Raw genomic sequence first — 244,054 nt, forward strand, 5'->3', positions numbered from 1 at the left:
CAAGATGTTTGCAGTAGGAGCACACTAAAAAGACAGGATGGGAGCAGATGCTAATTTGAAAGACCAGTGCTTGAAGCAGTGATAGGTTTGGGTGAGATTACCTCGTTTAGCCATCACAGTAATCCCAGCAGTGTCCACAGCAGAGTCTTGCTTGTCTTACGATGAAGCTGCACTGGATCTTGATGGCAGCCAGCAAGCTGAGGGGAGCAGAGATGTGGCTCAAGGCACTGGAAACTGAGATGAAGAGTTTTCTGCTACTGCACAGCTGTGATTTGACAGAGGTGATGTTTGTGTGTGTGCCTGAGTGTGTGTGCAAAGGGTTGTCTGTCCAGGGGCTGGGAGGACACACAAGAACAGCCTGTGGCTCACAGTCAGGACCAGTTTAAGCTTGTCTCCCACAAGCATTAAAAACACAGCATTAAAAAGTTTCGCATCACATCTTAAGACCCTAATCCTAATGCTCAGGCATGGCTTTTATGTGTAAATTTTAATTATTGGTCTCAAGTATTGATTATATTTTTATGACAGCTGTGCCCAGATATCTGCTTATGTGGCTATGAGCAACTTAGTGCTTGCTGTGACTGTATTTTAGTAGTGTGTTTTTAATTATACCCTACCTGGGTTTGGTCTAATTTGGCAAAAAGGGATCTTCTCTTGCTGGTTATTGCTGGTCTTGTACTTTTTGGCCACAAAACACACACTTCTATACAGTATCCACATAACTGGCCAGAAGGGGGATGTTGTTTTTATAGACTGTCTCTCTGTTTCTACCTGTACTGTTTTTGTCCATAGGCTTAGAATTTCTTTAGTCACAAATGGCAACCAAAAATGTTACTTTGTTGAGGCAAATCTTTCTTGTTCATTTCCATGTGTTTTCTCCTTTATTCAGCTCATGGCCAAGTCTCTTAGTTGTGTCATAGCTACCTAAAGCCCCACTTGTTGTCTTACCAACATTGTCTTCCCTATTTTTTAAAATTCTTTATATTGATGAATTCAAAAACAAGACTGTGCTTTCACCCTTAACTGCCATGTGAAAGGAAGAGTTCACTTTTTTGCTAGATTTGAATTTCTGTCTGGATGGGAAGACCTCACAGCTGATACAAATTCTGAGGCTTGAGAAAAGAAAATTTTTCCCTGTAGCAAATCAAATCTGTGCTATTTGTACATGATGGGAGATGCGGGTTTTAAAGTGACAGATCAGTGTGACTTTGTTTGCTGGAAAAAAGTTTCAAGTTTAAATTTTGAGGGGGAGTGTAGTGGGATAGCCTGAGAGGGCACAAGCTTAAAGTTCCCTTGACAATGGTAGGTTTAGTATTATTTTTCTGCACATTTTGCAATTATTAATGTACTTGGCATCAACTCAGTGAAGATTTTATTGATAAGATGGAAGTGGAAACAACTTCAGCATTTGCAAACCATCTTTGCAGAGTGTTTTTTGTCCCATCCTGGCTCCATATGCATTTGCATGTATGAATAAAGGTGAGAAAATGGTGCAGATGGATGCTGCTTCTGTTCCATGAGTGGAGGCAATACCTGGAATGGATCTTGAGTAGTGTCCACAAAGAGCAGCAGTTACAGCCACCCTTCAGCTCCCCCCAAGAAAGCAATCCTGCTCCTCACAGTAACCCAGGCACAGCTGAAGGCACTAGGAATGGAGAGGTACCTGTGTGTGCATGTGTGGGCACACGTGTGTTCCCTTGCCATCTCAAGTGATAAGCCTCAAGATGCTTTCCAGGTTAGCCAGTGTTTCACTCCCCAAGCCTCTCCACGTGCATCATTTTTTGTTCCAGCTTCATGTCCCTCAGCTCACAATCTGTCTGTCGTGACTCACACACTCGCTGGCTTTGATTTAGACTCCCATCTGCTTTCTCAGAAAGTCACATCCCAGTTCTGCTGTAACACACTGTAGGAGAAGTGTGGGACTGGAGCAGAGCATATATCTGTATTCAGGAGAGAGGAGGGGGAGGTGTGCTGACTCCAGCCTCAAAGTTTCTCCTTGTCTCATCTGTCTCAGTGGATGCCTGTGGTTAAGCTGTAAAATATAAGTCTGCACAGTAAGGCTGGGGATGACTTTGAGAAACTCATCCTTCTTGAGTGTGCTTGGACCCTCAGACCAGATTTGGTCTCAGTGTTGTCCCTCATTGAATATTTATGATTTTGTAAAAGGAATGTCCTTTCTCCTCTGCTTATATAAGGGACTATCACGATTCACAGAGAGAAAAAAAAAAAAGGCAGTTGTTCTGCCTCTTCCCTGCAGTCAGCAGAAGGTGACACAAAGGTAGTGTGGAGGCCGTGCTGATGCCTGGCAGACACAGACGTGCCCCTCTGGTGGAGCCAAGCAGCTGCTGTGTGCCAGGGACTTGCCCTCAGATCACCACTGTCTCCTCACAAGGACAGGGTGGCTCCTGGTCATTGAGGCAGGGAAAGGATGTCCCCAGTTAGCTTATCAAGGGTGATCTTGTGCCTTAAACAGAACAGACCTGGTGGGCTCTGAATTCCAGACAGCAATAATAAATTTTTCTCTCTGCAAGAGATTAGTGGGGAAGATTTCCTTCTCCTGTAAGCTTGTCACAGACTCTCCCACCCATAAGCATCATCAAAGAGCAATTGGTGCAAGGTCAATCCTTGGAATTAAAGCCAGGAGGGAATTTTCCTTTGGTGACTGGGTAAGAAGTAATGATATTTCTGACTTGCTCCTGAGAGAGCTTATGGAAAATCATGTGTCAAAGTAGAACTGGTCACTCTAAGTTAGAGAATGCTTTACAAATACCAGGTAGGGGAATGAGATTACTTCCAACAATGTATTTTCAGAGCTTGGATTTCTTCTCTGTTGCTGATAAGTGGAAACACATCTAATAGGCTGCTTGGGACTGTATCTAAGTGCTATGAGACACCAAAAATATGTAGAAAAAGATGTAGACTGTTAGAAGAAGTTGCAGAATACACAGAATTTGGTTTTGCCTGTTTACTGAGAAAACCTCACAAGAGCAGTGAATTAAACAAAGCAGCATCTTACCTTTGGATGCCAAGGTTTTGCATGCATGACACGAACTGACAAGATGTCTTTTTGCAAGATGCAGATCTGCTCCAGATTTAGAACTGGAATAGAGAGGGATGCTGCAGACAAGGGTTGAGGTCTCTGCTGTTAGTCACAACAGAGAGAAGCTGGCAAAAGTGAGAGCTGGAATTCTCAGATCTGAGGTATGCAGAAATATGTGGAAAATAGGCAGGGTAGAATTACCAGGAAAAGAGAGCAGGAGTTTTCAGAAAGAAACCTGTTTTCAAGGTGTAGAAAATGTGTCTTCCCTCTGCTGTATTTCTTGGCAGCCTGCTAACACTCCATAATAATTTTTTTTTTTTCTTGAGTTCTTATATTTTAAGACTATAGCTGTGGAAAATTGTGAACAGTGATTCAGAGAGACAAACAGTTATTTGAAATATAGGTACATACATGCTGTTTTACTCCTCTTCCCCCAGTATTGAGGATGCCCTCACTTAAGATTTTCCCATTCTGTTTTAAAATTTCAGAGATGATAGGAAAACAAATAAGGTTTTCTCCCTTCTAGTGTTTTCTAAAGCCTTGGCTGAATTCAATATGAGACACATACCAAATACTTTCCTCCCATCTGTTTTTAGGGCATGGCTCAGCTGTAGGACAGAGGAGAAGCTCCTAACTGCATCCCCATCCAGGAAAATCCCAGACTAAAAATTGAGAAAGAATAAAAATGTTCTATGTGGGAATGTTTGGGGGGGGTGCAAGATAAGAGCCAGTGAAAAGGAGCTGCAGCAACACGGACAGGGTGGCAGTCAGAAGCAGCGGGATGCTTCCAGCCTGGAGGTCTGGCTGTGTTACGCTGCTGCGTGCAGACCTGGTGTGACTGGAAGGATGGCACCAGTGGCAAGTGAGAGCTGATCCTCCTCCACTTTCCACATGGCAGATTGACCCAGAGCATCGTGACTGTGCAGCAGTATCCATGTCCTGTTGCAGTGTGCTCTGCCTGCACTCCAGCCCCTCGCAGTCCACATCTGACACCTGCACACGCCTGGATAGTCCAGCAGCCTAATAGTCTGCACAGAGAATCATTCCTCTGTGAGGATTGCGAAGAACATCCAAAAGCTTCTCTTTGAGGAGGAAACACAAGAAGACTGGCTCACTGAAGAGTGTGGTGGACTGCTGCACTCACACCAGCTATAAGGGAACATCCTCATCCTCATCGTCATCTTCATCCAGGTCAGTGGTACGCAGGTTTATGTCCTTGAGGATGTCTGAGATGTTTTCAGCAACTCGCCCTGTCAGCTCCATCTCTTCCAACTCAGTATCCGTGGCATAAGCGGAGCTGGGGACTTCCCCCTCTTCCTGAGAGTGGGAGGGCTGGGGGGAGTGTGAGCAGGGGGGCAGGGGGCTCTCAGTGCCCAGGTTTGCTGCTGGCTCTGCTGCCACCGTGCTGTTGTCCTCTCGGCTCCACGCCTGAGCACCCTGCCCCACCTTGGTGGCGGTGGAAGTCCGGTTGATGTCACGGAAACTGGCAAGGGGTGGTCGGAGGCGAACCCCAGAGCGGGTGGAACCCTCTATTGCCTTCTGGAGCTGGAAGAAGAGAAACACTTCAGAAGAAAAACATGATAGGGAGGTTGGCCCAGCCCTGCCCAGCAGAAGTTCATCTACTCCCCAGGCTGAAAGGATCACAAATAGAGTCACAGCTCTACCTCTGGGGCCTATAGAGATAATCTTTTACAGTGCTGATGTAATGAAAAATTCCATGGTAAACAACAAATTCTACACCTCTTTCAGAAACAGTAATAGCCACCCAGTTAAGAGTGCTTATTAAGCCTGCACTCATGCAAAATATGAACCCGTTAACATCCCTGCAAACAACACCTGCTGCCTCCTCTGAAATGCAGTCATCCATTCCTTTACGTGGCTTCCAAAGGGCAGACTCAGAATTCAACATTGGATTGAAAATGTAGCGCTTGCAGTTATATATATTCCAGGTGGAACTTGCAGCACCTGTGAGTCACTGCAGTGATCCACAGGACACTTGCAGTCATTTAAGAGGCTGGCAGTGGATGTGTACTCACCTCTTCCAAAGCCAGCACTCCCCTCAGCTTCCCCATGCTGGTTACGTAGGCATGGCTGAGGCCCAGCAGTGAGAACAACGTGTGTGTCTAGGAGCAAAACCACAAAAGACCATCTCAGGGACTTTGAAAATGAGCAACACAGAACTTTGTGCTAGAGCTGGGACTCAGGATTTAGAAATGGAAATCACAAAGACACAAAACTGTGCAGTTATCCCAGTGAGAAATCTTCCCCTTTTGTATTTGCCAAATACTGCTCTTTGCTCCTTCTGCTGTGCAGCTGTAGTTGGGGCTGTGCTGATGTTGGGGAGCACATTCTCAAGGTCATTCTCATCCTGCAGCTGGTGGAGATTCACATACAACACCCTGTGTTGTTCATTTGAAGATCTACAGATCCTGTTTCATTTTGGTGCTGGAAACTGAGCTACGGTATAGTAATATGTAAAGTCAAAAACTGCTTAGGTTATTTATTGCAGTGCTTTCCTTATCAATAGAGGATTTCTTTTTTCCTGTCCCAGAATATTTTTCTGTGGAAGCTTAAGTTTGTTGCTGCTTATCCAGTGCAGTGAGAGCACTGAGAACAAGTTATTCTCTTTCTCTTACAAAGTCTCCTTGAAAGGACAGATATCACACTGCTATCAGTCTTTTCTTCAGCCTAAATATACCCCATTATTTTACTATTATATCACAGATCTGGGTTTCTAAAACTTTCCACAATCTCAGTGCTCATCTCTGGTATATTTCCAGCCTCCAGGTTCTTGAAGCTGAGCTCTAGCTGGACTTCACCTGTGGCATTACATGAAATCATTGTTTGACCTTTTTTTTTTTTAGCATCATGAGATACTGAATGGCATGTTCAAGTGTAAACTAGGAAAAATCTGATTTCTCAAGAACAAGACATTTTACTCTAATGTAAAAGAAAACCAGACTAGCTAAATATAGTTTGGTCATGATAAACTGTGATATTATTTTCATTGTCAGTAGTCTAACATTTAGCTCTATCTGTGCATACTTCATACAATTTGATTATTTATTCCTGGGTTGTTGTTTTTTTGTTTTTTTTTTTTGTTTTGTTTTGTTTTGGTTTGGGTTGGTTTTTTTTTTTGTGTGTGTGCATCCACGTTAAGTTGATTTGTCTGTTATTTCAGAGTTTCTCACTGCTCTTTTGTATGACAGGTATGAAACTTTCCCCATGATCAGCCTTCAGGTATAATTTTTGTAAGCCTATATTCTCGAAGATAAATGCTAGTGGTTTTCAGATTACTTCACCCACTCCTTCAGAAAACTAATTTGAACTATATATTAGCCTATTCTTGTTTTGCTCAAGGCTGAGATCTTATCAGTAATTAATTTGGTATAAGGCCTATGCTAACCATTCACATTAAATATTGATAAAAGCATGCACTGTGCACTTCTGCTTCAGTAGACTGCTTTCCCTTTCCACTGAGTAAAAGTTCAGTCCTATCTTCCTCCTGACACATGATGATTGCTTTACTCTCCTGTCATCCTTTGCTGACTCTAGATGTTGCATGATCCAGCTTCCTCTTTCCTTGTGCTTCAGTTCCATGAAGAGCCTGTGACACAGGCAGACTCTACACCCTGACAGAAACACCCTGAGAAATCCAGGAGTGCTCATTCCAGTGCTGCACACTGACAGGGCAGAGTGTAAATCTCAGTGTAATGCCTCAGCAGCAAGGCACACAATGCTGCTGTTAACGTAGCAGATTTTTTTTTTTTATCCAAAAGCTTTTTAAATAAATGGACATGGACTTCTTATCACAAAGCCTTTCATTTTGCAGGAGATTGGAGATATACACAGAAGATTACAGGAACAAGCTCACTTCTGTAGCTCCATGTGAAAGTGGCTGGTGATAGTAGTTGTAGGTGAAGACAAGGAGAAGAAATAAGTCATAGATTGGACTTGGAATGAGTGGAGAAGAGTGATGAATGCCTCAGGGAGACATCTGCACTCACCTTGTGCAGGGAGGTTCTCTCCACCAGTTGGAAAGGGGAGGGATCGACGCGGCAGCTGTCAAAGCACACGTTCTTGTTCAGCTCCTCCTGTTCCCAAGCATCTATCTGACACAGGAAAGAAGGGGAGTCACTCTTGCAGCTACCTGCACCATTGCTCTCTTGTGTAACCAAACTAGTCCCCTTCTCTGTTAATGCTTCTTCCTTCCTATGTACAGCATTCATCTTGTCTGTTATATCTCACCCCTCATGTTTCCCATCCCTTTTTTACCAGATTTCAAGTCCCTGTGGAAACAGGGCAATTCAGAGATTTTCTGAGAAGATGAAGTTTTGTTTTTAACTTCTTAAAGAGGGAGTGAACATCTTTAGCTTTCCTTTCTGAGTGCATCTTCCCCTTGTCATTGCAAGATAATTGATCCATTGTGTAAGAAATGAAGGAACAACGTGGGCCTACAGAAGGATTTAGATGAGGTAGCATCTGTGGAGGCCTCTAGTCCAAAACCCTGCTCCAGCAGGGCTGACTTCAAAGCTAGATCAGATTAGTCAGTCTTACCAGCACATCTAGCCAGTCTCTTCTTTTATGGGCGAGACTTGCCCACTGTGCCACTCCAAGAAGAAAATTGCTTTGGCTGTGACTTTATCTGGCAATCACTGGGGTTCCTGGAGTATTGCAAGTGATAGGAAATGGGTACAAGAAGCACTCATATGACCTCACTCAGTTTTTGCACCTGGGCTTACCTCTTCTGGTGTCATTGTCTCAATGACTTCCACTGGCTCCTGTAGGAGAAAACACTGTTCAGGACAGCCAAGGAACCCACAGTTTCACAGAGTACAGAAAAGGAAAGTCTGCACAGCCTCCCCACCCCATGTGGTCCCCTTTTTGTTCCAAATGGTGCATTAGATTTTCCAAGTGCTGAGATTTTCTTTATACTCATCCATTATACGGTGTACTCTGCCCTTGCTGTGCTTCCCTTGCCAATGACAATTCACCATGGAGTTCTGCTGGAGCAATTCAGGTGCCTAAATATGGCCATCTAATACTGATTTAGATGCTCTTGGGATATCCCACATGGGGTCCAACCACTGCCCTGGAGTGGATGGGTCTCCCATAAACTCTGTTATCCCCAAACCCTGTGCAGATGTGTCAGATAACCAAGGGCATTTAACATGACAAGAGCCAAAAGCATTTTTTTTTTCATTTTTCTCCATCTGTCCAAAACTGTTTGCCAAATGGAATAGAACTGTGTTTTATTGCATGTTAGCCAAAATATCATTAATTTTTTTCACTGAGAAAAGATGCCCAAACTCAATCATGATGGTTGCCTGACACCTGAGCACAGGTGACTCTTTAGGAAGATGCACACTCCTTTACAGTAATTACACCCTTTCTCCTTGGAGGGAGTTTCCCACTGATGCTGTCAGAGATCAGGACCATAATTGTGTCCATGCTTTAGCCAAATGCTGAATGCCTCAAATAGTAGTTTCTAGTTCCATTGCATTCCCTTCCTTCTTCAGGGTACTCCCAGGCTCTCTGTAGCCCTAACCTGGATGGTGCTCTCTGTTTCATGTGGACGGCTGCAATGGCACAAGAGCTGCTGGATGAGTTTCCTCAGACTCCTGAAACTGCCTGAAGGATGAGAACAGAACATGTGGATAAGAGAGAAGAACAAGTGAGAGACAAAAATACAAAGCCCCACACCTATCACATCCTCTTAGCCAAGGCAGGCTGGGAAATACTATGAGGGACACGATAGAGCTGGGCTGGTCACAATCTGGCATTTAGTTTGTAAGATGGTGTCTGGGACATTCCAGAATAAATATTCCCTTTCAACAAAGCATATCAACAAACTGGATGTGACAGGTGCCAAGGGGTGAGGAGTCCATGTGTTCTGCCAGCAGTGGAATGATAGGAATAGAAAAGACCAGAATTATACTCCTGGACAGGGAGTTAGCAAAGTGGAGGAGACAGGGCCTGATGCTGTTGTGGACAAGGCTGTGGAGGAAGTTTGGTCAGAAACAATGATAGCTGTGAGCCAAACAGAAAAAAGGAAAGCAAGGTCTCATGAAATCATTCCTGTTCCACTTCCTTTTGTTGTTCCTAGGTCACCCAGTTCTAGCTTCATGTAAAATGTTTTACGCATTGTCCTTCTTTTCAGATGTGGTTCTTTTTCTGCTTTGGTAGGATAGGTGGATGGCTGCCCCACCACTCCACTGCTCTGGAAGCATAAAGTGGATTTTTCTATGCCTTAGAGGTTTAGTCACACACGAGGAGTGTTAACGAATCAGAATGTGCTATATACTCTATTACATGTAACACTTGGGTGCCTAAAAGCATGAGCTAAAGCCCTACCCTCTGTACTCATTCTCAAGACTGGGCTACATCTCTGTGCTTACTCACTCTGCATATTTCAGGATGCATAAAGGATAAAAACAACCCACTATCCTGCATCACATATAAATGATAAATGAATCAGAAATTAGCTATGAGTACAGTCTTGAAAGCAAAGCTAATGCAGGCTGGGGTGTGACACAAAGGAGCACAATACATCAATGTTTGTCCATTACATTAATGCAGCTGAATCAAAGAGATGTGTGTCCAAGGGAGAAGCCTTCAGTTTTGGAGATGGCTGAGCTACTCAAAAACTTAGTGCAGATATTTAGCTCTCAGGCTGCTTTCCCCAAGGAGATTAATTCATGTGGTGAAGGAGCCAAGAGAAGGGACTGTTCTTTGCAGACTCTACAGAAAATGTCCAAGGAGTTGTTATTGCAAAGAATGGAGTGGGGAGACAGAGAGTCCATCCTTAGAGGGCCTACTTATTCCGTGCTCGCTGAGGGATCATAACAGAAGGTATTTCCAGGTATGTTACACTGATGTTGAGGTGCACTAACAAAATGTCTTTCATTGAGGAACAGCAGAGAAAGCTCTTCCTCTCAGTCTCTGGGAAATCAGCACCTCACACAGGCAGGTACACACAGTTAGCATGAAAGCTTCCCCAAGCTAGCTAGGATGTGGTTGAGCCATGACAGAAGGTACCATACCTGAGTGCTGCTGGGGCTCCAAGGTTTCAGGCATTTGTTTAAGAGGACTTGTTGGGCCATTTGGCTCCTCTGGGTAACTGGGAGTGGGACTTGGAGGACGAGGCAGCTGTTACAGAAAGGAGAGAAAATAAAGTTCACCTTCTGCCATTTATTTCTCAGCCTCCCCAAAAGCCTGCTTCTAAGAAGTCTCTGTGTTGTAGCCTGTCCACTTCTCTACCTCACCTCTCCCTTCTCCTCTGTATCCTCATCCTCATCGACATAAGCAAAAGAGTCGTGCTTCAGCTTTGGCAGGTTTGCCCAGGGTCCATCGTAGGGTGCCTCATTCAGCTTCTGCTGCATTTCTCTGTTGAGGAGCCGTCGCCGCTCGGGGCTGATGTGTGTCTGGAGGAGAGCCTGCAGTTCCGACCGCTCCACAGAGCCCAGCAGGATCATGGACTCTGCACAACACAGAGCAGGGGAGCCATTAAACCTCCTCAAGGTTTTGAAGGACCCCTTCCACATATCACCCCTTCCTCCTTCCAGCCTTTTCCAGGTGCTCAGGCTCGTGCTATCTAGAGCTGTACAAGAGTCACTGACCAGCCCTGTGGTGGCTCCTAGGCTGTGGGAAGGGACCTGGCTGTCCTGAGCTGTGCCACCCCCATGGATGCTCTTGGCTCATGCAGGATCCCAGGAGAGTCCTGTTATCACAGTTCAGTCTACAGACTTCCCACACACCTCCCTTATGTGCTGGATCTGCTTCACTGCCCACACTCCAGCTTCCCTGTCTGGCCAGCTGAAACAGCCGTCTGCCAAACATCATCCGTGGTGGGAGTTTTTTAGAATTTTTTGTTTTTATGTGGTAGGTCAACCTGCCTGCTTCACACCATGTAATTCAAAAGTTAGTTTCTCCAAGCTGAGACAGTCTTCAGGAAGGAACAGTTTCTCCACATTGCCTACCTGGCGAGTCCACCAAAGGCAGAGATTTCACTGTGGTGCTTTGGAGTACCTCTTGCAAGTCTCGGTATTTACAGTTGGAGGACACAAATTTCACATCTTGGACCATAATATCCTCAACAAAGATATTGTATTTGCTGTGAATTTAGGGATGATAAGAGGAAGAGTGAGCATATTAAAAATGTCAAGCACATAATTCCCTAAAGAAACACCTAAATTACTTCTTTTTTTAAAAGTGGTCAAAATACAGCTGCCAAATGATCTTCTGTGAGTGTAACCAGAGGGCTTTCCAAGAGTATAAATACAGATAACTGGATTTACATTACAGTTGTATTCCACTCTGCTACCCCCACCATAAAATACACACATGTATACATATATGTATAGGTGGTTTTATATACATACCTATGTGTATGATATATACAAGAGAGAGGAAGACATTTATAGGAATGAGTTTTGCTTCAAGCAAAATATCCAAATAAAGTATTTCAAACATTTGCTGGGGAAAAAAATATCCAAACCCCACTGAATTAAGATAAGTGAGACTCCTGATTTTTAAATTTTTAAGCTGAGGCAATTTGGAAATATTAACAAAAATTCAGTAGCATTGCATTCAAACTTGTGCTTTCAGTGAAAAAAAGAAGAGTACTTTTCTCCATTTTTGTGTATGAAACCTAATTCTACTCCAACACTTGTTTTTTCTTACTGCAGGCCTATTCTGCCTTCTTAATTCCTTTGTAGTACTGGACCCTTTTCATAACCTTTTATTCCCCTGTGGTCTTAACTCTCTCCTGGTTTATTTCCTTTCCACCTGTTTTGCTACTCTACCTTATGTGATTCCAGCCCAGGTCTGGCAGGTAGGGCAACTTCTTCACCTGGATGATACTGTCATAGAGGCTGGGCTGCAAACTCTGGGCTACCATGTTGGCAAGAATGACAGCCACCATCATGGGCAGGATGTGAGAGATCTGACCCGTCAGCTCGAAGCAGATGACAGCAGTGGAGACAGTGTGGCTCACCGCTCCTGTCAAAGCTGCTGCACCTTTCCCAGGTAGGAGGAGGAACAGGGAGAGAAGACAACTGTCATATAGAAACAGCATATCATGTCAACTGGAAAATTGCAGCAGTGGGACCAGGTGAGGAAAAAGGAAGACATGGAGGCTCACCAATGACAGCATATCCTCCAGGTAAGATTTGGTAGAGAATGTCGTCAAAGAGGATCCCATTGGGAAAAAGCGATGCCATGATTTCCCCAATGAGACGTCCAAATGCAGCACCTGAAAAATATCACTGACAGTTACGGAGTTAACATTTAAGGAACATCCAGTCTGCTGTGCAGCTGTGCTGGGCAATCACCTGGGTATTTTCTAACAGAAAAAAAGATAAAGCTTATATTAAAATAATACTTGTAACTAAAGAGTAGATCTCAGTTACAAAATACAGAAGTTTGACTCCAAGAGGAAAAAAGGGTACTAAGATTGGTAAATAGAGTTCACACCTCGTTCATTCACTTGGGCACACCAGGCACAGCAGTAGCTGTGATTCCCAGGCTGGAGGACATATTTTCAGACTGTGTCCAGTGTCAGTCCAGATCACAGTTGAGGCCTTTTAGACTCACATTCTGTGAATGTCTAAACATTAGAATCACAACTTAGAGAAAAATTTTTGTAAGAAGGGACTTCTGGAGCTCTTGTTCTACTCCTGCTCAGAAAAGGGCTGATTTAAAAGTGAGATGGAGTCACGTATATCTTGTTTGAATGCATAGAAACAAACTATTTGCCTTGCTGTCTAAATCTTTTCCTAATACAGCCTTGATGTTGGTTAGCCTTCATCACTGCAAGGGTGTGGTACTGCCTCATGTTCAGTTGCTGCCTGCCAGAGCTCAGGGGTCCTTAGAGCACCTTGTTTCATTTGAGAGTTGTGGGTACTGAATGCTGAGCATCTTGAGCTTGTATAGTTCAGTCTAACACAGCCTCTCTTTCTTAACATTAGCATCATATTAATTTTTTTGTTGTGATTGGAATTAAAACCTGTTAAAAGTAGATAAACTTTTTATGTTATCGCATTTCAGCCAGAAGAAAGGAGTAAGTGGTAGATTACATTGTGGGTACTAGCTTTGAGGTTATCTCTTCTGGCTGGCTCTCAAGGTTGAAAGGAGCAGCTATTATTAATTGTAGGGTGGAAGTTTCTCTGTAAGTGAAGAAGCATAAAGATTAGAAGGGCATGGCTCAGCATGTCTCCCCAAGTGTGGCCTTCCTTATGTAAAAGGGTAGAGATTACCTACTTGGTATTTGGTTTCAGGGGGTTGAGGAAATGTCAAAAGCAGAGACCCAGAGGCTGGTTTATGGACTGCTAATCAGGTTGTCATAGACATCAAGTGATGACTCCTCATATGCCAGATGAACCCTGCTGGATGTGTAGGCAATGTCTCTCCTATTCTCTCCCCCTGTCAGATGAATATGCTGCAAAACAAAATTGAAACTCACCTAATACAAAAACAGGCATGAAGCCTCCACAGGGGATTGGCATCGTGGTGGCAATGACAGCCATGCAGAACTAGAACAGAGGCAAAGGGTGCAGTTGTTACTGAGCATCAGTAGCATTTCCTGCTGCCCCACTCTGTGCCCAGCCTGGCTAAAGAGACCAGAAAGCTGCTGAGGTGTAGTATTGCTAACTGAACTCTGTTTTTGCAGTACCAAACCTGGCCAAACAAAGCTGAAAACTGACTATACTGCAGTGCAGAGTCAAGCCAGGCCTTTGCCCAGAGTCATTATAGCAGTGCCTTGGTTATGTGGTCTATCCCAATGCTGAATATATCCAAAAGAAAATCAAGAGCAGTTATCTAGCGAGTAGAGAAAGCCTTTGGTTACTTCTAGTGACTGAGGGTACAGCTCCTCCAAAGGCAAACAGATGGACTGAGGACAGACACACCCTGTAGTCCACTTCTCTTTTCCACTCCTCTTCAAGTAAGCAAGACCTTTTCTGCTTGGTACACTGTAATAAGAATTATCACAGAAGGAGAACCCTTAATTAGTGGTCAAAATTTTGATAGAGTGTTTTACTTTAGGTGGAAACAGTTGTGTTATCAGTCATTGATATCTGTTCTTGGTCTACTGAAATTTTCAACTGACATTGCAAGGTAGCCTCAGCTCTTCTGCCCCTTCACAATAAGTAAATAATAAAAGAATTAGCACCTATTCTGTGATATTTGTATCCATCTATCTTTCATCTTAGGAAAACCTCCTTTTTGCTACTTTTATTTTGAACTGTGATGTCTTCTTTCAAATGTCTCTTTCTTTTTTTTTTTTTTTCTCTGTCCTTTGTCAATTACACAGCTGATCAGAGGCTGAACAGTTGCAACTTCCACAGACCATGTCAGCTCAGAATTTTTAATCTGCTGTTGCTTTCTGGGAAGTGACCAAAACTGTTTCCAGCTTCATTTCTCCATCAAGTTTGGATGGACTGCTAAGAAATCCTTGAGCCTCACACAACTATAGATTGTGCTTGCATATTCCTATTTGTCCCCTATCTGAAGTCAGAAATATCAAATAGGCTGTATCAGACTTCATTTAGATAAAATACAAATTACCTGAGAGCTTTTTAGTCAAGTATTTATTTTGTTAGTATTTGAGAAATCTTTCCTGATTTAGTTTTCCCTACCAGCTACTATATAGTGGATACCAAAGGTCATTCAGCAGGATGCATGAGGAGGGTGACCTAGGGAGCAGAAAAGGCTACTATATTAAGGAAACTATTCCCTAATAATTTTGCTCATTTGAAATGGACAAACATCACATCAGAAGATGTAGGAATCCATTGCAGCTCTAGTGCTTCTTTCATTACCCAGCAACTCCTCATTGGCTCTTCACAAACTGCTTTACAAAAGGGAAGAACATTCAGTCTGAGTGGAGAAGGGTTATGGTGAGCCAGGCTTCCTACCTTTACGAGGAAGAAGAGCAGGATGGTGACAAAGACACTGACTTTAGGATGGATCCAGGCAGCAGATTTCCCTAGGATCTGGGTGTCCCCAGAGTGTTTGATCCAGGTATAGTTATCAAAGAGAGTGCTGATGGCTTCCCGTGGCATCAACTAAACAGCAAAAAAACAGGTATGAGTCACGAGATCAGAGGGAGTAAATATTCTATCGCTATTACAAGGAAACAGAGGAGATTTTTACTGTGGGAATTCATGACTGTGAGACTTAATTAACATTTCTAATCTTCAGGAAGAGAGACAGAACTTTATTCAAGCAGGTGAACTTTACTCAAGCAGGTGAAGAGATAACTGCTTTTACACATAGGGTAACATATTCCTTATTATTTGCTTTGAAGAATGGACCTTTTTCAAGTTTTCTATGAAGGAGGTAGCAGAGATCATGCAGTGCCTCCTGAGTCCAAACTCCTCCCATATCGTTCTTCCCTTTTCCCTGACACAAGGTTATTGGGGCAGAGAATAAGGAGATAACGTTCCAAAGTGCACAGAATTGGTAATATAGTTTCCAGTCTCACCTCTCCTGCCATGAACTGCCCAAATCCATGAGGAAAGGTCACTGATGCTATACAGAAGGTTATAACTGCAGGGTATATCAGTCGGCTGTGAAGAAAGTTAGTTATTACAATATGGCCTCGCATTCTGTTCTTGTAGCACCTTCACTTCAGGACTAGGAATGCTATTTATGGGGAGCTCTCTGTATTTGTATCCATTGTTTTGGATTACTGGTAGTTTAACGCCCTGCTCCACTAATCATCATAATTCACAGAGTTCACCTGTCAGCAAAACCCTATTTTTTCCATCAGAGTTAGTATAATAGGAGGGATGGAGGAAGAGAGGGATGTACAACATGCACAAACTTGAATACATAGGAGGAATGTGTGTTTGCAGTGATGTGTTGACCTAGTATCAAAAGCCACTACTTCTCTCATTTGTCCTGATTTTGACAATCTTGCTTCTTCATCCCCCATGCAATGTATCCTGTCCTAGTAGATTTAAATGTAGGGTTTTTCATACATTTCTGCAGGCAGCCCCTGGTGCATTGATTCTTATGGGGAAAACTGCTTCTCTTACCACTGAATTGCGGACTCAATCACAATTTTGGGGAAGGTGTCCTTGGTAGCCAGTGGGTCTAGCAGTGCCAGGCCAGTGGCAGGACAGAGGCTGAAGCCATCTGTGTTTTCTTACTGCTGTGTCCAGTCCAGGGTGGGTGTCTGGGTAAATTGTGACACTTCACAAGACAACATAAGCCTAAACTGCTTCCACATGCTGGATTTATCCTGTCATGTGTCCCTTGGCAAGTTACTGTTTCCTACAAGAAGCGTTGGCTGATATTTAGGAAGACAAAATATAACCTTTAATTTGATTCAGTCTAAGGACCTAAAAAATTCTGAGAAATCAGTGAAAAGTAGGTTCCTATTTTTCAGGCTTGGCTCTACTTCTGTATTAACTTGATGTGATAGTCCTGCTGCTGCTTGTGGGTAAGGTTACATGATGAAGAAAGATGTTTTTCCTTCCACATAAGAAAGTAAGTTAATTTGAATTTCTGGTTTTCTTCTGGTCAGGCCTGCGGCTGGATAAGAAATAGAGTCCTCCATGCCTCTCAACCTCAAAAATTCTCATAGTATCATATCTTTCTCTGTAAAGAGACTGAAGACATTTGCAGCTAGCCACCATTTCTTGTCCAAGTTATGAACTTTGGAGGTTAGGACTTTATTAGAGAGGGGAAAACAGTATCTTCAAGTGTCCTGTAAAAACTTTAGTGTCAAGACACTTATTTATTTTGCATTTCTCTTCCATGTTGCATTTCACACCATTTGGTTGCTATCAGTTTCAGCTTTTGGTTCATAAGAATGGAGCACATTCCTTACATTTTTGCCAACACTTTGATTAAAAAACAAATACATGTTTTAAAAACTTAGTTCGATTTCAGCTGTATTTAATTTTCTTTAAATATAAACAGTCTTGAATTTTTCACAGATCCTAAAAAACCCAACAAACCAGAAACAGCTTGATTTTAAAAGGCATGATCATTGACTTTCTAATTAAAAATGTTTTCTGTCCAATGAATAGTTTGCCATATCCTCTTAACAAATATTGCAGTCTCCCTTCCAAATCAAGAAGCTATTTGAAACTATGTAGGCTGATCAAAAGGAAAATTCAGTGAAGGAAAAATTCTCTTGATATTTGCAGAGATCTTACTCTCATACAGGAACAGTTTCTCATATTTTTACTATCTTACACATGCAATAGGTCTACTGTCTTCCAGAAAGCATTTGCTACTATCCAATACCAGTAGGTGTAAGAATCTGGTCCCTAAAGAGAGTATCTTCACAAGCACTCACTATTTGGTGAGAAACTGGCTCAGGGCTTTATGACGTCGGATGCCCAGGACCACTTGGCGATTGAGATAAACAAAAAAGGCTCCAAGGAATCCAGAACATATGCTAAAATGGAGAAAAAGAAATAAAATCATACCAAATAACAGAATGCGCAAACCATCAACCAAGAATGTTAGTTTAAGTGGTTTAATCTTCAGCTGCTCATGAAGTCTTCTGAATGTCACCTAAAGGGTTACTCCTACATCAGCTCATTTGAAGATATTGGCTCCCTGATGAAAGAGGAGAATTATCTTGGACCTCTGTCATGCACACTACCATTTTACCAATTTTCTCTTGCTGAGAGGGGAAAATATATAAAATAATTTATAAAAAGAGATTGACAGTTCTCAGTGGGGGCTCTTGAAGAGCAACCAGTCAAAGACCAGTATTGTCAGAACTTAAACATCAGATTGGAACAGAAAATAGTAAAAATGAAGGCAGTTTTAAGTATGATTCAGTAAAATTATACGCCTATAATAATTACTAATACTGATAGGAACTCTGGTGCCTAAAGCAAAGTGTATCAGCTCTATGATCCTAATCACTTAGGCTTGTGCTCCTGATTTTAATAAAGTAAGGAAAAAAGTGTAGTTGTCTAAGGATTGGTGTGATCCTTAGGCTCTGTAGCTTAATGAGACTGGGATAAATAGAGCCTAATACTTGAATATGAAAAGGAAGAGTGAAAAAAGACTGCATTTAGAATTGGTAAGGGGAAGCTTTATTTCAGGTGGCAAGCAATAACCCAACATAATTCTGAGGATAAACACTGAATATATTTTTTAATTAATTTCTAGAATTAATGGACTTTTGCTTTGTTAAGTTATGCATGTTTTTGCCAAATCTCATTAAATTAATTATTTTGTCTACTTAAAACATTGTACATCAAAATAATCTGGCTTTATAATTTAAAATTGCACAGAAACACATTTTAACTAAATATAAAGCTTTTCACAGACAAACATGTTCAATGAATTATTCTTCAATATATTAAGCTATCACTGATTAAAACAGTGTTTAAAATAGACCTGTCCCTTAGGCAATATATAATCCTAAAGACTTCAGAGTCAACTGAATTGCTCTATAATATTTTATATTAAAATATATGTCTTTCCATTCATGTCTGTCATTTAATCTATAATCTGGAAGTGCTCCTTCTGTATAGATTATGCAAATTAACACTTGGTGACACAGAAAAACAAGATCTACCCATTGATATTGCTTGTCCCACCTGAAGGTGAAGAAATATGTTGGGTAGAAAGAGAGTTAAACTTTGAGACTTAATGTTAAGAGAATTTGGGGCATTCCAAGTTGGCATCAGGACAAGACTATCCAAGCCTTTGGGGTTGTTTTTTATTTTAAAGACCATATTGGACACCCAGGCATTTGAAAGCATTTTGCAGTGCCATATATTCCTTTCCTAGCCTATGTGCAATGCTGAAAAAAGCCATCTCTGTCAACTCTGTCTGAAACATAGTGACAAGAAGTTTTGCATTCTAACAACCAGCTGTAAAATCACAAGGATCTAAACCAGTAGATTCCTCCAAGTTCATTAGGCAAGGCTGTTTAAGGGGAAGAACAAAGTGAATACATGTTGCTAGCAAAAGCTCCTGTGTATTCACAGATTTTTCAATATATCTGATGTCTTCAAAAAAACCCACTTGGTTTCATATTCAAGTAAATTAGTAGGAGAACAGCCTACTAAAATAAGCTGGAAAACCTCAAATATATTTCTGGTCTTGCAAGAGAATATGTTCACAGCACCAGCACAGGTGTTTGTTCCTGCAGTGTATTCCTTTTGTTACTGCTCTGAAGTGATTTCCCTGGAGTCTCCCTCAAGCTCTAACCAGAGATTTTTTTCCCACAGTAATTCAAAATTCATATTTTCTTTAGTATTTCCCAATTTTCATTTTTCTTAAATTTATTCTTTCATTTCCTCCAAATGAACCATTATTCTCACTGAATCCTATTACTTTTGGTTACCCTTGTCACCATGTCGGGTATACTAACCTCTCTCAAAGAGGATAATCAGTCTGAGTTTGTGAAAAGGAAACTTCAGGTTAAACCTTTTGTTCCATCTTTGTCATGTGAAAAGGCCATGCTCGTTGGATCAATTCATTTGGGGGTAATGTCAAAACAATTAAAGAGCCATTCTGCAAATCTATTCCCAGAACTTTGACCAAGTTAGACTTTTTTTTTTTTTTTAACCTCCAAGTTTAATTTCTGAAAAAGATATATGGAAAGGAAATAAAAACACTTTAACAGTACTCATATTTCTTTCCCTAGCCATTGTGATACACGGGCACCATTTCTGAAGGAAGAATTCCAACAAATAGAGGACATATTTGTGACAACCAAAATGACTAGAAGTGATGTTTGGCAGATCATATTATAACCTCTGTAGAGCAAGGTGTCAGTTTCCTGGGAACTTACCCTATTATAGCAAAGGCTGGCAGCTCTTGCAGATCAAAGGGGAAATCCATACGGAAGTTTGTTCTGAACAGGGCTGTGATGGTAACTGTGAGAGACGAAAGGTAGACAAGGAAAGAAAATAATGAGGTGAGAAGTTAAATGCAATCAAAGCTAGGGGTAGGGACAAGGAAACTGGTTTATACAAACTCCTGTGTGGTTTCCTGACATTATATACATTATTACAGATTGGCAGACTGCTCTGATTTAGTAGGTTCTATTTCTGAGCACTTGCAACCCTAGCACTCTAGATGGTCTAGGTTTGCTTTCAGAGAATTTATGCATTATTTTTAGCATCAATCCCTGATTTTTACAGTGTTTTCTTTTCTTTCTTGTCTTTTACCATCCATTCACTATAAAAAGAAAGCTCTTCTGGTATCCTTACTGGCCAAGAGGTCTCTTTGCTCAGGCAGGCAGTGCCCGCATATCTGAGGAAATATCACTTCTCACAGTTGTGATTGCCTTCCAGAAACAAAATTCAGATCTTCACTGAAGTTACAGCTTCAAAATTCTTGACTGGTACCAAAACAATGAAAGGATTAGAAATGAGAGATGGAAAAGATCAGCTCAGCCTCATCTTTTCCAGCTCACCCCTCCTGGTAGTGCTGCTCTGCTACAATGAAATGTTGAAACCTGAGCTGCTTTTGTCTGGAGGTGTGTTATTGTGTGGAAACAATAAACATCTGTGTGCCAACAGGTGAAGGATGAATCAGCAATTCAATACAGAGTAGAAGGGTAGCTGAATGAGGATGGATATAAATCCCAACTTGCCCTGGATGAAGGAATTATTTGTTCAATCAGGAAATAAAAGAAGCAGTAAAAATCTAGCATATGATAACAGGAAGCATTAAGTACTTATTATTTGGTCAGACAGAACTAGGTTTAGAGTAATAATTTAATGAGGTCTCAGTGGGTTACATTACCTAAGATAGCTAAACCTAAAACTGCATTCTACTATCCAAATTGGGAAGATCTTACTCCCTGTCTCTTACCCCTGCTCGTTCCCTCCCAGCTGTACTATTGTTCTCCTCTCCCCTCGGGCCCACTCTGACACATCACAGCTTTCTTTGAGTTCCTTTGCCTCATTAAAACCTGCCAGAAAACCTGTCTATTCTTTCCTTGGATTACTCCTTTGTCAGGGCAGTGAGTTGAATTGAGGGAAACAGCAAACACGGAGATGGCACCAGGGAGGGTTAAAAGAACAGTCAGGCATGGAAGATGGTGAAAAGCAGGGTGTCCTCTTTTTTGTTAGATCAGCCCAAGAAAGGGATCATCTCAAGTCAGTTTTAGGAAGCAGATTGTCCAAGCCACTAAATGGCAGAGCATTAGAAAGTATAGTAAAGTAATTTTCAAAGAGCTCTGCTGCAGGGTGGCAAAAATGACCATAGGAAAGGAAAACAGGCGCAGCATTTAGTCTGGGTCATTCTTGGTTCCATCTCTACTCCCACATGAGAGAAAGAGATTTCCACAGAGAGATTCATGCCACCTGTTTACACCCTCTTTCCTGAACCATCCTGAAATGGAATGTTTAAGCCCTTTTCTCTCCATTGGCTACCAAATGTACTACTATAGAGTATCTGTCCAATTCTTATAAGGCTAGAAGTAAAAAGGAATGTGAAAGTAGTTAATGTGAAAGTCTACTTAAAAATAGGTTTGAACTTTAAGATAACACTGAGCCACATGTAGAAGAAGCAGGAAGAAGGCAAGGCATGAAATCCTATAGCAAATAAGATGAAAGCTGGGGACATGGTAAAACAGAAATCCTGCAAATTGCAGAACTCCAGCCTTCCATGACTGGCAAAGAGGGGCTCAAGCTGCAGCCAGAGTGGTTGGCAAAAAAACAGATGTTATTTGGAAGGTACAGATAATGGTGTAAAGCCAACCAACAAAGCCATGAGTATCAAGACACCAGCAAAGATTCTATGGGTCTAAGAAATAAAAGAAGTTTGGTGAGATGCTACACAACTTATTTGCATCTGTCATTCTGGTGTGATCACTTCTCTACTCACTTCTTCCTGATAGCAGACATAATAGAAAAACCTTGCATGAACAGAGACTGAAAAGACTGGGTGTGTAACTTTTGAAAGGTAATAAATGAGCAAGAAAAGACATGAAAGACAAGTTAGAGCAGATATGATAAAAGATCATAAAATAATGAATGACTTAGCTAGAGAGACGTTCCTAGTTCCTTAATACAAGGACAAGGAGACTGACAACACAATGAAAATACAGAACTGTGAAAATGAATGATTTTTCAGAGCCACTTGAATCATGGAACTTTTTAACCTAGACAGTCAATGAAGAAGAACTTAAGGAGCCATTAATATGGGTATTAAAGCTGTCTGGATGATTTTGAAGAAGGGGTAGGAGTCAAGATGTTTTAGGAGTAAGCTAATTTCTAGTGATTTGAAATTAAACTAATTTCTAGTGATTTCCAATTTATTTGAGAGACCAAGTAGGGAGTCAGAAGACACAAAGTGAAGGACAGGAAATTATGTCCTGTTATCTGTCTTTGAATTTCTTATATTCTTCTCTGGAAAGAACAGAAAGATATGAGTTTTGGGTTTTTTGTGACAGACCCAATGGTTAAATGCCCCTTACTTTTAGGCAGTGGTACACAAAGAAACATGGAGTGACTTCCTACATTCAAGTAGAAAGTGTATTAATTTTCTATATTCCAGAGAATATTCAAATCCCCAAAAAATACAGCCCTCTGAAATCAAGAGAGACATGTTATAGCAGTTATAAGTAAGTAAACTGCCCACGTGGAGCTCAGTAAAATAGATGTAATTGTAAAAATTAAAGATAAAGGTATTATATAAGGAAAAAGTTTACATAGAAATGGCAGCCTTCTGCACCAAAACTCTATTCCCACAGTGGCTGAGATGCTGTCCTGAGCAAGCTTCACTTGGGCAATTTCTGTCTGCAGCAAATGGCACTCTCATGCTTATCAGTTTCTTGAGACACTTTGTTTTTTCAGGACCTTCACTCATATCCTACCAATCTTGTACTCTCCTAATCATACAATAATCTCAATTTTCTTGACTATCCATTTTTAGTCAAGAGGTGACCAAAGCAGTCCATGAACTTTCCATCAAGGATTACATCCTCTGTGATGGGATATTTCTGTATTGCAGCCTGAGTAGAGGCAAAAAAAAATCACACCCCAAGGGGTCTTTTGCTTGCTGAGGACTCAGATTCTGTAATTTATCAGTTAGATACATCCCAGCTCTCTTAGGAATAGATTGGGCTAGACAGCTGACAAGATGGCAAGACACTTCCCTTTCTCCTTCCTTCTGTGCTGCTGGAAGTCATGTGTTTCAAACATCATAAAAACATTGTGGTTTGGAGAAAGATGGAAAACAATGCATGAACAGAGCAACTTCTGTGCAAAGAGAGCAGGAATGGCTCTTGGCTTACCTGCATCCTTGTTCCAGACAGCCAGGACTCGGAACACAAAGGCACTAAAGGTGGCTGCAAAGAAGCCTCTCCAATAATTGCGCACAGCAAAGTAAGTGGAGGTGACCTCGATGCTGAAAAGAACCCCTAGAAAGAGTTGGAAAGGGAGCAAAGCTAAAATAACAAGTGTCATATGAGAAGCATGAAAGAGGATTCTAAATAGCTTCCTAGAGCAGTGGTCTCCACACTTCTTTGATCATGCACCCCTACCAGAAAAAGGTTTATGAGCATGTACTCTCCCCCATATCTGTATTTATTAAAAAATAATTTGCATGTACTACTGTACTAAAATATTGTGTACAATATCAAACATGCACAAAAATAGAAAATAGACAAGGATGAGATAAAGATGAAATGAACATAATTTTAAAAAGAATTTGTTTTATTTATTAATGGAACTAAAAAAATTGTTCTCACTAAAATACTAATATTCTTTCTTTTTTTAAAAAAAATCTGTGTTTTAACACTTTGTGACCCAGAGATTCAAAGGTCTGGTTCCATAGTCAATTATTTTGATACTTGGTCTAAAAAGAATATCTCACCAAGACACATAGATCCAAATGCAAGAAATGTATCATTGGCTGTGCTGGCTAAATCATGATACTATTTTTTCAATCCCACCCACCACGTACGCAAAGATTTTTATTAAAATTTGGATAGTAAATTTTCATCCTCCTTGATGTCAATCAGTTGTTGCAAGACAATCAGAAGATGTCGAATTTTTATATTTTTAAAAAGTTGGTTCAAAACTCACTGAAAATCATAATCTTGAAAAATTTTTAAAAGGTAGAAATTTCTGGGTTTTCTAGTTTTCTAGTTCTGTTTTCAAGTTTTTTGAGTGTATATATAATGATAGTTTTTATAGCTAAGACACATTGTATTTGGCAACAGATTCACAAAACCTCCACAAGTTTCTTTTGCAAAACAGTTTCTCACCCACTGTTATAACATCACTTTCACCTTGAAGTACATTAAGTATGTTTACATTTTCAAAAATAACTGCTGGGTTGCAATCTACTGACAGATACTTGTCATCACAGAAAGGATCAGCAAATTCAGAACACTTGTCGTTTTGTAAAAGAAAAAGGTGCAACTGGACTTTAAATTCTATTCTTCTTTAAAGTTGCTATCAGATAACCAGAAAATACCTGTTATTTTCAGGATTTTCATGGTTATTTCCCATCTTGTTATGAAGTATTGTAAAGATTCTACTCTTTCAGGGTCTTGTTTTTATTAAATGAACCACATCAACAACATCCTGTAGCACTTTGTGCATGTCTGGCTACCATTTCTTTGCTGCAATAGCTCATCTGTGAACACTGTAGTGCATGAATTCCAGATGTAGTGGTGTCTAGGTAACCTTACCCCCCAATTCTTCTCTTACTCTGCTAGACCAGTTGTTACACATGCAGAGGTCTTCCAGAAAAAAATTTTATTAAAGAAGTAATTTACTGTTGAGACTATAGTTTCTGTGGTAGATATTCCTTTCAGTGTCTCACAGAAAGAAGTTCTGCTTTTCACTATTGAAACAGACTCTGGAAAATACCATCATCTGAGGCATTTCAGAAACATCTGTACTCTAATCCAGCTGCACAGGAAACATCTCCTACTGTGTAATTTGTACAGACCCTTTTTTCTTCAAACCTTAAGCAATGTCTGCTGTGCATCTTTCAGCAGTGTTTACTGATGAAAGAACACATTTTAGTTTGCTGCTCTATTGCTTTCTGTGCACTATCCCAGCCATTTTTACATTTTATGGCAGGAAGAACGAGTGTTTCCCCTGCGGCATTTTCTCTTTTGCTGTGAAGCAAGAGAACTCAAAGGAGGCTCCTACATATTTGTCATTAGATTCAGTGAAATTTTGTGAAGTATTGGATTGAATGTCACTGAAGTATTGGATTGAATGTCACACAGCTTGAAACATCACTGAAAAAATTGTAGAGGTTTGTCTTCATGTTCTGGATGCCTAGATTTTAAGTGTCTTACTAACTCTGATGGCTTCATACCCTCATTAGTTAACTTCTCAAAGCACAATACACACACAGGGTAAAGTTCATCCTTAATGATAGCAGATGTAAATTCATATTTCAAATAACCTTTGATAATTTTAATCTTCTTTTATCTGCCTTCCTCTCAGATCTGATTAGCTGGCCATTGTTTCTACCTCATAATGGGACTGAAAAGGGCTTGTGCTAGAAGTGTCAGCTCTGCCATTTCTTGTCATTTCTCTGTGCTCACATTATTAGTATTATCTTCAATCCATAGCCTCTTTGTGAGGATTAATTTCATTAGCACTCGATAATATAATCCATAAATCCACTTAATCCAGTGGGGGCACACATTGATTGCTATTCATTGCAGTATGCTGAAAAAGAATAAATTATGAAGGCACCATGGTCAACCCCCTATGTTGGGAGCAACCCTACACCTCATGCATTGTATGTGACAAGTGGCCATGTGACATAGTAGAGCACCACTGCCAATACAAATACTTAATATTAGCAAAGTTTAATCTATTTACTTTTCTATATTAAAAAATAGGAATTCTGGTATTTCCTTCCCACACCCAGCAGATCACCTTGTGCAGCCCCTGGGGTATGCACATCCCAATTTGGAGACCACTGCTCTAGAGAGGCTTCTCGTCTTGCCTCCAGAAACTGTGGGAAAGATACTGTCAGAGATGCTGGGGAGGTTGAAACCACTAAAGGTAAGTGTCTCTGTCCAAAGTAAATGTCAATCAAAAATGTGGTGCAGGAGAGGAGGAGAGGAGAAGAGGACTAGGTGGGAGAGGATTTAGGTACCCGAGGAAAAGGAAACAGAACAGCCACTTGCCTCCAAGTGGTGTCCCAAAGCAGCAGCCAACACCCACAGCACACCCCACAGTCAGGACATCCGTGTAATAATAGGGCTGCTACTGGTGAAAGAGACAAAGAGAGACAGACAAACAGAAGAAAGTAGGAAAGAAAACAGAGAGTGAGTAACAAAATTGGCAGGTATCACTGTATGATGTCACCCAGCTCTGTTGCCAGTCTCAGAGTTACTGCTATGTTTATCTTACTGCTCCCTTCTGGATGGCTTCAAAATGTTGAAAAGGCAAGACCTGGCACAGGACAGGCATATACCTGGAATCACACATTCAAGAAACATGAAGAAGGCAGCACCTCATTTTCCTTTGAAACATACACATTTCTGTCACTGTGGAAGAAATACCTCATGGAAAATCCTCCAGAGGGTGGAAGGAGCATAAGTAGGTTTCGCTCCAACTCTTTTACTTTGGCAGGGAATCTCAGGATGTGCATGTGCCACAGAATGCCTCAAAAAACTACCCTGTGACTCAGTGTGCACAAGGCACACACATGTCCAGAGCAGAGCGTGGACTGATGCTGAAGGTTCTTCCATGCTGGGTGAGTGGGTGACAGATCACCCAGAAAAGCATTGTGCTGTCCTGGTGAAAATGGTCATAATAATAAAAAAAGTAATTGGAAGGTATAAAAGGGAGATTCTTTCTAAGAGACTGGGTACCATTTGCTTGTCAAGGGCTAAACTGGCTTTTCAAATCCATCCTCCTTAATACACAGGGTGGTATTTACCTGCAACAACACCAAGAAGTTACACACCAGGGCAATATGAAATCAAACTGCAAGCTATATCCTGGACCAAGGTCAGCTGAAGATTACATGACTCCCACGTAGTAGAAATCACATTTCATAATTTGGTGTAAATCCAAAAGAGGAACTAGGGCTACAGAAACTGATAACTTTCTGTTTGTTCCCATACTACAGTGGTATCACAGACTCACAGCAAGTTTTACTCCTGTGTTTCTGAATGCTACTCTATCTCTCTGTTCAGAACTGGGCTAACTGGGATAGATCTGTTAGATCTAGGGTAATAGGATCAGGGTGCTCAGAATCAGGCTGCTAAGGCAGCCCTGAACACCTTCAAGGGCAGTGATTCCCCAGCATCTAGTGACACCTGTGCCACCCTGAACCACTTTTGGGACAAGGGGAGAAATTCTTTTCATGTGTAGATAGAATTTCCTTTGTTGCAAGTTCTGCGTCCTCTGAGAAGACTTTGGCTGTTTTGTCTGACATCTCCTTTATCTACCAAAGGCAGCATTGAGATCATTCCCTGTTGAGCCTTCTGTTTTCTTTTCTAGCATCTCCCAGTCATCTATGTATGATGCATCCTGGAGTCTCTGAGATTATCTTTATTCCAGGTACAAAGAAACAAGAAGTATAGACTTCCACAGATATTTTTTTAAATTTTGAGTTTTTTTCTTTATTTTTTTTACCATTAAGACAGATACTATTCTCCTGTATACTTCAAATGGCTCCACCTGACTGTGATCTGATCCTTGGTTCTGAAACTGCTTTCTCTCAAGGCTTTTGGCAGACTGACAAATTTTGCCTTGAAGCCTCAGGCTTCAGCTCAGACTGTCTCCATCTTGCTAGACTGCCCACATATGCACAGTTCTCAGCCTCTCTCTTGCTTAGCCTGATTTTCTTTCTGGAACTTTTCTCAAGTTATCAACTGAAGAACCTCTAATCTGTAGCTGACAAACTATGTTCCTTCCTTGACTTTTTTTTTTTTTAATGACCAACCAGAGTAAAGATAAGTATTACTGCTGATGCAAGACCGTGTTGCAGTTGTCATCTAACTCATCCATTTGAAGACTAACAGGAAAGTAGTGCATGGAAGAACTAAAGCCATCTTAGAAAAAACCATAGCATTTAAAAACTCCTTACACTTCTGGGTACACTAACTGTGCAAAGAGGTTCAGGGCAGCACATGGGGAGAGGGGGAAGTGAAATGAAAGACCAATTATTTATTAATATGTTTCCACTGCTTTAGAAAGAAGTTATCATGTGCCTCTGTTTAAAGAAATTCAGCAAATCAGAAGAGTAGTACAAATGCATGGGGGAGACATAAATTTCCAAATTTCTCGTCCAAGTGGGATAATGGAAAGTTGGGAAGGGACCCCTGGAGTTGTCTCCCTGCTCAAAGAGCCGTTAGTTCTGTTAATTCCAAGGCTAGGTCAGGTTCTTGTCCAGGTGAGTCTTGCACATTTCCAAGGGTGGAATTTCCCTGGACATTCTGAATACCTATGCCATTGCTGGACCACCTTTGGGAGAGAAGAACATAATTTCCTTTAACAGAGTAAAAATTTCCCTCATTGAAAGTTGTGCCTGTTGCCTCTTGCAAAGTTGGTTTGTTGGTTTGTCTTTTTTTTTTACTTCTGTTCTCTACTTGATCGTTACTGACTTTCTGGATAGCCCTTGGTACTCTTCAGGTGGAACAACGTTCATGGCTGGCAGAGACTGAGCAAGCTGCATCATTAGAAATCAACACTTAAATAGGTGTCACTTTTCCTGTAACCTTCCCTTCCTTTTGCTGCCACCAGTTACATGTGAAAAGAAAGAGCTCGTGTTGCTGAAGTGGAAAGGTATCTGTGGTGAGCCTTTCCTGGGAGCAGGAGGTCTCACAGCAAGAGGTCAAAGGAACTGTACATTAAATGTCACATATAGGAAGACACTTGCCTCCAAGAGGAGCCTTGAAGCAGCATCCGACTCCAACTGCGCAAGCCGGCACCAGGAGGTCGAGCTGCCTATGCACATTCTGGAACAGGGAGTGCAGCCAGAGATGGGCATGCTGGGGTTAGAGGGAGCAAAGCCACGGCGTTAGGACCCAGAACAATGGAAAGAAGCAACAGCCAGCAGCACAGTCAGCCATGGCTATTACAAATAGCAGGCTGTACACACTTTAGTGCAGTCTTTAGTACTGTCAGCTGGTGACATCTGACAGTGACATCTGCTCCTTGTGCACAGACAGGATCTACTGAAGGAGAACAGCACCTCCAGTTGTATTACACAGTCATTTTCTGCTAAGAGCCTGCACATAAAGGAGTTCCTACATTTATCTATATGTGCAGTTAATAGATTTTTTTATACAACCAGTCAATATGGTGATCAGCCTGCAGAGGCTGTTCGGTATAGCAAAAGCATACAGACAGTGTCAGTGTCTATAATTAGCAATGCTGTATAAATTTGGCTTAAAGACAAATTGATCTTTGTCTGCAGCTACTTTTTTATACAGTCAATGATCACAGGGCAAAGGCATCAATCACAAGATTGAAAACTTGTGAAACACATACTCCTAACCAGCCTCTGTGTAATTTCTGGGCAACATTGGTGGTGGTCCTGCACAGTTATTTGGACTGCATGCCTGGCCTTGCACTACTTTTGTTCAGCCTGTGTTTTGCTGCTCTATAGCAGTACAGTAAACATCAATCTGTGTTCCATGTGTTCCATGGCCTGCCCATACTATCCTGGGTGTCTCAGGAGCTCAGCCTGTGGAAGAACTGTGTGCAGAGATATGTGCCTTACCTCATACACCCCACAAAAGATCGACATGAACTTGCTGAGTACCACAGCACAGATACTGGCAATATGCACAAAAGGACCCTGTAAGAGAAGAGAAGAAAATCAGAGATGGTTGCCCTCTGGTTACTGACAACCATTTAGCCACTGCAGGCCTCATAACTTCTCTGCCATCTCAGCCAGTAATAGAACCATCAAGGCTGGAAATCACCTCTGAGATCATTGAATCAAGCCTTTATTGCAGCATCACTGTGTTCACTACTAAAACATGTCCCCAAGTGCCACAGCCACACACCTTTTGAACTGTTCCAGGGATACTGATTGCACCACTTGCCTTTTCAATGCCTGACCACCATCTCATTGAAGAATTTTTTCCTAATATCCAATCTAAACCTTGCCTGGTGCAACTTGAAGCTATTTCCTCTTGTCTTGTCACTGGTCACCTGGGAGAATCGACTGGTTCCCACCTGGCTACAACCTCCTGTCATGGAGTTACAGAGTGAGAAGGTCTCCCCTGAGCCTTTTTTCCTCCAGATTAAGCAACCTCGTTTCCCTCAGCCACTCCTCATAAGATTTGTGCCTTAGACCCTCCAATCTTCCTCAATTCTCCTATCTCCATTTAATTTTTTTCCCTCTCAAAGACTACCTGACTAGAATTTGGTGTTTCCTATATCATGTCTTTGAAGGTGGAAGGAAAATGGCCAGTGAAAGATAGGTGCTGCTGGAAAGAGCAGAGCTTTGAGAAGGGGAAAGGTGGTGAAAGAAAGAAAAGTTGTCTTTTACAGACAGCTGCACCTTCCAGACCCTGGTCACCACTGCACACAGAATCAGCAACATTTACCTCTTTCCCCACAGGCATGCCACTTCCAAGCCCAGCTGTGAGGGCTACAACTTTGGCCACAAAAGCTTTGAGAGTGAGATACTCCTTGAGGACCACTCCCCTCATGATGGTCTTGAGCTCTGGGATCCCAGACCCTGAAAGCAACAGCAGAGCCGGGGATGAACAAAACCCGCGGGCGAGCGGAACAAGAAAAACGAGACAGACAGAAACAGATCCTGCCCTGCCTTCTGTCCTCACCGACAGCCTGTGGAGAGACGAAGTGGCAGAAACTGGCCGCAAACAGAATGAGGCTGAGCGGGACCACCACCCACACGGCGTACTGCAGGGGGACATTGGGGTGCAGCGCTGCGTAGATCCACTTGTAGGCTGAAACACACAAACACAGAACCCGTCAGTAACCACAGCTGCTCCAAACAGGCTGGTAGACATCAGACAGTCACACGCTTGCTAAACGTGCCCATGCTAAATCTCCTTCTGAAATGGTGCCCGCATGTCCTTTTCTAAGACAAGCCTTGTTTTGAGTGCGAGCTCCCCAACAATGCAGGTGTTCTTCAGGGATGGATAGAAGACACTAAGTGATACCTGTGCATAAGTGTGGCATAAAAAGAGGTCCTCATATGCAGCTGTGAGGACAAATCACTGTGTCCTCATTTGGCAGTCTGAGGGTCTTGTGTGGGTTCTGAACGACAATAAAGTGGTCCACCAATGGCTCCTTCATAAAAACCTAGTTTAAAAGCTCTGATTGTGATTTCCCTTCCAGAGGAGCAGAATGGAAGCTGTGCCAGCAGCTATTAGAACAGCAGTGGCACCATTGCTCAGCCAGGTACAACAACATGAGCTGCTGAGAATCCAAAATGAACTGCAGCTCCTCTGCAACTGCATCTTCTCTGCCTGAGCTGGCTCCCCACACAGCCCCAGCAGAGGCTGAGACTTGGCAGGGGAAAAGGAAGAAGAACCCCAAAGGACTCAGCTGCAGGGAGTATAAAGGACAGGAACCCTCAGAGTAAATTATACCAGTCACCTGGGGAAGCTCTGGAGGGAGGAACACTGGGCTGAAAGAATGTTGAGAGCTTTGAGGAATTGGAGCAGACAAGAGGAAAATGTTGGTGTATGTGTGTGCCAGTCAGGACTGGGACGTGAGGGTAAGGACAAAGGAACAGTTAGCAGGATATGGCAGTGGGTGGGATGTGTGTATGTGCACACTGAGATGGGGTCTGAAAGATCTGGTAATTTTTGTAGCTGGCAAAGGGAGACAGAGCACAGGAAAAATGCAGAGAAAGGATATAAGATGGTATAGGAGATCTCTGTGAAAAGGGCAAAAAGAGAGAGCACTATATGCCCAGATAGCAAAAGAATTCAGGGCACTGTATAAATAAAAACTGGAAAGAACAAAAATGAGGTAAAAAAGCAGAATCAGTATCAGGAGGGCATTTAAGAGCCCCTTCCCTCCATTGCCCATGTTCTTAATATTCTTGGGGAGAAAGGGAAGCTATATAACAGGAAAGGCCACAATAATATTTCCCTGTGTTCCTGCATATTCAAGGGAGCAGAAAGAAAAGGGATTAAAAATAATTGTTTGTCTCTGACTCATCATACACATATCCCTTGTTTCTGCCCACTTACTTCCAAAATTTCCCCTGTCATCCCTTTAAAGAACCTCTCCCTAGCCAGCCTTTACTACACTGCCAGAACTTCAAACTTCCTAGGCAGCAAGGGTTGAGGATGGGACAATGATGTTAAAGGAGGAGCAACACTTTGTAAAACATTTGCATCATTTACTGGCTGCTTTTGCAACACCTGAATGGGACCCACCCTGTACGGTCTTTGCACTGGCATAATCCACTCCCCAGCTCACCAACGCCATGACCAGACCCAACAGAACCAAGAAAATCCAGTCCTCTCCAAGCTTCTTGGTAACATATTTCTGGATGCGTTTAGCACAATCTGTGGAGGGAAGAGTGAACCAGAAAAACTGAGTGAACATAAATAAAACTGTGTCTGTCTCTCCTGTGCTGAGAGCTGACTAAAACAAGGATTTATTTGGAGGCATCATGAGCTTCATGTTGAAGGACTGATACCCATCCCTCTCTCACACAGCTCTGTAACATCTTATACAGTTTAAAAAGCATTAAAAAAGGGATAGGGGTGTACAGGACACACAGGGTGGAATTTAACATCTTGTACAGTAACAGCAAAAGTCTGATACAAGGAGGTCCTTTTCCTCCCATTACAGAGCTCTGTTGTGGAAAAAAAATATTTTGAGGATGAAAGCTCATATAGAAAAAGTTTTTCAACCCAATGAGATTAGATTCCTTTTCCTTCCTTCTCTGCTTCTCTCCAGTCACAATTGCTTAAATCCCATCTCTCTTGCTGGCCTACCCAATATCTGGTAATAGGGAATGAACCATGAATTGTCCCTACCTTGACATTTGGAATAGTGCTCTTCTTTGATCTGTACTTGACTGTCACGTTTCAGGGGTTGTCCATTGTTCCTTTGGGCCTGTTTCTTCAGTAGTTTTGCTGCTTCCTTGTCTGAAATGTTATCTGTTATCCGGTCTGTGTATCGGCCATAAAGCTAGAGGAGCAGAAAACAAGAGGGATCACAAGGAAAAGGTAAGGCAAATGTTCCTTCACAGATAGCATTAAGGATGACAAGGCAGATCTACCAACAGTCTGAGGTACAGACCCAAATGTACCAAGCAGGGAGACTGAGACACAGAAACTCTCAGACAGATTCAGCTCGTTTATTTTTTCTTCTTTTTCTTTCTAATTTCTTCTTTCCAATCTCTCCAAAACCTTTTCACCTCCTTTTTGGGAGTACAAGATACGATCACAGAATATTTGTTATTTTCTAATGTCCTGGGGGAAAAAATGGCCGAGAGATTGAACATTAAGAAACAGCATTTGAGCATTAAGAGACAGCTTTCTGGAGGTACAAAAGAAGGTCAAAGTAGTTCACACGAGGCCACCATCCTCAGGGCTGTCTCATAGATTTCAGGAGCACTGTAAAACATCTCTGAAGGTTTTGAGAGGCATTACACTCTCAAACAGGCTGCAGGAATGTCCTGCATCTGTTCCTCCTGCTGCCAAGGAATGCTTAACAGGGCACACAGCCACTGATGGTGCTGGTGGAGGAAAAGAAGCAGCATCATCTCAAAAATATCACAGGCTGCTGCACACTTCCAACCATTATTTACCCAAATCAGCATTTTAAGTCCTCCTGTATCTCAAATTCCTTTAAAATTCCTAATTGCTTAATCTAGTCTTTTTCTTTTGATACTAGACTTGAAAAGCAGCTGGTTATATGCAATTCACAATCAGCTGCATGTGCTCACCAAGGACATTTCCTACAGTGAACTGGGCAGTTGTGCTGTCTTGTCAACGTCTTAAGGGAGTTTGAAGAACCCTGACTGTGCTCCGTGTTTGTTTACCAGATTCCCTGAAGTGCAGCTATCCCACCTCACTCTTTCAGAGTATAGGTGGGGAAGGTGTGCATTTGAGAAGCAGAGAATAAACCTCTTCTCACATATCCTTCAGTGAACCAGGTTTGGCTCTACTTCAGACCAGATTACCACCTGATGCACTGTGACAAGGTGGCCCTTTGCTCCCTCCCAGCACATCTGCTTCTCTGAGATTTTCTGAGTGGCAGGAGGAGAATGAGCCATGTTTTGATCAGCAAAACCAGACACTTAAGCTGGAGAATGAGAGGACATATGACAGAGATAAAGCACTACCACACACTTAGGAGACATTTCTATTTGACAGTTCCTGCCTCCCCATTTCAAGTAACAGCAGAGATGTTCCTGTTCCTTTGAGATAAAATAGATATAGGGACTCACAGAAAGATTTACAGTGGAAGGCACCTCTGGAGGTTTCTAGTCCAAACCTCTGCCCACAGCCTGCAAACTCCAAAGCCAGGTAAGCCAGATTAGGCTGCTCAATACCTTATCCAGGCAACTCCTAAATATCTACAGGAGTAGAAATTACCCAGCTTCTCTGAGCACCTGTTTTAGTGCTCCACCAACTAGTATTTCAACATAACAAATATGACTAAAGGTCCTAAGTATTTTATTTATTTGCACAAATTCCTCAAGAGACACTTGAACCATGTGCCATAGCTCCCTTTGAAAATCCTAGTGGATTTTTTTTTTCACAGAACCCCTATCTATGCTTTTTAAATCATCCTGGTCTGAAGATGGCTCACCTGCTGCCTCTTAAACAGATTGATCCTGTCTGAACATCTGAAAGTATTCTTCCTGTCTTCACTGTATTGGAAGCCACACAAATTTAATGCCATTATTAACCACATGATTACCAACACATTCTAAGTAAATTAAGAAGACTTTGCAGGGAATAATGGCCATGCTCTGACCCCCTTAAAATAGACAGCACAGTGAAGCATCAGGCTGAAGAATTTTATCTACAGGGTAATTGCCACATACATAATGCAGTCCTACCTGGTAAACTGCTATTTTTTTCTGTGTCTTTTAGACAGAAATGCCAAATACTAGCAGATTTTAGACAAATTCATCTTCCCATCACCTCAGCCAGTGTTTCATTGCTGTTAAGTGGTCATGAGAGATGGGTTTATGTCAAATACAACTTAAACCCATGTCAAGTATGAGATTAAAATTAGAATCTTCCATCTGCCAGACAGAACAGCATGACAGTATAATAGTATGAATGCTGAAAATCCTCATATGGTATCCAAGTTCCCTGCTTCTGCCTGGCTGTAAAGTGGTGCAGTCAGGATATTGGGGGAAAAAAAGGAGTTAGTCCACAGAGATAAAAAATAAGTTGCTGTCCTGGCAAACCAGGTAGTCTCAACACATATAAAGAATGCTTCACACATGTACTTTGCTCCTCCAGAATTCTGGAAGTATATAAAATGGTAGGAGATTGCAGGACAGAGAAAGAATCCAGAAATCAGAGGATGACCTTACAGCAAAATTGGGTTAGGCAAGAAATATCCACTCCACTAGAAGATGTAAAACTAAAAATATAACACAGTACAACTCTGACTGTTCCTTCTTCTGTTGCTCCCTCTCTAACACAAGGAACACAGAGTTTCTGAGCACCAGAAGAAATGAAGACAATTTTAAAGGTCCTCAAATACCACCTAAGGGTTGAACCAGAAAAGATACTATGATGCCTACTTGGCTAAATGCTGAGGGAGCCACCAGAACGATGCAAAAACAGCTGAAGGTATAAATACCACTCAGGATACATGGGAGGAGCATACATTTCCCCCCCAAAAAAACCCCAAACAAACAAAAAAAACCAAACAAACAAAAACCAACCACAACCAAACCATCCAGGAAGAAAGCACAACCAGGCAAAGTTTGTTTTCAGAGATGAAGAATTTATCTATGCAAATGATCTTTTATCTTTCCAAAAATTGGGGCAATTTCTTTTGTTTGAGTTACAGAGGAAGAGCTACACAGAATCTCAGGGGAAAAAATACATCACAATCTCAAGACTTTTCTGGGAGCTATTTTCTGAGGGGTCAGCATCTCTGTAAAACTGCCCTCCTCCCACAGTCCAAGCTATTTCCCAAGCTATTTCCCATGCCATTCAGACTGGACAATACATTCCCCACAGAATACTCCAGTCCTGAAATCCCTTTCCCCAACTCTGCCAGTGCATCCTGTCTATGATCTGCTGCTCCCAGCCACTGAGGCAGCCCCAGCCTCTACTCCCCTTCCCTCTCACTCCTGCCTTGTAGCCATCCTGCTATTCCTAAAATTATCTTCCTTAGCTGATTTTTTTGCATCACCAAGGAGAAACCATATCTGACCTCAAAGGTGAAAACTCCCAAAATACTCAACATACATGAATTTAAATGTCAGTAAAACATCTCAGTAACTGCTTAGACATAGAGCCAATGAGGCACATGTATGGGACAGGGGACAGCAACAAAATAATAGTTGTTCCTGAAGAAAAGGCAGCAAAGGGGAACTCTAACAGCAGTGCCACTACCTAAAGGGAGAGAAGGGCTGGAGGGAAACATCAGAGCAAGATATCTCAGAGGGGCACAGAGATGGACAAAAGGGGAAAAGTATAACTTTTAAGAAAAGAAAGCCCCTGCAAAGGAACACATGTCCCCATCCAGCCCCACTTGATAGTAGGTCAGCACAGGAGCAGGTGCCCAGAGGGGCTGGGGAATCTTCAGTGTTGCAGATGTTCAGAATGTGTCTGGAAAAGGCTCTGGACAATGTGACCAAACTTTGGAGTCAGCCCTGCTGTGAGCAGGGGCTTGGGCTGGTGAGCTCCAGAGGCCCTCCCACCTCTGTGATCCTGTTTTTCTGTATTACTGCATTGCCTGATTTCTTATTGCACATCCCTCCCACTACACCCATCTGTGTATTCCTGAGTGAGCTCCCTGCCAGGAACACCCTTTCTATGGTCACAAATAGCACAGCTTTAAAATACTTCACCAGCTGTAACTGCTTTCTCATGCAGAAATAAAACAATACAAAATCCTACAGTGCAGGATAATGCATATTTTTAACAAGGTATATGACATCGCCTGTTATATTAATTGTCAAAAATATATGTGTATTGTTGTTATTTTTATTATTATTATTTTCCTACTACTATTATGTTATTATCTATTATCAACTGTATGTTTTTGACTAAAAATTATCTGAAGGTCCAAGGTTAAAGATCAAGATTTCACTATTTTAGGGTCTGTGTAAACCAAGCCAAATCACACGTACAACAGGAGGCAACAGCTAGCAGAAAAAGCGAGCAACAGAATAAAAATCTCTGTCAAATGTTTTTTCACATGACAGTGGGGAAAGAAATCTTAATTATTACTCTGTGTGGAAATGGATGAAAACATTTTTCATGCTATGTGAAAACATACTATGAAAACATATTTTTTAATGCTAATTACATGATAATAAGTGTGCATGATTGTACAAAGTACCTGTGCATATTTATAATTTATTTGTATGTGCATGAATGACCAGCAAAATATACACATCCACAGCAAACCTGGCTTAGCCAGATTATGCTTGCATGCAAAGTTCCATGATAAATGTACATGCACACGTGCATATGCATAACTGCTGGACACTGCTTATATAAAATATTTCTAGGACATAATTTTGGGAATGGGAATAGGTTTGATGACCTTCTTGTTTGTATGTGAGATCATCTATCTACCTGCACTGACCACCACGCCTCTGGAATTGAGCACAGAGAGACTCTGGTGTCAGGGAGCAAGAGCACAGAGCTGGTGGTGTTGCCTCACTGTGTCCTCTGTGCCTACTGGACAGTGTTTTTAGATGAGTGGGACTGGCATATCTGCTGGATATGTGTGAACTGGGATGTTCCTGTGCATGGATGTGCTTTACTGGAGAAAGGATTTGCATCTCACCACACCCCAGCTCACTCCTGGTTCATGGCACACACACATAGGTGCATTTCCTTCACCCAGCTCAGCTCTCCCACTGAATTTGCACTCCACAGGGCAGGTGTGACCCCAGTGGAGCTCAGCCTCGGGTGGGCACACACACCTCTCCACCCCATCCCCTTAGCATGATGCTCAGCTAAGGCAGTGCTCACCCTCCTAGCATGGCTGCTGCAGCCAAAGCACTGTTTTGTGTTGATGTAAATAAAGCCTGAACTGCTCCAGTCAGAGCTCTGACCACTTGGTTTGCTGCCTCAAATAAGCCAGTGGGATGGTTTTGGAAGACTTTAGTGGAGGAGACATGCAAACTCTCAGATGTTGTTGGCAGTTTCAGAAGAGAAATTCCTGAATATGGCCATGGAACTGATTCTCTGATCTGTGGCAATGTGACACATAACTATCCTCACTGGGATGCTTATCTACTGGAAGAGATTTTCTTGGTGGCAAATCTGCCTCTTTTCCCATCACTAAAACACTCAAGTCTTTAGGAGACAATGCAATCTCCTTCATTCCCCAATCATTCACCATCCATGTAAGAGGATTTGTATTCATTTAAGAAGAAACATCCACTTTATGAATTTCACATTCACACACTCTCTTCCTCATAATTTGACTGGATCCTTCATTGCACCGAAGCTCTCTTAGATCAGCTTAATCAGAACAGAGTGGTAGGAAATAAGATACCAGGACTCTGCTGTAAACCCTCCCCTTTGCAGGAGGCTGTCCCAGAAGAAGAGGTACGGGAGATACAGAGCATAATGAACAAACAGCCACAACCAGAGTACATCTATGCTCCAGACATTTTTCTGAACCAGTGCTTTTATGAACCACAGCAAGAGTCAGGTCACACTTAAGGGTTAGAAAATCCCTCACTTACAGTTCCACTAAGAGTTATCAAAAATACCAATATACATGTATGGCTCTGTGACCATGAAGGGCTTTATGGTCAGACAAAAGTCACAAGAGAGCTTTACTTCATCTACACAGCTGTACGTGTACCCATACAAATACATCACTGCTCTCTCTGATTTTACTCACTCCTGTGCTTTACTCAAAATCACTGTGCAGCTGTGGGCAGCTGCAGCTTCTCTTGCTGTTACAAACACATTATTGCTCTGGTTAATTTTCCCCATCCCAGCTTGCCCATTCCAAGTCTCCTTGCATCCATGGCGGGCGACAATAAGCTCTGACTTGAATCTCTGGTAGGATCCTCGGTGGGAGTACAGCCACGAATGCCAAAGGCTGACCTGGAGTCGCCAGGAGAAGGGGAGAGCTGGTGGGGCTGGGGGTGGACAGGGGTGTGTGGGTGTGTGCTCTGCCAGTGCGGTTCCGAGAGCCCGGAGCCAGCGTGGTGCCAGGGAGGCCTGCGCTGCCACAAGCGTGTCCAGCCCTACCTGCGGGTGGCTGAGGGAGTTCTCCGGGGAGCGCAGGTCGTCCCCGGTCGCCCCGGCCTCGTGTCCTGCCTCCACGGGGATCCCGTACGGGGTGCATTTCTCAAAGCAGACATAGTCGTATTGCGGTGTGCCCCCCCACAAAGCTGGCTTCCAGCCGGGCTCCTGCGTCTTGCTCTCTGAGCTCTCCATTCCTCCACTCCTCCTCACGCTCATCTGTAACTGAGTTGCTGCTCTGGGCCTTACCTAGAACCACCTCGTGTTCTGGCAGAGAGCATGGCCTCCGCATTCTCTGCTGATCCTTCCTTTCTCTCTCTCCTCCAACTTGTCCTGTTCCTGCACTCTCTTTCTCTCTGCCCCTCCTCCTCCTTGAGCCTCTCTCACTTTCTTCCTTTCCTGCCCAAATGGTTCAACTATATTTATAGCAACCTTCCTCTGCCACATGATTCCCCGGTGCCGTGTCTGATCTCAGCAGAAGGCAATAACTCTGCTGGGATTGAATATCAGGTGTGAGCAAGAGGGGAACTCCTGAAGGAGAGGGAGGGGGCAGGGGGAAGGAGGTGGTGTGACAGACAGAGCTACAAGCACAGAGACAGAAAGCAGACAGGAGGAAGAAGAAATTATTATCCAGGATATCACTTCTTTCACAGCTCCCCATCCCACGCACTCTGGGTTTGCCATGAAAACAAAGGTCAGTGGGCTTCCTCATTTTCTCCCCAGACACCAGCTGCCCTAAAGACTGAGCAACAATCATAAAGAAGCCAGCAGCTATGGTGAGATGGAATGAGATGGGTGTTCACTCAGTGTCCCAAGACAATTTTTCTGAGTGCACAGTTCACAGCAGCAAACCCTAATGGAGAAGTCAGGCATCCCTGTAAACTGCTGAACATTACAGTCTAATCTCAGCCTTCCCAGGTGTTCTTATGGGGAATACTTTGCACTTCAAAGCACATCACCAAACTGCTCTGTGGGTACTCAATTATAGGTGTATGCAGAAATTTAATTCTTCTTGATGCTCACTTTTTCACAGACTAGAGCATTCAACAGCTTCTCCTCTCCACTTTGGAATTTGCACATTCCAAAGAAGAAGTGGGGAATGAAATGTAAATTTTAAGGAATTTAGACTCTGCCACTTGTTTCTCAGCCAGGAAGAGAACCAACAAGTTCAGCCAACACCAGTGAGCTACCAGCCAGCAGCAGGAATGAGAAGCATGTTACAGCAATTTGGCCTAGAGACATCTCCCAGTACTGTCAGTGTGCTGCCTGGAACCATATTTCTTCTGAGGGCTATTAATTAGGGAGGAGCAGAGAGTTCAAGGTCCCAGAAACTGTATACAAGAAAAAAAGACCTCACATGCCAAGAGTAAGAGATTTGCAGGCAGGATGGGGTAGAGAGAAGGGCAAAACACCCTTTTCTGGGCCCAGAAGAGTGATCTTATTATTTCATTTTGCAGACTCCTGTAAAACATTTCTTCTTTTGCTTTTTTTTAAAGTCTGCATGGTCCTTGACAGTAAGGTAGAAAGAAAGTCTCCATGAGGAAGACACACAATTTCTTCCACAAATCACCTTCTCCATGTTCTTGCTAAGATATGGATATCCATTAGGAGTAATATCCACATGGATAAGGTTAGTGTATACAACTTACAACTGGTATGAGGTCAGGCAAGCACTGAATATTTACAAAAGCAATATTAGTGCTGCCCCAAAATTCACAAGCTCTCCTGTTTCATTCTCACCAGCACACACTTACTGTCAACAAGCACTATCTTCTGCAGGAAGACTGTGTCCCATAGGCAGGACAAAACTTGAAATTAATCACCTTAAAGAAGAGTTTCTAAGTGACTGTGTCTAGGAAATCAGAGAAAAACTTTTGGTTGCCCTTACAGGTTACCATTAAAAAGGTATGAATTGCTCCCAACCTATTGAGATGCTTTCGGAAGGCCATTGTCATCATGGCTTATATAAAAAATGATGCATACCACATTGTGTATAAAATATAAAAAGCTGTCTAAAATATAAGGTACATCATGTATAGGAAGCCTAAAAACTGAACACAGTAGAGCCCAGCAAACATCAAAGCTGTAATACAGCACCAGATCTTCGGTCACTATTATATGTACTGGAGGAGAACACTCATCAGACCCACTGCAGAAAACTAATGAGAACCTTTACCCAAAAGTGCACTCCTGTAGCTCTTGTTTTTCAAGAGGCACAAGAATGGCACATTAGAAATTGCTGCAGTATAAAAATGAATTCTCTACTGCCAGCTAATCAAACTCTAATGCCTGACTTGCATGATACTGTTGTGGAATTTCCACGGGAAATAATGATAGCATAATAGCCCAAAAGAGGATGATTCTACCCTGAAAGGCTTTTTCCAAGAACTGTCCCTCTCAGCTTCCAAACTGGCCACGGCCTCACTCACCTCATCAATTAAAGCATGAAGGACCCAAGGCCAACCAAGTGACTCCAGAAGAAGAAGAAACCTTTACTAATCTCACTAGGAAGACATCCTACAAAGCCCCTGAGCCCTCACTCGCTCTTCCCACAGTGTAACACACCTCAGGCAGTGCATGGCAGCGCTGCAACGATGCAGCTGATCCTGAGCAATCACTGTGTCCAGCATGGCACCTATGCACTTAGCTCACCTGTAGCTAAGAACCTCATACTCAACGTTTAATTCCCACTTCTCATTAAACAGCATCTCTCCCTCTAGCCTCTGTACCCAGCTATTGTATACAAGGAAACAACTGAGAACTGAAATTCATCATTTCAGTGCATGACAAAATATATGCAATCTGTAGAGATATTGGATTTATAGCACAATATTTCCTGTGTCCTGAACACTAATCTTACCATGCTACTGAGCTTATAAATCAACCTGTTTCTCCTTGGAAGTGAAAGTGTTTTGTCACCTCTCTGGAAATTATTAACAATCCTTGCTATTTCACAAGGTACCAATAATCTCTGTCACAGCCTCCGGCCTCACTGACACTACCTTAGTTAATTCAAAACACTACTCTCAACCTGTATTTGCTCTGAGATTTCAATTTTCTTCTCTTTCACTCTCAGAAGAACTTCTCCACTTTTTCCAGCTGGCACAGCTGACTGAATGAAAAGTAAAATTACGGCTTTACTCATCGTCTTTTCTATCTTTTCAGATCCGCAGGTATAAACATAAACACAGAATACAGAGAACACCTTGAAAAAAATCTTCTTTTCTGCACTGCTGCTGCCCAGCAACTGCTGGCAAACCTCCCCTATCACTCTTCCTGCAATCTCCTGCCACAGCTCTTCTTTATATATGTTCTTTATTGCCTCACTGTCTTGCTTTCTATTTCCCAGGCCTTGCTCTGCACTTCCACCAGGATTCACAGTGGACTACTGCTGTTGCTTCAGAGGTTACCAGCAGGCTCAGGAGATTAGCACAGAGCTGGAGGAAGACATAAAAATAAGAGGAAGGTGTCATAGCCATCTTGCACTAGCCACAAACACAGATGTCCCGTACACATGGCTTGACTCCTCAGGTGCACCTAAGCCTCTTGAAAAGGCTCACAAATGTTTCTAGACTTCCCCATGGCATGAGAGAAGAAAGTTACATGACCTGCTCATACACCTTTTTTTTTTCCCTTTTTCCCTTTGCATATTACAGGCTCTAGTGGGAATCCAAAGTGTGTTTCAAGAAGGACATGTTTGTGATAGATGAAAATACAGCTACAGTCCAAATTAAGGTATTAAATAACAATAGATAAAAGAACAGAATCTGGAAGAACTGTCAACCAATCAGGCTTCTATTTTTCTCCCTCCTGTTCTCAGTTTTCTCTCAGGTCTCACTTTCTCTGCATTTATTTCTTTCCCCGAATGCTTTTCAGGATGCAGAAATACAATTCCTAGCCTTCCCATCCTAATGCCTTGAAAGTGAAAGCTCTGAGAGGCTGGTGGGGAGAGGGGTAAGGATGACTGAAGACTCACACTTCTCCCATGGTCTGGTCCTAGGAGATTTATAACCTGAAATAATTCAAGTGCTATTTACCAGCAGTGACAATCTGAATGTTCCCTATGCCCTGCCCACACAATTATCAGACATCATACCAACTTCTGAAGCTTCTGCTTATGCTTATGCTTTTTTTTTTTTTTTGGTTTGTTCTGTAGCAGGTTCATCCTGAAAGATCTAGACCACTTCATGACCTCACTGTACACAAGCCTTAGTCTGCCCACCAGCAGACTGCAGCCTCCTCTGGAGTGAAACACCACATCTATTTTTTCAACCCTGCATACACAGACATTATAGCAGATGGTGATGCAGAGTCCTCTGCCACCCCAGACTGACAGGAGCAAAATTTGCTGAGGCACAGTTATTGTTACATAGAACTCTGCATGCAGATTAGTGAAACAGTAATTTAAGAACAAAGAAAAAATAATGTTCTGTGCTTTAAAAAGTCCAATCCAACAGGTCCAGAAGTCTGTAAAGAAGATAATGTAAAAGATAGTCTACAGGACAAAAGAAACTATAAAGATGAAGAAGGGAGTTTTAAAGGGGGAAGAGGAGAAAGGTGACAAAAGAATGACTACTTAACACTAACACAATCTTTGAGAGAGAAACACAGAGGCAATAAGAGACAAAGCACTGAAGGGCATCAGGGAATGAGAATCTGGACAGAAAGATACAGCAAGCATATTTTGCTTCAAGCAATACCTTTAGATGGAGCAAAAAAGAGTGAAAAAGCAGGGAAAAGACTTCAGTAGATGTCAGATAAGGCAATGGCTTCTAGATGAGAACAAAGCTCTTGACTAGGACATTTTACTAGACAAGATAACCATGGAGGCTTCAAAGAGCTACAGGAGGCAATTAGAGCTTTGGGAGAGAAAGAATGCTGTGAAAAGGGCTAGGATAAGGGAGGGAGACTGGAAGAAAAGACAGCTTTTATAGTAAAAGAAAGAAATAGATCATGGACTGAGGCTTGAACACTAGCAAAAGGTAGAAATTTAAGCTTGCAGAGGCACGTAGTAAGCCAGGCTGGATATGGAGAGACAATGACAGAGAACTCTCAGAGGACAATTGAAAGAAGGGTTGAGTTCACAGCAAAAACCAAAAAGAAAAAGACCAGAAAGTTTAAGGGCTTTCATCATGGAGAAATAACAAGATAATATGATGATATTCAAGTGGACATGTACTGACTAATACTAGGCTGATTAGAGCAGAATTGACAGAAACAGGGCAGATTTTGAGAATCATCAGCTTTTGATAACTCATGAAGAAAGAGGCAGAATGGGGAAAAAAAATCCTCACAGCTGGCATCAGATAAATACTTACAGGAACAAAAGGACATGAAAGAGCCATTGAAGTAGATATTGGAAGAGAGGAATTTGGAAGGAAACTTGAACAGATCAGGATAGGGCAGGATGGGAGTGCAGTATGACGTGATATAACAATATGATATACTATGACTTGGCAAAAATCAAAATGAGCTTTAAAGGGTCAGGGTTATGTCCCAGTTCCAGAAACAACCCGACTGTGACAGTCTGCACAGAGCACTATGTCCATGTTGATGATGCCATCTAAGGTAAATTACTTGTTACCTCGAGGTTGTCTCATCCTACATCACAATGTGGTCACAGGTTGGAACTGAGAGTGAAAATAACCAGCAGAGAGACTTAAACCCAGCAATAAGAGCCAGACAGAAGATCAGATGAAAGAGAAGACAGCAAATTTTGGTTTTATAAATCGATCCAAACTCATTCAGAGCTTTAAAGTGAATCTGACTGTCCTGGTGAGCACTCAGGTAAATACCATCAGGCTTCGTAACTCAAAACAGAACAGTCTTTAGTAGAATAAAAATAAGATTATTTGATTATTTTAAATAGAGAAAACTTCAAGCATGGAAGTCAGAAAGCACAGAAATAAATATATAGTCTACACACAACTCTCCCTCACCCACTATGACCTTGGTTGCAATTAAGTTGATGACCTTCTGAGCTGCTAAAATTTTGTGCTTACACTCTATTGCCTAGGAGATTGTTTCCATATCTCCACAGCTTGGATGCCTCCTCCCTTACAGCTGCCCCCTTCTAAAATTGCAGCCCTCAATTCCCTTGGTGATTCTCAACCCTACAGCACCCCATAGCTTCTATTAAATAATTTCTTCTTTTCCTCTGCCAAAAGGCTTTCCAAATGAAGAGGTGTATTACTGGTGGGGTAGAACAGTGACTGTCTTGTCTTAGGATAAACCAAGAACAAATCAAATACGCACAGTGTGCATACAAGTACTGAAAGAAGGAAAATGTAACTATGAAAAATTAATATTAGACTGCTGAGAAAGAGAAAACTTTTTCGAGGTTCATTGTACATACAAAATCAGCTAAAGTTGTGAGAACTAGCAAGCACTCAACTGATTGAAATAGATTCAGTGGATTTCTTATTTTCTACGAGAATAATTTTACATTGCAAGCATTCTCTGATGTAGTCAGCTTGAAGACATTTTTAGCAGAAAGGACCAAGGAACATCTAGGAAATACAGGCTTATCTCTAATGATCAAAACTTATTAAGGATACCTCTAAGCTAGTGAATTTGTTATTATTCCTGCACAGAGATTTTGTAGCTTGTGCCTTTCTTCCCCTTCTCCCTGTGGATTGCTTGTTGCACAGGTAAAATGAATAATTGCCCATTAGATCTGTCAGTCATGCCATGGCACACAGCCAGAGCAGCACCACGAGGGTTTAAAGAAAGTGCAGTGATGTGCAGAGCCGTGCAGAGCTGGCCAGCCACAGGCTCCTTTGAATGGGATTTGGCTAATTTCAAGTGGAGAATGATAATTCTTATGCAAAATGTGGCCAACAATGAAGATGTGTGGCTGAAGTTGAAAGGTTTAGGAAGACGAACTGGCTTGTGAAGGGAAAATTTTTGGGAGAGTTTCAAGGACATGTTTGTGGTGTGAATGCACTGGGGTTGGTCAAGAAGAAGGGACCATGAGTATGAACAGAGTACCTGCAGGAGACCATAGCTAGGATTAGAGGTACACGAGAAAAATAATTTCATTTTCCTGATATATGTTCCACTTCCAAACGCCTGAAAAGTAATTTTGCTGAAGCTCTATGATCTATAGATCTGTATGTGACTGATCACATTTCGTAGTTTAGGGCACTTGAGGAACAGACTTGTTGAAAAGGACAGTTCTATTTTTTTTATGTACTGGAACTCATGATCAAGAAGCTTGATGCAAGGAAAAAATTAATTTTCAGCCAGCTCAGCTCTCCATTCCTGCTGATGCATGGCCATGTGAATGTCAGTAAAGAAGGGATCAGGAACACACCTAGAAATGAGAAGAGGGACTGTCTTTTCTGATTGCAATAGAGCCCTAATCCGCCATAAAAATTTTCTCAGTAACACTTGGCTTTTGCTTACATTTCAGACTCTTGACATGGTCAGAGCAAATGGTATGAACTGCTTGCATGAACCATGGTTGCTAAGTACAAGTTGTTGGCAAGGCTGGCTTTTCCTGTCCCATCTCAGACAACTGAGATACAGGATGCCAATAGAAGGGTTGTAGCACAGACGTGTTATCACTACCATTGAAGATTTTTTTAATATACCTATTTACTAGAACAGTTGTAAATCCTGCAAAGTTTTGACTAAGCTTCCTGTTTTCCTTCTCCTTCCCCCATCTAAATGCAGATACCCATAAAAAACCACCTAACCCTCCAGCACAGCAGGGGTCTTGCCTGTTTTCCATGAAACAATCCCTGGTGGTAATATGAGATAAAGACTAAAGTAAACAGAGGAAAGATAGTATTTCTCTTGGCAGCCTGAATACTAAATCCAACCCAAATGAGGGCAAAGAAATTCCCCTGCAGCAATAACCTTTGCTGTTATCACTGCCACTGATACAGGGATGATAGTGAGAGTCAGCATGACATTCACTGGACTCCCTCCCTCTTCTATCTTCTAGCCCCTTGCTTTGACTTGTAGGAAGGTGCTGGGAGCAGGGAAGAAGAACTGCATGAAGCACGTGCATCCAGGTTGAATTAATGGGTCACTCTTTGGCATAAAGGCTACAAAAAGTCTTTTCTCTGTCAAGTTTTTTAAACCGGAACTGCTGCACACCTATTAGCAAGAGCCAATTTAGATTGTCACAAGGGGAAAAAAGGGGGAACAAGTACACCAGGACCATGAGGGGATACAATCTCCAGATGGCAAAGAGACAGGTAGCTTAGTATATTAAGCCCAGGACAAGATAAATCAGCAGAAGAAATTGCAGGACATTCCCCATAAATGGCATTGTGTCCCAGGGCTGGCATCTAATGTCCATGACATCTAAAAATATTAAACCTGGAACAGGAGTCCAGGAAGGGGCTATAGGTTGACAGTGGAAACTATTAGCCAAGGTCAGGAATGGTGGAGAGATAATGGGCCAATGAAGGAGAAGGTGCCGGGGATAAATGATGGAAACTATTCTTACTTTCAATTATGTTGGGAGCTGAAATTAGTTCTACAAGCTGCTAAACTCAGACTGTTCAGGAGAAATTAGAGATTGTTGGATGTTGTGTTTGTTCAAGACCATTGCTCACAGTCCTGCTCTTGCATTCTTAGGTGTTCTGAATCAGCAACAATGCCTAAGAGTACTTGTGGTATCTTGTTCAAGCACTGCCCTTGGTCTGGGGTGTATATCAACTTTTTCCTGTCTATATCAGAGCCAGATTCTATTCCACATTATGTCTGTAGTATATTTTGAAAGGAATGAGATAGTAAAAACAAACAAAAAAAATAGTAGATATAGGCTTTGTGAAATGTTTCAAATCCCACTTGTTCTGCTGAGTTTTTTTGCATGAGGAAGAGAGCTGTTGCTCCCTGGCAGGTGCACTGGCTGGGCTGGGGACATTTACTTAGGAGAAGGACAGAAATGCCCCAGACCATTGTTTTTTTGGGCACCATGAGGTCCATGAGCTCACACAAGTTTGCAGCCTCCTCAGACCCATCATGCTGACAGACAAGCTATGCCACTTGCTGAAGACTCAGTGCTCTGGGAAGAAGATGCAGCTGACCCTTACCATGGCAGCTTTCAACCTGATCTTCATCAAAGAGGAAAGGGATGCAGAGGGTATTGCTGTGGTGCTTCCCTGTATCACGGGAACACAGTTCTGGCTACAGAATTTGCTAGCAGAAAGAACAGCTGGTCCCAGTGGCTTCACCAGCTGCCAGCCAACAGGTTCCTCACCCTCCTTCCCTCTCACTCCAAATAAAACTGCTCCAAATGCCATCATTAAATCCCATGGGATGGAGGTGAGATCTCTGTAGGGGCAAGGTAATCTCCTTGCTCTGGGCAGGAGGGTTCTTTCCATTGTCTTCCTGCAGGAGATCTTCACCGATCTAACTGTGCTTTGTGGTAGGACCACTTGAACAGACATGTCTGTCTATACAATTTCATATTGAGTTTTGCCACACTGATCATTACAGTCCTGTCCTGTCTTGACCTATAGTCTTGTGTGCTGGGGAACATGATCATTGCCCTGAATCAGCTGCTGAGCATTCAGATCTGCTTAGGAGTGCATTAACGTCTTTAATATCTGTGTTCTGATACCAGGTCGGAAAAGTCATTTTTATCAAGATGCCTTCCTCTGCAGTCCACAGTCCATCCACAGAGGGGGTCTGGACTCAGCTTTGAATTTTTCTTACAGAGCTGCATTGAAAATAAGAGGCAGATATCACTGAGAAGGTAGGAGGTCAGCACTCTCTAAAGGATTCCTAGTACACCCTCCAACCCAATAATAAGGATATCTCCTGCATCCTGGCACTCATGTTAAGGATCTGAAGCAAAGTAAAGCACTGAGGCCTTTTTGTGTGGACCTGTTCTCTTTAAATACCAATCTGGTGTCCTTTAGTAACTTTCATGTCTTCCAGAAATGTTTCACTTGTTTAAACACTTCTCTTAACAGATTAAAAAGCTTTTGTTTTTATGTGGCTTTCCATTTGATCCATTCTAGTTAATGTTTTGACCCTTGTTGTTTCCATGGAGGTATTGACTCTAAGCACATTGTGGTCACCATGAAGTAAGCAGTGGTTTCAGCTAAGAAACTGAATCGTGCTATACCAGGTTCAGCTGAAATACTGGTATGGAATCAGTTGTGTCAATCCTCCATATTCAGTAGCAAAAAATAATCAGCTGATGATTGTTCATTCTCTTTAGAGGAGATCCATTTACTACAGAACCAAACACACTTATCTGGAAAAGTGGAAAGAAGAAAAGAGAAGCCTACACATATAAATAAGAGTCCAGTTGGAAGCTAAAACCACTAGAAGTTCTGAGAGTGAAAAAACTTTGTGGATGGATTTGGAAACTGTATCTTAGCATATTCTGTTAATCTGCTACATTATTATTACACTACTTATTTGCTACATGGCATTCAAGTGGTTTCCCCCAGTGATGGAACAGTAAAAGAGAATAAAGATAAAATGGCAGCCCAGGGCTAGAACTAATGGGGAGTAAGGAGTCCCATGGGGAAGGACCACTCCTTGTAGGTATTCTGACTCTTCCTGAGGCTTGCATTGAGGGGCTACTAGTGGAGCAAGATACTGTACCTGAGTTCTGCACAGAAAAGGCTGCCTGTCACACTGTGCACCCGCCTAATCAAAAGCCAGTGATGCATCAGGCCCTGACCTTCTTAGTCTCCCTTGTTCCACATTTCCAGACAAAGTGTCAAGTCTAGTCTTTTATCTTTTGGTATGAGGCAGTTATAAGGAAAAAACAAAAAGATATTTTTTAAGGTCATGGCATAAGAGTAGCTGGTACTGCTTTTGAAATAACTGGGTTAAAGAAGAGAGAGCACACAGAGATTCAAGATTTTTCAGCATTGGCCTGAACCATTGCAGCTGTCTCAAAACTGAGTGGCATAAAGAAAGAATGGCCATATTCCCTTCCGTGCACCAGCTCTGATATGTCTCTCTGAGCATTGTGAAAGGTAAACTGATGGAAAACACTCATGTCTCCATGCAGTTAACTGCTCAGAGTCATGCTCTAAGCGAGTTCACCGCAGGTCAGGGAAGCAGCATTTAAGAGCAAAGCTGTTCATGTGGCCATCAGTAATAGATCATGTCAGCCAAAATGTACATGCTCACATGCAGCACTAAAACACATGTGTATGCAAGAGAACCTGGCTTCATCTTCCCGAGAGTAAGATTTCCATGTACTTCTGGAATAAAGTTCCTACAGCATGCTGACTGTTTCTTCTGCCACTACCCTGTTGCACAGCTGTCATGAGTTTAATCCTGCTTTTGCCTTTCCCATTCCTGGAAAGCTTAGGTGAACCTGCAGCTCTTTTGCCCTTTGATCCTGGAGCATTATGGACTTCAAACTAATGGAAATGAGGTTTCCAATGTGCCCTATTTCTATATGGAATTGGAACTAAAAGCAGCCTGCCCTCAGTACCATGTGCCCTTCGGTTGATAACAAACTCTATGCCAAGAAGAATTAATATCAAATACCTCTCTGGTCTGGATAAGGGCTCACAGGGTGCTAGTAAGCTATTCAGAGGAATAAAAACAGAATGACTGAAGAATTGTACAGGGCTTTAACAGGATGATTGAGCAATAAAATTACAGATGAAAAGTCACAATAAATTTGAAGTGATTAAGGAGGAGCAGACATTCTAGCTTTGCACACACAAGAACTGTTCAACTATGTAAACTCTCGATTTGTAAGAATAAGATCTTGGGGTTACACTGAATGATCATAATGACCTCTTTAGCATTTGTTTAGAACTATGGTTAAGAAGTAGAATAATAATACCTAATTAAATACAATGTGCAAGTACATTTGAGCAATGTTTGCTTTCTGTTTCCCCTAGTTTCAAAAAGAATACAGTAGAACTGGGAGAGTTTCAGAGGATGGTCAAATTATACAACAGCTGCTGTGTGAGGAACAGTTAAATAAACTAGAACCTCCCAGGCTGTAAAGGACAATGAGGTCTAGAAAATATTGAGCAGTATGAAGAAAATTAACTGAGAAGGTTAATTTGGCTGTATCTCAGGAAGTCTTGTTCTGTTGAAGTCAAACTCCTTGGAATTTAGAGGCAGGCAAACAGTTTCAATTTGCTTTTCTGTAATAGAAGTAAATAACAGGTTTTTGTGAGTCATTTAACAACAAAGGTAGATAAGAGTTCATTACAGACAAAGAATTAAAAATATATTCTGTGTCATATTTAGAAGACAATAATCTTGTAGAGCAGTACGTAATTTGCACTGCTGTTCCTCTGAGTACTTAAGTTAATTACAGAATTACAGAATATTTGAACTTTGGATGGAACACCTGCTGTCTTGTCCAATACAATGCTCAAGCTGTGTCAGCAGGAGAAAGTTGTTTTGGGCTATGTCCAGACAGTTTTTGTATGTTTCCAAGGATGCAACAATCACTCCAGGCAAACCTGTGGCAGTATTCAGTCATGCAAAAGCCTCTTTATTTATGTTCAGACAGAAATTCCTGTGTTTCAATTTGTGCCCATTCCATCTTGTCCTGTGACTGGGTTCTGCTGAGAGGATAATGATCCACCATCTTCAGTCTTCCATCAGATAATAAGACTTCCCCTGAGCCTTTACTGAACAATTCCAGCTCTTTCAGCCTTTCCTCAGATGTGAGATGCTCCTGTCCTTTCACCTGTCCTTTCATCATCATTGTGTCCTTTTGCAGAACCCCCTCCAGTAACTCCATAGGTTTTACGAACTGTGGTGCTCAGACCTGGACACAGGACTCCAGGTTTAGCCTCACCACAGCTAAGTGCATGGATGTGCTGCTGATCACAACCTTTGTAGCCCTGCAGTTCAGCCAGTTTTCGATCCACTCCAAGGTCCACTTGTCCAGCCTGTACTTAATCAACTTACTATGAGGATATGGTGGGAGACAAAAGCATTGCTAAGATAAAGATAAACATAATCCACAGTTCTTCCTTCATCCACCAGGCTGTCTCATCTGATCACTGAACTGTATGTTGGTTAAATGTGATTTTCCCTTCACAATTCCATGCTGGACATTCCCAATCATCCTTCTGTATTTCATGTGTTTAGAAATGGTTCCCAAGATGAGTTGCTCTATCACCTTTACAGGGATTGAGCTGAAGTGGGTCATTCTGCAGTTTGCTGGACTTCTGTCTACTTCTGAAGATAGGAGTGACATTTGTTTTATTTCTGTCCTCAGTTACCACATTGAATCCCTATGACCTTTGAAAGATTAAATAGAGAATGGCCTTGCAATGAGATTGATCAATTCCTCATGCTGGTGTGTGCATCTCATCAGGTTCCATGGATTTTTGCATGTCCAGTTTGTTTAAATGTGCTCTGACCTCATCCTCCTCCAGTGAGGGTCCTTGCTTTTCATCATCTTTAGAATCAATTTTCCTTGATTCTTTAGAAGAGGCTCAATTCTTTAGAACCATTTTTTCCATTGCCTTAATTTTGCTGCTGTACACCTGTAGAAGCCTTGTTGCCCTTCATGTCCCTCACCATATTAAACTCCAGAGGAGCTTTGGTTTTCTTAACCTCATCCTTTAACACATGGCTAGTGTCCCTAGATTCCTGCCAGGTCACCTGTCTGAGTTTTGTCAGGACCTCCTTCCTAATTCATGCACATTTGCTTGATTTCCTGCTCATCAGGATGGATCATTCCTGAGCTTGGAGGAGATGATTCTTGTACAACAACCAGCTCTCTCATACCCCTCTTCCCTTCAGGGTCATTTCCCTTAGGATTCTTCCAGGAAGATCCCTGAAGAGTCAAAGAATTCTCTCCTGAACTCAAGGATTGAGACCTTATTTTGAGCCCTCCTCAGATCCAGAATCTGTCCTGGATGTTCACATCCCTAACCCATCCTTCCTCCTTTGTAAGTATCAGGTCCAGCAGGGCACCTCCTCTTGCTGTCTGATTATCTTGTTATGAACTTGTTGGCAATGCACTCCAGAAGCCTCCAGGACTGCTTGTGCCCTGCTCTTACTGCTGCAGCAGGCTTGCTTCCAGGGACTGTGACCATGACTTCTTCCAATGGTCTGAAGAAAGCATCATCTAATTCTGAAATCTGTTTGCAGGATTGTGGTCAGTCCTGGGCTGACCACATACTCAAAAATTATATTACTTTTCTGTAGCTGTTAAAAGCAGTGTATTCCTCCTCACAGTTAAATACTCTTTCAGCCTCTGTGACTGGTCTTCAGGCAAATTCTCTTCAGTGTCCCAGTAGAGATGTGGGTAACTCCAAGTCTCAGGGTATAGATATTTATAATCATTATAGTAGTTTACACATAATCAAAGGATGTGTATGCTAGACTGTGCACAGGTAAGACTAGTTGGACAAACTTCCATCTGAAACAAACCTGAGGGTGCACAAAGTAATGTTTCCTCACAACACCAAATCAGAGAACAACATACTGCATGTAATTTGTCAGAGTTTTTGGAGCTACAGGTATTTGACTTCCTTTGAAAAAGTGTGTCACTCACACTCGCAATAGCACTGTGCAGTAGAAAGTGTTTTGTATTTTTATGTGCTTCTAGAATCCACCCTCAGTGCTGATAGATGATGGGCAAACATTCTTGATCCATGATCTTTTACAAATATATCATGGAAGGGGATGACTGTCAATCCCAACAGCCACTTGGCTCCCTGAATAATGAGTAAGAATCAATTTCTTCACCAAGAGGCAGGAATTTATTGAAGAGATAAATGTCTGAGTTTTAAAAACATGAGCAAATCCTTTAACCCCAAATATGTCCTTATCAAGGTCCAAAGACCAAAGTGCTTGTTGCAGTCACAATGTGTGAAGGATTTCTTTGCTGCCTCTATGTTCAATGATGAGAATTGTATGATTGACAAATACAAAAACATTATATGCCTTCGACACAAAGAAACAGCAATGAAGTTCTCTGTCACTTAATAGTAAATATGAACACCTAAAATAAGCAGGTTCCAAGAAGGTAGTGTCCAGCATTATTAAACTTCTGTCTGTCCTGCCTCTGCATTAGCAATTTAACAGTGATCATTTTATCATACAGGTACGTGGACACTGTTCCATCAATACTGACAGCAGCAGCTGCCTGCAACTTTGCTAAAGTAAACACTGACAAAATAACTTATTTTTATGTTGTGTTTACTGACAGCTTCTCTTCTGCATGCCCAGGTTCTCTGCTGGGATTTTATGGAGGTTCACAACAGTAGTTGACTTCACCCTGAGGTTTTTTATTTGCTGTGCATTTCTGTATTGATGAATTATTTCTCATCTACCATACTTTGTATGCCACCTGCTGTACAGCTGGGGCAGTAATCTCTGTATTCCAGTTGCACCTCTACTGCCATTGTTGAGAATTATACTAGCAACAGGTCTATCTTTTTCTAATGTCAGGAATTCCTGTAATACATGGTCTTCCCATACATATACCCCCTACCCCAAACTTGCCTGAAATAATTTAATCTGCTATATTGCCAAAGCAGCACACACCAGATGTCAAAGTAATCATGTATTTTCTTTGTCCATATAATAAAAGTTTATAGCATGCAGCTACCCTATTAGGTTTCACACAAATGTGGGATACCCCCATATGCCATTTACACATGAACAAGTTTTTTTACCTTTTACAGCACAAGATCAATGGCAATGTTTAGACTGATTAGCATGCTGCCAGCCCTTGGAATTTATTTCTTTGGACAGGAGGCCTCTACAAATCATGGAAATGTAATTCTGACACCTTCACAACAGAGCCCAGTACCTGAAGGATGTTGGAAATGGATGTTAAAAAAAAAAAAAAATTTCTGCAAGTAGCAGAAAATGCCCTTTGCACCCCCTGCCAGAATGGGGCTATCCAGGGTATGGCGTCTGCAGGCAGCCTGCTCCTGTGGGCTGTAACTTCTCCCATAGCCCAGTACAAAGACAATGTGGGAAACAGGCAAGGTGAAGCCTTTGGTACCATTTCTGTTGCACATGCTACTGTTAAACTGAACTTTCTCTATGGGAAAGGTGTTTAAGTCAGGAATATACAGCACGGGTGTGCAGCTGTGGGTGTCACCTCAGGAAGTCATACTTGGTTGGCTGAACTGGAGAAGCTGAAGGAGTAGGGTTTATTCACACCCAAAAGAGGCTGATTTGCAAACAGCAAATGCAAACAGGGATGGTATAGACAAAGAAGCACCAGACTCTCCTCTGAGAGGCATGAGGAAGATGCAAGAGGCAACAGCCATGACTTGAAACAATGGAAATTCATAACCAAGCAGGGTCTGGACTGGATACTGCCAATGTTCCCTTCCATTCTAGATCCTTCTGTGATTCTTGAGTTTTTGCTTTGATGGCAACAAAACCAAAATACTAGCAGGCAAACTTAAATTATTAATAGAACCGTGGAGACCAGGCTCACTAGCAATACAAACTGGAAATAAGAATATTTCCTCAAGAAGCTGCTAGTTCTCACAACAGAGCTTAAGGCCACAGAAAAATATAAGAAAAATTCCTTTCCCCATCTTTCAAACAGGTAGAGTAGCCCTGAACATTTCTCCCTTGCAGAGACAGACTGAAGAAAGAATTCCTTTTTTTCTTTTCCACTGTCATTGTCAGAAGCCTACATCTTGCCACATACAACTTGGCCCCATGTTCATCTGCATCTTTTGTCCTCTCCAGCTTTGGAATTGGCAGTACAAATCTGCACAAGTGATCTTTCTCATGACCTCAGCTCTCCAGGTCTCTTCTGCCTTCTAACATTACTTTCTGTATGATTGACAACACTTTCAAAAATAAAGTGAGGAGAGGGGAGCTGGGGAGAATCCCCCCTCTGCCTTGGGACAGCACAGGGAAAGGGTCACATGGGATATTTTTAGAACAGAATCCAATGGCAGTGATGTGAGGAAGGCACAGAGAAAAACACAGCTGTGAAACCTAACACTTGGCCTCATGTATACTGAGAGCAAGAACAGCAGAGAAACAAATTGAGGAGACACAGCAGAGCAGAAGCGTGAGGAAAAGGTATGTGAGAGCAACAAGGGAATGATAAAAGAGTAAGTGACTAAGAGGCAATGAACATCTGGGAAACAAATAGTTAAAATAAATTATTGGAAATGGGAAAAAAAAAAAAGAAAAAAGCCAACAGCAGAAAAAATTAGTAAGGTGGCCAAAGTATATTAACGAACACAGATACTTCAATCATAGAAGGGAGTTAAGGCCAAGAAATGGTCAGTTGACTCATCAGCACTCTCATGTAGATGGTTTGTGACCTTGAAGGCTGACCAGCAGCTACCTCACCTCCCATCTCTCCTCATCCCAAGATATACAGGCTTCATAAGTGACTTTGCCTGTGGATTGTGACACTGCAATAGGTTTTCTAAATCACAGGAAAATAGAAGTCATTCCTAGAGTCTCTGGAGCCAGGCAATGACCCACTGTCTGTCTTTTACGACCAGCCAGCATGCCCAGAGAGCAGTGGTTGCTTTATGTCTGAAAACTGATGTGTGCAGCATTAGTTCAGAAGTGCTCTCTGCTTCTGTTCACTCACTAGACAAGAACGAACTAACATGACTGAGTACATGGAGTGAACAGATGTAATGCTGATACTTGAGAGGAGCCTGCTCCTAAAGATAGCATTTTAAGGTGTAAATTGCTAAGATACTCAAGTCCTGAGAGTGTCTGGCAACAACAGTTGAGGCAACAACATCCAGAATTACAGTCCTTTTTTCATTTGCTAAATATGTTCTTAATTTTGCTTGTTTTGAGAAATAATTTATCTTCAATTGAGATTAGTGATTCAGTGCCTTCTTAGCACTAATGCCTGGATTAGATCCAGCAAATAGCTGCTCCAGTAACTAGCTGTTACTCTGCCTATGATCTCTAAGGACTCAAGTATATATGGTCATTCTCAAAGAATTCCTAACTTTAGAGTCATCTCTAATGAAATGGGTCATAGTATGGCTGCCTCCTTATCACAAAGCTTATCAGGGATGGGGGTGACTTGAGTTCAACAAAAAGCTAGTCAACTGGGGTTTACCTATGCAGGTACTTAAGGAATCAGATATAATTTATTACACAATCCTGTCCTATACAGAAGCCTAGAAGACCTCTCAGGGGCAAATATTTGGGATAAATTTATGAATAAATTAATATAATGTAATACATTGTATTTCTTTCTCTCACAAATAGCCATTTAGTAATGGACAAATATCTTGTCAAAGATTTGCCTTAGCTCAAGTTATACAAATCATGTTCTTAGAACTCAAGAAATCTGGTGTTAGTTGTGTCTTCCCACAAGCATTCAAGAAAACTCTCATTAGTCTATTTACTCTGACTAGTCTAGCTCTACACTAAGAACCTAAAACTGAAAATTGTAGAGATCCATGGGTTTATTATAGCTGCAGAAGAAATACAGCCATTTTATCCAAGTAGCATAGTCACTACTTCTTGTGCTTCTGTACTTCTGTACTTCTCACTGCGTCTTGTGCAGAAGTTCATGCTCTTTACCACCAATTTTGTTTGGGTTTGTAGTATTTCCTTACAGTTCTGTACCTCAAGCAATTATTACTTTTTGTTTATAGTGCAAACAGGTCATGGCAATCCCTTTACGCCCTATATTAGGCTCAGCCTCGATGCTTTACTGTTGATCCTACTCACTTCTGGCACTGAGGATAATTCTTTTTTATATTTGAATGCAGAAAGTCAGGCCAAGAGATGAAATACATCCTAATCCTTCCACTGTATTGACTGGCTCCTTTGGCAATATTAATACTTGATATGTGATAAATAGCATTCTTAACAAACCACTGTTGAGTTGAGGGTGTGTGCTTGTGATGTGCCCATGTGGATCACTAAGAAATTTACATTAATTGTGTAAGTCTGGATTTTAAATTAAGATTTCAGTCATTAAGGGGTATATGGTAACACTGAAGATCATACAGTCTTCATTCATCTGTAAGGTAATTCTGTCATACACACAAGCAGCATTCAGCAGCAGAATATTTTTGACTGAAAGCCACTCTCCAGTTCTTCACCTCAGCCTACGGTCCCAAAGACCACACTTTCCTTCCCCATGCCTTCTCCTTGATAAACTAGGTGCTCTAGAAACAGAAACCAGAATGTGTGGCAACAGCCTGCATCCAAATACTTATCAAACAAAGCAGGGCAAGACCCTACTCAGATGTGCTCAAGAGATGCCAGAGAACAACATGAAAAAGGTCTCCATCTTTCTTTGCAGTAGCTCAAAGAGGATGAGATTTATTTTTTCCTTATCTCTAACAGTATTACCTCTCCCTAAACACTGCTACCAAAACTTTGCATGCTTAGGTACAAAGAGGCTGCTATTTTTAAAGGCTGGGATTTCATTAATGCAATTCCTTAGGCATTCTGGACTGTATGATGCTAATTCTCACTTCAGGAACCAAAGCAAGAGGCTTTTTAGGCACAGGACAGACTGCTACCTCCAGTTGTCCAGTAAAGTGTGTGAGTCCCCACACTCACAGACATGCAATGAATCTAATTTCTGCTAGTTAAATCTTTAAAGTAGCTAAAGCAGAAAGAGGCTAAACAGTCTGCATCCAAATACCTATAAAACAAAGTAGTGCAAGACCCACTGGGATGTTCCCAAAGGAACATGTTCCATGTTCTCACAGCACCTGTAGATACCACTGTGACAGAATCCTAACTGCTTCTTGTGGGAGCTGTAACAAAGGGCAGGAATGGTCTCAGTGCCTTATCTGTGGTTGTCTTGAAAAGAGAAACCCATTCACAACCAGCAATTGCATTTCTGTGTAGCTCTGCAGATTCAGTTCTGACTCGTGCCAGCATTTTTTAACCTGCCTGGTGATGTAAATTTTTCACCCATGGGGATCAGGAATTAAAGGAGAACATGGCCACATTCTCTCTTGAAGGAAACCACTACTGGAGCATGTGCTCGGGCGCATCTCTCAGGGAGTTTGTCTAATGCAAACAGGGAAGGATACCTGTAGGCAAGGAAAGTTTCCAGCCCCTTGAGCAGAGGAGGGAAGGCAGCTCTCATGTAGGAAACATTCTGTGTGCTGCAGGTATGGTACTCACCAGACTCTCTTGGTATCGGAACGCTTTCGTTGGAGAGGCATCCCCAGTCATATCCCCAGAGACAGCGTCCTGTGGAGCAGGGCTTGGTCAGGGCAGTGTCTTCCCTTCTGCCCTCCCCAGCAAAATCATGGAGTGAAACAGGCACAAGGCTTCAGCTGAAGTCCCTCAGAGCACCCTGAGAGAGAAGGTTACTGGTGAGGGAAAGACACAGAGGGAGAGTGTAACCAGAGACTCCCTGCCCCCTCCTGTTCTGTCTGCTTCCCTGCTTTAATCTCTCTCTGCTGTCCTGGCAATGGGACAGCTCAGTAAATTAACAGGAGGTAACGTTTCCTCCTCCTCTCTCAGGCAGTGTCATTCTTCACTTCATTTGGAAAGGGTGGGGAATCACAGAAAGAACAGGTACCCATGGCAGAGAGAGAGTAAGGAAGAAAAGGATGGAAATGAAAAATTACCAGAATTAGAGACATGAGAACCATCCTGCAACTTTGAAGAGGATTATTTCCACAACCTGTTTCAGGGACAATTTTGTGAAGTGTCAGCATCTGAGAGAAGAAATTCTCTAGCAGGCCTTGGAAGATGATTCCTCATATGAATTATCACTATGCTGTCCTCACATTTAACATATTTTCTTCAAGCATAGCCATTACTGCTGGTTACCTCACCACAAATAAACAGCCCTCCTTGCAGTCTTCATACCTTCATCAACCTTCATCCACTGGCATAGCTAACACTCAGTATCTTTTATATCCAGAATCACAGAATGGCAGAGGTTGGAAGGGAGCTCTGGAAGTCATCTGGCCCAATTTCCCTGCTCAATCAGGGCCTTCTAGAGCCAGTTGCTCAGGACAATATTCAGATGCCTTTTGAGTATCTCCAAACATGGGGACTCTGCAGCCTCTGGGCAACTTCCTCCAGTTCTCAGGCACCGTCATGGCAAAAAAGTGTTTCCTGATGTTCAGATGAAGCTTCATAGGTTTCAGTTTATGCCTTAACCAAATTTCTTACACATAAAACCAATTAAAGCTGCTCAACAGCATAGTCAGGAAGGGTTTGTGGGCTGTTGAGGAACCTGGAACATCTTGTAGGGGTGCAAAGTAGAGAGGTCCTGCTCCCTGCCCTCCTGTGCGTCCTGGGCCTTTGTCACAAGAAAAGCAAGGAGGGACTAATAGTGCAGAAAAGACAAAATCAGGGTGCTGCTGTGAGTTACTGCCTTGAGAAACAGAGCACTGAGCAGCTGTGGCAACAGCTATGTCCTCAGCTGAGTCACAGCTACTGTCTGCTGTACCCTGAGGCAGCAGCAAGCACAGAAGTTTGTGGGGAATGAAGCAGATAATATAGGCCACAGTTCTTCTCACAGAAAACTGCTGGGTTTTTTTTTTTTCCCTATCAGCTGATCTCTGTAAAGCTTTTCATTGAGGGAAAAAATTCTGTATCTATGAAAGCAGTTACTTAGCGCAGCATCATCACTTCCTAAGCTGGTTTTCCCACTAAATAAAAATGAGTTCTGTAAGAGCATGTGAAAGGTGAAAGTGTTGCCTTTATTAAGGTTATCCAGCCAGGAAGCTTTTCAATGCAGAAGATGGGAAGCTAGAAATAAAACCACCCAGAACTCAGGGACAATGGGGAGCAGAGATCATGCAAAAGACCAAATGTCTACAGTCACTATTTGACAGGCCATTAAGAAGGTACATTCACACCTTTGGAGAGGGCTAGCTTGGAGTTTGAAACTGTTGCAAAGGAGGAAACAAGGCACATAAGGATTTGAACTAGGTCTGTGGAACTATGCAAAACTTGTTAAGGAAGATGGCTGGGAAGGAATAATGAGGGGAATAGATGGAAAAGGACAGCCTTAATGAAAACCAAGTCTGGTCAGTGTCTGTCCTATATTCATATTAAATGCTTTCTTAAGTATCTGTCCATGAAATCTCATTATCCCACATACATGAGTGCTGCAAGTTTGAGGTGCCCACAGCTGGTGAGACGGGCATGAGTGAATCTGGCCCAGCAACTGCAGTCAGATTGGGATGCAGACTGGGGACAGGAGATGCAGCGAGTGTAGACTCAGCAACAGGAGCTGGAGCAGCCACAGCTCTCTGGACCAACTAAATAAGCATCTGGCATGCTGCAGTTCAGACCTGTGTGAGGGGACTTGGCGCTAAGAACTGGTCACACCAGGGGTGTTGGCATCCAGGTCTTAAAAACAGGAGTGGAGCAGTGTCCACTCCAGCCTCTAGGATGGGACCAGCAAATGTCCTGGGTCAGCTGTTAACACATGGAGCCCAGGGTTGCTGGACTGGGCAGGACGAATAACCAAGCCAGACTTACAAGAGGCAGTGGCAGTTTATAAAATTCCTTGAGTGTTTATTTCTGTGTAAATCCATTTAGAAAGCTTAAGCCTATGCTCAGTGTGATGTAACCTTTCTTTCTCATCCCTTTACAAGTGATCGAATACCAACAGCTAGTAAGTTTGTGTTTTTCTTTACCACCTGCACCTAACAAATCTAAATCCAAATCCAAGTATTTTATCAATGCAGTGTGAACTTTACCTTTGTCAGAACATGGTTTCTATGGCAGGTGTTGCTGTTGCTCCTTTTTTTTTGCAGCTGCAAATAAACATTTTTAGGAGTGCCAAAGGAAAATTAAAATTTAAAAAAAAAAAAACCTGCCTAAACCACAGCAGTTCCAGCTACTTTTCTAAGTCAGAGAAATCTGAGTGCAACACTGAGCTCTTTGAAATATGCAGTAAATTACACAGATGTCATCTTAAGAATTTGTGCATGCAGGCAAAACGGTCTGTGCAAAAATACAGTCTGAAGACTAAGTTATACATAGCAGTTCCCATAAACAAATAACAAATGCAGATGAATGGAAACAAAAGAATATCAAACTTCGACAGAAAAGAATTCTATGAGAAGCAGCAAAATCAGCAACAGCAGGCCAAATGGCACTGAGTAGGACATAGCTCTCATTCCTAGTGAAACAGACTCACCAAAGCTGCTGATCCTGTGACAGCAGTTGATTGTAACTTCTCTGGAGATTTCCATTTCATTCCCTTCCTTTTAAAGAAACTGTTCTCTCTATGCATACGCTGCTGACATAATCGATTACATAACAGTATCTTCTTGCATTTCCTTCTCCTAACTTAATAATTTACTGTTGTGATATAGTGAAGAATTCTCATACCCTGAGGGGCGAGAAGAAATTATACAAGACAGGTACAGTCCATGTCAGGAGCCTCAGCCTGGCATAAATTTTGTAAGATGTATTATAGATTGCTTAGCCAAACCTTTCGATGTTTTGGAATCATATGCTTTCTTTCAATACCATTCTGTACATTCTTATTTTTAAGGGGATCAATGACTATTTGTACAAAATTAAATCATTTGACTATCTATTACTAATCACAGATAGGGGAATAAAACCAGTTCAGAATTAAAATTGTATTTATTAACTGAATTTTTCTGTTAATAAATGTGATTCCCATGCAAATCAAGATTTTTAGGATACATTGTCTACATTGGGTTCACTGTTTTCATTCCCCATCTCAAAGAAAACCCTCAACCTTATTCTTCTGGTTTCCAGACAAAATGTGAACCTGTTAACATTGCCCTGCTACCCCAGCTATAAAAAGTAATTCTTTAAACTATGCTAGTAGCTCTAAACTTACCTATGAAAATGCAAACATCTTGTTTACTTCATCTTCTGGCTTACTAGAATCACTTTCTGCACAGGTAGATGTTGGCAATTCCAGCTCTAATGTCAGTACTAGATGTCCTGTAACAGAATCCCGTATTTTTAATAAACCAATGTACTCTTTCACTATAGAGATCACGAAGACAGGAAACAACTCTTCAAGGTGTCATGGATAAAACAGGGTAAATAGGAACCTATAGTGAATCTGGAGGCTGGGGATTATTTTTAGAGCTTACAAGAACAGAGTTTCTACCTTCCTATTTCACACTACTTGATTTTCTCCCAGGTGCATTACTTTGACCTTAGCTTCTCTGCCCAGCAGTAAGATCATGATTCTTCTGTGAAGGTAGAACAGAAAGTTCTGTGTTGGACAGCTGCTCCCAGTTACAAGTCTTGCAGTTTATGCATCGAACCTCTCAGCATTCCCTGGCATCCCTTCACATGCAGCTCTCTGATCCCCTGGACCTTCCTCCACTTCCAGAATCTCTCTGACTGATGGTATCTTCACTTTCTTTTCAGTCTCTTCCTCTGGGACTCCTTTTTTCCAGGAACCTTTCATTCTGACACCAACTTTTCCTTCAAAAACACCAAGCCAAAATTTTTCCCAACATCAGTATTTTATCTGCTGAAGCACAGCATCAGCCTCCTACTTGATGGTTCAGCCTCATCTCTCTTTATTAATGTAACAATCTTTGTTTGGCCCAAGCACTACCAAAATTTACAAGCAGCTCATAGTGGTTGCAGCTGTAAGTAGCAGGCTTCTGCCTGAGAGTTCAAAACCCCCTCTGGGATGTGGTATCTCAAGAAATGACACAAAATTCTCTTAATGTATAACCTCAATTTCTGCAGAGGTCTAATTCTCCAAATGGAAGACACTGCACAGATTAATCAAACAAAAATCCTTTATTTTGACACCTCAAGGCAGTAAAATACAAGTGTATAAAAAGATATATAAAAGTGGCAGTGATAATGCAACTTGATGCAATCCTACAGAAATTTAGTCCATCAGAATGGACTGCTTCATCAATAAACCTATCTGTAAAATATTGCACCATTTTGTAGAGGGAGCACTCAGGAAGACAGTGTTCATACTCCAGTAGGTACATGAGCCCCCAAACTGGTATATTAGACCTCAGAGTAAGGCACCAATTGGCAACTATGATTCTTGTTCTGTACATCACATTGCGTGTAGGACAAATGCAAAATACACATTAATGCTGCACCTTTGTCAGCTGGAGGAAACACAGCTTTCATTTACTAGGCAGAATAATAAAAAGAGCACATGCCTAGTTTTCTAGCCTCCCTCCATATACCTTTGTGCTTCCCATTCATAATCCTATCCTGAAAAATATATTTTAAAAGCCATACTTACATTAAAAAAAAAGCCAGGAACTATGCCAACTTAGTGCTACAAAATGGAGAGACTGAAGTGAGCCACCTGTAGTCCATACGTAATCCAGTATCTCAGGATTTAGGCTCTACCACAAAAAGAGAACAATGCCCATCTCCCACATCACATCAAGTGGGAGTAACTGCAGTTGGACACAGCAAAACACAAATAACAGTATAAAGAGGCTATGGAAGAAATTTATAAAACAAGTGATAGATTATACTTTTAAATGATCATGGATTAAGAAAGAAAAATCACAGAACAGGATAATAATGTAAAATTCTTCCCTCTCATTTAAAAGGGAAAAATAATGCAGTGATAAATAATCCAAGCAACATGCTTAGACTGTAAAAAGCTGCCTTGAATATTTTCGTTAATTAAAAAGACAAAAGAACCTCTTGTACAAGGCTGTGGAGTTTCAGGGCTTCAGTTGTACAGTGCAATTTATAGACTCCTGAGAAGTTGGTGGACTGAATGTCGAATGTGACAACTAAGTACTATGGCAAACAAATTCCTCAAAAGGAATACTTCATGCAGTTGCTCACTCTTGGGACTAAGGGGAGTTAATCTAGAATTTCTAGATTCAAAACTATTTCTGGGACATTTTATGCAGGCATATTTGTCCAAGTCTCTACATGTTTTGCTGATAGGGATACCTTGTATTTCTCTTGATAACTTGGCTATAGAAGGAATGTAGAAAAATAGACTTTTACGTGATCAAAATGGAAAGTGTTGAGTACTGAGAACAATAACCTTCCATTTTAGAGAGGGGAAAAGATTCTCCTTCATAAGGAGCCCTTTTCTAATGTGCACAGGAATCAACTGTCCTGTAAGAATAACCATGCAGAAAGTACTTAAAATTGTTGAAGTACAAGCATAAGTAGCATCTTTTGACTGATTTTCATTTCAGAAAGGCTTAGTAGTCCATTTCCATTTTCACATTCACTTTGTTCACAAATGTCCTTACGTCTCCTTCCAATGGATGTTCCCACTTCTTTCCAGTTCCAATGCTGATCCTCTTTCCATCACTTTCTATACATGCAGAGCCAATCGGGATATTAGAATTTTAAACCCTGAACTGAGTCAAATTACAAGGAGAGTTGCCAGTTTATTTTAGAAAAGCCCATAAAGAATTAGACTGGCACTCCTTGCTTGCACATCTGATGGCACAGCTCATAAGAGTGAAAACAGATATCCACAGTCAAAGTTCAGCTTTGGCAGTATCTCTCTTCAAACAGAGCTGGCAAGGTTATTTTCCTGGTAGATAGCCAGGAAACAGGTAAAGATCCCGACAGAGCGTGCTACAATATTCCGACATTTCCTTGCAGCGGTGATATTCGGTGCCTGGGGCATAACCTTCTCGTTGCTTGATTTGCCTATTCACCTAGATGTGAGAGTAAAAAAATTAAAGTGACTAGAAGGATTAAAAAGATAGAAGGAAGAAAAATGTAATTTCTTTCTGTACTTGCAGATATTTCTGTTTAATGCATTAAGTAGTCTCCTAATTATAAGAAGGATAAAGAACTATGGTACAGTTCCACAGCAGCTCAAATTGCTGCGGTTACACTTCTTTTTTCACTACCTCTTCCTCCACTTTCTCAAACTTTACCTTCTTTTGCAGCTGTGTTGTGTGCATGTTAAGGGAATGAATTCATCTGAGAAAAAGCTATTTCTATAGAAGAAAAGTAATTCTTGGCAAGCAATATGAACTCTACTTGCAAGTTCACCATGCGACCACACCAATGAAACAGAAGGAGTCAAAGAAAGAGCATCTTTACTTGGCTAAACTGCTGTGTAACTGTATATAAATAAGTAAGAACGAAAACAGAATTATAATTTTGCTACAAACAAGGTAAGAATAAGTGCTTTAATAGTACTAGATGAGTCCTAGCATTCTGAAGCAATGGAAGGCCCTTCAAAAACCAGGTAGGAGTGGGAGAGTAAATGCCCTTTACCTTCACCAGCATGTCAGCCACGTGGGTGTGTTGGGAGTCCTCTGCAAACACCGAGGTGAGAGCCTCGACGTACCAGGATCCACGCTTGGTGTTCCTCATGGCCGCAGTGCCTGGCGACAGAATGTCCACCATGAAGACTTTTGGGGAACACAGACACATGAAACTTCCTTATGCCCAAACAATTAGGGGCTGGTACCTTTCAGACAAGCGTATCCACAGATCATATCTGAGCACGTGGGCAGCCGCAGCTTCAGACTTTCTTCCTTGTTCGCATCACTTTCCTCGCAGCCTGGAGAATCTGACCGTCCTTTGCCATCTCTTTGATCCACTCCCCGGTCCAACTCATCTGTGGTGGCAAGAAACGAGGGAGAAAGGGAGAAGAAATTATCCTGAACTACTGGATGTAGCTTCCCTGTACTTACTTAGTTTTGTGGTCAGTAGTGCCACAATTACTGTCAAGCAGAAAGTTTTTGCATTAATTTTAGGCTTTCTCAGCTATTCTAAATTCAGCTGAAAGTTCTTCTGCACAAACTAATGCAGGCACCAAACTGCTGCACCTGCTTAACCTAACCTGATGTGGTCTGCCTGCTGATTTCTGCTCCCACCACTTCCTGCACAGATCATGGGATAACCATGAAAGCAGGAAGTTTCTGTTAGCTCTCCACCATTCATGGAAGTATTTGATGCCTACCTATTAAATTTTTATTTTCCACTCATACCTACCTTGAAAATATCCAAAAATGTCTAGTGCCCTTTACAATGCTAACTGTCTATTTACTGGAGAACTCAAACAAGAGCTGTAATTTTGGTTGCTAAGATCTACACTCAGGACAGGTAGAAAACCTGGACCAAGTATCTCACCTAGTTCTAAAACCTGATTACAATACTGCTTTTTTCAATTAAAAGCATAAATTGTGCAGCAGAAAAACACAAAATAATTGGAACCCGAACAGGAGAGAGACTTCCAGTCCATGGAGATTAGTTTAAAACCTGGAGAGCATTGAATGCCCTTTCCAGGATTCATTAGTATGTATTATGCAAGTGTAGATATTCTCAATTGGTTTTCTGCATGATGCAGAGTTTCCATTATAATCTCAACTAATGGCTTAGTGGTGGTAACTTTGATAGTCCAGCTGTGTTGCAAGAAAATGAAAATAACATTTGAAAGATTTTTCCATATATTTTTGCCTTTTTGTTTTCTTTTGTTCTAAGATGAGAATCTATTATTCTTTCTTCCTAACAGCAGAATCAGAGTCTAGAGTTACGAGGCCTAAGTGTCCACTGCAGAGGCCTTCCTACTAAAATGTTTCTCAATTTTTATTGAATAGCTCATGCCTAAATAATACATTTGGGTTTCTAACCCTTCAACAGGCAGTGGCACAGGTGGCATCTCATAATTATGCTCAGAAAGTGGTCAGCTCGTAAGTCAGAAACATTGTTCTTTTCCTCTAAAAAGAAAACAGTAGTGGGAGGGGTGTGATTGTCTGAAACAAGCTAGAATGAAAGTCTCCATAACTCAGAATTTCATAATGGCTTCCATTAAGTTCCTTTCTCATCTCTTTAGGGTAGCAATGCAATTTTTTTTTTTTTTCATTTTTAACCACACTTTTTAAATGTGTTTTATCACACTTCTCCAAATCCTTCCGGTTCTCTGTCTTTTTAAAAATTTAGTGTACTGTTCACAGTGCATTTTATTTCAGAAGACTCAGGTAATTTTACTGTCAAACTCTATTATTCACACTGTCATCACCCCATTATGTATAAAATCAAAATTTTTTTGATTAAAGCTTCAGAATTACAAATCTTTCTTGTGCATATCTTCAAACACCACTCCAATCAACTTAACTAAAATGTGTAAAGCACTAACCCTTTGCATACTTAGCCTCTAATTTATAGAACCACTGCCAGAGATTCATCTAGTCTGTTTAAATTGTATTGAAGCTTCCAGACAGCTGTTCTGCCAATTAATTTAAATAACTGCTAACTACCCAGTTGTTAGCATAATTTTTCACTCTTTTGAATTGACTACATTAAACACAGATTCGAAGCAACTTCAAAGTTTCATTTTATGCCACACTTAAACTCTTCCCATTGTTTTCTGTTGCCACTGGTTTTTGATCCATGACTGTAGGTGGAGGACTTTAACTTCTTTAGTGGACTCCCGCCAAAAACTCATTGGGAATTAGGACTGTACCAACATTTCCTTATCTAATTTAAAAAATGTGTCATTAATAGAAGATAGAGCAGGCCTACAATGTAAGGTTAGAGAAGAAGAGTAACTTAGTATTTCTCATCTTGTTACAACTAGTTCCAGCTAACTTGCATGGCACACATAGATTGACTACTATTTCAAAGTTGACAATGTTATTTATACAGTCCTTTTAATGCTGTCTAAAGGATGCACATTTCTGTGGACAGTTCCAATTACTCTGTAACTGGCTTTTCCCTCCAACTATTAATCAAGGTTTAAAACAAGTTAGACAAAGCAGGGGTTTGCCTTCTTTACTGTTTTTTTATTAAATTGAATTTTTCCTTCCATTTTTTTAGGTATCTTAATCCTTTGTCTATCACAATATCCTAGATCTAAAGCATTGTGCATAGCAAGCTTTACCACTCTTCCTTAATGGCAACTTTTTTGGCAATACAAAGGCCAAACTTGATTTGTTAGTCTTAACAGACTCCTTATGGTAACATTACAGCCAAATAAACATAATTACCTAATGAGATCAGCTGAAAATTCTGGCTTATTACACTTATTTCCACTCTGAGTCTGCACATTCACATTTGTTCAAGAGTATCTAAATGGTCATTCACATAAGGAAAATAATCAGATTCAATTAATATTGTAAACATGCATGTTAAAATACTCCCAAATGCTTAAAAGGATTAAGTATTTCTGATCACTGAAATAGTTTTGGCTTTTCCCTCCATTGGTATTAAACAAGAGTAGAGACTAGAGGACAAAATTTAAAGCTTGCTAAAAATGAGAAAGAAGGGAGACAACTGTGAGGAACAAGGGAAAAGCAGGGGGGAAAGCATACACACTAGGAAAACTTCTCTATCACAATGGAAAAGAAGAAACTGTAAGACAGAGTTTCACTTTGGAATATCTGCAATTTTACAGAGTCCAAACACTAGAGGGAAAAATTTGGTCATTAGCAGATCTGAAAGGTAGTTACAGATGTGTTTGTTTAGTTAAAAAAGGAAGGAAAAGGAATAGCAGCATTAAAAAAAGGTACACAAAGCATAGAAGAAGAACAAGCCTATAAGAATCATGAAAAGAGTTCTGAACAACAGCATGAAAGAATTCAACAGCAGTATGTCAAAAAGGATGCAAGGAAAGGTCATTTGAGGCTGAAAGCAGGCTAAGTTAAAGGAAGAAGACAAAACCCTAAAAATAATTGGAAGCAGCTCTGACAGCTCAAGAAACCACCACAAGAGACACAACACATTGAGGATCCAGAGAAAGACAGGACCTCAGCAAGACTCCAGCGCTAGTGTACTGCTCCATGCTGTGCTGCTATTTGTGCATCATGTGCCCCACTCCCCCTACTGCAGGCACAGCACGAGGAAGCCTCGGGGTATGAGTGGGACATGACAGAGCTTTATGTCACTAAGGTGCTCTGGGGTCTGCAAGTCAATGCACACACCTCATGCAGAGCTAAAGACACTTACAGAGCAACAGATGCAGTGGCAGCAGCAGGGCAGAGGGAGGTGAATATGGGTCCCACTTACACCTGAGAGAAGCAAAGAGGAAAGTTGACAGCAAGTTGAATGTGAGGGTGTGCATGTGTGCAAAATGAGCCTTAATGGCATGCCAAGTACATGGCTTTCAGTGTTTGGGCACTCACCTCCCCGACAGGCCTGAATAAAGAACATTTTTGGCTTATTCTGGAGATTTGGGCAGTTTGCATTATCAAAGAGCCGGAAAGTCTCCTGCAACTGAGAGAAGAAAGAGAGGAAATTTCTTCACTGTAGTCTTCTGTAAGCCAAACCCAGTCTCACCTTGTTTCCCTGTCTTTTGCTTATGACCTCACCAGTCTTGGTAATCCTCTCCTTTATCTGCAGACTCAGTGTGTGACAAACACATCCCTTCTCCACCCTCTCCCCAGGTTCATACTTGCTTGAGTTCATGAACTCTACCTGGTATTTATACAGAGAGATAATTTCTCCTACTTGCCATTTTTCATTTTCCAGACCTCTCACAGACAGCCCCCTGCCCTTTTCTTCCCTCCAGCCCTTACTTTTCTTCTATTTTAAAATATGTGAATCCTCAGTCTTTTTTTTTTTTTTCCCCTTTTTGAACATGGTTACTTTCCTAGAGATAACCTACAACAAGAGACTAGGACTCAGGGACATACCTCTAGTAGTTTGCCATCACTGCCATAAACCCCACCCTCCACACCATGGGAAAGCAGAGCTATAATGCAGGAATCCACATCTCGATGATCTTGCAGCTTGGAGAATCTCTCCAATGCATTCTGCATCTCCTAGAATAGGGGGAAAAAAAAAAGTTCAAAGCTTTCCAGACTTTCATAGGGAAAGTGAATCAATTTTCTGGGAAGAACACAAATGGCCCTCTGGTTACAAAGCAAACCCCCACACACATCAAATTTACATGAAGAAGATGTGTTCTATTAAAAAAAAAAAGGCAAAATATTATTGATCTTTTATGCAATGTTCAGTCCTAAATATAACACTGTGAAGCAGGAATCACTTGGGCCAACAGAGGAAACCAAGTGATATTTTGCAGAGTGATATTTTACAAGTGATATTTTACACTGACACTGGAATCTGGCTGGGATGTTGGAGCAACTTAACAGACACATACTCTGGGACTTCAGGGATTCAGACACTAGTGTTCAAGTCAAAATTTAAACTGGAAAACTTCAGGAACTCTGACAACAAGGCAGATGCAAATACCTTCCATCAATGTTGCAAAAGCTGTTCTTGAATAAAAAAACACTCTTTAACAGGTCCTGTATCACTAGAATTCATAGGGATTTAAAAGGACTAAGATCAAATTATGCTGGAGACTAAGGAGAATGCCTTAAGATAGTCATGGAATACAACCAATTTTCCTAAGTGAAGCACATACACATTTTTAGTGAAGACTGAAAGAGTGGAACTGAACTGCACGGATAGACTGATAAATGGGATGCAAACTGACTTCATCAGTGAAAGGACATGAAAACATCATACCATGAAAGACTACATCAAATATTTGCAAAGTTTAACTTTTAGGAGAGTAGAACACTTGGAAAGTCTATCTAGAGTAAACAGCAGACTTCATTCATTTGTGCTTTTAACACACATGCCAGGTGTGGTCTCAAAAGTCTTCCCCCTTGCACTATGGTCAGACCAGAGTAGTAGTCTTCTTGTAGTCCTTTGCCATACTACTATTCACTAGAAGAGCTCAGCCTTCCAAGCTTTCTCATGTTGATCACTATGAGAACAGACATCATTGTGTTTAGCCTCATTTTCTATTCTTAAGTGATAATTTGTATCTTCAAAGCTCAGCTACGTACCAAAGGGAACCTCTTGAGACAATTAAGAAACAAACTCATCCACACCAGCTGTGAAGGACTGGGATCACCCCCTTACCTGTGCAGTTTGATCACAAAAAACAGTGACTTGATACCCAAGATGCCTGAAAAGCATCTCCAGGGAAGCACAGTCCACGTCTCCCCCTGCGCGATATTCCAGGTCCTTCTCGCTGCTGAAACGGACGTTGCTGAGGATCAGTGCTAAGCCTCGGGGCTCTGATGTCAGCTTGTATGCCTGAAAGGAAGATTAAAAATGGGTAAATTTAGACTACACAAGGAAATAATGATGTGTTAGAATAGAACAGCCATCATTCCACACCAACTTGATACGCCTGTGCTTGCCAGCCTCCACAACTGACAATGCTACATTACTATTATTAATAAGTTAGACTGCCTTGCCTTATTCCTAATTTTAAAAGAAACACAACTTATCCATTTCAAACTGTGAATTAGATATTGTTAACTTTTTCCCCTTTCCTTACCCCAGCAGGGCCCCATATATTTGTGTCACTCCCATCAAAGGACAACACCACGCAAAATTTAGCTAACGTTTCTTAATTGCTGTTGGGAGCGAAGATGTAAAATAGCAATGAGTGTCATTGTAACAGCAAGGGACTGTCAGCCATTGATCTTCAAAATTATGCAACTGGCAAAAGATCTAATTTAAGAGGGGTGCCTTCAGATTAAGTTCCCTCTCTGTCTTTGCCACTTTAACAACAACAAATCAATAGTAATTCACTTACTATTACTCCTGTAAATTAGAAGTAAAATTTAATACTAAAGGAGAATATCAAATAAGGAGTATCCAGGCACAGATGTAAAAGGAGCTTAGTCAAGCTCACACTGGCACTGCTTATTAATCAAGTCACCCCCACAGACAGTTCCAAAAACCCCCAAAACAATAACCCCTCAAAACCAACACACAAACAAAACCTCCGTTTCATTATATTATAGAGCTTCTGACATTGTATAACCCTAATGAAGTGTTTATCTCACAACACAAAGTAATTTTTACTTAAGCCCACTCCACCACAATCTGTTTACAGACAGAATCAACAAAAAGTAATTAGTCTTCATATATAACTCCAAACACTGCAGCAGAAGATTAGAAATTCAAATTGTTCTACCCACAGGTAGAATTCTAACACATAATCCTGATCTGGTTCTTAAGCCTCAGGATTCTACTGGGTACAGCTGACAATTAAAACAGGCAATTTACTAGTTGAAAACACTGTTCTACTATCTTAAAGTAATTTACAGGGTTTGTCATCTTAAAGAAAATGAGGACACAGAAAAATAAACTTGAGGCAATAACACATGACAGCTCACAGAGAGCAATAGTACAGAAGTCATTCCACCATGCTCTTCATGATCAAAAAACAGAGGCAGATTTGTTTAGAGTTACAGAACTTCTCGGGATTTCTTGACACTTGTAAATGAGAACCACATCAAATGGAGCACGACTGGTAACACCTTTCAGTTACACCAAGAGCACAACCTTGATCTGCATCCCAGTGAAACACTTCAACTCAATCCTAAGTGGCATATATTCAGCTGATAGATCCAAACATCTCACATCTTCAGACTTTCTCTGCCAACTTACCAAGTGCTGATGATTGTGATAAAATTCAGGAGTGCAATACTTCACTGGAGGAATTGAGGGACCATCTCTGTTATCCAAGGAATGTTCTATTGGTTCTGTGCAAAAATAAATATATCAATAAAAATAAAAAATTTCAGAAACAAAGCCTCTGCATTAAAGTAGTAACTTGCCAATTCTGAACTACATTCATTTATGCATATTTCATACCTCCAAAAATTTTGTTTGATCAGGGCTACTGACACAAAATGAAACACAGAAGAAAAAAAAAGTACTGTAATGATATACTTGTTTTATTTATTTTAACTGACAGCTTTTATTTTTGCTTGTATGTGGGTTAGACTTATCTAAGGCCTAGTCTACAGAGTATGAAAACAGAATTCTCATCTAATTTAAGATCCTTGTTGTGCTTTCTGCTATTTTGCACAGTATGTTCTTACTTTTAGACTTTGGCTGACAAAATGTTGCTAGAAAATTTCAAACAGAATAGTTCTTTCCTTTCATAAAAGGCCTCCCATGCTGAACACATGCATAAGTGATCAAACAAGACAATTTTAACTTTCATAAAGTGCAAAGACCTTTTCTTTTTTCATCTGCCTTTGAACACTTTCCTCTGGATAACAGCAGATGAGGGGAATGATAATCAACTATTTGCCATTTGCAGACACACTCACTCCTCTGTACCGAAGAAACTGAGCTAATGACATTCACGATCTCTTCTGAAATCCTCTTTCAGCCTTTTGAGGCATGGCTCTCCTGGTTGGAGGAACATATGCTCTAAAAAAATCAAAACAACCCAACCTAAAACCCTTGCACATAAATAAAAAGTTTCCAAAAATTAGACACTTGTTCTTTAATACCAGAGAGAGCTCCTAGTAACCAGCATAAAGGTAAACCTGTGGTTAGGGAAAAAGTACTCCAGGCGTTACAAGAAACAACATAAAAACCAACAAGGAGATTCATTCCAACCAATGTTTATTAGACCAGTCCTCTGGTCTAAGTTGCAAATGCATATTAATGAAAAGCTGATTTGCTGCACTTGACAGAAGCTACAGAAAACCATGCTGGACACAGGTAACACATATAAAGCCTTAATCTTTTAAGAAGGAAATCTTGATTAAGGGATACTGCCTGAAGTCAGTATCTTATAAGAACACTAGCTCAATGAAATTCTATTACAGATCTTAAAGAAAATCTTTGCAAAGTCTAGAATTCTACTGACATATACTGTTTTAAGCAACAAAGTGTCCCATAAGAATAAATGAAACTAACAAGAAAAATGTATTGGTTATCTCTTCCCATGTGGTACAAAGCACCCTCTCTGATCATAATAGTCAGTTTACTGTCAAGTTTGCATTCCTGGATAAGCAAAGTGGTGGCAAGCTTATTTCTACAATCACATTAAGACAGTACTAAGAAATTAGCAGCAGGAGCCAACCAGGTAGCAAATCATGTGCAACTCACCAAGCCAACGGGGTCTCTTTGAATTACAGGACTCACTGGCAGGGTATGGAAGATCTGACTCATGACAGTGTTCAAGCTACAAGACATCAATAAATTCGTGAAAAAGAGTAGCACAAAATAGCTGGTTTTTTTTTTTTTTCTCTATAGTACAAAGCTAAAGCTATCATGGAAGAAAAGATACATGCATTTATATACACACCTTAAAATTACTGAAATATAATATTATGGTCCCTCCCAAAAGAAACATTGTAACAAGACAGCAGCAGTACTTTCAGTGCAAGACTCCTCCCCTTCTTTAATCATCTGCACTTCTACCCAAATCCTCAGTTTAGAATCTTTACACTGGGGTCATCTTAGCTTTCTCAGTTTTAACAAAAACCTGATTTGTCTTGTGATTCCTATATTTATGTCTGCTGTCAAGATTTCATTGTTTGTATAGTAAAGCAAAATTGAAAACAAAAAATTAAAAGGCTAGTCTGATAAATTTTACATTTTAATAAGGGAACAATTGTTCAAAAGTATTTGCTCTCTCTTCCTCTTTATAAAGTATATTTACTAAGAGTTTCTGTCCTTGCCAATGCACTAAGAATATGGAATCTTTCCAAAACTCTTCCTTTTGTAAAACACTACCTACACATAGTGAAAAGATGAAAAAAATAACAAAATAAAGAAATATTTGTTTCCTTAAGAGTCTACTCAGACAATCACTGAAAATTAAACCAAGAAAGTTCAGAGAAAAAAAATACTTTCCCTTCAATTTTTGGATTACTGATCACACATCCGTTAAGAACTTGTTGGATGCAAGAACCTCGTACAGTTCAACAAAAAGAAGTGCAAAGTCCTGTGCCTGGGGCCCCAATATATCCTGGGGGCCGCCCAGCTGGGAATCAGCTTGGCAGAAAAGGACTTGGGTATTGCCAAGCCAAAGAGGAGTCAACAATGTACTCTTGGCACAAAGGCAGCTGGTACCCTGGGCTGCACTGGGAGGAGTGATGCCAGCAGAAGAGATGAAAGGAGGCGATGCCCCACCCCCCTCAAGGGGAACTTATCAATGTGAATGGATACCCAAAAGGAGGGTGCAAAGAGGACAGAGCCAGTGGTGCCCAGTGACAGACCTAGAGGCCATGGGCACAAACTGAAACACAGGAGCCTCCCTCTGAAATATCAGGAAACACTTTTTTATTGTGAAGTGCCTGAGCACTGGAGTAGGTCGCCCCGAGAGGCTGCAGTCTCCATCCTTGCTGATACTCAGAAACTGCCTGGATGTGACCCTGGAAGCCTACTAAAGGTAACACTTGAGCAGGGAAGTTGGAAGAGTTGACTTCCAGAGGCCCTTTCCAACCTCTACCTTGTGATTCTTTATGAAAATTCTCTTCTTCCCAAATTTCTTCCTCTCTGCTTGTGCTAAGGCTACTACAAGTTTCAACTTGCAACAAAACCATCCTATCCTTTGTAAACCATTGAGTTTTCCCTATTTTATAAGTTCCGTTTGTGACCAAACCCAAGCTGAAATGCAAGCCATCCATCCTATTTTTTTAAAACTGCTGTACCCTTGCAATCCCATGGCTCAGGCTGGACATTGTCTTTAGGATCAGTGCCTCCAGATGCTGCTGTTGGGTTTCTCGCAGAGCTTCGCAGAAGGCTGAGAAGGCATTGGGGCCTCTCTTGGGCAGCAAATTGAGGAATTCCACATTTCGGTCGAAGCTCCCAGACTTGGCCTGAACCCAGAGGAAAAAAAACCAAAATCCATACTCAAGTAACACCTGACATAAGTAACTTTCAATGAATCAGAACAATTTTGGTTGGTATTTTTTTTTTGCTGTTGTTTTTTTTTTTTTTTTCAGAAAAACATTTCACCGCTATGCTTAGTTGTGCTAGAATCACTCTTATACTCTTCCTAGTTGATTTCATTCACACTCCTCTGTTCCTATTTGCTCAAGAGTATATGACAACAATACAAGCCAACAATTCATACATGACCATACACAGTAATACAGAATTTACAGAATCACTAGGTTGGAAGAGAACATCAAGTCCAACTCATGCCCTAACACCTCAATTAAACCATAACACTGGGTGTTACATCCAATCTGTTTTTAAATACATCCAGGGATGGTGACTCCATCACCTCCCTGGGCACACCATTCCAGAATTTTTAGCACTCTTTCTGTAAAAAACCTCTTCCTAATAACCAACCTATATTTCCCTTGAGACAGCTTGAGACTTTGTCCTCTTGTTCTGTCAGTTGCTGCCTGGAGAAAGAGACCAACCTCTACCTGAATACAACCACCTTTCAAGCAGTTGTAGAGTGAGAAGATCACACGTGAGTCTCCTTTTCTTCAGGCTAAACAGTCCCAGCTCCCTCAGTTGTTCCTGAATGCACCATATTTTCTCTCAAATTTTACTTCCAGTTACTGCTGGAATAGTATCTACTTCTCCTCACTGAATACACAAATTCAAAGACATGCTTCCACTATTATCCAATAGTTTATGGTCTCAAACAGAGAGTCAAATCCTCCAGCCAACATTAAATAAAATACTTACTATATGCAGTCAATTCCAGAATGGCATTTCCTATGTACAGACAAATACTTAGACCAACGAAGCAATATGTACTAGTATATGTGGAAAAGTAACCATCAAAAAATGGAACAGTGCCAAGAAGTTCTAATTGTTAGAACATTAACAAGTAACTGCCAACAAAATTTAAAATTTATACAATAATACCCTTCCCTGTGAAATCTAAACCACGTACCAAAAATCATGTACCAAAACACTGGGTATCAGAAATTAATTCTATTTATCTTGAATTAATCCTGTATTTTTTAAATTATCACTTAGATCAGAGATCTCTCCTTTTAGTGGACAATTGGGAATAGCTGATGAGTTACATATAATTAAGGCTTAACAATACAACAGTCACAGAAAAATCAGAAAAAAAAAGAAGCCTTGAGGTAAATGTGTAAATCTTCTGCTACAGAAGATATCACATCATCTAGTATAATTCATAATTATCAAGCTCAGTGTCAAAAATAGTTTGGTTTTGCCCCAACACATTGTCTGGGAGGATATTGCAAAATCTTGTTGATCAATGTTTATAAACCTATTTAGAACTTCAGACCAATATTCATTCATGACTGAATAAGAGCATTTATTTTTATCAACAGTGTTCCTTGGCTTCAGTGTTCTGTCCTTTCCCTTATATATTAAACTTCTTTCTATAAATTGGTCTTGATTTGCTACAGGAAACAAGTCACTTTCTTCCATAAATGGCCTCTTTCCCTTTACAGTGTATATACCTTTTCAGAGTACTATTGACTAGAATTGCTGATAACGATGTCTTACTTGTGTCTTCCCAGAAGTATGAAGGCACCTTTCTCCTGGCAACACTGCTCCATTAGTTGCCAAAAATAACCACCTCCATATATATGTATCTTGCTGTAAGCTCACTGAGTTTTATTGTAACTAACAAATTAAATTGAGACTTAATTTCTTAAGTAGCTAATGAATTTTTCTTCCTTCTTGCAGCTGTTTTGAGACAAGCTAAAGTCATTCATCTTTTTCACAGTCTGTGACTAAGCTATAAATGATAGTTAAAAATAGAAACTGACTTCAAGAACCAGATTGTTAGTTTTATTGAAAAGTTAAATTTCCAGAATGTTCATATTCTGCACTTTGTATGCACAGCAGTCAGCTTTTGGCAGACTTCTTCCTTAATGCTTCCTTAAACACTCAAAGGGCTGTGCTTCATGATATGACTTCATCTTCAACATCACATTTTGGTTATGCTAAATAATGTTCAGCAAACATTCAGAAATTAGTAAGATAACTTCTTTCATTTCATTTCCCAGTACATCCCTAATTTATTTCTTTCCCCTCTAGATGGGTTTGATAATTGGCATAACAGAAACTAATTGTAAATTAATTCTGAAGTCCTGTCAAAATTCCATATTAGTCTTATTATACACCTGCAGAATCCATAGAAAAAGCATATAAAATTGACAAACATTCTAATCAAATTTTTCTCACTTGTCAAAAACAGTGATCCTTTCATTACTATCTAGTATCAAGAGAGTATTTAAATTTCTGTATATATATAATCTCAGTCTTTGATTACAGTACAGAGTACTCAATTTGTTTAAAAAGCAAGAAAGCTCTTGCTACCATATGTGCAATTTTAAAAGTGCAGCCCAGAGCTCTGGAAGAATATCTGATGCTCTGACAAGAAGGCATTTATGCAAATAGATGTTGGAGCTTGCCTTAAGAACAGCTGTTTCCACTGTCCCATTTTATTTCCAAAATAATTGCCCCCGTGTTTGAAACCCCCCTCTTCTTGTTTTCACCTAGATAATTATAACATCATTTTCACTACAAAGTAAACACACTTTTTTTCTTTACACTTTATTGAAAGTATATATTGTGGAAAAAAACTCCCATGATTTAATATCTTTCTGAATGACCTAATTTAAATTCAATGCTGTCAGATCCTACTATCTCCCCACATTTCAGACATCAAAGGAAGCAGCTTCTACTTACTGATTCTTCTCCAATGTTGTACACCTATAAACTCTCTACTTACTCTTCATATTCCTTATGAGCTCCTCATCCAGTTCAACCACCTTTGCCTTCAGTGGCTCTTCCTGGAACACACTCCCCCTCCCATCTTTTTCTTACTTGGGGTAAAGTTTCAGTACTGGTTTGACAACTCATACTTGGAAAAAATGTCATGGCTCATCTCCCTGAGCTCCTTGACTTATTTCACTTTCCTTAGATTACAGAAATTTACTTAAACACTCTATTTCCAGAATTTTCTATTTCCAGAAAATTTTCCATTTTCTTCTTTTGTTTACCTTAAATTAAGCCAACAGGACCAGTGTAACCGTTGTGTTTTTAAGAAAAGATGATTAAAACATAACTATGTATCCAGATCTTTATTTTCTGACTTATTGGGGGTGCAGGAGGATATATATAGAACCAGTCAGTTATAATATCCATATATATACAGGAGAATATATTCTCTTTCATCAGACAATGGCATTTGGCTCCTCCTGTTTCCATTAAAGTACCTGGCAATCATCATCACAATACATTTTCAATAACAGGCTACTTAACAGCACTCCTAAGACCTGTCCTCACATTAGCCAGAGACAGGAAGAATATTAAAAATTTACAGACCTACCACAGGAAGATCAAAAGGTAAGACAGTGTTTTCCATTCAAGTGATTTTTTTTTAAAACACATTTTACTTTTTCTCCATACCACTGTCTAGGACTATTCAGTAAAAAGTCCCTTCATTTTTATCCTTCCAGTACAATGCATAATCTGCAGATCCAGCTTTCCTTCCAACTCTGCCATATTTCTATTTTTGTTGCAATTTCCAGATCAATGCCCTGAAACAGTAGTTCAAGTCATTCTGTTCTCTTGCTCAGCCTGCTACTGCTATTTATACACATTTAAGCACTTATTAGGTGTGTTTATTGTATTAGGCATAATTTTTCCACTGAGCTATTACTCTTTACCTGACATATCCATCATAACACCTCTCTCCTTACTGATAACCCACTACTAAGTATTGTTGCATTCCCTTTTACTCAATTACATCTAGAGGGGAAGATTCCTTTAGACTTCTTCCCTTCTGTCTCAGTTTAATAATTTTCCCCTACAACAGCACCTTGCCAAAAAGAGTACTTTCTCTATCACTACCATAAGTTTGAGAGGATCTTTTTTTTGCCTTTTCTTCCCTTCTCCCGGCTTCCTATTAGGTGACAAAGTGCAGGCCATCAAAAGCCCACCCCTACTCACCATTCACACTTCAGCAATGCTGCTGCTTAACCCCTGTGGGCTGCTAAGCACCAGACACTCAATTACCTCCTCCCCAGTGGAATGGTGGGGAGCATCCAAAGAATAAAAGTGAGAAAAGCTGAGATAAAGATGGCTTAATAGGCAAAGCAAAAGCCACAGAACAAAGAAAAACAAATAATTAATCCACTACTTCCTGTTGGCGGCCAGGAGTACAGCCATTCCAAGGACAGCAGGGCTCCAGCACTCACAGTGGTGACTCAGACTCACAGAATATTCTGAGTGGGAAGGGACCCACAAGGACTACTGAGTCCAGCTCTTAAGTGAATGGCCCCTACACAGATTAAACCCAAGACCCTGGCATGATTAGTACCATGCTCTGTCACTCAGTTTCCCCTACCTTTACATGCTGACCATGACACCAAATGGAGTGGGATATCCCTTGGGTCAGTTGGGGTCAGCTGTCTCGGATGTGGCCCCTCCCAATTTCTTGTGCACCTCCAGCATTGCTGGTGGGGTGAGAAGAAAAAGCCTTGGCTCTGGATCAGCACTGCTCAACAATAACTAAAACATTAACAACACTGTTTCCAGCACAAATCCAAAACACACCCCCATACCCCTACTATGAAGAAATTAACTGCTCCAGCCCGAACCCAGAAAAATCCTTGATTCATTCTCTGGCTTGCAGTGTTTCATGGTATCTTTGTTCTCTTCCACTAGGGATGGGAGCTATTTCAGGTGAGATTGCCTGGAGCTCCCACAATCCAGCACTGATATCCTTAACAGGCCCTATGAGGCATCTAACATTATCTTTGACATTGCGTCAAAGTATGCAAAGTGATTCACATCATCTTTGACCATGACTCAAAAATTAATCAGGAAGTTATCTTTTCACTGCTATCAAAACCTTATCAGTCTCAGGTTTGCATTTTCTACACTCATGCCCAAAAAACCAGTTCATAATCCTATTTTTCAGCCTACGTTCTTTATTATGGGACCATGAACTTTGCTAGGGGACTAAAAACTCCTTCAGTTCCTTACTTGAGCCCTGGCATGCACTTGTGCACTTTCAACCACTTTCTTTCCAGCCTGCTTTCTCTGAAGACCTTTATGTTCATCCTGCACAGTGTTCTATGCATTAGCATCCCTCTGGGAGAAATCCCAAGCTATTTCCAATGACTTCTCTCCACAGTACCCACTGCACAGGGAAACTAACAACCCTACAAACAAACAGCATTTGTTATTTGACAGTGAGCCTTGAAATGCACTTCACGCAATTTACAAAAACATATAGGAAACACCTGTTCTTTATGTGGAAGGTGCCACAACAAACCGGCACGTAACATATACATTTACTTATTTTCAGAGTATTATTTTGGAAATACATATTATTCCTGCTTCTACACGTGGAAGAAATAAGATAAGCATGCAACTGCAATAAAGGACTGGAAGCTACCACCCGATCCACTAAGTGCAGCCTGCTGCAACTGCACAAGAGAACACAGGGAATCTTAGAAAAAACGCACTTTTCCTTCCTACAAAAGCACCTGACAGTTCTGCACTCTGCAACCAAACCCCTGCAGCTCCTCTGAGTGCGATCACACCGAAACGTGCAGGTAACAAGTGAGTTTTTTCCATGCCGCCACCGCAAGGAACGACACCGAGCTCAGCCAGAAACCAAGCTCACGGCGCAGGCGGCAACCCGCGTACCTGTATCATTTCCACCATCTCCGTGGTGATGATATCTTTCTCTACCATGTGCTCCACCAGCACATTCAACACCAGCTGCTTGGCCAGCATCACCCGGTTCTTCTTGAGCGCTTCCTGGTGGCACCGCTGCATGCCGCACGCCGCCAGCATCCTGGGAGGAGCGGGGGCACCGCGGGCGGGCGCCGCGGCAAGGAGCCGGCCGTGCCCCCGGCCGACCGCGCCGGCGGGACCCCGCGGGCCGCGGCCGCCGCCTGACGACGCGCGGGCGGAAAGAGCGCGCGTCCCGCCTTCTCCCGGCGGCCCCCGCGATTCAAACGGCGGGACGCGCTTCCCGCCCGCACGTCACCGCCGCCGCGGCGGGAGCGCTTTCCCGCCTCTTCCTGCGCGGGCTGCGCGCGCCCCCTCAGGGCTGCGGGGCCGGGGCTGCGGCTTTCCTGGGAAGCCCAGCGCCTCCGGGTTGTTTTTTTGATCTTATATTTTTAACCTATTTTAGTTTCTCTGCCTCTGCTGAGAAGGGTTTCTGCGGCGATCAGCTGCAATCAGAAATGACAACGTGCTGTAACTAACAGGGAGGGAGGAATGGTGCGGAGAAACACGAAGGGAAATACAAAGGGAAGGTCAAGCGAGCACCCTAGCGAAAGCAAATTCTCAGCTGTCGTTACAGAATAAATTGGAAAAATCAGTTGGAAAAGACCTCTGAGACCACCAAGTCCAACTTTTGACCGAACAGCACCATGGCAACTAGACCATGGCACTGAGTGCCATGTCCAGCCTTTCCTTAAACACCTCCAGGGACGGTGGCTCCGTCACCTCCCTGGGCAGCCCATTCCAATGCTTGACAACCCTTCTGAGAAGAAATTCCTCCTGGTGTCCAGCCTGAACCTCCCCTGGCAGAGCTTGAGGCCAATTTCCCTGGCCCTTTTGCTGGTTGTCTGGGAGAAGAGACCAAACCCCACCTGGCTGCAGCCTCCTTCAGGGCTCCCCTGAGCCTCCTTTTCTCCAAGCTAAACAACCCCAGCTCCCACAGCTGCTCCTCATACAACTTACAAAAAAAACCAAAAAACAAACAAACAAACAAAAAACCAACCAACCAAACAAACAAAAAAAAACAAACAAAAAAAAACCCAACAACAAAAAAAGTAATATAAAGCTTCAGATGGCTTCTGCACATAACTCTTTAGCACACTGATTTCATGTGTCCGGGTGCACAGGAATTCTATCTGCTAAAGCTTAACATAAGTCCAACCTTTAGAAATATTGAAGACAAAATTGTACTGATCATAACGGGTAACATTTTTGGTCTTTGTTTTGGCTAGTTTTTAGTCTGTGCTGGCCACCTGAATTTCTTCCTGACTCCTGGCAATTTGATGTACTCAGACAAGTCCTGAGTTGCACAATTTAAGACTCAAAGTTTCTGTGCCTGTGTCACATACCGGTGACACCTTTTGGTGAGGTGTTTTTCTTTTCTATGAGCAGATACAGGAGGGAAATGCAAGTAGTGATTGACATTAAAGAAATCACATTTCCTTGATCAGCAAGTTTGTCTCTCCTAATGCTTCCATGATTGAGGTATCATAATTGCTTCATCAATAATGATAATAAAGTGATTCAGCTGCTGATTCAGAAATGAAAATCCTCTCTTTTCTAAGTCAAGATTATTAAATAAGCAGAATGCAAGCAAAAGCATGGCTTTGTGGAGTGTTTCCTTTGAGAGGAAAAATTAATGATGCCACCCGGAATTTTTAATGCAGTCCTATTTATTTATAAACAACATAAAAGGTTTATTTTTTTTCTCCCTTGAACTATAGAGAATCAAACAATAAGAAATAATTTATTTGCTTCTAGCCTATGGTTTGATGGTTCCTCATATGAATTAAAGATGCAGTCATGAGCAAGTCTGGGATGATTGCTGCTCTCTTCACAGGAGATTCATTCCAGCATTTTTATTTTTTAATTTGGACATTCACTAGATGCAAATGCATCTTTTTGCATACTGCAGACCACTTTGACACTGCAGAGCTGATCAGTTTAGCTCACCCATTTAAAAAGGCACTGCATCAGTGAGATCAGTGATAGCTAGAACACGCCTACAGCCCAGAACCATCATGATGAAGGCCAAATATGTCTTGGGAGTGTTGTCCTCTGGCACTCCACTGCCTTGGCAGACAGACTGGACCTCTTCAGAGCCCACAGAGAACTGGAGGAGCTTTGGCCTTTCTGTGCATGATGACAGTAAAGTGTCTCATGCCATCTGTTAGAGTACATCTGTAATACAGCAGACATAAACCCTGCTGTAGAGCCATGAAGTCCAAGCAGAGAATGCTTACATGTGTATATATCCCATTGCTGGCCTTTCTTGCAGGGGAAAAACTTATCTCCCTCTTGTCCACCACTGGCTGTGTGGGATGACAACATTGTGAACAACAGAAGTCATTTGATGCATACTATCAGCTTTTCAACCCTAAGTGACAGGAATCAGGTGGTACCAGCTTCCAGATGCAGTCAGATACTCTCCCCTCAGTCACACTTTTATGTAGCCCAGTTGAGGATGTGGAGCAGGTGTGGCAGACGGACAGAAACAGCTCAGACCATAAATTTGTGTTGCTGCAAAACAGCAAGGTAAGAAGCACAGGCTTGTTCTCTCTGTAGGGATTTCAGGGTGGCTGAAGTCACACTGCACTCAGCAATATTGCTGTTTGCAATGCACAGGCAGAATGTGCTTAATGTTATTTCTATTCCTCCACTTTTCCAGGCAGATTCTTCTGGCTGCATCCTACAGTCCTTCTTCAGAGGTTTACTTTCCTCACAGTGGTTTTGTGTATCTGCCAAGTCAAAGCAGTGTGGCATTGCATTGATTTCTGTTTTGTGCAAAAAGATTCTGTAGCAGAAGCTGTGTCTGTAGTTCAATTCTGGTTGAAAGAGTTGTGAGACAAACATTTAAGCAAAACATTATCTGCTGTTTTACCATCCCTCTAGGAACATCCTGTATTGAGGTGGGGGTTTGGTTCTGTGTTCATCGAAGGTGAAATCAGTCCTAATGCAGAGGGCTGGTGAGCATCTGCAAAGACCTCATCACTGATGGCAGTCTCGTAAGCAGGTGGTGGAGTGAGTGGCTCCAGTGGTTCAAACCTTTCTTCAACATTTTTGTTCTCATGGATGTCCGAAACAAACCGCTGCAGTCTTGGAGGCAGCACCAGCTGCAGCTGTGTCCTGAAGCCCGTGTCTGTCTCAGAGGTGTGCACTGTGTCTGGTGGCACTGGTCCCCGGAGAGCCTCCACCATCATGTCTTGCTGGGCAGAGGATTCAATAACGACGTTGTACGGGGGAGGCTCGCTCAGCGGCGAGGGCACAGAGCCTGGGTTGGATGTAATTGTCCATATGGCTGGAGCTGACATGGTCATCACCTCCTCATAGGTGGGTGCTTCGTAGGCAGCATTCACCCTGTGCCAGAGAGCAATGCCAGACACGTTCATTATTTTACTGCATAATTTATGTTTACAGTACGGATCATGGACAATAGGGACCATGCTACAATCAACAAATGGGACTGAGACAATGGAATTGCTGTGCAGGATATTCTGCCCTGGATCAGCTCATCTCTCCAGCCAACTGAACGTCTTTCTTACTGGTGTAGAAGGTAGCTCATCTGACCATTTTCCCTCACTCCTCAGAGTTAGTGAAGCTACCCACACTGTTCAGTTCAGTGTCCTAGGCTTAACCTGGTGTCCGCCTAGAGTTGAAATTTATCACTAAGGATTGCTAACTACTAGTTGTCTCATAGAATAAAGAACCTAAATCAGGACATATTCTTTAAATATATTAGCTAAATGTCCATCCATTTTTAAGAAGTGGAGAAAATTAAGTAGTTTCATTTAGTTTAAACAAGGGCTACTCATTCTTTGTTTAAAAGAACTATTTGCAAAGAAAAAAATGTTACTTTGGAGACATTTTCCTTTTCAGGTTGTATTTTTAAATAAAAGGATATTAGTTTTCTTTAAGTATGCCCCCAAACTAGCAGGGCCCAGTATAGACTTCTTTTTTATATAGTCTTTCTAAAAAGAAATATTTTATTTGGGAATGTCAAGTCATTTATGCACGTGGATAATGATTATCTGGATTATGCAAGGAAGCAAGGCTACATATAGAGTTAAGATCTTCAATGACAGTAGGAAAACTGGGGTTAAATTAGGTTGATGCTAAGAATCTGCAAATGAACATGAAGCCAAGAAGAGGTGGTAGTAATCAAGAGTCTCTAAAACTCAGGGGTTTTGTTAGTGTCAAACAGGAATTTTAAGAGTAGAAACACACCCAGTTACAGGTTTCTCTTAAAGTTTGCCAAGAAACTGTTGCTCTAAAGATAAGGTTTATAGAGTTAAACCCAAATAAGATTTGGTATTGCTTCAACATTTTTTCTTTTTCCTTGTCTGACTCATTGTTTGGCAAGCCTCGATTACTCAAAGAAAAATAAAATGGGCCTGGATAGGTTTAACATTGTAAAGTTTTAGCGGATCAGTTCCTAGGGAGAAGAAAATTCATATTATAAAAGGCACAGGACATGCATGGCGTTGACATTTGCAACCTCCATATCAGTAATGAGGGAAAAAAATCTGAAAAGAACTTTTGTCTTTGGAAATAGAGTTTGTGTTTGGTGCCTCAGGGGAAGAACAGCAAAAGAGTGCTTAAAATGGCCATGAGTGAGGTGAGAGAGTTAAAGGGGAGTAACCAGGTTGCTGCTTACCCTGCTTGGCTTTGCCTGTTTGGAGGTATTTCATTTGCATCATGCCGATGTTGATTCCTCAGGTAACACTCCACAAACACACTCAGCAAATAGCCTACCAGGCACACTCCCCCTACCCCGAGGAAGAAGTAGCCTACTGGGTTGATGTTAGAGGAGATGGCCAGCATGGTGACCCCGATGAGAAGAGCAGAGGTGAACAGAAGCAGCAAGGTTTGGCGGATGTTCTTCCATCGTGTCTCTAACCACATGGTAGAAGGGATGGTGGTAACAGGCACTTGAGAACAGATGGGCACTTAAAGGGACAGACATCTGTGGAAGATGGAACAGTTTTTTCAATGTGAAATGTGAGCATATAAACACATTTCTAAGTATTATGATCAAAGTAAAAATATAGACACACGAGTAAGTGTATGTACATCATAAGCCTGGGAAATCTGTGCACACCAATGTAAACATATTTGAATTTCCTGTGTGTGTGCATATTAAATAGTTGGAATACTTGGACACAGTTGCAAAACATAAAATGCATAAATGGACCATCAGCACTTATTACCAGACATATCTAAAAAGGCTTAGCTTAACAAGAATACAGATTGAGCTTACTGCAAAAGCAAGACACGGAATAACTACAAGGGTTAATTCTAGGACATTTGTACCTTGTCTAATCAACATTCAAATATTCGTTGAAATCCCAGAATAAAAGCAGTATTATTTAATAGGCCTGTCTGCCCTGGTAAATTCAGCATCTTACTTCAGTGTAGCACTAGAGCAGTAAGGTAACTTTCAGTTCTGGATGTAGCTAGGGTATGTGTGCTTTTGTAAAATGTAGGCATTTATCTCAGCAGTTGTCTGTATTCACAGTTCCTTCTCTGTTGATGTGCTTTCTTTTTTTACTCTGTTCTCAGACATGAGAGTCTTTCCTGTCTCCCATTCCAAACCCCATTTGTGTGAAAGAGACAGCACTTGTCACTGTGTGCAGTCAATACAGACTGAATACCTGGGATCTGTGGTATTCAAGAATATCATAATTAAGGAGCTGTCTTGCACAAATTACACTAACCTACATCCATCCCACTGTTTTGGTGAAGACCTCTTTGAAGGAAAAAAATATGACACAATGGGCATATTTTTTACTAATATTCTTCTCCAAAAAATAAACACTTTTATATAGCTCCATGTTACATTGTGTGCTTTCCCTTATTACAGCAAAAGTAGTTAAATGCATAGAAGAAAAAGAAACACATTTGTTTTAGCATCTACTTACCAGAAAGAGGTTTCGGTAGGTACGAGCAGTCATGTTTTATTTTCTCTCTTCATCACAAGGAAAAATACGCACTGCTGACCCGAGGATAGAACACCAGGTAAAACTCTCCCTTCCTCCTTTCGAGATTTTTGGTAGGGAAACAATGAAGATTTCTTGGGAAAATAAAAGTCAGAAACTAGTGAATATGGGAAGGTAGCAACTGATGGGAAGATCCCATTGTACAAATTTTGGATGGGAAAGTAGAACCTCTGCTTTCCAGGTTCTGAATCCAAAGCAGTTTCTAGACGACCACACACCTTCTACACTTTTGCAGCTCTTCTCGGTCTGTCCCACAAAAGCAGGAAACTCATTAGGAAAGAGGGCGGAGTGAGCAGTGGGAGTGCTCACCCGTGTCGTATCTCTTTGGTCTGCTTCGCCTCAACGAGAGAAACTGTCCTGAAAAATCTGGGTTTTCCCCTACGTAGCAAAGGAATCTTGATCTCTGCCTCACAAAGCAGGAACAACTGCCTGCCCAGCCCACATCACGTGGCCCACATATAAATCTATTTATGACTTCTGTAAAGTGTAAATTTATACATTTGTCCTGATCGAGTTCTGTTTGTCAAATGTTTATGTCCTCTTTGATTTTACAAACAGAAGGGGGGAAAAAAGCGGGGGGAAAGGGTATTATTTCACAGAGGGCTTAGTTAAAAACATTTTTACTCCCTGATGTATCTGGGAATGGAATGAGAGGTAATGATAAGCAACAGAACTGAATTAGGTACTGAATTACTCCTGTTATCTGAACATTTAGTGCATGTCTGAAAACTGGAATAGAATAGAATAGAATAGAATAGAATAGAATAGAATAGAATAGAATAGAATAATTTCAGTTGGAAGGCACTTACACCTTCCCCAACCCCCCACCTGCTTCAGTGCTGACCAGAAGCTAAAGCATGTTATTAAGGGCATTGTCCAAATGCCTCTTAAACACTAACAGGCAATCAAGGGGTGGGATTATTCTGAGCAGAACTTGTTAGGACACACATGAAATATTGTGTACAGTTTTGGTCCCCTCAGTTTGGATGTGGTCTGAAAAAATGGATATGGTCTGGTGAATGCCTTGAGGGTTGGAGAACTTCAACAGCTTAAGAGGCTGGATTTGTACAGCTGAGGAGAGAGAAGGCTTGGGCAGGTGGTGAGTGTCTACTCACAGTTTTCCAATAGTAGTAGGTAGTTACAGAGAGGAGGGAGGGACTTTCCATGAGGTTACATGGTGACGGGATAGGAGGCAACAAGAAAAAGGTTAAGTGCCTCTAGATATAAGAAAAATAGTCTTTAATGTGAAATAGCAAAATGCTATTACTTGCCCAGAGAAATGGAGGAATCCACTGGGCTGGAAATATTCAAGATACGACTAAATTCAGGGCCCAGCTTTCAGTAAGAGGTTGGACCAGATCATCTGCTCTTCCAGCCTAGACTTGTCAATGTTTCTGTGTTTTGAATATTTTCTCCTTATAATTGCCTTTCTGGCTGCTGACAGATAAAGGACTTTAAGCTTTGATTGTTATCCATTTTTTGCTTTCAAGAGAATTCTTTTGAATATGGCTGACTAAACACCCACATAAAGGGGAGAAAGTCAGGATTCTGGTGTATATCATGTAATTTTGCAAGGCTGTTATTTAGATGGAAAATATGATTTGCATTTTGGGGTTGCCTGGTGTTGAGAACACCTTAACTGCTAAGGAAGATTTGAGAAAAGTGTTTTGACAGCCTCTTTACACAGGCATCATGACTGACCCATGATGGAATCTGTACATGTCAGTACAAACAGCAACTACTTTCTAACCAGTGTAGTTGGTGGTTGTTAGAACCGTTCCTCAGAGATACGATTTACATCCTACTGATTTGAGGAGGTAATTAAAATTATCCTCCTTCCTGTTCTCCATTTCCTCCTGTCTTCCTTGCAGTGATTCAATGCTCATGTGATCTCTTGCTGAACCAGCCCAGCCATCTCAGTGGGAAAGTATTTACATTTTTCCAGAGTGAATTTAGTGGGCTTAATCTAGCCCCTAAAGTATCATCCAACCATTAGTTCTCCATTAAAGGGAAGCAATAGGGATGCATAGCCAGAGTGGTGGAGGAGAAGGGAGGAAGAGTGGGAATAATTTCCAGGGCTGTAGTGGCTGTCATTTGATTGACTTGGCCCAAACCATTGGAGCAGAAGGAAATTCTTCCTTTTTTGGTGGAGTAAGCCCCACAGAAAGATGTAGAAATAATCTAAGGCCCATTTTTTACTCAGCAAAGTCTGTTAGATATATAATGGATTACCAGCTCAGCCTGATGACTTTAGACAACTCCCAGCTCTGGTATGTACACTGACTACTGTCCAAAGGCTTCAACAATTTGACCATTGTTGAATCCCCCTTGTAAGTTCCTACAGAAGGTACTTCAGCTGTGTGGAGGGAGCTGTGGCACTTTGCTTGTCTACACATTCCCCTGTTCAGATTCTTCCCAAACTGCTTTGGTGCTAGATCTTTTTGCTAAGTTAGTAGAAAGTCAGAAAGGTGAAAAAATTCTTCATTATTTGCTGGAGAACTACTTCTGTGATTGGAAATGCTGTATTTGATTTGTGGATAGATAGAAAGATGTTGATTTTGCTGAAAATCTGAATAGCAGTTTTGATTGGTGCACCATTTTTTAAAATAGTCTTGGACATAGTTATGAAATATTAGGATGAAAAGGGCTAGAAATGGTAGGTCTGTGTTGAATTTGTTATTGCTTGTATTGATTGCATCAGTTTATTTCTATTGGAGTTTAGGAATTAATTTTATTCATTTACAAGCATGCATAAAACAACAATACTTTATGATGCAGCTGTGAGTGCATTAGTTGAACATGTTTATGAATGTGATACATACTGTTTTGTAAGTCTAAGGATACAAAGCAGGATGAATTTCTATAAACTAACCTTTGTAATATGTTTTCTAGCAGAAAAGTGCTTCTACACGAGTACACGAGGCCTTTTAGCATTTCTGAAGGACTTCTGAAATTTTTGTTTGTCTGCTGTTTTGGTTCTTTCCACAGTCTGGTTCAGACTGTCACTGGGATCCATAGCAAAGAAAAATTGATCACAAGCTACATCAAGGAGTTTCTGGTGATTAAAAAGCACAGAAAATGCTGTGGGGCTTGGGTAAGGCCTGAGAGATATCACTCTGCAGGGTTTGTTAAACAAGGTGTTGAAGCCTGGGAGAGTAAACAAGCACATTTATCCTGCTGTGCTAAATGGTCTCCCTTTCATGTGCAATAGTTATTTTTTTTCTTTTTTATCAAAAGCGTTCTGTTTTCTGTTGTTCGGTCATACTGTGGGAACCTTCATTTAACAATATATTTCTTTAGGACTGTTCTTTAGAACAATATATTCACAGTTAGGACTGTGAATTTCCTTTTTTTTCCCCCACTTCTTTCTTTGTTTCTTCCCATATCTCATTGTCAGCCTCTAGGAAGCATTTCACCTTTCCCCCGTTTCATTTCACTATCTACTCAACCTTCTGCCCCAGCTGCTACTAATTAACTTAGTACCTACACTAAGCTCAGTTATCAGCTCGGTATGCAGAGAAGCTTGCTTTATTCCCAAGGGTTTGTGACATGCACACCATGGCACGATTAATCTGACTGTAATTGCCAAGTCTACTCTTCCTCATAACCTCATCCTGAAGCAATTTCTGAGAACCTGAGCAAGTACTGGGGACAAAGTGCTATTGAATCACCTTTTCCATGCTCACCTTTTGTCCCCCTGGTTTTGCACAGTCACTTTTGTGACTAAGCAAATTGCATCACTGCATTTTATCTAGAGATCATGGGACAATGATGAGCTCTGGTTGATGTTTCTGGTCAGTATAATGTTGTAGGCAGGAGAAGGAAAAAGCCCAAGGAAAGTGAAATGCCTATGCTTGGATATTCAAAATATGTGTGTAACTTTGAGAAAATTGTTAGTGTTTGACCTGCCAGAGCTTAATGGTCATACATTTCCTAGGAACTGGCAATCTCCGTTTCCTTCCAGTTTATTCCAGTTCTTACAGGACAATGGTTGAAAGTTATCTGTGTAGTCACTGTGGGGTGGGTTTTTTTGGCATATCTGTCTTCTACCTGCAGTGGCTTTTCTCTATAGATCAGGGCTGAAATGTGCTGACAGATGGACTGATATTACACAAAAATCTTCTACTGATATTCTTAATTCCTCAGCTGTCTGAAGGACGCCTGAAAAGCATAAATGTACAGAGATTGAGTCAGAGACACTTGTTATATTGTGCAGAACTAAAGGTTTTCTCTTTTCTGAAAGTGAGGAGTCACATTCAAGATGTGAAGTGTTTTTCAGGGCTGTCTGCACACGTAAAGTTCCTAAGTATTTAAAATTAACAAAGTAGCATCTCCTTTTCCTGCCAGGAGAGGAACAGAAAAATAGTAAGCATTTACCAAGATAATATGAGGGGTTTTATATCCTCTTACAGACTTTTAAATTCACATACATCATGTATGTGTTTTTGTCTGGAAAAAAAAAAAAAGTTAAGGCTAGAAGCTTCCTCATCTTTATATTCTGAATTCTCCTTAGGGCAAGCACTTTAAATTTGTGATTGATGTTTTATTAGCACTGGTAAAACTTTCTGCAGCTGATTTAGTTTAATGATAAAGCCCAGCTTGGTCTAAATTATTTACTTTTTGCTGGAAGACTTTCTTCACTTTTGTAGAATCTCTGCACACTGCAGTACTTCTACTGAGTTGTTAGTCTGTGTGGGCAGTATGCACTTCTCTGAAAGAATCCACCTTGGTGATTGAAATGCTACTAAATGGGACACTACAGTAACCTCTCCTCTTTTGCTAATTTAGAGCTTCTAATGTGGATTAGACAGAGGAGGAGACAGCTGTGACTAAATGTGAAGAAGGAAGGCAATTAAAATCTTACTTCCAGAATATGGTGAAAGAATCATGTGGAATACTGTGGAAATTTCCATAGTGTGGAAAGAGCAAATGAGCAGAAAGCAATAGCTGTAAGATGAAACAAAGGACTTAATTGAGGATAGTTAAAAGAACATAGGAAGATAATTTACTGTCATTCTAGACTGTACTAGGTGTCTCTGGAAAAGAGAGAAAAACAGACCTGTGTATGCTGAACAGCTTTACTATGGAACATTCCTTTTCTCCAGACATAATTTCAGCATTCTAAAATAGGAAACTTTTCAGCCAAAGGACATGAAATGCAGTGAGAAAAGTTAATGTGTAATTGCCACAGAGTTTCTGTTCCTTATCTTACTCCCTGGTCCTAGTGATATATTCTTGCTGCTTATGTTGCCAAACCTGTTATACACTGGAGCCCTCCCTGACATAGTTAACAGGGCATAAACAAGTAAAAAGGAAAAAAGTGCTATTTTCTTTTGTGTTAATACACTAACAGTCACAGAACCATGCAGGAAGCTCTTGTATAGCCACAGGAGAGGAGGAAGGACCTCATAGCCTATTTCTGTGTTGAAGAGAGGAGGATGCCCTTTTCCTTTCAACAGCACTAGATGGTTTTGCTAGGGAACCACACCTGATATAGTTGGGAATTACCATCCAACAGTAAAATACAGGCTACTTGGGTTGGAATACAGCAACTGTGCAATTCACTGTGGACTAAAATGTAATAGATGTGAGAAGATGAGAAAGAGGTTGAAGTGCCTGTTGCAGAATATAGATTCCTGAGCAGGAATTTGGCATAGATTCTTGTCGCTGGTGGGACCACAGTGTTTCTCAATAAGGTGCTCCTACATTCCTACTTATAACATTGCACTTTCTTCAGCAAATTCTTTCAGTAAATAGAGGGGTGGGAGAATGGGGAAAGTGTTATCAGATAGAGAAATCACTGAACCATTTACTGATGAGTTGTGCTCTGGAGAAGAAGTGGACACTGCTGTTATTGGTACTGATCCCTGAGTGTTGTGCTTTGTAGTAAATGAAGCACAGAATCCCACATGCTCCTTGATGCCTGTTCTCAGCCTAAGGTGCTCATAAGTCTAAAGCAAGAGTCACAAAGCCACAGGATAATTTAGCTATGGAAGACCAGAGATAGATAACTTAGTATAAAATGAAACTCGAAGAAAAGAAAAGAAAAATGAGTAAAATCTATTTCAGTAAAGATACCTTTTACCTGAAAAGTAGATCTGTAACTGGGATCCTCTTTTTTTCTTTGTTAGATATTCTCCACAAAAAGGCAACAATGCTTCAGCCTAGTTTTACCACTAGTTTTTGCTCCAGCCATCTGCCATAAAGGCAGCACACCTCGGAGGGAAGAAACTCAATCTGGTTCCTTTTTCTGCCTCAGGAAAAATGGGTGTTATATTTCAGTTACATCCCTGCAAATAAGCATTCACAGAGGTCACAGAAAGAGCAAATATGTTATTTTATGAAAGCAAATAGTCACATGAGCTGAGAAGAATGTAGTTTTTATCTTGGCATGGTTCCTCAGTCTGAGATGTCAGTTTATTTAGTGATATGGACAGGACAGGTCCTGTTCTGGCATGGATTTGCATTCCTAATGGACACTGCCAAATTAGCAAGAGTACATCATAATGCATCTCTGGTATGTGCCATTGTCATGCCTCGTAGTGTTGCAGTTGTTATGGCATCTGCATTGTCATTCTGGTACATTCTAGAATGTCATTGTGACGATGTTTCACATGTTTGTTCCTGTGGGGGTAAATGACTACTTCCAAGGTCAGCCACCAGCTGCAGGGAAAGTCTCATAAAAGCATCATACCACATCACTGCCAGCCCAGCCTGCTCCTTGTAAATGAGCACTGGGAAAGCAATACACCACCTTCTGCTTTCTCTGGAGGTGGCAGCAGTAGTGATACTGCAACTCCTATTGTTTGTGAAGGGGAACTCTGCGTTATCAGGGCTTCTGTTGCTGAGAGATAGCTTTCTTGTTCACTGTAGGCAACAAAAAACCAGGACACTCAATATGTGGAATTGACTGTATATCTGGTTGAACTGATGGCTTTGAGAATTTATTAATGGTGATGACTGTGCAAGTTTGCTTATTCCACATTGTACCTGTTTAATGAGAAAGTGTTGGCTGGTTGTAAAGGGTCTTTTTGTGAAAATTAGAAGATTGCCATTGAAGGCAGAATTTCAGGGTAGAGTGATCATAGTTTGTGGACATTTGTGTTGAAGTCATATTTGATGCCGAAGATGATTCTTGTGATAGTGCCTCTGTTTCTTGAGAAGAGTTTTTCAGTTTACTGGCTATTGGCAACCTCTGATTCATTGAATTGTTCTGTGAAGTCCCTTGCAGATGATGAAAGATGTCAGAGTGATTCGTGAGAGGGTGTTAACTATTTGAAAAGCTCTCACTGATGTTTGGAGCATGAAAGATCATAGTCTTGGCTGAAGAGATTTCATTGACTATATTGGAAGTACTAATGTGGTATATATACTTGTCCACTTCCTCCTCTGTTCTTCCCTGCTTCCTCCAAATATTGTCTTACTTGGTTAAAAAAAAAAAAAAAAAAAAAAAAAAGAGAGAATAGTCTTTTATCAGAATCGCCAATATATGACCTTTAATTCTCACACCTGAGTGTGTGGCAGTATGTGACACCCAGATCTCTCATAAGTTTCCTGCTTGAGATTCATTGATATTGACAAAATCTCTGGGTTCCATTAATATTGATGAAGTTTCCAAGTCTCTGATATATGGCGGTGCTCATTTTAGCCAGATTCCTTCTCACTAACAACTCCTGCTCAGCAACAACTTTGATCATCACCAAGATTTCCTAAATTTGTACTTCAGGCACTGTTACGGCATGAACATTTGGCCATCTGAAGAAAAAATAAAGGGCCTTCAGGAGAGCTGACTCCTCTGCTTCCTTGGCAATATTATGTTCACCTGCTGTTTTTAAATTATATTTGCAAAGTAGGGGTCAGGGCAGAATGAGAACTGTATGGAGGTGAACTGATTTTCAATTTCCTATGACCACTGTAAAGGTCAGATTATTTTTATTTATGCAAAATCCCTGACAATTGTTTGTTTGTACTGAGGACTACAGCTTTCTGCATGTCCTGCTTCTGCTTGCTGCTTTCCTCTTGCAATCCTACCCTGAAGTGTAGTTCCATGGCAGCCCAGCTATGGTGAACTTTGTTGAGCCTGTCTTGCAGTTTCTAAAATTCTGAACCTCAAGTACAACCTGGCAATAAAGTATCTACCATGTCAACACACTTCATTACAGGGTTGGAGAAGGCAGAGATACGTTCATCTCCATGCAAAGGCTTGTTTCAGAGATTATTTTTATGCTCCTATTTTTTATTTTGTTAATTTGGAGACTGAATATTTTTTCTTACAAGTTGTGTTGAAACTGATAGGTCAAACAAACAATGTGGAATTTGGCTGTAAACATGTTTTCAAACAAAAAACAGACAAAATCAAGGCTTCTTGTGAATTGTAGCTCTCTAAATGGAGAAGTTTTGGCTAAAAATTGCCATAGTAAGAGGTTTTTTGTGGTAGATCAGTAAGAGACAACGGAAGTAGTACAGCTTGAACTACATACACAAAGTGGTGAAAAATCAAACCTGACATCCTCCAGATTAATACTGGATGTATGCTCTTGAATGAGTCAAAGGGAAAAGAAATTACTGTTTTGGGGTCATAGATGAGATACTGGTATTATAAATAACAAGGCTGTGGTTAGGTGATTTCCCCACATTTGACATGCCTATGCAAAACTCTTTGGGATGAGAGAGTTGTTGTTGCTGATCCTAAACTCTTTGGTTTAACTGTTGACCCTTCTGGGTTATCTCCATACTATTCACACCAAGCCAGCTGGGCTGGTTAGTTGAGCACCAACAAAGTGTAAATATTTATTGCCTAACAAATCTAACTTCTCTCATTTTGGTAGAGTCCCATGATTGATTATAGCTTGGCCTTTCATTCTGCAAATATATCAGTTATATAAATACATTTATCAATTCTTAATATCCTTTGAGAAGGAAGTAAACATTTTGCCCTCCTTTCATTACATTTTAGTTTGTGCAGCTCTACTTGCTGTTAAAAGATTGCTGGATTTTCCCTGTTCCCAGTTTCATGTCACCAAAATATTGGTGCCATTCTTTATTTCAGGTGTACAATTTATTTAAGGCCACTTCTTCCTGTGAATGCCTGGATTCTTTTTATCCCATACTGTGCTGGTTTTGGCTGTGGTAGAGTTAATTTTCTTCAAAGTAACTGTGACACATGATGGAGCCCTGCTGTCCTGGGAATGGTTGAACATCTGCTTGCCCATGGAAAGTGGTGAATGATTCCTTGTTTTGCTTTGCTTGTGTATGCAGACTTCTTTACCTATTAACTATCTTTATCACAATCCTTGTGTTTTCTCACTCTTACCCTTTTGATTCTCTCCCCCATCCTACCACAGGGAAGTAAGTGAGCCAATTTCACTGCAATTGAATAGAATTTTTCTTTTACTGTAGCAGTTGAACTCCCTGCAGTGTGGAAATTATACTGGATTGTTACTAACCAAGGTGCTCTATGCAGGCTGATTTTCCAGTGTTGCTTGTCCTCTTAGGACTATCCAGGCCACTGAGGTGCTTAACAAACTGGCCATAAAGTTATTTTTTATTTTGTGATTTAAGTTTGATGTGGAAACACTATTTTGTGAGACATATTGTTTGATAATACTCAAAAACATTTAAGGGGGCACTTCTCTGTAACAAGTAAACTTGAAGCCATAGATTCCATTTTTACTGCATGTATGATACACAGAATATATTTATTTGATAGAACTGTAAAACTGTATGTCGTGTGCAATGTGCAAACACAACAGGACACATATTTAGTCATTCACAGAAGCAAAATGTTCTCCACATTCTTCATTAACAGATTTTCTAGCTATTTAGGGTTAGTGTACGGTTCCTAAGTGGTAGACACTTTCTTAATTAATGTCATGAAGTGATTCTTTTAAAGTTTTTATATATGCCAAATACTTTGTCAAAGCAAGTATCAGCTGTTCTCTGCTGTTGTACATGCTTACACTATGGAACTCTCCTTATCTATGTGTCCTTATTGATCAACAAATCAGTAAGTCAATAATCAACAAATGATCCACTATTTTGTCTCCTAATGCTCCACATAAACCATCCTTACTGCTTTTCAGGTGGCCTGTTGATGTAGAATAATTGCTAGGTGCTTTCCAATGAAATTCTGTTGAGTAATTAATTGTGAACAGTCTGAACGCTGTTTGTTTACTGTCCTGATTCCTGTAAGTAACAATGTCCTGGTCTTGCCTTGACTGGAGAAAGGCACTGCTGTATCACAGCAGTGGGAAGGAAGAGGGAAACGAGAAGACTGTTCCTGTAACTGGCATTGACTTCTGATTCGGGTCATCTCAGATCAAATTCCAGTTACTACAAAGCCCTCGGCTGTAACTTTAACCAAATCCTTTCGTTAACTGCAGGTCTCTCAGAGAATGTTCTCTTTTAGAATGGGTACTGACTCTTATTTTGTGCCTTTGGAAACAGGGCTGAGAGTTTTCTGAGTTAGCTCGCATCCTCTTTCAATGAAAAGAAAAACAAAATCGCAATACTTCACCGAAGCACAAATGTTTAACTGAAACAGATAATTCACGGTATTTCAGGCGTTGATCATTCCTAAGAAATTGTCGGCACCACCCCTGCCTGTATGAATTCGCCAGGGGTGTAAACCCTGTTGCGCGTCCCTAACACGCTCCGGGCACCGCAGCCTGTAGGCGGGCGGGCGGGCGCCGCGCTCCCGCTCCAGCTCCCTTCTCCTTCCCCCGCTCCCGGCTCCCGCTCCCACTCCGCAGTGGATCGTGCCGTCCACACTAATCAGCACCGGCTCCCGTTATTAAAGGGGCCGCCGCACCCTTCTCATTTCCCAGAGGACGGAGCCCGGGTGTTCCGTCCCCGGGGATTCCGCAGCTCGACCTGGTCTGACTGGGGCCGCTCGACACCCTTTGTGCTGCAGGATGCTTTAACCCCTTCTTCGCCCTTCAGAGTTGCAGCAGAGGTTTGCGGGGAATCATCCCAGTTGGTATTATTCCTCCTGGACAGGAGGAAATTGCAAGAACCTTTATCCCTAATTCTGCAAAAGAAATTTACTTGTCCGATTGCCTTTTCATCCACATGTTGTCTTTTTCTGCACGGCATCTAGTTCTGACCTCCCTCCTTCTCATCCCATGTATCTTTCTAGCAGCCAGTGCCACAATAAATCCTTGCATGTGTTTCCTGTTCTTTTGTTTGGATTAAGCAGCTATTATTCCCCTTGTTTGAATGCCATTTCATTGCTGTACATTGTTAAACCTGTTGATACAAACTAGGCAAGGCCCTTATCTTCGCTCTTGTACTTTTCAGCATTCCTTCAGTCTAATAACTTGCCTCTCTGCTGTCCATCTGTTTTCCCATGATCCTGGCAATCCTTTCACTTCCCTGCTTTGTTTCACATGTAATTCATGGATGCAAACTGGCTTTGTATATTCAAATAACACTGCTTTTAAAGGATTATGCTTACTGAGAGTGTAGAGAGTTTTCTTTTGTTAAAATCATTCATTAAAGCCCATTATGAAGTTAATGGTGCAGTAAAGCCTATAAACGAAGCCCTTTCTCTTAAGCATGATTATTATATAGGTAATGCAGTACTGTTTGCAAAATATGGAATTAATTAGAGAGTCTTCCTCTGCTAGAGCTGTCCTCACATCTTGTGTTTTTCATCTTTTTGAGTTATCCTCTTGTTGAGCTCCTGTGATATATAGCCAGGGTAAGTCTTGCCCTGGACTTTGATGGATGATACACACTCTGATTTTCCAAGTCCTTTTACATATGCCAAGAAAATGTTTACCTGCTGAATGATTAGAGAACTTGATTTCTGGGTGGAAACCATCAGTGAAGAATTTTGACTTGGTTATGATCTGATACACTACAGAACTTGAAGCTCTTATATACTATGCTGAAATTATGAACTTTGAACTTTTGAACATTTCATGCCATGGATTTTCTAATCTTTAATTTCAGTGAATAAAACCATAGAATAAATTAGTATAAAAAGGTCTCATTTAGGTCAAGTACTGTGCACTAAATGGTCAACTTTAAAGCTAGAAGGGCCTTGTATATATATATTCTGAAGATCTCCAAGAATGATATTACTCAGTCTCTCTTGGCACTTCTTAGTACTGAATCACCCTCATAGAAAGAACAAATTTTTCCTTGAATATAGCTGAAATATTCCTTGGCGTAACCTGAATGTTGTCATTTGTCCTTTTGCTATGCCTATTGTGATCAACCTAGATGTTACTTCTGCAGAAGAGCTGCTTCATCTTTTCTAAATCATGACCATTCCAGTCATCTCAGAAATTAGCAAGGAATCTCATCATTTCCCTTCTAATGAATTTTCCCTGTTGACAAATACCCAAAGTTGTACTATCAAAATCCCCCCCATTTCCCCAATTCATATAGTACAGACAGATATATTGATAAATATTCTCATATAATTAAGTTTTACTAGCAGGCAATTTTGCTTAAAGCTTGAAAGTAAACAGAGTTGTTATCCAAGGGCCCTGCTTAGAGATCAATGCTGCACTGATGTCACGGGCCAGTTTAAAATTCAGTTGCTTGCAAAGGAGTCCTGCCATATCCCTTTTCCATTGGCCACTTGTTCCTGTCCCCTTCATTGCACCAGGAGTGGCATTCAGGACATCACCTGGACCCACTGGCTGATCTGAGTGAGGCTCTCCTGTGCTATGGAGGCATCTCAAGCTCTTTGTACAACTTACTGATGGACTCAGAGCTCTGTTTCCTTTCTGTTGCCCTGGGTGATAGTGAGGGTTAGTATCTCTGTGCCAGTTTATCCTTATGTGGAGAAGTGGTAATAACGGGAACCAATATCAGTAAAACATTGTGAGATATGCAAATAAAGGTGGCAAGGAAGTGGGAAGTGTTCATATCTATAAGGAAACAATTTCTTCTACTGTCTTTACTGACATATGGGAAAACCCAGTCAGTTTTTAATCTAAGGGTGATTTAAAAACTTGTATAAAGGGCAGGATGTTATAATTGTATTGATCAGGTTATGAATAATACTATTTTTTCGTATGTAATACTGAATTGTATGAAGAATAGAAATTGTATATATAGTATATAATACAAATAACACTAAATAGTAAGATACCAAAATAGTAATACAACTAGTCCAGTAAGAGAATAGTATTCTGAAAAAAGTGCATAAATCTATGCTTCTATATCTTTAGGTAGATGCACAGGTGTTAATATTTGCTGCTAACTGAAAAGCCAAAAACGACTGCTTCTCTAATATTTGCAATGCTGATTTTCTTATTTTTATTGAGTTTTACCATGTCTTGTTCTTAGTCTACTTTTCTGGAAATAAATCTTACTTTTAACAGTCAGTCTGTGCCTGTATACCATTCCTTTGTAACCTCCAAAATAGCTCTCTTTTACCAAAATTAGGATATCAAGGTCTCAAAGATAATTTGTTGATTTGATAATTTTCTTTAAATTATGTTGTGATAATTTGATATTTATCGCTTTGATAATTATCTCAATTAGCCTTTTTTCCTGTTATCTCAGAGAAAAGGCTCCTTTAAATTTAATTACAATGGTCAACCAGGAAAAAAGATCCAAAGGAGGGAAAGGTTTCAAAGTGAACTTCATCAAAGATCCAGCACAAGAGAAGGGTCTTGTAAGTGCTCCAGCAGGCTCAATTAGAGTTCTTGGACCTGGAACAAGTGCACGGAACAAATCTTAGGGAAATTTGTTGTTATTCCATTCATAGAACTTGGTGGTTCCGATGCTCACATGAAAAAAAAAAAGTGATGACTTTTTCTTAATTTAAATTAAAACATTTCCAGCCTGCAGAATTGTGGAGAAATGCTTGACAAAGCTTGATCTGTAAAGTTTTGAAAACAATAGGATAATTAAAAGTAATCACAGTACCCTCTTAAAAAGAGTTGCTGGTTTTCAGGCGTTTTACTCATAACTGTAGTTGCAATACCAACATTTTTCTATTAGGCACTTTATTTTTAATGTAATTTCAGGAAACTCTTCATTACTTCTGGTAAAATTCCTGCAGACATTTTTTTCAAAAGATGGGAAAAGTTAAACAGGGCAGAAAAGCCATGATGACCTACTGTTTGAGTACTCTAGATTGTTGTTTTTTTAATTTGTCTCTGTGGTGACTCTGGCACATCTATGGTCATGGGACAAATTAACAGAACAAATTACTGTGATATTTGAGATGACACAGCAGGAGGGTCCCCAGCAAACTGATGGGACTGGGATGATTCAGGGTGAGTTTCTCCAGTGCAAAATGAAGCAGTTAATTTGTCCTGGGATTTCAACATAATTTTGCTGTGAGGCAGATCTAGAACACTCACAGAGTTGTGGGCAGTAGTCCTCTACAAAGGCAAAATGCTTTAAATGCCTTGACCTAGGTCTGTGAGAACTCATTTTACCTTTGCCTAAGACTGGTTCCACATAAAAATCCTTTAATTATCTACAAAAATTGAGACTAAAGACTCATTCCAACCCACAGGTCAGTCTCATGACTCATGATTACCAAAAGCATTTCCAGAAAGTACTATGTCATCCTGTCCCCTTAAATTATCCTCTCCCAGTGCCTTTGCTATGGGTCTAAATCAGTACTACGTAATCATGTTTCAGATTTTTCTATTCTTCTGCTTTCCCTTCCTACTCTGATCTGTACACATGAATTCATACGACCCAGTTCGCTGTTACCAAATAACTATCATTATACTTGAGAAGACTAGAAAAATGTGGTTTTCTGTGGTATAAAAAATCCCACCAAAATAAAAACAAACCCAAAAAACCCTCTTTCATTTTTAAAGGTCATCCCTGCAGGTCTGAGATTAGAAGCGCAGGGAGCAGGATGTGGATGTACAGAGCTGCCTGCCTTCCACCTCTGGAGCTGCCAGTCTGTCCCCTTCTGCCAGGGCAAATCTTCTCTGCTAAGAGCACATCTGCTCCACAGGCTGGCTGTTCAATCGACAATGATGTCTCGTTTCAAGTGTGACAGCACCGACCTGCTCGATCTCCATTCAGCTGCAGGTGGGGGCAGCGGAAGAGAAAGGGAGGGAGGGAGAGGGAGGACACTGCAACCTACGTGAATAATTGATAGTGCAAGGAAAGGAGAGCAGCTGGGTTCCCTGTCTCCATCTGCTCACCAGCTGGGGATGAGAGATCCTTGCTCAGGTAGGGGATGAACAGCTTAGCTGCTTTTATTCTCATCTTGCTTGCAATGCCAATTAAAAATATTTTGCATCTAGAAGGAATGGGAGCAAAGATAGGTGGGGGAGGGTTGATCCAGATCTTCTCTGCTGCTTGTGTGGCGTTGTGTAACGGATAGAGTTTGGGGCAGTTTCATTCTCACCAGGGAAAGTGTGTATGCTTTTTAAAAGACATTGTGCTATTCTGCATTGTGTAGAGAAGCAGTTACAGAGAGAAAAAAGGGAGAGTGGAGGTGGGGAGATCGGATGTCTGTGTAGGAAATGAAACAAACTAAAGGGATGGAGGGGCATGAGAGAGGGTCTGCCCAGACTCAAAGGAATCCCACCCTGATTATGTCAGTCATGGACATAAAATGAGGAGTCCAAGTGCGCTGCGGGAGGTGCTGTCTGTGCACACCCGGTGCTATATTTAGAAGCTCTGTGCATAGATCTGTGGAAACAGCTGATGTGAGAACATGTGTGTTTCTGTCTGTGGATGCAGCTTTGAGTTTATGTAATATTGGAGTAAAACTTTAAAAAATACAGGTTTTGCCCTGAAGAGTTTACCCTTGAAGGATATACTGCTGTGTTTATGTGGTACTGCGCAGCTTCCGTGAGCTGCTGATGTTCTTACAATGACTCAATTAAGAGAATTGCAGGGACCAGTTTCTGTGTTACAGCTAATACAGGCTTCTCTTATGTGAGCAAGATAAAATGCTAATGAAATAAAACATATTGAAAAAATCTGCTAACAAAAACTGGGAAAATATATAGCAAAAGCTATGGATACCAATTACTGTAATACATATATTAATGTGCCTACGAGGATACATGAAAGAACAAAAAACTTATATGCCAGTCCCTAAACCACGCCATAACTATAAAATGAATAATGATCTATGCAAGTATGGACACATATAGGGATTAAAATCTGAGACTGTAAGTACACTGGATTAGTCATATAAGAACACAAGTATTAATAGGAGCTGAATCTACTTACTACAACAAAAGGCTTATAATAGGTAATATTTTTGCATCAGCAGGGTAAATAGTAACAATTGTTAGCTTGATTGTAAGTTGAGGAACAGAAAGTGGTCCTGTGATTTGCTTACATATGATTTATTCATATTGCTATTGCTAAAGGAAGTTAATTAGAACAGTAATTGGGGTATTTAATAATTGTTTACTGTTTTGCTTATGCATGTTGAGAGCTTTGTACACAACTGGAATTGCACTGAAGGTTAGGTAAAGCTGTGAGGCAGCTAAATGAAAGCTGAGCTCAGTGTGGTTTTGTATGTGAACAAAGTTGGCTCTTGTCTGTCATGGCAAGCTGCCGAAGAACAAGAATGGCAGAAAGACCTGAGCCTCCCTGTATGCTTTGCTTTTCACCATGACCAGGCTTGATAGTGCTGCTGATAATGACCCTGAGATGGGGGAGGGCAATAGTTACTGCTGGCAGCCCTCTCTAACAGCAAAAAATAATGTCTCTTCCTCCTTCCTAGATGCAGCAGAAATGGCAATCTTGGCTTTTTGCCTTGGTCCAGTCACATCTCTACTCAGACATTCAGGTGAATGAGTAAGACCTGCTTGTGCAGAGAGCAGCTGCTCTATTCAGTGCCCTGGGTCCATTTAGGAAGCTTTGGAGTAGGAACGAGGATGTATGAATTGGCCCATGGTCCAGCATCAGATCTTATGGGGAATTACAAGAGGTAGACAAAAGGAAATTGAGTCATCTTGGCTCCATTCAAGTTACTAAAAACAGCAAGTGGACCCTTTCGTTGTCCATTCAAAGTCATCACCTATCTTTGATTCCTTACTCCTTACAGTCTCTTTGCCTGTAAGAACCCACAGATCCTTGAAGACCCCATAATAATTTCTATCCAGGTCTTTCAAGAGTAGAATTTATACAAAGCATTAGGATGAAAATAGTGCATTCATACCCAAAACTTTGAAATTACTCCTTGCTCTCTGCATTTTTCTTTTTCCCCTCCATCTCTATCTGCCAGCTCATATTTTCTGTCTGGTCTGTTTGCATACTGTTTGCACTCTTCCTTTACATGTTTTCCTAGCTCTCTGGCAAATTCTGTCTCTTGTTCTGCGTTTCCTTATGTCCCCTTCATTAGTCAGAAAAAACCCATTGTGAGGCTGACATTTGGCGTAAGGTTGTAGCCGCTGTTTTTATAGGTCTTGATGTAAAGAGAATACATGACATCATCCTGTGGAATGAAACTGAGAAGCACGGGAAAAAAAATATGTGTCCAGAAGAACTCTGTGTTCTCATTTAAACACAGGTATATTCATATTCTTTCTATAGCAGACCATGTTCTCATGCTCAGTTTTTTTATCAGGAATGACAATCTGTTGATGAGTGAATGGAAAAACATGCGGTTAAGGCATTTGTGACCCCTGAAAAATTGAGCTTCCCTAGTTTACACATTGCATCAATGAGGTATTTCATAAAGGGTACAGAAACAAATCTCTGCTGTACTTGATGTATGTCAGGTCCAAATGACACTGATTTGGATTTGGTAAATTTAGTATCTTCCTAGCCTTCCCTTTAAAAGAATGGGATTTGTGGAGAACTGCTTTGATGCTCACTTTCCTCACTGGATACTGAGAGCCTGAAGACGTGATCTTGTTCTACAAGAGAGTTGAATAAGTGAAACCCCTCTGTTGTCCCTGTCTAACGCTGTGCTCGTGTTACCCTCCCGGACAACCTGGAGAGCAGCGTCCCCGGCTCGGCTGTCCCAGCAGCGGCTCCCGCCCGCTGTGCTCCATCCTTGGGCTCCCACACCGGGGGGCTCCAGGGGGAACAACCACAGCGGAGGAGGGGCAGAAGCCATCCCCCCATCCCCCCTCGTCTCCTCGTCCTCCATCCCTCCTCCTCCTCCCCCGCTCCGTGCTCTCCGGGCCGGGCCCGGCCGTGCGGGTCCCTTCCCTTTCCATGCAGTGAATCCCGGCCCGAGAGGAAGAGGAGGGGTGGGGGCGGGAGCCGCGGCTTCGCGGGGGGCCGGCGGGGAGCTGTGCCCTTCTTCATGGCGAGGCCGGGGGAGAGCGAGCTCCCGAGGAGGGAAGCCGGGAGCTGACTCAGCGGAGCAGCCCAGCATGTTTTCCCGGGAGCACGGCGTCCCTGCCGGAGCCGGCGGAGGGTAGGTACCGGTACCGGTACCGGCAGCGGGGCCGGCGGCAGCGGGGCCTGGGGCCCTGCCTTCCCCGGGCAGGGCAGCGGCTGCCGGCGTCAGGCTCGCAGCGCTGGAGCAGCAGGAAGAGCCCTCGCGGGGTGGCTGGAAGGGCGGAGAACCCGGGAGGGGAAAGGCCACGGCCGTGCCCAGCCCGGCGGGTCCGGCTCCGGCTGTGGGCCCGGCCCTCGCTCCCTCCCTCGGTCCGTCCCGGCCCCGCTCCGGCCGCGGGAGGCGGGCCGTGGGCGGCCGCGGGTGCCCCTCTCCCTGGAAGGAAAGAGGGAGGCTCGGCAGGCTTTCTCCTGCCGTCCTCGGAGGGTGGGACCTCTCCTATTGGGACTTCTCAGGAGGTGGGAGTGCGGGTTGGATGGCAAGATTAATTTCCCCCTGGAGTTCTCCTTTCTCCTGCCCCGCAAGGAGAGCTGGCGGGGTTCTCCGGGCCCTCCCGGTGCCCTGGCCACCGCTTTGTGGGTGCACGAAGTCCTGAGCACGGGCTGCCCACGAGTGGGAGCCGTGGCCTCCAAGGGCGCTGCCCAGCAGCCAGAGGGGAGCGCGGGTGGGAGAGACGCTCCTTTCTGGAAGTCAGAGTCTCTGGGCAGAAAGTTTGTGACCAGCTGAGAACAAACTGCCTCTCATCTGTAGTGATAGCTTCCTTTCTCTAGCTTCAGTAATTCCTTCTCTTCAGCTCCAGGAATCCATGTGTAAGCAAATTTCAAAGCTGTACAGGTGTTCTGAGAGTAGGGCCATTCATGTCATGTTTTCAGCTGTCTCCACCAAATAGCTAACGATTGTATGTGGTAAAGCAAATGCCTCTCTCCAAGGCAGAAACAAGGGACTGAAACAGCAGAAGCTGTTGTTCAAGAGAAGTGGCTGCCCAGTTTTCCTTATGTGCATTTCAGGCCTGTTCTTGTCTCACATCACCTTTAGTTCTTCTAAATTGCCTGTCCCTTCTAGTGAGGGATTTAAAAAACATATTGGTGTCTTCCTGCAAGAAACTCTTATCAGGCTGGGACACCAGTTGTTATACTGACTGTTGTTCCATAGATAGCTGCAAATCATGCTGTGGTGTTTCTCCTAGTGGAAGGCTTCCAGATTAGCATAAGTATTTACAACAGCTATACACCTGCTTCCCTGTGAACTTTCAGGAAAACAGTTATCTGAGGATTTGGGGCACTTACCTTTTAGAGTGCATCAAATCCCCATTTGCTCTGGAATACTTATGAAAGGGTGTATGAAATTCTGTCCAGTTTGTGTTTTTCTTAGAGCAAATACTTGCATTGACTTGGTTTTGAACTGGCTCAGCTAGAGCAGATAGCAATGATTTTGAAAACTGGGTAGAGAGATCCTATGACTGAAATAGCAGAGGATGCTGCAAGGCAGGAATGCAAGGCATGAGCAGAGTTGTAGTGGCTTAGAGAGCTTCAAAGGTTCTTGTTCAATTTCAGAATTGACACCGGAATTTATCAGTGGATCAGCACTACCTACATTTAGTTTGATTGTTTGAAATTAATGCACTGGTTACAATCACTAGTAAAATCCTGGTTTAGCCTTCAGCATTTTCTAGGCCCTATGCTTCCCCTTATTGTCATTTCCTAGGAATAAAGCTTCAGCAAGTGTACATTTGCACATAAATATTCCTCTCCCAATCTTCAGAATTGCTTTCCTTTTTCAGAAGGATGATGTTCTTCTTTTCTGTGGTCAAAGAGTTTGAAGTTCCAATTTGAAAAGAAGTATGTTTCCTTGTTATAATACAGTCTAGTGCTTTTCATTCCAGAAGTTCAAAGTTCCAGAAATTGAATGTGGACTTTAAAGAGATCATTATAATAGCCCCAAATTTTTGTGATATTTTATAAAAGATAATGTAAAATCCAAGGCATTCTCTTGGATTTCCAAAGGCCCATGGAGTATTCCTAATTTAGGATAATTACAGAATTGTGAACATCTCTGAATCTACAGTAAGACTGGTCATTTTGGCATCTGCTGGACTCATTTGGGCAATAGAACTGTGCTAGAATTCAGTGGTAAAGAACAGTTTCGCCCAAAGTTTTCCAGTCAGTCCAGAGTGTTGAGATGAATTTATGGTGAGAGAACAGGGGCAGGATTGGCCACACTGATCATGTAGGAGCTACCAGATTTCCATGATGCAGGTGTGTATTTAACTCCTCTGAATGATTCAGCATTCACCTCAGTGGCATTCCAAAAAAACCACTAGCATGCATCAAGGCTCCAGGACATCCAGTTGCACAAAAGGTTCTATTGTTACACTTCTTTCTGAAAATGAGAATGTATCAAATTAAACTTGTGCCTTTTTAAGGTTTACTGAACAGAAACTTCAGATTTTTAAGAGACAGGGAAAATGTTTCATGTACTGCCTTGGACATAAATTTTGCTCGTCCCAAACATTCTTCAAGTAAATGAATAAGATGATAAATAAAGCATGTATTAGTATAGTATTAATATTAATTTAAAATACATTTGCCATCAAACTATTTCAATATTTATTTGAGGTTGTCAAGACTAACTCCTACGTCTTCCCTCCCAGACATGTTATGGCATTAATTTCTAGATGCATTATACAGATTTTTCTCATTTGAATCTCAGGAGAAAATTGTGGGATGTGCTATTTTGTGTAGATGAGCCTATATGCAAGTTACATTATACCATTGAGCCACTAAAATGAATTGTCAATTCTCAGAGAACTGGTGAGCATTAGGATTCTTGGAGCTTGTGACAGAGTAGTTTCAAGATTGCAGAAATATGTGAGAGGGAATGTAGCCACTGCTTTCAAAGCAAGGGTCTGCATGGAAGCAGCAGCAGTCATGCATCTAATAGCTACAGGACAGCAATTCTTTACTGCCTTTTAGGATTATTATATGCCTTGTGGGGCTGAGTGCACCCTCAGCACGTTTGCAGATGACACAGAGATGAGGGGTGTGGTTGACAAAACAGAAGGGATCATCCAGAGAGACCTGGACAAGCCTGACAAGTGGTGGTCCTGTGAGAATCTTGTGAAGTTCAACAAGTCCAAGTGCAATGTGCTGCAGCTGGTTTGGGGCAATCCCAGACATGGGCACAGACTGGGAGATGAGCTCATTGAGAGCAGCCTTGGGGAGAAGAAATTGGGGGTTCTGGTAGAGGAAAAGCTGGACATGAGCCTGCAGTGTGCACTACAGCCCAGAAAGCCAAACATACCCTGGGCTGCATCACAAGAGGAGTGGCCAGCAGGTTGAGAGAGGTGATTTTCCCTCTCTACTCTGCTCTTGTGAGACTGCATGTGGAGCACTGCATCCAGCTCTGGGGTCCCCAGCACAAGAGAGATGTGAACCTGATAGAGTAGGTCTAGAGGAGGCCACAAAGATGTTCTGAGGGCTGCAGCTCCTCTCCTACAAATACAGGCTGAGACAGCTGAGGTTGTTCAGCATAGAGAAAAACATGTAGTACTTAGAAGGGCCTTATTAGAAAGGGAGAGTGATTTTTTACAGGGCAGGTAGTAACAGGTTGATGGGAAACAGTTTTAAACTACCAAAGAATAGATTTATATTACATGTTAGGAAGAAATTCCTTGCTCAGAGGCACTGGAACAGGTTGCCCAGAGAAGCTGTGGATGGCCCACCCCTGGAAATGTTCAAGGCCAGGTTGGATGGGGCCCTGAGCAATTTGATGTAGTAGGTGACATCTGGCTGAGGGGTTGGGACTAGATGATCTTTAAGGTCATTTCCAACCCAAACCCTTCTATGATTCTGTGACCACCTAACAATCATATTCATGATTTCCTTACAAAGTGGGTGAGTCCTGTCTCCTGTAAACTTTTGCTTAGTTCCCAGCCCTACCTATGTGGCCTTCACCATGACTTAACCCCAGTTCTGACTGCTCGTAAAAACTGTGAGAGGTGTGGAATGTTTAGATAGTAAAAGTGGAGAGGTGCAGCTGGCAGTGAGACTGTCTGTAGTGCTGTGGACAATGCTAAATATGTCTTCTAAACTACAGTGTAGTGTTTGTGTTGCTTTTTATTTTCTCTTCTATGAAATCAAATAAAGTCCTGCTGCTGTTTGTACACACTGCTGCTCCAGCAGGGACCATAGTAATAATATATTTTCTATAGCAGATGTGCAGAGAAAAGCTCACCTAATCTCCATGCTGGCTGTACCAGCAGTGGTAACACAAAACTGCCTGTATCTCTGCAGGGTGTTATCGGTTCTGTTCTAGTGCCATCTCTGTTATGCTCCTGTCTTTGAGATTAATACCCAGGCTGTGGCAGCTGGGGCTGTCCTTTTGGTGCTGATTTCAGTGGTGGTTCAGGACTACTTTCATCCTTTTTGATATGGTTCTGTTTTGAGATCTGATTCTCAAAGCTTCTCACAAGACATGTCTTAATTCTGTTCCAAATCCATGATGGAAGAGGAGCTTGGCAAGGAAAAATTATTCAGCACTTCCATGACAGTTGTGAGGAAAATATTGCATGTGAGCAGACAGAGCAGTCAGAAGCCAGAAAATTTTTGCTGTTACATCCAGAATGTTTGAAAGTGGCAAGTGGTAAGTTCAACAACTTCAGGGATTCTCAAAGGTAATGACAGCTTCCTTATAGGCAAGAAATGGCCTGAGGAGAGGAATAGTATGCAGAGGGCAAAGGAGGCACTGCAGGCAAGCACTGACATCTTGAATTCTCTTCAGAGTTAATTTTTTATTTCTTTTTTTTTTTTTTTCTGCCTCTGTCTGTTGCAGGAGGTCTGAGGAGGCGGTGCAGGGTTTTAGTGATGTTATAGACTCTTCCACTGAAGGCTTTCCATGTGTCCTCACTCCTGCTGTCCCCAACAAGGTAAAAGCAGTCCATGTTTGGCTCAGGGCTGGTGTATGCTTTGAGTTATATATGCATAAGAATTGTCTGAAATCAAGCTTGTGTGCATGTATGTCTTACAGCTATAGTTGCCTCCTTCTGTGAGAATCCTAAATTTGCTAATTTGACCAGTTCTTTTGCCATTCTACCTCAAGTCAATCTGACCCATTGAAAGAGGAAAATTCCTGATACCTGACTGACCAGGTTTCAGGTCAAGCTTTTGCAACACAAGTAGAAGACAATTTGGCCAGTTGTTTTGTGCATGGCAAACAAGTAGTTTCTTTGCCAAAATACAGACGCATCTGTTGGCTCCTTCAATGTCTGGGTAACCACAGAAGATAATGTTAGCTTCTGCAAATGTCAAATTATTTTCCTCTGTTGTCTTTTCCTTTTCACAGACTGCGGACTTGTTTGAGATGATTGAAAAAATGCAGGTAAGAAGAAGTAATTCTATCAACCTTTGAGATCTCTTAATTTTTTGTAGCAAACAAATAATCAGCTACTATTTGTCCTATTGCTTCACTCACAATGTCATTTATTGTGGGCTTACAGAATGTTTAGATCTTCTATGCTCAATTTCTTACTCTTCAATGGGATTTCAAAAGCAGTTTTCTGTGTTCATTTTTCCAGTCAGCATGATGGAAGCAATAGACACAGGTTATTATAATTCTGTCTGTTCTTTGCAGAAATGTGATTCTGAGTGAAAATCAAAGTTGCAATAAGTTATCTCTGGCATCTTCTTCAGGCAACTCTGTTCTGCTGGGTAGCAGATATAATGATAGATGATTCATTGGGTGTTAACCTAACTGCATTTAGCAAGGTCAGACAATTTAATAAATAACTACTGTAGGTCCTGTCTTAAAGTTGTGCAAGAAAGAAGGACTCTGTCTTAATTCTTACACAGAAATACATGCATTTAGTTGCATATATTATGTTATAAACTTTAAACAGGGCAGAGTTGAAGTTTTTCCCCTTTCACTATATCAGATAAAGAAAATGTAATATATGTGTTAAATATCTAACAATGAAGTCTTCAGATTTTTCAGACTGTGTATTCTCAGAGCATCCTTGCAGGTTACCAGTATTTTCTGAGTGGTGCGTCTTCTTTAAAGTGATGTGGTTAACCTTGACATAACATAACATATAACATAACATAACATAACATAACATAACATTATATAACATAACATAACATATAACCACAACACATATCACGTAACTCCTGCCTTTTATTATGTGCTGGAATTAAACTTATCAAAACCATTTAACTTACTTTGTGGAATTTGGGTGATCAAATTATGAATATGGGGAAACTGACAAAATTTAGTGAGACTACAAAGGTGAGGAGGTGGAAGGTAGCAGGAAAATGCCGAGTTGTGAGGCTGAAGTACTTTTTGGCAGACTGGAGAGGAGGAGTGGGGGAGAGGGGCTGAAGGTGTATCTGCCATGTATTCATATGCAGACAGACATAGACCTTGCAACCACTATTTTGACATCCAAACTATGTTTGGGATGTGTTCTCAGTGCTTTAGAGTAGCAAGCTCTGTAAGTGTGCCAGGCTCATTTAACTGCAGGAAAGTAAGCTTGAGCAAGCAGTGCTGCTTTAATTCATGCACATGTTCAAAGGTTGTGATAGTCCTTCCCAGGCCTTTTGAAATATGGATAAGAAAGAGTCATTACCAGGTGTCCGCAGTGGAAGACTGGTGCTTAAGATTGTCAGTGTTTCTTAGCTCCCAGTTTACCATATGTAAAGTCTGACTGGATTTGCACCTCTTTAGTTAGAGAAATATCAGGGAGCTGATGGGAATTTCCAAGGCATGCAGACTGCCTAATTTTGCATCTATGGTGTTTTCTTAGCTGCCCATTATCAAGACTTTATACCATTTTTTGTTTCTATTTAAGCTTGTTTTGTCACCTGACATGTACTAGGAGAATCAATAACTGCTGTTTAACAGATTTTTTTTGAAAGTTAAGTTTTCCAAGAGGGAAAAAAAAAATTTCTCTAATACTTTTTATGATACTTTTTTAGATTTTGACTAATTTTTTATTCTCTTATGTTTGTTTTTGCTTTCCCTTTCCTTCCATTTGACTGTGACTATCCTTTAGATTTGTTGAGTCATTCTTGAAAATGAAATCTGGGATTTTTGTTAGCAATCAAAGTGAGTGAAAACTAAAGCAGGAGACTTGAACATTACTTCTGTAAAATAACAACAAAAAAGCCTCAGGATAAAATTGATTATTGAGTACTTTAACAATTGGATTGGAATATAATTGTTAGACTGAAAATTAGGATAGCCATTTCACAATCTGTGTGATAAATTAACAGGTAAAGTTGTACTCCCTCTTTACATTGAAACAAATCCCAAGATCTGGGAAAGAAGTTTACCTTTTTTTTTTTTCTTTCTAATTTTCTTTTTGTTTTTCTCTTCAATTTTATTAATAATTTATTGGAAATAAGTGGGCTACTGTCCATATCTTTCTCTGCTTACAGATCTAGTGAAGTCACAGTATATACTCTGTTAAGGACACTTAGTAGCATGTTGTTCCTAGATTGCTTTGCTTTGCAGTGCAGGCAATTGAAAAACAAGGGAATTTTATTTTATCCAATAAGCTCAGATATTTCAGGTCTTCATCATAGCCAGTCCCTCTTCACTTCACTGCTTTTTTTCACTCCCTCTATTCTGCATTCTTACAATTTCTGCATATTCAATTTTATTTTCTCACAAGTACTTTCATGCTTTTTTTCCCTGTGTCCCCTTTTGTATTCAAGTTGTCTGTTTTGAGCTAGTCCCCTCAAGGCACTGCTCTTTCCCCATAAAATATGTGTATTATAGCATTGTTATGCCATGTTGGACCCTGACTCTGGGTCTGGACACCTTTTTCTCTGTCATTCATTCTTTCATCCTGCTCAGGCCAGGTGTTTCCCCTGTGCAAGACCTTGGCAATATGAGATTTCCAGTCTGATATGAGATTCCCAGCTTCCTGTAAGCTATTCAGAGGAACTGGCTGTGCTGCAAGCCAAACCAGATCAAGCCAGAAGGATGTCTCAAGGGGTGGCTGAGACTGCTGCAGTTTATTCCTCTCCCTTTTGAGGAATGACAGTGATCATCAAGCAGTTGTTCTGCCCATGCTTTGATGCTGCAATAACTTAGACTGCATATTTCTTCAGATCCTGGTTACCCTTTAAAATAAACCTTAGACTGTACAACCCAGGGTTGCATTATTCTTACCTTAAGCTTCACTCTAGAGGAGAATTTGGTAGATTTAAACATGTCTTCTGCTTCCAGGCTACCAGGAGTTTCCTTAAGAGTGCAGAGTCATGGAATGTGCTGGTACATTCCTTTGCTCTCTGCAGGGGCTCTGACACAGAGCTCCTTTACAGCAGCCCAGAAAGTTTTCCCTCAGGCTTGCTGAGATACTGGTCTTCTACCAGGATCTCCTTCGAAACTGGAAAATTCTTGCAGTTATCAGATCTGCCAAAAATACCAAGGAAGGAGAGAGAAATATTAGAAGATTGCAGTTTCCCAATCTCCATTTCTGTCCTAGCACTTCCCACAGTTTGATGTGGAAGTCTGTGGCTGCTTTGTACCTATGTGTCCATCCTGCATCAGTCCTGTTTTGACAGTGCACAGGACTTTCTGGTAGTGACAGGACTTTCTGTCTCTTTTCCAAATCCCTGGATTTCACAACCTGGTCTTCCTTGTGAGTCTCAACTCAGTAGGTTGACAACTGAAACTGGAGACCACATCAACAAAACACTTTTTAGCACTTACATTCCACAAACTCAACTTTTTCAGCTTTACAACTTCCCTAAATGCAAAACAGTTACTAACTACTTCTGCAAAAGATAAAGATCACTTGTCAACCTTAATTTCACAACTCACCACATCCTGGTAATTGGTTATTCATTTTGTCAATGTTGTGTACTGACATCACAATTCAGAATTTATATTCTGAAGTTTTCCTATGAAGAATGTTTTCAGGTTGGTATTTGTTTAGTCTCCATTGCTGAAAATACAAAAGGAAAATAATTTCTTTGGGTAGAGTGTGTAACTGTCTTGAGGCTCAGCTTTTGTAGTTTGATCTTGTATCACCCTGTAGATAACATGTAAAGCATCTTTCTCCTAGTAGAGCTAAGGAAAGTAATTTGGTTTTTTGTTATCTGCTCATTGTTCCTCGCTCGCTTTACTGCGTTTCTGTATTTAACCAATTAAAATTTGTTGTTACTGCTACTTTTTGTGATTGAACTCAACTTCAGACTTCTGAAGAATGACCTCATGCATCTACTACTAGTCTCCCTTACCCTGGAGTGTGGCCATACTGTTTTACTTATGATGTTTCTTAGAGTATTTTAAAGGTGTTAAACATTTGTTATGTACTCAAGGTCTGGCTCCTCATGATTTCATGAAGGTTAAGGTTTTTTTATGGCTCCTTCTTAGGTTTTTAAATAAACTTTCATTTTCCTAAAACCTTGTTTTTATGTGAATTAGAGTTTTGGGGTTTTTTTCTTTCATTTTTTTTCTTTTGTTGCTCCCGCAAAGAGCATCCTGATTATTATTAATCCTCAGTAGTAAGGTTGCTGTTGCTCAGTGTTAGTGGTAGTATGCTAGCAGTTTTTGTACCCTGTACAGCTGGAGTATTGTCTAAAACTCTTGTTCCTGAGCCTCCTAAGTCTCCACTGTAGACCTCCTTTGAGATTTACCTATTTCTACCAGAATCTAGTTGACAGACTTGTTCCACTGTAGAATATGTGCATAGGCATGGCTGTTACAAATCCAATCCTGCTTATTTTTACAACAAAGTTAAGAGCTGCTTATCCTATCCAGAATCCCTGATTAGCCATGCTAGTCACCGATGGTATATAAAAATGTAGTCTCAGCACTATCTTCCAGCATGAAAGTTACAAGATTTAGGTGACAGTAGTTGAATACTCATGTACTGTGTGTAAGAGGATGTTTAAAAAAACTGGTGCTCACCTTCCTATCTGATGATGCAAATTCTGCTTCTTACTCTTCTGTCTGTAATGCCCACTTGGAGTATGGCCTGTTGACCCTTGCATCTGCTGCTCTGGGCCTCTGCTCAGTCTGTGTTGGGGCCCTCCTCACTAAAATTGTCCTATTCTCTTGTGCTTCTGCTGCAGAGGTGGGGTGGAAGTGAGCTACTTTGCCGTGGTGAGGAGGCAGAGGATGGAATAGCCTTAAGGAGGAGATTAAAGTCCTAATGCCAGCTCCTGATTCAAGAGGAAACTAGGCAGCCAGTAGCCTTTTGCCCTGTTATTTCAACCCACCTCGTAGTCATTCCGTTTTTTCTTTTTATTGTTTAGGATAGGAAGGAAGGTAGCTAGAAGAGATTAGTGAATCAAGTAAGATAATCAGTTTGGGAGGTTGTTTTTAATATCTGCCATTTGTCTGCTTTTTAAGAGGTATAAACTTGGGGTAGCTTTTCAGTTTTCATGACATATTAAGGGACTAGCTATGTTCTAGCTTCACTGTTCCTTTTATTTTTATCTTCAAAAGTTTCTTAAAATGGAAGATTTTATAGAGGGACAAAATATGCATATTGAGGATATGGAGAAGAACACAGAGGGTAAGTGAAAAAGACATACCGAAATACAGGATTCACTGTCTGTGACTTTATATTTCCAGGGGAGTCGTCTGGATGAACAGAGATGTTCCCTTCCAGCTCCTCTCAAGGTGAGGCCAAGTTGTTGTTGCCTCCTAAATTTCTGAGAATGGCAGATAATTACTGACCTGGCCTGCAGTGTACTTTCATACTGGAATGAACAGGGAGTCTGCAAACATCCCAAAAACACTTATTAACTTGCCTTTTTTATTTTCTTTTTTTTTTCCCTAGTTGCTGCAAAATGGGGTGAAACTATGTAGCTAAAATAGAATTTTCTAATTTAAGTGGCTCCAATAAGAGTTTATTGTTGTTAAAAGTTAGTTTTGACTAAGTGATTTCTTAAATTTATTCAATTTAAGAGCTGTAATAATATTTATGAAACCACATAGTATTTATTTCAGTAGTCTGCTTGATGACTCACAGAGATGCTACTAGAAAGTTGATCTGTTTTGCCAATATTAAGGCAGTAAGAACAGATTCCTATCTTTAAATACTCAAATTGAGGATTAAATTCCACTTCTTCAGTCTCAGCTCAGGCCTACTAACCTTAAAATTAAACCTGACCTTGACTTTTATCTTGGGATGACCTATAAAAATGCCACATCAAGAATTGACACAGCTTTATTCTGACAGAGATAGTCAGTGCTCTTTGTGGTGATGGAGGGGGCATCCAACTGGCATAAACTGGCTCAGATGCTGCTTCTGTTCTCTGAGTCACACCTCGGCATTGCTCAGATGCATGCCACAGAACAGCCATGGAGATGACACAGCCTCAATCTCACTGTAAATAACAGCACTTTTTTCCCCATTCCTACTGTCATCCCTGTCAGCAGGACAGCAGCTGTCTAGCACTCTGCAGAAGGAAAAGAGAGAGGCTGCCTCTCCTAAACACATCAAGTTTGCCTATAGTTTCGCTACTTCCTCATTTTCCATGCCTACATTCCCTGTAATTAGGAGGAGGAGGAGAGTGGGTAGAATCTGACTCTGAAGTTTATTGTTCTCAGAGTTCTTTATTATAATGCTGAGACCTTGGAAGTGGAGTCTAACCTTAAGTCCTGAAGTAAAACTCTAAGGATGACCTAGGGCAGACCAGAAGCTGAGGATGCAGCTTGCACAGTCATGAGAGCATAATCCTTTAAAAGATGTCACATTTTTGCTAATGGTCTCTTCTGATTTCAGACAGAAGAGGAGTATATTCCTTATCCTAGCATCCATGAGGTGAGTTAGTACTGCTCTCTCCTCTCTGTATGTCCTTGGACTTCATTGGTTTTTCAGCTTATTAGCATTCCAGCTTACAGACCTGTCAGCTTTAATGCTTTCTGTCCTTCTGAATAGGTATTACAGAAAGGGTGGCCATATCCTCTCATTATCCTACCCCAGTTTGGGGGCTACTGGATTGAAGGGACCAGCCACAACCTCTCCAGCTTGAGTCCAACTCTGTCTGATGTACCCTTTTCCTGGAGTGGTAAAGTGAAACTGGAAAGTGACCCTACAGCCAAGCTGTACCGCAAACATTTTCTGGGAAAGGTAAGGGTAACCTTCAGAGCCTTCTTTGCCCACTCATCCACAAGGTTGAAATGTCTCTCAGGCTTTTTCTGGTTTTTTTGAAGTCCACCAGAAAATGCTGCTGCATTTCAGTTCCTTATGATGCCTTGGACTGATGTAAATGAGGTACATACTAAGATATGGTCTGTAGTCTTTTCAATTGGTTGTGTCCCCTTGTGAAACATGCATCGTCCATTAATAGAAAGATTTGCACACAAAGTGCTTTTATTTATTTAAGAAGGTCTTTTGAGTCTCTTATACAGATACCAACCTTGGGATAACAAGTGGACAAAAGTGTAATAGTAATAGTGGAAATGGCATTATTTTTAGAGGGGACTTCAGCACTGGCAGTGCAAGCTCCTGAGCAGGAAGCAGAACATTCCGTTTCCCTCACTGTTTGGTCATTACAGAATGTATATGTTGAAACTGGGCCATGTGTTTTATAGCTGTTGATTTTAATAAGTTTGGTCTTAAATGTTCCATGAATTTAAAAATTCCAGTTTGATGCATAAGGAAACAGAGCTAGGCCTCATAAAGTGAATGTTTGCTGGCCAGCCATGAAGGTACATCTGGGTGGGCCTATTTAGGGAATTGGCTTATTACCAGACTGAATCTCAGGATGGTATTAGCCATAATGAACTAGTGAGAAAAACTCATGATCTTTTCTGAGATTTGGTTCATGGCATAAGGAGATAAGAAAGCTTGACAAGTATGCTCACACTGCATCTTATTCAGTGATCTCCCTCAGCAACTACTGAACAAGTTCAAACCTGGGATTAGGTGGTGCTTTGCACAGTGCTGGGGACCTGTGCTGCAGTAGTTATGCTTGTCAGAGTGATCTTTTGTAGTGAATCTTGTTCCACAACACTGGAGAATTATATTAATATGATTTATAAATAATTAGGGAAAAAAAATAAGCCTTCCTGGGGGCTTCCCCTCAAGACTAACAGATTTGCTGTGCAATCTGTTAATAGACATTTATCTTGCAACCTTCTGGAAGCTTTCAGTATGCCAACTGTAATTATTTTTCTGTCATGGTAAATTTAGGGTTGTGCTTGAAGGCTTCCAGAGCCAGAGAGGACAAGAGGCGAATTTGGATATGATTTTTCCAGTCCAGTTGTTGGATTCACTGCTGGCCTGATATCACAAAACAGTTGAGGTTGGAAGGGACCTCTGGGGCTCATCTTGTCCATACTCCTGCTCATGCCGTCATTGTTCCTTCCAAGTGAGATCCAGGACTTCCTCTATTGTGGAGCTTTGCATTTGCAAAGTGTCCAACCATTAGGGCCTCAGTACAACAGAAAAGCTTTCTCCTATATTCTTCCTTTTCTGGTGTCCGGTGTTTTATTCTTTGTCTTAACTGATGTGAATGTGTGTCCATGTTGAGTTAAACATGCAAGTTTTTGAGCAAGCCAGTGCTAGAAAAGAACAAGATGAACAGGACTCTTGTGTCACAGAAAGCTCCAGCCATGGCTAGAAAACTTTCCCCACGGTGTAAAGGCTTAGTTAAGGAGAGAGCTCAGAGCTTTTCCAACTCACTAGAAGAGTATTTCTTCAGTGCAAAATTAGCAGTGATTTTGATGCTGTGTTGGATCTTTTTCTTGTTGTTAACATGGGAAAGTTATTTCAGCAATGTCAGGAAAGGTCTCTTTCATGCTTTGAATAACAGCAAACAGTTCTTAGCTGAAGAGTCTGAAAGCATCATATGGTGGGAGAGGCATAGCCAGTGGTTTAGGGAATATCCTCTAAGGAAGACAGGAGATCAAAGTATTGTGTGGTACTACAACCTTAATGTGCATGTCTGTGTTGTGGATGTATGTATGTAGATTGCTTAAATTCAAACAATTCTGTGATACTTTTTACAGAACATCTTACAGCAGACTCTATAAAGCAACCTCCAAAAAAAGTGCTAGAACATTTAAGCCATAGCTCAGTTCCTTTTCCTTGCCTCATGATCTGTATTTTATATGACAATTACACATTAAGATTTATTTAGGCTTTAGGAAGAAGGCTGTAAAACCTTATGTCTTATACTGTGGGAATTATTCATGTCTATGTTGTTTTTCAAGGCTGTAATGAAGAGAAGTAGCCTGAAGCAGGGAGGGATCTAATGAAGGTATACATTGTAACTGCCAGTCACATAAACTTAGGGTCCAGTTTCTCAAGCACAGGAAACTCTCAGTGCTGCGGGAGAAGCTTTCTTGCTATGCATTCATATGTGATCATGTATTTCTCCATTATGCTGTCCTTTCTTCATGCTGGTTAAAGTTGCTGCAGATAGCAGATGTCTTAGTAGCTTTATAACTTCTTAGGCAAACTGTCAGCATTCCTTGTGTTTTCTGTTAGTTGTTTCCCTTGGCCCATGGAAGATAGTAAATTGTTTTTAGAGAGATATATTTGAAATCCAGAACTACCTTTCAGACTGTATTAAATGTTACAGAAACTGCTTCTGTGGCTGAACAAATTTGTACTTAATACATAGATCATCTCAGCTCCAGGGTATCTTGTCATAACTGACTTGCAATTTTCAGTATCAACTGCAGAGCCTTTTGATGGTTCATCTCTAACTTCAGGACAGCTAACAATAAAGGCTGCTGTCCACTGAAGGAATATCAGTCTCATGTATGTTGCCTATGTGTTTTTACAGAGGAAGAAAATCATAAGGAGTAAATTATATGTTTATTCATACATGATTGCTCACATCTCAGTTTAAACCTCAGGCTTACATTCAGGATCAAGCTACATAGCCAGAGTGGCTTTTACAAAAAATTCAGTTGTTTTAAGATCTCCACTAATTCTGTTGCCTATTCCCCTGTAAGGATCACACCCACTTGTGCAGCTCTGCCTAGCTATGTCAGCTGCAGAGCTGATAGCCCAGTATCCAAAGCAGTTGAGATACCCCTGTATTGGACCTGCTGGGGTCTGGCTTAGATGTCTCATCTCTGGTCTTTGGAAATCAGTGTTACTTTTAGCCACAGCTAACCTCAGGCTTTGGCTCCTCTTCCTTCCTTTGCCTTCTAGTTCTGATTTTTGTTGGCATTATGCCATCTTTTTCCTTAACTGCCTGTCTTGGCCATCCAGCTTGGCATTTGACTTCTTTAGTTTAAGGACTTTGATTCTAGACTTCAACAGACCATGGAACATGGTCTTGCTTTGCTCCTTGAATCTGTCTCTTCCTCAGCTACTCTGTATTTCTGCCCTTGGTCACAGTGGCTTACTGCACCTGATTCTCGTTCACATCCCAAAAATCCATTATGATCCTGAAACTCATGGTCAGAGGAATTAACTGTCCTTTGTGGATTCCTTTGATTTCAGCTATTTTTCCCATGTACTGTCACTGACCAGTGTGACAGATCACACTGGACTTCAGTGATTTGAACACTGCAGCAAGAGGCCATATTATTCTGTTTGCCTCTTGGCTGCTCTTAGACCTTACCTTTTTCAGACTGCCTTGTTTGATCAGCCATGGAACCTTTTGCCCAGTATCCAGGCAGTTCTGGGTGTTGGGTGTTTTCTGTCTCAAAGAGGAGGTGAGGACAATGACATCTTTAATACTTTAAAAAGTTAGACAGCTACATCTTCACATTTTGGTTTAGGGTAGTGACTGTAGTCTTATTCCTATTTTTTGTTTCAAAGAGAGGATTGGCTGTGTCCACACAGATACCAGAGTATTTCACTAGATGTATTTTTATTTCTGACAGTGAATCAGAACTATGATTTATACAAAAGATTTAGACAGCAAAAGACAATCTTACCAATGTTGAGAGAGGTTGCAATCCATCAGAGCCGGAGCAGACTTTCTAGGCATATATATATTCTGTATATTCTAGGCAAAAGAGGGAGGAACTGACAGACTAGCAACAATTTTTTATCAAATTACACTTTACTCCCACTGAATTCTTCACCAATTTATTGTACCTGGAGTATTCCTGTCACAGAAAATATTCCAAGCCATGCAAGTTTTCACTGTACAACTGAATACAACTTGCTGTCCCACTTCTGTGTCATACATGAGGATGATTTTCCACTAGGATGATGGGAGTGATCAAGACATTTCTGCATAATTTCACCTAAACAGTATTTTCCTTGTGCTGAAGATTTCCATACATGTCCTGTGTCAAAAGGCTTTAACCTTTTGAGGTTAGAGATTATATAGCAATAGATATGATATAGCAATACAAAATATACATTGCTATACCTAGGCCACTGGAACATGAGTGTATACCCAGGAGAAATGTATGGCCACAGCCACTTACATAGAGAGACTGTGAAAATGTTTGCAGTATCTTTCATTATTTGACTGCATGGCTGTTCCAGGCACACTCCACTAAAGTTGGACAGTGTTAGTGGCATTGCTGAGAACAGTCTTCATCTGCAAACCCTCTTTGCTTACTGATTGTATCCTTCCTGACATGTGAGCACTCTTGGAGTTCAGTCATTTACCATAATCCTGCTGTTGCTCTTTAAATAAAAAATTCCCACAACCACATCCAGTTGAATGTCTGGAAGACACTGCTTAGTCAAGCAGAACCTGAATGGATACAGGGAAAGTCTGTGAAAGATAAAATTTTATTTACAAGAAACTCAATTTCTTCAAAACATGTTGCTGAATGTTCTAATACTATTCCTTCTCAAGTGCCCTTGTGATGTTAGACAGGTGAGGAGGAACTGAACTGACTGGATGCACTTTGACTGATATGCTCAGGCAGTGATGATCAAGTGGGCTGGAAGACAACATGCACAGATCTGGAAGCATGCTACTCCTAGTTAAATTAAAAATTAGCTAATCTTGAGTGACAGGTTGTATGCCAAAGAGAAACAACCTGGAAAGCTTCTCCAGGAAGCGTGTTTGGGATAATGCATTTTGGTTTCCTGTTTGCAGGAGCACCAGAACTTTTACTCCAGTGACATGTCCTTGGGCTACCTAGTACTTTCTGTGAAGTATGAACAGATAGAGAAGCAGGAAAATCTACGCCTGTTGCTGAGGTAACAGTGCCTGTTATTGAAGTGTATGCTACTGTGCTGTGTCCTTAGTCTTACCTTGTGCTCCCTGTGCATAGATGTGGGTGTGAATTTCATATCTTTCTTCTGGAGAGAAAAGAAACTGCAAAAAAAACTTTGAGGCTTTTTCTTTTGCCTCTGCTCTTGAGTTGCTCTCAGCAGTTTCCTTAAAGAAATTGGTGTGGTGCTTACAGGTGCATCTTCATAGTACCTGTGTGGAAAACACCTTCCCTCAAATAGAAAGTTTTTCTGATTATTCTGTCTACTTAGAGACATGTGAGTACTCTCTAGGAGAATATGGATTCCCTAATGAAGGACAGCCCAGCCCAGGTTTTGTACTTGAGACTAAGGCTCCCTTGAAGGTGTTCTAGAACATTCCCTATATTCCCAGGGCAGTTTATGAAGCCATAATCCTTAGGGAAGGTTACGAAGAGAGACATTATGTTATGAAGAGGGAGCTGCTGGATGAACTACAAGAAGAACAGAGAAGGATTTTTTGTAGCTGAGAGGCCACTGCAGAGAAATTTTTTACCACGCTATGTGCTGGGTGCACTCCCAGTAGGCAATGCTACTGGAACCAAGTGATGTACAGTTGCCACTGACAAGGATTTGTCCAGGACTGAGGAGTAAAAAATTATTGCATAGGAATTAGCTACAAGAAAATCACTGGTGAGTTTCTTCCACTGTTTCCAGAGAATGCTTCAGATTGCCAGCAATGATCTGGGAATAAAGAGAGAGTCTGTTTGGGAGCTGTGCCAGGGAATGTTTAGCTTCCTATGTGGAAGAGACCAAGAAGAACAAAAGGGTAGTTATTCCTCTATTAAGATATTTTATTGTATGCAGTACTTTTTTCCTCAATAGCTTGTTTATAATGGTTTGAAGGGGCTTTTGACAGCCCAGTACTTCTTCCTTAGAAAGATATCTCTCCTTAAGTACACATACAAAGAGGAAGACAGCTTTCCTCTGTCAGCTTTCTGGAACAATGCTACACACCATTTTCTACCTCCTTTACTTCGCACAGATCTGCTTTCCTAGCCTGTTTCTAACAGACCTTTTAACAATCTTTCAAGCCCTCACTGATCATGGGAACCCCTTATTATTCTGTGTCCATGAATTGTATTTTGACATTTAGATTTCTGTGAAAGAAAATGGTGTGGGAGGGAAGCAAAATACTTCTTCAAGGCAGACAAGAGTGCAAAGGAGCAAAGACACCAGGGGCTTGTGTTTTGTTTCCTCTGCTTACTACAACAAATGATGGGCAGTGAAAAATGAAAATACCTTGCTTTTCCAGTGATTCTATGCACCATAGTTGAAATTAACCCTCTGGAATTAACTGCTTTAACAATACTTTGAAGGAATGGTTATGCTTTCATTAAAGATCCAGTGTTGCTTGTGTCTCCCTTCAGTCAGTCTCTAATACCTTTTTTGTTCTATGTCAGGACTCGTACTGGCACCAAACATGATCTAATTCCCATTTCCTGTTTGAATGAGTTTCCCAATGCTGTTCAGATGGCAAAGGTGAGATTCATGCTTGCCTATTTGTCTTAAGGCCTCATTCTTCAAGCTATTTTCACCTCTATCCTCTAATTTCCCTCTTTTTCTACTATTCACCAGTAGAACTGTTACATGGTTCCCTTTTACCCTTCCATTTGCCTTCTTTTCTTTCTCTTCTAATCTTACCATAGAATGTTTGCCTGAAGGGGCTCCTGTCAGATAATTATATACAGTGCCTCTGCTGTCATGCCTGCAACAAGCCAGGGCACATGATAATCACATTTCTATTTCCCTGTCTCTCTCACTCAACAGCTACTGTGTGAGGATGTGAATGTTGAACGCTTCTTTCCTGTCCTGTATCCCAAGGTACAGTATTCTGATATGTCTGTATATCACTTTTCCATCAAGATCTGACTAATGACATCCAGTTGACAATTTCTGTTTTCATTACCTCAGGCCTCGCAGCTTATTGTTGCATTTGATGAACATGTCATAAGCAATAACTTCAAATTTGGGGTAATCTACCAAAAGCCTGGACAGGTAAGACCCATGAGATCCCGTGGTACTTAGAGCAAAATGAAAAGAGTCAGTTTTCTTAGCTTAAAGGATGTAATAGCAAGGTCTGCACTGTCCAAAAGCAGTGGCATGAAGGCAGCAGTGTTTGTGCAGTGCCATGGTTCCCTTGGCATGCCTCTTCCACCCACAATTTCTCTGGCAGTTTAGGTTTTGTGGATCTCTGAACCCTAAGTCTAACCCTCATGGCAGCTTGGGGCTGAGGCACAGAACCCCAGCACCATGGGGGGCTCAGATCAGAAATGTATTCAAGCAGAAGGGTTTGTTGGTTGAACTGTCTATAGAAATTACTGCCTGTTCTTTGTACTCCTTCTGCTTCTTACTAGTTCTGCTTTCCTTCTATAGACAACTGAAGAAGAAGTCTTCAGTAACACAGTAGAGAGTCAGGGTTTCCTGGAGTTCTTGGATTTCCTTGGTGACAAGATTCAGCTGCAAGATTTCCGTGGGTGCGTACACAGGGCAACTTAACCTAGGGAACATGTGTTCAGAGACTGTGACTCTGTTACAGCTCAGCTTCCAGAGAAGTGCTGCATCTTCTGAATCTCAGTGCAGGTGAAAAAGCCCTGGATGTTTTTGTCAGCCATAGTGTCTGGGAACTAGCTGGAACTTAGGTCTCTTCTGGTATTTTGATTTAAAGGTCTCCTGGTATCTCAATCTGACATGCAGCATCAGCAAAGAATAGTTTTACTTGGCAGTGCAAATACAAATTTGTTTCATAGTGGTATGGGGCAGTATTATTTCAGTCTCTTTCTGTGGGGCATCCCATCCCTTCTGTAGTTCTAATGTATGGAATGTGTTTCTCAGAAGAATGCTAAAGAAGGTAGCTACTTTGAGGATCCCTGGTTTAAATTCATAGCTTTTAACAAACTAGTATGTTCACCAGCACGACCATAGTGCAGTTTCAGTCATTGCATTTGTTTGGGGAAGACTTGGTGCCTCACTATCACTGATTTCCTAAAAATTACCTTTGACAGTCCTCATGTAGTTGCTGATACTGTCTGTCTTCTCTCTGTTCTCTCATTCTTCTACTGCCTGACCTGTGGCGTGGTGTGGATTTGTTCAGGTTCCGGGGAGGCTTGGATGTTACCAGAGGTCAAACAGGCACCGAGTCAGTCTATACAAATTTCCGGGGGAAGGAGATCATGTTTCACGTGTCCACAAAGCTGCCCTTCACAGAGGGAGATTCCCAGCAGGTATCAGGAGGGGGAGTAAGGATTACAACAGTATGTCTGGGAGAGGAGGGGTATTTGAAGGACTGCATAGAAGGGACAATGGTTGACTGTATAATGTTGGGAATTATGGCTGCAGTAATAGCAAAAGTAGTGATGAGGGGTTTGGTGAACAGTTGGGTGTGAGATGTTAGGCAGACTGGTGTTTGAGGTCCCATCATACTGTTCTGCTCTTTTTCACCTGCCTTCTCTCTTCATTATTTCTTTCCTCTCCAGCTTCAGCGGAAGCGTCACATTGGGAATGATATTGTAGCCATCATTTTCCAGGATGAAAGCACACCTTTTGTCCCTGATATGATTGCTTCTAATTTCCTACATGCTTATGTGGTAGTTCAGCTCACTCATAGCACCACTGGGGACACTCTCTACAAGGTAAGAATCAATAGATTAACCTGTACTGATACTGATCCTTGACATGGAAATAGGTTCTTGGGCCTTTGGGAGAGGTACAGGTTCAGCCAGATGTCATCCTAATTTCTTGAGTATCTACACCTGAAAGCTGAGTTAAGTTGTATGCTTTTCTATGTAGCTGACTAATTTCTGAATCTTAAAGCTTTGGAATTGAAGCAGAAAGAATTCAGATAAAAATTTTTGTTTACATTGCAGAGCACGAGCCACAGTTGATTGTACTTTGGGGCCTGTCTCACTTACATTGTCTGCACTGCCTGTGCTGCACAGTACAGCGCTTGCAGCTTGCAGTGTGGAGGCTGCAGGTCAGATAGAGCGCGTTGACCTAATTATGGAATCCAAGCCAGCTACACCTGCTTCTGGGGATTCCAGAACTGATGCCCATGTGTTACCTGATAGGGCTTTCCACCTGAAAGAAGCCCTGTAGAGCTCTGATTAATTATCCGTGGCTTTTGGACATAGCTCATCCTCTCTCTGACATGACTCTGTATGGATATCTGTATAACTTTATGTTCAACTTTCAGTGATGCTGAGAGAGCAGAAAATATGAAGAAACTTGGATTTGTGATGGATTTTCAATTGTAGAAACATTTTAATCTCAGGTGCCATGTGTTGTATTATGTAGTGATTTTGATAGATGATGATGAGTCCTTATGCCATGGAGGTCTACAGAACACCAAGAATATAAAATTTAGGACATTATCCCCACCTCCTCTTCCACCAAGAGGGTGTTGGTGGTGGAGCAACCACCTTCGCTTGTTCCCTGTGCTTTGGGCAGCTGGTCTGTAGTGAAGGCCCTGTGTTAACCATGCCATGGAGTTCCACCTCTCATCCGGCTCTCTGTTTGGTAGGGCACAAAAATTCACTGGACTTCTTAATGACAAGGAAAGAGCTGGGAAAGCTTGCTGTTTGTTGTGTGTCTTCCTGCCATTATTTTAATCTTTGCCTGTCTGCAGTACCATTTTTCTTTTGTTAGTGAAATAGGGCTGCTTCATTCCATGAAGAAGAAATCCGTCCCAGTAATCACCCTAGAGCCAGTGCAGAGTTTTCTGTAAAGGCTCTTCTAAAGGGACTTTACTGATGCTGCCTTGAGAACATTGTAGTACACAAAAGATTGCCATTTGAAAGATTTCTTTGCCATCCCTTTTACTTAAGCTTTAGTGCCTCCTGTTAAATTGGAATATAAATGGAATTTATTTTACAGAATCAGTTTTTGCAGTCAGAAAATTGAAAATGCAAAGCAGAATTTTAACTGGTAGATATCTAGAGTCTTTGTAATTCAGGGAGGTGGCCTAAAATGTGAGAAAACTGAATTAAATCAAGAGCCCATTTCCTTCTTCCTGTCATTAAACTCACACCTCTCAATGGCTCTGTGACAATATTGTTGTTTTGAGGCAGTTGTGGTTGTTACGACATTTTTCCCTCTTGTATGAAAGGACAAATAATGGTCTTGTTTAATCTCAAACATGACAAAAAAAAACCCTGTGAAATACTGAGAAGTACTGTATATATTTGGTAAGATAGCTACATATAATTATGGGTAAGAGCTGTGAAGAAACAAGTAACCATATAAAAACTGGATTGCATTACAATTACTTCTTTAGACATTGGTATGTCAGGTAGGAGCATGCTAGAAATAAAACAAATGAAACCTATTTCTTTCTGGTAAAATGCATTTGCATGTTTACCACCTGTGACTCCCAGAGGCAGTGGCACTGATATACTCCCCTCAATGTGCAGCATGTCTCCACCAAGGATTATCTTCAAAAAAAATAGGTGAGTACAACCACACTGACTAATGTTCTTCAGTGGAGGTTAATCTTGCAGGCTGAATAGGAGCTTTTTTTGTTCCTAAATATACTGGTTATACTAGTTATTATTTTAAAAAAGCAGTTAGATCAGCTTTTTTCATTGCTCTTACTGTGTGCACATTTAGCTGGCTGAGTTTCTGAGAGATAAATGAGCACATCCATCCACTGGGTTCAGGAACAGAGGGATGCACATGACGCTACATTACATCTCTTTTTTATAGGTACATTATTTAGGAAGAATCAGATCTATCATAGTAGCTGGATGGTCTCACTTGTGTTCTGATACTAATTTTTTCCCCCTTCTGTTATTTCAGGTTTCAGTCACAGCCCGAGATGATGTACCCTTCTTTGGACCGCCGCTGCCAAATCCAGCCATATTTAAAAAGGTTTGTTTCTCTGGTCCAGTGTTAGTTGGCAGCAGATGTGGTGCACACACTTGTGTTCTGAGTTGGTATTGTCAGTCTGGCTAGAGCACTTTGGAGGTCCAAAGAGTAGTAAGCAGAGCTTTTATAATGTGATATTTTTACTAGTGTTTTCATCTCCAGTTTAGTTTAGCCTTCATCTTGTCTTGTAGAGTGCAGAGTTTCGTGAATTCCTTCTGGTCAAGCTCATCAATGCTGAGTACAGCTGCTATCGAGCTGAGAAATTTGCTAAATTAGAGGTGGGTCTGTTATCTGGCTGTTTCAATTAAAAATAATAATATATATATATATATATATATATATATATATATATATATATATAAAATAAATATATTCGTGTCAGATAAAGAAAATAAAGTAAAATTTCTGACTTCTAGTTTTGTGTTGCTTAAGAAAGGAAGATGAAATGTGATTTTATACTCAGTTATGGGATATTTCCTTCATATTTCTTAGCAGGCGTGATAGAATCTGAACAGGTACACTTTAGTATAAAGATCTAATTGTCAAGTAAGGATGGGAATATGATGCATATATTTTGCTGGAAGAAATTCTGTATTAGCTGAAATTCAGTAGTATACTGCAGGATGCATACTGATAACACTGATTTTTGGTTTAAGGCACCAAAATTCTGTTCCAGACTCTGCTGTTGCCTGACCTAGAAAAAAACATCTCTGTTTCATCAGCTGTAAAGAAGTGTTCTTTATGACTTGCTTTAGACAAAGTTTGATGGGATTGGGTGTTACTGCAGTATAGTCTGTAACTATGCAGTTAAAACCACTTCATACTATTTAAAGTGATTTTCATGGGGTTTTGTTGTCATTGTTGGCCTTTTTGGGGTTTTTTGTTTGTTTGTTGGGGATTTTTTTTTTAAGAAGGATGTGACACATTGAAAAAACAGGAAAAAATATCTCCACTCCCAATAAAAGCTGTTCTGATTCCCAATGTTGATGCAGGAGAGAACACGGAGTGCCCTCTTGGAGAGCCTTTTTGAGGAGCTGCAGCTTCGCAGCCGCAGCATGATGGGATTACCTGTAGGGGAGGATGACAAGATAGAGAATGGCAGTGGGGGGTTCCTCGAGAACTTCAAGGTGAGCCTTTTTACAAGCCTACAGTGTGGTCTAGAATTCCATACTGGCCCTTAGAAGCCAAACTCTCTATGCTTTGTGCTGGTGTCAAGTGTCAGATGTGGTTTTAATCCATGACTTACAGAAGAAGGAGTCAGTGTATGCAAAAGGAATTGTAATAACTAGGAGCAAGGGGCTTTCAGTTCCTACAGCAGATCTCTTTCAATTCATTTTCATTATAACTGAAAGAACTGCAGTAGCCTCTGCAAAAGTTTCTAACTTATCTCTGAGTGTACTGTCTAGAAAAACTGCGATACTTTACTTACCTTCTAAAAGCCAGAGTTAATTTAACTTTTTCAGTGTAGATGGCATGTTAGGGGGTTTTTATTGTTGATTTTTTTTAATAAACCAGGTGACAGAACTTTCTTTTAGAAGTGATAAAGATAATTGATATGAGAATGCAAAGGTTTTGTATGAATGGGCAAACTGAGTTTTGAACTGGTTATACAGAAAGAATCTTTATTGCTTTCCTATTCTACTTGCCCTTTCTCACTTAACATGGGAAGTCCCTTGCCCCACTTCTTTTATATAATAAATTATCTCTCTGGAAAGAAAGATGTGTTATAAATAGCATTTCTTCAGATGACTTTATGGCTTTATATGGTGGGTCAATTAGAGTTATTAAGGTCTGTGAAACTAATCTGTTCACAAATAGGTTTGGTAGCTGTGTGCATAGATTTGGTCAGGTCTGTGATACTTTGGTGAGGGCCTTTTTTTTTTTTTTTTTTTTTTTACACATACAAACTGCCTTTGCTGCTAACCATGAATTCTAACCCATCCATGTCTTACACTAATTCTCCCAAAATGTCCTTTTATGACTTCTGGCAGATGCTGGGATTTGCACATCATGTATACAGATGACATTTGTAAAAGGCTGGAAAAGGCTGAGTTAAGTCAGGAAATGTCTTTTTAAAATTGCTGCAGATTTTGAATGGCTGCTTTCCCATTGAAACCAGAAATCAAGCTTATATGACACTGAACCTTACAGCCTTGAACAGGAGTTTGATTTTGTGTTTTATAGCCTGTACTGGATAGGACTGCTCCAAGTGATGATGTTTAATCCAGTGTGCTTGGATACTGGTGGGAAACCTCTATTTATTGCATAGGAGAAGGGAAGTGAAACTAGAGAATATACTTGAAGAACTCTTTCCAGAGCTCCATGAATCAGCTAGGACCAATCTAAGGTGCTGCCTTCTAGGAGTTAGGGTCTGTGTGGTTCTGGTGTCAGTCTGTCACAACTTCCCACTCAATCTGTGGTGCTTCTCACACTACCCTACTGTGTGCATGTCTATATGTGTATATCTGTGTTTGTCTGTTTCCCTGCCTCCCTCCTGTTCAGCGGGTGATCAGAGGTCGCAGCCAGAGCCTGGATACCATGGGGATATCCATGAGAAAGCAGCAGCCAGCCACCCTGCCCAGCCGCCCAGCTACAGCTGGCCTTGCCCTCAGCCAGAGTGTCGCCGAGGGCCCTAAGGCCATTGCTGCGGTAAGGTATTCGGGTGGGCTGTAAGAAAAGAACCCGGCATACCTTTGTAACCACTCGTACATTTCCTTTCCCTATTAGTTTGTCCTCTTGTCCCACTGTGAATCTTTTTGTTGTATCATCCCATTTCACAAGTGGTGACAGCATGCGTTTCAGTCTGTTTTGTCTGTGCCCATCTCTAGCGCCAGTTCATTTGTAAACTAGAGCTGAGATTGATGCAGACTGGGAATGATTCTACATCAGACATCTATCTCTGATATCTTGGATTAGATCCTGCACGGTGCCACGTGTTAAAAAACGCATGCACCGTGGTTTGGCTGGAATGGTACTGTATTGTCACATGGCAAGACCTGGGAACATAAGGGACACTAGAACTGTTTCATTTTCTTCGATTTCACCAATCAGACTGTTTTCTGTAATATAAACAGGTGCACAAGATACTCAAGGTGCTGTTTTGATGTAAATAGAATTTGCATGTTGGGAACAAACAGCAGAATTAATAAAGTTTGAGGTGAGAAAAAGAATGAATATTTCTAGTCACTATCAAAGCCTTTCTTATTTGACAGGGATACTAAATGTATGTGACCAATGAATAAAAAATCTATCACAAATCTTTCTAGAAAAGGAACCGTGTTTCTAATACTGAAAATATGATTGATTACCTGGGCCAAAGTATATCCAACTGGTTGTGGTCTCTGCACTGATGATGTCAATACAGGCAAACTACAAAAAAACCCATCTCTGAGTAAGCCAAGAAGGTGCTCTTCAGTGTGAAGATTTCTTGGTGACAGTTTACTTGGTTGTATGCATTCTTTATGTCAATACAACGAAGTCACAGCGTACTAATGACTTGGGTTTGCTACCTCCTTTGCTACCTCCTTCTGGTTTTCTTTATCTTTCTGGTTTGCCTCTCCTCTCACCATGTGGGGATACCTCCCTTCCCAAGTCTGTGTTCTGCCTTTGTTTCTTTATAACTCTGTTCCTTTCTCACACCACCTTTATAAGCCCTGACTGCTCTTGCTTGCTGACAGAAAGTACTCCTTGCACAGGTGGAGCTGAGCTCTTGTATTACAGTAAAGGAGAGGATCTGGATCCATGTTGCAAACACTTCTATGCTTGCAGCTCTCCACAGTTTTTCCTGTCTTGTTCCTCTCCTTTCTGTCATGCTTTCCTTTTTTCTAGTCTTTTGCCTTGCCTGGTAGGAGCCCATCACGTACTCGAGCCAGCCGCTTCCACGGGCGACGGAGTAGTGCCATTGGCATTGAAAACATACAGGAGGAAAAGAGGTATGAGCTGTGGGGAGACGAGACAAAGAGGGTAAAAAAGCCAAGAGGAGATGAGAAAAGGAACATTGAAAGGCACATACAGGCAGAGGGGGAACCATCCGGAATGAGAACTAAAATGGAAATTGTTGGAATGGGAAGAAAATGCACTGGTTATCAACTGATGAAGAAATGGGCAAATAACAAGAACAGACAAAATTAAAAGAGGGCATTTTGAATTGGAGAGAATCAGTATTTGAATAAGAATGGAGAAAATGTGTGGAGGAACATTATAAGATCACTCTTAAATATTGTGATCCAGGACTTGAGAGTTTCCCATGCTTCATTCCCCACTTTAGAAGCAAGTCAGATGAAAGGCTGGTATTTGGGAAGGGCTTGCTTGTTTGTTTGTTTTCATGTTAAAATATTCAAATAGGCAAAGCTTCTGGTAACTTAAAGGATTTATTTTAAAAAGCTTTAAGTCCAAATGACTAGTGTTTAAGTTAGATTATCTGAGAAATAATTATAATTAATGGATAATATGCTGATGCAAGGAGTGATTTGGCATATATGACAGAATTATAACCTTTCAAAAGTTGTCTACAAGTCATGAGAGATTATTTAGTTAAATTATTTCTCGCAGCTCTAGCTGAGACATCTTTTTAAGATTATACAGAGTCTCAAAAGTCACATGAATGCTCTACATCTAATATGCACTTTTCCTAGTTGCAAGAATTCCAGCAAACAGCTTAAAGACTGGGTGCAAAAGGGGGAAAGTCATCTCTAAAGCAGAAACTAGTTATTTTAGAAGGAAATTACTGCATTTTGACTTCTTTCTTAATGAGGTACCTATGACCTAATCTGAATAAAAATAGAACTTCTTTTGAGAAAAATTAAATCTTCAGAGGCAACTGCCATGTAACAGTCTATGCTATTACAGTAGCCACAGCTTCTCACTACTTTAAATACTTTTGTACCTTGGGCAGCTGTGTCCTTCAATCCATTACTTTGTGTACAACAGCTGTTTCTATCCCCTTGAAGGATCTGTAAAACTTTCCTACTACAGGGAAAAACCCTGGATTTATTTTCTTTTTTCCCCCTGCTCTTTGCTTGGAGGGATCTGATGAACTAATTAGCTTATTTAGATTTCCTTTTCCTTACTTGTAAACTTAGATGTGAGGAACATGGAGCCTTAGTCTGTATTTTCTGAAAGACTTTTTGGGTCATTCCTGAAGGTGCAGTTTCACTAGTAACTGCTCTAACAGTTTGTTGTTATTGAAAGCAGATGTGATACTTCCCCAATGTCCCTTTCATCTACCCAATCCTGATTATTCCTTGTGATGATTGCTCAGATCCCTGGTGGGCCTTTCATGGAACTGATTCAGCCCATTAATCAAATAGAAAAGGTATCAACTTTCTTTCACTGGATTGTCTGCCAGGTTCTGCCATGAACTGGCTCGTGGAGAAGTCTGATGGGTACCAGGACTGGTGGAAAGTGCACTCAGCAAGAATGAAGGAGGCTGGAGCATGCTCTCTTTCTGGGAACAGTGAGCTCAGTGTCATGTGTGACTTCACCCTGAAGCTGTAATTTAATGACATGCTGGCTTTGCTGACAGAGCTGACCTGGTCCATCACACTTGTTTGTTGTCAGAGTTTCAGGGTTGTTTTAACTTTAGAGTTACTTTCTGTCAGGGTAATTTCCAGTCTCACAAACAATCGTATTAGCATAAGTGAGGGTGTCAGAAACTGTGATGTGAGGGGCACAGGTAGGGTCAACTGACCAAGAGAGCAGAGGAAGAACTTTGTGACAAACTCCATCTCTGAAGCCCTAAGAAATCCCCCAAAATCCCTTAGTTATCCTTTCTTTAATTAAACGTGCCTCTCATTTCAGTTACTGACACAGACAACCTTCTTCAGAGGTATCTTGACAAGTCTTAGCAACAATAACATTTTTGTAACCATCATATTTACTCTCTCCATTAAATCCTGTAGCTTCTTAAGACCAGTGGAATGGGGAGGATAGAGGAAAAACTTAAAAAAATTAAAGGTGAATACTGAAATTCATTTGGACCTTTATATCAATTCAAAAGAAGCTTAAAGTTGGCCAATTCCAGGTGTCGCGTCACATTTTCAATACAACCTGTGTTTGCTTCCCTTTTACATGTATACAGGAGATACAATTTTCTACTGTTCCTTGTAAAGGCGCAGTGGTTAGACTAGATGGTAGTTAACTCTGGCCCTGGGATATAGCTGGTTTCTTTTTTCTCCCAGCAGAGACACCACAGAGAGGATACAAAGGGTGTTGGATAGTCCAGGAGCTTTCTTTGACCTGAAGTCTGATGGATCATCCAGTCCCAGCTCTCCAGAGTTCCCCAGCAGGAAGAGCAAGTGAGTTGAAAATAAATTTTAGTATTTGAAAGATGCTCACTGTCTCTGGTATTGGCTTAAGTGTGGTGCATGTCTTGCTCTGTTGGAGGCTTTACTGAAATTGTCCACATCAGGCATTGTAGCATCTCAAAAGTTGGATGTCTGGCTGTGGCACAGTAATTCAGAGCCTGTTAGGAACTTGGCTTTCTTAAACAGATCGTGATGAAAGATTGGAGCACTTGATTTTGGTGTTATTTCTACTGTAATGTGAGCTTGCATCCAACAGGATACACAAAATCCTAGCTGTCCAATTATCCATGTTTACTCATGTGTATGTTTCCTCTGTAGTTTGCTCTGGAGTGATTTTGGAGCTTCATGGAGAAGCTTGGACAAGGGTATGTTGGGATGTTGGGTTGTACTCAAGTTCTGCCCCTTTAAGCAGGATTCATGCCGTTGCTCCCAACCAGCGTGAACTAACCTGTCTCCAGTCTCCTCAAAGTGTTACAGCAGGATTCCAGCACGGTCCCATGTGTTGCACCTATGTTTCATTGCTAAAGCATGCCATACCACACCCAGTGGTATGTGCAAAACACTTCATGCAGTAGTCTGCAAGTTAATTCTCCAGTTTCTGGTTGTCAAAAACTGGAAAAATGCAATTTCCTGGTAGTGAAGCTTTGCTGCTGCTAAGCTGTATTGTACTGGGATGTGATCCTACCTAGAGCACTTCAGGGACCACCCATTTACATTTCCAAGACCCCAGAACAGCCTGTTTTTAAATTAAAGGCTGCAGCTGACTTTCTGGGACATTTTGCCACGCCTAATTTTTTTCAAGAGAACTTGGATGAGACCTGTGGCAAGAAAGGTAGCAAGTACTTTATATTAGGGCATTTCTCTTCCTCAGAACAGTGGAGACTCTTAAAGAAATTTCAGGAGGTGCCCTATGGTTATAGTTGCTTCAGGTACCAAATTTGACAAGGAAGGGCTGCTCTTCTAACTATATCCAATGCTCCCTAAGAATTACAAGCTGGTGACTATCTGCAATAGTTCAGCTATGTCATTGTATGCTATAGGACTGCTCAGAATTTTGTCACAGCCAAGGTGCAGTGTTCTAGTTTTTGTGTATGTATTAGTTTTTGGGTTGGATGAGTGCCCAGAATTTTGGTGTAGAGGAGAATGGGAGCACATCTAGGAGATACAGACCATTTAAGGTGCTAGCTCTGGTAGCTGCGGACTAGAGGGAATGCAGGACATGGAACTGCTGATTATTTGGCGTCCCCCCATCTTCCAGCATTACCACATCATTCCACCTTCCCTTCCTCATCCTGCCTGGGGCCTTGTTAGTGAACTAGAAGTTCCTGACAGGCATGTGTGAGGGACTCTTGCTCTGATTAGATTCCTTATTACCTTGCATAATCACCAAGAATTCTGCTTCCCCCACTTCCCAACCCCCATTCTCCATCAGCTGAGGAGGTGAGCCAGCTGCAGTGGCTATTTCAAGTTGGTATCCACATGCTTTCAGAGACCAAACGTAGCATGGGAGTTTACTAACAATACTTGCATGAATATTGTTTATGCACATTAGGCATGACCTGTATGATTTGTCAGTCTGTCTAGTTCTGTTCCCAGGATTCTTTTTCCAGTCATGGACTCAAAACCATTTAGGATCACCAGAAAAAAAGAAGTATTTTCATATCTGTGGTGATTTAGCCCATTCCTGGACAGTTCATTTACAAGGTGGGCTGCAGCATGGAGTTTTGCACAATTAGTGATTAGTCAAAGTTAGAGTTGTGATCTCAGAGTTAGGGACTAGCCCATGTGCAGCCATACTCTTTGCATGACATCAGGGATAGGGAATTAAGAACATATAACTCCACCATGTAAAGCACACCATATTCAGCAAGACAGTATTAGCATAACATTGCAGGAGAAGGCTGGGAGTGTACAGTCTGTCTTGGAGACAGTTTACTGGTGTTCTGCTAAAATAGCCTACCTGTTGTTTATCAGCTGTGAAACCAGGATCAAGATATAGGCATACTTCCAATGCAAAAGAGTTCTGCCTCGTTCTAGAATAATTTAAGTAGTCCCTATAAGATAATAGAATGGGCTATCCCGGGTAGTATGTCATCAGTCCACTCCTGGTTCTCTCCATAGAGTCACAAGATATTTCTGTTACCTCAGTAGCATGATGCTACTGGTCTTACATAATCATTTCAGATTCAAAATTTGGAATGATCGACCTCTTCACCTGTGTTCTACTAAAAGAAACTTGGAAATAAATGCAAAGGGTACACATAAATTATAGATTTATTATTTACAATAGAGGTAAAGCAACACACTGCTGAGTTTAACAGACATTTATTCAGTGATCAGCCAGCAATCCATGAAACTGCATTTGTTCACTTGAGCTAACGGTGTCTTCTCTCCCACATACAGGGACAATTGTCCTTAGTTTTTCTGCTTTACTGTCCAGGTAGCCTTCCAAATAATCCTTCTTCTCAAGGGACAGACTCAAAAGAATGAACCCAGCTATGTAACCAAGTAGTAGAACTCCTGAGGATCACACAACTCTCTGGGTTGAAAAATCAAGCACTGTACTGTGTATGTCCATATGCTAGGAAAAGTACATGGGTTTTTTGTATGTGTGTTTTCCCTCCTCAGACACATCTGAGTGGGGACATCAAGCCAATCAGGAGTGGACCGGATGCTACTCAGTCATTGGGTACCTCACTGAAGACACTGGCAAGACTTTTGGGGTGAAATCAGAGTCCTGGCTAAGAGGAGCATGAACGTACTTAGAGGACCCCAAGGACTGTGGAGAGACCGAGTGGCACCAAGTGACGCTCCACTGGCAGTTCCTGGAGCAGGAATTCTGTGAGAGGGAGATGGACAGATAGCTCCTGTTGGAGCATTTTGGCTCTGCTCTTCCCATTGCCAAATCAGCAGCCACTGAACCAACCTCTACTAGTGATGGGGAACGGAGGCCACCTTGAGTGCAATCCCTTCTCTTCCCTTCCTCTCAGATGAGTGAGAATAGTTTGGCCTGCAGAAGGCAAGAGCAGAAGAACACAACTCCACCTCTGTCTCTAGTGCCTTGACACAGGTCAAGAAATGCAGTGCAGAGAACAAGGATGGAGACACCTGCTGAGGAAGGGTGCTGAGAAGGAGATACTTTGTGGAAATCTAGACCCACTTCACTTAGATTCATGTTATTGATTTGCTCTGCTAAGGGAGAAGCATGTTGGCCTTCATTTCCTCCAAAATATATTTCCTAATCTCTTGAGGAAATATCTTTGGCCTTTATTGGCCCTGTCTTTACTGTTCTTCTCGTTGCATGCTGGCATGTAATATGCCTGGGACTTTAGGTTTCACAACTGCTTGTAGGTCAAGACTGGCCACATTTTGCAGTGTTTCTGAAGGAATAAATATATTTAGTATGTTAAAGGTGTCTTATCTTTCTTGCCTCTCAACTTTTTTTTTGTTCCTTAACAAAAGCACTTCATCTCTCTCTTACTAGCTGGTTTCTTATGCAGGCAATGAGTATTCACCATAAATTTGGTACTTAAATGCACAGTGCACCTTCTACTATGTAAGTGTGTCAGCCTCATGGCTTGGTATATCTCCTGAATGAATCTAAGCAGTGACCCCAAATTCTCAGTTGGGAAGAGCTGATCTTAAGGATCTTCTTTGATAGATCTGAAACATACACCAGGCTACCTTAATGACTGTTCCATTTGATAGAGTGATGGTAAAGTGATCCAATACAGTTTGCTTTGAATATCCCCTTTGAATGGCCTTGGGAGGTAAATTTTAGTGGGACAGACCTACAGGAATCAGTCTATTGGCAACTGGGCACATGGAAAATCACCAGGATGGGAATCCTGACCGAGGTGTGTTCCTGTCTGTAAGCAGGAGGAAGGCTCTAACTGGTCTGTGCAAGAACTTGGCACTTGATCCTATATAGTTTTACACTGAGACATCCTGCAATAATGCAGATCTCAGTAATGTGTTTCTACCTCCCCAGTGCATCCTTAAACTTTCTTAGTTAACTGTTCTGTAATACTGGTTAATGTGTATCTGCTTTCCTGCTTCCTCCTGTTACACCTGTACAGAAAACAGCAGTAACAATTTATAAGCTCTATGACATGAAAAGCATGCTTTTTATGGTCCCTTTGTTCTGCCTGGAATTTCAGATAAGACAAAACACGATAGCCTGAGAGTGGCTGTGGGAATGGGTGGCCTAGACTGGACTGCACCTGCCCTTCATAATCAGTTTAACATCTCTTCATTCTGTATTTAGGCTCTTAATATCCCACAGTAGTAGGGCATCTGTTGATTTTAATGAATGTCTAGATGTATTTTATATTTAAATGCAGGTGGTTTGAGTCACTCTGCTTTATTACACTTAGGTCTGTGACTTAAAAGTTCATTCAGACTTGTCCTTTCGTATAGTTATCCAGAATGGAGACAGAGAATTGGTGTTTCTCCTAAATGATGTAGCAACTAGAAATTAAGGTATGCATGCCAGTTCACCTGAATTCTGTTTCTAGGTGGAAAAACTAGCTGTGGATGAATAATATATTCTTATTGTTTCTGACTGCTACATAATAAAGCTACGCCTCAAAAAGTTAAGCCTGTGTGTAACAATAAGCATGATGATGTTGAATGCTTGCATTTCACAGAATGCTCAGGAGTCAGACTTCAGGATACTGTGTGATGCAGCCACTCTCACGTTCATCATCCAGTGTAAGCAGTTGTTGTAGTGGATTGAGGGAAAATGGAACATCAGAGGAAGAGGAGAATGACAGGGTGGGTGTATGATCGCTAACAAACAGAGGCTACCCTCCCTGATTTTACCAGGTGCATTATTAAAACACATCTTCTTTGCCCTCTCCAGGAGCTGACGTGCTCACTTAAGGGCCCTCCAAAAAAGGATTCAATGATTCAGAGTATGTGGCTGGATGACAATGACTGCACACCCAGTACTTCTAGCTCACCAGGTAAAAAAGAAAGAAAAAGAGAAAAACCCCTCTACTTAGGCTTCTAGAAGCATATGAGAGGTTGAGCCAAATCTTTTATATGCTGTACTTAGTATTTTAGAAGCACAGGTAGATGATAGCCCAGGAAAATGGGGAGAGAATCTGCCATGCAATGTTCAATTGGGAAAGAATAGTGCTCTACATACTGCAAAAGGAGTTACAGTAGACTGCAAAGAATTAAAGTGTTCATGTGTTTTCTGTGGAGACCTGTGGTTGCATTTCTGAATGCAGTACCCATATAAACTAGGATATGGGATTATAGGAACTGCTTCCTGAACCAAGCAGTATGCTCCTGAGAAGGTGGGTAATCAGGAAGCTAACCTGCACCAAGAGTTTTTTGCCAAGGTTGGGCTCTTAGTCTAGTACTTGATTAAAGCTGACATAGTTGAGTAAAATCAGTTTGGATTCATTCACAGTACAGAGGTGACTATAGTGCTTAGAAGTTCTCTTCAGTCCTGCAGCAGGGACACCCATTGCATTTCCTGCTGTGGAGGTGGATCACCTGCCCGATCTCAGACCCTGTTTGCAGTTGTGTTTCACTTTGTTAAAATGAACTGGTTTGGATTGAAGCATTTCTTGTTGAGCATCAGCCTTAAGCTAAAATTAGGGAAAGTTTAAATCCATTTCAGTCTGATCCTGAGACTGAGGCTGTGTAAGATTTTGGGAAAGTATGATTGAAAAGACTAAGCTTCTGAGTTTGGGAAGTCATTAGAAAATGTGAAAGGCAAAACATTTAGCATTTGTTGCTGGAAGGCTGGAATAGGAGCATGTTGAGATGGTAAGAGATACTAGGGATTATGTGTATGGCAAGGAAAAGAGTTGGTTGGAATGAACTGTGAAATCTTTATAGGAATTGTGTGAAAAAGGATTGTTTGTAAAGATTACAAGGGTCAGAAAGTGGAGTCAACTTGGAGAATTGAGTTAGGTCTCATTCTCCACTGCTGCGTATATGAGATATGAAGAGTGGCCATCAGATAGATAGATCCCTGCATAAAATTGTCTGTATCTTAGCAACAGCACTGAAGATGTGATACTGTCAGATATTCTGCAGAGATTGCTGTTCTGTCAGATATTCCTCTTTTGTTGTGGATGCTGGAGGCAGGGATGCTTTCCATTGGCTTCTGCTGCTCTTCACAGTTTCTCTGTCTGCTGACTCTTTATTGTCTTACAGTATATAAATCATTAATGTGCATCACTGAGAATAATCATTACAGAGAATGCAGTGTAAAGTTCAATGTAATTTTTAGGTTTTACAGCCCTGGGGACAGAGAGCATTATTCTGGTGGTTTAGTTTTGCCCTTTATTGAGTTATCCAGTAAGTAGTCAGCCACAGTTAATGCACTGTGTAAAATCAGAACAAACTGATTTTTTTTTTTTTAATGGAGAGACCTAAGACAATCCCACTGTGAGTCTAGATCCTACGCTGAATAAATCCAGCATTCCTAACCCATGTACATGTTCTTGGCTTCTCCAATTTGCCTTTCAGATTGAGAGAGCAAAGTTACAGGAAAAAAAAAATGTCAGCAGTCTGTGGTCATTATGCTCCCAGATCATGACACAGAGAACTGCCTTTGCCAAAATATTTTCTGAGTTGGCTTTAAAGCACCAGCATGTCTCATGTGACAGTGCATATCACGAGGCAGAGGTGACTTTCTCCATAGCTTCAAGGGCAAGATAAAAATTCAGCTATAACTTTCCTTAAGACTTAGATACTACCAGTTGTGTTAGATATGTTTTTATTTAGGTACTTGGCCTATTAGGCCTATTAGGCCACTTCCTACAATAAACATACATCATAATTAAATTTCAGCATAGTGGAACTGGGTTATATACAAAAGAGAGAAGAACCCTCATATTGTAAATTCATGTTGTTTAAAACCACAGTTTAGCAGCACTTGGCACTGATTCACCAGTTTTGCTTTTAAATTTCAATTTTAAATTATATAATTACACTGGGAAAGGGGATCGTCTGCCTTGGAAAAAATGCTTAAAAAATAGTTGCATCTTATCTGTTTCATAGAAAATACTGGTGTGATCACATATAAGTAAAAAAAAACTAAAAAGAAGGAAGTATTCTGGGAAAAGCATCTTAGTTTACCATCTTACTGCAGGAATCCCCCATTAGCTTTCTTCACTTTCCTGATTGAATGGTGGTTAGATATGCCATCAGAGGTATTCACCTGCCCACTATACCCCTTAGCACATTCCACACTAATATCAACTCTTTAATTCAAACTCTTGCCATTTTTCCTCTGATTTAAAGAAAAGATTTAATATTTTATAATACAGATTTATTTTGTGATGCAGCTATGCATAAGCTTCCACAAACTGTAGTGGTTGGAAATTACCATATTTAGCAATTTTAACCATAGAATGGATAGAATGGAGGATCATCTAAGAGTAATGTAGAATAGTTTAGGAAGGCTGTTATGTTAAAGACATTTTACTCATTTTTTGAGAAATGTGTGTATGGTGAATATAAGATGATTACAGAAAGCAAAAGAATGCTTTTAATTGTGAATTTTACAAGCATTTAGTCCCTAGTTTTGCCATGATGTTGATACGTGATGAGAGACAAATTCCTGAAACCCTGAGGTCTGATGTGGGAATCTCAAGGGAGGGGTCAGAGGGAGAAGGAAGAGAAACACTGTGAGAGCATAAGATTAGAGTCTGCTTCACAAGTGTGTATCCTTGGGAATAAAGCATTCAGATTGTCTGGAACCAGTGGCTGATGACTATTTTTTTAATGAAATGAAAGCAGTCACTTTGGTCGTGTTTCAAGCGGGAATAAGAAACAGGTGAAGGTAACACTAGTCAATTTGGGCATAGGTGCACTCCTTTCACTCTTACCTGTGGATGGGCCACAGATCTGTGAAAACTTTGGGATAAAACCAGCTATGTGTGCAGCTCCTGGGACACCCTCTTGATGATTTTTGTATTGTTCTGTGCTTGGTTCCCTTCTAGGAAGCAGGTTGCTTCCTTCCAGCAGTGTTGCTGGCTCCACTGGAAAAGGAAAAGGCAGCAAAGCAGAGGCTCAGCACCATAATCCAGTAAGTGCTTTAATAAAATGTTTCCTTCTCGCTTGCACAGAGGTAAGGATGGGAGAAAAGAGAGAGGCTTGATGGAGGAGGCATTGCTTGCTGAGGGTCGAAAGGACAGTAGGGCAGGAGGAAGGCGCTTGCAGGGGAGGTTAAAGCAGTGCCTTGTTCTGCAGGCCTCCATTTTGTGCTGTGTGTGATGTCGGCGCTGGAGCACTGCCTGCCGCACGCAGGGTGAGCAGCACAGGTAATGCACACGGGGGGAGGAGAGCCACGGGCCCCTGGCCACCCCTGCCTCACTGAGACAGTGCAGCAAGTGCTGTACAGCTTCTCAGGAAACTGTTAGTCCTTTACCTTCCTCCCCAAGTCATCTTCCATGGCCAGCAGCTCTGGCCTGCCTGATTTACCTAAGCACTCCCTTTCTTAGCTGCCTCCTCCCTCTCAGGGAACAGCATTTCCCACTGAGATTTTGTTCTCTGCCCTAATCTAGGCACACTTTCTTTCTCTTGTCTTTCATTGTTCAGTTTCCTTTCTTCAGATACAACCTACCTTTCTGTGTGCCTAACCTCTGCTTTTTGTAATAGTTTCATTACTTTACAGAACCCCTTTTCGTTGCTCATTTTCTGATGTTGTACCTATCTGTATACTTGCTTATTTGCTTTCAGGCTAGCACTGGTGGGACCTACTTGTCCATGCCAGTTTCACAGCTTTTCCAGATATGGGAAGTGGGACTTGATTTCCTGGTGAGATCTGTAATAGAGCAAAGGGAAACACAACTTCAGGATTGTTCCCTGGACAGTTTTGCCTGTGTTGTTGAGAGTCTTTTTGCTCAATATCCCTGTCCTTGCCCAGTATATTCTGTGGCCTGACAGCTCAACAGCTGCCTTGAAGTTGGTGGGGATGTGAGGCTCTTAGGAACTCGACTGAGTAGCTGAGTAGAAGAGGTATCATCTTTATGGAAGAAAATTCTTTCAGCTATTCCTAAATATTCTTAAATAGCTGGTAGTTATTGTTGTTCAGATCCTCAGCGCTCAAGTTTTAGCTGCTCTGCCACCTTGTGGCATTCAGAGCAGCCAGGTGAACAGTTCAGCTCCATGTGGTGGTGGCCACTGGTGCCACAGCAGATCAGAGAGGGAAGCTGGCACTCAGCGCTGAGGCTGCTTCAATGTGTGCTACAGCAGAGATCAGAACTGAGCATGACAGTGCAGCTGCCAGCAGCCACTGTTTACTGGGGTCATCCCCAGAGTGTTTGCCAAGAGCTTGTACTCACAGCATGGCTCTGTAACACAGGAGCAATGCTGTCTAAATGATGGGCAGAACTCCTTCAAAGTTCTGCTCCCAGACAGGCAAATTTTGCTCAAAATAGGTACAGAGTCAGAATTGCAACAATCTGCAAACTCACTGGTGCAAAGGCAAAGGCTGTGGTTTTGCATTTACTGGTAGCTATTACAGGCAATTAGCAATGTATCTCAGTAGTACTTAGGTATAATTTTAGTACCTAAGGTATTCAGCATTTAATTTCCACTGATTTGAAGTAGGTCAAAGAGCATTTTTTAAGATAATTTCGTGAAATATATTGCAGTTTGTAGGACCCATGTCTTTTGGTCTGTCTGCCAAATCAACAACATTCTGCCACAAAGGCTGGTTATTTTTCAGTTGATCTGGTTCAAAGAACAAAGTTTCATGAGGCCCTGCTTTTCACTGTGAGATTATTTCCAGATGTTCTTTGAATTCTCACCAGCTCCTTACCAGAGTTCATTATTTTCATAAAAGGGCATTTCACCCACTCCTGAGACAGCATTCCTGGCTTAAAGTGATGTTTTAGTCATTCCATTTTGTCACAACCTCTGAATCAGTTTGATAGCACAGATGGGAGACTAGCAAGTTTCAGGGGAGAAATGGTAAAAAAAATTCTGTAACATGGCTGCAAGGGACTCAAAGAAACCTATGGCACCCACATCCATGGTAACCTCCTTGTCATTCTAACTCCTCTTATCTCTCACAAAGATTTCCTTCAGTTCCAGGCTGGATTTGGCCAAAGACTAATGTTTGCACTGGTAAAAAGGAGAAAGAACTCCTCCAATCCTAGGGTATTTCCTGAAGAGCTGAAAGAAATAGAAATTGTGGATGGGGGAACACATGATACTCCCACAACACTTAGAGCTGTAAGAACATGAAGGATACAGACTTTTTTCTGATGCTCTATTCTAGGATTTGCTGTTCAAGTGAAAATACATGAATATACTTTACCTTAAAAAGACAAAAAGGGGAATTCCAGTTGCAGCTGTTTCATTCAGTGTGGAATCATGGAGAAATCAAACTTTATATAAATGAAATTTCTGTGTGTCATTCTAATTCAGCCAATACAGGGCTGAACTCAAACTGTTTGTGTGTGAAGTTTCTTATTTTAATTGCTTGCATACCTTTCCCTCTGCAGACTACATGACTGGAAGTCCCTCACAGCCATATCCAAATCACCTTTGGATAGGCAGAAATTAGGGCATCCTTGAGGAAGCAAAACAGAGTCTACTTCAGTTACCAGCTGAACCTATAGTGGTGTTCACAACTGTTCTCCAAAGACATTCCTGTAAAACTTGCATTAGTTAAAAACCCCTGCAAGGTTTGGGGTTGGTGCCCATGAATGCACATGTGTGGTGGCCTCCTCAAATATCAGTGACTGCAGAGCAAGTGTATCAAATACTGTCCAGGATGGGGACAATTCCTTTTAAAATACTTGATTGGTTCCCTAGATTCTTTTTTGGGCTGTAATTTTGTGTCCTTCCCAGCTGCCATGATGCAAAGTAAAAGGAAGCATTAATATCTTAGCCTGTGCTTCTTGTATCTATGTAGTACACTGGACTTAAAATAAAAGGAGAATGTGGCCAGTTTCTCTTAGGTTTTGTGTGTGTGTTTCTAAAGGACAAGTAGGAAGACGTGAGAAACCCAAAGATTGCAGTCCAGTAACTACATAATCCTCATGTTTTTAGGGTAAAGGAAAGAAAACGAACCAGGGAAAAAGAATGTTCACTCTGCTAGAAGTTAAATCTTTAATGTTAATCTTTGACATGTTGAAAGAAAGGAAGCACATTTGTATTGGTAAGCACCTCACCAGGCTGGTAATACTGGCAAACCTCGGTATTTTTCAAAATTAGAGATGAGACCAAGCAGTAAAATTAAGGATGAGAAAGCCATCTCTCCATAAAATTGAATACATTCAGATAATCACTGAAGATTGACATATATATTTTCCTTCCTATGTATTTCCCCAGGACTTTTCACAGCTTGGGGCTTGGAACTGGTCCCAGCCATTTTTCACCTGCAAGACAAACCAGCACAAAAGAGATACATTAACATTTAATCGATACAAGTAATTGGCCAGTCATTTTTCTGCAGCAGGATTACTGTTCCTACTCTTGTGAAGGGTAACTGCTGGTGATGGAATACAGATTTATATCTTGTTTGGTGTGCAACAGCCAGCTCCATAAATATTTCACTGTCTAGTCACAACTGAAACTGTACAGAATTATTTTCTTCCATTACAGATGAGCCATCTGCAGGTCAGGGTATTCCACATGATGGAGAAATCAGTTCTCTTTAGGACTTGTTTGGGGGGGATGGGGCTGGGGGTTAAAAAAAGCAAAAAAAGGGTGCAAGGCTGCAGAGTCAGAGAATCAAAAAGAAAATCAAAATATTAAGTCCTTGGAGTTGAGACTAGAAACCAGGCCACAACATTCCAGTCAGTATTAGTGACTGCTGTAGTGGGTGCTGAGTACTCTTCTTCCTCACTCACATGTTCATCAAGAATGTTTTATAGAATCAGAAACTCATCCAGAAGACTAAAAAAATGAAAAACTCAAAAAATTTCCCTTGTGCTTAATCCTATAACTAATACTAATTTGCATTAATTAATACTTTCTGCTGAGTGTTTTCTACAAATGCATGAGCTAATTATGTGCATAACTCTTTCTAGAGACACTATCTCAAAGTGCCAAATCTTGAGATGCCCTCTAATTCATAAAATAGGTGTCTTTAGTTTTATTATTTATCATGACCTATTTAAATCTCTTAACGAATTTAAAGTGTATATTCTGTTAATAGAAGAATGAAAAGAAGAATGGTCAATATATGAACAACTTTTAAACAGCTGTGTAGGTAGACACAAGTTACGGACTGGGGAGCTGTACTAAAAGCTTAGTAAAAGCTGTGCTTTTACTAAGAAGGAACAGATATAAAATGAAAATGTTAGAATGACCAAAAAAAAAAAAAAAATAAAAAAGCATTACCAGTCATAGTCATAATCTTAGCCAAGGCCTACTGTCCAGTACCAAAAGGTTACATATGAATATTTTGAGAACTAAAGAGTTTCAGTAGTATTTTGAGAGTAGCACATGAAACACAAAGCCTTGAAACATACCACAAGATGAGGAGTACTCAAGTTACTTCTGATTTGGAAAAGAATCATTTGGTCATTTTAAGTGTACTGAGACAGATTTCAGTCAGCAGTTTCATTCCAGGAGAAGGATAAACTAGCATTATTTAACAGTTGAAAGCCCTGAAGAGTGTTTTACTCAGCTGCATTACATATTTTGTTCCAAGAGGGTGAAAGCATGAAACCAAAGGGATGTAATGAGGCAGACTCACCTATAATGCTGCCTAGCAGCTCTAAACGATCAGAGCCAAAAAACAGTTGAGGTTCCCCATCATAATGTGCCACAACAGCAGGCATCCCAAATGCCTATTGACAACATGGAGATGAAACAGAGAATGTTATAATGGGAGAATTTCTTGCATTCGTATTACCAGTCTTCAGGAATAAATGCCAACAAGTTTTACTTTTTTTTCCTCCCTTCTTTTTACCTTCTTCATTCTTAAAGATAAGCCCAATGAAGCCATCTGAAAGTAGGTGACTCTCCAGAGCCTGTGTGCCTCTTTTGAAGGAGCATAGAAACAACCTGATTAATCCACAGTTCAATTTCAAGTAGCAATAAATACTATCTCTCAGTACTGTTCCTGACCTTGCTGTCCAGCTGGAATGATTGGGTCAACCTTATTTTCCCAGATGACAGTGAGATAAACTACTAACAACAGTGAAGTGGCTTTCACACACTGGGAAACAAGGTGTCTATATAGTGCTTTCTAATCATCACCCTCATTGTTCCCTGCTTCCCTGTATTCTTAAGAGGGAAGGAATGCACAGCTGTGAAGCCCAGTGCCACTGGAAGCATCTCACCCCATATTTCAGCGCTTCAGCTGTTGTGTCTTTCAGTCGGTCCTTCACTGGAGGGGATGAAATCATTTCAAGTGCCTTCTGGGAGAGCTCTGCTGACAGCCCAGCCTGTCGGGCAACCTGTGAAAAGATCATATAATTAAGAATACTCTAAAAGTAAACATTGTAATTCCTACCCCAGTCTAATCAATTTAATCTTCAGGATTATCACCTAAAATCTATTGACGAAAAAATTTCAAAATACTCTTGAAGCACTTGCACAACTGCCTTGCTGTATTCCCAACCTATTCATCATTTAACAACTCTCAAATTCAAAGTAGAAGAGACATTTTAAATCTTCCAAGCCCCAGATCTGTACTTTTTTCCCCCCAAGAGTTTAGGAAAAAAAAGAAAGTACCTTTGATATAATGACTCATCAGATAACTTACCAAAAAACCTCAAACTGGTATTATGAAAAGTAAAATCTCACTGTACAAGCCTACCAAGACAGAAACACTTTGTGTGACAAAGATGAGATCTGTAAGTGACACAGCAGGAAAGACACTAAATCACAGAGGTGAAACAACTGCTGGTGTTATCTGGCAACAATGACTTACAAGTATTCTTTGAGTAAAGTATTTCACACATGCACACACGAAAAAAAAAAAGAGAAAGAAATGTAATATTGCACATGGACAAGTAACCCTGCACATGCAGGTGTTAGTGACTCTTTAAATTACTTTTTTTTGTTTAGCACCCACATTTTCATGGGAAATGAGGAGCTCTTTTGGATTGTGCTTGAACAGGAGGTTAAACAAGCATACCACTGGACTAGAACAAAATGCTTGGTATCCACAGTGTTTAGACTGCAACATTTGCACCCTGACATAGTATCTGGTTCTCACCATTTCAGGACAGAAAGAGGATTTAAGTGGACTGGGGCAGAATTCAGACCACACATTGCTGATATAACAATTTATGTGAAGCTGCTTTTGATCAAATAAAGAAGTAAAAGAATACTAAGGAGTTATTATCAAGTTTAAAAAGTAATTTTTAAACTTTTTATGGTTGATGTGTAAAATAAATCCACCTGTAAAGACTCAGGTGATTGGCTGGGACCTCTCAGCCACCTTTGGATGACAAATTTCCAGAAAAGTCTAGTACTTGTGGCTGGAGTGAATGAAGACAGACTCAAGCAGACAAGGAGACACCTCACTCTCTGCATTGATAAATGAGGGATACTCATCAACTGCTAAACTGTGACTAACTTAGAGATTGTTCTGAGTATTGTGATGCTGACTTCTGCATGTCCTTGCTTTATTTAAATATTGAGGGATTCAGAGATTATGTGACAATGTTCTGTATATATTTGTGTACAGGGTCTAGCTAGAATGGAGCTACTTTGCTTCACAGCAGCTCCTTTGGTTTTGTGTTTCAGATCTGTGACTGAACCAATGCTGATAACATCCTCATTATTTTAGCTATTGATGAATGGTGTTTGCACTGTGTCGAGGCAGTCTCTGGGTCTCACTCTCCCCACACAGTGAATAAACTGGGGCTTCACCAGAGGCTGGGAGATGATCTGAACTAACCCAAGAGACAGACCATGCCATATGCCATGCTCAGCAGTAATTGATAAAGAGGGGGTTTAGGCAGGTTAACCTTTTTCTTGAGAACTGGCTGAGCATCAGTCTACATGTAGGTGGTTCTTTGTTTTCTTTCACTCTGCTTCCACTTCTCTTTTACTTATTAAGTAATTTTATCTCAACCCACAAGTTTTCTGGCTTTTATTCTTTTTTTCCTCTTCCCCTGTCCTCCTGGGCAGTGGGAGGAAGCAAGTGAGCACCTATGTAGTGCTTGGCTGCCTGCCAGGGTAAAAGTATCACTTTAATTATATCTTTAGCTATAAAGATAATTAATTAATTAATTAATTAAATAAAGCATAACTTTAATTATATCAAATCTTGCTTCTTAAAAAGGTGAAGTGCAAACCTTAACTGAAATTTTGGTAAAAAAGCTACACTAAGATGAAGCTGAAGAGCAAGGACTAGTCTTGGGGGGAACAGCAAGACTGGAAGCTTCAGATTTCAACTATGTATGTTGGATAGGAGAGACTAGTCATGAACAGCTCCTCTCTTCATATTCCAAGAACTTATAAAATAATGAAGAAATGAGAGATTTAAGAGGATCTACTGGTATGCTAACTTAGATGCCATTACAGCTTTTATGTAACAAACAAAATTGAAACAGCAAAAGGAAATAAATGAAGAGTATAATTTCCAGGTATATAAAAGGCAATATTGCATTAAGCTTACTAGAAAACCTGACTGCATCACTCTAAGGAAAGTCACCTTCCCCAAGTGTTGCATTACACTGAACATTTCATATAGCAGCAATGCTTCAATGCATTCTGCAGAAACTATTTATACTTTCATGATGTACTTGTTGATACTGTTAATGAAACAATGAAACAGTATCAACAGGTAACTCATTGTGCAGCCTGGGTATCTTGCCAAATGAATTAACAACAAAACAAAAAGTGTATTCGGGTTCTGAGTGTCATGTAAAACATGACAAGAAAAAAAAAATCCAAACAGAGTTGCTAGGGAATTTAAATCCATTTTTTTTTCAAAGTCATCAATAAGAGTATCTATCAGAAATACAGAAGCACCGAGAAAAAAGGAGATACTTACAACCAATATGCTCTCTGGCTGACTGATGTCTTCATGCTGGTAAAAGAATAAGATAAGTAAATCAGTATTTAAGAAACAAAAGCTTGGCTCTGAATTTAAAAGCATGTTTTCTAATAAAACAAAAATAAACCAAATACTAGTTGCTGGAGAAATTACCTCAGAAAAGATCTTAAGTCACCTAATCTAGGAATGTATTAAAATGTTTTCTGATATGAACCACTGATCCATTGCTCCAGCCTGTTGGACCCACCATATATCCCTAAAAGAAGGCGAATTAAGCTGATTGTAAGCTTGTGGCTTCTGAACCACTGTGACCTTATCTTCCTGCTATGACTTTTCATTAAAAGACATTTTCTTCCTCTTGTTGGAATTCCACATTTGAATGATGTGGGACAGGAAAGGTGACAGAAAGGGTCAAGAAGCTGGCTGCCTAAAATACTGACCTGTGACCAAAAGCGGATCCAGAACTCCCTAGTTAAGGGTTCCAGGTACTGTGGGTTTGTCATATCAATGGCTGTGAGAAAGCGCATGGCCGTCAGACTGCCTGGATTAGTGGGGAGACAGAGGAACACTCAGACAAGGCACAGCATCAGGAGCAGGTGTGGTCTGCATGACTGCTAAGAACAGTGTGATCTCCCCTGTAACAGTCCTGAGAAACCCACAGTCTGTACAGTAAAGCTCATGGTGACCCATGGTTATCTCCCATGCTAGTATCATTCACAGCCATATTTCTCCAGGAATTTCTCTCGTGGCTATGAATGCACAGACTTCATGCTGCTCACAGGTTCAGGAAAAGGCTGCACACAGGGAATTCATCTTCACCTTTACTGGTAGGGAGAACTGGAACCAGAAGTGCTAGGGATGAGAAATACCAGCTGAGACTCTTACTTGTGCCCATGATGTGCTGGAAGGCATCTGGGGACATGTGTACAGGCACCTGGTAGTATTTTGCCATCCTTTTCAAATCCTTCAGCATGTATTCCCCTCGCTTTGGTAACATTGCTGGCGGCTTGTTACCTTTTAGGAAAAAGTTCTGTTGAGATTTCCAGCTGTATTGAACAAATGATGCCTCATACATACATACATACACCTAAGGAAGAGTATAATTTCATAGTATAATTTCATGTTGGCTTACTGAAACTTACTCGGCTTTTCCAAAGATAACATTAGGATTTAAACATGGTTTATTTCAGTTTTGCACAGATCAAACCTTTACGATAGCTGAATCAGTTTTAAGCCAAGGTACAAATGTCTTAGCAGGGATTTATGTTGATTCAGACAGATGACTTTTAAGCTAGACAACTCTTAATGCATGGGTAAACTGATGTAAAGACTTGTTAATTCATGATTTATGTGTTTTAAGTCTTGGTGATCTAATTAAGGCCATTAGTACTGTTTCAGGACATACTGGTATCTTTCCTACAAAGTGCAAGTGTTCCACAAATTACTTCTGGTTTAAAATCTAACTCTAGGAAAACACTCCATGTCAAGTTATTGTTATTGTTATTTATTTTATTGTATTTTAGAACAGATGGACTTTGGCACATACTGTCTGTGTAGTTGCAGCAGTGTGAAATTCCTTATGACTAATTTCTCAATCCCTTAGGGACTCCACAATCCTGTAGTTAATCTGTTACTGGTGCCACAGCTTAGTTCAGAGCTGTCTCTGCATGGGCTCTGCACATACCCAGGGCTTGAACACTAAGGGCTCTGCTAGTGAAGAAGGTATCTCACTGCAGAGCTCATCTCCCTGTACTCCATACCAGTTTGTTGCATTATGCCACCAAGGAAAGCTGGACGGAAGCGCAGGTCAATATCCCAGATGTGCCGGTACCGGCAGAGAGCCTGCAAGGTGAAAGAGTAGTGGGGGATTCACAGAAATCTCTGTACAGCTGTGTGCACCTAAGGCAGTAAATACTACAAATAAATCCTTTCCTATTGTATTAGGGCTAGTCGTAAAGCTTTTCCTGGATGCTGCCAGGGAACTCTGATCTCAGAAAAACGGAGGGGTCTCAATTCATGTCACGACTATCCAAGTCTAAGCAGGGTAAGTAAGGGAAAGGTCAGGCTCATGTCATGATCAGGACACCTGCACTTTTTAAATAGGAAAGCTATCCCCGAAGCAAAATGTTCAGCACTAACTCCTGCACTGCCGTTTGGCTCGGACACGCTTCCTGGTGTCCCTGGATTTCAACACGCGAGGGAACAGCCCAGGCACTCCTCAGAGGTGAGAGAACAATTAACGTCGGAGCGCAAAGAGCGCTGCCTGCAGCCAGGGGCCGAGCTGCGCTCGAGCAGCCCTTCCGAGGGGGAGGCGGCGGCGGCACCGGCCGGGCGCCAGAGAGCCGGGAAGGGCCTCCCTCCCTCTGCCGACCCCTCACCTCGAACGCCAGCCACGAGTACGGGGAGATCACATCGTAAAACAGCTCCACGAGCGTCCGGCCCATCCTGGCCCCGCGCCGTGCCGCGAGGGGCTGCGCAGCGCCCGGCGGCCGCAGCAGCGCCCGGGCGGGGCGGAGCGGGGCGGGGCGGGGCGGCCCTTCCGCCGCGGCGGGACCGAGCCTCCCCCGCCGCCCCGTCCTGCTCCGCCCGCTCCGCCTCTCCGCCGCCCCGCTCCGCCTCTCCGCCGCCCCGCCCCGTCCCGTCCCGTCCCGCTCCGCCTCCCCGCCGCCCCGCCGCCCCGCTCCGCCCGCTCGGCCCCGCCGCCCCGCCGCCTCGGCGGCTCTCCGAAGCGCTTTTTCATGGCGCGGCCGGGAGAGAGCGAGCTCCCGAGGAGGGAACTCGGGAGCTGACTCGGCCGAGCAGTCCCGGCTGTTTTCCCGGGAGCACGGTGTCCCTGCCGGACCAGCAAACGATTTACGTGCCATGGCCCTTTAGTCCCCCTACTCTCCATTTTCGCCACACTTGTTCCTCCTCCATTCACCTAACGCTTTCCCACCTTTAATTCCTCCCCTGCCCATCCCGCAGAAGCTCTGTGCAATCCCGAAGCGCTCTAGTTCTGCCACGGTTCCCTCCCCACCGCAGCAACGCACTTCAGTCCTGGATGTGACCTGGAACATGCTATGGATCTCTCCTTTGGCTGTAGTCTTGATTTTTTTTTTTTTTTTTTTTTTTTTTTTTTTTTTTTGTAGCAAAGTGGCTTTCTGAATTATGAGTAACTTTAACTCAAGAATGAAAAACCTGAATGCCAACAACAGTTTGTGAGCCCTCCCTGAAGTCTTTCTTAACACCTGAGCACTGGGCAGGAGCCAATCGTTAAGAAAATATTTGAGAGAGAGCTGGGAAACTTAAGTGTGAAGACTTTACCAAGCATATTGGTGGCAAAAAAAAAAAGTGTGACTGAATAAAATTCTATTTAGAAGAATTGGTAGGATTTCTCCAAAGGAAACGTTTTTCTCAAGGGGTCAAAAATACTGAGGAGTGTGACTTTAAAGAGTTGCACAAAGTCACTGCCTCAGGCAGTCTCTGGGGTTTGTGGGTTCCTCTCTTCAGATCACTGGAGCCTATGGATGTGACTGCTGCTTTCCCAAGTGCTGGTTCAGGCTGTGTCCCAGCACAGCTGGCTACACAGACTGTAGCAAGCACTGCTGCCTGTAACCCCACTCACAAACAACTTCTCTTCATACCTGTTTTTTCAAAAGTTTTAAAGATAGATTTGTAATGAGTTCAGCTGTAGCCTGATTCTCTAGGGTTTCATCCTGTATGCATCTGTTTTCATCCCTTAGAAGAGAAACTGCCTGATAGATCCTACAGTTAAGCCGTTTTACATGTTTTATTAATCTTGTTAATTGTTAATACGCTTTTAATCCAATTACTCCAATTATCCTAAACATTTCCCTGTGCAGGTGCAATTCAGGTGCAGGCAGAATGCTGTAAGAGTTTGGCTACAAATATTAACACATTCCCCATATCAGTCCACTTAACCACAATGAGGATTATATATCCCGTTCACTCAGCTCAACTGCATCATGCCTGTGACATCAGTTGTTGCCATCTCTGAGTCCCCAGGGATTCCTTCTTCCTGGTCACTGCCTGCTGCACCTGGAGAAAAGTTCTGTCCTCTGCAGATAGTTCTGACAGGGATAAATAGCTTGCTACACCTTTTTCTGGCATAGAATTGTCAGTTTCTGCTGCCTTTTACTATTCCTTGCAAAAACTTTCTACGTTCCCAGTTTTCCGGTTAGCCAGGAGAAGTAGATTGTATGATGCAGTTAGATCCCATGGGTGTATGTGTTTCCCTCCTTCTGTGCCTCACAGCATGCCTGCAGCACCAGTCAGATATTGTTGAGGTTTCTGTGGAAGCAATCAGCAAGAATTCCTGTCTCAAAGACTTGGCCAAAACAGAATTTTGATTATTTTTTTGCAGTTCAATCTCCATTCCAAATAATTCCCAGAAGCTACCCCAACAGGAAAAGCATAAATTTGAGATCTTTGGACAGTTTCTAATAAGAAAATATCATAATTTTAACTCAGTAAAAAAAAAAAAAGGAGGTATTTAAAAATAAAATCAAAAAAGTCCACTAAGTCTTAGCAACAAGAAATTATAAGAGAAATTTGAAAGATTTTCTTAACAGCCATGCTTATTTATCTTTTATGTATGTAATCTTGTCTCTGGAAATAACCTAAACTTATGCAAACTAATCCTAAATGTAGGTTGTTCTGGTTCTGCTAGTGCAGGATTAGCATTTTATGAGCAGTGGTGTATTTCCAGAAGTCAGTACAGCTCAGCAGTCTCTATCAGTGCCCCAGCTCTTCAATGTCGTCATAGCCTGTATCTTCAGGAGCAGGGGATGAGGTTCTCTCAGCCTCAGAGGTCCTGTTTCTGGGAATCCAGTCTGCAAACATGAAGGGAAGAACACAGATAGATAAATGCACATCCTGTAGGTATTACCTCTGTGTGGTTGTGCAGAGGCTGGTTGTCTCCTCCAGAAATTAGAACCTCAGATAGGAGTGGCTGTGAAAGGCCTGAGAAATGCTTATGTCCCTCTGCCTTCTGCAGTGTGTATACATATCCAAGATTCAAGCTTTATGCACAATGTTAAAAGGAATATATTCATGGGCTGTCAAAAAAAAAAACCCCAAAAAAACCCCAACAACATAAACAAACCTCTAATGTCTCTCTAGTTACTTTGAGTCCTGTATTTTCATTATTTTTCCACATCTCCAATAGGCCAGAAATATTTATCGATACTCCAAAGAGTAGAGTTCAGATCAGCTGTTCCACAGTTGTATTAAATGCACTGATAAAGAAAAGTCTGTCTTAAATATTTGTTGTTAATTCACAATGAATTATATGGGCCTGACAAAGTTTAGTGACAGGTTAAAAACTTAGCCAAATCCATTCTCCATGGACATAGAATGAGATCTAATAAGAACACTTAAGAGACTACAGATGAAGGGAGAAAGAGTCAATTGCATAATTTGAAAAAGCCATGTCTAGTGATATGTAGCATTTTACAGAGCACTATTTGAATATGCATCAAACATTGAGCCCTCTCAAGACCGTCATGTCATTGGAAAAAAGGGAAGTATCACACTAACATCCATAAACAGGAGGATATGCTGTAAGAACTGGTCGTTCTGCTCTACCTGACACTAGTAAGATCTCAGTACCATGCTGTAAAGAAGTAATGTAAACTTCTGGGTTTGAAGCAATTTTTGAAAGATATGGACCTACTGACATGGACTGAGTGGAGACACATCATGGGCAGAGTATAGTCTTCAGGGCCTAAGTAGGAAGTTGACTAATTTAGGTTGTGGTTGTGTAGAGAAACAAAATACAAAACAGAACTGAGGATAGGTATGTGAACAAACTGTTATCAGTCTTCAAGCACTTAAAAGGCTGTTACAAAGACGACAGCAACTCTCTGTCCCCATGGTCATTCTAATGAGAAGTAACAATTTTAATTTGCAGCAGTGGAAACTTAGGTTGGGTTGGCCACAGGCAAGAATTTTATGGCTGTTAGGAAACCAGAGCAGAGGTATAGATTAGCTGGATGTAACAGAACAGCACTGCTCTTCTAACCTCACCTGTCCGGGAATCCTTGTTTCTGTCACTTTCTCCAGGGATCCTGATTTCCTGTTCATTCTGCTCAGAAAGAGAAGTATCTCTAGGTCCAGGAGCTTCTATTGCATCATCATAACCGTCTTCCAGGGCATTTTCAGGCAGTGGAGAGGCTTCTGGAACAGTACAGGTATTAACTTCCACTAGGGAAAGTAGTAGCTGATAATCTAGCAACACGGGGCTGTAATAGTGACATGTCTGTACTTAACTGAAATTCATCCCTCAGCAAATGTTAGTGTGCACAGTTTTATTGTATATACATATGTTTACCAATAGTAAATGTATGAACAGAAAAGTAAATCAAAGCACTCCTGTTTCACTTTTTACCTAGAAATCAATATTCAATCTGAATAAGAGAAAGAGAAACTATTTAGAATAATTGTCTTCTCTATAAGCACTTCAAAACAAGTAAGGAAAAGCTTTTAATTTGTTTTTTAAGTTAAAAAAAGTCCTTAATATAAGAAAAGCAGTAGAAAATAAAGTCATGGTGCAGAAGCAGGGTCTGGGATATGAGCAACTGAGGTCCAAAACTGCTTGTGCCTTTGGCAGTAGATCTCTTGGACACCAGGCAATGGCTATCAGAGGTTTTTGATCAACTCTAGGAAAATTCAGTTCTTATCCAAACACTCTCTCTCCCTCAACTATTTCAAATTATAAAAAAAAGCCAAAAACAAACCCACCAACAAACCAAATGTACCCCCCAGGCAAACCCCACAGCTAGGAATCAATATTTTCTTCAGATCACTCGGATTAAGACCCCTTGATCAGCTCAAATTGTACACCAGTGTTTGTATCTGTAATATGTCTTTCCTCTGTTTTAATTCTCCCCGTTTGTCTCAGAAATGAAGCAACAGTTTACAAGGTATTACCATTGCAATGTCTGGGAGAAGCAGCTGTCACATTGTTGGATTCATGTGACTGGAGCCTGTGAAATGTCTGCAGAACTACCAGCAAACATTTCTTTTGAATTTCTCTTATAGAAGAGAAAAGTAGCACTTGTATATGAGATTGTATGACAGTCTTCCACCACAAGAGTTACACAGATTTTGCATCACAAGGAAACATCACTAGGATGTAAAATGAAAGTCTTAATCACTCATAATGCTTTGGATATTAAAAGTTACCCTGATTTTGGATCTCTTTCTTTGTACAAACCCTTTCTCACATTACCTTGAGTTGCTCCAGCACCATTTTCTTCATCACTGTCTGCTCTATAAAACTGTTCCTTTGGTTTTGAGCTCTCTGAAAAAGAATCTAGGCAAATGAGAAGGAGCATGATACCAAGATTAATCTCTCCTTAAGTGCTAAAACTGCACCATGAGAAAAAGAGCAGGCTACAGTAATAGCATCCAAGTCCAGCATACCCTTTGGCAGTCAGTATTACTTCTGCAAGGCTTACAGTGGAATAACCAAGAATCCCTCAGGGGCCCCATAACACCTCTCATAGATCATGGGGGAGGCAAGCTACAATGGGAAAAAAAGTCCACAGAAGGAAACCTACAGGGACCCAGCTGCTGTGAGGGAGATGTAATTATTCCTTTATTTGTTACAGCTTTAAATAATTTAAGCAAAAGGCTTTTGTTTGTTTGTTTGCCCTATACTGATCTATGGTCTGTGGCTGCAGTGAGAACTGCACAAAACAAACTGACCCTAGGAAATGAATTGACAGAGTCCACTGGGCTGGAAACTCCTCAAGTCCAGGAATTTTAAATTCCCCAGTAGATTTGGGAGCTGCAAATTATCAGATTGGGATCAGAAAGGAGGATCTTTTCCTTGAGAAAAAAGCAAGACACACAGACCTGAGAGGAAAGTCACACCCTGCTTTTCCCTCATCAGGTTATAATCAATCTCTTCATAGACAGCCTCGGAGAAGGGGTCATAGGATAGTCTGGAGCCTGAAAGTAAAAGGTAATGATCACTTTCACAGTCTCTGCTTATATTCAGGCTGGAGTCTTGAAAAGGAGAAGTGCCTTACAGGGGTCTACATGGCCTGGTTGGTACCTAGAAAGGCACCAAGAGGTGCTGACTGAGGATAAGAACCTCTGGGCTCTTTCACTGCCAGAAAGTAAAAGAAAAATCTCAGTGTGTCAGCAGATTCAGCTCATCTCAGTCACCCATCCCCACTGCCTCCCCAGCCAACTGAACATTTGGGACCATGGAAAGGAGGCATTTCATACCAGTCCTGAGACACCCACCTCTCTGCTGTGCCCTGGCACGTCGGATCTGCCCAGCAAGAATGGCAAGGACCAGGCAGAGAAGGGTCCCCAGGATAATGCAGAGGAGGACAGGCAGTGAAAGCCTTGTACTGCCTGTGGCAGGGCGGCGGGGACGATCTGAGTGGAAACAGAGAGGAAACAGGTAGAAAATCACATGTACCAAAGGGCTGCACCTGTGCAGCCCCTTGCTGTGCCCACCCTAGCAGGCTGAGGCAGGGCACTGGCTGCTCTGCTATGGGTCCTGCTCAAGCAGATAAAGTTCAGCAGCTGGAGGTGGTGCCACTCAGTGTTCCTTCATGAAAGGTTGTGGGAAGTGCTTTCTGATGAGCTGAAATAAACTGCTGTTTTATCTGTTAAGTATTAGGGACATTAAGGTGTCATTTGATGGGAGAAAGAAAAGAGAGAAAGAATTTACCTGCTCTTGTGGGTGATGCTGTTGTTTCTGTCACACCTGCAAAAGGAAGGTGAATCCAGATTAAGGAAGAAGCAAATGTGAAAAATAAGGAGAACGTCTTCATAAAATCTGTGATGTTTTAGCACTCAAAATTATGAAAGGGCTAATCACTGGGAAGTACAGCTGGCATAATGCTCCCCTACCCACCTCCTTCACAGACCTTTGTAATAAAGGACCAATCACTAACCAGAGCAGTTCACAGCAGCATCTTCCTTATGATCACAGTTTTTGCCAAACAAAGGCTTGGCAGGACAGTCCCAAAGAGACAGCTCTGTTCCTTTACAGTGCACCTTCTCCAACCAGATGGGACCAGTCCCTTCTCCAAAGGCAGCCTCCCTCAGAGCAGACACAGCAGATCCACAGCCCAGCTGTCTGCATACAACATTGGCATCTGCCATGTCCCAGGCATCATCACAGATTGTTCCCCAGGAACCTTGGTGCCACATCTCCACTCTGCCTGAACATTCATCCTCTCCTCCCATGATTCGTAACTTCTCTCTGTCTGCAAAACACAGAAACCTTCTGTTGTATTGAAACAGCAGGAAGGTCCACAGGGATGAGTAAGGAAAAACAAAGAGGTGGAGGTACCTGAACAACTTGTGGAGTTTGGACACTCAGCAAATGCAGCTGGAGATGTTGTCTCTTTTCTTCCTGCAGAAATTAAATAATAAAGTAAATAATTTAATTATTCTCTGAAAAAATAGGGAGTATAAAATACCTGAAAATTAACCATCAGGTTAATTATTTCCTGAAATATATGCATGGCCTGTTTTAGTTCTTGGTGGATGGCTATTTGGCTGTTGCTGTGAGTAATAATCTTCCTGATGGTTATGCTTTCCTTCTTCTCATGAGGCAGCTGCAATCCCTTTCAGGATATCTGAATATCATGTAGAATTAATTTTAATTACATTGAATATATACATATATGAATACAGATATTGATACTCATAGGTGTGAAATACTGTCCTAAGAGCAGGCATTAGAACTGGACCTTTACAACCAAACTGATTTGTACACTTGGTCCATAGCTACGTGTATAGCCACACAGATATGCCTCCCTACTTGCAGAAACATAGACGTGGCTCTAGACCTCTTGGAAAATCTCATCCTAGCTCGCATCTCACAGACTGACTGTGTATCGTAGATTTTTGCATTAAAAATATGCAATGGCATCATCCTATTAGGGAATTCCTTAGGATTTCACTGGGACACAGCACTCTGATAATCTTGTAATTATAATACACTCATTTAATTTACTCATTGAGACAAAAAAAAAAAAAATGCTGCCATTTTCATGAAACTAGAAATAATACACACCAGATAACAAGTGTACATGTCTGGCCATATACAAATACATTTCTGATTACCAGTGCAAGTGATATGGGTCTCTTCAGCTCGGTTATTGCACGACTGAGGATCCCAGGGGTCTGACTGACACTGCCAGAGCGAGCTGTGCTGCTCAGTGCACTCAATGTGGTCCAGCCACGTGGGCCCAGACCCTCTGCCGTATTGGAAGTCGGTCGCGATTCCTCCGTCTCCGCAGCCCAGGTGTTTGCACATGGTTGCTGCGGTGAGCAGGGACATGCGGTTGGAACAAACGCTCCCCCACGTCCCGTTGTAGAAAACTTCGACACGCCCGGCACAGTCATTGCCGTTCACCAGCCTCAGAGACAGGAAATCTGCAAGTGAAGGCATAAAAATGAAAGTAGTGCCACAGACTTCTTGTGATGTTTCTTTCCTGCCTGTGTAATAACACTTTTGTTACAGTGCTAATTACCTGGATTGGTTCTACCTGTATTGGGGAGCATGGATACTCCAGAGGCTGCACTCTTTTCAGGCTTTGTTCTTGCTCCAACATGGGCCCTAACAGGCCCTAACCCCCTTCAAGGGTCATCTGTGGTTTCTTCCACTTCTCTTTCATTTCTTCTCTCTCTTGCTGCTGCCATTCTGTCTTAAATATGCATGAGTAGAGCCACCATAAGCTACTTGGATGGTCCAATGCTGTAGTGCACAGTGGGCTGTTCCCACTGGTTTCAGAGGCAGCTGTAGCCGACTGGAAGGAGCACACAGCCCCTTGCTGTGGAAATCTTTACAAGCTCCTGAAATTTATCCCCCAAATATTCTACTACACCACAGACTTTTGCATGTGTGTATGTGTTTGTGTGCATAATATGGGCTTTTATATATCCTTTGCATCAAGAAGATGTGCTGCCCAATCGTGCTTTGTCAAGACAGGAGGAGGCTGTCCAAGCAAGTCCCCACTATTCTCAACTTCCCTTTTATACAACTCTCCTGTTTGAACCCACAGGCTCAGAAAAGGGTTTTCCAAACACACCTGAGCACAGGACTCCAACATCCTCTTTGTGTTGGCAGTTGTGCTGGCCCCATGCCCTAGAGGGACATGTCCAGAGATCAGACTCAGCCCCAGTGCAATTCACATCATCCAGCCAGATCTGCCCTGACCCTTCACCATAATGAGCAGAGACAAATGCCTCGATGGCATGCCCACATCCAAGCTGTTTGCAAACAACATTGGCATCTGATAGATCCCAGTTATCATCACAGATGGTGCCCCAGATGCCATGATGATAAAGCTCTACTCTCCCAGCACAGCGGTGTGTTCCATTCACCAGCCTCATCTGTCTGCTGCCTGTAAGAAGAAAATCCAGCTGTCAACATGCAACGCAACTATAATGCACAGGTCAGCATAATGGCAATATTTTTAAAGTACCTTTAAGACAACATGTTCCTGTTATATCCCAATGCTTCTGCTATGGTTGCTTGGGCAGAAGTCCTGTGAGGCTAAAAATGCATGAGGAAAAGGCCTACTCCTGCACCAGGTGAATGTTTGAATAATTCCAGTGAGAAATTGCCAGCAAGAAGTGTATAATCATACCAAGTATATGCAGAGGTCACCTTATCTTAGAAAGCCAGACAATCTGTTTTCTGTCTATACTCATTTTGGTGTAGACAGATACTGTTCCTGTTACAGATGGGTTATAAAATCAGAGAAGAGTAGAAACAGTTGTAATATTCTGTAGAATAGCTGCAAATATCCATAAATATAGAAATGTCACAAAATAAAAGCTATTTAATTCTCAAGTGGCAGTAAGAATGCTTGGCAATCACAGCCAAATTAGTGTTCTTATGGCTTCTGTGTTCTAATAGTTCTTTTTGACTCTGGAAGATAATTCTGTAAGAAATTCAGATGAAGAAAGAATTATATAAATTACATTTGCTTCCTTAACTATCATCAAGCTCAGACTTGTGCCACCTTAAGATCTGTGACACCACAGCACAACGTGGGCTGGAGAAATCCCAGGAAACATTCTGTACCTTTCACACAGCGACTCACCTGAACAAATCACACCAACGTCTTCAGAAACTCCTGTAGGCACTGTGTGATAATGGGAGGTGTTGCAGAGCATCAGCTGAGTCTCGTTTCCAGTACACTGGACGCTCCTTAGGCCAACAAGACCCATGCCTCGCTCAGACTTTGGAAGGTAATAGGCTTTCTCAGCAGTTCCACACTGGAGCTGTCTGCACACCACATGGGCATCCCTAATGTCCCAGTCATCATCCAGGACTCTGCTCCACACACCATGGAGGGAGAGCTCAACTCGCCCACCACAGCGGCTCTCACCTCCTGAGAGTCTGAGTGATTCAGCAAGACCTGGGCTCAAGAGAGTTGGGAAATACATTGAGTGACATCTATTTATCTCACTGCAGTAGAAATAACTTGCAGGAAAGTTATGAAAGACATATTTCTGTGCTGGCAAAATATTAATTCCCACCGCTAATTAAGGAGACTTCCCCCATTAAGACTTTGTTTGCTTTCATGCATGCAAGGGCCTGCAATGGGAACCAAGAAAGGATTCCCCACCTCAAAGACTAGATCCTGTCAGTGAGATCACCAGCACTGCTTTGGTCTGAAGTTGCACCACCCATAAAAGGCCACTCCTGTCTTACCTGAGCAGGTTACAGTGGCTACTTCTTTGGCTGAACAGGTTGGATTGCCCAAAGTCACTTGAACACAATCCCATAGGCAGGACTCTGTCCCTTTACAGTGAAAAGCATCTCTCCATATAGGCCCATTTCCACCCACAAAACGGTCTTCCATCTGGATTGATTTTGCATAGCCACAGTTCAGCTGATGGCAGAGAACACTGGCAGCTTGCAAATTCCAGTGGGAGTGGCAGAGTCTTCCCCACCTGTCTCCATGGCGGACCTCCACTATGCCAGAGCATGTAGTGCCATTCACCAGCCTGGCCCCTGGACACCCTGAATGTAAGAGAAAGAGAATATTGGAGTGTTACATTTGCTCATGGGCAGGACCTGGAAGTGACTGGAAAATGGGAATGAGTTTTCCTTATTATTCAGTAGTAAAAATTACTTAACTGGCCCATACTCATGACTAGAAACTTCAATACTCATAACTAGACTTCAGTCCAGCCTATTTTACTGATAAGAATGACTAGAACTCAGGATCACACCCCATTTGCAATTTTCAAAATCAGGGCACTAGGTTTTGGGGCTTTGGGTCAATCAATAGACCTTAATTTTTCAGACCAATATCACTGAGGGCCTACAGCTCTGCATCCTTCAATTGCTGGTCCAAGTCCTCACTTAAACCTGGGCCAGGAATTCAGTCCCTGCCTCAAGCACATGACAGGTGTAACTGTCTCCAGTCTTGTCTCATGCTATGCCTGGCTGTTCTCCCCAGCCAGACCCTACACCTCTGTTTGCTTCGACTTGTCTGGGACTGCTCATAGACTTATTACCAATACCTTCCTCTGTCCTCTCTGCAGATGCTTTGGATTGTGTCTTGGTGGCAAGGACTCTGCCTGTGCTGTGCTCAGCCTCTGTGCCCAGATTATCCTGGCTTGTGCAGCAGCCCTGCTCTTGCTGTTACCTGACACTAGGAGCATTTTAGAGGGAGCAGCCTTGTGGTACAGTTGAAGTGAAACCTTGACTCCTGTTGCAGCAGCCAAAAGACAGAGCCTGACTCCACATACGCCCTCTGAATCTTGAATCCATATTTTTCCTCAAGGAAGTTTTTCAGTTCTCTTCTTATACCTTTCCACTGCTCACCTGAGCATACCACACGAGCCTCTTTTCCAGCGGGGCATTCATCCTGACCTAGAGCACGCACGAGACAATCTCTCAGGAGGGAGCCATTCTTCTGGCAGCTGAATGTGGCGTTCCAGACAGATCCACTTCCTTCCCCAAAGGACTGTCCACTTGGTATCAGTAGTGCAACTCCACAGTCTAGCTGCTGGCAGAGGATATTGGCAGCTGGTAAATCCCACAGGTAGTCACACAGGGTTCCCCACGTGCCTCCGTGAAGAAGCTCTACTCTCCCTGAACATGTGGTATTGCCATTTGCTAGCCGGTACCCACCGTAGCCTGCAGAAAGAATAAAGGAGCTTAGCAGTTACTTCTGGGGTTTTGTGCTACTGCACTGAAAACTGTAAGAGAGATCTCTCTATCTGCAAGAAACTAGCACTCACACATGTCAGGTTACTGGAAAGCATCTTAGAACAGGATGCCAGCTATGAAAAAAAGTCACTATTGTCCGTGTTGTAGCCTGCACTATATGACTAAAAGATTTTGACTCTTTAAGTTCAGTGTCTCCTCTTTGCTCTGCTCTCTCCTCCCCTCACAATACTGCTGCTTCCTTATAACATCTTCTCTTGCAGATGCAATTTCAGCACTGCCTCACATGTGGAGAACTCAGAGTAGGAGCAACTGGTATCACTCTCTCCCCCAGTAGCTGGCCATGTTACATTTCCTGGTAAGTAGAAACTGCAGTGGGGAAGTCTCAGCTTTCATCCATGCCCCAGAGCAAGGCTCTGAACACCCCAGGCCATAACCATCAGAATACTGACAATAAATTAAGGGTGACATGGATGGCACTGTGGTGTCCTACTGCCAGCCCCATGCAGTCCCTCCATCCTCTCACATTGTTACTTTCTACCCTTACCTTGTCCTTGCATTGTACCCCTGATGAGCCCAGGATTTCAGCTCTAAGCTGAGACACTAGCAAGATAGAGGCAGGAGCCAAGGCCTGCTAGAAGCATTAACTGAGGAGTTGGGCTGCCACTGGTCACAGTGTCCAAAGCAGTCTTGAAACAGACTGAAGCCCTTTGGACAGGAAATGGTCATGAGCTCCAGTCCTGTTCCAGGCTTGTGTCTGACTGTTGCCAGAAGCTCTGCCCCAGGTTTAGTTTGCCCCTTTAGAACTGTGGCCTCAGGAAAAAAGTGTTACCTTCCAGTCTCAATTAAAATCATCTAGGCCTCTGGCAACATTTTTTTCTTTTTATTTCCTTTTTTTTTTCTTTTTTTTTTTTTTTAATAACTTGCGGCTCCTTCAGCCTTTTGAAGATATGGTACCTGTTCCCATTTTATAATTAACTGAAGTGCCAGTGATTAACATACACACTGGCACCACAGGAAATAAATTAATGTCTCAATATTCCTGCTTTTTGGCTCTGGCCATTTTTATTTTTATTTATAAGAGAAGGATGTGTAGAACATTCTTAGGACTGTTGAGTGCATATTTCTAATAGCATAAAATAAATAACAGCCCTTTTGAGATCTCTGTGTGGTAGTGATTAGAACAGCCCATGTTAGATGCAGAGTTTCAGTAGGGTGAATGAGACATTGCGGGGCTGCTCTGTTATTTTCTAGTCCCTCTGGAATGGCTCAAAGCATCCAAGGATCCTGAGGACCACAGAAGTGTACAGATGCTCTGAACTGTGGGCTAACAAGAAGAAGACATATAGGACACTGGTGAATAATGTCCATCAATCTAAAATCTCACCTGAACACACAACAGTGGCATCATGAGAGCACGTGTTAGTGTGGTGCATATTCCTGGGACAGTCTGCGAGGTGAGTCTCGTTCCCTACACAGTGAAACTCTTCCTGCCAGATCAGCTCATGTGTGTCTCCAAAGTGAGTTCCTCTCAAGGTATCCACAGCCTGGCCACACTCTAACTCATTACATATAACAGAGGCAGTTTTGAAATCAATGTGTGGGAAACAGACAGTGGCCCAAGTTTCTTCTTTCTTTACTTTCAGATGTCCTGAACAGGCAGTGTCCCCTCCAGTCAGACGCAGATCAGAAAAGCCTGAAAAAAACCCAAAAAACAAGAAATCCAGCATCAAGGGTTGGTTGTACTGACCTATTTTTATAAGTCCTGTACCTTAATAAGCAAGACACATTTCACTTCTCTGAGGACCACTGATACTTTTGAATTGTGACTCGGGCAATTCCTGTATAACACTGAGAAAGAACAAAATGGTGTATGAGATTGCTTATTTCTCAGTATGTGAAAATACAAAATCCTTGGGAAAGAAGGAAGGAAGCTTTGAATATCTGCCAATGACTGAGAAGTAGCAATTCCCAAATATATAACAGACAAATAGTAATTTTACTGGTCTGTGTCCTTGAGATTTCATTATTTCAAGGAATAGGAAGCTGAAGCACCCCAGGAAGTGGAAACAGGAAATGCTGCACCCAGTTTCAGAAATTGCTAAAAAGACAGTCTGGAGATCTACAGGCTAGCCAGCCTCACTTTGGTACTTGAAAAAAGTATATAATGAGACTTGTAGAAACTCATTTGTGGGCACAAGGATATAAATGGGAAGAGTCAGCATGGTTTTATCAAGCATGTATCATGCCTGTGAGACTGTAATGCTTTTCTGATTAAAATAGATTTATGGATGAGGGGACAGCAGTACATGTCATTTACACTATCTTGCACAATATTCTTATGTCCAAGAACTAGGATGTTGCTGTCTGGCTGGAAGGACAACATGGTTAAGCAGCTGATTGAATGGTCAGGCTCAGTCATTAGTGAGCTGGACTGTATCTGAAGACTGTCAGCAAATGGAATATCACTTGTTGAGTGTTTCCAGGGGCCTGTTTTGCTCAGTGTCTTATCTTCATGGAGGTAGTGATGGAGTACACTCTTATGATTTTGGAGGGATGGGGACATCACCACAAGGGTAGAGCTGCTATTCAGAGAGATCCAGACAGGCTAGACTAATGGGCTGACAGGAACCTTACAAAAATCACAAAACGACAAATGTAAAGTCCTGAAGCTGGAAGGAAAAACTTCTTGCAGTGGTTCTTTTTCCAAAGAGCAAAACCATGCACATCTTGGATAGGAAGCAGTCATGAAACAGATATTGGTCTTTTTTTTTTTTGCCATTGCAGACTATCCTGTCTTAGCCTACCTGAGGATCTGGAGAAGGTCAGTTGTATGACATAACATTGCATTTTCTTGCTTCTCTACCTACACCTGCTTTTCTAGCCCCCATTCCTTGTCAAAGACAAGTTCAGTACTGCTCTCCTGTTGCCTGGGAGAGCTGTGGTAGAAACAAATAATGTTTGGGGTTTTTTTCCTGTTCTATGTAATTTAATATGCTCATATGATGTCATTGCTGTGCCCAGGCTTGCACTCATAGTCAGCAGAAGACTAAATGCTGGAAAAACTTGCTTTGGATGAGTAGAGGGAGTACTTGGCTTTATCCAACTAGGACAAAGTTTGATCCCAGGCTCATATATTTTTTCTGTTATACAAGGCTGGAACACTTCTTACCTGAGCAGACCACTCCAATATCAAAGTAATGAGGGCAGGTAAAAGAACCCCATCCTGTATGTGAGCAGTTCCAGAGAGCAGATTCATCACCATGGCAATCAACTCGGTACAACCACGTTGGTCCAGTTCCTTGTCCAAAATGAGCTCGATTTAGAGCCTTAACAGCAAATCCACATTGCAGTTGCTTACAGACAACCTCAGCATCCTTTATGGTCCAGTCGCCATCACACACAGTTCCCCACTGCTCCTCATGTTTTACTTCCACTCTCCCAGAGCAGGGGCCAGTTCCATTTGACAGCCTCAATTCATCAGTGCCTTCAGACAGAGCAAGAATATAGAAAGGACAGAGCTTAATCATGATTGTTGATTGGAGATGCTAATGAGATCATTACTGCTCTTAATTTACTCTTACATCAGGCCTGTTTGGTTCATCTTTCTAAATAGTCCAACTTAAAGAGCATTTTTGTTTGGTTCTTTTTTTTGCAAGAAGTTATGTCAGTATTTACAAGTTTGAGCTAACTGCACTGCTAAAATGTAAATTATTTCTAATGACAGGCAAACTTTCTCTGCTACTGGCTTATCAGGGCTGGGAAATGCCGAGTAATGTCCCTGCTTTGTGATTCACAAAGTCTGCCATAATAAACACTGGCAACTGGAGTGGGTGAGGTGACTGCCTGTTAGTGTGTGATTGCTACAGCAGATCAAGCTTCATTATCCTGTGAGTTAATTGGCCTGAAAGCCAAGTTTTTGTGTGTTTGAGAGTGAGGTAGCGGGAGGAGTTGGCTACCAGAGGGATCAAACTACTGGAGAGGTGATAAAGTCAGGGGATCTACTTGAAGACTCAGGTCAAAGTTGGTTTTCTGTGCTGCAAGGGCACATTGCTGGTTCATGTCCAGTTTGTCCCCACCACTATCCCCAAGTCCTTCTCCATGGGGCTGCTCCCAAGCCATTCATCCTCAAGTCCATGACAATTCTGATGGTTGTCCTGAGCTAGGTACAGCACCTTGCACTTGGCCTTGTTGAACTTCATGGGGTGAGGCTCATTTTTCAAGCCTGTCAAGATTCCTCTGGATAGCATTCCTTTCCTCAATGTCTGCACCACTGAGCTTGTGTCCTCCGGAAACTTGCCAAGGGTGAACTCAATCCCACTACCAATATCAATAGTAAGGATTTTGAACAGTTCCCATCCCCTGAGGGACACCACTTGTTACTGATCTCTATTTGGACATTGAGCCATTGACTGTAACTCTTTGGATGCATCCATCCAGCCAATTTCTTATCCATTGACTAGTCCATCCAACAAACTTACATATGCCCAATTTAATGACAAAGCTGTTGTGTGGGACCATGTCAGAGGCCTTAGAGAAGTTAAGATAGATAATTGCAAGGCCACTTGCTGTTTATGTTTGTGTCAAACGTGTCACATGTCACATGTTTTCATCTGTGTGGGCAGCCAGGTACAGCTGCGGTGTGTGTGGGTGTGTATTTGTATGTAGGTATTACAGAAGTGTGACTGTTTGGACTAAAAGTTAGCCATGCTACCAGCTGGATCAAAGGCACTGCTGTTTGAAGCATAAAAGAGGATGCTCATGAAATGGGTGGAAAATCAAATAGTAAAAAACTACATGCAGGACTCTTGCATTCCCAGATTAAGGACAGACTACAAGCTAAATGTGCAAAGGAAACATGAAGAAATTTGCCACTACGCCAGAGTTTTGTCTTCAGTTTGATCAGGTTTGCATTTCAGCATGTTATGGAACAGATAAATCCCTGAAGAGGGATGGCAACTTCTTTTGGGCCTGGGGGATTATTTGGATTGACCACATAATTTAAGGTGGTTTACAGGACAGTTGCATAAGAAGCCTAATAACTTCGGTCACAAATTTTCACTGTTTCAAGACCTGACACACCAGGGAATAGTAAAGCAAACATTTATAGAAGAGGTTCGATCCAATTGTCACTAAGAATCCTTAATGACCTTGGCCTTCCCTACCTAGGTTTTCCACCTGCATGCTCTGCCCATGGGCCCATTTCAGTGCAGACCTGGACCTTCTCTCACTGCCTGTGTTATGTGGGAGGTGCATCTGTGTTCCACGCTGGCACAGCCATGTCTGGCCATGGGCCCTGTTGATCTGCACTCACAGCCACAGGGACCAGGTGCCAAGAGAAACCTGAAGTACTCATCCAGACTCAGCACTGGGCACTGATGTGGATGGAAAGCAGTGCAGCTGTGCAAACCTTACAAATAGCCCAGGAAGATCATCTCCTATCAATGATGGCTTTTGATAAGCAACAAAAGATAATTTGCATTAAGAGCCTTAGGTTTTCCTGTAAGATTTTTTTAAAACAATTATTTATGTAAAATATCACCCTCCCCTCTTCCTCAAAAGAGAGAAGCATTTCTAGATATCACACACCTTGCTGCCGTCTGACATTGTGAAATGAGAATATTTAATTTTTCTTTGCATTTGGAAACAAATCTAATTCTTCCCTCTACTTACTGCAAGTGTGTCAGTCTTAACCCATGAGCTGGTGCTAATGCAGCCTTTTCTTTCCAAAACTAACCATTGTTTCATTTCTTATTGCAGAGTAAAATGTTAGCAGTAGTCAGTTGGGAGACAATTTTGCCTCCATCTTCATGTGGTCTGTAACTGCTTCATCACACACAGACAATGTGGCTTTGACACATCATCACCTCTCATACACAGGCAAAGGCTTTACCTCTTTGCTAACACTGCTGGATTTCCTCACAATTTCCTGCCTATCATTTAAATTTGGAAACAAACAAACAAAAAAAGGTGGTTATTCATGTGACTGACAATTGGTAACTTCCAAAACCTATTTTTCCTGCAAAATATCCTCTCTCTTCAAGTCTCCTGAGTAAAAAGGCACATGCGTAGTACAATCCTCAGGTAACTAGAATACCACTTTGTGCCTGCAACATGTTGTCTCAGAGGGGGCATAATCTTTCTGTAATAAGTCTTGTAAGTCTCTAGAGAGATATTCTGGAGAACAACCCCTAGAATATTTGAAGAATATAGTCCAAAAAAAAAGAGTTTTCTTAGCTATAATATTTATACTTTTAAAACGGTAATGGATTCTAAGAAAAGTTAAATTCCTAATACATTTTTAAACAAATCAGATATCCAATTCCTATTAGCCACATCCAGGAATAAAACAAACCACTCTTCACTCAACTGTATGACCTCTGTGCACTTGAATTTTACATAATTGTACATCTGATGTTTTCAATGTGTACCAGCATACAAGACTGGATGCAGAGGTAGGCATAACCCAATGGACAGGTTTAAATATTTCCTAATAAAAGCTATCATTTGCTGTAATCACTCTTCTGTGAATTTTTTATGATACGTACAGGTACAATTTTGTATTTCTTCACATTCCACAGTACATCCCACAAGTACCTTCATTGAATTCAGTGGTTTGGTGTTCTGCTTGGCTGAGAAGGCATGAGATTTTTGCTTGCTCCAGCTGAAAACCCAGTTCTCATAGGCAAAGATGAGGGTACACCATGCATTCCTGCCCCCAGGCCCTAGGAGGAGGTTTCCAGCACAGGCTGGCTGCCTCAGGGACAGATTTTCAGCTCTCGCCTGGAGAGTTATGACTCCTGCACTGCTCCGCACAGTGCTCTGTGCCTGGGTGACATCAGAACTCCTGTAGCAGCATGGAGAGTGCAAGTGCTGCCAGATCAGAGATGAGGGTGGTAGGGTGCTGAGAGTGGTGTCATTGTAAAGCTACTCTTATCTGCATCTTCCAGTCAGTCTGTTACTGTTCCCTGATGTTAACAAGGAGTTGGCAGAAAAGTCAATCTTATTTCTGCAGTAGATCAGTTGACACTAAAATGTCATTACAAAGGTGTCTAAATAAAAAACATTTCATATTATGAAAATGTATGTCAAGAGTGCCATGTGAACTCTGACTGCATCCACACAATTGGTGAGAACCTTCAAGGTTCAGGGCCATGCTATAGCAAAACATCAACCCTGAAGTCTTGTTCTCATCATATGGGGATGCGACCACCACCGCAATGCCTTAAGGTCATCTCCATGTGTAGAGAGAAAAAAATGAAGTTTCCCAAATCTGTCTCTCATCACCAGCATCAACCATGTACACATAGCTCCAGAAGTGCAGAGAGACAAATAGTGAAAAGCTTCAGATAGACAGGAACAACTGAGGAGATATGGTGATACCCAAACTCCACTGGACTCATACGGTAAGGCTACATCATTTCAAACGGTGCTGACAAAGACCTGGAACCATTAATTCTATCTACAAATAGTTCAGCAGGAGAGATAAGACAGTAATAAGAATATCCAGCTGGTTTTTAGTATAGCTAAACTGTTTACAAATTTGGACTTGAATGCTTATGAGAATGGCCAGTCACTGATACCTGAGTAAAATACCAAACTTTTAGAAAAGGCTTACCATTGCTTATCTCGGGATTACCATGGAGATTGAATCAAAGACAGAACAAACACCATTTTGTCACTTTGCTTTAGAGGTTGGTAGAACACCAACCTATTAAATTTGCATACTTTTTTTAAATCTCACTGCCTTATGCAAAATAAAGCATGTGCTTACCCAGGGAGACCTGAATGGAGAGGAGAATCAGCCACAGCACTAGAGCAGAAAGAAGTCCTTTTATTGCCATCCTGACCACAGACAGACGAAACTTCACTCTCCAGGCACTGCCTAGCTAAAACTCCGGCTGGACATTCTGGTATCTCACAAATGACTACAAAGGAGGAAATATATAGATTCACATGCTAGCATGAGCTACCTGAAGGAACCAATAGAAATAATGTTCACCTTTTTAGACGTTGTCAGCAGATTAATCTCCAATCTGAAGGAGCCAAAACCTCCAATAAAATTCAAAAAGTGTACTTTTGACCTTATATGAAGGATGATTGTGTATCTGACGTCATCATCGGAATTGTTTTACTGTGGGACCAACACTGGTGGCACAGGCAGAGCACTGTGCAAAGTGGTTATTTCTCACCTGAAAAAGGAGTATGAAAGTGCAGAACACTGGTCATTTATAAATCACTTCAGAAGAAAAAAAGGCAAAGAAAATGCCTTTAATTTGTATCTTATCTGTCATATTGGAAGAAATTGTACTCCAATCAACAGAAACAGTGTTTATCACTAGAAGTGGTTTGGTGAGTAAAAAATGTTACCCTCTCTGTCTTTGGGGTAGGCTTAAGACTTCCATATTTGGTCATAACATTTGAATCCTTAGGATTTGAATTACAGGCTTTCCTGTTTCCTCTGCTGAGTTTCTTTTAGCTTCAGGTGACCACTGCTGGTAGTTCTACCCTCCCTCTCATTCACTCTAGAATGGCAACTTTAGGGAAATAAAAGATGCTATTAATCAAACAGTGGCATCTTGACTCATTCTGACAACTGGGACAAGTTGCAGTATGCTGTTTGCACCAATCTAAACACACATTTCCCTTCATGACACTGACATCATCCTCCTTTTGTCTGATGGTATCTATCTGATCTTTATCCAAAATCCCGAGTTCAGTAACATCCATGCTGTTGGGTCCTTAGAGCACCAATCTTTGCAACCTCTTCCCCTTCTCATTGGGCTTTGGTCGTTCAAGTTCTATGTAATTTGCAGCAGGATAGCCTTGGGTCAGGCTGCTGCAGAAAGAGATGAGAGGAACAGCAGAGGCTGGCTGGAAGATGAGAATCTGGCTAGAGGCTGCCTGTTCTTTGCTCAGGACCTCAGACACTTGCCTGTGGTCTCTGCTAGAGCTACAGGGCAGCCAGGCTGGGGTCTGGCCATGAACTTTGCTGATACCTGACCCTGATTTGCTGACTTGACTTTATGGCTTGATCTTGATTTTTTTCTGGATTGTCTGCCCTGATGGCTTAATCTTGCTGCTGTTGCTGACTTATTCTGGAGGTTTTTTTGTTTAAGTACTATGGTATTGCAACTCTTGTGAGGACCTTGCTTCATGCCCGATTTGCTGTCAGCTTCAGTTCTTGGCTGATCTTTCCTGCTTCTGCTACCTGATACAGATGTCTGAAAACCAGAAAGTCACTGCCACTCCATTGGAAATGTGGTTGGGGTGGGGAAAACCCCACTACAGATGTGCTAATGAGAGATAGGTAAGGTATCCATTATCATGTCGTATAGTGAGGTTCAGTGGTTTCACTTAGCACTATTATTTGCTGATAGGTGTCCACCAACTGAATTCTCACTGACATTTTAAACCCCCTCCAGGAAGCCTTAGAGTAAGATCTGTTTCTCAGCATACAGGCCCTTGATGACCAAAGCCTCTTTTATGGCCACGGTGTCCATGTAGCCAGGTTCATGCCAGTGCCCATGGATGTCAGAACAAACAGCATGAAAGAAAGTTACCTCACGTTGTGTTAGTGGAAGCTCAGGTGAAATATTGGGAAAAAAATCTTCACTGACAGGGTTGTCAAACACTGGGACAGACTTCCAAGGGAAGTGGTTGAGTTGCCATCCACAGATTGATTTCAAAGATATGTAGATGAGACACTTAGGGCCACAGGTCCTTAGGTTTAATGCTGAGTTAATGGTTGGATTTGACATTAATATATTTTCTGATTAAATCATGCTATGATTCTGGGAATATCAGGCAGGAAACAGCAGAACAACTCTGAGATATTTTGCTTAAGAAACTGAACACACTACTTTGCTTACCAAAATGATGTTCTATAGTTGGATATACAAAGAATGTCTTCAGGGATGATCAGAGGAATACAAAGTCCATTTTACAGTCAAAGGGTAATGAAAAGACTTCAAAAAGTTGTCAGCCTAGCAAAACAAACTTTTACTTCTAATTATTTTGAGACAGGTAAACACTAACTGGAACATGGATTATATAATGTAAAGAAAATAAAGTATATAACAAGGGTTCTTCTAACAATGAGAAAAAATAAGGCCCTGGAATTCGGTCTGAGTAAATGGTGGCAGAAAACCTCTGCAGTGATGACCAAGGTCATAATTACTGAAAGGAGCTGTTGGGCATGTTTCATTTGATTAACACAAGTGTAGATTTGATTACTCCAATGGTCCCCTTAAATCCCTTCTCCATGTTCAGGAATTACCACAACAGACCCTCTGAATAAATAATCCTTTTGCTGCAGATACAAGAGAAGATTGCTGTAGAGCAGGCAGAAAAGCCTTACTCCATAGTGACCATATAGCATTTTAATCTGTTACTTGACAACGAACTCTGCCCTGAGGATATGCAACATCTCAGACTATGATCAACACAGTGCAAAGCAGGCAGGTCAGTGAAGGGGCAATGAGCAAGATTAGTGGAATATTTATTGGTTAGTGAGATACAGATGGGGCTCAGGCAGGCAACCATTAATGAGCCTGTACTAGTCCTAGAGAGTCAAGCAAGGATGTGATGGTTTCATGAGTAAATTTGCAATTTTTCCTGGTTGATATTCAAGTCAGGAGAGAAAAAGATCACAATTATGTCTGTTAGATCACTTCTTACTACTTAGGCTATTAGTAGAATCATGCTGTTATTATTAATAGCAGATAACAATTCAGACATTATGCCCAGTTATTGTCTCACACTGAGACACTCTCCGATTGTTACCTCATATGCTGATGTGCTTGTGGCCTTGGGAGACTTGAGAATCTTGATGTTCTGAGTTTTTCTGTTCTTGTGAATCTGCAGGATTGAGAGTCTCCTAACTTTATGTATTCTTAGGAGAGCTTCACTTGTTTCTTAGCATCTACCCATTCTTTCTTTGATCAGGTTTCTGGTATCACAGGCACAGGCCCTGCTCTTTCATGCAAATTCACCCCATGTGAGCTTTTATGACAGAAATGCAGAGCCAGAGTTGATCCAAAAGCCATCATGCGTCCCACGGGACACTGTCCTGCCCCATGATTTCAGCTTGCAGCAGTAATCTTCACCTCCAATCCCCCTGAACACAGTTCTTTGGTACCTATGGGAAAATTATACCTTTACTGATGCACATTATAAATAGACTTTCAAAGTACATCACTCACTGCAAGATAACAAAGACACAAACCCCACTTGCCCAATTGTTTCAATTCAGAGTGTGAACCCTTTTGTACAGAAGGCTGTACACATTTCTGAAGGCTTCCTCTGGGTCTTAGGACTGTCAGTTCCACACGCCTGTGCGAGTGATAAAGATAAGCACACCCAAATGCATGTCTTGTGGTCTGAAGTTAATACAGGCTGCTTCAAAACTTGTTTTGGGGCTGTGTAAGTACATGTGCCTTTGAATTGCTGTTATCTTTAAACACAACATAGATGGAGGTAAGAGATAAGGTAATACACTGAGAACTAAGGTAAAAATGGGGCTGCCTGAAGGAAAGCAAGCAGTTAGGAAGGAAACCACTTTTTTCCTTACTCGGGCTGTGCTGGAGGGATTTTGAGTTTCAGAGAAATGAGATGTATCCTGTGCTAAGATAAACCTGAGCTTTGATATGGATTAATCTCTGTATCTCAAACTGACAATGGTTTAAACAGACATCTGAAATGAAGTTATCTGGAGTGGTATTTACCCTTATGTTATCTTTATGAATGTATTTGTCAAATGCTTCCAAAAGCTAGTTATATATTTACTGTCTTGTGAGCCCAAATGCTTTTGCAGAAGTGTCAATCAGAAATTTTTCAGCAAAAGTATCACTTGAAGAAACTGGACTCTAAAGAAATATTAATAGTTGACAAAATTTGGTTTCAGGGAGACTTCAAGAGTGAGCCAATATGATTTCTATTATAAGAAAATATAAGATGTTACTCAGTTTTGCAATAAACTGTATTTTGATCTTATGACCCATTGAATGAAGAGTTAAACTGAAAGTAAAGTTTTAATTATTTCTTGAAATTGTGGTCTAAGGCATATGTTTTCAGTGCACTTCCACTGAGACATTTTCATGTATACATACATTTATACAGGGTTTTTTTGTGACTATTGTTGCTTTCTGTACTATTTTTCCTTAATAATTAAAAAAATATTTTTATATGATTCTCTCTTGCTTTTCCCCCCACTCAGGTTTTGTTAATTCCAAGTAATCATCCAAGAAATCACTATTTATTCAAACCATGTATATTAAAATTTACTTGGGGTCGCTGTCTAAGATTTCATGTTAAGTGTGCAATCAGCTAACAGTGGAACCACTGATCCAATGGTCACTGAAAATTTGCAAAAGTTATGGCAGATTATGCTCTGACCTTTGCTTGAGAGAATTGTGAGGACTAGTTTTTAATTAGATGCCAGTATCTCGGTTCTCAAGATCAAAATAATTCAAGTTTCAATAGGGACCAGGTGATGTGTATGTCTGTGTTTATCCCTTTTTGTAAGATGAGGTTTTTAAACTTTCCCTCTGAATATTTAAATCTTTCATTCCTGAATTTGAAGGTACAAGTTAAAAACAGTGAACCAGGTCACTCTGGTAGCTGGTCTCCAAACTCACAATTTCTCAAGACCAAACCAGCATAACACCACAGTTCTAGCTTAAGAAAGGGATTTCAGATGTGATCTGAGGGATGCCAATCACTCATTCATCAACAATCTGCTGCTTGCTATGTTTGTCTATTTCCTTCCTTCAGCACTGGTGATTATTTATTGCTAATAATATAAATCTGTTTTCCTTTTTTAATTCAATTACAGGTTACTATGATTGTGTGTGGGCATGTGAGACAGAAAGAGAAAGAGGGAACTGTGCAAGTGTATTTGCTTTGTGAATAGTGATTAATTTAAAATGGTAAAAAAATTACTATTAATTAAAATAGTAAAAAATATTTATGTATTTATTATTTATCTTATTGTTTATTTATTTAATTTAGTTTTTATTTATTTATTATTTATTAATTCAAATGGTAAAATGGTAAAAAATAGCCTCAATTAGTAAAAGACATAGAAGAAAATATTTTTTGTGCTCTTTCTGCATGGCAGAATCTTCTGTCAAGTAAAATGGAATTTGCAGTAAACATTATGTCTCATGTCTTGATACATAAAGGAGAAAATCTGTTCAAGAGTTGCCAGGTCTGCTATTATGTATAGCTGATCTAATCCGTAAATTTTCATATTTGGAAAACAGAAGAATGACTATATCTTTAAAAGGAAATAATTTCAAAACTGAAAATTTAGGCATCAGATGTGAATAGTCACTTTTCACTAATGATTGGAGGGTTTTATAATTTTTTTATAATTTATAATTTTTTATTATCATAAATGTATTAGGCATATTTTCAATATGCTATGTTAAAGTTATTTGTTATGTTTCACAAGTATTATCTGCATATAGGCATTAATCAAACTAAAATCAGGATGATAGTATTGCTCTTAAGGTATATACCCAGAAAAAGACAAAGTTGTGGATGTCCAGGAAAGCCTTGAAAATGCAATGGGATTTTACATTTCTCTTAGCTGAGGATAGAATTCTTTGATTTTAAAAGCCCAACCAGTAATTACAGAGATAGTAACTACAGTGAATAGATGTTTGCATCTATTAGTTAGTTGCTGCATTCTGTTCTGTTAGTTGCTGCATTTAACTCTTTCTATGTTAAATTAATAGAGTGTGTGGATCATCCTCCTTCACATTTCCATACTGTGCCCAGGAAGAACAGGCAATAAAAAATAATTAATTCAGTGCAAGCTGTGTCAATTAAACTGCATCAGCTTTGTGCCTGCTGTCTGAAGAGATTTTGAAAGAAAAACTGAGCATCATACACATAGAATAGAGTCAGCCTAAGTATTATCAGTAACCAAGGCTATGGAGGTTGTATGAAATTGATTTGGTAAAGCAAAGTGATTGGATCCCTTAGGGATACATAATGTGTCCTTATGCTCTTGCCTCCGACTGGAAGGAATATGTCAAACACTGAAGACTCTGATGATCTTGCCTGTCCAGGAGCTGAAAATTGTGGTGGCGTCAAACATAAATGATGAAGAAACATGAGATGCAGCAACAGATAATTAAGGAAAGCTACAGCAATTAATTAATTAATTCCCTTTGTACTACTGGTCTTTCGCACTTGTACCCAGTTATACAATAGTCTGCATTGTTCCCTTTATTTTTTCTCTGACCCTTTTGTTCCCTTGCTTCTGTACCGTGTGTGTCACATTCATCTGCCCTTTCAACTCTCTTCCCACTTTTGAGAGTGCAAGTTATTCCATGCCTTATTCTTACACAGCGGGATCTTCTCAGCGTTAGTTCAGACAAGGCTGGGAAAGGATTTGGTCGCTCTTTCTTCTTAGAGCATTTAGGCTGCTGTCCGTCACTTCAGCTTTTTACTGGCTGTGCTGGTTTATCCCCCAGCCCCTGCCCTTTCAGGCCACACTGTGATCTGAGAAATGCTCTTTTGGCTCAGCCTTGATAAGCAGCCCTGGGCTCAGCTCCTCTTGAGCTTATCAGAAACACTGTTTGCTCCCAGAAACTTGCACTGCCTAATGAGCTCCTGGATTTTTGATGAACAAGCTTGGAAACTGTTTTTCTTGCCTGAATGGCGTAGCATCCTTACTCTCACACTTTCAAAGAAAGGGTGATGGCACAAAGCGTGGGCAAGGTGGAACAATGTTATGACTGAGGCCTGCTCACTTGTGGTCTATAAACAGAGGTCCAAAATGAGACCCTTGGAGCGCTCCTGTGCCGCAGCAGCTGTGACCAGCAACTGCCCCTCTGAACCACCAAACTCTCCTTTGCTGCTCTTGGAGATCACCAAATAACAATGGGTCCTGGGCTGGTACCCCACTCCTCGATGCCCCTTTGCCCATTGAGGAGATGCAAAGGCATCCAAAGTGAGTATTTCGTTACCTTCAGGGTATCAGAATAATCAGGCAACCCCAGGTGCGGGAAGAAATGATGATGTCTGGCTCCAGATCAGAAGGTTGAAGGATAGCTTTATTAAAGTTATACTATATTACATTAATATACTATTTAAAGAGAGACTATCCTAGTCTACATACTTACTTCTTACTTACCTAACAACTAACAAACTCATGACTCTCTGCTGAGAGTCTGAGACACAGCTGGATCCAATTGCTCATTGAACCCAAACAACCTTCACCAGAATCCAATCCAGCAATCACTTCAGGAAAACAATCCCCATACCACATTCCACATGGGGAAAACAAAGAAGCCGAGATAAAGATTGTTTTCTCTTCTTCTCTCTGTGTTTCCCCTGAGAGACAGAATTATGTCTCTCTGTCTAGAGAATGTGAATGTCACATTGAAGGGAATTCTTCACGAGTACCTTGCACTGATTCTTTATGTCTGTGTGCATACAAGTGTACATAGCTATGGCAAAACAGGAGAAATGCTGCTCTCTTAGGTGTTTAAGTACCTTAGGTATCTAAGTAAGTTAGGCCTATAGGTAACTTTTATTTAAGTTATAAGCTACATTAAATGCTGCTGAGTGTTAATTCTTTACTAAATTGTTGAGTTTAAAGTACAATTTAAGTTATGTTAAATCCTGTTCAGTGTTGTTCCATTACTAAATTGTCAAGTTTAAGGTACAAGTTATGTTGGTGTGCCATTAAGCTTTCAGGCTGTTTTTCTTTTTGTCCTTGCCCTTTCTATCCTTTTATCACACACAGCTAAACACACACACACATAGATAGTACTCAGTTAATTTCTGTTTTGATTGAGTGGATTTTGTTTGTTGCTTTTTTACCCTTGGTGTGCCTTAACCATCTAGCAATTAATAGAGTGAACCTTGTAAATAACCTTTGTTACGCTGTTGCTTAGTATTAAATCTGATTTTTATTGATACCCTTGCTGGTGATTTTTTTAGCAATCACAACTTTCATAATGCTGAATAGTGAGGATTTCTCTTCAGATCTCCTTTTTTCCTTGCAAAATAAATGATCTGGTAATCCATGAGTTTAAGATGTACTTGTAGTTAGACCGCTTCTGTGGCTGTGATAAAAACAGTGATTTCCTGACAACTCCCTTAAGTAGAAAATTCCTTCATTTTTTGAGCAACTGACATTAATTGCTCCTGAACTTTCACAAACACACATATGCTGTCATAGCTGAACTGAAATTTCTGCCCATCCCGCATTTTAGGTTAATTCAACACGTATTTATATATGTGTGCAACTACTTGAAGATAACAGAATTTTTGTTTTTCAACTCTGAGCTTAGTGTAGTGTGCCATTCCATTTCATAGGATAGATGAAAATAATTGAAAAGATAAGTGCAGGTATCATAATTTTAATTTCCCTTCATAAAAGAAAGATACTGTTCTGAGAGATTTTACTGCATAAGTAAAAGGTGCAGAAAGAGCTCAGTGAATTGGCCTGAATAAACAACAAAATTCGGCTTCTGTAAGGCTCTTGCAACCTGAAGACATGAGTAGCACTTGCATTTCAATAACTCAACAAACTAAGCTCCTCTGATATGAAAAAAGAAGGAATTTTGGTGAAGAAACTATCAGTTTAATAAATGTGTATTTTGGTGTAAGATGCTATCCAGTTAAATGTTCCATTCCTGCTTTTCATTTCAATATGCACATGCAGAGCTAATAAGGGACCATCATATAATGTGCCCAGCTGCCAACTGTACATGTGCTACCAATTCTTAAATCATGTTCTGATGGGCATTGAAAGCAGAGCCCATCAGATGTTGTCCAGAATTTCCATTATGAAAATTCCAGCTGTGTTTATGAGAATGCAAATCAGAGAAGGATCCTGTAGGTGATCTCTCACGTAGATGTTTGCATTTCTTGCCTTGAGCTAAGGACTCTAAACAAATTACTGTTTTTTCACTTGGAAAAGACTATACTTTAGAAAAGAAGTGGGGATTACTCTCTTTCTTTGAATTGCTCACTGATGACTTTTTTCATCATTAAATTACAGTAATACAAAAGAGTGCTTTTAACAGAAAAGGGCTTTGTTTCAAATGCTGGCCTCATTGCTTTATGTTACATGTGAGCATTTCCTAGAAAATATTGTAAGCTTTTTCCTGGATGCTCAATGGAAAGAGGTACAGGACAAGATGATTTGCATGAGGTCCTTCTCACAGTGTTAGAGCAGGAAGAGCTTTGAGTTTCATTTTTTTCCTGATTTGATTCACCATTACAGACTTGAATCAAGCTGCCAATGCAGTTACATGGCATTGGTGTATGTGTGGAAATAGTTCAAATGTTATGGTTTGATTCCATGACATTCAAAACTTCTTCAGGTTGCAAACTGGCAGGTTTAAGGAGGGGGGAAACAAATCACCTTTAGATTACAAACAGAAGGGAAAAAAGAGAAAATGCCTGCTCTCAGACAAGATGAATGTCTTCAAAGGATACTAATCCCAGTAACTGTAATTTTCCTACTAATACAGGTGTTTCTATTTTCTTTCCCTGAACAAATCGCTATCAAACTTATCTTAGAATGAATAGGGATTTAGTAGATGGTGTATATAATTAATATTGAAGATATCTTTATTCATATGGCCATAGTTAGTTAGGAGAGCAGTTACAGACAGAAAGGTCTTCCAGAAGACTGAGCCTATGAAATGTTTTCCAGTATTTCTGTTGTCTTTCCCTCTTAGATGCCCAAATATTGATTTAATTCTAAAGAAAGAAAGCTTAGGAGGGAAGATGTATTTAAAGAGGTTGGAAAATAGCACAGGAACTGCTTTTGACTCTGGTGTGCATGAGGAATGTGGAATGATGGCACGCAAACCAAACGGTGTGAGAGCAGCTGTTCAGGGTGTCCCTGCTCAGCAGCCGTGTGCCTCAGAGCTCAGCCAGGAGCAGGACAGCACACACGGATTGAGGGTTGAGCACAGCCCACGTGTTTTGCTTGTTGCTGTGGTCTGGGAGCTCTGAGGTTTGTTCCTGAAGGCCGGTGAGGGGAGAGCAGGGAAGGGCAGAGGATGGAGCACATCCCAGCACCTCCCAGCACAGGTGTCTGATGGTGCTGGGCTGGGAACCAGCATGGTGACACTGCCATGTGATGACAATGGCATGTCCGAGTATCATTGCCATGTACTGAATTTCTACCATCCCTGTTAAATGGCATAAAAAATACTCCTGCAAGACATTTCTGTCACCTGTGGCACAGTTTATGTCATGAGAGAAAGGAAGACTCTAGCACCAATTATCCTTTGATATGTCATTTTTTAATTTGTAAAATAAAACAATTGAGGCACAGACTCAGATCAATTACAGGTACATGGCTTCAAACAGATTGACAGCATCCAAACCAGATACATTGAATCAGGATGGGCTGAGTCAACATAAGGCTCAAGTCAAGTATGTTTCTGTGACAGTCACTTCAAAAGTAGATAAAGTTTCCCTGCAGCTGAAAAGGATAATGAAATTCCAGTTTTGATGTAACAATAATGCAGTGACACAGATCACTATTTCAGCAGAGAAGGAATCTCAAAAGGCCATGTCGTTCTTTCCTCAACCATGCTGGAATATTATAGGCATGTTTAAAATCAACAAATGCTTTTTAGAGTAGTATCAGTGTCATAAATGATCACTGAAGTATTCTGATAATATTGGGACTTCCAGAAACAACATCCAAGCCTTATATTCACAAATTAAATCTGATCATGCCTGTGCTTAAGTGGGTCTGTTTTATATGTATCAGGTATTGTAACGTAAATCATTCCAAGACATTATATTCTAGTAATTCTTGGCTGTGTTTTTCTGATGTATTAGTTAAACTTGTGGTGATCTTCTGAGGAAAGTACAGTAGATAGCAGAGAATTTAGATAAGTTTTCATAACAAGATTAAAGACCAGGTAAAGCAAATGTTCACTTCTTCATGATTCCACATCAAGGCCCTAATCTCCTCATTCCAGCATCTCTTATTTATGCCTCTGATGATTTCAATTTAATTGATTTGGATCTAAACTAGAGAGTGCAGGCTAAGTCACTGTCTTTTACATGGAAGTAGTTCTGACATGACACTTAATGTGTTGCCAAATCCTCGCTGGCAACTCTTGAAATTTTGGATTGCTCCAAATTAAAACCATTGTGTGTCCTGTAGAACAGGCAGCTAATAGAGCTTCACAGATAGATTCCTCAATGCTCAAGGATGAAAAATCACTGTATAGGAGTAGAAGCAAACAGATAAAATATATGATGTAAAGGATAAGGAAGGAAAAAACTGACTTGATGGCTTTCATATGGGCCTCTAAGCTGGGATCCCCAAAGCCACTTGCATTATTTTGCATGTGTCTAGTGTGTATCCACAGAGACCAAATCAACAGGATATTTGAAACAACAGAAAACAGTAAAGGCAAAGGTGTACTTGCATTCCAGAGATTGTTCAATAAAGTCAATCTGTCATTCCATGTGGTTCTCCTTGCTGAAGAGTTTGTCATGGGTAGAAGAGCAGTGTTGTTCTCATGCACGCCGTAGACATCCCAGGCAAAGAGAATTGCAGCTGTGAAGGAGCAGAGCCATGATGTGAGCAGCATCCAGGGCACCAGCCTGGCAATTCTTAGCTTCAGCCAGATGAAGAAATGCTGTGTAAAACTGGCAACCTTGATACAATAGAAGACACTAAGCCAGGCTCCAAACCAGAGGCTGGAGTAGCTCAGAAATATATAGCCTGGATTGAAAAAAAAAGATGTATCTTCTTCAAAATAGGAGTGTTCACGCAATATATTAATGAACAAATACAGGACATTCCAGAAATGGAAAATTAATCTAGATGAACTCAATGAGATCACAATCATATCATATGGGGGCCAAGTCTTGCTCCCAATGCAGGTCGATGAACTGGCAGCCAAGATAATTCCATTTCCTAGAATTCCTGCCAGGGATTCAACCACAGCAATTGATAGACAAAGGACAGCAAAAGGTGTCATCATTGCAACTCAAGGGCTTGCAATTATTATGCAGCTTCTCCTGGGCTCCTGAGAGCCTCAAATCTGCCATGCACTGCCAATTCCAAGGTGCTGTTATGGGCAATGCTCACCTATTTGTCTCAGGGGCAGAAATATCCTAATGTCATTTAATATTTGTGCTATTTTTGATCTTGTTTTTGGGGTTGCTAGTTCAGCTGATTTGTCTAATCATGCAAATTGGGTCAAGATTCAATTACATAGTTTTGATTTTGGTGAAAGGATTTGCATTTTTAAAGGGTTATGGAGCAGGTGAACTGTGGTGTTTACAAATATGGATTTCCATTCCAGTGTCTGATGTCCTGCTTTACATGTCTAGATTTGTTTTTTCTATGTGATGCCTTAATGTCTCCCTTTGTTGCCCTGTTATCTCTTCATGGTTTCTGAGACATACATGCCATGGCCTCTTCTAATAGTGGGGGTGTTCTTCTCTTTGTCAGGTATTTTCAAATTTCTGCTGCAGAGAGGATTATCATGCTTTTCTTCTGTGTGTGGAGATATTTAAGCATTATAATTTTCCAGTAGAACACAGGGATTTAGTAGACTGTGTAACATGCATGTTAATGTTGATTTTATAAATATGAGAATAGTTAGTTGTCTGGTCAGGTGTAGACAAAAAGGTTTTCCATAAGACTGAGCCTATGATGCATTTTCCAATAATTCTGTTTGCTTCCCCTCTTAGATTTCCAAATGTATGCTAATGATCTGGTAAGTATTTGTTTTAATTCTATGAGAAGGAATCTTTGGAGGGAAGATGTACTTAAAGAGGTGGGAAAATAGCACATGATTTTGACTCTGGTGTGCATGAGGAATGTGGAATGATGGCACGCAAACCAAACTGTGTGAGAGCAGCTGTTCAGGGTGTCCCTGCTCAGCAGCCGTGTGCCTCAGAGCTCAGCCAGGAGCAGGACAGCACACACGGATTGAGGGTTGAGCACAGCCCACGTGTTTTGCTTGTTGCTGTGGTCTGGGAGCTCTGAGGTTTGTTCCTGAAGGCCGGTGAGGGGAGAGCAGGGAAGGGCAGAGGATGGAGCAGCCCTCCCAGCACCTCCCAGCACAGGTGTCTGATGGTGCTGGGAACCAGCATGGTGACACTGCCGTGTGATGACAATGGCACGTCCGAGTATCATTGCCATGTGCTGAATTTCTACCATCCCTGTTAAATGGCATAAAAAATACTCCTACAAGACATTTCTGTCACCTGTGGCACAGTTTATGTCATGAGGAGAAGGAAGACTCCATCACCAATTATCCTTTGATATGTCATTTTTTAATTTGTAAAATAAAACAATTGAGGCACAGACTCAGATCAATTACAGGTACATGGCTTCAAACAGATTGACAGCATCCAAACCAGATACATTGAATCAGGATGGGCTGAGTCAACATAAGGCTCAGGTGAAGTATGTTTCTGTGACAGTCACTTAAAAAGTAGATAAAGTTTCCCTGCAGCTGAAAAGGATAATGAAATTTCAGTTGTGATGTAATAAAAATGCAGTGACACAGATCACTATTTCAGCAGAGGAGGAATCTCAAAAGGCCATGTCGTTCTTTCCTCAGCCCTGCTGGAATGTTATAGGCATCTTTAGATCACCAAATATTTTATTAGAGTTCAATCAGTGTAAAAAATGATCAGTGTGATATTCTGAAAATATTGGGACTTCCTTAGAATCCTCCTTAGGAGGTTTTAGTAACCAGAAACAGCATTCAAGACTTTTCTTTACAAATAAAATGTGACCATGCGTGTGCTTAAATAGGTCTATTCCTTTTGTATAATAAATTGTAATGGAAAGCATTCCAAGACACTACTTTCTAGTCAGTCTTGGCTGTGTTTTTCTGATGTATTAGGGAAACTGGTGATTCCCAAGGAATTTACAGCAGATAGTTGAGAAAATGCAGACTTTTTCTTAACAAGACTCACATCCAAGTAAAGCAAATTCCCACCTTCCTATTCACTACATATCAAGGTTCTAATCTCCTCATTCCAGCATATCTTATTTATACCTCTGATGATTTCAATTTAATTGATTTGGATCTAAACTAGAGAGTGCAGGCTAAGTCACTGTCTTTTACATGGAAGCAGTTCTGACATGACACTTAATGTGTTGCCAAATCCTCGCTGGCAACTCTTGAAATTTTGGATTGCTCCAAATTAAGACGAATGTGTGTGCTGTAGGGCAGGCAGCCATTAAAACCACAAAGATTGAATCTCCATTGCTTAAAGGTAAAAAAGCATTGAATACAATGATAAGCACACAAATAAAAAATAAGATGTAAAGGATAAGGAAGGAAAAAACTGACTTGATGGCTTTCATATGGGCCTCTAAGCTGGGATCCCCAAAGCCACTTGCATTATTTTGCATGTGTCTAGTGTGTATCCACAGAGACCGAATCAACAGGATATTTGAAACAACAGACAACATTAAAGGCAGACCAATACTGGCATTACAGAGGAGAATTAATAAACTCAAACTGTCATTCCATGTGGTTCTCCTTGCTGAAGAGTTTGTCATGGGTAGAAGAGCAGTGATGTTCTCGTGCACGCTGTAGACATCCCAGGCAAAGGGAAGTGCAGCTGTGAAGGAGCAGAGCCATGATGTGAGCAGCATCCAGGGCACCAGCCTGGCAATTCTTAGCTTCAGCCAGATGAAGAAATGCTGTGTAAAACTGGCAACCTTGATACAATAGAAGACACTAAGCCAGGCTCCAAACCAGAGGCTGGAGTAGCTCAGAAGCGTAAAAATTACCTTGGTAACTGTTAGCAGGTTTTCATTATAAAAGTAGGGTTCAGAAAATATACTTATTAAGAAATCCAGTGTATTCCATGACTGAAAAATTAATTTAGATGAACTCAGTGAAATCACAATCATATCATATGAGGGCCATGTCTTGCTCCCAATGCAGGTCGATGAACTGGCAGCCAATATAATTCCATTTCCAAGAATTCCTGCCAGGGATTCAATTATAGCAACTGACAGGAAAAGGACACCAAAAGGTGTCATCATTGCAACTCAAGGGCTTGCAATTATTATGCAGCTTCTCCTGGGTTTCTAAAAGCCTCAGCTCTTGTGCTGCCAATTCCAAGGTGCTGTTATGGGCAATGTTCACCTATTTATCTCAGGGGCAGAAATATCCTAATGTCATTTAATATTTGTGCTATTTTTGATCTTGTTTTTGGGGTTGCTAATTCAGCTGATTTGTCTAAGCATGCAAATTGGGTCAAGATTCAATTACATAGTTTTGATTTTGGTGAAAGGATTTGCATTGGAAGGGTTATGGAGCAGGTGAACTGTGGTGTTTACAAATATGGATTTCCATTCCAGTGTCTGATGTCCTGCTTTACATGTCTAGATTTGTTTTTTCTATGTGATGCCTTAATGTCTCCCTTTGTTGCCCTGTTATCTCTTTATGGTTTCTGAGACATACATGCCATGGCCTCTTCTAATAGTGGGGTTGCCCTTCTCTTTATCTGATATTTCCAAGATACTGCTGCAAAGAGTGTTATCATGTTTTTCTTTTGTGTATGGAAAATATCAAGCATTATAATTTTCCCTGCGTGTTTGCTCTGAGTGTCCCAATGGAGAACAATAAATTTCTGTGGGACAATCAGAACAGAGAAAAGGAAATAATTTTTACAGAGTACCTCACTGGTCCATTATTCACCAGCCTCCAAAATAGATGTGGAATTTGCCTAACAAATTTAAGATCTGGGAATATACAACATTACATACAGGAGCAATGGCACATGTGTTAATTGAGGCCCAATTTTGTTTCCGTATTCCATATGGAATATGCATGCTTTTGAAATTCTGGTATATGTGCTAAAAGAAGTTAATTCAAACACTTTCTGCATCCAGAAGATATAGGTCTTCTAAATAAGTGAAGAGGCTTGGATTCATTGAAAAGCTTTGGAATTCACATCTTATCTATAGTCCAGAATACAGAAGGAAACACACAAAGGCTCTTCACAAATGCTGTTACACAAGTAGCTGTCAGTAGTACAGTAAGAAGCTGTGGGCAGTGATCAAATGAGAAATTTTGAGATGTTTTCAAGGTTGTTTCTTTGAGTTTTTTCAGATTTCCTATTGCTTAATGTAAATTATTTACTTAATATTGATATAAAATCTTTTTCTGTTCTCATTAAAAATATTATTAATAATTATTTTTAGTGAGAGCAACATGATTGTATATGCTTCACTGTTTTTTTAATCTGTGCTTATCACTTTGTGACACTGTGATTAGAGGCCTCACTCTGTGTTCAGTTTTGTATAATACATGCTCTGAATGGCTTTCTCACTATCACATCTGCAAAGTTCTTTGTTGAAATTAGTTGAAATTGCCAATTTCCCTCTTGTCAAAACTTGCAAACTATTCACGTATTCTTCTGGTTTTATATGTTTAACAAATGGGTTCAAAACTCAGAGAAGCTATTCCTTTGGTGGTTTTTAAAACAGTGTAGAAGCTTCCAAATTTGCAAGTGTATCTGTATGAGTGTATTTGAAGTTGTCACACTTATACAATTTTTGTCACCAAAAACTTTTGAAAAGCAGTTACTTTCTCATCTCCTTTTAGAAATTCACTTTCACCTTGAAGAAATAAAAAAGTGTCTTTGGTTTTTTGACAGGAACTGCTGCGTAGCATGCTATTGACAGACACTTCCAATAGAAAAAGGCGAGCAAATATTTATCATTTCCCTTTTAGTAAAAGAAAACTGAGTAGCTGCTGTTTCAATTCAAGTCATTAAATTCAGATCTTTTAAGCTCACCCATAGAGTCACAGAATCATGAAATGGTTTGGGTTGAAAGGGGCTTTAAAGACCATCCCCCAGTTCCAACGCCCTGCCATAGGCAAGGACACCTTCCTGTAGACCAGGCAACTCACAGCCCCCTTCAGCATTGAGCCTGCGCCTCTTGCCACAAGATAACCATGTCTGTATGATATGTGTGGGGTTTATGGGCAAGGTGCTGGTACTGGGGAGGCTGCAGGGGTGGTTTGTGTGAGAAGAGACCAGGAGTTGCCCCTGTGTCACACAGAACCAGTCCCAGCTTCCCCAAAAGGGACCCCCCACTGGCCAAAGACCTGCCCACCAGTGATGCCAGTGACATCTCTGTGGCAACTCATTTAAGGAAGAGTAAATGAAGCAGTCCCTGCTCTGGTGCCATTTGTAGCAGTGGGGAACAAAGTGACACGGGCCCCCTTATGCATCTGAAGGAGATCGCTTTATTGTAAAAATTGGCCCCTTTTTATACCTTTAATTTTAACCTGGCATCACTGAAAACAACCCAAAACTTAACAGAACTTAATAGAAAGAAGGCACCCATCGGCTGGCTCAGCTGCCAGGCTGCTGTCTGCATGTCCTACCATCCAATCATTTTCCTGCTCATACACTGTCCATGCGTTCCTTCATTGTGGACAGTGTATCCAATCACAGTCCCAATTGTGAACACACAGTGTCCATTCACAATCTCACTTCCAGCTGACTCTCTCCTCACTCATTACCTCTCATCTCTCAACCAATGTCCAGCTATCCAGCCTGCAGCTCTGCCTTTCCTATGGGGCCTTCTTGTGAGCATAAACCTTAGCAACTTTAATAATTATAACCCCTTATCCTACAGGTTACTGTCCACCAGTGCACAGCAGCTGTGAGAGAGAGAGAACAGGGAGAGAATGTGTGAGAGAAACAGCCTGGCAGACAGCCAGATCAGTGAAGAAGGAAGGGGTCAGTGTGCTCCAGGTGCCAGAGCAGACATTGCCATGCTTTCCCTGGAGAGGACCATGCTGATGGAGACCGTGATCCTGCAGGACCTGGCAGACCACACTGCAGCAGATACCCACACTGCAGCCTGAGCAGAGCCCCCCTGGCACCAGGTGCCCTGAAGGAAGCTGCATCCTGGGGAGATCCCACCATAGAAAAGGCTCATGGCAGGAGCTGCAGCCTGTGGGGATCCCATGCTGAAGCAGTTTGTTGCTGGAAGATTGCACCTTGTGGAGAGGATCCCCTGTGCAATCCCCATTCCCTGATCCTCTGCCCTGCTCAGGGAGGGAATGGAAGAGTGAAGAGCAAGGGACGGGGGGAAAAGGTTTCTGGTTTTGTTCTTCCTTTCTCATTCGCCTAGCATCTTATTGATTGGAATTCAAATTCAGTTATTTTGCCCATGTTGAAGGAATCCCCACAAGGCAAGGCAAAGACAGTGAGAGCAATCCACCCACAATGTGGGCAAGGACAACAGATAAGCTTCATGAGAACAATTAGGGACAGCCACAAGTCCAGGGATTGCCAGTCATATCCAGAGTGATAAGACATGACCAGGATCAAGCCAGTAATTCCAATCTGCAGGCCAGGATCGATATCTAAGTAAGCTAAGAAGGTGGAAAGGCCCAGGAAAAACTGCAGCACAGCTCAAGAAGAGACCAAGGTTGACCATCAAGCTTAGAAGCAGCTCCTGAATGTAGAGGGGCCCAAGCCTCCCTGAGGCCTCTCTCAACAATTTTCTAAAAGACCAGTCAGGTGGACTGTGGAAGTTCGCTCTGAAACAGGGCAGCCAAACCCCCAAAAGTAAGGCCTTCATTTCACCAGAAAGTCCATTCAAAGCTTTTTGTCTTCCCGTGTCCCCCCATACACAGATAAGCAGTACAGCCTGGCACACAGGCTTTAAATCCTGCTGTGGTGGGCACTGAAAATTGACTCGATTGCACATTGTTTTGAATTTCAATGATGAAAATTCAGAGGCGTGCTTATAGGAATGCAAATCAGAGAAGGATCCTCTCATGCAGATATTTGCATTTCTTGCCTTGAGCTAAGGACTCTAATCAGATTACTGGGTTTTTTTTCTTGGAAAAGACTGTGCTTTAGAAAATAAATGTATTCTTCTGTCTTTCTCGGATTTGCTTACTGCTGTGGGCTTACTGATTATTATTTTCATCATTAAATAACAGAAACCCAGAAGAGTGCCTTTAACAGAAAAGGGGTTTGTTTCTAATGCTGGCCTCATTGTTTTATGTTACATGTGGGCAGTTCCCTAGAAAATATTGTGGTTTTTTTTTTTTTTACTGGATGCTCAATGGAAAGAGGTACAGGACAAGATGATTTGCATGATGTCCTTCTGGCAGTGTTAGAGGAGGATGAGCTTTGAATTTTGTTTCCTGATTTGATTCACTGTACCAGAATTGAATCGAGCTGCAAGAGGGTCTGAGTAGCATTGGTGTGTATGCAAATAGTTCATGCTCTGGAAGGGTCTGAGTCCATGACTTTTAAATTTTCATTAGGTTGGTATATGGTTAGTTAAGATGTGGGAATCAAACCAATTCCCATCTTATGGACAAACACACAAAAAGAGAAAAATTAATACTTTTAAACAAGATGTGTGAATACAGAGGATCACAACTGCTGTAATTCTCATTTGTTTTAGTACAGAGGCTGTTACTTTTGTTTACCAGAATAAATTTTTGTCAAATTTATTTATTAACTTATTCAGTAAAACAAAGGGATCTAGTAGATGGTGTATATAATGCATGTTAAAGATTTTTTTTTTTTTTGGTGATAATAATTAGTTACATAGTATATTACAGAAAGGAACATCTAGCAGGAAACTGGCCCTATGAGGTGCCTTCCAGTATCTTTGTCAGTGTTCCCTCTTAGATCCCCAAATTCATGTGAGTAAACTGGTAACTATTTGATTTAATTTTATGGAAAGGAAGCTTTGGAGGGAAGATGTACTTAAAGAGGTGGGAAAATAGCACATACTTTTGACTCTGGTGTGCATGAGGAATGTGGAATAATGGCACGCAAACCAAACTGTGTGAGAGCAGCTGTTCAGGGTGTCCCTGCTGAGCAGCCGTGTGCCTCAGAGCTCAGCCAGGAGCAGGACAGCACACATGGATTGAGGGTTGAGCACAGCCCACGTGTTTTGCTTGTTGCTGTGGTCTGGGAGCTCTGAGGTTTGTTCCTGAAGGCCGGTGAGGGGAGAGCAGGGAAGGGCAGAGGATGGAGCAGCCCTCCCAGCACAGGTGTCTGATGGTGCTGGGCTGGGAACCAGCATGGTGACACTGCCGGGTGATGACAATGGCATGTCCGAGTATCATTGCCATGTGCTGAATTTCTACCATCCCTGTTAAATGGCATAAAAAATACTCCTACAAGACATTTCTGTCACCTGTGGCACAGTTTATGTCATGAGGAGAAGGAAGACTCCAGCACCAATTATCCTTTGATATGTCATTTTTTAATTTGTAAAATAAAACAATTGAGGCACAGACTCAGATCAATTACAGGTACATGGCTTCAAACAGGTCGACAGCATCCAAACCAGATACATTGAATCAGGATGGGCTTAGTCAACATAAGGCTCAAGTCAAGTATGTTTCTGTGACAGTCACTTCAAAAGTGGATAAACTCCCACTCTAGCTGGAAAGGCTCCCAAAACTCCAGACCTAATGTAACAATAATGCACTGACAACAATCATTACTTCAGGAAGAGCAGAAGAAGATCAAAAGACTGTTTTGTTCTTTACCAAATCATACAGGAATCTGAGTCATTGCCTTGTTTTTTTCTTGTCCCAGAGAAACCATGGCAATTTCTAAGGAAAGTGTAGCAAATAGGAGACAACTTACAAAATTTTTCAAAACAAGACTCACAACTAAGTAAAACAAATTTCCACTCTTCATGATTCCAGATCAAGACCATAATCTATTAATTCCATTGCCTATTATTTTATATCTCTGACAAATTAATTTGAATTATTTTTGATCTAAACTAGAAAGTGCAGGCTAAATCATGGTCTTTTACACAGATATAGTTCTGACAGGACACTTTGTGTGGTGCCAAATCATAGCTGGCAGCTCTTGAAATTTTGGATTGCTCCAAATTAAAACCATTGTGTGTCCTGTAGAACAGGCAGCCATTATAACTATACACATGGATTGCTTATCACTAAAAAGTGAAAAAACTCTGGAATAGAGGAGAAGCAAACAAATAAAATATATAATGGAAAGTACAAAGAAGGAACCGACTGACTTGATGGCTTTCATATGAGCCTCTAAGCTGGGATCCCTGAAGCCACTTGCATTATTTTGCATGTGTCTAGTGTGTATCCACAGAGACCTAATCAGCAGGATATTTGAAACAACAGACAACATTAAAGGCAAAGCTGTACTTGTACTCCGGAGATAAATCAGTAAAGTCAAACTGTCATTCCATGTGGTTCTCCTTGCTGAACAGTTTGTCATGGGTAGAAGAGCAGTGTTGTTCTCATGCACGCCGTAGACATCCCAGGCAAAGAGAATTGCAGCTGTGAAGGAGCAGAGCCATGATGTGAGCAGCATCCAGGGCACCAGCCTGGCAATTCTTAGCTTCAGCCAGATGAAGAAATGCTGTGTAAAACTGGCAACCTTGATACAATAGAAGACACTAAGCCAGGCTCCAAACCAGAGGCTGGAGTAGATCAGAAACGTAACAATTGTCTCGGAAACTATGTACATGTTTCCTTTATAAAAGATGGGCTCATAAAATATACTTATTAAAAAATCCAGTGTAGCCCATAACTGCAGAATTAATCTAGATGAACTCAGTGAGCTCATGATCATATCATACTGGGACCATGTCTTGCTCCCAATGCAGGTCGATGAACTGGCAGCCAAGATAATTCCATTTCCTAGAATTCCTGCCAGGGATTCAACCACAGCAATTGATAGACAAAGGACAGCAAAAGGTGTCATCATTGCAACTCAAGGGCTTGCAATTATTACGCAGCTTCTCCTGGGCTCCTGAGAGCCTCAGCTCTGGTGCTGCCAATTCCAAGGTGCTGTTATGGGCAATGCTCACCTATTTATCTCAGGGGCAGAAATATCCTAATGTCATTTAATATTTGTGCTATTTTAGATCTTGTTTTTGGGGTTGCTAGTTCAGCTGATTTGTCTAAGCATGCAAATTGGGTCAAGATTCAGTTGCATAGTTTTCATTTTGGTGAAAGGATTTGCATTTTTAAAGGGTTATGGAGCAGCTCAACTGGGGTTTTTAGAACAGTGGTTTTGCACTTCAGTATCTGATGTCCTGCTTTACGTGCCTAGATTGGTTGTTTTTTAATACCTTATTCCTTAATCTCTCCCTGTCTTGCACTGTCATGTCTTCTTTGTTTATGAGTGTAATCTCTGTGGTGTCTTCTAATACTGAAGCAAGTCCTTATCAAATGTATTCAAATATCTGCAAATTGGCTTGGTGGGCATGTGACAGCCAATCAAGGTCAACTTCCCACAAGTATAAAGGATTTTCTTCGTCTCTCCCCTATCTTTGCACAGTATTGTAAAAGTCCTAATATTTCAAGGCCTTGTTTTATGAAATGAGCCAAACTGATGACATCCTGTAGCACTTTTTGCAGGTCTGGCTCCACTTTCTTTGCTGTAATAACTCATCTATGAACATTGCAGTGAATGAATTCCAGGTGTAGTGGTGACTACGTAATCTTACCAACCAATCCTTCTTTTATGTGAGTCAAAGCAGATGTTCCACTGGCCTTTACACTTGCACAGATTTTCCAGAAAACATTTTTATTAAAGAAATAATTTACTGTTGAGAATACAGCTTCTGTGGTAAATCTTCCCTCCAGTGGCTTATAGAAGGTAGCTCTTAATTTATTTCACCATTGAAACAGAATTTGTCAAATACCTTAATCTGAGACATTTTAGAAACATTTGTAGTTTCATCCACCCATTCAGGAATCCTCTTCCACTATGTAATTTGTGCAGATACTTGTCTCTTCAAACTTTAAGTAGTATTTCCTGTGTCTTCTAACAGTGTTTGCTGACAACAGAATCCATTTTAGTTTGCTGCTCTATTGCTTTGTGTGTATTATCCCAGCCATTTTTACTTTTTATGGCAGGAAGAATAAGTGTTCTCTGGTGCTATGTGACATTTTTTGTTTTGCTGTGAAAGAAGAAACCTCAAAGGAGGCTTGTCTACACACTTGTCATTAAGTTTGGTGAAATTTTTTAAAGTACTGAATTGAATGTCACATGGCTTAAAACATGGCTGAAAAAATTGTAGAGGTTTGTCTTTGTGCTCTAGATGCTTATGTTTTAAATATCTTGCTAATTCTGATGACTTCATAGTGACATTAACTAAATTTTCAAAGCATTCTCAAAGTAAAATTATCAAGTGCTTCCTGTCCATGTGATCTGCATGGCCAACTGTGTGCTTGAATAGTCTGACTATATGTGCTTGTGTGTGTTTCTAGAGACCACAGGATGATACAGTCATAGAATGGTTGGATTGGAAGGGACCTTACATATCATCTAGTTCCAACCTCCCCACCACAGGCAGGGATACCTGCCCAAGGAGTATTTGCTCAGCCTTACTCCCTAGCTTGACTTCAAGAAAACAGATCTGTAGCATCCACACATCATCAGGATAATGGATTCATCCACTTGTAGCAATACAGCCCATACATGACAGAATCTAATTAAGCAAAATAGCAAGTATAGATATGAACAAATAGCATAAATACCATCTCTGCTGGAGATGCTTCAATAGGATATGTTAGACATTTAATGAAATTATGGAACAATGGAACAATGTCTGTTTATAGTTATTAACATACTACAGTACTCTCCTAATGTTGTACAATTAGAAAATCAGACACAGTTTAAATCAACAAACTGTTTACAGAAATAATTCTAAGTTTAGTGTTATTACTAAATTGCAATTCATCCCTTATGCAACAAACTACAGAACTTGCAGTTGTTTAATGCAACTTTATATTATCCTGGGAACCCACACCAGGGAATGACCTTTGTTTCCATGGCTAAGAGACCCGGGATGACTCATGTACTTCTACTCACTGCAGCCCTCAAAAGCCAAGCCAAGCCTACCCTGTCTGGGAATGGGCTGACAATCTGAGTGACACTGCTGCCATTTCAGCTGCTGGATTTGATTCTGCTCCTATATTCTCAATTATGCTCATGTTCAGGAATTATCTAGAAAGTACTGGAGCAATCTTTTTCTCCAGGAAGGGTCAAACAAAGCTGCTGATGGGTAGATAATTCCTTCACCCTGCAAAAATGACCATCCAATTCCTGGGATCATATTGTGCTGTGCACTTCGGTGAAACAGCAGGAAGTGACATATTTTGACCTGAAAAGGATCAGCTTAAGATTCTATGTAGTGATATCATGCCTGTCACTGTCACCATATCACATTCAGGTCACCAACACTTGAGAAGAGGGTGCTCCATTGTGTTTTGCAGCCTTACTCCCTTGATGCTGATTGTCAGGCACTCAGTCTGAATGCATGACACAGATAGAGACAAAGGTCTACCCATGAGTCAAAATCAACATCAGAGATCAGATGGGTGCTAGCTGAACCTGAACATCCCATTCTCATGGAGTCAACTAGCAAAGTACATATATATCCCCATACACAGTTTATAGAAAGGTGACTCCAGAAGCCTAGTAGTCAGCTATTTCAAAAGCTGCTCAACATCGTGTGAGTCCACAGGGAGAATTATGGCTGAAGCATAGATTAAAATGGCCATGTCAAGGAGCAGCAGGAGGAGCTGTTCCATAAGGAAAAGAGATCCAAAAAGGCAGCATCACCACAAGAGCAGACAAGGACAGGACTGTCAAGCATGCAGTCCCACCTCCTGTGGACAAGGAAAGCAAAGAAGCTCTGTGATGGGTCAGCCAGCAGTCCACTCATACCAGATGTGTCCACAGTGATATGACAGTAATTCCAGTTTGTAGACCAGGATCAGTATCCATGTCAGCTAGGCAGGTGGAAAGACTCCAGCAAAGCTACAGCACAGCTCAAGGAGAGAGTAAGGGTTAACACCCATCTTAGAAGCAGCTCCTGAAACGAGAGGGGGCTGAGCCCTGCTGAGGCATCTCCCAGCAATTGTTTTAAGGTCAGCCAGCTGTGCTGTGGAAGTTGGCTCTGAAACTCAGCAGCCAAAACCCCAAAAGCAGTGCAGAGCCCCTAACCATATTCACCATAGCAGTACCTGGCAACTTTATCAATGAGTCCATCCCAGTCCCACCTTTTTATCATCTGTTGGTAAAATTAATTGTATCAGCAGTATTCAACACAAGTAGATTCCAAGAGCTTGACAAAGAAATCAGAATTAACTGCCACAGTAGATGGGTAGCTAAGTACATAAGTTCAGTAAATGTTTAGAGAATAAGTATACACTGTACAGCATTCTAATCTGGTTTACCAGGAGCACAGCCTGGTAAAAAAACAGATTAAGGAAAGTGATTATCTTCCTCAACACTTCTTAAGGTGATATCTGGAATATTGCATCCAGTATTTGGGGGGAATTCTATTTTTCTGGTGACTGGGCACTACTGAATTTGCACATAACACTAGACTTAGGCTGACAACAAAGTTCTGGAAGACAGATTCACAATTCAAAATCATTTTGGCAAGCTGGAGATGCAGGCTGATAAAACAGGCACAAATGCCTACAGATATGAATAAACACATGCATATATAAATTTCTGAAGAAAGCTGTAATAAAAATAAATGCCATGCTGAGAGATGTAACCAAAAATTTTTGTTTGTTGTATAAATTAAGGCATTGTACTCTTGTATGTAGCTCTTATAAAGTTGCATTGCAGAACTATAAAAATTGGAAGCGAAAGCCTTTTTTAGTTTTGAAAGAAGACATCTGCAAAAGGACTAACAAACATGAAAAAGTAACTCTGAAGATAAAGGAATAAACTTTTCTTAAAGTTCATTGTGGACAGGGCAAGGAGTGGCTGGTTTCATAATTACAAAGTGACATCCTTTTTACAATTAGTGTCAAAACTTAAAAAAAATGATGCATATTTTAATTGCAAACTTTTAAAAAGGGTTTGAACAAGAAGCTTCTGCAGTGTCACAGGGAAAGCTGATCCTGCTTTGGAGAAGTGAATGAAAGCAAAGCTTATTCATTGAACTATATAGAAATCTACTAAAAGTTCACCTCTTTCCATTTCATCAGTCTGGGAGAAAATCTTTCTCAATTAATTTGGCTGTTTGGTGGACCAAAGTGTTTGGTACTTAATAATACCTCATAGTGACACAGGAAATTATTTAGTTCAATTCAAAATACGCCACATTGCTGGCCAGATGCAAACAATTCCTCTTTACAGATGCACTGGCAAGTTTCCTGATTACTCAAAACCACATATTACAACAGAATCAAAGATACAAATGGAACTTGAAATCTCCAGAATTATAAGATTAAGTCTTAACTTTAGAAACACAGTGCAGTAACTGGAGATCTGGAGATACTCTGAGAAGGAAGAAAATGCTAAGAAGAGGAGACATCAAATGAAATTGTGTTGGAAATATGGAAGACAGAACTTGAGGGTTCTGCTCAGAAGGATGAGGTAACTTCTTTTTTTAATATTTTTATTTCACAAGCATGACTTTGTGATATTGCAAAGTATATGAAGAGCTTTAGTATCTAAGTTGGATCTAAACCACAAATGAGGATAGCAGATTTGGGGGCTGAACCAAAAAGAATTTTTGTGACTGATGACACTTCACTCTCTGGTTCACAGATGTAACTAATGATAGATATTAAGGATGTACTTCAACAAAAAATACTTAAAAACAATACCAATGCTTATACCTTCCAAAGTATTTTGAATGGCCATGAAGTTCATATAATTTTGAGTTTAGCTGTATATGCTTCCATATAGTTTCTTGTTGCAGCATTACAATTAAAATACACATTTGGAGACATAAATCTGAGTTGTGGTCAAGTGGTTATTGCATTGTAACATCCATGATTCAAGTGATTTTGCAGCAGAAGTATGTTATCTACATGTGAAATATAAGTAATTCTGCTTGATAGACCCATAATCTCTGAAATTCAAGGCTGTTTTCACCTCACACATTGGCACACATAATTTGGGTTATAAGGCTTTGTTTTATTTTGCTGTCAACCAAGCATAGCAATTAGTCTGAGTTTTCCATAAGTAGGTACAACTCCACATCTCACACAAGGTTGTTTTTCATCTGAATTATATCTGTAGGGCTAATACAGTAAAGCACAGGACATAGCTTTTATGTTATGAAATTCACCACTTTTGATTATGTTGCATATGAAAGGGTATTTTTGTTATGGTCATTTTTCAGAATCAGAATGGACTTTTACAGGAATATCCATTTAAATCAGCCTGTAAACAACTGTAAAAACAAAGCAGATAGCAAGCACTTTCGAGAGCCACAGAAAATGGTTTTCTAGGATGTATTTTGGAAGGTGGTGCATTGTGAAGAAGCAAGAACAGAGCTGATACACACTCAATTGTAAGAGAAGCCCTCTGGCATCTGGTGGACTCTGATATTTAATTTGCCTTAACATGCCTCCTCAGTAGAAGGCTGTGTGGCTGCTTATTCAGGGATTAGGCTAATATTCTTTCTTGCTCTCCTTGATGTTAAATAAATGCTTCAGAGGCTAGGACTTGATTTTCTGCATGGAATACTATGCCTCGTGGGTGTTTTGGAATGGTTTCACAGTGAATATCTGAATGCATAAAGAGATATACAACCGCAAAAATCTTTTTTAAATATCAGTCCTCACCCTGTTGCAGAGAAAAAAAAAAAATCAAGTTCTCACTAGTACAGTAGCTACAAAAAAAACCTACAAAATTTTAATAATAGCCTGAGGTGATATTCTAATTATGCTATTTATTCTTAGAGTTTGTGCCCAATGAGGCAACAAATGATATATTAAAGTAACACAGAAAATAATAGAAGACATTCATGTATGATAGGGTTATGACCAGGGAAACTCATGTACATTCATGTAGGACAGGGGAAAACAAGGTGTTTTTTTAGTTTCAACTTTAGTGGTTTTTGCCATTCTTATTTTCACTGCTTCTCCTGTCTTTCTTGCCTGATCTTCTTTACCCTCTTACCCTTAATTCTCAGACTGTCCTTTCCTAGTGCCTGAAACCAACTCCTTTTCTTTCCTGTCATCAAGGATACCCTTCCTGTCTACGTCCCAGTTCACATATCCATTCTATCCACTTGGATCCCAGGTTTGAGTATAATCTTCCTTATGGGTTGACTGATGAATCTTCAATTTGAAGGACTCACAGAGGTCAGACTATTCCTCTTTTTTCCCCATTGTCTTTAACAAATTCATCCAGGTAACTGAATTGCTACAGATTGAGCTAATCTGGGCTTACAAATTTACGTTTCTCCTCTTGTTCCTTCCTCCTCTGAACCTAATGTGTATGAACAGGTGGCTGTGGTTAGAAGCATCAATTACTTTTCTGCCCTTTTTTTCTGCATAAAGATGTCGCAGAAAGCTAGAAGGATGGGTTGCCCAGGGAAGTGGTGAACGCCCCCTCACTAGAAGTATTCAAGGCCTGGACAGAGATCAAGCAGCCTGACCATGGTGGCTTGGTTGAACTGGATGATTTTTAAAAGGTCCTTTCTAACTACATTCTATGAGTCTTTGAGTTTGTGTACTGGTAGACTGATGCTAGATGAGAGAGCAAGTTTCTGGTGAATAAAAGGGTGAAAAGTTGCCATCTGTGTATGTGACTTGAGAGTGTCTGAGAGCACTTTTGCCCCAGAAGGGATCTGTCACCTGCAGGGCAGTGGGAACACTCTGCTGGATCCCTGACAGACAACTCCAATTATGAGCTGTTTAAATTTAATTAATTTTTCCTGTCATCAGTCCTCCAATCTACAATGGAATATTACGGCTCTCAGGCTGTCAGTTTCTGAACTTCTTTAGTGAAGGAACAAGTGCTATAGTGTTCTGATGTCATCAGACCAAATTTGTGCTTTTGATGGTTACTAAAATTATTACTAACCTTTAGCTGACAGTCTTTCATATCAAGGAGATTTTCTTTCATGTTGTTTTAATCCTTAAGTCACATTGCTCAGTAGTAGTACCACCAAGGACCATTTGAGGTACAAGGGATTGAGTTAAACGAGTTTTTTTTAAACCTAAGTGCAGTCTCTTTGTAAGTGATAGCCTTTTCACAGGAGTTTTCAAGATGGCCAGCGTCATTAATATTGCCTCACCATGTTTTTCTAATGCTCTTTTTAAAAGAGCAAACTTTCATGCAGTCTGTAATACATACATATTTTGAAAGGTTGAAGATGGAATATCAATCCATGAAGCAAAACTTCAGTCTACCAAACTGTTGTAGTGAAATTTACTATTCACATGATGTAGAAGATTAAAGTCCCAATTAAATTTCACTTCAGGACATATATTAGAAAAATAATTTGCTGAAATCTGCTTTTGATTCCAAACCATTTTAAATACTAACCATTTTAAATTACCATAAGAAATACTTGAAACAACATCTGTCAAATGCACACCAACACACTTAATACATCCATATTTCTTTGAATCATATGTTTATTTAATTCTATAAGGTATCTAAAAGATAATTGCTGTTAACCAGTTTTATGTGTAACAGCTGGAAGGCATGCTGAACATTATATTTTTTTTCAGTTTGCTGATCATTGTTAGATTTGGAAGAGGATAATGCACTGTATAGAGGAAAGTGTCTGTCACAGAGAAAAAAGCCAGAGGTTCTCTTACTAATTTGTGGACTCAAGGGAGCAGAGCTGTCATATGTGCCTTAAAGATAAGAAGGGAATGAGTTGATAAGGATTACTTGTGACGTCTTCTCCCTCCCTGCCCTCCCTCCCTCCCCCAAGCCCCTCTTCCTGCTTCTGAAATTAGAAAAAATTTACAGGGAAATTTTTTGTCTTTGCTTTCTGTAAGTGCTAAAAGTGTCTTCAAAGAAACCTACATGCTAGCAGGAAAAACAACAGCACCATTTTCATGTATATGGGAATGCTTCATGCATTCAGCTCTGAAGCTGCCCAAAGCTCTACAAGTTATATATTCAAAACCCCATCAGAATATTTACAATGGCATCATGCAATCCTCTCCAAGGTATAGATTTTTCAAGGCTTAAATATATATACAGACTGTCACTTTCAGATAGAAAGTGCTGCTGTCCTGTGCCACATAATCTGAAAGAAATTTCCATACCCAATTTGTGATGTGGAAAATGTAAGACATGCTTCACTGCCTTATTGCTACCAAATGCAAATATGCTCTATTCTTACCTTGACAGATGTAAGAAACTCTGCTTGAAAATATACATAAATACAGTGTCTGAATTATTTTGCAACAGCTAATAACCACAGCCAAACAGATTTTTCTGAAGTGTGGATCACATAATTTCAGATAAAATATGTCTTATACCTGGATATCTCAGCCCATAGTCACAGAGGGAGCATCTATGTGAAATAAATCCACATTTTTCCAATGAGATACACAAATTTTGGAATAAATAAAAGTTTTAACAACTTAATTCTCTCCGTAACAGCTCAGCTTTGCTACTGAATTACTGAACAAACTCAAAACCCTATGTCCATTGCAGCAGAATACTACTCAGGAGCATACTTTTCCAGAACAGTATTGAGAATCCAACAATAACGTCTATTAGATCCAATACATGATGTTACTATGGCATGTCATGCCTTCCGAGAAGAAATATCACCACCACACTAGATCTTTCAAGGCAGCTTTCTCAGCATCACAGCACCCTTGAAACAGGTTCTAATTCAATGAGTTGTGCTCTTCAGTGAGAAAGAGAAGGCTTCTCAGGTTGCCTTTCCTGAAACATCCCACGCACTCTTGAAATGAAGTTGTGATCCATTGACTTTTCAGGATGTGTCCTTATTAGCTAGCAAGTCTGGTAAAAATTGCCTATACATACACATTCAAATATTTTCTAGGTAGTGTGTGTGGGACAATCCATCTGTTGTGGCAATAATTAAGTGGTAAAATTTCATTCTATCAAGAGGAAATGAGAATACCTGTTTAATAGATACTGGTACACGAAACCAGGTTAACGCCAATCATATTCTCCCAGCATATTGACCAAAGGCCTCTTTTGTCTTCTCAAGTGTCATTTTAAAAGTGAATACTTCAGCCAAGGTTTTATTACTTGCTTTAATTTTTTTACATTGGATTCAAAATCATCATAACCATTTTATAATCAAAAAAGTCAATAAATTCCTTACCCAGGTAATTTTTAAAACTTAGATAGTGTTCATGGAGAAAAGAGAAATAAAATTTACTTCATTACATAAAGCTTGGCAGCTGTTAGATGCTGTAATGAAGGTGGAAGAGTTCAGATACAGTTAAGACAGATAAATAAACTGAATATTGTAATGAACAAATTTGTCCAAATAGTATACAAAGATCTCTTCACTGTGAGATCTCAATTGTGGCTAACAAAAAACTTTTGTTTCGTTGCTTTCATTAAATCAAATATCAATCAATTTATGAGAGAAGTATTTGCAAAATGGATTCTGATGTTAAAGTGAAGTGACACACTGCAAGGAAAGATCAGTAGGGATCTTTTTGTCAGTATGCTAGGACTTTCTTACTGTATTTAGAGCTGGTTGTTAAATACAGAAATATATAGCTACCAGTAACCTGAATGCTAAAAAGAACTGGGAGTAAGTAACTGGTTGCAGCCACATAAGAAATCTGTTACGATAGTAAAGTGTTAAATTATGCAAGCACTACAGAAATAGGGAAAAATCAGGTTGATAGGAGCTCTGAACAACTGAACAGATATCAAAGTATTTTCAGACTAGTGAACCAAGATATCAAATTCTCCTCAGAGACTTGCAGCCTGGGGAGGCAAACAGTGCTGTCCTGGTATTTTGCTTGTTTCAAGCACTTTGGAAGCTGACACCAAGATGGTCCCCACTACCTCTCTCACCTCACAGCCGCCAATTGAGAAGGTCTCAAGTCTCAATGTCTTGCTCTCCTACTCAGTTTTTCATGTCTCAGAGAAATAATGTGGGTTCCCAGTCCCAAATATTCCCAATGTTCCTCCTTAAAAAAGCAAAGACACACAGGCTGGCCATTTTCCAAGAACAACTGTAAATAGAATCAGCAATTAATGATTTTTTTTTTTTCTATACCTCCTAATGGGAAAAAGTCAGATGTGTTCACCCCTTGAGTGGACACTAAGGTGGAGATGAGAGGGCAAGAGCAAGTCAGCACCTTGGCCTTTCCTCGTGGGAGGAGGAGCACTAGGATCCCTAGCCCACACTATCTAGCAATAGGCAGAAGCCTGCGGGCCCCAGGGCAGCCGCAGGTTGAAACAGGCTAGTGGCAGGGAGAATATCAGACCAAAACAGGCTTGTTGGGTGGGCAGGATAGTGAGGCTGCTGGAGAGAAAAGAAACAGCAAATAGCTCAGAAGAGTGTGGAGGAGATAGAGAATCACATACTCCTCTTCAAAAAGATTTCAGTGGAGCTCCAAGAGACAGAAAGGCAGGTGGGTCACAGACACTCAGAAGGGGAAAAAGAATATCCTTTCATAAGAAATAGAGGTGTTAAGAAGGTGGGTGGAGAGTTGCAGAAACATCATTTCCCTCCCTCCCATTTTCTCTAAGGGTGTTTGTCTCTGAGCTTTTCCTCTCACTTCTCCTCCCCACAGCAAACAGCCAAGCTGGAGAGAAGAGATTGTCTCCAAACTCAGCAGAGTGCATGGGCACAGGAGACTGATAGCAGCCAAGTAAACAGAGTTCACAACCGTGGTAGCCGCAGGAGCAAAGACTGCTCAGTGACAAGCATGAGCACTGTTCCACAGGTAAGGAAATGGGTCTGTCTTGCAATCTGCTGAGGGACCTTCGTTGCACACCTTTCTTTTCCTTACCCTTTCATAGCTACACTGCTTATTGCCTTGGGGGACTGAGGTAGTTGAGTTTTTGACAGTTTGTATCTAGAAGGGTCTTGTCCGGGTCTCAGAATTAATGATTTGGAATATGGTGTGATGATTTAGGGGTTCTTGCCCTTCCTGTTAGTCACCCTAATGGCCATTCTGAGAACTGTTTGAAGCACTGACCAACGAGTAATAATAATAATAGTAAAACTATTAGTAGTAGTAATAATGATAACAACAACAACAGTAAATAAAAATAATAATGACATCTTTTATTCTATCTCCATTTTTTTCAGCAAGGTATAATAAGAAAGTACTTACACTGAAATGTATAATTTTCCCCCCACAAATAGTTGTGGATAAGCAAGGCATAGTTTTCTGGAATGTGACATGGTGAGCCTAATTGCTTCCCATGTAGCGTGGTGTCCTTTTTCTGCTTTGATGTCTTATATAAATATCTAGCAAAGTCTTAATTGCATATTTACAGACAAATTGCACTGAACTGAACTGTTAGCTCAAGGTTGCTAAAAAAGTACAAAACATTCAAGGGCAACAGAGATAAGTGAAGTGTTTTATGTTACTAAATAATACAAACACTGTAATGTGTGTGTGTTTTTACATTGAGATCTGTTCAGTGTGACTGTGGCTGTAATGCAGTCACTTATATTTATCTTATCTGCATTTTTATAGTTGAAGAATTTGCAGAAATGTTTGTTTTGTATATTCCCAAATTTCTGTGTGATGAAGATCAAACCATAATAATGTGCTTAAATAATTTGCTGGCAAAAGATAAACTTAAGAAAAATAAGGTTTTTGTGATATTGGGGTATTAGTCTGAAAATATGCCATCCATGTGAGTAATGTGGTAAACATGATTTGGGTAACAGCCAAAGTCAATAATTCATGAATAATTACTGGCTGAAAAACAATACTGCTAACATTATCTGGTAAATAATTATGAAAAATAAGTTCAGCTCTCTCTCCCTTTGATCTATTTTTTAAAATTTATTTTATTTTCATGAAAGCTAGATGCTTCTTTTCTTGTAATGTCATTAAAAACTCTGAAAATGCAAGGTGAGAAAGAATTAGTTAGTGTCTTCAACCTCCCTCAGAATTCAGGAATAGCTCACAAACAGAAAGAAGGAGATGCTCAAGCAAAATCAAATTCTTTGGCTGATTGAGTTGTATCAAACAGTTTTTGATTTAGTGATAACAGTACTTAAGCTGTCCCAAGTCATGCTTGTGTTTGAGTTAGATGATACACCTAGTACATTAATTTAAAGTCATAAATTTTTATAATTTACAGCTATTAGAATTCATCTTTTAATGATTTTACAGCCATTTGTTCTCACTTAGCTATAGTGAAGCCATTTAAATTTGAGCATTTGCACATGCTTAAAAACCATGAAAGAACTGAAACTGTAATGGAAATTGCATTCATCTTTATGCTAATACTGATTATTCTTCTCACTCATAAGTGAGGCCTATAAGGAAAAACCCTGTCAGAGGTTGAATCTTTTTATCCTTTTCCGCTGGCTTGTTCAAACCATTCACTTGTATCTTTATTTGGAGCATGCTGGATGAAGCAGCCCGGTCTCAAAACATACAATAAAGTGCTGCTGCTTCCTGTAAGCTATGTAATGTTCCTGTATCCTGTGCCCTGGGAGTGTTGTATACCATCTCGGGATCCATCTAGTTACATCCACACCTCTGCCTTGGCCAAGAATAGCTGGCTTAGGAAGAGGTCTCTATTTTAGTGCCTGTGAACCACTTAATCCATTGTGACATAAAAGTGAAATTCATTCTAGATCAAGAATCTGACAGGGATTTTGCTCTGGTCAGTGTCTGTGTAAGAGCACTGAAAAAGCAGTATTTGTCAGCTGTTGTCATGAAAAAGACATAAAGGAGAACTAAATATGACTGCCCTCTTCTTTTTTCTCTGTCTATGTAGGTCCACAATTTCTCTCAAACCCCACCCCATTTACAGAGGCAAGGTTAGAAAGGTATTTATTATGGAAGATGAAGTGTTTCAAGAACAATTTTTATGCTTATGGTTCACATAATATGATTCACAGACCATAGTCCAGTTTCTATGTAGAGGTCCACAACCAGTTCCCACTTCCCTGACATTTCTTTTGTGCTGTTATTATTTGGGCATGCTGCTCTCAGCCAAGTACTTCTCTAGTTGTTTCACAATGGAGATTTGAGGGGGGCAGTGCTCTTTCTCTTAGAGATTTTTAAAAATCTGTTATTTGATGCATTTTGCATTTCAAACTAAACATCATGCATAGGCCTGAAATAGACTGACTGTTAACCAACAATTCATAAGAAATTGCACCAACAATCTTGAAATGCCAGTTTCTTGTTAGTATCTCCACAGTCATGCCATTTATGAGTCAAAAGGGAGAAACAGATGTCTTCTGATGACGTGAAACCAAATAATTGCAAAATTGTTATTATTTCATGGTAGGAGAAGGCCAGATTTTCCATGTGAAAAACAAGAAGTTTATTGCATCAGAGAAGTCAGGAGAATTGTGAATGTAAATCATTCACTCTTTCCTAAATGGTCAGAGAAGAAGGCTTGCATGTCAAAGAATAGTTTTTTGATTTCCTTTATCAGCTAAGCTAGTTTTCTTTCACCCAGTCCCCTGCCATACTATTGGGACACTTTCTCTCTTACTCTAGGAGTAAAACAAGTGTTTTGCTATGGGGACTTAGGAATTTGGAGTTCCTGCTTTGTAGTTTGTACATTGTACTTTGCCAGTATGATGATGTTCTGTATCTAGCATCTTCTAATGTCATTTGTACATACTTGCTCTCCATTTGGTTATTCTGTATCCTTCCTGAAAAAGTCAGGAGAATAGGATTTTAAAGGAGAAAAGCATTAGGCACTCAACTTTTGTTAGTAATTTCCAGGAGTCAAGAAAGCCTTTGAGAGGCTTTTATTCGAGATTGCATAAAATTCACGTTTGAAAGATTATAAAATTATGAGGTCTGTTTTTCTATTGTTTATTTTTGTTTTCCCTTCTATTAATGTTTTTGTGCAGAAGTTGTACATAGTATGTTAGTCCAGATGATTAAGAGCAGACTCATTAATTTCCTTAATGCTCCCTTAGGTGATGGGGCATGTACTGTGACATACTTAATTCCTGTAAGATTTTGCTCCATTTCTTGTGATTTTTGTCAAGATCCATGTTTCCTGGTTTTGTGGCAAAGAACATAGATACCAGTTTAGCTGCTGCATGTAAGGGAGTAGCCAAGGCAGAAGAGAGATGACAATCTGAAACCTGAGAGTCATGACACAACAGGCAAGAAGCAATGACTTAAAAAGCAAGGTGTGCTCCCCCCAGCATGAAGGGTGTAAGGTAGGCCTGGTGACAATGCCCAGGGACAACCAAGAGTGTAGATTTCCAGGCAAGTCCCTTGTGAGGAGGCAGTTCAGAGGGCAAACCTGCAGAATCAAGGCTGTAGGTGATGGTCAGGATCCAGATCGATGGGATGCCTGTCCAGAGAAAGGCATGGCTGCCATTGCAGCAAAGTTCTGATGGAGACAGCACAGGAGAGTGCAGACAGCCAAGTGAAGAAGTGGGCATGTGCACTAAGGTTGCTCCTTGCCTTTCCTCAAAGAGCTCTAAGGCCTGACAAGTTTTCTCAGATTTCTCTTATCAAAGAATCAAGATAGAACAGGGAGCTAAACTTGAACCTGTGGGGACAGTACAGGTCAGGCCAGGCCCTGACAGTGACATGTAGGACTCTCTCAACAACACTTCCATCAGCTTTCACAGTTGTGAGATTTTTCTCCTTGTTTGCTACAGCTGAGGTTTAACATTATCTTCTGGCTTTTTTCCCTCTTCTGCCTCCCTTTTCTCACTGTATACTCCTATTCAGTCATTTCACTTTTCTTTTTTTTTCAATTCTTTCCCTTTCATTATATATCACCAACATGCATTCCTGTGTCTGTTCTTTCATAAACTGTTGTTCTCCAGTCTTATGTACATCAAAGTATGCAGAAGGAGAGGAAATGTCATATTATCTAACTGTATCCAGGTAGATGTTAGGGGTGTATCTTAAGATAGTCATCTGGCTTCCTTTGCAGCCAACAGAGAAAAGGAAAAATAACTCTGGAGAATGCTTCAGTTCATCCTAAAACAGATACCTAAAACAAAAGGTGTATTCATTAGGTCCTTAGCCTGTTCCATGGACTGAAAATACACACCTAGATTATGAAAAAAACTAAATTTAAATGACATAAATCCTGTCTCTATATAAGATTTTCTCAGTGATTTACAGCTTACTCCAGTTTGTAGAATAGAACAAATATTTTCTCTCACTTGAATTGGACTAGAGGGCTTTGGATGCACTTTATTTCTTGAGGAGAGATCTGAAACTAGTGCTCAGATTGCCAGACTCTGGCAGAATAAAGAACCACCAGTCCTAGACATCCTATTATTAGCTTTATAGACTCAAAAATGCTTTGATATCTTCAGGGGGTATATGCAAGGTGGTTCCATAAACCAGAATAAACCATGGAGGGACAAATCTTCTCATAGCAAGCTGGATTTTCAATGAGTAATTCATAACACTGTGCAACAGTTATTGCTTGAAAAAACAGAGGAATTAAGAAAATGAGAAAGCCCATGGGAATACAGTCATGTAGATGACTTGGATGACTATTGGTGTTTTAGCACTAGTCCTGTGAACGATTTTCTATTAGGTTAGGTGGGAGATGGAGTATGTTATTAGTGCTAACCTTAATATGAATTTTTCTTTCTTGATTTTTTTCTGTCTCTTCAGACCTGTGACCAGGAGCTGAGAACAGGTGCAAAGAAAGAACGATGCCTTCAGGGGAAAAGCCTACTTCTATGTGCACTTCTTCTCAGTATTCTCCTTGGTTTTACATTGCTTATCACCTACCTCGTGATGACTTGTGCTCTAGGTATAATATAAGATATCCTTTTCCATTCTTCCTCATCCACCCCATTTTTAAGATCCCTTTCTCTCTTACCTGCCTCCACTGTGTTTTAAGCTTAACATCAGTATTAAGAACCAGACTTTCAGACTTTCCAGGAATCATAATACTTTTTGTCAAAAAGGTACATTTTTTTACCTCTTCCTTAAGTCACAGTGGGGAGAGATCCTCCACATCTGTCCTTCTCTGCCTGATATTTAATATGCCTGAGCCCAGTTTTGAGGCAGAAATGTATTATATTGTCTTGCACCTCATCAGTGTATTCTGCTCTATCTGTAGTCAAGAAACTGAGCTAGATCTGAGACTTGGAGCACCTCATTTGCCTTTCTATATCTGACAAGTCTAGTCCTGGTTTTCTAGCACAAATCAGTGCAGTCATAGAGTAAAAGCAAAAGTCAAGAGTTTCTTGCTAATGGAGAAGCTGTGAGTATAGACTACAAACATTAATTTGCCTTCCAAATTTGCTAAAGAACTATCTGCAGAATGGTCCATGTGAATATCTCAGCATATAGAAAACTCAGTACAGAAGGTACATTTATATTGGTGGATACAGACATTCCCTGCCCCAAAATAAGCACTGTTGAATCTTTACCTAGCTTTTTTCTTTAGTTTATGTTGTATGTTAGAGACTGCAGAGACCAAGGAAAATCTGTTTAGGTCTAGTCCATTTCTACTCTGCCTACCTTCTCCCATGTCAACTTTGAAACCACAGTATGGGAAGTCTTACCTTGATTTGCAGGTGGATTATTTCAGTAAATAATTGATCTGATCTGATGTTGATGTAAGATACTGGACTAAAATGACAATGTATACCCAGCAATTTGAATCAGTTTAGAAAAAGAAAATTATAGATCAAAGCAAGATATTCTAGAAATATTCTTGTCCTCTTTGACAAATGTCATGCTGAAAAATGTTTCCCATGCTTGAAAAACACATGTTTTAATCTTATCTCATTTCTTTCTTGGTGCTCTGTCCTTCTCTTGCATCATGTATTGACACCATCAGTTTCTTCTTATCATGTGGCCAAAATTGGCTGATTCAGAGGAAAGATATTGAGAAGGCAGAATAATCCAACCTGTGGCTGCCTAGATAGTACAAACAGAGGACAATCTTCCTGGGATGTGAAAGAGAGAACTCACTTCCTCCATATTCAGCAATACCTTACAAGGAATTCAACACTGCATGCAAAGGAGCTTGTACCAAAAATAAGTCTTTTGGGGTAAATGCCCCATAAAAGATTTTTGTTTGGAGTTGTTCTCACTCTCTACTGTCACTTCTCAGTTCTCTCTTATTTACTTCCTCTTCAGGATCCTGTGATGCTGAGTCAGATCCTGCTCTGTTGGCAAGACTTCTGAATTCTAGGAATGACACTGTAAACCCCTGTGAGAACTTCTACGAATATGCCTGTGGCAGATGGGAAGGCAAACAGTCAAGCAGAACCAGAGAAGAATCACTAAATGTATTTGATGTGTTGTTGGAAGAAAACCTGTTGATCCTGAAAAGGCTTTTAGGTAGGGTCAGATGATTGGTGTGTTACCTTCGGCATCTGCCTCGGTCAGATCTGACAATAGTAGTGACAATCATTCCTAACAGGGACTGAGTCCCTTCTCTTCGTTCTTCTATCATTACAGGTACAGATTTATTTTTTTGGCATGTCATGTTACAGTAGCTGCATTTTAAACATTTTAGTTCCTCTTGCCAAGTGTGACAGATGAAAGTCACACTTTAAATTCTGACAGCAACTCAAACCATTTTCCTGTTGCCTTGTCAAAGTAGGTCATTGCTGCTGTGCTAGTCTGAATGTGCACTCTGGTGATGTGTCCTGTCTCCATGGGGGACTGAAGCCTAGATATGCACTAACTTCCTGTTGTGCTCCTGTTTCTATGCAAAGAAACTCACATATTTGGTCTCAGGAAGAGTCATGGCACTAGAACCTCCCTTGCTTTGGGCCACTGTGGGAAATGTGGATGTTTTTGTTAAAATGTTCTGGATCAAAGTGCAGTATTTTCTTAAAACTCTTCTGTGCTCTACTGCTGTCCCAACTTCTTTTTTAGTTTTTTTTTTTTTTTTGTTTTTTTTTTTTTTTAAATTTTAAATCTACTTTTTTCCTCAGAAAGTCCACAGTTTGGGATAAGAGGTTCAGCCAAGGAGAAAGCAATACGATTTTATCGTTCCTGCATGGATACTGAACAAATAGAATCCCAAGGAGCTCAGCCATTGAAGGACCTCCTAAATCAGGTGAATGTGCTGTGTCCTCTCCCTCAGGAAGAGAATTCCTGCAGGGAGAAGGAAAGTGGGCAGGTGGGGTCATATAGTCCTACATGATGTAACTTTTGTAGAATCTGACCCTAGTCATGGTTCACAACACAACTTCCTAGTGATAAATCTTCTAGCTTTAAATGCTGTTTCAAGAACTGATTTTTTGACATCAGGAGCCTGAATCTCTCCTCATAACCTTATATATTACTGACAGATGGTAAAAAAACAAGTCTATAGAGAGAGATCATTTATCTCAGAAGTCTGGTTCAACAGGATCTGACTCACAGATTGGGGAGCATCTTGCAAATGGATGAAATTTTTGTGTCTAAAACCAGGTGATCATTCAGTAGTTAAGGCTTCCAGGAGAGCTTGTTTAAAGGAGAAAATCCTTCTCTTTCCATTCTGGGAGACTCCTCTTGATGCCAGGGAGGGCTGGACATCTTCCTTCCAGCAAAGAGCATTTATGCCCTGTGTCAAAGGAGGATGCAGACCCTTCCAGCAAAAAAAGGAATAGTGACTACAGGCCCACCTGTGAATCTGCTTGGCAAGGAGGTGGGACCAGTAATCACTGATCCTTGTTTGTCCTTCTGGATAGCTTTAGAAAAATGAGACCTATTTCCTGTCTCCTGCTTATCCAGCATTTTTTCTTGCACACCTTACTCTGTTGCTAATTACAATGAATTTTCCCTTTGTCATTTTGCAGCTCATTGCTTTGCTTAAGGGAAAGTGTCAGGTCATTTTAAAGCCAGTAGGGTATGTAGAATATTTCACAAGTATCCCTTGGTGCTTTTTGCTGTGTTGCTTCTCAGTTACCAGAATGACTGAGCTTATAGGTGTAAAAGAAAAAAAAAAATGTAAGCATGGATCCAACCAGATTTTCTCACTTGCAGCATTTCTGTTTTTCTCTAGGTTGGTGGATGGCATAACACAGGTGTAGGGGAAACAAAAGATTTTAATGAAACTCTTCAGATTCTCATGAGCAGATACAGCACCTTTCCATTTTTTAGAGTCCATGTGGGACCTACTCCTTTTGACCCCAAGACCAATATTATTCAGGTGAGTGTGCTGAAGAAAGAGCATTATCAAGGAAGCACTGTGAGTAAAGAGCCAGACCAAGGCTTGCTCAAGTTAAGCCTGTGTCCTTCTCTGAAGAACTGAGCAAACATTTTCCAAAATTAAAAGCAGGTTAATAGCATTTCAAATTCCATGATACAGAATGTACCAAAATATCCTTACATTTGCATTTCTGAAAATAGTCTGTTTTTTCTTTACTCCTTTTTGCAGATTGACCATCCTGAGTTTGATATTCCGCTTGAGAGTGAATTCAAAGAGAAAAATTATCTTGAGGTAACATATCAGAGGCTGAAGAAAGGTAAAAATAGCTATTTGATGCAGGGATCTCCTTGAATTGCCTCCTGGTTCAGAGTGGTCTGTTTCCATGGGTTACGGTCAGTGACCTCTGAAAATGCCTTAAGAAAGAATTCTTCTTGAAGCTCAGCTTTTCCAAAGGATAGATTGCAAAATGTCACCCATTTTACCTGCCAGGTTTAAAACTTCTAGTTTAAAATGTTATAATTATCATTTTCATTTTTGTTTGCTAAGTAGTCTGGACCTGGGCTTCCTTTTAGTTTTTGCCTTGAATGAATGTTTTCTAAAAAATGTTTTTGTCAAAAATAAAGCTTTATAACAAAATTTGTGTACTGCAGGGAGGGATAGCTAGAATTTTAAAACTTATTTTAAAGTGTTTGAACATACGTTGGGGGAAGTTCTTTGACCTTGGGGCATTGTAACAAAATGAACTTTGTCATTTCTGAACTTCATAAAAACTGAGTTATTTATCTGAGCCTTTCAGAAAAATCCTCAAAATAACTCCTGAGCTATCATAAGCATTGCTCCGAAACCTCATGAAGATAGAAACAAGAAGTTGACATTTTCTGTCCATTAAAATACTGGCTCATTATATCACTGAATTTCTCTCCTCTGACTCCAGAAATAGCAGGCCTACATCTCTAAAGTTATTCTAGTATTTTAAGTAATTGTGAGTTGTGAGAAGAAGAATCATTTGGGAATTCATTGTTCTTCACTGAGATTTGCTAATACATTGTTCTTCACTTTGCCAACTGTACATGAGCAGTTACGTAAGGGTGTTGCAGCAAGAAGAGACTTTTAGAGATGGGGCTGGTCAGCAGTATTTTGAAAGACTGAAGTTTATATGGTCAAGATGAATGGATGGATGGATGGATGGATGGATGGATGGATGGATGGATGGATGGAGTGACTAATTTTGGTCATGTATGTTCCACTGAGGATATCCTCTGTATTGCAGGTTCTCCGTGTGTATCTTTCGTATTTGAAGAAATTGGGAGTCCTACTTGGAAGGACAGAGGATGGTCCCCCTGACTCCTTTTCCTTGACCTTGTCCTTCATCTCTAACCTCCAGCGATTTGTCACTCCACTGCAGAAAAGACAGCAGAGGGGGATGCTGTTCTTTCACACTACCATTAGGGAGCTACAGGTACCCGTGCCTTAAAGCTTGAGCAGCACAGTTACGTGTGACATTCATGCCTTCACTCTGGAGATCCAGATCTTCAGATATGAGATGCTGTGTTTAAATGCCATCGTCTTGCAATTTACACTTGGAGCCTGTTGAGCTTTAAATAACCCAGTAACTTACAGTCTTTTATTGACAGAGTTTTTTCAGGCCCACAACTCTCTCCCCTCCCCAGTGCTAATTCTCTTTGAAAAAAATCAGTTCTCCTTTTCAAGATGCACATTATAAAAGCAATTTAACTTGTGGAAAGTATCTCTTAAGATTATTGGGAAGACTATCCTGGTTTCCCTATTATTTCTTGTAGCCAGTTTAGATTCATAGTTCAGCACGTAAGCTTTGTTTTGCTTGCAGGAAAAGGCACCTGCTATTGACTGGCTGGCTTGTCTCAAGGCTGTCTTCCATCCTGTGCCAATGAACCTCTCTCAGCCAATTGCAGTGCATGACATGGATTACTTAAGCAACATGTCACAGCTCATTGAGAAATGGCACAAGGGAAGGTAGGAGTCTATATCTATGGTCGCAGTTGTTCATGCCCCAAGAAATATTTTCTTCAAATACCATAAGTTTAATAGATTAGAGGCTGCTGTGTTAGAGGCTGATGAATCCAGTAGTCACAGCAAGGCTGCTGTGGCTTTATATCCACAGGTTTGACTGGTGGATATATATGGCTTAGCATATATTCCCAATAGATTTGCACATGCATGCACCATGTATGAACACACATATAAAATAATACATTTATGTGTGTCACACAGAGAGTGAACATAGTGTCTTGATGGACACCCATCCATCCACAGCACTCATAGCAACATGAGCACAGATTGATTCTATTCCTCAGCTCCAGCTGATCAGGATTGGTCTATACTATTGAAATATGTGTGTGCACACACATGATATGCCTAACTCCAATAGCTGGTCTTGGGTATTCAGTCTGTTAAGAAGCTGGCCAAGATCTCCTGGTGTCTAATTGGATATATCACATGAATATATGATCCCCTGAGTCTTGCAGCCCTACTTTGGTTCCTGATATTCTGGTGTCTTCCTGTTAGAAACACACCAATACTATCAGGTCTCTTCAGTAGCTCCTCCCAACCACTAGTATTCCCAATAGCCAGCTCTCAGACTGATGCTCTCTCCAGAGGCTAGCTGGATCCAAAGTCCCTCCAGTAGTCAACTATCAGACTTGTCATCTCTCCAGTGTTCAGTTCCATCTTCACACACAGTGAATAGAATGTTACTTAACCATGGTATTTAATAAGTTGAGAGGACAAATCCTGGTTACCATATGCAGGGCTCAGTCAGGCAGACATCCTGACAAGCACAAGTTTACACTCAATCATTCCCTCTTATCAGCTTTCCTCTCCATTTTCCCACATATATTCTCCCAATTCACTATGATCCTTCCCTTTCCCTGCCTTTGGTCCTTCCCATAAACATGCCATCATAAGTCTTACATAATTCTGCAGACCTCTCATAATATTCTGTATGTTCCACCTAGTCCTAAAAAGTATCCTTCTCCAACTTCCCATAAAGAATCCTGTGCCCCAGCAGGGAGTTACCCCTTAAGTCTCCACAGCGTTTTGGGGAGTTTCTGTATTTGACTCATGTCAATGATCCCTCCTCAATAGCCCCAGGTGTATTCTGTTCAGAGTTCCTTGTTGTCATTGTTCAGGTTCCTAGGATTTCTCTGCCTCAAGTTACTACTCTGACACTTGCCTCACTTTTGTGTTTATGGTTACCAGCCTTCAATCTTCTGTCTGCAGGGTCCTTCACATTTATATGATTGTTTGTCTGGTTGGGAATCTCTCCCCAGCCCTTGACAGTCAATTCCAAGATGCACGCCTGGAGCTGTATAAGATCCTTTATGGAAGAATGGGATCTAGAATGGTGAGTTAGCCTTTCATCAGTTTCTTCAGCCTCCCCAACAGCTGAACACTGTAGCTCATGCCTTCTGAATGTTCTTGTGACACCTTAAATGAATGCAGTTTCTTAGATCTGTGGAGAAAAACTACTCTCTCATGGTATTTAGTGCTTCTTTTTTCTCAAAAGAAAGGTGTGAGTAGATATGACCCTCAGAAGTTTAGAGAGCTGAGTGTACTGTATCATGGAGTAGGGAAAAATATGTAGATGGTCACCTTTCTTCTATGGCTTATTCTCTGCTAATATACAAATCTGCATCTTGAGGGAAAGTAAGTGGACTAAATCATAAGGAAATAAATATTTGACTATAAATGTTTATTGTGCTAGCTTAAATAGAACTACATTACTTCTCCACTGCTGTCAATTTTAGACAGTGCTACTGTCCACACATCTACGTATCATTTTACTGATTTCCTAGTCCTTTGTTCTCACTCTCATGTGTCTACTTCTTTGTTCCTATAGATCCCAGCTGAACGCTGGAGGAAGTGCTTGACTGATACCAGCTCTTTCTTTGAGCCAGTTCTAGGGAAGATGATTGTGCAAGAAATTTTCCCTGAGCAGACCAAGAAATTTGTAGGTATTCATCTCTTAACCCCTAAGCAGAATTCATCCTCCACTCTTTCTTTTTTTTTGACATGCCACCTTAAGACCACATCAAGGCAGCAAAACCATCTGTAGGTTTCCTACCTTTTGTTCCTCTGCTTATGCATGTCCCTTCCTTTTTTGGGAATATGTCAGAACAGACATTAGTGTAATTTTAGAATAATCACTGCTAAATGCCAGCTGTTATCTTTGTCTCAACTGTTAGAAAAGTCATATGTGCAGCACCAATAGCTATGACAGCCCTACAAATGCATGCAATCTCTGTGTACTCCCTGGAATAACAGTGTTAACGGTATTCATCACCAATGAGACATAGCTCAGTAAGATTTTCAATTGCAAAGAGACTAAGCAATCATATGAAAACATTCTGAGTGGATCCTTGGTGAAAAGAACACTTGCCTGCAGTGTGGAAAAGATTCCTGGTTTTTTCATGCTGTGATGGTCAAAGTTCCTTTTTTTTTTTTTTTTTTTTTTGAGGAAAGATAGTGTAGCACCTGTTTAACAGAGTTTGAAGTCTATAAGGTGGCAAGAGTAAATAACACAGAGAAAAGCTAATCAGAAAACCAAGACTACATGTAGGGAAGCATACATTTTAATGAATAAAGCATAATTTTGAGAAGGGTTGACTCAGATTGCCATAATTTTGGAAAGGGAGACCCCAGCAAGAAATACTTGTGGATACTGAATTTTTATTTTGCTGAAGTGGGGGACAATTATTCAATATTGAATGAGAAGGAATTGTCTCCCTCTTAGTTACTGTGAGAGGCCAGATGAAAAGGTGTGTGGGAGAGAATGGTGAGGAAAAACTGGAAGCCAGATAGCTTAAGGTTAAATCACTGTAGAAAATGAAATCTTCTCTTTCATCACACACAAAAAAATGGAATTTTCCCCCAGTTACTCTGTGGTTGAATTGCTAGAACATGGGAAGATGATAACTAAGAGTGAGCAATATTTTAGTGCAGTTGTGACCATGCCTTCTTTTCTCCATGGCAGGCTGAGCAGATGTTCTCTGTAATCCAAGATGCCCTCTGTGACCGCCTGGATCAGGTGGAGTGGATGGATGAACAGACTCGGCGAAATGCTAAAGCCTTGGTGCGTGCAGAAGGCAGAAATTACGGAGGCCTTCCTTTTCCTGAAGCTTCTGGAGAAGGAATGGAAGAGACCTACACCTTTATGCATTCCTACCTGCTTCTACAGGCACACAGTCTTAAATAGATGTCTTATTCATACTAAAACTTGAAGGTGGTTTTATGAGTGCCAGCATTCATGGGTACATACCCTGATGGGTAGGCATAGAGCGGCTCAGTTTTTATCTGTCCACGAATACTCTGAATTAACTTTTTTGGAAATACAGTTCAATTCTATACATCTAGTAAAGTTAAAAGCTAAAAAGCTGAATGGCAGAAGATAATACAAATAAAAAGATTAGAACAACATTAGGCCTCAGGTTGTAGAGTTGAGAAAACAGAGCAGCAGGACAAGATGTTTTCCTGAAACAGAGTAGCTGTCCTTTTGAAGGGCTGACTCACAGATCATGCTTACACTGGTTAGAAATAGCCTTTAAAAGGACTTGCCGAATGTAAAGCCTCAGAAATGGATCAAGTTTCTTTATGATTCTTTGTTTGTTTATTATTATTTTAGGTATCCAGACTACAAGTGGAGATTGGTTATCCAGCTCACATGCTCCAGACTGACAAAGTGAACCTGGAATACCAGAATGTGAGCTATATAATGTAAACATGCCTGCCTCATTATTGGCAGTTTACCTGTATCAACTGCTGTCTTGTCTGCTTACAAAAGAGGCTATGACCTCTGGAGCACATTTCCTACAGTTCACTTATTGGGAACATATGGGACCACAGAACCTTTATCTGTTGCTTCTATATTGTTGCTTATACTGTCTCCTATTTAGAATGGCTGGCCTGATAAAAGTAATTTATACCTGTACATATTCTGTTTGGCTTTCAGATAACATTCCTGTCATATCTTAAATTGAAGGTTTTTAGAAATGGGAGGGAAAAAACCTACAAGTATCCCATTGGTTTCTCTTTTGATGAACCTTTTTTTGATCCATGGGACTTTTCTTTTTCTCATTTTTTCTTTTTCTCAATTGTTCAATTCATTCTTCGCTTATGCCCTATGACAGTCACCTTCCCTGTCTCTTCCCTCAGCTGGAGATAAATGAAGACACTTTTTTCCTCAATGTGGTGGCTTGCTTGAAAGTACAGAGGGAAAATTCCTACCTGAAGCTCCTTCAGCATAACCCACAGAAAAGGTAAGTCAGATAGTGATCTGAAAAATATAACCAAATCACATGCTTGTGAACCAGCTGAGGTTGGAAGAGACCTGTGGAGATCACCTAGTTCAATCCTCCTGCTCAAAGCAGGATTAATTAGAGCAGGTCACTCAGAACTATGGTAGCTGTATATCTGTATCTCTCTTTTACTGTGGAAGAGGAGGAAGGGCAGGTGGGAGCCAGTGGGCAGAACTGGATTCAGTAGCTCTGAAAGTGGTTTCACCACTTCACAATGTTGCTGCAAGTCTGCATCACTGCATCCTGCTTTAGAGAAACCTTGAATCTGGCAGGCTGAGCCTTAGCAATGCTACCAAAGTACCCACCATTGTGAAGAGAGCACAGACCCCTGAAAAATACCCACTTTTTTTTGACCATGCACCCTTAATTAAGGGGAGTAGCTGATTCTCCTGGACTTCTTAACCAAGCCAACAGCAAGGCACTGTGATGACAGGAATGCTGGTGGAGCCACCTCAAAGGCAGGACATAGGATGCTTCAGAAGGAAGGCAGCATTGACAGATGGGCTTAGGGCCTTACAGCTCCTGCAGAGTATTCTATGCACTACTTGACAGGGAAATTGTGAAGGAGAATGTCTATGAAAACTAAGCTGTTAGTTCTGACCATCTGTAAACAACTGAAGATTTATTTCAGACACCTGTAACTCAAGAGAATTTGAGTTTCATCATTTGCTGATGCTGTGTGAACAGCTGAGCTATTTTTGCAAGCTCAGTGAAGGATCAAAGTGTGAGATAAGGAATTAATACATTCTCTAATTTCTCTTTTTATTTTGCTTCTAGCTGGCATGTGCACCCCTGGAGTGTGCATTCTTACTATTCAATAAGGCACCACATGGTGGTCTTTCCAGCTGGAATGTTCCGCAGTCCTTTTTTCCACATGGAGTTTCCCAGGTATGGAGGGGCTTCAGAGGTGCAAGGTGAATGTATTCCCTGGGCTGCACCATACTTCCGGGAGCAACCTTAGCAGGTGGTCTGTCCTTAATTTATTTTTCTCACTGCATCCCAGAAAGACACAGGAAAGGGGGGAAGCCCAGCTTTTTCTAAGCCAGATGGATACTGCTTGATGCATTCTGAGAGAGAGTGATCATTGACTCTGCTGAAGCAAAATCAGAATCGAGGTGAACCTGAACTAACACAAAGATATTACTCCAGAGCTAAGGGGCAGAAGTCATGTGTAGGTTAACTGCAAAGAAGACATTCCACCTTTGTCTCTTATTTTCTAAATTCCAAGGATTCCTCAAATCTAAGCCAGAAAAAATAGGAGCCTCACATAGCAACTTCTTGTCAGAAGTCTTTTTCAAATGTATCACAGTTCTTTTCTTTTTAAGAAACCATTTCTACTAAGCAGATAGATTTTTAACTCTGAGTCTTCCCCTGCAATAACAACACTTCTCTAGACCATACTCCTCTGGTTCTGTTCTTTCATCATATGGAACAGATCTCTTAAGCAATATTTTTTTCTGATAATAAAAGCACTCCAAACAGTTGACTGTAAACGTATAATTCTATGTTCTTTTTGCATATAATGGAGATATACTTGTCCTAATACCATTGTACTGAAAAATAAGCTCACATTGTGGCAAGAGGCTGAAGTTCAAAAGAAACATGTTTCAGTTAAAACTAATTATTTTCTCAATTATGATCTTCTAGTGCTTGCAGTATTTAATTAATTTATTATAGTATGAAAAAAAGGATATTCTCAAAAGAATAGTAGAAAATAATTTTTTTCCCCGTAGTATGGGCTATCACTTTATTCTTTCTCCATGAAAAAGTGTCTATGCCTTCTTATTCCTTTTGTATTCAGTGTTAGTAAAGCACATTTTTCTCACTGTCACCTCAGCTGAGTACACTGATAAGTAACACTTGATCAGCTTTTGATGAGTTGGTACAATAGCATTTTCTCAGATGATGCTCCTGAGTTTAAACTCTACTGGGAAAAGCCAATTCAGGTGACTGTCAGGATAATTTTTAAAATAAGATCTCAGCAAAGCAATACAATTGTTATAGAATCATAAAAAGGTTTGGGTTGGAAGGAATCTTTAAAGATTCTCTAGTTCCACCCTCCTGCCGGGGGTAGGGACACCTTCTACCAGACCAGGTTGCTCAGAGCTCCATCCAGCCTGGCCCTGAACACTTTCAAGGGTGGGGCATCCACAGCTTCTCTGGGTAAAATTTATAAATTGTCAGCTGTAGAGCTCCTACTGAGTTCCCAGTGATGGAATAATGATCTAGTATGAAAATGTCATGCTTCAGCAGTGTTATTCAGTGCATGGGAAGAAAGAATGAGCCCATAATTTCATATAATGAAAATGCATTTTGAGTGTTCTCTTCCTTGTGGGAATATCTGTAAATTCATTGCATAGAACCATAGAAATTCCATTTGAAAATAACTACTGGAGGTTTATAGGGCAACCTCTTGCTTGTAGCAAGATTGCTAGTGCTAGACCAGAGTAATTGCAGTCAAAACATCATGATTTTAATTTGCATTGCCAATTTTATGTATCCCTTCTCAACAAAAATTGTAAGATTGCTTCTCCAAACATCCTGCTTTTGTATAGTTACCATTGTAGTTGTTGTTTGTGCAGCAGTTCAGACAGCAGAGGTTCAATCAGGATATATATCAACATCAGCAATACCTGTCATTACAGGTAACAAAGGCAGAATCTCATTCACAGATTCTTCATTGCTATGATGGCTTATTAGCAACAAATACTTTAAAGTAAGCCCATAGTAGAACTTTAAGCATAGGTAGGATAATTTGCACTTGTATTTGCACTTTTACATGCCCGAGTAACAATACAGAGAAGGTGTTTCTGTGTAGTTCCAGAGTAGAATTCTGCTGTGGAGCACATGGTTGTGCTCAGTGGCTATACAGAATGCTCATTTGCCCCCTTTTTCTTTCCAAAAGCACTCTTTTCATCTTTATTTTTCAGTGCTGTGAATTTTGGAGCCATTGGAGTCTTCATGGCACATGAAATTCTTCACGCATTCTATGGTTATGGTGGGTACTGTCTGTAGTGTCTTCATTTACTCTTCTAGGTCCCACTGGTACTTCCCCTTAGAGGATCTGAAATCCTAGTCCTTCCATCAATATATGCATATGTTATTAAGGTAGATGAACTTAAAGGAAACACATTTCAGTCCATGCTGGCTACTAGGAATAATCAGTGATTGGTATGAGGAAGACAGGTGAATAAATAGCTTTACTTCTAGGACTTTTTTCCCCCACAGTGTTGCCTGAGGGCTGTCCTGCATGCAACAGGAATGCACTACAAAGCTCTATAGACTGCTTGGTTGAGCAGTATGAAAGCTACAGCTTTAATGTCAATGGTACCTTCACACTGTTGGAGAATACAGCTGACACTGGAGGGCTCGCCGTCGCTTACCAGGTATTATGATTTACTTCTGCAATCTCACAGTCTCATGATGTAACACACAAGATTGCCCTGCTGCTCCTCTCTCCCACGTCCTGCCCCAGTTCCAGATTTCTTGCACACCTGTGCCAGTGGAGCATGAGCCCAGCATATCCTCTGTTAGTCCAGAGAGAGGTTCCTCACAAAGCTTTGCTCATAGCCTCAATATGTCCATGTAAGACAATTTCTCCCCTTCACCACCTTTACTTACTGCTTATATAATGCATAAAATAGCATGCTATTGTATATATGCTTATGTTATACTTGAGGAAGTAAACTGAGGCATGAAACAGAATGTTGTGTGATGGTGAAATGACTCCATAACAATGTTTTCCGCAGTACTTTAGGGAGAAATTTTTGTTTCCTCATGCAGTACTTCACTTTAACTGCTGAGGGTGGTGTGAGATCCTTAGGTGTAAAATGGTGCTTGTTACATTCTTTCATTAAGAACACTGGGAGGCAGAAAGTCTTTAATTTATAGTCAAATATTTGTGATTTTTTTGTGAAAATAATTTTCATGCTTTCATAACATAATTATCGCATCATATGACAATGTGTGTATTAGTATCTGTGTAGTAGCATCTGAAATGGTAAGGAAAGTAATTATGTTGTATTCTCCCACTTTAGATTTATTTAGGGCATGGCCAGCAGCAGAGAGCCACAGAATGAGGAGATACAAACTTGCTAATTTATTAAATATATATTAGATTGATAGATTTCATTGACAGAAGACATGAGCTTGTGATACTGTCTAAAGAAGATTTATAATTATCTATTTTATCTCTCCACAGGCCTATAAGAATTGGCTGAAAAAGCACAAAGAAGAGGATTTACCTAAGATTGGACTTTCACACGATCAACTTTTCTACCTCAGTTTTGCTCATGTAATGAATTCTAGTCATGTGTCTTTTTCACTCTCCATTTCTTCCACACCCTTACAGTTTGTCTTTCTCAATATTCAATCACTTTCCCCCTTCTTCACAGAACTGAGAATGATCAAAGATTCTCTGAGATCCAGAATCTTATTTAGAAGCTAAAAATCGTATTTACAGCTGTTATGGATCTCAAAGTTAACAAAAGACCTGTCTGCAAATATATTTTTATAAAGCACTGAAATCCACCAAAATTAAGTCATAGTGTCAGGGAAAGCAGGCTTCACTGTCAGCTTCTGAGTACTTTTTTGCTGTTGTGAGCAATCTTACACATGGAAAGTGAAATCTAACTGTAAAAGTAATATATCTGTCCCTCCCTTCCTTCATTCACTTCTCTGTCATGGTGCATAGCTGGGTTTCACATCACTGATTGGCCGATAGTGAAAAAAGTGTTTCAAATGTTACTTAGAGACAAAGAACTAGAAGTACATGCACCCATAGTTCCCTGTTTCTGTGGGAAGCTCCATTAAATTGCACAGCTATGCATAGCTGTGCGGCCAAGTTCCTCGTGATGATGGCTGGATTTCTGTGCTCAAAAAATCACATCCTTATAAGTCATGCAATTGTGCAAAGCGAGAGGTTTTGTGTGTTTATTAAGTCAGAGGAGTGCATGAAAGAAACAGCTTATTGGGCCTTGCTGGCAAGATTTGCATTTTAGAGGCTAAATGACAGCTGCTGCATCATTTGTTGATAAAGAAGGACCTGAAATCATGAGAATGAAGACTTGAATTGCCACTTTAACAGCAGTAAAGTCATATCATTCTCCCTAAGTCTCTAGATTAGTAATTGGATTTTGTGTAAATGCTCTCCTTTGTTGGTGAGCACTTGTTGATTTCACTTAACAAGCTGAATCCAGGCACTGAGACATCTTTATCACTTTTTTAGATAGAGTCCAAGGTTGCATGAGCCTAGTCAGGGTGGCCTAAATTTTCTGTGTTCTGGACTATGCAGTATAGAAAAAGATGACTTGTCAGAGAGTGAAATGACGACAGAGAAGTTTAAGGAAAGAGAAAGCAATTTGAAGAAAATCTGACTATTGTTATCAGCCATGTATGCACATTTCCTTGTTTTCTCCAGCATCCTCTGACATGTGCAGAGGCATGAGGAGCCCTAAGTCTTGTTCACATGAGGACTTCCAGGCAAACTGACTTTTCTATTTTGTTTCCCTTCAGGCAATGTGTGGACACCAGGATCCAGAGAAGCTCCAGTCTTCCCTGAACACAGATCCACATAGTCCCTTGCCACTTCGTGTCTCTGGGCCTGTCAGCAATAGCCAGGACTTTTCCAATAGCTTCCAATGTCCCAGTGGATCCCCAATGAACCCAGAAAACAAATGCCGCATCTGGTAATGGGCATGGAAGAGCAGGAAGAGAGATGTGATCCCAGGGAGAGGAAGGCCTGACACGTGAAAATATGACCATCTTCTCAGAGCCTCTAGGGTGACATGGTGCTCTGAGCCACTCCTTTGCCTTCCTTTTCTTGTTATCCTTTGCTCAGCATTTGATGGCAGGGAAATTCTTAAACTGATCTCATGAGGAGGGGATCTCCTCCAAGGCTCTCAGTGCTCTGTCCCAGATGTGTGAAAAGCCCCAGGGCAGCAAGGTGACTGGCCAGTTTCTGGTAGGCAACACTTGTGAGGAATTGTGAACAGAAAGACTGTTACATTATTAGTCCTTCTATTCACTGCATTTACCTGTCTGCTCCAGCAGCCTCACAGTCCTCTAGAAAGGGCAAGTCCATCAACTGGAGCTGGAAGACTTGTTAATATCTCACAAGAGCTCTTGGGGAAATCCTGTGGGTCACTGTGCAAACCACATATAACTCACAAGAGAGGGAAGAATCCTCTCCTCTTCTTTTGCTAATAAATAGAGACAGGTGCTAGGAAAGACTCAGTGGTTACAACTTGTAGGCTGAAAGGTAAGTGACTTAATAATGAAGTTTACTAGAGGCCTTCTCTGCTCTGTTTTTGTTTCATCAGCAAAACTCAGACATAAGAGGAAAGATAAAAGCTCCCCCATTAATGGGAGGGTAACTGGGGAGCTGAGAACAGATTCTCTTTCTTTTCAAACAATATCCTCTTTTTCTTAAGTGTCTAGTGTTGAGGATATGGTAGAGGATGCAGTATGGGAGAGTCACAAAGGTTTCTAGAAGTTTCTGAAGGTTGAACAACTGGAATTCCAAGAGCTTCTCTGCATCCTGAACCTGGTTCTCTCCCTACATTTGTAAATATTTACCATCCAAGCAGAGACATAGAGATGTTGCAGGATTTTACTTTCTACTTGAAACTGAATTTTAGGTATTCATTTGCTTTAGAGCAAAAGCAGAGTAAGAAACAACACGATTTGGGGTAGCAGAAGTGCCTAAAGTACATTCTTAAGAGCAATGTAATAATTACATTTATTTCAGGGTCTCATAATTTAAAAAATTATACCAATATTCTAAAATTTACTGATGTTAATAAGTATACAAAATACTTAATGACTTTTGCATACTCTTCAAACTGTTCTTGTTTATGGGAACATTTTTATTTTACTTATTATATTGGCTGCCTGGGGATTGTTTGTGGAATAGATGATGGCAAGTTGGAAACATCCCTTATCAATGTAAGCATTTTAAAACTAACTGTGTTAATCCTTTTCAAGTACTGACAAATACAGCAAAATGTTTCCCAGGAACGGACTGTTCAGAGATTTTATTTTCATTAACTAACCAAAATAGTAATAAAGTGTTTGCTTCTGAAAAAAAATTACTTTGATTGCAAACGCTTTATCATCAGGCCTGTATTTTTTTTCTGTATTTGTACTGTTCACAACTTGTCTGGTGCTCTTAGCTGAACTTCGCAAGTAATAAATAGGAGTACCTCAAAATAGTTTGATTTATTTACCATCATAAAAATAATAAAATTAGGGTCATACTTATCATTACCATTTAAACAGTGTATACTCTTCCTTCCCTTCACTCATTCAATTATTTTCTCCTAGCAGCCTGTCCAGACAGGCTTTTTTTTTAAGATTCTAATAGCAAATAACATTGCATAACACTAAGTGTATAATATAGACATTATTTCAGTGTTCTGAGACTATTTGGCTTCTGTTTTTATTGTTTTAAAAAAAAGCAAAAGGAACAGACAATATGCACATTGAGGAGTCTAACTTTTCTTGGATCTATCTTGTTAAGTGTATGGGTAGGTACAGTTCCCTGGAATATGCTTTATTTTTTCTTGTTCTTTCAATATATGTAGAATTTAATAATATTCTGTTTAAAAGACAGGGTCGCTGGTGAAATTGGTGAGTTGAATTAATTCTTATTATTAGTTACGATGGTATTACACAAAGAACATATGGGAAGTGCAAGAAGGGAAGGCTGGATTAGAACAACATTACTGAGAATTTATTGTGTTCCTCAAGAAGAAAGGAAAACACTTTCAGTATGTGCACAGGGTCCTTGCCCTCATCTTCAGACGTGGTTGGTGAAGAAAAGCTGTATTCTCCAGTAGGTGATCATGAAACACATGTAGATGTTCACATTGTTGTCATTCATGGTCACAGAAATTATTGCAAGTTCTAGGTCATGCACCAAAAAAACCCCAAAAAACAATCCTGAGGAGAAGAGCCAGATCCAAGAGCAGATCCTTCACAGCTGAATTGCTCAGTGTCTCTGAGCCCTCATGCTCCACCATATCGATCACCTCCATTCCTTCCCCTGTTGATGAGGCCACAAATGACTCCTCCATTTCCTGCCAGCCTGTAAATGAGGGAAAAAGGGAACAACATAAGCTTTATTCTTGCTCACTTATTTCATACTTGAAGCCTTTTTACCTCTGCGTCCCTCTATTTTATTCTCCCTGCTTTCTAAACTGTCAAATTCTTTTCACCTTCACTGTATGTCAATTTTCTCCTTCATCCCAAGCAGATTTTCATTTGTACTTCTTTCTGCTCTCTGCTTCTCTTGTACTTTTCTTGTTTCTGTGATTCTGATTTTGAAATATTTTCTTTTAGCGATCGCTTTTTCCTTACTCCGCTTTGCATCTCATGTTTTTCTCCTTTCCTGTATTTTCCATTACAAAAGTTACCCCAGATACATTCTTTTCTCTTTTCATGGCCATGACTATAGCAGTAATAGGGTGTAATAGCCCTTAAAAGCATTGACTGGAGCCTTTATCTGAACCCCATGGATTCGAGAGCTGCATTTAAGCTCTGGTTTGAGTCTCAGATCTCTATTTGTGGTCTGCTGCAAATATACTTATCTCCAGCTCTGTCTCTATCACAGCTGTGCCTGGACCCTGCTATTGTGGATGCTGACCTGCAAATTGACCTCCTGGTTTGACCTTGAATGTGTCTTGTCACTACAGACCTGCTTGGTAGTCATGGGACTGTGTCTGACTCTATTTTCTTTCATTATTTGGCCCTGGTCTCCAGGTGTGTCCTGGACCTTTCCTTTCAGATCTCTGTAGGGTGTGAGGGGACAGCTGAGACAGGAGGCTGCAGTCAGGGCTGTGGGTGATCTACGAGGCCATAACATCTATGACTGGCCTGAACTTGTGTGTCACTCATGTCCTCTGGCCCCTGTAAGAGTGGGGTTGGGCCATCACTGGACTGTGTCCAACTCTGGTCTCCATCACTAGGTTTAGTCCTCACACTGACTGGCATTCCTCCTTGAGCCTGGACTTGTCTCAACATCACAGACCTCCCTGATGAGCTCTTCTCTGACCCTGACTGCCATCCCCAGGACTGCCTGCTGTGGCCTGTGCCACTGTCTGCCTTGTTACCCCGCTCCTTTGAAGGGTCCCTGTTCCTTAGGGATCATCTGACCTCCACTTCCCCTTGATATATATTTTGTTGTTCCTCCTCTGATTTTCTTTTTACAAAAAGAAATTTCTTTTTCTTCTGTGTCCACACCTAATCTCATTCCCTGCCCTTAGCTGCTCTCCAAGCCCCTTATTTCTCATCCTCCCTCTTCAGCCCATCCTCTCACCTGCTGTTGGACTGCTTTCCTCCTCCTGTTCATTCTCGGCAGTGCGAATCATGCTCTGACTTTTCACTGGTACTGAGCAGTAAGTGGCTGGGACCAAACTCATCAGATAGATGGCAAATCCCAGGAAAATTATCAAGGTTGCATTAACACCCATCCTATTTTGCTGTCTAGCACAAGACACTTTTGCTCCTCACTGCTTTTCAGGTATTGGAGTGTAGACATAACTACCACCAGGGTCTTGTTGGGGCACATTGTGACATCACAACACCATCTGACATACAAAGGTGTTGCATGTTGTTAGGCAGGAACACTGGGGACCTTCACCCTATGTAGCTAAGAAGATCCCAAAGGAAAGAGTGTGAAAGCTTTTGGGAATAATTGAAAAAAAGTATGTCTCTGCTGAAAGGTAAAAAAGAGAATGAAGGGGGTAGGATCATAACTACCTAATGTGAAAAAAATCACACTTAATCCTGAATACTTCTGCATCTGAGAGCTAACTGAAGAAGTCGTCTTCTATAAAACTGGTAGAAGTGGAGTGGGAAATGTAATGAATTTCCCACTTCAGTGCTTAAGCTATTATGAGTAATTTGTGCTGTTTGGCTGAAACAGCCTTAGTAAATAGATTTTTTTTTTAATCCAGTCAAATGACAAGCATTTATTTCAAATGACCTCTAGATGGTGATCTAACAACATCAATGTAGAAACAATTCATCTTGCAAAGCACCTATTTTAAGGAGAAAAAGACCCATCTCATGTCTTATTAACCCTTGCCATTGACTTTGACAGACCAAATTGCCCACTCTAATTAAATCTCTGTCCAGACTGCATTTTAGAACTCTGGTAATGAATTTTCACCATGTGGCATAGAAGACAATTTTCTAGTTATTTTCAAACTTACATTTAAACCAAACTATTATTTGCTGTATCAAATTTCTTTCACATTCCTGAAATTTACATACAGATTTATGATAATATTCCTTGGATTTTACTTTCATTTTGTTTGGTTTTGTGTTGATTTTCATTTGTGTTGGTTTTGTTTGCAGGGTTTTTTTTTGTAGTCTTGGGGGGTGGCTGTCATTTCCTGTTTGTGGGTTTTTTGTCCCTTTTCTACTATTAGCAATGGTCCTTTCATTCAAGCTCTTCACATTTGTTTTCTAGATACCCAAAAGTCAAGTTGAGGAATTAGCTCATTAAATCAATATAACACTTTTCCTGAGCTTGTGATGGTTACTAAAGACTTAAGCATATGCAAGGATATATATATATATATATATATATATATATATATATATATATATATATATATATATATATATATATATATTCTGCTTTATAGCTATTGAGATATCTACACCAGGTCTTAGGTCAACTTCAGCTTGCTGTTGACATTCAGTGATCTCTTTTCCTGCTTATCTTGAAAAGATTTTACATTCAGTACAGAAAATGCTAATTAGAAATATATTTCAGGAGGTTAGAAGATCAATTTTGCATAAATCGAGTGGAATTGTTGAATGTTATATTCAATAAATAAATAATGTGTTTGGCTGTAAAATAAATTTCCACTCTAGTGGCTCTTACTGAATGGTGTAATAATATACAGTACAATACACTCGATGTCAGGAGGTATATACTCCAACACAGGAGAAGGACAGAAGTTTCAACAGATCTGCATCAGAAAGGGTAAGAGGACAGTGGAATTTTCAGTCCTGCAGAGCAATTAGTAAAGCAACTTCAAGGGGCTGTTCCCTACATCTCTGCATCTAAAGTAATCTGTACCCAAATCAGCATAAAATTGTATTTCAAAGGTGTTATGCATTCCTCACGGGGAGTGTGGGATACTTTCAAGTCCTCACCTGCACCTCTGAAATTCTTTATTTCACTGAAGTAGGTGAGTAAATAGATGCTAGATGTGAAAACTCTTACTATGACTGAGGTCATGATGACATATTCCTTCTGGCATAAGCTCACACTCCTGTCTCAGCGAGGGTTCCTGCCACTGGATGCTTGCTCCTACATCTTTTCCTTTGCTGACACTAGTGCTGGTGTGGCTCAGTTAATGGGGTATATTAGGTGACAAAAACATTATAAACACGGGTTTTATTTGGTCACTTTACTATTGGGTGAGTTTTCGATGCAGTTAACTGTGCAGTCACACAAATACTACTCTGCAGTGAGCCAGCAGAAACAAAGGATTGGGGTGGGACAGAGGAAGGCTGGACTGCCCTTTACTGAGTGACAGACACTCCAAATTCAAAAGAAGCCATGGCCTTGAAAAGAAACAGTGACTAGCAATCCTTGCTGAGTACAGAGAGTTCTGACTCCTGTTTTGCTTTGTTTGTGGTTATATATGTTTTCTAGCAGAGTATATATAATTAAAATAGAAAAAGGGTGAAATGCAAAATGAGAAGATTGAAGCTTTGAAAATAAAGATTTAAGCTTTCAAAAAAATATATATTTAAGCACTACTCTTTAAACACCATTCTATCTCTGAAGAGTTCTAAAAATCAAACTGCAAAAACCTTTTAAAAAAGAAAAATAAATATGGAGAACCAGACTGTCTACCTAATGTTTTTTTTCTCAGTGCAGCTGATAGTAATAGAATATTTATCTGACCATCTCAGACCTTGTATACGTATTTCTCTGGCTGTTCTCTATTTTACATGTGTGAATGGAAGTATGTGTGAAAATTTCAATTTGTTTGCTTTTTGCACAATAGAGAAAAAAAGGTTGAAAGAATTAAATTAATAATTACTTCCCCCTCTCCCCCCACTTAATCTCTGTTCCCAGAATTAAATCACCCTTTGCCAGCATTGCCACCCCATTGATTGTACTAAACTTTTAACTTCTATACTTAATAAACTGTTTGTTTTAAATGTTATTGGATATTGGACCTAAGTTGGACATATTTAAAACTCTTTTTTTCACTTTGGCCCTCCTGGCCTGCGCATTAGTAGGCTAACCTTACTTCTGAAGAGGAATGACACCCATTCAAAAACCTCACTTCACATGGGCTGGTCCTTCCCTGGAATCCTCATGGTCCTTTCTGTTTATTGTGACTCTGACTGTAGTGGAAAACAGATTCCTGCCTAATGCTGTGCTTTTCTAGCCGGACCAAGCAATACCAAGAGGTACCAGACCAAGAGGTTCATTTCCGTAGGCAAGGGAGTGGATTTTAGTGTAGTCCAAAGGAATGCCCTTGGACTCCTTTGAAGCTGAGGCTCCAAGGTAGAAAAGAACAGTGGGTATGAATTCCTCTGTCCATACAATGGTGGAGAATTAGCAGGATATGAGAAAGATGAATACACTGAAACAGTTGGATAAACCAGTTAGAGCAATAATTTCTCTTTCTAAGGATTGTGACTCAGTATTTCACAGTTTCCTTCCTTAGCAAATTCTCCAAAATGACTCAGTGTGGTGCAAAGATGATGAAAATACCCAAGGCAGAACAGCACATGGGCCACTGCTCTCAGGCTGGGCTGGGGGAGGGGGATAAAGCAGACTAGTTAATGTATGCTTTCTCCCTCATCAGGTTGAAAGAGCTGGTGCATGAAATCCAGTAAAAGCAGCTCTCCGGTCCAGTGAAGCTCGGGACAATTGGCAGCACCAGGAAGGTTATCACTGTCTGCATCAGATGACTCTCCGGTGTGAGGTCAAAACCCCATTGGATTTGTAATGAGGAGGTGGATGAGGCTGTAAAGTCATTCCCAAGATGGAGCAGTGAGGGCCTTGAGGCAAGAAGGAGCCAATGAAGGGAAGAAAGGAAATGGACCGAAAGATCATAATCAGTAAATTTCTGCATCCTACCCCAAGGCTGTGTTCCTCAGAAAACGGGATAGTGCCAGGAAAATAAAGGCACACCTACTGGCTGATGCCGGGATTAGAAATTGATGGAGAATTTGGGGATGCTGCAGTCTGTAATGGGGAACCCCAGAACATGACTGAAAGCAGATTCCTTTGGGAGTGCCCAAGCCTCCAAAGGCCAGGCAACAGTGCAGTGGGGAAAGGCACAAGCAGAACTTTGTCAAGATTCCAGAACAGAAATAAGTAAAGACACATGGGACAGGACAGAGGGAACTGGCAAGAGGGTTTTTTGACTGTGGGTTGGAAATGCACTTGGCAGCTGCAAGACAGGAATGATGGGCATTGTGTTTGAGATGAGTCAACAGCTGCAGCTCAGGCCACAGGCAGTGGTGAGTAGAAGTCTGTGGTGAAGGGACTGCAAGCAGTCCTGTACTATGGCTACTGATCTGGTGTTGCAGAGAGTCATAAATCACACTTCAAATTCTAAGAAACTAATTTCCTTCAGGCAAACCAGACTTTTCATTTACCTGTCGTGTATTATCATCAGAATTATAACTAATCATGGAGTCCAGTTGCTCATGACTATCCCAGAGCAGGTACTCTCCCTCTCTGCTTTCTCATGCAGAATTCACAGCTTCTAAGGTCATCACTAAAAAGAAAACTTAGAAGGAGGGGTCAAAAAGAGCAGAAAGGTTTTGAAATGTGGCCATTTTTCATCACTAATACAGGATTCTCGAAATGGAAATATCTTGCTTCTTTTAAGAGCAGATAGCAGAAGCCAGGTTGTGTCATCCCATGCAAGAGATGGGGATAGAATCCTTCCCCCAAAGGTTTTGTCTATCTCATCATGACACAGAAATGACAAAAGAAAAGCTCCTCAGCTGGGAGTGATGGATGGTTATTTCAGAAAATAGTGCAAAAATAGATTTCCTCTGAGGTATGGGTTGTACAAACACTTTCTTTTGTGCCATTTCTGTTTTCATTTGCTCTTATTTGGACTGCTATTATTTATATAAAATATTAACAGTAGAATCTCATGCAAGATACACAGTATGAATTAGACCTGTATTAAATCTAGTATTCTTTATGAGCAAGAGACTCCACAAGTCCTTTCCAACTAGCTCAAAGAGCTGTTACTTTTTACAGTTACTCGGACTTAACCTAATTAAAAAAAAAAATCTAGATTTAAGTGAAATAAACAGCCTTGCCTGTAATTTTGAGAAAAGTGAATTCAAATATAGGAGAAAGTTCACAGTTGGAAGCCTCTAAATCAGAACAACTCCACTGATTGCAGAACCTGGTTTCTTCATGTCAATGGAGGAGTCAGAAGAAGCTTAAACTGTTGAGACACTGCTCTGGGTGGCCTGTTAAGCCTCATATCATGTATCCAAACATCTTTATGTCTGTCATCAATCAGCTCCATATGCATTCAACACATATTGAAATATCTTTTACAGCAGCCTTACTATGCTCATTTTAAAACACTTTCATATTTTTACTCTAATTTACTTCAGGATGCCCTGACCAAATGTAGACACAACGTAAGACATAATTTACTCGAAAAGAGTTTCAGCTTCTTATTATTTCAGAAAATAGCAGTTATTAAAGCAAGTTCTTAAGAAAATTAATAAACTAAGATTATAAGACACACAATATGGCAATACTTTGTGTTGTCTGTTCTGAATATAGTTGCTTAATATTTTCTGGGTTCTTTTTTTAGCAATGTAATCTAGGAACAGATTTTTTTAAAAGCTCAAGAAATCCAGGGACTCAGCCCAATATGCACTGTAGGCTTTCTGCAAAAGGCATTGCAGTGCTTGTACAATGCATGTTATGTTTATTTCCCATGGAATCTGCATATATCCATACCTCTCTCTTTATTCACCTTTTATGATGTAGATACTAATTTTTTTTTAATTTGTGAAATGATCCAAGGCCTATTAAGAAAAAGATACAATTAAATGACTATTTAATTAAATTAATAACTATAATTAGTAGTTATAATTTAATAAATTAATGTGTATATAATTATGGCAATAGAGTGGGGCCTCCAAGTGGGTGGAGTCTACATATACCCAGGGTTCTTGAAAATGAGAATGTGGGGCAACTCTGCATTTGCTTATTGAAAATACAAAGAAGAGGAATGGTATAACAACCGTGGGAATGCAAAAGTCATTAGGTGCATTGTCAGGGCCTTGGATCCCTTTCTCCCCAGGCAAAACATCAGTGACATTGTTCTGACATGCTTTCTTTATGAATGGGCAATTATACAAGGTTCTGTCTTAATTTCTCTTGAACCCTTTCCAGACTTGACCACATGATGTAACTGTTCATCAGATAAAATACACAAATCACCTCTGCAGTCTCCTTCCAGGCTGTAATTAGGTTTGGGGTAAGTGAGGGCAGTACAGTGATAAGATGGAGATCCAAGATAATTAGGTAGTTGATAAGAAAGTCTGTGATAGTTCACTGCTGTCAGAGGTGTTGCTCTGAACTGCCCCTGAAGCTGCACAGTCTGTGTCGTACAGTATATCCCAGTCACTCATACTAGCAAGGAAAAATATGTAGTATTAAAAGAACTAAATAAATAATTCCATGTTTAAACAATTAAATGTGATTATGAAGAAAATTTGTCTTCTTTCATTCTTATTATTCTAATTGTGTTTGCTAAATAGCCATTGAACACTGCTTGTTAACCTTGGTGAATTTCCCATGGGATAGATATCATTCCAGTTTCTTTCTCCAGCTCAGAGAAATTTTACTGTTCCAGTCTCATGGTTTCTTCCTTCAGTATCTATAAGCTGGGGTCTGTAATATTGACTTGCTGTAATGGAATAGAACAATGTAAGAGATTGCAATGTCCCTTTAAATATAACTGTATTTGGATTTTGAAAATAAGTCAGTTGCAAAACTGCAATGTCTTCATTGGAGCCGAGATCTTACTCAAGTAGTGCCTGCAAGATTGCTAGCTAAGTGGGAGTAATACAAATAGTCTTCAAAGTGTCTGACACCTGGCAGTTACACAATAAACACTCTCAAATTTTAGAGTGTCTGGGGTTTTTTTTGCTTTCAGTTCACCGAAACAAAACCAGTCAATCCAAAATTGACTATTTTAATGTTATTTCCTGGTAAACTATTTGAATTGTGTAAACAGAGTTGTCTGGAGAGGAAGAGAGAAGTGTGTCCCATTGTGAAGCGTTTGGACTGAGAACTGTGTCACAGGATAGACTGGGCAGGTAATAGCTGCAGATGCAGAGATATCTTAGAGGCACTGCATTATCTACACCTTCTGTAATGTGCTTGACCTTCTCTTCATCTACTGGATATAGCTCTTTTAAACCTGTGACTCTCTGTTTTACAGATATTCCTTCCAAAATGGGAATACATTAATACTGCCAACAACACTATCTGTTTCTAATGCAGGTGAACATGTTCTGAAAGCACAGCTGTGACAGGAGTATTCCCTAGTATGATAATACTACAATGATTTCTCAGAATTGCAACAGAGGGCAGAAGTTGCCAGACTCTGCATTCTTCCCATCATACCCTTGATAATGAGATGCCCAATCTGCAATCTGATCTGTAATTTTTGGAATGTGAACCGTGCCTAGCACCTGAGCTGAAGTTCTTCCTGGGTTTCTTTGTGCATGTCTGGCAGCCTGGCCTTAGGAAACAAATAGCAGAAGTTGTTTTGAAGATTTTTATGTTGGTGTTCCTCCTTCTTTCCAAATATTGCAGATTCATGAAGGTTTATGTGAAGAAGAACCCAAAAGGTGGAGAAGTTCAAATGCCCTATATTTAGTAGCTTTTGTGCCTGCCGTTGAGATTCTTTTCATGTGAAATGACACAGTTAACCCAAAAAGTATACTCTTAGGATTTTCTTCCTATGACTTCCTAGTCATGGCTTGGAATGTGTGCTATTTCTACATAACATAAGCAATATGCTATTAATATAAGAAATATTTACTACTTACATAGGAAAGGATAATACTACACTGTGCACAGGCAATATTAGAGAATTGACGCAAAAGATAAAATGCTAGAAATTACATTTGCTTTCTAGCAGTGAGAATTATTCTTAAAATCGAAGAATGATCTTTCATTAGCCCTGTAAGTTCCTCTGTCTTTTAAAGTCTCTTCACTTGGGTATTGTTTCAATGCATACCACTCACATAGGGTACACAGCTGTGGAAAAACGGACCATTTAAATTATTCAGTGTCAAATTACCTTATGATTTATTATCTTTAACACTCACTGTATGGCACCATGCAAAAAAAGTCAAGAGTTTGTGTCCATCACACCCTGGCAAAAAAATTAGTATAGGTAGTGTCAGACATAGCTGCCATACCTGGAGGAATTACCAGTTCTGAGAAGAAATCTAGGAATACAGTTTAAATTTGTATTGTCAGTGGTTTTTTTTTTTTCTTCCAGTTTATTATTCCTAAATTCTCCTCAACAAAAACATAACCTTTTCAAAGACACTTTTAACCAGAAATGTTTTGGAGTTAAAAGCATCCATGAAATAATGGTGCAGCTGCAGAGCACTCATGGGTCTGCAAGTTGGCAGAGTTTTGTGAACTGTGGATATGGGTCGGCAAAGTAAGTCTGACAGGTTTTGTAAGCATTCAGCTATTGATGTGGGTGCTTCCCATACTCCAGGTTCTGACCACATTAATCCTGAAAAATAAACAGATATCAGAGTTTTATTACTGAATGGTGGAAATGAAACTGTCTCAAAAGAGTAAGGAAAAGGAAATTTCCAAACGAGGAATGATTTAAAACACCACATAACCTAAATAGGAAAAGAGCAAGACGTGACATGCCACTTTTTGAAAACTTGAACCAAAACACTAAACTTGTGATCTGGTCTGTGATAGGGATAATCAGTTTTCGACTGATGGCATCACATGAAAAGAGACTGGTAGTCAATGTTTATAGTTGACGTCAGAAAAAACTTAAGATGCAATGAAGGCTTTAAGGCATAACTATTTTCCTTGGTAATTCAAATGAGGAGAAGCCAAATGGAATAAGTGTATTCGGTTACCTTTTGTTTTTCAATAAACTTGGTGACTCCAAAGGGCAAATTATGGAAAAATGCCGTGGGTGCACAGGAGATGTTCAGGCGGAAAAATACTTTGTGGTCTTTTCCCCAGGGTTTGGATGAAGGTCACCCGGATACAGTGTTCTTAGAGCAGTTCTAAAGACGTGACCTCTGACCTTGCAGACTTCAAATCAGAAGATGGGCAAGGAGTTGAGCACTAATGCCTATTACTCTGCTGTATGAATAGGAAATGGTCTTCTTAAGGGCTTCAGTTGATCTGACTTTGTGTTTGTGGAAATCCCACTCCAAGTGATGCCACCATTTTCATTTATTTGGAGAATGATTGCCATGAACATCCAGAAACTTGACTATGAAATCAGGAGGGGCAGATGAGACATAGATTTTTCCAAACTATAAACATAAAGATTGTAGAGTTTTCAAGAGAAGTCAGGTTAAGAAGCAAGCTGGTTCACAGAGGAGTCTGGTGTGCAGAGCTGGTTCACACAAAAACCCCTCCAGGACAGAGTCACATTTTTTGGATAGTTGGTCGCCTCCAGTAACTGCTTTGGCTAATGTTTGTAGGAGATGACAACATTGTAATTTTTATAACTGTATGGCTCTAGCATGCACTAACATCAAGAAATAAGTAATGACTATATACAGAACATTAATATCTTAATAAAATACATTTTAAAGAGTTACCAAATTTTTAGTTTTTAGAAGCACTTCTATACATTCATATCCTTCAGAAAAGCTGTAGTCTTTTTCTTTCTCAAAGCAATGCTGACATAGAAACTGGATCTGCTTGCTCAGAGTCTTGTACAACTGAGTTTTGAAAAGCTCAAAGAGTGGAGATACCACAGCCTCTCTTGACAGCCTATTGTATTGCTGAATCACCCTCACTGCAGTGTTTGAAAGTTGTTGCTTTTTTCCCTTGGTACCTCTTGGAAGAGTCTGGTTCTGTCACCTCAGTGACCCTATTGGACACAGCAATTTGTCCTTTTCCTTCCCTTCTCTTCCTCTCCCCTCTGCTTAAGCAATCTCTGTGATAAACAAAAGGGGCCCCCTCAGTTTCCCCTTGAGCAGTGTTTTGACCCTTTGTTTGATGTGCTCCCATTTGCCAGTGTGGGGAGGCCAACCCTGGATTCAGTCTGTTATTAAACACAGCTTAACCCCTCTGAAATGGAAGGGGAAAATAATTTCTCTTGACGTAGAGCCTCCACTATTGCTAATGCAGTCTAGCATGTGGTTGACCTTCATTGCTGCAAGGACATCCTGCTGGCTTATGTTCAACTTGCAGACTCTTTTCTGCAGAGATGATCCCCAGCCCATCTTTCCCTAGCCTGTAGTTTTCGTACTCTAGATCCACGACTGAGTTTTTTGTCTTTGTTGAGCCCCATGAGATCCCTATTGGACTCTACTTAATTTTATCAAGTAGTCTCTGAATAGCAGCCCTGCCTTTCAGTATAGTGAGCATTCCCCACACTTCGGGGTTATCAATTTACTGAAGGTGCCCTCTGTACTTTGACTGCATTTGTGATACCATCAACAGTGTGAACGAACTCTGATTAATCCAGTAGAGGTCAGTCAGTCTCTCCTAATTAATACACAGTGCACAGAGACATGTCAAAGCTCCCACATCACCAGCTCTTGTTGTTTCACAGATAAATAGGTTAAAAACTAGGGAAGTCACTATGGAGACTGTTGGGAGTAACTAAGATGAAATATGCATTAATATTTGCTATCCAGTTGTTGAGTGTTGAGACTTGGGCTTGTGTCTAGTGATTGAGGATGCACACTGAGCACACTTCCACACTGGGACATAAGGGCTGAATCAAGGAGAAATGGTATTATTGCTGAGTCACACCCTGATGCTGTTTTATGATACCAGATTTGTGGTGCCTTGTTGTGATTTTTGTGTCACATCACTTATACTCCCTTCAGCAGCATGAGTGATATTGTATCATCAAAACAAACAAGCAAAAAAAGCCTTGGTTAAGAGGCTGTTTAAGGAGTATTTAAATATATTTAATTCCTTGGCCCATGGCCAATGATAGTAAGAGACTTTAGGGAGGCTATAAATGAGCCTCTGCCTGGGAAAATTCATGAATCATACTTGCAGAGGGAATGGTAACTTTTTATTTCAAATCCTATTCTCAGATTCTCTCATGAGGATAGAACACTTGCTCTAATAGTTTGTTTTATAAATGTCAATCCCATTCAGGGTTATGTAAGTCAATGCGACTTCTTTCTACTTAGGAGAGTAGTTAATTGTCACTGTGAATGTGCACTTCAAAATGTCCAGGACAGTCTTCACAACTGAAAAATTGAGCTGTGCCTGGAGTACGTACAAGTGACCAAAGACCTGACTTCTCAGGATAATTTTGTTCTGTACTCAGTTTTAATCAGTGCACATATGTTCCAGGGGACAGCTTTCTGGTATATTCAACATTCTCAGGGGGAAGTGTGTGATGCTTAATTTTGATCATTCATCTGTCTTTAATTGTGTGGTTAGAACATACCTCTCTCTGTAGTGAAGTACAATTTCTCTCAAGTTCTTAGTGGAGATGAGGGTAAAAAAATTCACTAATGCAAATACAGCTCTTGTAGCTCTTTGGATGTCCTATTATATCAGGCTCAAAATTCATTAGCTGATAAAATCTAATCAGATAATATGAATCTGAAGAAGAATCCTGCATTATTCAAGAAGGTGAATACAACAGAATCTGAGGAAAAACAAATATTCAAACAAAAAGATCCCAACCATCAAGTTTTCTAGCAGAGGTAAAGGGGAGCATAGCAAATTAGTAATAAGTAAACAAATAAATAAATAATTTTCATTCTATAGTTACTTTAATAAATGCATTAAATAAAACCCAATTAATTCCATCTTACAGAAGATTGGTTATTTCCTTTCTCAGCGCATATAAAATTTTATTTTAAGTTTAGTTCATTGCCATCTCCCTGGATCAGTTTCCCTTTGCGTACAACACTCCAGTTTCTGCCATAAAATTTTCCATGAGGCATGTAACAGTCCTTTTCCCAGAAGCTCAGGGCAATGAGTTCTGCAGCCCTTGAGTATCTTTCTTAACTATTGCAAGACCATATCTGCACAAAAAGAGCAGAATTACTCACACAGTAACACAATAACCTGAACCTTGCCTGGCTTAGCTAACCAAAGCTGATTAATAGACAAATACTTCTGAACAGGCCATTACCTAACAATAAGTGCTCCTTCCCAGCAACAAGTGTGATGAAGAATATCCTTCAGGATATTCCCTTTGAGAGGAACATATCTAGATTTATCTCGGAGGAGACCATTTTAAACTCTGTTGGCTTGGGATCTAGCTCTGATAAACTCACCTAATCAAAGTAGATCCAATAGTTAATGCAACAAACCACTGTCTTTGTCACTTCTTTACCAGCAAAATTCTGTAAGCAGCTCCTCAGATATCACAAGTGGAATCTACCATTTTCATTGATTATTTCTTTTCTGGTGTTGAAAGCAACAAGTTCACATAGGCAGAGATATTTTTTTCTACTTTAGGACCAATGGATTCTCTAAGTTAATTCTGCAGAACAGCCAGTCAGATCTGACATCTACCCATGACCTTCTGCTACTGCCAAAACTTTCAGAACAGGTTCTGAAAGTTGGTCCTTCACTGGGACCATCTTCAACACTTCAATTTGAAGAGTAATAAGTGCAAAGGTATGCAACCTCTTAAATTGTGAGGGAGGTGTTAGGAAGCTGCAAGGGCTGCCTGCACCCTAACAGATGGGACAGAGCCTGACTTTACCCCAGACAGGACAGGGGCCTCACATCTGAGGTACAGTCCCACACAATTTAAGCAAGGTGAGTGGGCAGACCTGGAGATGGAGCCTAGATTTTTCAAGTAATTTCATGGTAGTGAGGCAGGTCTAAGATCAAGCCAGGAAATTAATCCAGTTATCAGAATGATGTCCAGTGATGGTTACAAGGCCTGCTTATCACAAAGTACATACCCTTGTTGACAAGACAAGTGTGAAGTCATGGAGCCCATGGCCAAACACAAACACAGCTGCAGGCAGGAACTGAAGACACAAGACAGACCTTAAATAGAGCTTTGAGGCTTCTGGGCAGTCATATGAGACTGTGTGTGTGTGTAACTTTTTTGAAGACTTTTGGTTCGACTGGTCAGGGCCATGAACACCCACTAGTGCACTCAGGAACACGACAGTAAGAGTCACCTCCCAGCAAAGGTGTCCTCACATCTCTCAGGGTTCT

General features: G+C 40.8%; 10 protein-coding genes across 44 annotated transcripts; 2 read left to right on the forward strand and 8 right to left on the reverse strand.

The window, feature by feature from the left end:
* Nucleotides 1–2,950: 2,950 nt before the first annotated feature.
* CLCN1 (chloride voltage-gated channel 1) lies at nucleotides 2,951–63,807 on the reverse strand. 4 transcript variants are annotated; one of them, XM_077781265.2, is made up of 23 exons: nucleotides 59,370–63,807; nucleotides 32,952–33,105; nucleotides 32,343–32,474; nucleotides 30,768–30,896; nucleotides 30,531–30,664; nucleotides 29,696–29,773; nucleotides 26,145–26,223; nucleotides 23,274–23,399; nucleotides 19,818–19,902; nucleotides 17,352–17,453; nucleotides 15,525–15,609; nucleotides 14,956–15,105; nucleotides 13,503–13,572; nucleotides 12,183–12,293; nucleotides 11,845–12,058; nucleotides 11,020–11,153; nucleotides 10,306–10,520; nucleotides 10,084–10,189; nucleotides 8,589–8,671; nucleotides 7,783–7,821; nucleotides 7,048–7,152; nucleotides 5,077–5,163; nucleotides 2,951–4,585 (listed from the first exon to the last, which is right to left on the reverse strand). In XM_077781265.2, exons 1-23 carry the CDS (start codon nucleotides 59,418–59,420, stop codon nucleotides 4,190–4,192), a joined length of 2,865 nt encoding a protein of 954 aa, XP_077637391.2. In that variant the 5' UTR covers nucleotides 59,421–63,807; the 3' UTR covers nucleotides 2,951–4,189. The 4 variants fall into 4 exon arrangements, with proteins under 4 accessions (XP_077637391.2, XP_085448267.1, XP_085448262.1 ...); XM_085592141.1 differs by lacking the exon at nucleotides 59,370–63,807 and adding an exon at nucleotides 39,585–59,360; XM_085592136.1 differs by lacking the exon at nucleotides 59,370–63,807 and adding an exon at nucleotides 39,342–39,576 and having other exon boundaries at nucleotides 11,845–12,052.
* Nucleotides 63,808–63,950: 143 nt separating this feature from the next.
* CASP2 (caspase 2) lies at nucleotides 63,951–82,768 on the reverse strand. Its single transcript, XM_021549000.4, has 10 exons — nucleotides 82,527–82,768; nucleotides 76,568–76,735; nucleotides 75,018–75,093; nucleotides 73,557–73,651; nucleotides 72,012–72,188; nucleotides 70,769–70,897; nucleotides 70,259–70,349; nucleotides 66,604–66,753; nucleotides 66,408–66,517; nucleotides 63,951–65,836 (listed from the first exon to the last, which is right to left on the reverse strand). Exons 1-10 carry the CDS (start codon nucleotides 82,674–82,676, stop codon nucleotides 65,702–65,704), a joined length of 1,281 nt encoding a protein of 426 aa, XP_021404675.2. The 5' UTR covers nucleotides 82,677–82,768; the 3' UTR covers nucleotides 63,951–65,701.
* Nucleotides 82,769–82,907: 139 nt separating this feature from the next.
* TMEM139 (transmembrane protein 139) lies at nucleotides 82,908–94,898 on the reverse strand. Of its 4 annotated transcripts, none has more exons than XM_085592594.1 (4): nucleotides 94,692–94,898; nucleotides 88,529–88,680; nucleotides 87,265–87,573; nucleotides 82,908–85,967 (listed from the first exon to the last, which is right to left on the reverse strand). In XM_085592594.1, the coding sequence occupies exons 3-4, from the start codon at nucleotides 87,510–87,512 to the stop codon at nucleotides 85,499–85,501; spliced, it is 717 nt and encodes a 238-aa protein (XP_085448720.1). In that variant the 5' UTR covers nucleotides 87,513–87,573; nucleotides 88,529–88,680; nucleotides 94,692–94,898; the 3' UTR covers nucleotides 82,908–85,498. The 4 variants fall into 4 exon arrangements, with proteins under 4 accessions (XP_085448720.1, XP_085448727.1, XP_021404754.2 ...); XM_085592601.1 differs by having other exon boundaries at nucleotides 94,685–94,898; XM_021549079.3 differs by having other exon boundaries at nucleotides 88,825–94,898.
* An 8,380-nt stretch (nucleotides 94,899–103,278) lies between these two features.
* LOC110480865 (rap1 GTPase-activating protein 1) lies at nucleotides 103,279–147,101 on the forward strand. Of its 19 annotated transcripts, none has more exons than XR_014958535.1 (25): nucleotides 106,782–106,934; nucleotides 111,687–111,780; nucleotides 112,197–112,232; nucleotides 117,444–117,491; nucleotides 118,600–118,638; nucleotides 118,756–118,947; nucleotides 123,848–123,951; nucleotides 125,406–125,484; nucleotides 125,773–125,826; nucleotides 125,917–126,000; nucleotides 126,379–126,479; nucleotides 127,097–127,226; nucleotides 127,479–127,634; nucleotides 129,796–129,867; nucleotides 130,056–130,142; nucleotides 130,857–130,991; nucleotides 132,367–132,513; nucleotides 133,693–133,796; nucleotides 136,044–136,160; nucleotides 136,488–136,534; nucleotides 138,798–140,945; nucleotides 141,034–141,136; nucleotides 144,140–144,225; nucleotides 144,390–144,460; nucleotides 146,651–147,101. XR_014958535.1 is itself a non-coding variant. In XM_085592378.1 (24 exons), the coding sequence occupies exons 3-23, from the start codon at nucleotides 112,215–112,217 to the stop codon at nucleotides 144,411–144,413; spliced, it is 2,007 nt and encodes a 668-aa protein (XP_085448504.1). In that variant the 5' UTR covers nucleotides 103,279–103,627; nucleotides 111,687–111,780; nucleotides 112,197–112,214; the 3' UTR covers nucleotides 144,414–144,460; nucleotides 146,651–147,101. The 19 variants fall into 19 exon arrangements, 14 of the variants coding, with proteins under 14 accessions (XP_085448504.1, XP_021404833.2, XP_085448513.1 ...); XR_014958537.1 differs by having other exon boundaries at nucleotides 136,047–136,160; XM_085592378.1 differs by lacking the exons at nucleotides 106,782–106,934; nucleotides 136,488–136,534 and adding an exon at nucleotides 103,279–103,627 and having other exon boundaries at nucleotides 140,819–140,945.
* A 135-nt stretch (nucleotides 147,102–147,236) lies between these two features.
* On the reverse strand, nucleotides 147,237–154,627 carry GSTK1 (glutathione S-transferase kappa 1). The gene is made up of 8 exons (XM_021549159.3): nucleotides 154,494–154,627; nucleotides 153,876–153,957; nucleotides 153,001–153,129; nucleotides 152,556–152,656; nucleotides 152,113–152,148; nucleotides 149,444–149,560; nucleotides 148,855–148,948; nucleotides 147,237–147,529 (listed from the first exon to the last, which is right to left on the reverse strand). Exons 1-8 carry the CDS (start codon nucleotides 154,557–154,559, stop codon nucleotides 147,489–147,491), a joined length of 666 nt encoding a protein of 221 aa, XP_021404834.1. The 5' UTR covers nucleotides 154,560–154,627; the 3' UTR covers nucleotides 147,237–147,488.
* Nucleotides 154,628–155,680: 1,053 nt separating this feature from the next.
* On the reverse strand, nucleotides 155,681–178,995 carry LOC110480821 (antigen WC1.1). The gene is made up of 15 exons (XM_085592646.1): nucleotides 169,455–178,995; nucleotides 167,670–167,978; nucleotides 165,938–166,252; nucleotides 164,816–165,127; nucleotides 164,202–164,519; nucleotides 163,182–163,496; nucleotides 162,214–162,525; nucleotides 161,435–161,497; nucleotides 161,034–161,348; nucleotides 160,808–160,843; nucleotides 160,372–160,509; nucleotides 159,976–160,071; nucleotides 159,347–159,430; nucleotides 158,143–158,292; nucleotides 155,681–156,947 (listed from the first exon to the last, which is right to left on the reverse strand). Exons 1-15 carry the CDS (start codon nucleotides 169,810–169,812, stop codon nucleotides 156,850–156,852), a joined length of 3,219 nt encoding a protein of 1,072 aa, XP_085448772.1. The 5' UTR covers nucleotides 169,813–178,995; the 3' UTR covers nucleotides 155,681–156,849.
* Nucleotides 178,996–178,997: 2 nt separating this feature from the next.
* On the reverse strand, nucleotides 178,998–187,373 carry LOC144248876 (taste receptor type 2 member 40-like). The gene has a single exon (XM_085592551.1). The coding sequence runs from the start codon at nucleotides 186,271–186,273 to the stop codon at nucleotides 185,338–185,340; it is 936 nt and encodes a 311-aa protein (XP_085448677.1). The 5' UTR covers nucleotides 186,274–187,373; the 3' UTR covers nucleotides 178,998–185,337.
* A 62-nt stretch (nucleotides 187,374–187,435) lies between these two features.
* Nucleotides 187,436–189,316, reverse strand: LOC110480822 (taste receptor type 2 member 40). Its single transcript, XM_031506279.3, has one exon. The coding sequence runs from the start codon at nucleotides 189,309–189,311 to the stop codon at nucleotides 188,376–188,378; it is 936 nt and encodes a 311-aa protein (XP_031362139.2). The 5' UTR covers nucleotides 189,312–189,316; the 3' UTR covers nucleotides 187,436–188,375.
* Nucleotides 189,317–195,055: 5,739 nt separating this feature from the next.
* Nucleotides 195,056–206,275, reverse strand: LOC144248877 (taste receptor type 2 member 40-like). The gene has a single exon (XM_085592536.1). The coding sequence runs from the start codon at nucleotides 196,022–196,024 to the stop codon at nucleotides 195,089–195,091; it is 936 nt and encodes a 311-aa protein (XP_085448662.1). The 5' UTR covers nucleotides 196,025–206,275; the 3' UTR covers nucleotides 195,056–195,088.
* Nucleotides 206,276–206,292: 17 nt separating this feature from the next.
* Nucleotides 206,293–228,648, forward strand: KEL (Kell metallo-endopeptidase (Kell blood group)). 11 transcript variants are annotated; one of them, XM_085592238.1, is made up of 19 exons: nucleotides 206,293–206,694; nucleotides 206,791–206,943; nucleotides 211,810–211,951; nucleotides 213,292–213,495; nucleotides 214,098–214,222; nucleotides 215,153–215,299; nucleotides 215,528–215,590; nucleotides 216,570–216,758; nucleotides 217,146–217,291; nucleotides 218,537–218,681; nucleotides 219,177–219,287; nucleotides 220,311–220,409; nucleotides 220,959–221,050; nucleotides 221,464–221,592; nucleotides 222,409–222,519; nucleotides 224,562–224,629; nucleotides 224,860–225,017; nucleotides 225,833–225,925; nucleotides 227,146–228,648. In XM_085592238.1, the coding sequence occupies exons 2-19, from the start codon at nucleotides 206,926–206,928 to the stop codon at nucleotides 227,320–227,322; spliced, it is 2,217 nt and encodes a 738-aa protein (XP_085448364.1). In that variant the 5' UTR covers nucleotides 206,293–206,694; nucleotides 206,791–206,925; the 3' UTR covers nucleotides 227,323–228,648. The 11 variants fall into 11 exon arrangements, with proteins under 11 accessions (XP_085448364.1, XP_085448411.1, XP_085448367.1 ...); XM_085592285.1 differs by lacking the exon at nucleotides 211,810–211,951 and adding an exon at nucleotides 213,578–213,615; XM_085592241.1 differs by having other exon boundaries at nucleotides 206,293–206,628.
* Nucleotides 228,649–244,054: the final 15,406 nt, after the last annotated feature.

The sequence above is a fragment of the Lonchura striata genome, chromosome 1 (genome assembly GCF_050655825.1).
Source record: "Lonchura striata isolate lonStrDom1 chromosome 1, ASM5065582v1, whole genome shotgun sequence".
Classification (NCBI taxonomy): domain Eukaryota; kingdom Metazoa; phylum Chordata; class Aves; order Passeriformes; family Estrildidae; genus Lonchura; species Lonchura striata.

What these genes read in the sequence shown, in the direction of transcription:
- LOC110480865 (XM_085592317.1), top strand. Translation starts at nt 106,891, where the DNA reads ATGTTTTCCCGGGAGCACGGCGTCCCTGCCGGAGCCGGCGGAGG. An exon ending in AGATGATTGAAAAAATGCAG is followed by an intron (nt 112,233 to 117,443) that starts GTAAGAAGAAGT and finishes TTATATTTCCAG; the next exon opens with GGGAGTCGTCTGGATGAACA. An exon ending in ATGCTGTTCAGATGGCAAAG is followed by an intron (nt 125,485 to 125,772) that starts GTGAGATTCATG and finishes CTCACTCAACAG; the next exon opens with CTACTGTGTGAGGATGTGAA.
- TMEM139 (XM_085592594.1), bottom strand. Translation starts at nt 87,512, where the DNA reads ATGTGGTTAGAGACACGATGGAAGAACATCCGCCAAACCTTGCTGCTT. An exon ending in AACAGGCAAAGCCAAGCAGG is followed by an intron (nt 85,968 to 87,264) that starts GTAAGCAGCAAC and finishes TCTCTGGCACAG; the next exon opens with GGTGAATGCTGCCTACGAAG.
- KEL (XM_085592238.1), top strand. An exon ending in GAGAAATGGCACAAGGGAAG is followed by an intron (nt 217,292 to 218,536) that starts GTAGGAGTCTAT and finishes TATGGTTACCAG; the next exon opens with CCTTCAATCTTCTGTCTGCA. An exon ending in GGCGAAATGCTAAAGCCTTG is followed by an intron (nt 220,410 to 220,958) that starts GTGCGTGCAGAA and finishes TTATTATTTTAG; the next exon opens with GTATCCAGACTACAAGTGGA.
- CLCN1 (XM_021549077.4), bottom strand. Translation starts at nt 39,554, where the DNA reads ATGAGCGTGAGGAGGAGTGGAGGAATGGAGAGCTCAGAGAGCAAGACG. An exon ending in GGAGCCCCAGCAGCACTCAG is followed by an intron (nt 8,672 to 10,083) that starts GTATGGTACCTT and finishes CTCATCCTTCAG; the next exon opens with GCAGTTTCAGGAGTCTGAGG. An exon ending in AAACAGAGAGCACCATCCAG is followed by an intron (nt 7,822 to 8,588) that starts GTTAGGGCTACA and finishes TTTCTCCTACAG; the next exon opens with GAGCCAGTGGAAGTCATTGA.
- LOC144248876 (XM_085592551.1), bottom strand. Translation starts at nt 186,273, where the DNA reads ATGATGACACCTTTTGCTGTCCTTTGTCTATCAATTGCTGTGGTTGAA.
- CASP2 (XM_021549000.4), bottom strand. Translation starts at nt 82,676, where the DNA reads ATGCTGGCGGCGTGCGGCATGCAGCGGTGCCACCAGGAAGCGCTCAAG. An exon ending in TGAGCCATGGGATTGCAAGG is followed by an intron (nt 75,094 to 76,567) that starts GTACAGCAGTTT and finishes GATGTCTTGTAG; the next exon opens with CTTGAACACTGTCATGAGTC. An exon ending in TTTGTGATCAAACTGCACAG is followed by an intron (nt 70,898 to 72,011) that starts GTAAGGGGGTGA and finishes CCCCTATTCTAG; the next exon opens with GAGATGCAGAATGCATTGGA.
- LOC110480821 (XM_085592646.1), bottom strand. Translation starts at nt 169,812, where the DNA reads ATGATTAAGCTCTGTCCTTTCTATATTCTTGCTCTGTCTGAAGGCACT. An exon ending in TGTTGGAGTCCTGTGCTCAG is followed by an intron (nt 162,526 to 163,181) that starts GTGTGTTTGGAA and finishes CTTCACTTGCAG; the next exon opens with ATTTCCTGTCTCTGAGGCTG. An exon ending in TGGTGCTGGAGCAACTCAAG is followed by an intron (nt 158,293 to 159,346) that starts GTAATGTGAGAA and finishes GTACTGTTCCAG; the next exon opens with AAGCCTCTCCACTGCCTGAA.
- GSTK1 (XM_021549159.3), bottom strand. Translation starts at nt 154,559, where the DNA reads ATGGGCCGGACGCTCGTGGAGCTGTTTTACGATGTGATCTCCCCGTAC. An exon ending in CTGAAGCGCTGAAATATGGG is followed by an intron (nt 148,949 to 149,443) that starts GTGAGATGCTTC and finishes TGTTGTCAATAG; the next exon opens with GCATTTGGGATGCCTGCTGT. An exon ending in GCTGCTAGGCAGCATTATAG is followed by an intron (nt 147,530 to 148,854) that starts GTGAGTCTGCCT and finishes TTTGTCTTGCAG; the next exon opens with GTGAAAAATGGCTGGGACCA.
- LOC110480822 (XM_031506279.3), bottom strand. Translation starts at nt 189,311, where the DNA reads ATGATGACACCTTTTGGTGTCCTTTTCCTGTCAGTTGCTATAATTGAA.
- LOC144248877 (XM_085592536.1), bottom strand. Translation starts at nt 196,024, where the DNA reads ATGATGACACCTTTTGCTGTCCTTTGTCTATCAATTGCTGTGGTTGAA.